The 251,960-nt window shown below is 37.0% G+C and overlaps 9 protein-coding genes, 9 long non-coding RNA genes and 1 pseudogene across 27 annotated transcripts; 12 read left to right on the top strand and 7 right to left on the bottom strand.

Moving 5' to 3' along the window:
* Positions 1–18,353: 18,353 nt before the first annotated feature.
* On the bottom strand, positions 18,354–19,797 carry LOC110779083 (pentatricopeptide repeat-containing protein At1g09220, mitochondrial-like; annotated as a pseudogene).
* A 1,138-nt stretch (positions 19,798–20,935) lies between these two features.
* On the top strand, positions 20,936–23,456 carry LOC110779082 (DNA-binding protein S1FA-like). Its single transcript, NM_001426332.1, has 3 exons — positions 20,936–21,101; positions 21,227–21,271; positions 22,832–23,456. The coding sequence occupies exons 2-3, from the start codon at positions 21,269–21,271 to the stop codon at positions 23,039–23,041; spliced, it is 213 nt and encodes a 70-aa protein (NP_001413261.1). The 5' UTR covers positions 20,936–21,101; positions 21,227–21,268; the 3' UTR covers positions 23,042–23,456.
* Positions 23,457–23,982: 526 nt separating this feature from the next.
* Positions 23,983–35,957, top strand: LOC110779081 (isovaleryl-CoA dehydrogenase, mitochondrial). Its single transcript, NM_001426331.1, has 15 exons — positions 23,983–24,266; positions 24,555–24,638; positions 24,743–24,800; positions 27,191–27,315; positions 27,398–27,442; positions 28,493–28,541; positions 28,680–28,789; positions 30,321–30,397; positions 32,936–32,986; positions 33,084–33,148; positions 34,293–34,447; positions 34,545–34,585; positions 34,688–34,742; positions 35,121–35,177; positions 35,342–35,957. Exons 1-15 carry the CDS (start codon positions 24,150–24,152, stop codon positions 35,486–35,488), a joined length of 1,236 nt encoding a protein of 411 aa, NP_001413260.1. The 5' UTR covers positions 23,983–24,149; the 3' UTR covers positions 35,489–35,957.
* A 3,433-nt stretch (positions 35,958–39,390) lies between these two features.
* LOC130467073 (uncharacterized) lies at positions 39,391–41,681 on the top strand. Its single transcript, XR_008927240.1, has 4 exons — positions 39,391–39,529; positions 39,621–39,852; positions 40,357–40,420; positions 41,440–41,681. It is a non-coding gene; the product is annotated as an uncharacterized lncRNA (long non-coding RNA).
* Positions 41,682–44,821: 3,140 nt separating this feature from the next.
* Positions 44,822–53,553, top strand: LOC110776101 (probable glutamate carboxypeptidase AMP1). 2 transcript variants are annotated; one of them, XM_021980663.2, is made up of 10 exons: positions 44,822–45,938; positions 46,772–47,014; positions 47,421–47,573; positions 47,652–47,720; positions 48,001–48,088; positions 50,747–50,830; positions 50,937–51,025; positions 51,453–51,566; positions 52,497–52,634; positions 52,958–53,553. In XM_021980663.2, the coding sequence occupies exons 1-10, from the start codon at positions 45,009–45,011 to the stop codon at positions 53,135–53,137; spliced, it is 2,088 nt and encodes a 695-aa protein (XP_021836355.1). In that variant the 5' UTR covers positions 44,822–45,008; the 3' UTR covers positions 53,138–53,553. The 2 variants fall into 2 exon arrangements, with proteins under 2 accessions (XP_021836355.1, XP_056693254.1); XM_056837276.1 differs by having other exon boundaries at positions 44,832–45,938; positions 47,658–47,720.
* A 3,474-nt stretch (positions 53,554–57,027) lies between these two features.
* LOC110776102 (uncharacterized) lies at positions 57,028–60,153 on the bottom strand. 3 transcript variants are annotated; one of them, XR_008927239.1, is made up of 5 exons: positions 59,812–60,153; positions 59,640–59,706; positions 59,449–59,541; positions 58,878–58,942; positions 57,028–57,425 (listed from the first exon to the last, which is right to left on the bottom strand). It is a non-coding gene; the product is annotated as an uncharacterized lncRNA (long non-coding RNA). The 3 variants fall into 3 exon arrangements; XR_008927238.1 differs by having other exon boundaries at positions 59,640–60,153; XR_002529995.2 differs by lacking the exon at positions 57,028–57,425 and adding an exon at positions 57,646–57,899 and having other exon boundaries at positions 59,640–60,153.
* Positions 60,154–65,185: 5,032 nt separating this feature from the next.
* On the bottom strand, positions 65,186–128,850 carry LOC110776098 (tRNA ligase 1). 4 transcript variants are annotated; one of them, XR_008928215.1, is made up of 31 exons: positions 128,559–128,848; positions 127,164–127,598; positions 126,632–126,682; positions 126,408–126,490; positions 125,500–125,599; positions 124,225–124,303; positions 123,861–123,984; positions 122,935–123,041; positions 120,804–120,932; positions 120,255–120,319; positions 120,003–120,167; positions 116,158–116,318; positions 116,043–116,074; positions 110,058–110,230; positions 109,786–109,865; positions 107,689–107,754; positions 107,310–107,593; positions 106,342–106,449; positions 104,882–104,979; positions 100,333–100,393; positions 93,416–93,492; positions 92,375–92,446; positions 92,042–92,118; positions 90,993–91,073; positions 90,482–90,584; positions 88,696–88,854; positions 87,544–88,183; positions 85,821–85,880; positions 68,072–68,342; positions 66,417–66,481; positions 65,186–65,439 (listed from the first exon to the last, which is right to left on the bottom strand). XR_008928215.1 is itself a non-coding variant. In XM_021980661.2 (29 exons), the coding sequence occupies exons 1-28, from the start codon at positions 128,712–128,714 to the stop codon at positions 85,867–85,869; spliced, it is 3,510 nt and encodes a 1,169-aa protein (XP_021836353.2). In that variant the 5' UTR covers positions 128,715–128,849; the 3' UTR covers positions 73,139–74,036; positions 85,821–85,866. The 4 variants fall into 4 exon arrangements, 3 of the variants coding, with proteins under 3 accessions (XP_021836353.2, XP_056693251.1, XP_021836352.2); XM_021980661.2 differs by lacking the exons at positions 65,186–65,439; positions 66,417–66,481; positions 68,072–68,342 and adding an exon at positions 73,139–74,036 and having other exon boundaries at positions 87,814–88,183; positions 128,559–128,849; XM_056837273.1 differs by lacking the exons at positions 65,186–65,439; positions 66,417–66,481; positions 68,072–68,342; positions 85,821–85,880 and adding an exon at positions 73,139–74,036 and having other exon boundaries at positions 87,814–88,183; positions 128,559–128,850.
* LOC110776099 (uncharacterized) lies at positions 73,958–84,681 on the top strand. Its single transcript, XR_002529994.2, has 4 exons — positions 73,958–74,119; positions 82,109–82,246; positions 84,163–84,266; positions 84,402–84,681. It is a non-coding gene; the product is annotated as an uncharacterized lncRNA (long non-coding RNA).
* LOC110795527 (serine/threonine-protein phosphatase 7 long form homolog) lies at positions 76,690–81,335 on the top strand. The gene is made up of 5 exons (XM_056837275.1): positions 76,690–77,799; positions 77,910–78,825; positions 78,923–79,010; positions 80,140–80,571; positions 80,663–81,335. The coding sequence occupies exons 2-5, from the start codon at positions 77,915–77,917 to the stop codon at positions 81,200–81,202; spliced, it is 1,971 nt and encodes a 656-aa protein (XP_056693253.1). The 5' UTR covers positions 76,690–77,799; positions 77,910–77,914; the 3' UTR covers positions 81,203–81,335.
* A 2,218-nt stretch (positions 128,851–131,068) lies between the features above and the next one.
* LOC110776100 (plant UBX domain-containing protein 3) lies at positions 131,069–136,426 on the bottom strand. Its single transcript, XM_021980662.2, has 4 exons — positions 135,789–136,426; positions 133,660–133,951; positions 132,001–132,096; positions 131,069–131,932 (listed from the first exon to the last, which is right to left on the bottom strand). The coding sequence occupies exons 1-4, from the start codon at positions 136,328–136,330 to the stop codon at positions 131,555–131,557; spliced, it is 1,308 nt and encodes a 435-aa protein (XP_021836354.1). The 5' UTR covers positions 136,331–136,426; the 3' UTR covers positions 131,069–131,554.
* A 13,421-nt stretch (positions 136,427–149,847) lies between these two features.
* Positions 149,848–157,669, bottom strand: LOC130467072 (uncharacterized). The gene is made up of 2 exons (XR_008927237.1): positions 151,126–157,669; positions 149,848–150,122 (listed from the first exon to the last, which is right to left on the bottom strand). It is a non-coding gene; the product is annotated as an uncharacterized lncRNA (long non-coding RNA).
* Positions 157,670–164,742: 7,073 nt separating this feature from the next.
* On the top strand, positions 164,743–167,907 carry LOC130467071 (uncharacterized). The gene is made up of 3 exons (XR_008927236.1): positions 164,743–165,180; positions 165,755–165,822; positions 166,770–167,907. It is a non-coding gene; the product is annotated as an uncharacterized lncRNA (long non-coding RNA).
* A 10,519-nt stretch (positions 167,908–178,426) lies between these two features.
* On the top strand, positions 178,427–180,746 carry LOC130467070 (uncharacterized). The gene is made up of 4 exons (XR_008927235.1): positions 178,427–178,561; positions 178,642–178,921; positions 179,429–179,493; positions 180,480–180,746. It is a non-coding gene; the product is annotated as an uncharacterized lncRNA (long non-coding RNA).
* Positions 180,747–185,729: 4,983 nt separating this feature from the next.
* On the top strand, positions 185,730–188,049 carry LOC130467069 (uncharacterized). Its single transcript, XR_008927234.1, has 4 exons — positions 185,730–185,864; positions 185,945–186,224; positions 186,732–186,796; positions 187,783–188,049. It is a non-coding gene; the product is annotated as an uncharacterized lncRNA (long non-coding RNA).
* A 3,436-nt stretch (positions 188,050–191,485) lies between these two features.
* LOC130467998 (uncharacterized) lies at positions 191,486–194,218 on the top strand. The gene is made up of 3 exons (XR_008928214.1): positions 191,486–192,282; positions 192,938–193,001; positions 193,997–194,218. It is a non-coding gene; the product is annotated as an uncharacterized lncRNA (long non-coding RNA).
* A 3,872-nt stretch (positions 194,219–198,090) lies between these two features.
* Positions 198,091–200,977, top strand: LOC130467997 (uncharacterized). The gene is made up of 3 exons (XR_008928213.1): positions 198,091–199,040; positions 199,696–199,759; positions 200,756–200,977. It is a non-coding gene; the product is annotated as an uncharacterized lncRNA (long non-coding RNA).
* A 20,378-nt stretch (positions 200,978–221,355) lies between these two features.
* Positions 221,356–224,129, bottom strand: LOC110777030 (LOB domain-containing protein 1). The gene is made up of 2 exons (XM_021981624.2): positions 223,620–224,129; positions 221,356–221,905 (listed from the first exon to the last, which is right to left on the bottom strand). The coding sequence occupies exons 1-2, from the start codon at positions 223,812–223,814 to the stop codon at positions 221,660–221,662; spliced, it is 441 nt and encodes a 146-aa protein (XP_021837316.1). The 5' UTR covers positions 223,815–224,129; the 3' UTR covers positions 221,356–221,659.
* Positions 221,888–245,352, top strand: LOC110777028 (uncharacterized). 4 transcript variants are annotated; one of them, XM_056837269.1, is made up of 9 exons: positions 239,218–239,657; positions 241,042–241,072; positions 241,185–241,333; positions 241,437–241,528; positions 241,719–241,790; positions 242,301–242,468; positions 243,127–243,222; positions 244,558–244,680; positions 245,074–245,352. In XM_056837269.1, the coding sequence occupies exons 4-9, from the start codon at positions 241,505–241,507 to the stop codon at positions 245,200–245,202; spliced, it is 612 nt and encodes a 203-aa protein (XP_056693247.1). In that variant the 5' UTR covers positions 239,218–239,657; positions 241,042–241,072; positions 241,185–241,333; positions 241,437–241,504; the 3' UTR covers positions 245,203–245,352. The 4 variants fall into 4 exon arrangements, with proteins under 4 accessions (XP_056693249.1, XP_056693248.1, XP_056693247.1 ...); XM_056837271.1 differs by lacking the exons at positions 239,218–239,657; positions 241,042–241,072 and adding an exon at positions 221,888–221,910; XM_056837270.1 differs by lacking the exons at positions 239,218–239,657; positions 241,042–241,072 and adding an exon at positions 221,892–221,914.
* LOC110777029 (tetraspanin-3-like) lies at positions 245,335–250,329 on the bottom strand. The gene is made up of 2 exons (XM_021981622.2): positions 249,593–250,329; positions 245,335–245,932 (listed from the first exon to the last, which is right to left on the bottom strand). The coding sequence occupies exons 1-2, from the start codon at positions 250,103–250,105 to the stop codon at positions 245,588–245,590; spliced, it is 858 nt and encodes a 285-aa protein (XP_021837314.2). The 5' UTR covers positions 250,106–250,329; the 3' UTR covers positions 245,335–245,587.
* Between the last annotated feature and the right edge of the window lie 1,631 nt (positions 250,330–251,960).

Raw genomic sequence — 251,960 nt, 5'->3', positions numbered from 1 at the left:
ATGTGTATGTGGTGCTATTATTTGATTTCCATGCAAGATCAGTGGCCGATCAACAAACTTCCTTCCCATATCCGAAAATCAAAACAAAGTCGAGTTCTCTTCTTGATGATTAGTTGATTATTATACTCTTGTCGAGTTCCCTCTTCTGCACTCATAATTACACTCCATTACCCTAAGTTTTTTATTTTTTAAGCTTAAGTTGAGAAGAAAAGAATTGTACATTTATAAGTTAAGTAATTAATTTTCTTTTGTTTTTTTTTCCCTTTAATTATTCATTTTAAAAAAGTTGTATTTATTATTTAAATAGAAAGATATAACATCATTGTGGCTAGCTAAGATGGTAAGAATGGTAACTTTTAATTCAAGATGTCTAGTGTTCAATCCTTGCTATATGCTTTTTGGTTGTCAACTATATGTCATGATACAGAGTAGTGGTGATGTGGCGTAATAAGGAGGGATCTACGTGGCACATATACGTTCTTATAAACGCCTTTTAATATATTAGTATAGATTGGTTAATTATTTTTTGTCCTTGTTATTAATATGGTTTTTAGTTTTAGTATCTTGTGATTTTGATAAACATCTCTTAAATTGATGGAAAATTTGGTAATATTAATCCAACCTTTTGCCGATTTTCTTTTATTAATCCCACCTACGACATATTTTTTAATAATCCCACCTTTACTACCCGACGACTTTTATTGGGCTTAAGTGGCCGGTAATCGGTGAAAAAGTCAACGAGATGGTGATGAATTGATGATGATGACTGAATATATCGAGAGAGAGTACTGCCATGTAGAGAAATAATGCCGCTTACAACAGTTTTATGACCTGTTGGGCGCAATAAAAGTTGTTGGGTAATAAAGGTGGGATTATTAAAAAATATGTCGTAGGTGGGCTTAATAAAAGAAAATCGGTCAAAGGTTGGATTAATATTACCAAATTTTCCTAAATTGATTTCCTAAATAATTTTATTTTTATTTTTTATTTAAATAAAGGGTAATCATTCACTTTTTGACGCCGACTCCGACTTTCACTTATATAATAGAGATTTCTTATCTACTATATATTAAAAAAAGGATAGAAGTACATACAACAAATATGGTTTAACATAAGCAAATTTCAGATAACCTAGAAATTTCTTTGGGCTAATTAATTCACAATGTCTACCTCTATATGTGGGAATTTCGAAACAAAGGGTTGTATAGCTCACAAATTTAAGCTTAAAATTAAGGATATTTTTGGTATTTACTACCTTAAAAATACACAACTTTTGTATTTACTACTTTATAAAAAAATTATTTTAATTTACTACATTAAAGTATGTTTTTGTTTGGAATCACTGCCACTTTACAGTTTTCTCATTTTAAAATTACGATATCTCTTTCTTTTCTTAATCGTTTAAAGTGATTCAAAACCTATTCTTCTCATGCCAATTCAAAGGCGAGGCGCTCTAGTTCTAAGGAACACATTTCTATCAACCTCTGATCGGAAATGAGAGTACCTGACCTCTTGCCTGTTCAGCAATAAATTCATATCCTATATTAGTCATAACAGTCAGTACAAGATTGTTTGCAAGATTTCCAAGATACTGCTCCACCATTCTTGGGTGAATACATAACCACTACTGGAGTAAACTTTATAATTGTCAAATACCAAATAGGCATCACATAATCCCTCCAACACTTCTGGACATTTGGACTAGTGCAAACTCCAATCCATGGTACTCATATGGAACCGAAGCAATCACCTTATAGCATCCCGATAATTATTACTTAGGCTATAAGTGTACCTGCTCAATCCACTCACAAAATAAGCAATATCAAGCGTAGTGTGGTTCATACGAAACATAACACTACCAACAATCTTAGCATATTCAGATTCACAAACTAGATCACCCTTATTTCTCTTTAAGTCGATGTTTGGAACAAAAGAAGTCCTAACTTGATCAACATTAAATGAGAAAAGTCGTTTTAAGAAAATTTTCAACTTAATGAGACAGGCTGAGACAAATGCCATTTGGAGTTCTTATGAATTTTACTCCCAAAATCACATCTGCCTCATCCATGTCGTTTTTCATTTCAAAAATTCTGATTTTAGAAATTCTTTTATCTCATTTACTCGATGCAAGTTAGTGTCAAAAAATATTATAGCATCCACATAAGGACGAACGATCACACAACCAAGAAAATCATGCTTAGAATAAACACAAGAGTCACCTTCATTGACATGAAAATCATTACCATGCATAGTCTTGTCAAACTTGTCATGCCGTTATTTAGAAGCTTGCGTATGTCCTTCAACGACTTAATTAACCAATTTACAAACCTTGTGTTTCTTGAGATCTAAGATCCAGTCCAATGAAATCAACTTCATAGTGTAAAGTAAAATATATTTATGCTTTGCATCTTCCATAACATTACACTACTACCTAGTGAAAAATAAATTCACTAATAGTCGTATGACTGTACCAACAAACGATTGTTACTGGAAATTATGCAATATAAAGACAAGAGTAAATAATCACCACATTGGACTTACAAGCACATTAGCAATAGTAACACAACAAGTCTGTACTAGGTAATATAATTGGGGATTACCAAATATTTCTTTACATAACGAGAATAAGATTTAATGTACTTGCACCAACTCATTCACCAGGTCATCAAGTATCATATAAATCTCCCACCTCAAACTTTCACCTTCGCTTAAGAATGAGGAACTTTAATCTCGTCAAAAGTATTAAAGGACATGTGAATCAACAACATATGATCACCACAAGGCATATAAACACAATTAAAGCCAATCATATATACTATACACGTACATGAAATAAATTCAATCATTATAACCCAAGACTAAATAGTAGTTTTAAGAAACTACTCATGACACTACGTGCTTTAGGTGCCTGCAACAATCCTTTTGTAGCTTCACATATATGTACGTACTCACTAAATCACGTTGTAACTAACTTATCAGTTAGTCTTAAACACTAGCACACCCCCACATATCACAACAAATTATCGAAATAAATATTATGCATGGAAAGGTACACAAACTAAATATATTCGTAAAATAATTTGACAAATATATAATTAAGTGAGTAGAGAATTCCCTACTAACATGCATGATGGATATTTTTTTTAATGCAGAAATAGGAAATATATTACCAAAAGAGGATTACACCTCTAAAGTTTTTGGACCATACAAAAGAGCCTACATAGTGCATAAGTGCCATCACAAAAACCAATATTGGCACAGCATCACAAGTTAGAGCTAGGCTAGCAAAAGATAAAATATGAACAAGCAAAATAAGAGTAGTTAGATCCAATCTCTTCTTCTTTACACAAAGCTTCAAGGTCCCATCCAAGCAGCTAAGTACTTGCCTGATCATCCACCACCATTTCCATATCATAGTCATGCATATCATAGTCATGCATGATGGATATACTACCATCATTGTGCATGTTCACCAAGTAGTATATGAGCAACCTCATTAGTGTTGCTAGCTGATATATTCATATTTTATAATGTTTTTACCCCCGTCCGGTAGTAGTTTTCGGTCTCAAACGAACTCTTCGGAGCTACTTTAGTGTTGTGTAGTGTGTCTAGAGTTTTCAGGTTGTTTAAGGAGAAATTGACATTTTTAGGCTTGTTTCACGTTTTTACGGGCCACTACACGATCCCGAGCTAGTTCGGGGTGATCCTAGTCAACTCTATGGAGTCTATGATGCTTATGTTCGAGCCCTAAGGGTTAGACTCGGTGATTGAAATAGATAAAGGCATCCCAAGGCCTATATGGAAGGTCGCCCGGTGATCCATGGGCGAATGTAGACTCACTGGGCGAATTAAAACAACAATTGGACGTTTCTACGGGCGGCAGATCGAGCGTCGTTCGCTCGGTCCCCATCGGGTGCTGGGCTTCTTCTTTGAATTATGGGTGATGAGCACCCATCGGGCGAAAAATGAAGGAAAAAGCACTTTCAACACGCGCCCGATCGGGCAGATGCTACACTACTGCTATTATGTTTTGACGAGTCGTTCGCCCGATCGGGCGACGACAACCCAGCCCGCGTTTTTCAGTTTAATGAATCGGATTTCTCTTAATTTTGAGGAACACTATAAATTCTCAAGTTTAGGAGTTTGTAAACTATCTTAGTTTCAACACTTTTAGGTTATTGTTTGTGGGGTTTTTCCGGTGAGATACCTTGGAGGTTTCTTGGTAACTTTTAAAGATTAAACAAGATTGTATTTTTATAGAGAGAGAAAGTAGAGAGAAGGCAGAGCAGCAATTGCTCTAGAATGTATTGATTGTGACCCCTTTTTCTAGGGAAGTGGGAATATTTATAGTACTAGGTTTTTGTGGGAATGACCTAATATTCCCCTTACATGATTGGCTGGGGAATGGGAGGAGGACACGTGTCCTTTCTCCTTACAATTCTCTGGTCCCTTTTAGCAATAGTGGGCTATTTGGGCCTATTGTGCTTAGTCATTCACTTGGGATACATACTAATTAAGCCCTTTTCCAGGTATAGGTTTTATACGTACATTTATACACACTTAAATACATACATTGTAGATACCTAGATTAATACTCATGCCCCGGAGTAGACTTCGTATGATTTCTGCTTAGGGGGTGCAATACGTGCCAGGTGTCACATCCTCATTGGTACACGAAGGCACGGTAATTTTGCCCACAACATTTGCCCCTCAAGAAGGGCATTTCTGGAAACACTTTCCGGGTATCGCTTCTTGACCTTTGATTTGCATCTTCATCTTTGGGTCAGGTGTTGAGGGGGTGACACGTGTCACCTTTCTCCATTTTGCCCCTCCCTATATATATAGAGGGGGGTAAATTTCATTTTTTTACATTTCGTTTTCACAGAGCTCTCATAGGCGATTTCCGGCGTATTCCCACCACCATCAGGCGATTTCCGGCCACCACGAGACTCATCCTTTTCCTAGTCAAACTCATCCTGTTCTTCGCGAAACTCATCCTGTTCTTCGCGAAACTCATCCTGTTCTTCACCGAGTACTTCGCAGATCTTTCAAGGTTAGTTTTCGCCTTTCTTTCTTGTTTTTGTTATCCTCTCGTCACTTTTCTCTTTGTTAGCGGCCGACCTCTTAGTAGGGGTTTGAAGGTTTTATTTAAGATTTTTCCGCCGTTCATCTTTTTACGGGGCGGACGTCCAATCACGTCTTTTTCTTCATTGTTGGTCACTCCTAAGCCGTGCTTCGTTCACTATGCAGAAGGCATGGCTAGAACCAAGCAAACGGCAGATCCTACGCGCCTGCGCTTGCGGGAAGAAGCATCGACACCCCCTAGGGAGAGATATTCTTCCACTGCCTCGGCAGTCGACGAAGAATTTGCCGAACTCTTTCAAGAGATCGACGAGTATGTCGAGGCGGGGGAGCAGGCGGCAAGCTCGTCGGAGGGTACAGCAAGCCAGGCAGTGGGGGAGCCAAGCGTCGCTCCATTGTCAACGGCCGCCGGGGAGCAAGAGGCTGCTCCCCAGCTTGTTAGGCCCAGAGGACGGGAGGAGGCCCAATTGCTTCCGTCAGAGATTCACCCAGACGTGGGCTGGATGCGGTGGCTAGACAGGCACGGAGCCAAGATGAGGGATGACCTCTGTGTGGGGGAAGGGTATCAAATGCGCGTGCCGGCCGGTCTGGACTCGACCGTCAGCCTGCTTGCCGAGGGAGAATTCCCTGTGTATGCCGCATCCATCAAACTCGGCATGAGATTCCCTCCACACCCCTTCGTTGTGGAGGTGTTAGATGGTTTTAACATTGGGGTGGCCCAACTGACCCCCAACTCATGGGCGGATATCTTTGGCTATATTGCCAAATGTGCGCTGAACGACGTGGAGCCGTCCTTCAACGCTTTTCTGCATCTGGTCTCCCTCTCTCGTTCCCCCAGCGCCGCCAAAGGGTGGTTTAATCTGAGCAGCCGTGGTACCTACTAGACAGTGGTCGGCAAGCTCAGCAAGTGGCATATGTGGAGAAAGAGGTGGGTCGTGTTTTACACGGACGACCAGGAGATGTATGAGCGGATGAGCCGCTGGAACTGCAACGCCAACTACATGGATCGTGACGAGCCCCTTCCACCCCTTACTGCCGAAGAGTGGGATCAGATAATGGTCCTGTTCAGGGCCAACACTTACCACTTAACAGTGGATAAGAGTTTCCATGTGCCGGCCGAATGGTTGCCGCACATTAGCCAGTTTCGGAACGAGGCCTTTCTAGCGGCCGTAGGCTTAGGATATTCCATGACTCGAGGTTGTATGCCAATTTATGTGCCGCTCTGCCTTGGTCTTATTTATCTTTCTAACTTTGGATTTCTTTTGTTCACAGAGGAAGGAATGAGCAAGCTGTCGGCGGCGGATACCGGGAAGGGCGATATGACCGATTGGATGGCAGACATTTATGAGGCCAAAATGCAGAAAGCCAAGGCCGAGTTGGAGGAGAAGGTGAGTATTCTCTTAGGTTGTTTTTGCAAGTTAAGCTTCCCTCGTCCAGTGTCCACATTGGACGTCTTTTTAGTGCTCGTCACTTTTTAATGACGGGCCCCTTAGTTAGTGTTTCTCTTTACAAGTGACTCGTGGTTGATAGGGTACGCCTCGTCATTTTCTAGACGGGCGTCCTTTTTAATGACGAGCCATTTTTCTATGAGTTCTTGCACTTGATAAGGTACGCCTCGTCATTTTTGAGACGGGCGTCCCTTTTAAATGACGAGCCACTATTTAGTGACTTGTGATTGATAAGGTACGCCTCGCCATTTTGGAGACGGGCGTCTTTTTAATGACGAGCCACTATTTAGTGACTTGTGATTGATAAGGTACGCCTCGTCATTTTGGAGACGGGCGTCCTTTTTTAATGACGAGCCACTATTTAGTGACTTGTGATTGATAAGGTACGCCTCGTCATTTTTGAGACGGGCGTCTTTTATAATGACGAGCAACCGTTCTTCGTGTGACTTGTGATTGATAAGGTACGCCTCGTCATTCTGAGACGGGCATCCTTTTTAATGACGAGCCACTATTCTGTGAGTGACTTGTCATTGATAAGGTACGCCTCGTCATTTTGAGACGGGCGTCCTTTTTAATGACGAGCCACTTTTATGTGAGTGACTTGTGATTGATAAGGTACGCCTCGTCATTCTGAGACGGGCGTCCTTTTTAATGACGAGCCACTATTCTGTGAGTGACTTGTCATTGATAAGGTACGCCTCGTCATTTTGAGACGGGCGTCCTTTTTAATGACGAGCCACTTTTCTGGTGAGTGACTTGTGATTGATGAGGTACGCCTCGTCATTTTTAAGATGGGCGTCCTTTTTAATGACGAGCCACTATCTGGTGAGTGACTTGTGATTGATGACGAGGCTTAATATTTGACTGTCCTTTACTTTCTTTTTTAGCAAGCTAAGGACGCGGCTAGGGCGTCAGGGAAAAAGAAGGGGACGACTCTGTCCCAGCTGAAGAAGAGAGTTGTGCCAGCTGGCTCGGAGACCCCGAGTACCTTCAAGAAGCCAAAACCCCTACCCCGCCGTCTCGTGAAGAAAGACGAGTCGAAGGTTGCTGAGGGGGGATGCCCTGATGACGAAGAGATGGGCGTGGACAAGCCGTCTCTGGTGGTGGACTTGGTGTCCAAATCGAGGTCCGGTGGGCATCCGGACGAGCTGGAGGACCCTCTTTCTGGAATCCCGGCCGACGTCCGCTCTCAGATACCTGCGGAGGTGGCCCGCCGAGCTAGGTCTTCGGGCGGTAAGTATTATTCGAACGTCGTTCAGACGTATCGAGCCTCCTCTGGCAGTTCTTCTTACTCTCCGCGTCATCCTAAGGCCGTTGTTTTTCCTATAGCCAAAGACAAAGGGAAGAATGCAGCTGCTGCTGAGGACGAGAACGTACCTGCTACTCCCCACTATTCGTCAAAGGATAGGGTGGCTATATGCCGCAAGGTTTTTAAGGCCGTCCCCGCAGAGTATGTTGCTTCTCTTCCTGGCCGCAAGACTGACGCCCAGTTTGGTGCGATCCAGGCCACTCTTCTCGACGTAAGTCTATTTCCAACTTGCTTGTACTTGTCTTCTCTTTTAGTCATTTACTAACATGTAGCTCCTTTTGCAGTTGTTCTGCCGCATGGAGTTCTGCAAGAGTTGGAAGACCCGCACTGCTGAGGAGCTCAAAGCTCAGGTGGCTGAGTCCACCCACCATGGCGACTATGCGTTCAAATCCATTGAAGAGGTCCGCCTGCAGATGCAGACGACCATAGACCTTCAAGCAAAGGAGGTAGCTGCGTTGAGATCTGACAAGGCCGAGCTGCTTAAGAAGATCTTGGCGCAGGATAAAGACATGGTGGCAATGGTCGAGGAGGCCAAGACAGCGGCGGCGGAAATACGGACGCTTCAGGACCAGTTGCGGGAGTACCCTCAGGTCAAAGAGGCGGCTGAGGAGGCCGAGCATCTTCGTGGGGAGCTAGAGACGGCCAGATCGCAAGTTCGCACCTTGCGTGAGCGTCTCCTGGAATCCTATGATCAGGGGGAACAAGCGACCAAGGACGCTGTTAAGCACGCCTGGGAGAGCCACATGTCAGAGTATGATCTTGCGTGGTTCCAGCGGCGAATGGAACATAGTGCCGCTGTGTTGGCTGCTGAACGTCTTGGTCAGCCGCCCCCTGAGTTTGTATCCTCCGATGACGAGGACGATGCGGCCGCTCCCTGATTTTCTTCCTTGTGTATTATTCCAGCAAAAATTTAGTTAAGTGTTCTCATGCCTAAGGGCAAAAACAATTATTTTGTTATGTTTGGCGCCGCTGGCGTCTGTACCATCGTGCCTGCTGAGCACTCAACAATTTGTTTTGAATATTTGGCCACCTTTGCACGCCTCTTGCGGGCGTTGTTCTATAAATAGGCTATTTTTGTTCTTTTATCTCGCATTTATTTGTTCTTCATCATTTGATTATTCCTTAGTCTATAGGCTTAATCAATAGGTATGGTAGCCAAGGTGCAACTGAGTGTACACTAAGCACGTTGGTGCCGCAGGCAACTGAGCATGCGCTAGGCACTACTATGGTCGTCTCTTTCTTTGGCGAGTATGTCTATAACGTTATTGATTGACGCGAGTCAATCAATAGGTATGATTGCCGCTAGACATGCTCGTCAAATGGACTGGACGGCCAAATATTCGTGCCGCCGAACTTCTGAGCAAACAACCCTTGTTTCGAAGTTAATCGTGCCGCTGAACTTTTGAGCGAACAACCTTTGTTTCGAAGTTGTTGGTGCCGCTGGCAACTGAGCATGTGCTAGGCCTCACTGTGGTCGTCGTTTTTTTTTTTTTTTTTTTTGCGAGCGTGTCTATAACGATATTGATTGACGCAAGTCAATCAATAGGTATGATTGCCGCTAGACATGCTCGTCAAATGGACTGGTCGGCCAAATGTGCATGCCGCCGCACTTTTCAGCAAACAACCTGTTTCAAATTATTGGTGCCGCAGGCAAACGATCATCCGCTAGGCACTACTGGGGTCGTCGTTTTTTTTTTTTTTTTTTTTTTTGGCGAGCGTGTCTATAACGATATTGATTGACGCAAGTCAATCAATAGGTATGATTGCCGCTAGACATGCTCGTCAAATGGACTGGTCGGCCAAACGTGCATGCCGCCGCACTTTTCAGCAAACAACCTGTTTCAAATTATTGGTGCCGCAGGCAAACGATCATCCGCTAGGCACTACTGGGGTCGTCTCTTTCTTTGGCGAGCATGTCTATAACGTTATTGATTGACGCAAGTCAATCAATAGGTATGATTGCCGCTAGACATGCTCGTCAAATGGACTGGACGGCCAAATATTCGTGCCGCCGCCCTTTTGTTTCAACGTTGTTCATGCCGCTGAGCCTTTGAGCAAACAACCTATGTTTCAAAGTTGTTCATGCCTCTGAGCTTTTGAGCAAACAACCTATGTTTCAAAGTTGTTCATGCCGCTGAGCTTTTGAGCAAACAACCTATGTTTCAAAGTTGTTCATGCCGCTGAGCTTTTGAGCAAACAACCTATGATTTAAGGTTTATTTGTGCCGCTGGCACTTACTATGCCGTACTGGTCGGCCAGCGGCTTGCTATACTGGGAAGGGAGTTGGATAGGTGATCAGCCTACAACTTGGTGCTAATCTGGGCCACTTCTTAGGCTTCAAACAATTAGTCTTGCCGAGAGTTTTTGTTAATCTGGGCCACTTCTCAGGCCGTCATACAATTAGGCTTTGGTTATGCATTGGAGTGTATATTTTTATATTCATTGTTCGAGAAATAAATATTGTGAGACAAAATAGAGTAGTATTATTTATAACTTTGCAAGGCGAATTTAGCCGGTTACAAAAGTAATTACTACCCTACTATGACCATAGGAGGCCGCCCCTTGGGCAATGGATCGTGGTAAGTAAGACAAGGCTTAGCACATATCTAGAAGAAATACTTCTTGAGATTGTCGGCATTCCAAGTGCGCAAAATAGGCCGGCCTTGCATGTCTTGAATGCGGTAGGTTCCATCTCTAACCTCATCATAGATCTCGTAAGGTCCCTCCCAAGTGGGCGTCAGCTTACCCTGTTCATTTGCTCGTCCTGTGGACTCCATTTTCCTGAGGACAAAATCTCCCACTTTGAGCACTCTATTAGAGACTCTCTTGTTGTATTCTCTTGCCATCCTTATCTTGTACAGCTGTTGTCTGAGCGCTGCATTTCCTCTAACCTCGGGCAGAAAGTCCAAGGCTGCTTTCATTGTCTCCCAGTTAGCATTTTCGTCGTACAGCATGACTCTCAACGTCGGTTCACACATTTCTATGGGCAGGACAGCCTCGGCGCCATAGGCTAGCAAGAAGGGTGTTTCACCGGTTGAATTCTTAGCCGTAGTGCGGATGGACCATAAGACATTTGGCAGCTCATCATCCCACAGACCTTTGGCTTCGTCAAGCTTCTTTTTCATTCCTTCGGAGATAATTTTGTTGAACGCCTCAACCTGACCATTGGCTTGGGGTCGTCCGACTGATGCAAAACAAGTGTGTATACCGTGATCTGCCAGCCACTCTTTCAGCTTAGGCGTCTCAAACTGGGGCCCATTATCAAAGACGATAGCCTGTGGAATCCCAAAGCGAGTCATGATGTTCTTCCAAATGAATGCTCTCACATCAGTAGTTTTTATGTTTTTGAGCGCTTCTGCCTCCACCCATTTGGTGAAGTAATCTACAGCAACGATGACATAACGCCTTCCTCCTGGTGCGGTCGTAAATGGGCCTAGAAGATCCATCCCCCATTTAGCGAATGGAATTGGGCTTGTAATGGGCGTTAGAACTCGTGCTGGTTGGTGTATTAGGTGAGAAAAGCGCTGGCATTTGTCAGACTTCTTGACCAGTGAGATTGCGTCCTCCTTAAGAGTCGGCCAGTAATAGCCGGTTCGAAGTGCCTTTTCATCCAAAGCCCTTCCACCAATATGCGAGCTGCACAACCCCTGATGAAGGTCTTCTAGAATTTCCTGCCCCTTCTCAGGTGTTACACATCTTAACAAAGGACGGGAGTAGGCCTTTTTATAGAGGGTGCCGTTCCACATTTCAAACCAAGAACATTTCTTTTGAAGTTTTGCCGCTTCCCTTGAGTCTTCGGGCAAGACTCCATTCATTTTGGAGTTCACTATGTCATCCATCCATGTGGACGTTCTATCAAGAGTTTCCACCTCCATTTGCTCAACACTTTTGTGCTCTTTTACCTCCCAAAACACGTGCCGAGGGGTATCACAAGACGCTGAACTTGCCAACTTTGACAGGGCATCAGCTTGGTTATTTTCCGAGCGAGGGACTTGCCTTACTTCAAAACTTTTCAGTGGCTCTACTTCCTGATGGATGGCCTGCATGTATTTGACCATAGTCGGATCCCTAGCTTCGTAGGTCCCATTAACTTGGCTCACAATCAGTTGGGAGTCAGATAGTGCTACAATATCCTCGGCGCCTGCCGCCTTACACATTTTAATGCCCCAAAGCAGAGCTTCATATTCGGCTTCATTATTTGACGCCTGGAAGTTAAATCACATAGCATACTCAAAAGTATCTCCTTCTGGGGAGTGACAGATTATCCCTGCTCCACATCCATTCTGTGTGGATGAGCCGTCTACATACACTGTCCACACCGTATTTGTATTCTTGGCAAAGTTTGGCCTCGTCATTTCAACAATAAAGTCGGCACATGCCTGCCCCTTGACAGCTTTCCTCGGCTCATAGGTGATATCAAAGGCGTTCAGCTCTATTGCCCAATTTAGCATTCGTCCTGACGCCTCCAGCTTTGTGAAGGGCAATTTGAGCGGTTGATCTGTGTAGACCACTATTTTGTGAGCTAAGAAATAAGGACGGAGCTTTTTGCTGGCCATGAATAGAGCTAAGCCAAACTTTTCCACTGTAGGGTATCTAACTTCAGCATTTTGAAGAACATGACTGACAAAATATACCGGCATCTGTATTCCCTCCCTTTCTGTCAGTAGAACGGCACTCAACGAGTGCTCGGACACAGCGAGATACATGTACAAAGTCTCTCCTAGCAAGGGGCTAACAAGACGAGGCAAGGTATGCAAGTGCTCCTTTAATCTGACCAATGCCGCCTCGGCCTCGTCCGACCATTCAAACTTGGCCTTCTTTTTGACAGACCTGAAAAAGTAGTGGCACTTGTCTCCAGCCCTGGAAAGGAATCTGCCCAGGGCGGCCAAGCAACCTGTGAGCCGCTGGACCTCCTTCACTGTCTTTGGTGAGCTCATATCAATTACTGCCTGGATTTTGTCTGGGTTGGCTTCAATTCCTCTTTCATCAATCAAGAAACCTAAGAATTTGCCTGCCGTCACCCCGAACACACACTTCTTAGGGTTCAACCTCATGTTGTAAGCTCGAATAGTCTCAAATGTCTCCCTGAGATCAGTTATGTGCGCCGCCCTCAGCTTACTTTTTACGATCATATCGTCAATGTAAGCTTCAATATTCCTGCCGAGCTGCTTGATGAACACAGTGCTAATAAGACGCTGAAAGGTGGCCGGTGCATTCTTTAAACCAAACGGCATCACCTTGTAGCAGTAAAGGCCTTGTTCAGTAACAAATGACGTTTTTTCCTGGTCGTCAGGCCACAACGGAATCTGGTGAAACCCTAAGTAGGCATCCATAAAGCTCATCATAGCATGCCCTGCTGTAGAGTCGACGAGCCGGTCAATCTTGGGCAGTGGGAAGCTGTCCTTTGGACATGCCTTATTGAGGTTGGTGTAGTCAACACACATTCTCCAGGTACCATTAGGTTTTTTGACGAGGACCACGTTAGCAACCCAATCGGGGTACTGACTAGGCCTGACGAACCCAGCCTCCATCAACTTTTGTATTTCCGCGGCTGCCGCCTGATTTCTATCTTCCCCATGGTTCCTTTTCTTCTGACGAACCGGTTTGAAGTTTGGGTCCACATTCAGCTTATGGACGGCTACAGCAGGGTCAATACCCGGCATTTCGTCCACTGTGAAAGCAAAGATATCTTCAAATTCTCTCAAAAGGTGGACCAACTCTGCCGCCAGCGGGTCGTCAGGAGAAATCCCGATGGGCACTACTCTGTCAGGTTTATCTGTGTTTAATACCACATTGAAATGGGCCCCAACAGGCTCTGGACGTCTCTCTTCCATGTGCCCTGCTGAGATAGTTAATGTTTCTTTGACGACCTTGGGTTGCGTGTCGCCACATTTTCGTTTGTTGCTCGATGTCCCTTTCTCTTCACCCGTCCCCCATGCTTCTGGACTCAAGGTGGTTAGGTAGCAATCTCTAGCTTGTTGCTGGTCACCATGTATAGTGCTGACGCTCCCATCGTCACAAATGAACTTAAGAAGCATCAGATGAGTCACAATGACAGCCTTTGCCCTGTTCAACGTGGGATGCCCCAAGATGATGTTATATGCCGTCAGATCTTTCACTATGAGAAAACGGACATCCATTTGCCGAGATTCCTTTTTATTTCCCATCCTCAGAGGAAGGGTAATTATGCCGACTGGGTGGATGACACTACCTCCGAAGCCTATAATGGGATAGTGGATTTTCTCAATCTTTGAGGGATCATGTTGCAGCCGATTCAAGCACTCTAGACTAATTATGTCCGACGAACTTCCTGTATCAACCAAAATACGCCTAACCCTTAGGTTAGCAACTTTTAACTCAATTACCAAAGGATCATCATGCGGGGTGGAGATTTTCCCACGGTCGGCCTCGCCGATTTCAACTTTTGGAAACGGGTCAACTGTGGCCTTGCCGGACAGCATCACTTGCCCCAATCGCTTGGCATAATCCTTCTGGCCCCGCATGGTCGGCCCGCCGGCGGCCAATCCTCCTGAGATGACTGCCACGCACTCTGGGTCGGTACGATTCCCATCTTCCTCCGAGGGAGGGGATTTGTTTTTCTTGTAGAAGGGTTTGCCAGAACCTCCCGTGTTCCTGCTGATATAACTTTTTAAGAACCCCTTGGGGGCTAGGCCATCCAATGCCCTTTTCAAGCTCTTACATTCATTGGTGTCATGCCCAATGTCACTGTGAAAGTGACAGTACAGTTTGGGGTCCCTACTTTCTGGTGGCGACTTCATGGGAAATGGACGATCAATGTCATATTTGGACCCGACGTCCATCAGAATTGTGTACATGTTTGTGTTATACTCGAATCGCTCCCGATCATAAGTTCTGGGCCGTTTCTGACCTGCCGCTCCGGGGGCCCTGTCTGACTCTTTTGCAATAGCCCACGTCCCGTTAGGCCGGTTCTTCTTTTCGAATTTCTCCTTTTTTGCCGCTAGCTCAGCGGTATCACTTCCTCTGGGGTCTTTCGGGACGCTGCAAATCTCTGTTGCATGAATGAAGGCCTCGGCCTCATCCAGCACTTCTGCCATTGTTCGGACGCTTTTCTTTACCAGATCAAACTTGAAAGAGCCCTTTTTAAGCCCTCGAATGAAGTTATCGAATGCAACACCATCTGGCAAATCCGGAATTTGCCCTGCCTCTAGATTGAATCTCTTCACATAACTCCTCAGGGACTCGTCCTTCCCTTGCTGAATCCTACTCAGATGCATGCTCGTCTTCTTCTCTTCCTTGTGAGCCATGAACCGAGTAGAGAACAATAGCTCGAACTCCAAAAAAGAGCGAATAGTTCCGGCTGGAAGTCTCTCGAACCACTTAGAGGCTACTCCTTTGAGTGTGCCCGGAAAATACTTACACCAGGTTGAGTCAGTTGTTCCTTGGACATACATGTGATGCCGGTAAACCAAGAGGTGCATGTCCGGATCTGTGGTACCATCGTAAGCATCAATGTTGGGCGGCTTGACTTTGGGTTCCCTCGGGGCTCTCATGATGGAGTCTGCAAAAGGAGTGGTGTGCCCTAGGGCCATGTTGGACACCCCCTCCTGAATGTGACATACAGGGTCTTGACGCCTTGAGTAGGGTAGCCGCTGGGAGGACTCGCGTCCGCGAGTTTGACGGGTTGGACGGGTGGCCCCTGGACGCGCCTGGCTCAGATGCGTATAAGTTGGATGAGGGAGAGGTCTATCCGGCATGACGGGGGTTGAACCAGTGTCAGAAAGTTCAGACTCAGAGTCAGGCAACTGCTCTGCGCGTGGCTGCTCACGTCCTCGGGACGTTTCTCCGATCAGCCGCCGTGGCATTCGGCGTGGTAGGTAAGACATTGCCTGATTGGGCTGACTTGTTGGCGGCTGTCTCCTTAGGTCCTCGCCTGTCAGCCTGGTCCAGACATTTGGGGGGCGCAAAGAAAGTGTTGGCCTATTGCTTGCCGGCCTCTCATGATTTGCAGCCACAGCAGTGGTGTAGATCAGCATACTCTTCTGTACCTCAGCATTAACTGTCTTTCCCACATCAGCTTGGAACTCAGCCAAAATAGCCCGAAGAGCACCCACAGAGACAGGCATATCAGGGTTCTCCTCTATTACCGTATCCACCCGAGGATCCAGGTGTCCTCCAGGAGGGGTGCGATTGGCCTGGTCGTCCTCCTCGCTGAGCACCTCTACCTCGGCAGTGTGACGAGGGGTGTGCCCGGCCGCAAATATACGCGCGGCATCTTCAGTGATTCTTGTGGCCGGCGTATGATGTTCAGTCGGCATTTCTCTTTCGAGGGGTGGCCGCTCTACTCGCGTAGGCCGCCCAGCATCGTTGTCCTGTCGTTGATCTTCCATGTTACCGTACCTCCCCACAGACGGCGCCAAATGTTTGTGGGGTTTTCCGGTGAGATACCTTGGAGGTTTCTTGGTAACTTTTAAAGATTAAACAAGATTGTATTTTTATAGAGAGAGAAAGTAGAGAGAAGGCAGAGCAGCAATTGCTCTAGAATGTATTGATTGTGACCCCTTTTTCTAGGGAAGTGGGAATATTTATAGTACTAGGTTTTTGTGGGAATGACCTAATATTCCCCTTACATGATTGGCTGGGGAATGGGAGGAGGACACGTGTCCTTTCTCCTTACAATTCTCTGGTCCCTTTTAGCAATAGTGGGCTATTTGGGCCTATTGTGCTTAGTCATTCACTTGGGATACATACTAATTAAACCCTTTTCCAGGTATAGGTTTTATACGTACATTTATACACACTTAAATACATACATTGTAGATACCTAGATTAATACTCATGCCCCGGAGTAGACTTCGTATGATTTCTGCTTAGGGGGCGCAATACGTGCCAGGTGTCACATCCTCATTGGTACACGAAGGCACGGTAATTTTGCCCACAACAGTTATTACTTAGTTTTATTTTACTCTCAAACTCTTATTATTCAATTACTTTTATTATTCAATTCAAGTTTTCAATTTCATCCTTCGATCTTCACTTCGGTATTGCTTCGGTCCCGGCCTATTTTATTATTCAATTTTAATTATGCCTTCATTAATGATGCTAGTTTGGTTTAATTTAATTATGTGTGAGTAGTCTAATTCTAGGGTTTTGGGGATCCATGAACTAATATGAAGGGATGATTTATTATTGTTGATTGTTGGTGATGTTGTTTAATTTCCTATTGATTGGTTAAATTGCTATGCAATTAGATTTGCGCAGGCTACATTGTTATAGTTTCGCAATATTGAGTTAATAATCGAGAGTTGCAACTTGATGTTGAGGCTAGTTTCAATAGGAAGGATTGGTATTAATAAATTGCTAGAGCCTGTTATTTCCAATTCTATGATTAATATCGACTCGAGAGAGCATGCTAATCTAGTTAATCATTTCATTGATTATTAATCATTATTTTCATCCCGGAATGTTGTTCATTGGTGAACCTTTATCCTAGGCCTTTTATTATTTATTTTCTCATTTTTAATTATTGTCGTAGTTTAATTACTCAAACCAACCCATTTACTTGTTACCAATAGTCTAGACCTCTATTTTAGTAGTAGAAAGAACGTTGTTTCCCTGTGGATTAGATCCTGACTTTCCTTACTATTTGGTTAGTGAATTTAGGTTTATCTTTGATTTGGTGATACGACTTTAGCCTATCACTAGCATTTATTCGGTTGGGTCGGGTAAGTGTTAAGATTCTCAACACAAAACTAACACGATTTAACCGCCTAAGAAAAAGTAACTAGTAATTTAACATATTTGGTGATAAACCTTTACAATGGAGCCATCTTTATTGAACAAACAAGACACGAATCGGACACGAAAAAACGGGTTGGTGTCAAGAGTTTTCAACACAATTAGTTAAACGGGCCAACACGACACGACACGCTTATTAAACGGGTCGTGTTGTGTCGTGTTGAGATTTCCCAACCCGTTTATATTCGACACGAACACAAATACGACCCGACACGACACGTTTTCCAGCTCTAACATTTATCCCCATTATACCTTTGTAAATATCCAAATCACCCACGTGTTTACTCTGAACTAAACATTTATCCAATTATACCCCTTAATTATCTATCTCTTCTACCCACATGAGTTAGATTCTATTGAGATTCACCTGACAAGTGTACTTAAGTTGGATTGTCTTAGATTCCCAAAGGGACTAACATTCAAGAGCGGAGGGAGCATTAGGAAAATTAATTTTAAGATTAATGACAATATTATACACAACAAAAATGAACATTTTATTTTTAGAAAATGAATATTTTGTTTTCATCAAATGAAAATTATTATATTCCAACATTTAATCAGGAAGCATATATTCAATCTTTATAATAAACATATATGAACGTTAGAATCTCACGAAATAAACATAAGTATGTACTAATATAAACTTCGAAAAAATCTAGATCTAAACAAAAGTTAAAACCCAAGATCTAAATTTCTTGATATTTGACAAGAAAAATGGAGATGTAAACCAGAAAAATTTTAAACCACTTAAAAATTTAGAAAGGAAAATTTGTTAAAAACAATCCTACCTTTTGGTGGTCTTCTATTAACAGTACAACAAATCAATTAATTCTAAATAATCCAACGTTTAACTATCGTTTCTAATAACAAGTCAAATGACCGGTGACCTGCTGAAACAGGTCAACGAGTCAAATATTGTCTCTTTTTCCAGGTCAACGAGTAAAATATGACACGTGTTTGTTTTTTTACAAGTTTGGCTTATTATTTTGAATTTAATTACAGGAAATATATTTTCTCTTTCCCCTCCATGTTGCCTTTCTCTCTCCTCATGTCTATAACCCCTCTTTACTTTGGTTCATCAATGGAGTCAAAATGGGCAGTGCTGCTTGTTGATTACTGTGTCACATGAAGCAACTCCGTATAAGCTTAAACTGAACTATGGCCTGGAGTTTTCAGAACCTGCCTTTTATCCATCAATGTCAATATGTTCTTAGCTTCATTGAACTTACGCTGACATGCCAATATGTTCGACATCAAAACATGATCTCCTCCATATGCTCTCTCCATATCCTGCATCTTCCTATGTATACACTCGGCTACTGCAACATCACCATGAAAGTCCACAACTTCTTTGGCCATGCCGTGCATAGCAAAATCGGATATGATCGATGTCCAAGACACGACATTTCTTCCACTTGGAAATATCTCCTCGAATATCTTCAATGCACTTACAATGCAACCACATTTGGCATAAGTATCAATGAAACAGTGTGTGACCTGACTACCATTTGCAATCAAACCACCTTTTTTTGCCGAAGGCATGTAATGATTGGCAATTTTTAGATCCCCAAGCTCAACGATAGCAGTAGAAACGGCTAACAGTGTAGCTTCAGTAGGCATAATGCCCCCAACCATCATCATTTCCTGAAACAGAGAAAATGCTCCAAGATAATTCTTCATTCCCGCGAACCCATCAATCATACCAGTTCAAGAAACAATATTCTTTATGGGCATGTTCCTAAATAAAGCAAGAGCCTCCTCAAGGTGACCCCATTTAACCAATCTAGTGAACATCACATGCCAAGTGACCAAATGTCTCTCAAGAATTTCGTCAAACACCTTGTTTGCATTACTCAACAAACCAAAATCAATGTACATGTTCAGTAATGCAGTCTGCACAAAAACATCACACTCAAATCCCAATTGTACAACAAGGGCATGGAGTTGAAAACCCGTAGATCTTTGATTCAGATTAGCACACGCAATGAGAAAAGAGTTCGTGAAGCTATCAAAGTTCAGATACAATGCTGTTGATTTTTGTGCTTGTTTGTACAGAGAGCGCCCTTCCAAAGCTCCGACATTTAATATGTTAAAAAGGGGACATAAAAGAGTAGGAAGGAAAAAAATGGGGGTGAATAGAATAGCAGAGGAGAGGGAGGGGAAACAGGGGAGGGGATAGGAATTTTAATAGCAGGGAAGGGGGGTTTAAACAACCAACGACAATAAACCGTCACGTCATTAAGTTCACCTGTTTCATCAGGTCAACATCTAACTTGATCTGTTATTAGAAGACGATAGTTAAACGTTGGATTATTTAGAATTAATTGATTTGTCGTACTATTAATAGAAGACCGACCAAATGTTGGATTATTTTTAACAAATTTTCCATTAAAAAATATGAGTACAAAATGTTTTACTCACCTTTAATTTTGGCATTTTTTCATCCAAAATCTTGTTCAAGTTGATTTTCTCTCAAACATCAATTGTTTCTTTCTTAATTTTGCTTGAAATCTCAAAAAATTGGTTACCTACGTTCGTTTTCCAATTTTGATGCATATTCTAGTGTTTTATGTGTTGTTGTGCCGACGAAACGGAAGAAAAAAAGCTTGTTGGAAGTTTAGTGGAGATTTTTTGGAGAGAAACAAATTTGGAAGATTTTTTTTCTTATTGTTTAGAGTGATATGAATATTAGAGAGAAGAATTTTCTGGAGAGAGAGAAAGTGGGGTTTTGAAATGAATTTTTTTATTTAACTTTATTTTAAAACCCTATATATAAGCTTTTTTAATACATGTGCTTGACACATGGGGGTACACCAATTTTTATTTTTTAGTAGGAACCTCGCACGGGTCAACCCGCCCGGATTAGCAGACTAAAAACTTTGAGAGTGGGGGGAGTGATAAGGGGAACCCTCCCTCAAAGTGCCCCTAGTGGGGAATGAACCCCCAACCTTTTGGTTGGAAGGTGAAATCCTTTCCACTAGGCCAAGACACACTTGGTTATGGGGGTACACCAATATATGACTGTACCTTGGTAGAACCATTGCGGATATCTATGTCACAAATTGAACCCAATCTGAATTTTATTCGACTCAATAATTATCGATCTGAACTTAACCTGTAACTCAAAATTACCTGTAATATACCCGACTTAAACCCGAGTTGACAAGGTTCGAACTTGAAAGTGAACCCTATCCGATTACCCGAATATGATCCAATCTAATACAGTAATGACCCAAGACCATAATGACTTAACAACCCGACTCAATGACCGTTTTGATAGCTCTATTCCGATTTCTGACCCCACTACGTTGCCTATTCACATCGAGCTTGTTTTCTTATTGGTTGCTCCACGCCACACCACGCCCAGACCATTTTCTCTCCCCTCTCCTACATAATTACACCCCCCCAAACATACGACAACACCCAAATCTCTCTCTTCACCCTCAAATTTTCATCTCAATTCCCCAATTTGTCGTCCCAAACAGGTGAGAATTCACTCAAATTTAGTTAGATCTGCATTATATGGGCTATTTCTTTCATTAAATATAATCAATATTCAGTTTTAGGTTTTTCAATTTTGTTTTTATTGGCTTTGATTTACGTTTTGCAGGTTTGCCGTATTGGAAAGATCCTTTTTTAGGAGGATTAGATCATGGTATTACTCTTTCGACTTTTAATTTATTCATCATTTCAGCACTGATTGTAGTATTCATCGTTCTTTTTATATTTTTTATTTGTCAACTACCCTACATTTCAAAATTTTAATTTTGGGGCTCTTGTATTCAATAGTTCTCGTTATACCTTGTTAAGTAATTTGAAACGCTTGTCAAATTTGAGCTAAAATTAGATCTCATATCACTTTTTTAATGAACAATGTTGATGTTATGCTTTTGATGTGAATAGCATACACGGGGTTTACTTTTTAGTGGATTATTGACTTTTGTGGTTTATTGTTATAGAGCAATTACATTTGTTGAGAGTTATGATTTTATATTGAAGTTGTTTACTGCTGTTTATAATCGAAGATGATTTTTTGTATTTGTTAGATTTGGTTGTTTTTATTTTCATAAAATTTATTATCTTTCTTTGGGGTAGGTGGATCTAGACGGATGGATTTAAGCTCATTTATACCTTTTTTTTTTTGGACAATTACCTAAAACTAGATCAAATGTGGATTATTTTCTACATTGGAATCATTTTTGTTGATGAAACTTGTAGAGTACTGTGTATACTTGAGGGCTAAGGTGAATAAGGTGCCAAAATCCAATTATTTTACTTCATTTGTTTGTTTGAGCGGAGTCCTAGTTTCGAAATTAAAGTAACTTGCAATATAACCTATTTCAATTGGCACAAGTTAGCTGTTTAGTTATATGGTGTTCTCTTCCTCAAGTTGACATAAAAGTAATTTCTATATAAGAATCTATGATGTCCCTAGTGATTGATTCTCCATCACTTTAACCAGTCCTAATTTCTTTGTAACATTCACTTTTATGAATGTGGCTAGTGTTAAGGCTTGTTAATCGGTTCGGCATTCCAAAATTTATTTGTAAGACTGAGAAGTGTTCAGATAATAGAAGACAGGGAGTTGTTTCCTTGAGTAGTATGAAAGGTGGTACCATTGCAGGACTTGGGCACAGCGGTAGTTGTCCTAAGAGCTAGTTTTCACTATTTAGGTTCGAGTTAAAATTTGTTAGTAAGATATAAAATTTTGAAGAAGTGGAGCAGTCATGAACCAGATGTAGGCTAATTGGGAAGCTCTATTGTGTGTTATGAGCATGAGGATCATTAAATCTATTTAGGTGCAAGTCAGTTGGCATAATTCAAAGAGGAGATGAAGGATAATGTAAATCTATTAATGCAATAGGAACAGAAAGTTATCCACGACTCTGTTAGTTAGCTCAATATTGTATGAATATGTACAGTAATGATGGTGGCCAATGTTGCATAGAATGTGAATAGGCAGGCAACTGTTTTTTTTCTTCTAATCCTTGTACGCTAAGCTCTTTCTTCAGTATAAAGGATTTTAGAAAGGGCTTCTTCCTCACCTAATATGCAATTCAGTAAGAGTAAACTGTTTTCTCTTACTGAATTGCACATATTAGGTGAGGAAGAAGCCCTTTTTCAAATTTCAATTTTTTTTGGATGCCTTGTTCCATTAGTCGCTAGACTTTAGATAATTGGTGTGAGTTTTAAGACTGGTTTTTCACATGAACAGGCAGTTAACGAGGTTGAAGCTAAAGGCCTCAATCCAGGCCTCATAGTTTTGTTGGTTATTGGAGGACTTCTATTAACCTTCCTAGTTGGGAATTTCATACTTTACACCTATGCTCAGAAGAACTTACCACCAAAGAAGAAGAAGCCTATTTCAAAGAAGAAGATGAAGAGGGAGAGGCTCAAGCAAGGTGTTGCACCTCCTGGAGAATAGATATCTATTGGTCCTCAGTAAATCTACCTTTGGTTCTGTCCGCAATACTGAATTGCTGCTTCGGTCATGTAACTCTAGATTGTGTTTTGATCATTTTGTAGTTAATCACAGGTTAAATTTGCGTATGAGTCAGTAGTAAGTATGAGGATTATGGCAAACTCAAATTGCTTCAATAAGCAGGGTCTTTTTGTACTTGGTTTCAATTTCACCCAAAGCGGGCTTATCACTCATATTTACACTTCCATGTGGTAGGCTGATGGGCACTTATTTGCGGGTGTAAAGATGTGGGGAGTGTTTCTTATTGGGTTATTTTGTTGGTAACTTTGTGCTTGGCTATCTTAGTACTTGGTATTCACCCGAAGCAACATTTGTGTTATAATCCGTTTATCTGATGGAAATATTGTGTTTTATGTCATTCATATTCTGATCTAGTAGCTGTCCATTTCTGATGGAGCCAAAGATTAATTTGTTCTTTTGGCTGTGGATGTAATGGACTAAATCAAAATGGCTCTTAATACCTATTCGCTTCCTTTCCATGAAATAGAAGATGGTCGTTCCATTGTTATCCCGTTATCGCTTTTGGGTCAATTGAAAACAACCTTTTTGCAATTGCAGGGGTAAGGTTGCGTACATCCGACCCCCTTATCCTGCTTCTTTGAGGCAATGGGGTAATGATAATGATAATGATGATGTACATGTTGAATTTGGTAATATACAACCACCCTAATCTCCCTCAACTTTTGCGACATGATTCAAATGAATAATCCGTGTATAAAAATCGATTAAATCAATGGATAGATCCTCCAACGATGCACTTACACAGTTACGTTATCCGTAGACTCACAGTCGTCATATTTATCAATTCAGACAATAATAATAGTTGAATAAACATAAGACATTGTTACACGCCTACAAATTATAAAGAAGATAAAGACAAAACAAGAAGAAGTTGTGACAAAATTAGGCTTCTTCTTATTCAATTTGTAGGCCCTCTACTTTCTATTTTGTGCAGTGCCATAACAGAACTTTCTACAATAACTATTTTTTCTCAATTCCCACCAAAACAAAACTCCGTACTACATTTTTTCTCTCCTCTTTCTTTTTGAAGATGCAGAGGTTATTTGCAGCCAGAAGAAAACTCACCTCTGCTGTATTGTTATGGAGATCTCCAACACTTTCTGCTTCTTTTTCTACCTCCCTTCTCTTTGATGATACTCAGATTCAGGTTTCGATTTCTTTTCCTTTTTACACTATTCACATGAATATAGATTTTTTTTTTCTCTTTTTGGTTCTTTTCAACATAAGATCACAAATGTTGTTTAACAACAATATGGCAAATTCAGAAGAAAATTGAATAAATTAAATTCCACCATTTAGAAAACCCCAAAACACGAGCTTATCAGTTATCATCACCTACAAATTTCCTATTTTTTTTTAACCAAAAGAATGCAGATTTTGTGGAAGAAGTTGTTTGTTGAAAATGTTAAAATAAAGAAGTTTGGCATGTTTGCAGTTCAAGGAAAGTGTTGCGCAATTTGCACAAGAAAATATTGCTCCTTGTGCAGAGAAAATTGATAAAACGAATTACTTTCCCAAGGTTGGTATGCCTTCATTATTATTTGGTTGAGTTTTTAAAGCTAATGATTAATTTAGATGATTACAAAGTTTCTAGTACAAACATACTGACTGTATTTTTGGTAGGATGTGAATCTATGGAAACTCATGGGGGACTTCAATCTTCACGGAATTACAGCACCAGGTGCTCTTTTGTTAAACTATGCTTTAATGTTGATGACTTGATTAACTGTAGGATGATTTCATATTCAATTGTTCATTTTGGTGCTTTCTGCTGGCATGCTATGCTACATTTCTTTGGGTGTAGGCGTGTAGCGAGAGCCACAAAGGGCAATGATATAGACTAGATTTAATCCTAGGGGTTGGCATCCACATGCGTGATACATGGCACGAGATGGGTACAATAGGACTTGTTGAGTTATACTATCTCATTAACTTACTGTTGAGCCACCAGTTAGTGGTTTGAATCGTAATGGTATGGGTACTGCATGAATATACGTATAGCCATTAGGCAAATTATGGACTATTTCTGATCCTGACTGTGTAGGATTACACCGTTCTTTGTAAGGAAGACAAGTCAAGGTGTCGGAACTCGAAAGTAACCTATGATACATATTTTAATACCCTTGAGTAAGAATGACGAAGTTGAAAGTTTTCTCCGTTAGGCTCCATTTGGTTGGGTGTAAAACATTTTCATGGAAAACAATTTACAATGGAAAACACAATTCCAAAATTTGTTTTCCGTTGTTTGGTTCCATGTAAGAAAAATGATGAAACGAAAGGAAAATGAAAGGAAGTAGTGAGAGGAGTGAACAATAGAGATAAGGAAAAGGAAGGAAAACAGTTCTCCCTTCATTTGGAAGGGAAAATGGTTTTCCATCATTTGGAGAGCAATTTTACTCCTAGGGAAGATGGTTTTAAACTCCTTTGCAAATCAAACAATGTAAAATTGAAAATAGAGGAAAACTGTTTTCCAGGAAAATCTTTTACGCCCTACCAAACGGAGCCTTAATGATGCCGCAATGTCAGTCAGTGAGGCGTGGATGCTAGTCCCACTGTGTTGCAATCATAGCGGTAGCAACATCGTGGTCGATTTTTCTAGCAAGGCTGCCAAGCATCGATATAAGGGGGAGGGGCCATTTTGGTAGAAGCATAATAATTTTGTTCTTTGTGGTTTGAAGAACAAGAAACAAGATAGTTAGGTAGTTAGGGTAGAAGCTCGATAAATAGAGAATATCAGAGAGAGAGTTTGTTGAATATTGCTGAATATTATTGGGAGTTTGTTGTTAGTTTGGTAATTTAGTTTATAATTTGGGAGAGAGCAAGCCTATCGGAAGGTTTCAACTACCCTCTATAATTGCTGTTTTTTTACAGATAGTAATCAATCAAACTTCATCCTTTAATCTCACATGTCTCTCTTAAGTCTGTCCAAATGTAAGTTGATGCTAAAGGCCGTGGGGCATCTCACTGATCATTTACATGCCCCCGAAATATCATTCAGCAATTTTTACTTTCTGTTAAATGATTTTATACAAGGTGAATTAGGCATGCTCTTCCATATGTGTAAAACTTGCTGGTAGCATATTATTCCTCCTCAATCTTAACTGATTTTATTCAGTTTCCTTTCTAACATATTTTTGGATAACTCAACCTGTTTTCTTTGGTTTTTGAATTAAATCACCTTGGACTCTTGAGTTTGATGATAAGAACTTCAACTGATAAGCACCAAATTAAATCCTGGTTTGTTTTGTGGCCATCTCTTTGTGTACTCATGTTAATTTTTAAAATGAAGCTTTAGCTACCAGTATTGGTGAAGGTTCATTTGCCTGCCGTCATTACTTGGTTGGCTAAGAATTCCTTACTCCCGGTGCCATAATTTGTTTGGTTGAGGACTTGAGGGTTTACTTGTTCATTGCCCTGTCATGTTGGAAGGCTTTTGCTATGGAGAAAGTGATTGTCAGTCTCTCGCTTCCTCTGTATATCCAGTGCAAGAGTACCACGCCCCCTAGCTCATAGAGATATGTGCAATGATACAGTGGCTTGTTTCAGGCACTAGTTACAGGCACTAGTTAAAGCTTAGATGCTTAGTGTAGAATGAACTCTGGAAATAGGATGGCATGTCTATGTTTTTGGTGTTCTTTGTCTTCTGTGTAGTACGCCCCTGTATCTACATGTTCGATCTTCTTAATTTCTTTTAATTCAGTTGCTGCTATAGGTTTCTTGACCTATTGAAATTTCTCCATGCTATTGCAGGCATTTTTTAGGCTCATTCTTACTCCTTCCGTCCTATTAGTTATCGATTTTTTCTTTTTGAGAAGTCCTAAAATAAATTGCCAAGTTTCTGTTAGTATGCTTCAGAACTGAATGGCTATTGGTGGGAAACATCACATGTTTTCATTCTGTAATATGCCAACTATTAAAGGCCCGAGGGGGTACAACTTGTTAAATTTTACTGCATAAATAGGCTTTGACCTAAAACTTTTGGTTAGCTATTTTTAATAAATTCCAAAGATTCTATGCTGTTACACATTGTCCTGCATGGTATAAGTGAATTCTATTAATTTTTTGTTACAGAGGAGTATGGTGGACTCGGTCTTGGCTATCTTTATCACTGTATTGCAATGGAAGAAATCAGTCGTGCTTCTGGTTCAGTTGGCCTATCATATGGAGCTCACTCTAATCTTTGTATTAATCAGCTAGTAAGTTCCATAACTCAAGAATTAGAATGCTATATTATCTATATCATATGCTTTCGTTCTCAAGTAAGGGTCATGTATTCAGGTGAGGAATGGGAACCCTGCTCAGAAGCAGAAATATTTGCCAAAGGTATAACACTCTAAATTGTGCTATATGTCATCAACAGGCTTATTCTTGTTGATTGCTATAGTCTAATTCATTCCTAACCTTCAAAATTATGGTTCTAAGCTACTTCAATAAACATGCTTGCTCGCCTCCTGAAAGGAAAAAGTACGTAAAGGAAAGTTTAGGTTAATAATTTATATACTCCCTCATTTCTGTTACGATCTTCCTAATTACTGTAGCAACATAACCATGGAATTGAGAGGGTTAGTAGAAAGTAGGTCCCTTTTTTGACCTATTGGCAGGAAAGAGAGTTGTATAGAGACATTGTTACATTGATATTATTAAATAGTATAAGTACACCCATGTGGTAATGGTAAGGAAAGGGTAAATGTGAATATTATCTTTGACATTATTTGAATAAATCAGAAGTTTAAAGATAAAAGAACAACCCAACGGAAAATAGGAAGATAAAAAAAAGGATGTAGGGACTACACTCTTGTGTTCCTTAGATTGGAGGTGTCAGGGTATTTGACTAATACACGTTCAAGGTAATGTGCGATGTGGCTTCTGTCATATTATAATCGCAGCCAAATTGCGCAGTTGAATGGAGGGCTGGGGTGGGGGAAAGGGGGACAATTCCTTTGTGAATGCGATGTTCAATTGCGCATAATTATCTTGTTATTGCGAGAGTTTCATTAGATTTTGTTTGTCCCAATTGTTACCGTTCTTGAACCATCCTTGCCTAATCCCAGACTGTCCTCTTTTTTGATGTTGCAAATATATTTATTAGGATGATGGGAAGGTCTTATCAGTATTTAAATCCTTTTTTAACAATGAACAAAGTCTTTTTTTTGTTGTGGGCAAAGTCACATTTTGTCGTCGTTATGGGCTAAGGGTGGCGGCAGGGTTTTGAAGGATCACTCAGTTGGCAAGGTTAAAGGAACTCGATTAGGAGAAAATTGTCCTCTTTTATGGAGGTGTTAATATAATACTTTTCTTTTAATTTCTTTGACTTTTTTTCCTTTTTCCTCCGCCAACTATGTGTTGGTGCATCAAATTCTGTGTCATTTGAAGCTTATCAGTGGGGAGCATGTTGGAGCTTTGGCAATGAGTGAACCTAATGGTATGCATTCTGTACCTTTTCCTTCCGCTCTTACTGACAGGCAAAGTTGCAGTTATCAGTATGATCATGATTACCAGAGGGCAGATCTTGTCACCTTTTAGTTGTCCCTTATATCTTCTGCACTTTGTAACTTTGCAGCTGGTTCAGATGTTGTTGGTATGAAATGTAGAGCTGATCGTGTTGATGGTGGTTATATGCTAAACGGGAACAAAATGTGGTGCACAAATGGCCCCACTGCTCAAACACTGGTGTGCACAATTTTCCATTAACTCATACAACAACATGCATTTTTCTGTTTACTCAAGGATATTATGTGTGTGTGCAAAATTTTCCATCAACTCATACAACAGCATGCATTTTTCTGTTACTCGAAGATATTATGTGTGTGTGTGTCAATTGTTATCCATTAGAGCCACATTTGCAATTCAACTTCTCGTTTGCTGAAGCCTTAAACTTGCAAGTAATGATCATTTGTTCACCAATTTTCAGGAACGGAATTAAGAATTAATAGGACTAATATTGAAAGTAGTGTATTTCTGTACCCATCTGGTTAAAGAATAGTAGTTCTGTTGAAAATTGCATGAACTCCATCATAGATAGTAACTAAATAGCTTCTGTTGGTCTTATCACTGAATGAAAATTCCATTACATGTTTGTTTTAAGCTTTTAATTATAATGGCTGTTATTTGCCAGAATATTTCTATGCAGAATTTCTTGTGGGTTTCTTATGTACGTATTAAAGACTAATATAGACGATCAAAATGTTAGAGAACATTTCTATTTAAGTTTTCATGTAGATGATCTAAGAAAGTATTCAGAAGCTGTTATATTATTGGCTACAGGATCTTGAACTACTATCCCCTGAAGAATTTGTGTCATATTGTCAGGCTGAGACTGAATACAATATACTGATGTTGATATAATCTGAGATAGTTGTGGAGTGCAGATAATTATTGATAGAACTAACATACTTTTTGGTTTGAGCTGCACCTACCGCAAGTGATACCATTAGATGGGTTAGGAACTGGATGTTGGGATATGATGCCTACAAAAATTGGTGTTAGATACTCAGTCGAAAAATCCAAGAAAGCTTCTGTAGCTTTGTTTTTCTGTCCTGCTTTGGTGGACACGTGTAAGCCTCTAAGGCAACAAATTCCCCAAAACAATAGAAATGAGACCAAAAAGGCATTTTGTGTGGGCCTAATGTTTCACGCTAACCTGTTGTCCTATTTCATGCCTCATCTTTGACGTATCTATTACATTATACTAAAACAGGAGTGTCACTCCTGGTGCAAAATTCTCCCGGCAAAACATTTTTCCAAAAAAAATCACTATCTTTTTTACTTTCTATCCTTTTTTTTTATCAACCGGTCATGTATGGAAAAAAATAGACTTCATATTTGTTTATAGATTATGGAATTAATATAGTTTGCTAAAAATAATTTGGTTAATATTTTAGTCAAATCGTTATATTAATAATGAAAAATGCATTTACTCAATATTTGTTTCGAATCAACATATTAGTAATTAGCGTATCAAGTGTATAAAATATGTAATACGTAGTAGGTAGGAAATTGTATATTCTATATGATGATTAAATGAATACGTTTAAGATTCAATAATTATAATTATGCAGTAACTCTACAGTGAGAAATATTTCAGTCAATTATATTACAGAGTATTAAAAAATTGGTCAAGTAATTTTTGAATAATCGTGCATGCACGGGACCTAATTTAGTTTATCCATTATCTTCATAACGAGATGCCTTGTTGGAGCAGGTTGTTTATGCAAAAACAGACATGGCCGCGCACTCCAAAGGGATCACTGCGTTCATCATTGAAAAGGGAATGCCTGGGTACTGAACTGCATACTATTTATTGTCAATTAACAATTATCTCTGTTTTTTTCTTGTATATCTTTTAAATAACTCACTATTTCCGGTAGTATAACCCTTATAACCCTGCCGGACCATTCATCCACAATTCCACATGCAAATGCAGTTAATTGTAACAGTGTAGTTGCGACATAGATAAGATGAGTTGTGTTTAATCTCATATTATAATCTCACCACTTTGATGTTGAAGTACTATAAATTTGAGGCTGACCGATCGCCACCTTAATGGTCCTTATATTAATCTATCTCTTAGCATGATCAATTTGGCATGTTTTGGTGAAGTAAACTATTGATAAAACCAATGTCTCTTTTATTGCCCATTTCCATTTGCATATTACTTCGTATTTATTATCAACTATTAGTATAATCTTTTTAATGCTTTAGAGGATATTTACTATACTTCTATTATAGGCAATGTGTCGTAGTCTGAATGTTTCGACACCGGATCTGTACGATGCGCTTTGGCCTTTTGGCGGCAAGGATGCAAGCCTTGTGCGGAATGAGTGTCTTAGGGCTCGTAGGGGTTTGATTCAGAATGACCACTCTTGTCTATTGTTGACCAGAGCAAGGGACGAGGGTCGACCGGGGGCTTGTCTGCGTATAGCAGGCACAAGTGGGATCGACAACGAGAGTGTATCTGATGCGGGACTTTAATTGATTTTGGGAGGCTTTAGAGGGAGTGGTGGCACAATATCTATAAAGGCCTACAACGAAACACATCCAATTAAAGCGATGCCAATAATTGGTGAGAAGTAGGAATTCATTGATTCATACTCCTCATAGAGGTGTATTTTGAATTAGCTACAAACTATCAGTGAACACTGGATTGACAGTAACATATTGATTCTATCTAAAGTTTAAAAAACTATTAGAAAAGTCCTTGAAAGCATTAGATAAGAAAAACACAAGAAAATGAAGGTTGAATTCGAACATCCTCCCTCACCTAAGCGTTGACGTTCCCGTCGACTTACAAGAATTACAATAGATAAAATAAAAGTCTCACATTCTAAATTCTGCAGTCTCTGTTGCGACAATGGTCGGTGGCAGTTGATGGAATGTTCTTGAATCTGGTTGTCTCTTGGTTGGTGAACGAGCTTCTGCTGAAGTCTATTCCTACAACGCGCATCAACATCACAAACTTATCTAGTGCTTCATCTAGTTCACGGATTGCATCTCTTTCTTGCATGAGCTCGTCGACCAGAGTCTCGAGTCTTTCTATTTATTTTCTTTCGATGGTCTCCGTCGTGTTTCTATCTAGGGTCTCTCGATGCCAAGGTTTAACGTTGGCTCTGGTACCAACCGATTGTCGTGGTCTGAATGTTTCGCCACCGGTTCCGTGCGGCGCGCTCTAGGCTTTTGGTAGTAAGGGCGTAAAGTCTTGTGCGGAGTGAGTGTCTCGGGGCTCAGAGGGGCACGATCAAATGTTTGATTAAGAATGCGCACTCTTGCCTATTGGCGACAAGAGCGAGGGACGAGGGTCAATCGGGGTGTTAGTGTTCGCATTCACACCAGACACAAGCGGGATTGACAATCAGAGTGTATCTGATTGCGGGACTTTGATTGATTTTGGGTGCTTTGGAGCGTGTGGCGGCACAATATCTATAAAAGGCCTACAATGAAGCACTAGCAATAAAGCGATGGCCACAATTGGTGAGAAGTAGGATTTCATTCATTGATACCCCTCATAGAAGTTTATTTTGAATTAGCTATAAACTACCATTGTAACTAGATTGGCAATAACATATAATTCTATCTAAAGCTTAGAAACCTGTTAGAAAAGTTCTAAAAACATTAGATAAGCAAATAAAAGTGAAGGAAGGTTGGATTCTAACATAATGCCTTTGGACATTAATCTAATTGATCCATAGTGAATCATTTTGTACATAAGCTGTAATTCTGTAAGTTTCACAATGTATAGCATAATAATTCTGTAGGTTTTGTTACTTAAAAGATTTAAAAAACCTGTTATTAGTCTTCAAAATCCTAACTAGCAAATGCATTTACTTTAAAGAAATTACTATACCTCAATAGTTTGATTTTAATCTTTCCTTGAGATACCATTATTTGCTTATCAAAATCCATGAAACACTAAGACCATGGAATGTTTTAAAAAAAAAATTATCAATCTGTTTACTTGGACTTCTTTTCATTCTTGGTGTACTTTGTCTGTCCGTCGGGTTCATGCATGTTCGACTCTGATCTCTATGTCCTGTGAATTTTCGAAAAATATCCAAGGCTCCCATGCTTAGGACAGATACCAACTTTTTTAATCAGGGATTTGAAGCACTCATAGGTGATGAGTCCATCCATCAGTGAGATTTTAAGTGAAAGTGTTTGCAATTTTTTCAAAAGCTGTCACTCTTCTCTACTAGAAAATGTATGCCAGTTTATTTCTAGGTGTCAGATAGAACTGGGTATTTGAGTAAATTACTAAATTTATCTTCTGAATGGTATAATTCTTGATCTCATCCTATTATACCCCTTTTACATGGACTGCAGATTCAGCACTGCCCAAAAACTAGACAAACTGGGAATGCGAGGAAGTGACACGTATGTGTTCTGACTGTTCTCTATGAATTACCTCATGATTCAATCACATGTATTTTTGTTTTGATGCTTTAGTGTTGGATTGCAAAATACCTTGCAGATGTGAACTTGTTTTCGAGAATTGCTTTGTACCTCAGGATAATGTGCTTGGGGAGGAAGGAAAAGGTGAAAGTTATGCTCTTTGAATCTAGATTATATACAGTTTTAACATGGTCGACTGGTCGTCGCAGCTCAAGTCACCTCCTCTTTGAAAAGGCCTTTGTAAGGGTGCATCAGCAAAGAAACTGACCCCTCAATCACCTTTACAAGGTTTATGATCCAATTGGCTGGCCTAAAGTATCTTTTGATCATAATTTAAAACAAAAGCTTCAGTTGGACAAATGTTTCTCTTCTTAAAGTTCTATAAATAATTGGAGAAAAGTATTTCCCTTGATTTATTTATAGAGTATTAACAAAGAGAATTACCTAAGTACATGTTCAAATTTTCTTATACGAGTTTAAGTATTTGACACTTATACAAGAGGGGAAGTTATGTGAGCCGTGCTGGAATATGTATGAAAATATGAAGAAATAATAGACTTCCACTTCTCCAAAATAGAAATTCCTTTCTTGAGCTGATTGTAGATAAAGTTTAACTCGTTCCCTAATTTCTCCTCATCCATATTCCAGCATAGGTCACATAACATCCTCTCTTGTAAATAATAATGCTAGCTGGCATTTCTCTCTGGCCTCTCTTCCAGTTAGGAGTTTGAAAATGAGTTAGAATAGATCTCTCGTCCTCAAGAAGGATTTGTGAAGTTTTATGATAGTTTCGGTCTTTTAACATAATCCTGCTCTTATATCTGGGCTTTTGATTGGATATGAGGACACCAGCGAGGAAATTTCTATAATGATTTTTACTGGTTGTCAGAACTGACAACACTACAACTCTCCTTTTCTGGGGTTGGATCTGTATACCCAACATAGGAAAGTCGACATGTCAACCTTTTCAAAGCCTTTTTTCTTCTTCTGGTGTTTGAGAGTTGTGTTAAAATCTATACATGTTTTTAAGAGACTTGTGATTTTTCTTGAGGGGGCTCCAGATAGTCTAGATTTCATGCATGCTGGCCTATGTTACTTGGACTTGACTAGAAGTGTCAGACACTGGTACATCTTCAAGTGTCATCCCGCAGCCATTTTATGAAACTCTTGCATGACTTGGTCCAAAATGAAGTGTCTTAGTGGGTCATACCCCTGAACGATTGAGATGAAATGAAGAGTTGGACTAACAATCATGCTGGCTGACACTGCTTTCTTGCATCTCTTCCAGGGGTATATGTTATGATGTCAGGGCTGGACTTGGAGAGGCTTGTTTTGTCCGCTGGCCCTCTTGGTATTATGCAGTCTTGCCTTGATGTTGTTCTTCCTTATGTTCGGCAGAGGGAACAGTTTGGACGTCCAATTGGCGAATTTCAGTTTATACAGGTTTATTTCTGGCATGCTGAAGTCTTCAGTTCCTTTTAATAGCTTTTGGACTTCCAGTTTTAAGGTCCTGATTAACGCAGTTGGTTCACTGATGCAGGGTAAAGTTGCTGACATGTACACTTCCCTGCAGTCTTCAAGGTAAGAGTTTTATGAAATTGATGACTTTCCCATTTGCATGAGTAGTTTAAAGAGGTTTTAAGTAAAAAATGAATTCATTGAGTGTTCTCTAACCCTTTACAGGTCATATGTGTACTCAGTTGCAAGGGACTGTGACGGTGGAAAAGTTAACCCGAAGGTGTGTTAATAGGAATATTATGATATTACTTTGCTTTGTTTTTTACCCAGCTAAGGTATCGTAATGTTGCTTCTTTATGTCCTACAATGTTAGGTGTCCTACAATGTTTGGTGTGTTATATATCTTATCATTTTCTTCTGTCTGCAAGCCATACCAGGAAGTAATGCAGCTGCATGTCTTATACATAGTATAGTGTAGTCTATTACCATACAGTCATTTCATAATGTTTATTTCCTCCATCAACTTGTACGTGTCACCAACGGACTGCCTAATCAATTCTGCCAGTGATCACAATATCTTTATTTTTCTGTTCCGCTTATATGTTTGTTACTCATTCTGTTCTAAGGATTCCTTTGTTTCCCCTCTAAATGCTTGCAGGACTGTGCTGGAGTTATTCTTTGTGCTGCTGAAAGAGCTACACAGGTTGCATTACAGGTAAAGGTTTACTCTTGTAATATATGTACCTTGGATATCTGTACGTCATCTTAAGGGTGTGTTCTCTTCAATTTATAGAGTTATAGGACCTGTTTGTTACAGGTGAACTGTTTGTTATTTCCAAGATACCTTGATTGAAATTGAATGGATATATGCATTTGCAGGCTATACAATGTCTTGGAGGCAACGGTTACGTGAATGAGTATTCTACAGGGCGTCTTCTCCGGGATGCCAAATTATATGAGATTGGAGCAGGAACCAGTGAGATTAGGAGAATGATCATCGGCCGCGAACTGTTCAAGGAACAATGAGCACTCTAGTATACTGACTAATGGCCAACAATGAAGTACTGTATTAGTGTATGTGGGATTGTGGAGCATCGTGGAAGCGTAGTTTGCGGACTCTGCTAGACCTTGTGCTTCATATCTTCTGTTGTAGTCTTCCATCTAATGCAGTCCTTCCCATGGTTGGAATCACAGCTGATCACGAAACTGATATAGCTTTACAGGATCTGTTTATAAAAGTGCAATAATATCAATCATTTCAGAACTTCTAAAATTTAACTATGACCAATAGTTTTAGGGTTTGGACATGTGAATTCAATTAGCTTGTAAGATGATAGAAATTCATACATCCTCGTGACGGGTTGCCTCGTGCTATAATAGGTCCCTTTAAGGAACAAAAGGTCTTGCTCACATGAGGTGTACACTAAATTTATTGTACATCGGAATAACTTTTATCCAGTTTTTTGTAACATGTAATATGTTTTGATTGACTTTATATTATGAAAAAAATAGTTGATAGATAAACATTTCAAAGGATTAAAGGTTTACTTTATCTATTATTTGTGATTTTGAAAGAATAATTTTAAATAAAATGAAAAAATTTATCACTAAAAAATAGATAACTTTTATATATGTTGGAGAATTTTTTTAGCATTTTGAGTTAACTTTTAGTCTTTTACTCTGATATACAATATTTACTCCTTATTGTACGTCACCTTTAAATAAGAAATGATGTTCATTTAACTTGTAATTAGTTAATGAGTGTGATGGATAGCTCAGTTGGTTAGAGCTTCCATCCCGGTTCCAGGTGATCCTGTGATCGATTCTCATCCCCCAAAACTAATTTGTCAAGTACTCCCTCCGTTTCTTTTTGTTCTTTGCATTTTTCTTTTTGGGTGTCAAAATGTTCTTTACATTTCTTTTTATATTATCACATAAATGCTTTATTTTCTATCAAAATTTGTGTCAAATTATTATTTTAACCAATTAAATTTATTGTGTCATTTAATCTCTCACACTTTTCTATTGGGACATTAAATTTTTCTCATTTTTCCAATATCCGAATTTTAATAAGAGCGAAAACATTATAAATAGAGTTGATAGGCTAAATGGAGCTGGTATTACTAGCTATGATACTCAGGACTTTGAACAGTTCTTATTTCGCACTGGGGTGACTGAACTTAGAACTATAGGGCACTTTTACTCCTAGGGTAATAAAGGGCTTGGAGATGACCACCGTCACCACCCCCTTCCCCACCACTGCCCCATGCGACCAACCAACCCCACCCCGTACGACCTCCCCATTTCCCACCCCCCTACGAACAACCCCCACCCTCCTGCGAACAACCCCACACCGTACGACCTCCCCATCTCCAACCCTCATGTTAACAACCCTACCCCCTGCTTATATCTCCTCCCTTCGACCACCACTCTCTCTCCTCCCACTCCACATCGTCTATCTCCTCTTCCACCCCAACCCCCTCGAACAACCTCCATCCCTGCAAATTCGGGCCATTGTTGATGGTTTAAGGTGGTGGTGATGAGTTGTTTCCCTCATGATTTCTTAGTGGTTGGTGGTCGGTGGTCGAGGAGAGAGAAAACTCTGGTGGAGTGTCGGTGGTCGAGGTAGAGGAGAGAGAAAACTCCGGTGGAGGGGTGGAGATGATTTTTTTGTATAATTAAAATAATTAAATAAGATAGACCAATTAGAAACCGACATATGTCATGCTTAACCTGTAAAAGAAATAGTTTAGGAGGGAAAAGAGTCAACAATGACTTGTTGACCTGTCTCAATAGGTTATCGGTCACTTGACCTGTTATTAGAAGACTCGTATTAAACGTTTGATTATTTAGGATTAATCAATTTGTCGTACTGCTAATAGCCTTGCAAAGGTTGAATTATTTTTATCAAATTTTCCCAAACTAAATTGTCAAGTAGCTTATTTGTATAAACCTTGATATTTTGTACTCCGTACTTTAGTTATAAATAATATGGTTAAGTCAATTCTCAACATTTCTCTTTCTATTTTTATCTCTAACGACAAATTGTTTTGGTTGTCTACAAAAGATGGGGTATAGACGGTTAAGTCGGGCTATTGGTTGGGAATGTTAGGGAGAGCTGACAGGCTAAATCGCACTCCTATCAAAGATAAACCTAACGTTCACCAACTAAAAATATAGCAAGGGAAGCAGGGATCGTATCCACAGGGAAACAATGTTCTTTCTACTATTAAATTATTAATCTAGACTACTGGTAACAAGAATATGGATTGATTTGTATAATATAACTAGGACGATAATAAAATAGGAAGAAATCAGATATTAAAAGGTCTAGGGCATAGGTTCACCGATGAACAACATTCCAGGACGACAACAATCGATAACAATCAATATAACAGTTAATTAGACCAGCATGCTCTCTCGAATCGATACTAATCATAGACTTAGAATTAACGGGCTCTCGCTACGTATTAATCCCAATTCTACCTATTGAAACAAGCCTAAACATCAAATTGCATCTCTCGAATCTTAATTTGATATTGCGAAACTAATACAATCAAACCTGCGCAAATCTAATTGCAAAGTAAATAAGGGCAATCAATAGGAATTAACAGCTAAACCAACAATCAACAACAATTAATCATCCTTTCACATTCGTTCATGGATTCCCAAAACCCTAGAAAATCAACTACTCACACATATTAACAATAAGCAAAGCAATTGGCATGATTGAAAACATAATTAAAGCTTAAACAAAGAATTGAAATAAGGAATAATACCTAATTGAAGGACAATGGCAAATGAAAGCTTCGATTTTTCTTTGATTGAAAATAAACTAAGTGTTTGAATTGATGTAGAGAGAAAAATAAAACTTAGAAAAATAAACTAAGGGTTTTGTGCTGGAAAAATAAGATGTCCGTCAAAAATAAAACAAGTTTGCTTATATAGTTTTGCCAAAATAAGGCTTAAAAACGGAATTAAAAACGCGAAAAACTGCTGGAGGTTGGCGTCGCCCGATCGGGCGACGCTTCGCCCGATCGGGCTAATCACTCGATAGTCGGCCCGATCGGGCCAAAATCCGCCCGATCGGGCGGGTTGCGAAATCTCCACAAAACCTCCAGATTGACCGCCCGATCCGGATCGGGCGAGCTGCGCCCGATCGGGCGCGCGTTGATGAACTTGGCTTGCTTATACTTCCGCCCGATGGTTGCATTTCGCCCTCAGCTTCCAGGGCGATTTGCAATCTTCAATGTATCTCGCCCGTATCACCAAGTCTAACTCCCGGGGCTCAACCATAAGCATCTCAGGCTCCCGAAAGTCGACGATGGAGGTCCCGAACTTCTCGGACTCATATAGTGGCCTTGATCAACAATGAAACGGGTCTAAAACGACCAATTTCTCATAATCAAACCTGAAACTCAAGGCACACTCAATAACACACATTAGTACTAGAAACGGCTCCTAAGAGCACGTTTGATACATAAAAGTACTAAGGGACGGGGGCAAAAATTCTATATAAAACGCATATATCAAGAGCTCAAGTTGGTAGTGTTGGAGAGAGTAATATGTGGAAGTTAGTACTGTAATCCCCCGTAATTTTATAAATTTTATTAATATATTTTAATGTATAGTTAATTATATTTAAAATAGAATTTACGAGTTTTATTAATAAATATATAATTAACGTATATTTGTTTTATTACATTTTAAATATTTTTAACGATTTATGAAATCAAAAGTAATTTTATAATTTTACGTTGAAAAGAAATCGAATTACGAAAACACGATTGAATTTAGAAAACAATCCTATTCGGTTTGACTCAAACACTAAAACCCAAATCCTAATTCTAGGCCCAAATGGGTAAAGCCCAAATCAATAAACCCAAAATAATCCTCCTTCCTCTTTTCTATTTCACGTAAAACCAAAACCAAAACCCTTTCTTTGCTTTAGTTCCACGTGAAGTGCGTTGTTGCCCCTCTCCTTGCTTCAGGCCGCCGTCAACCACCTCGCCTGACCGCCGCCTGCTTCTCCATCGTCGTCCCTCTCCTCGCTCTCCTTTACCACCGGTAACTCCTTCATTCTTTCTTTATCTCTTTCGTTCCTCTCTCCTTAATAAATGGATCTGTTATTTTTCTTGCCTTTGCTCTTCTTGCTCAGCCACCACCAGCGCTCACCACTTGCACCGCGCAACCAGCCTCGCCGCACCGTCGCTGCCACCGTGCATTTTTATTGCGCCGCTAGCCAGCCTTAACCTTCTCCTTTCGCAAGCAACAGTGCAGCTCTTCACGAGCCTCCTCGCCGCCGCGCAACACCACCTTCGTCAACCAGCCATCCGTCGCCGCCGCACCATACGCCGCTGCCCAATCTTCTCCTCTCCTCCTTGATTTCGGTTGTTCTCTAAACCTAAGTTAATTAACGAATTTAATTAAGTTTTAATAATTCAAATTATGTTCTTGAATTTAAATTATACATTTTTATGTTTTAATTAGAATTTTCAGATTTATATATTATGTTTAAATAATAAATTTAATTTTCAGATTATATAAATGCATTGAAATAATGATTTTTATTATTAAAAGCATGAATTTTAAGTTTTAAATCATGACAGGATGATTGTGGATTATTGAATTTATTGTTTCGATGTTCTAAGAACGTAGATTGGCCTTGGCAATGTTTTTAAATAAGTTATATTGCTGAAAATTTAAGTATGATATTTTCAAAGAGTTTTCAACGAATTTCAATCTTTAATTCAATAATTGTTATGCTAGGAAATCAAATATTCAAGTTTTGTTATTGGAGAAAAGTTCTAAATATGTTTAGGATGTAGTTAGAATGTGTTAGTATAGTTGTGAATGATTAGAAGTTGATTGGGAATATTTGTTGGTTGTTTTAGGCGGAGAATTCTCTGTAGGCGACTTTTGAATTATTAAAGTGGTCTTGCAGTTTGTTTACACAAGGTACGTACATACCTGTGTGCTTGGAATGTGTGCTAATTGTTGAAACCATGTTGAATTTGTTGTTGAACTTGGCTATGTTGATAGTATTGTTGAACTTGGTGATGTTGATATTATTGACGAACTTAGTCAGGTTGAAATTGCATGTTTAATACTGTTGCATGGACATATTGATCCTATATTGCATAATGAGAATTATAACATGTTAGTATGGATGATTGATGCAAACATGTTTGATTGGGAACACTAGATTACTTTGTATATATTGATTCAGATCAGTTGATTGTTGTTCCCTTTTAGCTTTTCACTACTTTATGAGGGCCGAGGACCTTGTTTAGTAAGTTGAAACCTTGTACCCATATAGAGGGGTTAATCAGTATTAAAGGAAAGGTTGGATTTAATTGGAATGAGTCTTGTTTGATCCCTTTATGATCACTTACTTAATTCCAAGATAAAAACAGTTGTGAATACATGTGGTTTGTATGCCTTATGTGATTGTTGAGTCATAACAGGGTTTTAGTTTGTAAATCATGTAAAGTGAAACTGAGTAGCAATAGCTTTAGACTGTGCACGTCTAAAGTGACGGACAAACAGGAGTTGGGGTTCATGGTGGTAGCCCATGGCCTTTAATTCGGACCGGATTGATCACCGTGTCCTATTTTTATTCAAACGTTCCTCGATATCGCAGGTCACTGAGGTTACGGAGTCGCGCCCGTACCTCGTCTTCCTTAGTGAAGCCTCTAGCTAGAAAACTCGGTCCATTGTCTATTTCAACTAAAATAATATTATTGTTATAAGTCTAGCCTAGTCTAGTCAAGTATGGTCGTCAAATTATCATGTTTGTCTGCCCTTATTTATGTTCATTAGTATCATGTTAGGATGATTCGTTTGGTAGTATCATGTTAGGATTATTATTGCTTTTAGTATGTAGTACTCAGCTTTGCTGATTACGTGCTTTGTTTGTGTGTGTTGATCATGGCTATGCCTTATTGATCATGGGATGACCCAACTTTGGTGAGCAGTCTCTAAGGATCAATAAGCATTGCCCATCTACAGGTTTGAAGATGATGCATCATTGGGATCGGGATTAGAGAGCTTGTAGTTATATTTGTTTTATTAAGTGATCTGGTTTGTTAACTTATATTTGAAAGTTGTCATACTATTCGTATTTCCTTATTTCCGTTAATTGGTTTTGGACTTAATATGTAATCGATTATTTATGAACCTAAAAGTTAGTTTTATGTTTTCCGCTGCAAAATTCTGAATAAGCCGTTACGTTTTCACACGGGCGATAATGCCTTGATAATTCTCTATAGTTATATTTATAAAAGGGTTGTTTTAGAAAAAGGGAATTGTCGGGGTGTTACAAGTACACCTGAAAAAATGGGCAAATTTTTTCATTTTTGCATGCATATATATAGCCACAAATTTTAAAACTGCACACACACCGCATAGCAGTTCAATTCAAACCATACAAAATACAAATACGAAATCCAAATTCAAAACCATACAAATCCAACCATACAAATACGAAATTCAAGTGCAAACTTACAAATATCCATACAAATATAAAAAAAATACAAAAATCCGTCCAAAAATCCCATATAAAAATTAGCCCATCCAAGGCAAAGCTAGACCTCGTTCCCATGCAGGATTAGTCCGAATAATCATCAGCTACAACCAAAGACTCAACGGGTCCCTTTCCCCTGTTCCAGCTCATGTACCACTCAAAATCCTGGTCAAACTCTGTCCACGGGGTAATTGGATCCTTCTCCGAAATACGAAGTGTACTAGATCCCTAACCAAGATAGTCAAGAGGAAAATGTTGAGGTCCCTGCTGACGGGAAAAGAACTGATAAGATTGTTGGGCCGCAGCAAATCTGCGCCGCATCTCCATTTCCTCAAACAAGCGCACCCGCTCCATCTCCTGGAACTGAGCCCAAGCTAATGCACTATAGTCAGATTCCCATGGCTGAGAACTGCTCGCTCTAAGGTGCCTGACCACCTACATCCCCAAAAGAGTACGAACATCGGCCAACCTGGGCAGAAAAAGAGGGGATATCCCTCAAATCAACATCTGAGCGCCTCCGAAAGTCTCAGCACTAGAGCTAGGGACCGGATCCAAGTTCCGCCCAGTCTGCTCCGTCGAAGCACCAGTCTGAGGAGCCCTATCCTCGAACTCTCTACGGTCAAAATTCAAGCATTAGAGATCCGTGGTACAAATTTCAAAATACAAACAAAACAGAGATGGTAAACTCATAGCTCGGTCTCGACCAACAAGCTTCCTGGTCAGCTTGACACAGTGCCTCTTCAGGGAGTCAATTACAACCATCCAGCGGTGCGCTCTTGCTCGAAGCGCCTGCATACATACAAAATTCAAAGTCAATTTCTATATATAAGAATGCAACAGTCTCAAGAAATACAAAAACACTCACAACTGCGTAGTGCTCAGGAAGGGCATTGGCCACCGCCCGCTCTGAGGGAGGGGCCACCGGAAAAGGAAACTCTACCTGCTCCCCATCCGAGTGGACAAAACAGAGGACCCTGTCAGCATAGGGGACATCCTCCGGGTCGACCTCCTCGATCTACAAGCACACATACAAGATTGAGCAGGGCAGAACAGAGGGGAGAAGATGGTGAGAGAGAAATGATATGGAGGATAAAGAAAGGTAAGATGGGGAGAGATGGACAGTTGATGCGTAAAAGTCGTGGTAGATTCGTCAGTGAGGTTTTCCAGCGTCGGCAAAGGAGTTGAGCGGAGAGAGAAATTAACTAAAACCCATAAATTAACAAAACCCAAAAACTCATTCTTTCCTAATTATTTTTGGATATTAGTGTTTGATTTTTCACAAAAATAAAAAAGCTGATTTTTCATCTTTCTAAAATAATTTTATTAACTTTGTGAAAGAAAAGTAAAGGTAAAAGAAATTTATTTATATGGCTAGATTAATTCCACTATACTGGTCATCACTTTGATGATCACCTCAAAATTTTGAGTGATGATCACCTTAAAATTTTCAAAACTTTGCCCTTTCTTTCATAGAACTTCTCCTCTTTTACCAAAAAAACATGGAGCGCTAAAAGCCGCTCCTATATTACTTAAAACCGCCCTAATGTTTTACAGTTATACCCTTACTTTCATCTCATTTTAGACTTACGCAATTTTAGCTCCTGCCATGATATGAGCTTAAACGGTGAAAGTCCATACCATGGTACAAACTCAAATTCATAAGTCTATTTTTTCCAGGATTAATTATTTAAATCAACAACAAATAAAAACCCCTAATGACATAGACTTTTGAATATTAAGTTCATACCATGGCATAAATTTATGCATTTATCAATTTTTAGACTTCCGGAGTGAATCCCAATAGAATTTCCTTGAAATTTTCAAACCAAGCTAAGCTATGAGCTCCTGTCATGTTACAAACTCAAAATACACAAGTTTATATACCATAGTAAAAGCTCAAAATGCATAAGTCTCTACTTTATTTTCTGATTTCAAATTCAACAACATATCAAACCCGTTAATGAAATAGGCTTTTGCATACTAAGAGCATCTCCAATGGTAAGCTAATTTGACAATTAGCTTGTCATGCCACATAAGAATTCAAGCTATTTTATTGTCTAGCTAATTTGTGCTCCAATGGCTAGCAACTAGCTTGTTATTTAAATTTTTCTCACTTGTCTACTTGTCAATTAATTATTTGACAATTTTGAGAGATAGTTGTCTAGCAAATTAGCTTGTTTAAGCTAATTTGCTTGGCCAAGCTAATTTATTATTTTCACTCCAATGGTCTAGCTATTAGCTTGAAACTTTTATAAATTTCAAGCTAGTCCCTAGCTACAACCATTGGAGATGCTCTAAGCTCACACTATAACGTTGACTTATATATTTTGAGCTTCTGCCATGGTACAAGCTCAAAATTTATAAGTCTATACTTTTTTTTTCTTCTTTTTTTGGATTATTTTTCAAATTCTTTAAAAAATAAACCCCTTAATGACATAAAATTTGGCATATTAAACTCTTACCATGACTTAGATTTATGCATTTTGAGCTTTTGGCATGTTACAAACTTAAAATTCATAAGTTTATACCATGATACTAGCTACAAATGCATGAATATGTACTTTTCGGCTGTGCAAAATTTGGTGGCCGGAGTTGGGGATGGCTAGAAATATGGTGGCTAGATTGGAGATGGAAAAGGTGAAGTGGAAGGTAAATGATGTAGGAAAGTCAATATAGGAGAAATAGCCCAAAAAAAATCAACAACAAAACTTCACGTTGACTCGAAGAGTATGAAACTATGACTGTACATCAACCTGATACAATGAAAAACAAATATGGTGGGCCCGTCAAACCATGTACAAGATTATAGTACATCTCTCTTCAAATTATTGGTAGGTCCCACTACTTTCGCCATTGTTAGAATGATAGCTACTACTTTCCCCCGTTTCCCCCAGATCATCACCATTAATAAAATCTCTGAAACTCCTCCATTAATTCATCCTAAATAGCGTCGATTAATCAAATTTAACGCTTCACTGTTACACCCTTTTTTTTCTCTGTCCTTGCTCTCACTAAAAAAAAATGTCTCACAAACTTTGTTCAGCCCTCTTCAAACGCCCAACTACAACCTTCCTCTTCATACTTTTGTTCTGCATTTTGGGGTTTTACATCTTGGATTCCGAGCCTCTCAATCACAAAAGCAATGAAACTAAAACCCATAAAGCGTCGAAACCACCCACTGGTTTTCACGACACTTTTCTATCTCTCTCTTCAAACTACACCGTTTCGGAATATCTTCGTTCTCTCACTCTTCACCCTCATCTTGCTGGAACTCCTGAAGGTTATCAGACTGCTCAGTATGTTAAAACCCACTTCGAAAGTCTGAATCTTGAGACCAAAGTGTCAGAGTACGAGGTTTTGTTGTCATATCCTGTGAAAATTTCGCTAACAGCGCATTTTAGCAATTTGGGTAGTCGAGTAATCGGGCTTTCCGAGGTGGGTTTTGATGTAGTTCGTCCGTACCACGCTTACGCGCCGTCGGGGAAGGCAGTGGGTGCGGCAGTTTTTGCGAATTATGGGAGGGAGGAGGACTATCGTGCGCTTGGGGTGAATGTTAGTGGGAGTGTGGTGGTGGTTAGGAGAGGTGAGGGTATGTCGAGAGGAGGTGTGGTGAGGGCGGCGGAAGGAAGAGGTGCGGCGGCGGTGCTAACGTACACTGAAGGGGAGTACGTTAAGGGGGTGGAGAGAGGGACAGTGATGAAGGGTTTAGGGGACCCACTAAGTCCTGGTTGGGGGAGTGTTGTGGAAGGAGGAGAGAAATTGGAGAGAAGTGATACGGAAGTGGAGGATAGGTTTCCTAAGATCCCATCAATGCCTATTTCTTTTGAGACAGCTGAGGCTATTTTAAGGTCACTTGAGGGGCCTCAGGTGCCCTTAGAATGGAGGGATGCCCTTAAAAATAGCAATTTTAGGGCTGGTCCTGGCCCTACTGTGCTTAATTTCACTAACCAGGTTGGTTGATGATGAACTGTTTTTTTCAGATTGCTGTTGTATTTTGACTTTTCTGATATATATGGAGGGAAATGTGGTCCTTAATATGCAACAGTGCGCTATTTTAGTAGGAAATAGTATTGCTAAAGCATGGTCAATTTTATGTTGGTTTTGGGATTTTGAGATTTTCTAAATGTGGTGGTAGGGTGAGCCGAAGGCAAACTTCTGTAGAAGTTTCAAACGTGAATTATTGAATTAGCTGTATTAGAGCTCGAAAATGCGAAGGCGGAATTCATTATAATGACTGTTTATATGGTTCAAGGTGGTGCCTAGATAAAGGAAATTTGTACAATTCGGATCTTAAGTTGCTTATGGTACTAGAGCTGACCACTGTATTCCTTTTGTTGCTGGTTATTGAATAAGGTTCTATTAGCTTTAACATTAGAGTTTGAAGACTTGTTTTAGGTAGTATTAATTTTGGAAAATTCTCATCTTTGGCCCTTTGTTATGGGCCTAGCGTAGTAAGTTTTACAGCAAGACTATAGTTTTGGGACGCCTGTTTCACTGATTTCTAGTTGCGTTGATTGTTTTAAACTTGTCTAGCTAACAATTCACAAAATTTGTTAGGAGTTTCTTTTTGTTTCTTGCATCTATATGAGTTGCTATTTCCAATTGAAAGTTACTTTTGTAGACTCCTAATGGGTTACTGACTTGGTTGGATAAATTTGCTTCAGAATGCTCAATGATGAATACTTCAATTTATAGATTGTCTTAAAGCTTGCCTTCATTTTTTGGCTGTGCTTTTAATTGTCTGATTATGTATTTCTTTATCCTATTCTGTTCTGTAAATGCAGGTAGAGGACAAAAATGCCAGAATCCATGATGTTTTTGCTGTGATCAGGGGATCAGAAGAGCCAGACCGTTATGTGCTTCTTGGAAACCATAGAGATGCGTGGACATTTGGTGCTGTTGACCCCAATAGTGGAACTGCTGTCCTACTTGATGTTGCTCGGAGGTATGCCTTTCTGATGCGCTTGGGATGGAGGCCTCGTAGAACAATAATTCTCTGCAGTTGGGATGCTGAAGAGTTTGGGATGGTGAGTAACATTTTTTTCCTTTAAGCTTGTTTTACGGTTGATCTATCATTAACATCTTGTATAATTTATTGTAACATATTGTAGGCATGAAGCCAGACAATTAGTTTTGGGGGGGTGGGAGTGAATAATTAGTACTTGTATTTAGTAAATCCCGTGTACTCATTGTAAGAAAATGATGGAAACTTAAAAAATCTGAACCCATCCCCATCTACACTTGTGACAAAACAACAATCTTTATGCTAAAGGCTATGATATGTGTTATGTAATGCAATTTTATTGTATAATATGTAACATCAATGGATAACGTTGTATGTCTTACTGATTTATAGTTTCACCTCATGTCCTTTCATCCCGTTGTTTATGCTATGATGTTGGTCTGAATTTGTCATACCCATTTCTTTTCCAGATAGGTTCAACTGAATGGGTTGAAAATAACATAATGAATCTCGGTTCTAGGGCTGTAGCCTATTTGAATGTGGATTGTGCAGTTCAAGGCCCTGGATTATTCACGAGTATGACTCCCCAACTGGATGATCTTGTAATTGATATTACAAAGAAGGTAAGAGAATCATATAATTATTGAGCCATATTTCTGGCATATTGCTGGATATATGAAATTTGGTTCGATTTGGTGTAGGTTCAGGATCCTGATGCTCCAGATATAACCATTTATGACGAATGGACTGGCAGGAACAAAGGAATCAATGTAAGACTCTTGTAACACTGTAGCAGCCAATATGCCTCGGCCTCTGCTGCAGTGTCTAAACAATAAAAATTGTAGGATCTCCTGTTTCATTTTAAAGTAATGCAGCTAAGATTGGATCGGATCTCAGGCAATGTGCTCGATGAAATTCCATTTTCCACTCGAAACAGAGTTAGCATCCTGTGTGAAATAATGGAAACCATAGGCGATAGATTTCACAATTGACGTCACAGCAAAAAGAGAAAAATAGTATTTTAATAATATTTTTCTTCATTGTTTGCAGATCCAGAGACTAAGTGGAGTGGATTCGGATTTTGCTCCATTCCTGCAGCATGTAGGGATTCCTTCTGTTGACATGTATTTTGGGAAAGGTAATTTCTTGTAAGGCGTGATTATTTTTCTTGCAAGATGGGTTATATTATATGTCAACACTGTCACCCTTTCTTATGTTACTTGTAATAAATGATTGTTACTTGGTACACATGGTTTTAGATTCCTTATCCTCTACTTAGTACTTACAGTCACATATTCTGCGATTCCACTAGTTTGATTCATCTGGTGATCAATTCATTTTGATTTTCTTACATCCTGTGGAATAGCTGGAATCTTAGATAATAAATGAGGGAATAAGTATTCACCCATTTGACTATTCCCGTTAGACACCATACTGTCTTCACTCTACAGTCATGAATTTCCTCTTCAATCCCTTGTGTATTATGTCTAATTGAGACACTGGACTTTCATATAGAATTTCTGTGGGGATGAGGGGTAATGGAAAACACAACCGAATAGACATTAGAATGCAAGTAAAACAACCAGGAGGATGGATATCTGTTCCCTTTTTTGTAGAAATCAGTCTATATTTGCATGCTATCATCGATGTATTTATTCCCATGGGAGCTCATCACAATAGTTTCCCTAGTGACAATTTTAGGACGAAGCCTAGATTATGGATGAAATAGATTTTTTTCATAAAGGTCTTCGTGTTTCTTCTCTATTTTCCAAAAAAAAAAAACACTAACTGATTTATTTTCTACCCAGTTTATACATGTTTGAAACCGTGATACCAGTATTACAATGTAATAATTCAATGGAATTTTATAATCCAACCTTTGTCCTTTCTTCTAAAAACAATCTTACCTTTGAGTTATTCAAGAATAATCCAACGTTTAGGGGGTGTCTTCCCAAAATAGGTTGTTTTACCTACAACCTAAATAGCAGGTTAATTTTTTATTTTAACAAAGTTAAGCTGTTATGTGTCACACTCTAATTGGGTAAATTTTGATTTTATATTTTAATTATAAAACGCCCTCCCTCTTCTGTCCCTCCACACCCTTTTCTCTCTCCACCCCTACACTCCATCGCTAATACCTGCCACCATCGCAATCAACCTTCCCCACCCATTGGTGCCAACTGCCAACACAACAACACCAAACTGACTAACAATGTTAATCATTGTACATATAGTTGTCATTTATTTCTTTGATTATACATGTAAACAATTACGCCACAACAATCACTCCATTTCTCAATCTGTAACCCTTTCTCCCCTATCAAATGTGTTAAACTTGGATATCAGGCCAAACTTACAAAAGCCCCAAAGAATATAAGGAAAGCAAAGTAGAAACTGATAATAATTGATGAATTGAATTGGAGAATAATAAATGAAACGGCCAGTAGGGGAATTATCAATTGGTCGGGGTCCTCATCATAGGGGTAACTGTTTGTTCTCTATATTGCTCCATGGCCCATAGCCAGTTTACTCAGATAATAAGAGAGGTTGCACAACGGTCTGGAGGTGTGCGTTGGAGAGAGAAAAAAGACGATTTGAAGTCGTCAACGTCGAGGAGTTACCAGAGGTCGTCGAGGCGAAGATGAAGTCTTGGCATGAGATTTCCGACTTTCTCGATCTCCGACTCCTAGGACGTGAAAGCCTTGAGGTTGTGGAGTTTAATTTACCGGCGGCGTAGGCTTTGTAGACGGAAGGAGAGAGGTCTTTGTAGTTGCAGGCGGTGGAGGAGACTAGGAGTTCGTCTTGTTTGTCGGTGGTGGAGGAGTGGTCGTTGTGTGCCGAAGATATTACCCAGCGACTTTTGGTTGATTGTACGATGGTAGTGGTGGTGCAGAGAGGGGAAATGGTGTAGGTGAATTCGACAGATAGTGGAGAAAGAAAGAGTTTCTTTGTTTTAAATTAAATAAATTTAAACTAATAAGAAATAGACACGTTTCATATTTAGTTATTATTCTAGTTACCAGCACCCCGAGACCTATTTTTGGAAGATATCCCCTGAACGTTGGATTATTCCCGAATAAATCATAGGGGGGACTGTGTTTAGAAGCACGAACAAAGCTTGGATTATAAACGACAAATTTTACTAATTCAAAATGTTTATTCTATCTGGAGGTGTGCGTTGGAGAGAGAAAAAAGACGATTTGAAGTCGTCAACGTCGAGGAGTTACCAGAGGTCGTCGAGGCGAAGATGAAGTCTTGGCATGAGATTTCCGACTTTTTCGATCTCCGACTCCTAGGACGTGAAAGCCTTGAGGTTGTGGAGTTTAATTTACCGGCGGCGTAGGCTTTGTAGACGGAAGGAGAGAGGTCTTTGTAGTTGCAGGCGGTGGAGGAGACTAGGAGTTCGTCTTGTTTGTCGGTGGTGGAGGAGTGGTCGTTGTGTGCCGAAGATATTACCCAGCGACTTTTGGTTGATTGTACGATGGTAGTGGTGGTGCAGAGAGGGGAAATGGTGTAGGTGAATTCGACAGATAGTGGAGAAAGAAAGAGTTTCTTTGTTTTAAATTAAATAAATTTAAACTAATAAGAAATAGACACGTTTCATATTTAGTTATTATTCTAGTTACCAGCACCCCGAGACCTATTTTTGGAAGATATCCCCTGAACGTTGGATTATTCCCGAATAAATCATAGGGGGGACTGTTTTTAGAAGCACGAACAAAGCTTGGATTATAAACGACAAATTTTACTAATTCAAAATGTTTATTCTATTTTCACTTCCCTCCCCCCCCCCCAGATTTTCCTGTATACCACACAGCTTTTGACTCGTACGATTGGATGTCAACTCATGGAGATCCTTTGTTCCGTCGCCATGCGGCTGGTCAGTTGGTTTCTTTCATTCATTTCGTTGAAGTTGTAGATGAATTTGGAAAACATAGCCTATACTTAGGTTCCTAATATAACCTTCAGAATTACAATTTTTCTAGTGGCGGGACTTTGGGGCCTCCTAGCCCTTCGCTTGGCTGATGATCCAATTCTCCCATTCAATTATAGTTCTTATGCAATGCAGTTACAGGTATTAATACTATACTTGTACTCTTTACTCAGTGTGGATCATTCTCAACTTTTTCCTTGGAGTAAATGTCAATGAACCTGGAAGACTGGTAACTTGCTGTATGTGAGCAGTTATGATCCTCTTTGTGATGTTGTAGTAGTATTTGATAATGGAGGAAAAACAAGTAGGGGAAGGGTTTGTAGACCGTTAGAGATACAATTAATTTTTTGCTTGCAATCTTGTGAATCCCTTTCTTTTGATGTTTGACCATTTCAGGAAAAAAAACTAGAAGGTGCGCTATTTTTTCAACTACTGTCCTTTTTTGATTTTTGGCTTGGACCGAAGGGTGATAGGTTTATGGCATAGCTTATAGAAAGCAACTAGTTTAGGCATTTAGTGCAACTAAAATCGGAGGGCTAATCCATGCAACCTTTCTGCATCTGTACAGGAATATACAAGTATCTTGAGCAATAAGCTGGAAGGTCGTATATCTTTTACTCCTATTTTTAAATCTGTCAAAAATCTGCTAGCAGTTGCCCAAGAAGTCGAGGAGGAAGCTAAGGTGAGATAATTGTATTCAAGTACATTTTGATGCTCTCATGTCCATCAAGCATCTGGTAACTAATATGGAGTATACTTAATGCTGTGTTGTGCTGTTATTTACTTTTACATGAACAATATTTCAAGCTTTGTTTAGTTTACTTTATTTCAATGTAGTGTACCTTATTATTTGTGCATCTGATCTTATTCATTTTGTCTGGTAAAAAAAGGCTGTACCCAGTGCGGGAGCCTTGTCCACTGGGTACGGCCTTCTATGACCAGACAACCTGAATCAGATCAGATGAGAAAATAATCAGAGACCAAGCGAAACCATCAAATCAGATTAGGAGTATTAATAGTATCCGTAAGAAACAGTGGGAGCAGCAGTAGCAATAGCACTAGTAATAGTAGTAGCAGTCGTTGTAAGAGCACCAAGAGGAGCACCAGTAGTTTAGAATAGTTTTTAATTTTTAGTAGCATCTGTTGCAGCAGGGAGAGCAGCAATAGTAACATCATAAATACTAATGGCAGAAGCAACACAAGCAGTAGCAAGAGAAGGAAGGGGGCAAGTAGTAGTGGTAGCAATGTCGTGAGGATGGTGGTGATAGTAGAGGTCGTCATTTATTCAGTAGTAGTACTGGGCCTACTGGCACCTCCAGTATTAGCAATAGCAAGAAAAAGATCGAATTAGATTAGAATTAGACTTGAAAATTCAGCAAAAATTTAGTTGAGTAAACATATTCTCAGTAGATTTACAAAGTTGGACAAGTATCCTTTAAAAGCAAAAAAGCTAATGAGGATCATCTTGCTTCCCATAGTGATAGTATAATGCGTGTTTATACTTGAAGAAACTATGCATGAATGCTTACTATAGTCATTTAAGTGAAGCATCTGCATCTGCATCTGCATCATGTTATTAGATGTTGTTACATGGTCAGAATGAAAAATGCAGGAACTTAGAGTGGATGGGGGGGCCTCTAGTGATGTTATAGTGCTGAAGAAAAGAATGTTAAATGACCGGTTGATGCTTGCTGAAAGAGGTTTCTTAGATGCTGATGGGCTTCAAGGGAACCGGTGGTTCAAACATCTGGTATTCTTCTTTGTAACTTTTCAATATTCTGTTAGACTTTTCTGCATGAAATACTGAAACTGTGAAGACCATTTGTGGTACTCTGCACTGTGTATATGCCTGAGGCAAGATCATTTCCATCTTGCCCCTATCTAATACCCTCTTAACCTATATAAAAATAGTTGTCTGGCTTCCAAAAGATAAATGTTTGTTTTTGCTTCCAGACATTACAATTGTAGACATTATGCTAGGCTAGGGTATGCAGAGTGTAGAAAAAGAACTGGGAAGCTCAAATACTTTCTGGCTGGAATCTTGATGCAATGCATTATCCTATTTGGTTACAGGTTTACGGACCGTCCAACAAATATGACAGCAACATAGACTTCTTCCCTTCTATAGCTAATGCTATTTCTCAATCAACACAAGCAAAGAAAGATAACCAAGCGACAATTCGGCATGAGATTTGGAGGGTTGCCAGAGCTATCCAAAGAGCGGCTGATGCTCTGAAAGGGGACCTAAGTTAATAGAAAATGCGTGGAAGCTTTACTTTCACATGCACCTATTTAACCGTTGGCAGGTGAAAGTATTGTTGTCAACTGGTCGATCTCTGAGTTCTGTATAGCTAGTGCCAACTTTGCAGTTTTGACAAGTGAACAAGACAAAACCGAGCGTATTCCTCGTTATGAGGGTTGCTGCGTGCTGTCAAAGAGATCGAAGTAGGACAAGCGAGCGTGCAGTTTTTATTTTAACATAGCTGTTGATTGGGGTGTATGATGCATTCCTCTACTTTTCTGGTGAAATGTGTTTCTTTCTGTAGGAATCTGTATGCTAGCAAATACGGAGTATTTATTAGTGAAATGGAGCCATAGCCACTCGTGTCAAAGCAACTTATGAGTTTTTTGTCGTTGTGATGCTAAGAGCAATATTTAATTGCATTGCACCTTTTGCATTGTCAATGATGTGCTCTTGTTATTCTTTCAATTCGGAAATATTGCATGCTTGTTGGTGACCTTTGAGACCACGCCTTCAAATTTTTGACTGAGGAATAGCTAGCATTTCCTTCTTCAAGACGAACATACATTTTGGAGGTGGATTAGAATTTCTAGGTGAAAACTTTAGTGATTCTTGATTATCCAGAACAAAAGATTCCGAAGAACTTGATGATCAAGATCAAGTTCGAAGATTCTGAATCTGAAGATTGAAAAGAAATCGGAGAACTCGACAAATCTTCACTTATGACATCAATTAAGTGCTCACCATAACTACAAGTGTATAATATGGGTTATCATAGGGTCAATAAGGAATAGACATGATCAAAACAAACAAGAAAACATGAATCAGCAAAGCTGAGTACATATATGAAATAGAAAATGCTACTAGCATGCTTTACTTTATGAAATAACTATAACTTTGGTCACAAATAACTTCGCGTGCTTGACAATTAACCATGCACAACATTCGTTGAATAAACAAATATTACTCTTGACTTTAACTCTTCACTTACTAATAAGACAAACTCTTTTACTCTTGACTTGTTATTAAAGCAAACTTCTTTTTTTGTGCTATTTGGAATATCAATTATGGATTAAACAATAAACGAGTTTCTTGTCATGTGTCCACTAGGGACGAGCATGAGAGCTACTCAGCTATTAGTTTATCTCCTAGGTAACAATATTGTTAAGGAATTCTAGCGCATTAATAAATAAATGGTACAACATCCTGAACCACAACTGAAGACATGACATACCACCATGGATCTCCCTCATATGTTGTTCACTCTAGGTATATGCGTTCCAAGTAGGGTGAGCACAACAGGGTACCCTGTCAAAATTTCAGGAACCGTAACCTATTGCAACAAGTTCATGAAAGTGAGAATCGGAACCTGTTGCAATAGGTTCCTGAAAATGAGAACCGGAACTAGAACAAGTTCCGGTTCAAGGCACCCAGTCATTTTAAAAATTTAAATAAATTATTGTTAATTTATTGAAAAAAAAAACAACTTTATGGTTTAGGCTTTGATTGTCTTATATTTGGGCTTAAATTGTAATTCTATATTTATACTTTCTAAAAATTAGCTTGGATTGTTTTATATTTTGGGTATATGAATCATTTTTATATGGTCTGGTCCCTTATTTTGGGTATTTCATATTAGAATTGGTGTGTACATGGTACCAACAGGGTACCCGTTCCGGAAAATTGAGAAATGGAACTTGTTGCAACAAGTTCCCAAATTTTTTTACCCGGAATCGCAAGTTCCTAACAGGATTACGGTTCTGATTTAGGGTACCCCAACTCTTGGCTCACCCCTAGTTCCAAGAGCTTTTAGAGCTTATCTTGTTGGTTACTTAATTACATGACTCAATCACAACACACTTTCTATTAAACCTTCCTTTACCGTAGATGAAAACCTAGCTTGCCACAGAAGTTTCATTGCTAATTAGTACAACCTGATTATGAGCAAGTTGACCATCCCTTTATGTCTATTGACATTAACTTCTATTCCACTCAAGATCACACGAGGGACACAACTAACATTTTACATATTAATTGTCATATTTTATAGTGTTTTTACCCCCGTTCCTTAGTACTTTTTGATCTCAAATGAGCTCTTCGGAGCGATTTTTAGTACTAATGTGCTCTTTGTAGTGTGTTTGTAGTTTCATGTTCGTCATTGTAGGAATAAGCATATTTTTGTGCATTTCCTACTCATTTGAATCAATAAAAGAGATTATGTACTTTCGAGAGCACAAACATTGAGTTGGAAGAGTTTTCGAGCAAAGTGAATAGTGAAAGAAGTAGAAAACCAACACTCGTCTACTCTTTTGATCATAACTCAAGTTATACAACTCCACATGCAGCGATTAAAATTGTGTTGGATTCTAGACTTCAAGAGATTTCCAACGAGTGGTCACTCGCTTAATTCCGACTTATAACGATGGAGATATGATATTTTTAAGATACGGGATTGTGTAGTTTGACGAGCAGATCGCCCGATCGGGCGACGACAATCCCTGGAGCGCGGATTTTAGTTTATTTCCGGTTTTCGCTTGTTTTTTTGGGCAAACTATAAATACCAAGCCCTTAATATTTAGTTGGACATCTTATTTTTTCAGCACTTAGTTTTATTCTTAACTTAGTTTTATGCTCTCAAATTGTTAAACACTTAGTTTTATTTTTAATCAAAGCTTCAATTTTTCATTCATTCTTCCGTTCTTCATTTAGGTATTAATTCTTATCTTGCTTTATTATTTTGTTGCAATCATGTTTTCAATAGTATTAATTGTCTTGTTTATTATTAATATGAGTGAGTAGTTTAATTTCTAGGGTTTAAGGGATCCATAAATGTATGATTGGGATTGGATTGGATTAATTATTGATTTTTTATTATAATTTCTATAGCTTGTTTCCATTGTTCGTCAATTCTGTTCGGCCGGACTTTTTTGATTGAATTTGATGAATCTTAGATTATGCGCCGAGAGGTATAAATCTGATGTTCTTGATCTATGGCTATTAGATAGGAATTGTTTCTAGTACATAGCGAGAGCCTGCTAGTTGTAATTTCCTAAGGAATTCATAACATTCGAGAGATGCATGTTTTCCTAGTTATGGTTATTGGTTGATTATTGTGGTCCGTTGTCCAATCATGGTCTGCATTTGTGGTGAACCGTTGCCCTAGATTCTCTTAATATTGTTATATTCCGATTTAATTATTGCTTTAGTATTAATTTATAACCCAAACCTATTCCTTTGTTACCAATATATAGTCTAGACTAGTTGATTAGTAGTAGAAAAAACATTGTTTCTTCGTGGATACGTTCCCTACTTCCCTTGCTATATTTTTAGTTGGTGAACGTTAGGTTTATCTTTGATAGGAGTGCGATTTAGCTTGTCACACATGTAAACAAAACATTACTTTAGCGTGAATTAAACATAAGTAATTCCGGCGGCGCACAATCACGGAGAGGAGAGATGAAGAATTAAGGCTGCAGAATTTTAAATTGGCCATAACTCTTAATATACAACTCTAAATCAAACATTTATTGAGGACTAATTCAATAACTTTTTGGGATCTACAACTTTGGAGAAGCTACCTTTGGATAAAAACGGGTGTAGGTAGGTGAAATCAGGTCAAACAAAAGTTCAACGAGAAAAGATAGAAGTTAGGGTTTTACTTTTGTGTTTTATAAATATGTAGGCATGAAAATACATGCCTAAGCTCCTTTATACAGGTTTCCAAGAAGTGGTAGAAATATATTAGGAAACCTTTTTAGAATTGCGAAAAATATAAAAACCCTTAATTAAATTTGCCATCTTTTTCTATTTTTGAATTCTCATCCCTTTATAAAAGTATTTCAATTAAAGAAAGTATTAAATAATTTTATTTTCTAAAATACGTTTAATAATTATTATATACAATTAAATCCCCTTTATAATTTTTATGATTTAATAATAATACAAATACTTTTAAAATGCTTAATTAAACTAAAATTAATAAAATACGGGTTATTACACTATAGGTTGTGTCAAAAACCACTATATCTCCATAAGTACCATAGTCTTCATCATCATAAAGTCCCTCAAAAACAAGCTCCTCAATTTGCCTTTCTCATCTAACCTATATCTAAAAAGAAGTTTGGGTCACCTTCAAGCTCTAGGTACATTATATCTGTTACTGCTTGTGCATTGCATCCTTCTATTTGCTTCATTTTTAACCTCGTGTATTAATTGAGATGGACATTCTTCGAGTCCCCCAAATTTTGTTTGCCTCTAGCTTCAATTCCATGTAGTTAAAAGAAGTCGTAGATGAATGACCTGTCAGTTGTGCATAAAATAATGTAAATAAAAAACTAAACCTTTTAGTTTTAAAATACTAACTTTTACTAACAACACATGAACTTTTACCAGATTTATGCATAGTTTCAATTACCTCCCCCTTCTCTTATGTTATCTGTAACACCCCGACAATTCTCCCTTTTCTAAAGTACTCTTTTAATATAAAACATAGAGAATTATCAAGGCATTATCGCCCGTGTGAAAACGTAACGGCTTATTCAGAATTTTGCAGCGGAAAACATAAAACTAACTTTAGGTTTATAAATAATCGATTACATAGTTAATCCCAAAACCAATCAACGAAAATAAGATCAACTAACAAGTTTAAAGTCCAATTAAACAAACCCAAGTCAACTTAGCAAATCAAAACTAAATACAAGCTCTCTATTCCCGATCCCAATGATGCAACATCTTCAAACCTGCAGATGGACAATGCTTATTGATCCTTAGAGACTGCTCACCAAAGATTGGGTCATCACAGGATCAATAAGACATAGCCATGATCAACATGCACAAGCAAAAGCACGTAATCAGCAAAGCTGAGTACTACATACTAAATCAATAATAATAATCCTAACATGATTCTATTAAACGAACAATCCTAACATGATACTAAATAAAACATAAGCAAGGATAACCAAAACATATTGACTTGAAGACTATATTTGACTGAACTAGACCTTTGTATCATTAACATTATTTTAATTGAAATAGTCAATGGACTGAGCTGTCTACTAGAAACTTCTTCTTCTTCACAAAGGAAGACGAGGCACGGGCGCGACTCCGTAAACCCCAATGACCTGCGATATCGAGGGACTTTTGAATAAAATAGAACCGGTGATCAATCCGGCCCAGAGAAAGCCATAGGCGACCCATGACCCCAACTCCTGATTGTCCGTCACTTTAGACGTGCACAGTCTAAAGCTATTGCTACTCAGTTTCACTTTACATGATTTACAGATTAATACTTTATTATGACTCAACAATCACATAAGTCATACAATCAACAATTATTCTCAACTATTTTTATCTTGGAATTAAGTAAGTGATCACAAAGGTATCAATCAAGACTTATTCCAATTAATTCAACCTTTCCTTTGATACTAAACAACCCCTCTATATGGGTATAAGGTTTCAACTTACTAAACAAGGTCCTCGGCCCTCATAAAGCAGTGAAAAGCTAAAAGGGAACAACGACCAATCGATCTGAATCAATATACATATATATAAAATAATGTAGTGTTCCCAACCAACATGTCTGCATCAATCATCCATAATAACATGTTATAATTCTCATAACGAAATATATATGTTCAACACGTCCATCCAACAATATTAAACATGTAATTCCAACATAACCAAGTTCATCAACAAATTTCAACTTGGATTCAACAAATAACACACATTTCAAGCACACAGGTATGTACGTACCTTGTGTAAACAAACTGATAGGCCACTTTAACACTTTCAAAAGTCGCCTAAAGAGAATTCTCTGCCTAAAACAACCAACAAGTAATCCCAATCAATTTCTAATCATTGGCAACCATAATAAATCATTCTAAATGCATCCTAAACATATTTAGAACTTTCCCCAATATCAAAACTTGAACATTTGATTTCCTAGCATCATAATTATTGAACTAGTGATTGAAATTCGTTGAAAACTTTTTGCAAACATCGTACTTTAAATTTTCAGCAATATAAATTCATTTAAAAGCTTCACCAAGGTCAATCTACGTTCCTAGTATCTCAAAACAACAAATTTAATAATAAAAATCATAACTTTAATTCACGAAAACATAATTTGAATTAATAAAACATGATTAAGCCCTAACTTATTTTTAATTAACCAAAACTGAAAATAATTCGTTTATAATTAGCAACACCAAATCTGAAAATCAAATTCAAGCCATAAAAATTATAAATTTAATATCAAGAACGTAATTTAAATTAAAACTATAATTAATTAAAATAATTAGTTACTTAGGGTTTAAGAAATAACCAAGAAAATATGAGGTTTTGGGCTGCCGGCGGACAACGTCACGGCGGCGGTGGCTGAGCAAGGTCGGCGGCACACGGTGTGCGGTGGTGGTGGCTGTACGGAGGAGACAAAATCAGCCACGAAAAGGAGGGGGACAACCAACGAAATTAAAAGAAGAAAAAAGAAAAAAGGAAGGAAGGAAAGAGGACTACCGTGCGCGGTGGACGGGGTTAGGCTGACGGCGAGGAAGGTTCACGGCGGCGCGGCTCGTGACGGCTGCTGTTGCGTGCGAACCGACACAACAAAAGGGAAAGAACGCCAGAAATTAGAAGGCAAGGAACGAAGGAGAAGGAGGTCGAAGGAGCAGAAAGAGAGAAGCATTACCGGCGGCGACGGTGATGGTGGTCCGACGGCGAGGGAGGCTGCAGCAACGAAAGTGAAGGCGGGAGAGAGGAACGGCAGTGAGGAGGGGCAGTTACATGAAAAGGGAGGGGTTTCTTTTTTGTTTCTTTTTTTTTTGTTTCTTTGATCTCACGTGAATTAGAGAGGGGTGGGAATATTGTTTTGGGTTTTATTGGTTTGGGCTTTACCCAATTGGGCTAGGAGTAGGATTTAGGTTGTTGAATCCAAAATGGTTAGTATTGCTTTCTAATTTCAATCGAACGTGATTTCGTAATTCGAATTCGTTTTAACGTAAAATTCAAAAATTAACTTTGATTTCATAAATCGTTAAATCTTTAGAACATAATTAAAATAAAATAAATATACGTTAATTATATATTTATTACCACTACAAAAAAAAGCTCATATAGCGACGGACCAAATCCGTCTCTAAATTGGTCAAATCCGTCGCTATGTGTGCTTAGGGACGGATAACGTCCGTTACTAAAAACCTTGTCGCTAATTCAATTTAGGGACCGATTCCATAAAATCCGTATCTAATATTTAGAGACGGATTTTTGAATCCGTCCCTAAATTTAGAGACGGATTTAAAAATCCGTCCCTAAATTTAGAGACGGATTTAAAAATCCGTCTCTAAAATTTAGGGACCGATTCAAAAATCCGTCTCTAAAATTTAGGGACGGAATTTGAATCCGTCTCTAAATTTACAAGTAAAAATAATTGCAACCTATTGTTAGATGTTCGGTTCAACTCGGTCCCATTACCGGTTCGAAATCTCGCTTAGGTCAACCCGGTCCAGCTTTGCAAGGGGAAGGGATAAGGGGAATCGAACTTGTGACCTCAAAGTCACGAGGAGAAACTCTAACCAACCACACCAAATACAACTTGTATTCTTCTATGTGTGAAATTGATAATAAGTAAAAGAAATATTAGAAACGGATCTAGAAAATCCGTCTCTAAACTAGGGACGGATTTAACATTCCGTCTCTAAATTAGGGACGGATTTAAAATTCTATCTCTAATTTAGAGAATTTGCTAAAACACATTAGGGACAGATTTTAAAATTCGCTCTCTAATTTAGATCTAACTTTCTACGAAGAGTCTATGAGAAATTGCTAGTGGATTTTAAGTTTTGAAATTGCTAAAACACATTAGGGACGAATTTTGAAATCCGTTCCTAACTTAGAGACGGATTTTGGAATCCGTCCCTAACTTAGAGACGGATTTTGGAATCCGTCCCTAACGTAGAGAAGGATTTCAAAATCCGTCCCTAACCTAGAGACGGATTTGAAATCCGTCCCTACCTTAGAAACGGATTTGAAATTCGTCCCTAAATTAGAGACGGATTTTGAAATCCGTCCCTAAATTAGAGATGGATTTATAAATCCCTCGATAAAAGTATCGACGGATTTCCAAAATCCGTCTCTAAATAAATTTAGAGACAGATGTTGAATATTCCGTCTCTAAATTAGAAACGGATATAAATCCGTCTCTATATATCCGTTGCTATACGAGATTTTTTTTGTAGTGTACTAAATCATAAATTCTATTTAAATATAAATAATATACGTTAAAATATATTAACAAAATTTATAAATTTACGGGGGATTACAATCTACCCCTCTTAAAAGAAGTTTCGTCCCGAAACTTGACACGAAAATTCTCACATTTTCCCAAAAGATTCTAACTTATTCTCACTAGAGGAGTGCTTGTGCCACCTATGTGCACTCTTTTGCCAACTCAAAGCTATTTGTGTTACTCATGAACACCTTTTCTTATGCGGAGAATCTATTTGCTTTGCATCAACTTGTAAAATTTGCTAAAATAAGCAATAAAATGCATAAAAATTCCATAAAATAGGTAAAAAGCGCGAATTTCTATCGCATTCTACCCCCCTTAAAGAAAACGAGTTACGCCCTCGTAACTCACCTCAGGGAATAGCTAACCAAAATTCTCTTTCGACGAATTCTATCCTCAAAATTCCTATTTCACTAAAACTACTCACTTTAGACTTTTCACAACAGATGACGAAACAAAAGAACAAGTCACCACGAATTAAATAATGCTTAACTTGCGCGGAGTTAATAGAAAAGTACCAGAATCTATATCGGCAGATCGTTCATCCTCATTCTGATTCATCGTGTACAACTTTCCTGGAGCCTTATTCGGGTTGTTGTTATCGTTTGCAGGCTTATTATAGTTCTCTTGATTGTTTTGTGCTCCTCCAGGCTTTGAATTTTGACCTCCAGACTGGTTAAACCTCACTTGGTTTCCACCTCCATTACTATTTTGTTCCTTTCTGTGTTTAGTGAAGCACTCATACTCCCTATGCCCCGTTTTCTGACAATAGTTGCAGGTCACTAATTCGCCTTTGCAGTTATTACCAGGGTGATTGTTACTGCACATCTTGCAATGATGCACTCTCTTAGATTGGTTCGAGTTCTTGTGGTGCCCCTGATTGTTTCCTTCTTGGAAGTTTCCATCTCCATTTCCGTTTCTATTCCTTTTAAAGTTTTCTTGGTTACCCCCAGCATTAAGATCTTTTCCCCAATTACCATAGTTTTCTTATCCCTTCTAGACTGCAGACCGTAAATATGAGCAGCTCTCTCATACACAATGTCTAAGGATGTAAAAGTTTCCCCACCTAATCCCAGTTGAATTTCATCAGTTAGCCCTTGCTCGAACCTTTGAGCTTTCAGCTCCTCAGTAGCTACCACCTCAGGTGCAAACCTCGACAAAGCTATAAACTTGCTATAGTATTCAGCAATAGTCATATTCCCTATCCTAAGGTTGATGAACTCCTGCGCTTTCTGCTTTCTCATAAAAGGAGGATGAAACTTCCCCCTCAAGGCAACTATGAATGAATCCCAATTGAATCCCTCAACAGCACTTAGTCTATTTCCATTTTCCTTCCACCAAAGGTCGGCCTCATCTTTCAGGTAAAGGACAACTTGACTTACTCTCATACCCCCAGGACAACCCACAACCTCAAATAGTTTCTCAAATTCCCTAATCCAGTTTTTCAGGAAGGTTGGATCTGCTTGCCCCTTGAAATACGGTGGCATAACCTTAGAAAGTCTTTCAAACATTTCCCCTGCAGAATCAGGGCGCTCAGTCCTCTCCTGGGTTAGCTTTTCCGCCAAGAGGCGAATCGCAGCAGCTAAATCATTGTTGTTGGCCATTCTAGAACGCGACCTGCAATTAGTATATTCTACTTTAGGTTTGAAACATCACTTATACGTTATCCCATACAATTTAATACTTGAATTGACCATAAAGATCGCCTCAACCAACAATGTTCACATTAATACACATCATTTACGAAGGCACGACAATCGTTTACGAAGGTGCAACGATCGTCTACAAGATGCAATAATCATTGAAAAATAATCATCCTCAATAATTCACGAAAGACATTTACACACTACACATAAGGCATAACATTTTGAATCATATTGGTCATGAGGGTCTAGATTGGCCCTCACTTCCTTTATGTACTCAAATCATTTAATATTTTTGTGGCAATTGAATTGATCCACAATTCACACTGAGTATGCAACCAATAGGAAAATTAATCCACGACGTACTACCTAGAGGTTGGGGTATTATGGAATCCTCAAAATAGAATAAGGAACAATTCCTTGAAAACTTTAACTTTTATTGCTAACTCCATAGAGGTTTATTACATCCTTGAAAATAATAAAGAATATTTCAAACTTCAATAAACTTTTAACCTTAAACTGTTGTAGCTTTGCTACTTATTCTTTAAAACATAAAAGAGCTAATTAACTATTTATGACTTCAAAATATTTGTGGCCTCTTGCCTATCCATTGCTCCTGAAACTTGCGGAGTGAAATTTAGATCTCAAGATCATCAAACTCTTCTTCAGGGTCTTCATCGGGGTCTTCCCCAGGGTTTGCATCTTCACCCATGTCTTCATCTTGATTAGGCTCACTTGCCGTCTCCTGTTCACTTTCGAGCTCTGCATCCGAATCACTAGAGATCTCAATGGTTGGCTCATGAGCCGCTGGGTTAGGATTCTCTGCCTCAACACCTACATTCTCATTTTCCACAGCTACATCATTTTCCTCTAGGTCATTATTTACACTTATTCCCATAGGTTCTTCTGTAACTGAATCCCCAACATGACTCCCTACAATTTTACCGTCTCTAAACCCACTTTCTGCCGCTTCAATAATGGTGGTCAGAATTTCTGAATCATATTTCCATCTACCATCCCAAGTTCCATACTTAGCCAAGTTTGGAGTTCCATTATCAGAATGCATGTCTTTAAACTTTTCCTTGAGTTCTAGGTATGGAAATTTGTTAGGTAAGCAATTAATGATAGTGGCTGCTATGATATCCTTTCTCATTAAGATAAGTTGCCCTTGAACTTTAGCATAATATTCACATCCAAACACAATTTTCTTCACGTAAATATCAGGGGTTTCTATATCAAGTTTCTCGAAGGATCCTATGTTGGTATACTTGGAAAGAAACATTTTATTCCTGAAATAAACAATTCAAGGTCTCACTAACGATTTTCCAGCCAAAACATAAACAAGGTTCAATAATCAATAAGTTATGTGGAATCAAACAATTCTTTATGCACATGTAAATGTAACACTTAAACAATTAGCACATGCACATACATAACAATCAATATCTTATCATTGACTAGCTACTAATGCACATATAATTCTATCTTATATGCCCTTCTTATACTACCCATCTCTCATAAACTAAAGCATTAGAATCATTTATATAACGAAATAAAAGAACGAAAATATAATAAAATTATAACATAGAATAATAACATAAATAAAATATAAAATAAATAAAGTGAAATAAGTTAAGAAAATGCGTAGCGAATAAATTCGAGAATAAAGTTATTAATTCGAAAAGATTTATATTTCCTAATTAACGAATTCTAACTCTTGAAACAACTTAAAAAAATTTGGACTCCTTTTTTTTAAAAAAAAATGTATTCATATTATTTTTATGTATTTGTTTGAATAATAAATAATAAGAAAAATAAAAATGTCGAAAGTATCACTTTAACTTGGAAAAATAATTTGATTTCGAACGTAAATAAGGAATATCGTATACTTTCAAACAAGATAAAAGGAAATCGGCCCCCCAAAAAAAAGTACCAATTATTGAACACTATAATACGTAGAAGCTCGATTTTTAAGAAATTTATTTTAAATAACTAGATAGTTAGGCGCCTAAAAATTAATTAAAGTAAAACCTTAGCTTCTAGATACCACTTTGTAACACCCCGACAATTCTCCCTTTTCTAAAGTACTCTTTTAATATAAAACATAGAGAATTATCAAGGCATTATCGCCCGTGTGAAAACGTAACGGCTTATTCAGAATTTTGCAGCGGAAAACATAAAACTAACTTTAGGTTTATAAATAATCGATTACATAGTTAATCCCAAAACCAATCAACGAAAATAAGATCAACTAACAAGTTTAAAGTCCAATTAAACAAACCCAAGTCAACTTAGCAAATCAAAACTAAATACAAGCTCTCTATTCCCGATCCCAATGATGCAACATCTTCAAACCTGCAGATGGACAATGCTTATTGATCCTTAGAGACTGCTCACCAAAGATTGGGTCATCACAGGATCAATAAGGCATAGCCATGATCAACATGCACAAGCAAAAGCACGTAATCAGCAAAGCTGAGTACTACATACTAAATCAATAATAATAATCGTAACATGATTCTATTAAACGAACAATCCTAACATGATACTAAATAAAACATAAGCAAGGATAACCAAAACATATTGACTTGAAGACTATATTTGACTGAACTAGACCTTTGTATCATTAACATTATTTTAATTGAAATAGTCAATGGACTGAGCTGTCTACTAGAAACTTCTTCTTCTTCACAAAGGAAGACGAGGTACGGGCGCGACTCCGTAAACCCCAATGACCTGCGATATCGAGGGACTTTTGAATAAAATAGAACCGGTTATCAATCCGGCCCAGAGAAAGCCATAGGCGACCCATGACCCAACTTCTTATTGTCCGTCACTTAAGACGTGCACAGTCTAAAGCTATTGCTACTCAGTTTCACTTTACATGATTTACAGATTAATACTTTATTATGACTCAACAATCACATAAGTCATACAATCAACAATTATTCTCAACTGTTTTTATCTTGGAATTAAGTAAGTGATCACAGAGATATCAATCAAGACTTATTCCAATTAATTCAACCTTTCCTTTGATACTGAACAACCCCTCTATATGGGTATAAGGTTTCAACCTACTAAACAAGGTCCTCGGTCCTCATAAAGCAGTGAAAAGCTAAAAGGGAACAACGATCAATCGATCTGAATCAATATACATATATATAAAATAATGTAGTGTTCCCAACCAACATGTCTGCATCAATCATCCATACTAACATGTTATAATTCTCATAACGAAATATATATGTTCAACACGTCCATCCAACAATATTAAACATGTAATTCCAACATAACCAAGTTCATCAACAAATTTCAACCTGGATTCAACAAATAACACACATTTCAAGCACACAGGTATGTACGTACCTTGTGTAAACAAAGTGACATGCCACTTTAACACTTTCAAAAGTCGCCTAAAGAGAATTCTCTGCCTAAAACAACCAACAAGTAATCCCAATCAATTTCTAATCATTGGCAACCATAATAAATCATTCTAAATGCATCCTAAACATATTTAGAACTTTCCCCAATATCAAAACTTGAACATTTGATTTCCTAGCATCATAATTATTGAACTAGTGATTGAAATTCGTTGAAAACTTTTTGCAAACATCGTACTTTAAATTTTCAGCAATATAAATTCATTTAAAAGCTTCACCAAGGTCAATCTACGTTCCTAGTATCTCAAAACAACAAATTTAATAATCCATACTCAACCTATCATGATTTAAAATCATAAAAACCTTGAATATCATACTTTAAACAATCAAAAACCATTATTTCAATGTAATTAGATAATCTGAAAATTAATAACTTTATTATAAAATTCGTATAATCTTAAATTTATAATTTAATCACAAAAACCATAACTTTAACTCACGAAAACATAATTTGAATTAATATAACATGATTAAGCCCTAACTTATTTTTAATTAACCAAAACTGAAAATAATTCGTTTATAATTAGCAACACCAAATCTGAAAATCAAATTCAAGCCATAAAAATTATAAATTTAATATCAAGAACGTAATTTAAATTAAAACTATAATTAATTAAAATAATTAGTTACTTAGGGTTTAAGAAATAACCAAGAAAATATGAGGTTTTGGGCGGCCGGCGGACAGCGTCACGGCGGCGGTGGCTGAGCAAGGTCGGCGGCACACAGTGTGCGGTGGTGGTGGCTGTACGGAGGAGACAAAATCAGCCACGAAAAGGAGGGGGACAACCAACGAAATTAAAAGAAGAAAAAAGAAAAAAAGGAAGGAAGGAAAGAGGACTACCGTGCGCGGTGGTCGGGGTTAGGCTGACGGCGAGGAAGGCTCACGGCGGCGCGGCTCGTGATGGCTGATGTTGCGTGCGAACCGACACAACAAAAGGGAAAGAACGCCAGAAATTAGAAGGCAAGGAACGAAGGAGAAGGAGGTCGAAGGAGCAGAAAGAGAGAAGCCTTACCGGCGGCGACGGTGATGGTGGTCCGACGGCGAGGGAGGCAGCAACAACGAAAGTGAAGGCGGGAGAGAGGAACGACAATGAGGAGGGGCAGTTACGTGAATAGGGAGGGGTTTCTTTTTTTTTCTTTTTTTTTTCTTTGATCTCACGTGAATTAGAAAGGGGAGGGAATATTGTTTTGGGTTTTATTGGTTTGGGCTTTGCCCAATTGGGCTAGGAGTAGGATTTAGGTTGTTGAATCCAAAATGGTTAGTATTGCTTTCTAATTTCAATCGAACGTGATCTCGTAATTCGAATTCGTTTTAACGTAAAATTCAAAAATTAATTTTGATTTCATAAATCGTTAAATATTTAGAACGTAATTAAAATAAAATAAATATACGTTAATTATATATTTATTACTAAATCATAAATTCTATTTAAATATAAATAATATACGTTAAAATATATTAACAAAATTTATAAATTTACGGGGGATTACATTATCTGCCTTTCAGATCCATGCAGGTAGTGCAATTTCTTTCTTGTTAATTCATGGTTGTGCATTATCACATGTTGAGAAACCTCATACCTCACTACATGCCTTGCTTTTCTATGCTTTTTTGGCGGAACTAGAACAACTATTTCCACTTCCTTTTTGTTCTTTCCATTTTTTGTTACTCATGCTGTCGAACAAACAAATATTTTTTCAATCAAAGCTCTTGTCCCAAATTTGAATCTTGTGTTGTGTTTCCTTATGGAAAATCGAACTATACTGGCATGCTTTTTATATAAATCAAGCACTTCATCCATTGTCTCTCCGGTGTATCCCATTAACGATCCAACAACATCATTGTCTTCTTCTGTTATTGCAATTAAAATAAACAACACAAACTTTTAATTATAAAACCATAACTTTTACGCATAAAACTATAACTTTTAGTAAAACAACAAAAACTTTAATAATAACAGGTTAACAATCTTAGCAAACACTATAGCCAAACTAACACCTCTATGTAACTTTTACTTGCACATGCATCCGTAACTTTTACTTGCACAACTGTAACTTTTAGAAATACATAATCTAAACCAAGATTACAGCCAAACCAACACCTCTACATAACTTTTACATGCACAACTGTAACTTTTACTTGCACAACAGTAACTATTACAAACGCATAAATAACTTTCGTTGATTTTTGATGCTTGGAATAACATAATGAGTTATTTAACTATTATGATGTATATGCTAACTTTTACACTATTAAAACTAACTATGAAGCACCTTTCTCCAAGATGTATGCTTAAAGTAGACTTGAAAAAAGCCTATGATTCAGTGGAGTGGAGCTTCCTGAGACAAGTGATGACAGAGCTTGGCTTCCCTTGTCAATTTCTGGATTGGATTTTTGCTTGTGTTGATTCTATGTCCTACAGCATACTCATCAATGGTAAACCTTGTGACCCATTTAGAGCACAGAAGGGTCTAAGGCAAGGTGATCCATTATCACCTTACTTGTTTGCTATGGGGATGGAGTATCTCTCTAGAAATATGCAGCAACTGAAAGATGACTCTACTTTCAAGTTTCATCCAAGATGTAAGAGGCTTAACATCACTCACATGATGTTTGCTGATGACTTATTGATGTTTTGTAGAGGTGATCTCCCTTCTGCTTCTTTGCTGTTTCAAAAATTTCAGTTATTTTCTCAAGCTTCAGGATTGGAAGCAAATTTGGACAAAAGTGATATTTACTTTGGTGGAGTGTCTCCACTGATTCAAGACCAGATTGTTACTTGCCTCAAGATTTCTAGGGGAGAGTTTCCTTTCAGGTATCTGGGGGTGCCACTTTCAACTAAGAAACTCTCTTATGTGCAATGTAAGCCTTTGGTGGATAAGGTTCTTGCAAGAACAAAGTGCTGGACTGTTAGATATCTCTCCTATGCTGGAAGACTTCAACTGGTAAAAACTGTTTTACTTAGTCTGCAATCTTACTGGTGTCAGATCTTTCTTCTTCCCAAGAAGATAATTAGGGAGATTCAGAGTTATTGTAGATTGTTTCTGTGGACTGGGAATACAGCAGCTTCAAAAAAAGCTTTGGTCTCTTGGAGCAGTATGTGTTTACCTAGATGTGCTGGAGGGTGGAACATTAAAGACATGGAAATCTGGAACAAAGCTGCTGTGTGCAAGCTGGTTTGGGCTGTCACTCACAAGAAAGATACTCTTTGGGTCAGGTGGATCAACAGTTACTATATGAAAAACAAACCCCTAACTGAGTTTAAATGCCCTGGCAACATGTCATGGGCTCTTAAGAAGATTTTTGGTAGTTTTCAACTGGTGGAGGATGTTGGAGGATGGTCTGTAGTTGAGAAGAAGGGTTGTTACTCTATCAAATGTATGTACCAATTGCTGAGAGGCATACAGACTAAGGTCCCTTGGAGGAGAGTTCTCTGTAACAATAGTGCTACCCCTAAAAGCAAGTTCATTCTTTGGTTGGCACTATGGAATAGATTGCCTACTCTTGATAGGTTAATTCAGTGGAAAGTTGTGGACAATGATAGGTGTTTGTTTTGTACCTCAAGCACTGATTCTGTTAAGCATCTGTTTTTTGAGTGCCCTTTTTCTCAACAAGTATGGCAGAAAAGTCTGAAGCTGCTCAAATTCTACAGAGTTCCTGGTGGGTTTCCAACTGAGCTGCAATGGATGATAAACAGTAGCAGAAGAAGTGGTGACATGCACAAGTCATTACTGATTTTCTTTGTAGAATGCATTTACTCTATTTGGCTTAATAGGAATGATAAAGTTTATAATCAGCATTGTAAATCTCCTGATGAACTGTTTAAAGAGGTTCCATTTAGAGTAGCAGCTACAGCTAGTGACAAACTGTCTGATATGCTTCTTCAGTTAATCATCTAGGCAGTATTGTTTTGGTGTATTTGGTGTTCTGTAGGCTTTGAGGCTTGCTCTTTCTTGTAAAAGGCTGTTGGGCCTTCCTGCTTTTGGTAATAAAATCTTTAATTGCAAAAAAAAAAAAAAACTAACTATGAAATCTGTTTATTCTAACTTTTATGCATTGGTAGTTCAACACAATAATACAACCCTAATTTCGATTTTTTAGAGTAAAACACAATTACAAAAGATGAAATTTAAATTACGTACCTTAAGATTCATAAGGAATTTCTTGTTCTTCGGCCTCCATATCATTATTTGAATCATATTCAATTCCTATGCCTCTGCTAAAGTGTTGTTTTGTATTGAGATACTGAGATCATAATCTTCCATTGTGGCATCTTCAATTTCAGCTTCAATTGGAGCTTGTATGTATTGTGTTGAATGAATAACACTTCGAATTAGGTTTTTCATTACAGTTTAAGTATCTTCTTTAATTTACGTTCTCTCTTTCTCTCTCCTCTGGTTATTTCTGTTTTTTTCCTCTATCCTCTGATCATTTGGCAAGGAAGCTTGAAATTGCGTGAAAGACTTAAGGTGCAAAAAAAATTACGCGTTTGTCTTAAAGTTCACAGGTGGAACTTTTGGTGTACGTTAATGTTATGTACATCTAGTGCGCCCAAGATCGATTGCATAATACTTTGTTGATTGTCATAAATAATTACTACCTCCGTTTCAAAATGATCTTTATACTTTCCGATTTATTCCGTCTCATAATGTTCTATACATTGTACTTTATTATATTTTTGGACATGAAAATTTACAACCAACCCCTCTTACCCCACATCATTTACAATTTTCACTTACTTTTTCTTTTACTTTTTTTTCTTACACCCACCCACCCTTTTACACATTTATCTTCCTTTATCCATATTTTATTATATTTTTACTCAGCTTTTTACACATTCTCCCTTTTTTGTCTTAAAAATTGTGCAAATAGTAATTATAAATATCATTATGAAACGGAGTGATGCACTCCCACTAGCCGTTAATCATGGGAGCACACACAAGTGATACAATTTCTTTTTTCACTTGACTCAATGACACTACACAAGGTATAGCAGACAAGGGGTAAGTAAGGAGTCGAACTTCGGGGATCAAGTGTTTCCAATACTAGCAAGACACATGTAACTACTAGCACACTTTACCACTAAAACAACAATTAATGGTTGGCTTCTTTGCACAACTTGTCATCAATTGCAAAAACGGGAAAACAACAATAATAAAAGATAGGACTAGGGAATAGGCATTCCACCTAGTATAGCTATGGTAAGTCACAACTCTTCCACTATGAATCGAAACATGAAATGGACCTATGTACCTTAAAATACGAGCCTCCCGACTTTCACCGGCGAGACACACTTCCTCGTATGTAATCTTCTCCCATCGGATAGTCATAATACTCATAAGAAATTAAGCACAACACTTTGGTCATCTCAATCCACCCTACGAAACATGAAGGGACCTATGCACCCTATAAGTACAGGCTACCTGACTTTCACCGGCGAGACACGCTTCCTAGTATGTAATCCTCCAGCGGATAGTCATAATACTCCTAAGACATTCAGCACGAAATTATGGTCATCTCATCCTAAAAAGGTGAACATCAACATGGGTGAACACATAATCCTACCTAGCCCCGATGGTCACGGTCTCTATACTTTGGAATCCACTTAGTAACATCTCATAAGAACGAGGCAATCAATACCCCACAAACCCTCCTAGGTACCACTGTAAGGGCACGCAAGGGGTGTAGGAACACAAGCATTGAGTAGGCATCCCGATGGGCATACCACTAAGAAAAAGGTCCGAATCACCACGACAATTCATAGAAACGAAAAATAGCACAAGAGAAAGAGAATCATGCCATAATTGTACTAGGGTCACCCAAACCCTAAGCCTAAGGAAACTACTCACACATAGTAGAACTTAAACCTAGAAGATATAAGCAAACCATACATGAAAATATGACTTTCTATTTTGGGTAAAGAAACTCAACCTAAAAGATGAACTTGAGGATGAACAACAAGAACATACCAAAGTGTGTAAAGAAACTCAACCACAAATCATAGAGTAAATTTTCATAAATTAAAACTAAAGGTAATGTATAAAATCTATGAAGAAACTAAACCTTGTAACACCATAATAATTCCTTATTTTTATAAAACCATTTTCCAACTCAAAATACATGAATTACCAAGATATTACCGCCACCGTGATAATTAACGGCTAAGGCTATTTACCAGAATTACGCAGCAGAATTTAACTAACTTTCAAACATAATAAATAGTTAATGGCCATCGTACAACTCGGAACCATTAAGGCCCAAAACCAAAACATAAATTCATTCAAGATCCATTAACTAAAATTTTAGATAATTAAAGTAGTCATGACTAGAAAATAGTTATATAGTTTATAAATACGTAAGAGGAATAATCTCTCAAACTCAATCCCATAATGATAACTTCTCCCACAAGTTATCTCTACAAACATGTTTATAAATGCAATGATGGATCATCATGGGGCCATTAAGGCAAAGCCCATGACCGAAGGAAACATGAAGGACGAAGTCAGCGAAAACTGAGTACCAACAAGCTAGAATGAATTCCTAAACTAATATGCTTCACTCGACAATATAATAATCCACATGCAAAAGTCATTTAAGTAAACAAGTAAACATAGAGACAAGACTCGACACTTGACACGACTCTTGACTCACATGTTAATTGAGAAATAGCTTCTAACGGGTAAAATATAAATATCCATACAGGAAGAAAAAGGGTGTTGAAAGCCAACCACACACCAAACCAATAAATAAATAATTGAATGTCGGGCGATACCGACTGTCGGCCCATACCGACGGAATTCCCGCGCTTAAAAGAAAGAATGAAACAACGTCTTGTATCATTCAAGGAGTACAAGTTTTCCGGCAAGACTCACTAGTAGAAAAAACCTCATTTGCAACTCATCAATTGCAACTCATGCCAGTTATAAGCGTTGTAATAGTGATATGGTCAACGCGGGTCAAACATTAAATGACCATGTTGCAGCGTTTTGGTCCACCCTGAGTTGCGAAAAATACGGTTTTTTAAAAAAAAAATCGCAGCGCGGGACATTCATATTTGCTGCAATTAGTTAGGTTAATTGCAACATCTCCCTTTATTCGTTTGCTGCAAGTTCTTAATTGCAGCTTGGTCCCATATTTGATCGCTGCAATTCCTATACTAGGTCATCCTAATTTCCATCACTCTTCAATCCCAGGTAGTTTGCCATCGTCTTCAATCGATCTCCATCAGATCTACATACATACTTCCAGTCCTTCGCGAATTTTATGCTCGGTCCTTCGCGAATCTCACCGCCGGTAGTCTGACTTTCCTCTTTGGTTTGATCTTTTGCCGGCCACCACAAAGGTATCACCGCCGTAGTCTCCCTCTTCGTCTCTGAGGAACTCCTTCGCAACGCTCACTCGCCGCTATTTTCTCTTCCTCTCTTGCCCTTGAATTCGCCAGCCACCAGTCGCGGTTTTTTGTTCCATCTCATATCCGCCGCTGGCAACACCACACGCCCTCCAAAATTGCAGATAAGTGGAGATAGAAGAAGGGATTTGCGGTACCTTCAAATTGAAAATTCAGTCTTGTTAATTCAACATTTATTCGAAATTGAAGCAGAAAGAGGAAGCATTTGAACTTTGCTTAGGTATGTTTACTCAAATTTCCCCTTTCTAAATTTAATTTGGGCTATTTTTTGTGTTTTAAGTTCTGAGTTTTACATAAATTTCGAGCGATTTCCGTCAATAATGCACAAAGATAAGTTAATTCCCAAAATACGTTACTTTTTTTGTTAATTCCCACCATACCGTCCACGTCAGCATAGTGAACCGGTCTTTTTTTTTTTAAATAAGCAGCGCAAAACCGCTATCTGAGATAGCGGTTTATGGGGGTTAACCGCTATCTGAGATAGCGGTTCCTGTTTAATGAACCGCCATCTCAGATAGCGGTTCCTGTTTAATGAACCGCCATCTCAGATAGCGGTTTATCACTTATCACTTACCTGCAGCAAGCAAATTCAAAAAATCAAAAGCACAAAAAAAACCCCGCTTTGTTCTGCGTCTCTCTCTGTCTCCGTCGTCCCTGTTTCTCTCTCCACCGGCCGGCTCGCCGTTAGCCGACCTCATTCCTCGCCCTACCTCCGGCCGTCGCGTCGAGCCTCCTCACCCACAACGGATTCTCGAGTCTCTTTCTCACCCAACTCCATCGTTCCTCCGTTTCGAAATTGTTCCTCAGCCCTTGCCGGCTGTCGGACCTCTTCCTCACCACCACTAGCCGTCGAGCCTCCTCATCAGCCACCAAAGCCGTCGAGCTTCTTTCTCACCCACCACCGGTCGTCGGTGGTTCGAAATCAGGTAAGCCCTAATTTTTTTTTGAATTAATATATTTGAAGCTAATTATTAATTCAGTAATAATCGTTGCTATGTTTAGGTTTGTTTGATGATGTTATTAGGAAGATCATGCTTATGTTTGATTGATGAGTTTATGATATGATTACCCTGAATTAATTGTAATTTTTTTTATTGTTAACGTATATCTAACCGCTATTTGAGATAGCGATGTTATGAATTATATTATTTTAAAGTGATTATGCTGTGATTTTTATTTTTTTGAATTATTTCTGATCTTTGATTCGTTTTAAGCTCTTGAGTTTTTCAATTTGGAATTTTAGTCTTCAATTTTTCAAGTTCAATTGAATTGAAATCAGATTATGATGGCCCAAATTAGGGATTTCATATTATTAATCATATTATTTTTTGTTTAGAATATGGAGTTGCCAGACTATCCTATTTATTGTCATTGGGGAGGGGAAATTTTGCAAAGTAGCGGTGATGTTACATATAAAGGAGGAGAGCGAAAATTTGGGTTTGTCAATTGTCAAATGAGTTATGATGAGGTTTTGAGTAAGGTTTATGATCTTATGAGATGTGACTCGAGATATGTGGAGTTGAAGCTACTAATGAGGTATCCAATGATGTCCGGTTCATATGAAGCCATTCCGTTGGATGATGACAATTCTTTAAAAGCAATGTTGATTGCTATGTCTCAAACACAATCAACCACAATGCAATTGTTCATCGAGCAACTTCCAAAGCAACCTGAAACTCAATCCCACTTGGAATCCTTTCATGAAATGGATTCATGGGCGAGTCCATTTCCCTACTTGCCCTTGACAAATCAAAGTGGGTTAACGGGTTCATTCACAAGAATGCTTACGGATGAACAATATGCTAGTGAACACAATTTAGAGCTCACTTCTCCAACTCAAACACCACATGTAGAAGCTACAAATGGTGATCCATCTATGATACTTTTCGATTCTCTAGATCAAATATGTGTTGATTTTTTTGGAGATGAAGAGGTTGGGGTGGATAGTGATGTTGATGAAGATGAAGATACACAAGATGCTAATGACAAAGCTATAAGAGAAAGCGCTCCATCTCAAATTTTCAACAATGTTGCAGAGTTGGATCCGATTTTGCTTGATTCTTGGAGGACTTGGTCCAACAACCACTCTTTCGATGGTGAATTTGCTATTGGGCAAGAGTTTGATTCTTCGGCGCAATTGAAAGACATAGTCAAAGGTTATTCCATAGCTAAAAATCATTCATTTAAGGTGTTGGAGAGTGAGCCCACAAAATACGTAGTTGAGTGTAAAAGAAAGAGTTCATGCAAATGCTCATGGAGGTTACGTGCAATCAAGGATCCTTGTCTTGCTTCATTCAGAATTGTGAGGTATAATGGCCCCCATGCAAGTAATTGTTTGGGTGACATAAACTCAATCGATCATCCTCTTCTCTCCTCTGATTTTGTATGCAATGAGATAAAAGATCTTATTCGTGCCGATCCTTCTTTGAAAATCCGTGTTATTGTGCAAGCGGTGAAAGTTAAGTTTAAGTATACCATCACTTACAAGAGAGCTTGGTCAGCGAAACAAAAGGCTATTGCAAGCATTTTTGGTGATTGGGAGCAATCTTACGAAGAGTTGCCTAGGTACATGCAAGCATTGAAAGAATCTAATCCAGGAACCGTCGTGGAATGGTGTACCTTGGCTTCTAATGAAGATCCTTCTGTTCACATTTTTTTTAGAGTGTTTTGGGCATTCAAGCCTTCCATCGATGGTTTTAAGCACTGTCGACCCCTAATCACCATAGATGGAACTCATTTGTATGGTAAGTACAAGGGCACGTTACTCATAGCCATGGGTACATATGCGAATTCTCAATTGTTCCCTCTTGCTTTTGCTATTGTTGAAAGTGAAAATGGTGAGAGTTGGAAATGGTTCATGAAATGCATTCGGCATTTAGTTACTCAGAGGGAAGGTTTATGTGTCATTTCTGATAGACATGCAGGGATTTTGCAAACAATGAATGAGGTCAATAGTGGGTGGGAGGAGCCGCGTGCCCACCATCGATTTTGTACTCGTCACCTTGCCTCTAATGTCAACACTCAGTTCAAGAATGCTTATGTGAAGAACCTTTTCGGAAAAGCCGCAGATGCTCGTCAAAGAAAGAAGTTTGATTACTACTTGGGAAGAATTGGTGAATTGAATGTTGAAGCTCATAAGTACTTGATGGATATTTCTTCTCATCGGTGGTCGATCCACCATGATGGTGGTTTTAGATATGGCGTGAAAACCACAAACATGTCCGAAGCTTTTAATGGGGTGATGAAAGGTGCTCGTTGTTTGCCGATAACCGCCCTTGTTCGGATGACGTTTTACCGAGTGAACTCCTACTTTGTTACAAGACGAGGTTGGGGTAAAAGGAGAATTGAAGAAGGCCACGATTTCGTTGAGAAGGCCACAACAACAATTGAAATGAACATGGCAAAATCTGGTGCTCACGAGGTCCAAGCCTTTGATCATGAGATGGGGCTATTTGAGGTTACAACTGGACGAGGAGGCAGGGCTTCAGGTAAAGGTGGTAACGTACACACTGTTAACCTTGTAGCCAAAACTTGCACTTGTGAGAAATTAAAAATCTACAAGTTGCCATGCTCCCATGTGCTTGCGGTTTGTCGTTCTCGCAGCTTATCTTATGCTGCTTTCGTTGATCCTTTCTTTACCACTGTCGAGTATAGGCAAACATACTTGAAGAGCTTTCATCCACTTCCTGATGTTCCCTATTGGCCTCATTATACTGGGGTGAGAATAGTTGCTGATGCTAGTAAACGGCGTGGTGTGGGACGCCCAAAGTCGTCTCGATACCCTAATGAGATGGATTCGAGTGCTCGACGCAGTGTCAATGTAAAATCATGTAGCATTTGTCGACGTCAAGGGCATAATAAGAAAACTTGTGCAGCTAGGGGTGGTGTTGGATCATCGGGGTAATAAACTCAGTTTATATTTCTCTTGATGTGTGATTCTAAGTTTAATTTTTGTGCATATATTTCTTTTGACGTGTGATTTTACGATTTCTAATAAACTTCTTTTTCAGGTCTCATGGAGCCGACGATCCATCCCGGCCCACGTGATACTTCGGTTTTGACGTTGCAGGCGGAGCATAGGAGTGAGGATGTTTGGGGAGGGGGTATGGACAGGCTTTTGACGTGTCGGGAGCACGTGCTTGGTTTAGGAGAGTGGGTGATACATGATCGAGTCTTGGAGTTTGTTAGATTAGCAGGGTTCTATGGTGTACATAGATTGGTTGGTGGTGGATTAGCCTTAGATAGGTCTTTGATCACAGCATTGATTGAGAGATGGAGACAGGAGACGCACACTTTTCATTTGGCTGTTGGTGAGGCTACTATTACTCTGCAGGATGTCGCTGTTTTGTTGGGGCTCAGAGTTCATGGGGCTCCTGTCACAGGGGATGGTACTGGGGTGTGGTCAGCTTTAGTCGAGGAGTTGTTAGGGATACGACCAGAGCCTGGTGATGATGGAAAACCTGTTCTCCAGGGTTCATCATTGAGGATGACTTGGTTGAGGCGACACTTCAGTCAGGGCCCCCCTGATGACGCTGCTGATATTGTTTATGAGAGGTTTAGCCGAGCATATATTCTTGCACTTATGGGGTCCATTTTGTTTGCTGATAAGAGCGGTGATGCCGTGCAGCTCGTCTACTTGCCATTGATACGCGACTTGCGTAGAGCTGGGACATACAGCTGGGGGAGTGCGACCCTTGCTTATTTGTATCGACAGATGTGTCGAGCCGCTCGTAGACGATCCCGTGACATTGGTGGTCCACTTATACTTCTGCAGTTATGGTCATGGGAGCATATTCACATTGGTCGTCCGAGGATTTCGAGAGTTCGCGATGCTCCACCTCCTGACCCAGAGCATCCTATTGAGGTCGACGATCCATCTATTCTTGGTACTCAGCATCAGCGTGGAGTGGACCCCTTAGCATGCAGGTAACTTATTTGTTTAACTACTCATTACTACTTCGATAAATCAAGTAATTTGTTAACACTTTACTTTACTAACACTTTACTTTACTTGTTTTGTTAGTTGGCTTAGGGTTCACTTTTCATGTGGCCATACAGCTAGTGGACTCTCTTTCTTTAGGGATGCACTTGACCATCAAAAGGAGACACAGGTATTTAATATCTCACCTTACTAATTACTCAAATGCTTCTTTTGTTTCAAGTTAGGTCAACTTTGGTCAATTTTTGTCAATGTAGGTGCATTAAAGTCAACTAGTTCAACTTTGGTCTAAATTGTCAATTTAAGTCAACTTTGGTCTAAATTGTCAATTTAAGTCAACTTTGGTCTAAATTGTGATTAATTCAAGTTAAAAGCATAAAATGACCTAAATTCAACTAAAATAGCATAAATTGACCTAAATTCAACTAAAATAGCCTAAATTAAATTAGTTAGGTCAACTTTGGTCAATTTAAGTCAACTTTGGTAAACTTTGGTCTAAATTGTGATTAATTCAACTAAAAAACCATAAAATGACCTAAATTCAACTAATATAGCATAAATTGACCTAAATTCAACTAAAATTGCCTAAATTCAACTAGTTAGGTCAACTTCGGTCAATTTAAGTCAACATTGGTCAACTTTGGTCTAAATTGTGGTTAATTCAACTAGTTAGGTCAACTTAGGTCAACTTAGGTCAATTAAGTCAACGAACGTCAATTTGAGCTCCCTCGATTCTACTTAGATAAAGTTATGTTAATTTAGGTTAATTTAGGTAAATTTGTGTTATTTTTGTCTTAAATAGCCTACATTCACCAAAAATTGTCTAAAAATTCCCTTAATTCACCAAAAATTGCCTAAAAAGGCTAAAATCGCATAAAATAGCTTCAATTCACCTTAATTAGCCTAAATCCACCAAACATAGCATAAAAAGGCCTAAACTAGCTTAAATTCACCTAACATAGTCTAGAATAGCTTGGATTCACCTAAAATAGGCTAAAATAGCTTAAATTCACCTAAAATGGCATATAATAGCTTAAATTCACCAAAGATTGCCTAAAAAGGCTTAAGTTCGCCTAAAATGGCCTAAAATCGCCTTAAATAGCTTCAATTCACCTTAATTAGCCTAAATCCACCAAAAATAGCCTAAATACACCTAAACACGCTTAAGTTCACCTAACATAGTCTATAATAGCTTAAAATCACACCTAAAGGCTTAAATTCACCTAGAATTGTCCAAAATAGCCTAAAATTGCTTAATTTCACCTAAAATTGCCTAAATACTCACTTTTTACTTATTGTAGATGACTTGGCAGCCATATTCAGAGACGGTACTTGGTTTACTACCCGAAATTTGTAGATGTGATAGAGATATATGGCGCTCAGTTGTACCGTTGATTTGCTTTGACATTGTTGAGTACCACTACCCAAATCGAGTGATGCGTCAGTTTGGATTGGAACAGTCAGTTCCCGTTGCGTGTGACACGAGTGTTGATCTTCATAATGTGGATCGACGGCATAAAAACAAGAAGTTTGAAGAGATGCATCGCAAATATGTGGAGGAGTGGCGTGATCGTGAGAGTCGGATTGTTCAAGGCACTCCTTTTGCCGGTCATCGTGAGAGGATGAAGGAGTATATGGATTGGTATTGTAGCATCACGAGACTCCTCATTACTCCTGTTACACGATCACCCCCCACCACTCATTATCAGCCGTCTTCCTCTGATATTATTTTGGTAAATTAATCCTTGTTCCATTTTCATGTATAATGTTTATATTCATAACTAATGTTGAATTCTAATTATTGTTTCACATTCTTTTTTGTAGTCACATGCATTGGCTGATCTTGCCTCAAGATGCACTCGAGCTGTGGATTCTGCGTTAGAGTTACCTCCCAGTTTGGCCCTTCCTCTCACTCTTGATACGTTACGCAATTTGAGTTCCTCTTGCATTGAGACCTTATCAAGAGTGGGGCAAGAACATATCCTCCAACAATATGATTTAGCCTCGTCTCAGTGTACACCCGACACCTCCACCTCACATGTTTCTCGAGGGCGTGGTTTTCGACCACCACGTGCACGCCCTCCACCACTTACTCCTCCTCTACGCCCTCTAGCACTTACTTCTCCACACCCTCCACCACCACCTTCTCCACGCCCTCCACCACCACCTTCTCCACGCCCTCCACCTCTTACTCCTCCTGCATCTCCGCCAGCATCACAAGTTATTTCATCTCCTCCTTTGCAGCTTCTCACTTACCGGCGACAAAAGGGTTGCTCTCCTAGTCAACGTCCCGAGCCAATTGCCGAGGAGGATGAGTCCTCATTTTCATCGTCCGAGCATTCAAAGAAACAACGTAGAACTTAGATTTGAGCTACATTAGAAATTTTGTGTAATCTTTTGTTCTTTTTGCTAGTATTGGAACTTTTAGAACTTTTAGAAACTCATGTGTCATTATTGGAACGATTGAACTTTTGGAAATTTTTTGTTTGCACTCTTCTATTTTGTTGCATAAGTGTTATGGTTTGGTTGGTTGGTATGATTTGTGGAGGTTATTGGAGTTGGATTACAAACGTTGGAGTTGGATTATAGACGTTGTTGGAGATCTTGGATTTGTTTACAGGTTGTTGGAGTTGGACTATTTGGCAGAAGATCTCAGCCCATTTTCTGGCTGCACACTGGAAACTGCAAGTTTGGAGCAGGGGGCATTATGAACCGCTATCTGAGATAGCGGTTTGGTTTTGAACTAAACCGCTATCTCAGAATGCGGCTAAGTAGTATAAACCGCATTCTGAGATAGCGGTTTAGTTCTAAATCAAACCGCTATCTCAGATAGCGGTTTAGTGTTGAACCGGAAAAAAAAAATTAGTTTTCTCTCTCCCATGCTGACGTGGACGGTATGGTGGGAATTAACAAAAAAAGTAACGTATTTTGGGAATTAACTTATCTTTGTGCAATATTGACGGAAATCGCTCATAAATTTCCCACTATTTTTTGGTCACATAATTTGATTTTTAGTGCCTTTTTACAGTCTCTTTAGGTAGGTTTGAGCAATAATTATAGTGGATATGCATGTGGGTTTGTTCCCTTCTAGTCAAGTCAGTGTCCTTTTTTATGTTTTCTGGGTACTAAAATTTCTGGGTTTTTGATATGATGTTCTTCAAATTGTTCAAACTATTTTACTGGGTTTCTCAAAAATGAATACTTTGGATCTGGGGTTTGTTCAGATTTTGCAAGTTTAACTGATTTCTCTGTATTGATTGTGTTTCTTAGTGAATATTATTACTGAGGAGTGAGAAGAAGTGATGGCCGAAGGTGCAGCACCAGCAAAGGCAGATGAGCCAGCGCCGCACCCGCTGAAAGATCAGCTCCCTAATGTTTCTTACTGCATTACTAGTCCTCCTCCATGGCGTGAGTCTCTTTCCTCAGCTCCTTTCTTTGTTTATGTTTCTAATTTTGGGTTACATTTTCTTATTTGGTGTTTCTAATTTTAGTTAATTGTAACGAGTATACTCTATACCGAGTGTCGAATACCGCGAATTATTACTAATGTGAGATAGTATTGTTATATTGTAAGCAATTGGAGTTGAGTGAACTGTGAAGGTGGTTTATGGTAGTGATTATGGACTTTATTTAATGTTCCTATTTTGTTTATTTTTTGTTTTGGTGGGTTAGCCTGTTCATTTATTTAATTTTAATTCATTTAATTATGTATATGCTAAAAAAGGAATTCAAATTTGTGCCTCTCTTAAATCTAATTATTAATTTAGAAAATGTCGGGAGATAGTTTTACCAAGTATTTACCCTTGCAAAAATGTGTTAAATATATGGTCTTTGGAATTTGGAGTGAGGTTTGTCCATCGCCAAATTATCTCATTGTTTATGTTAAGGATTGTTTTCAGAGATTGTTGCAACCTTCCATTGCATGTCAGTAAAAAAATATATGAAGTGGAATGAACCTACTACCTAGTATGAGAATCTTTTGACTATCTTATATAGTTTCATTTGATTGTTAGATATTGGAATAAAGGTCGAATGAACCTACTACCTTGCTTGTACTAGGGTCAATACTTTTGATCATCTAATAAGGTTAAGAATTTTGGGAGAAGAACTTCCATGTCTGCCTTTGTAAGTTGTCTTTGCTTTAAATAATAGTCAAAAGATTCTCATACTAGGAAACTCGAATGGTTTTATTGTTGCGTCTTGTTGAAGTCTCAGTTTTTCTTTTTGTTTGTATTAGTTAAATAATTGGCTGCACTTACTGAAAAATTCAGTAGTCTTTCTAAGTTCTGAAAATTTATTTGATTAACAATCATCTTACTGTAATTGTAATATGACACTTTTATATCTAAAGGAAACTCTTTCCTCTTCTGGAGATGTATTGTCCCGAAAACATGCTTTTGATTACGATTAGTACACAGTAATAGGGCATTACTTTTGTTTACTATATATAATTAGGTTATGGAAGAAGCTGAAAAGAGATTTCCTGAGGATCAATCTCTAAAGTTCTGTAACCAATGTCAGACTTTATTTAGAAATTTTATTGTACAGCCGGTATTTGGTTTGAGGTTTTCCCAATGACAGTGTTAAATATTCAGAGGGATCTATCTTCCAAAGATGTTAACCCAAGTTTTATTTGCTGGTGATATTTTTTTACCTACAATTTTGAAAAGATTTTGCTAGGAAGAGGGAACCGCAGGAAGGTTTTTCATACTTGCATTTTAAAACCAAAATATCCCTCTGTATATTTAAGGCACACCAAAAATGTTTCTAGTTATGCTGTGAATTATTTAGATCAGTTGAAGTGGACTAAAAATTCGCTCAGCGTGATTTTTCTATCATACCTGGAGTCCTCATGCTTAATTATTGAGCAAAATCAAATTTTCCTTGCCATGAAAATGTTTGGATGTAGCTTATATACATATTAATCTAAGTAATACTCTAGCTTTAAGCTAAAACAGACTTAATTCAAACTTTAAGTAACTATGTAAGGTAGTTGTTGATCTTTATTTACAGTTCGAGGCCTTCTGATTTTATTACATCGTGCCCTTATTGCATGCTTTGCTAGTGAAATTTATTGGAATGTTATCTGAAGATGTACTGGTATAAGTTAGAGTTCTAATAAGGGATCCATGTATGTGAGACAGACAACAATGTTTTTCAATCATTGCTGATCAAGTTTGACATGATCTGGAACCAATTTGATTACGATTAGTTACAATGAGCAATGTGTATCAATAAGCATGTTTGTCATGTAGTTTTATCATTTTATGCACCAATCACTATTCACTACTGATGCCAAGATCACCAATTTGTTGAAGCAACAGGTTAGAAGAACTGAAGAGAGGCAGATGAACACTGAAAGCCTCAGCTGAGTTTCTGAGCAGGAATACCTTGCCTATGCTGTCTACAACATCCAAAAAATTACCAGGTACGTTGTACGTGAAGACACTTATAAATTTTAGTTATGAGATTCAATAATTTTATTTTCTAGCTAGCTAATACCAAGTTTTTGTTTTTCAAACTAATTTTCTAGTAACTAATACCAAGTTTTTGATTTTTGAAGGGTTATGTACAAAGAGAAATCCCATACTCTAATGAGGAGTTAGAAGAAACTCGAGAACAATGGGCAAAGTACTTTAAGGACAAGTATTTGATGGATGCCGCCAAATGAGTTTGGGGTTGATCTAGACGTAATATATGTTGTATATTTTTGTTTTCTAGTATATATTTAATGGATGTTATGTACGTGCATTGAAATATATTATTATGATGTTGAATGCTAGCTGGTTGTAACATATATGGATGTTGGAGCATATATGTATGCTATATATATATTTTATACATGTTTTTATATAAATTCCCGTTTTGGCCGGGATTTACAAATTACAGGGGAAACTATGGCGAAATTTCTGCAACCTTATTTATAATGTTTTTATTATAATTTCTTAGCTACTATATATATATATATATATATATATATATATATATATATATATATATATATATATATATATATATATATATATATTATTTACAACGCGTATAATGAATATGCGCTACAAATGAAAACTTATTACAGCGCATGTGCTGAGACAAAATGTTGCAATAACCATTTATTTACAACTTATACTGCGTAGTAGGCGTTGTAAATAGTATAGTATTTACAACTTATACAGGTCCACCCGCGCTGCAATTAATCAACTATTTGCAGCGTTTGTGAGCGCTGCAAAAAAAGTATACGTATTTGCAGCCATCACAATTGCAGTGTCAAAAACGCTGCAAAAAGCCTGTTTTACCCGCGCTGCAAATAGGGTTTTTTCTACTAGTGACTCCCCCCATTGTTCATACTCAAGGTATATACGTTCCAAGAGTTTTGAAGCTCATTCGGGTTGCACTTTACGTTAATTTATATTTTATGCACAAGGTGAACTCAAGACACAACAACAAGTCATAAAATATAAGCAAGCAAACATTGACACTTTATTTTAATCCTTTAGGACTTGTGATCAAACATAGGACCCAAGTGATATTACTCCCATTGCTCCTTCTCAATATACTATTGAGATAACCCGACATTGGCAATTAACAAGCGGGATGTGCACATGGCACGAATAGTCCTTAGGTCAATTCACATAACTTCCCAAACCATACCCTACAGCGGGGTAGAATAAATGATGCACAACGGCATAAAACTTGGCTCAACGTATGCTAGACATCCCGTACAATAGCATAAACATAATCCCTTGCATGTGAAACACTCATACATGCATATAAACTTGAACAACAACTTGACATAATTCAGCGATTATAATAGATCACAACATGACTGTTCACATAGGCATTTATAATTCAACAATAAACCACAACATGCTTGTTCATCAATCAAACATGAATTCCATAATACATCAAGTCACAAGATTCACAAATAATAATCATCACATAGTCCTCGTGTAATTTGTGGTCACCCTAGGCATGTACGTACCTCGAATATCTAAGTACGGGGGCCACTATGCGAATCACAATCAAGGTTAGAAATCACCTCCTACAATTAAAATAATAAAACTTAGTTATTATCCATGCTTACTAAATTTCCAGCAACTTTTAAGAATTTAAAAACCTTTGATTTAATTAGAAATTGGTTGTTCACATTTATAATAATAATCTCACTTGAACAATTAAAGTCTAGTACACAAATATTATATATTTCGCTTTTAAAATCATTAAAATCAACACTTTAAAGCTTTGGATTAAATCTGAAAATTAGGTTTGATTTCCATAATTGAAAACGACTTTAAATTATGTAAATCAATCACCCATTGTATTAAGATTAAAAACCTAATCTTAATTAACCATAAAAATCACGTTTACGCATTAAAAATCCAAGCTTTAATAAATAATTAAATCTGAAAATAATATTTTTTTATTTAAAATCATCCTTATGAATTGAAACGCGTAAAAGATCACAATACGGTGTTCATAACCGTTCCCAACGGTTTAATTAACCAAAATCAATAATAATAATAATAATAATAATAATATAATTTTAAAATACGGAATTGAAATAGAATAGGCAAGGAAGAAGAGAATTATACCAAACCGGCCTATAGCACTGTACAATCACGAATTGAATGTGATTGGGCGCACAAAGAATTGACCGGAACAAAAATAAAACACACAACACACACGAAGCCGTGTGCGTGTGTGCGGCCAGCGACGAGCAAGCAGCAGCAGGGGCGAGGCTCGGCGCACACGAGTACGAGAGGAAGAGAGAGAGTGAGTGTGGGCGAGTGTACAGCTGGGCACGAGCGAGCAACAACAACAGCACCAACACACAACATCGCGCAAGGGGGTGCGACGCTGTGCGCGGGAGCGAAGGCGAGAGAGATCGAGAGGCGAGTGTGAGGGACGGTGCTCGGAGGCACGAGGCAGGAGGGGCACATGCGAGTGCTCGATTGCTTGTGTGCGGGTGAGGGGACGAATGCTCGAGGCACGAGCAGCGCAGCACACGAGCAGGGATGCACGGTGTGTGCAGGCGAGGACGAACGAAGAGAGGGGGCGGAAAGGAGAGGAGAGCAAAAGAGAGGAGAGAGAATTTCTGAATTTCTAGAGGGGATCATTAATGAGGAAGTGGTGTATTTATAGGTTCCTAATCCCTAGTGGGCATAGGTTTAGGGGTTTGCGTTGGGTTTTCACAATTTGGTTTGGACTAGGATTAGAGGCTTTAAAACTCTGTTGGGTTCACCAGGATTGGGCTCGAAATTTATTTAAAATATTACCCAATTAATTTTCCGACTTAAAAATATAAAATAATAAAACTATTTTAATTTATTTCAGAATTTAATAAAATAATAACTATATTATTTTAAATAAAAATACATTTAAATCATTATTAAATGCAGTTTAATTTCTAAAAATCACAAAAATACTTTATAAATATAATAAAATATATTTATAATTTCAGAAAAATACAAGGTATCATGGTAATCCACTTTGGAATTCAAAACTTGAGACTTTAAGGAACTTTTGCTACGTTTTCTTGCAAAATTTTAGTTGTTGTACTCTTTAAGTAATTCGACATAAGAAGGGAAAATTCAATAGAAAGCATAAATTTAGTATAAATAAGGAGAAATAAGGTAAAAAGCGCGAAATTCTACCGCACTCTACCCGTTAAAAGAAACGAGTAACGACCCCGTAACTCAACTAACCTCGGGAAAAAAGCTCTGGATATTTCTTTCTCATTTTTCTTCCTCGGCTTCCCAGGTAGCTTTTTTCCCATATCTCATGCTTTCTTCATTGACGTTTTTTTTACTATTCGTAAATCATACAATCTCCTAGCCAAACTTTGCTACCAAAATTTCTCATAATTTTCTAGATCTATTAGCCACAAACGCAAAATTAACTGCAAGGCGCTCAAGGAACGACATGTTGAATCAAACTAACATCTAAGGAGCTAAACTAAAAGAATTGCACTACACCTTGTATAACAACAGGTGGATCAATTTCAATACGAGATGCCTTCCCTTGTGCCACCAACTGAGGCAAAGTACTTGCTTGTTTAGCAGCAACTCCTGATGCAGTCCATAAGGTAACATGTGGCCATTCGTTCTTGGATTCAATCTTTTCATCATCCACTGAGCCAAGGCATACCTCCAAAGCAGCCACATTAGCAGAGAACAATAAGGCAACAAGTTCGACATCAACCTTACGGTTAATATATTGACCAAAGTTAGCCACTGCTATGACACCATGAGCTCTCTTATGAGCAAGAGTTACATGAACCTTCTTGGTTACTGCCAGATTCTTGTCACTAAAGAAACGTTCAACCATGGAGTTGGAAACAGCAATCTGTTTGACAAGACGACAACAAATTCCAAACATTACACGTAAGTAAGATTCTTAGCACACCGTCCATTGTTATTAGTTTTAAATTTTTGGAAATATTAGGGTAAGATTAAGCCCCAAGAAATCAATCTTCAAAATATTGTCATGGTAATCTATCAAAGAAAATTCTACTGTCAACTTTTGAAGTGAAATCGCAGCATAAAATCAAGCTACACAATTTGATATAGCACAAGGGCAGATCTAAAATGTATAATTTCATGAGCTCTTCCTTAGTGGATTCAGTTTTCCGAAATACCAATTAAAGGAATCCCAGGAGATAGGTAGCAAAGATGGGACCTTCAATATGACTCGAGAAGCAAACTGATCAACAGAACACAATTGTAAAATTCAAAGTCGGGGTATCAAGTAAACCAGTCATCTGATCCATAAACTTAAAGTTTTCAGTTGTCAGCTTCTGTAAATCATAATAATTCAAGGGTTCTGAAATAATAATTGAAGGGTCTGTGAACACTTACATCATTGAGGTGCCGATTGATTTCAGTAACAGGCAAACTGATACCAGCATAAATAATTGCTCCAACCCGCCTCTTCTCAGAACTAGGTGTCATACAATCACCTTTTAATATCGCATTTAGTTGCTCCACTACACTGTTTACAGCACTCTCGAACGGAATCTGTAAAATGCAGATAAAGTTGACATCCAATTTGATGAATAAGAAAACCCAAATAACTTATGTTTATTTAAGCTGAACAGGAAGTTCTCATTTACAGAAAAAAAAAGAAAGAAAGAAGCATGTAAGCCAACATGTCTTGAAAAGAACAAGCAATGTCACATATAAGCAAACTAGCCAATTTGCAGGCTCAAAGCACACGATTAAGGAATAATGTTACAACAATATAAATTTCTATATGGGGAGTTGTGGCCTTCTGTTTGATAACGTTGTCGACAAGTGACAAGCGCTACATAAAAAGAATAAATACCAGCATTTACAACACGATACCATGTATTAATTTCTAAAAATCTTCAATTTCTAAAATCATAAACAATGCGAAAATATTGCAAATTAAGTCATGTATCTTAAGAAAACTATGACCATATAAGTTGTTCGTTACATATTCACAAAGTTAAAAAGTACATAAAATTAAAATCAACTTAAAATTTTTACCTAATACGGAGTATGCAACTCGTCACCTTAATTTTCAGAATATTCTACTGCTATTTCAAAAACCGTAGTTAAATGAAGTTAAATTTCCAGAATTTTTTTCTGATGGGTTTGTACACCACGTGAAAAGAGAGGCCATGTTAGCCTTAGTAGTTAGTATACTAAAGACTGACCGTAAGTTTCTTATGATGGTCCAATCCTACAGTAGGTTACCTCTGTAATTACAAAAATAAGAGCATATATAACAGTAATTACGCAGTTAGGCAAACAGCAGGTTTGCTCTGTGATGATATTCTGATAGTATATGCAAATAATAAAATATGAAAAAAAATTAACTGCATGTTACCTCATTCCTAAAGTTTACCTAGATCTTTATCACTACTATCATGCTACACCATTCCAGTTATCTCTGCCCGTGATTCTATGAAAGTGGACGGTAACAAATATTTCATCTCCAAAGAGATTTTAAAGAAATAGTTTACTTACCACAAAAATTTAATTGACATGAAAAATTAATTGAAAGTTCGATACATTTTAATCACGATCAGAGACGTACACTGAAACAGGAATGGGTAAAATGTCGACTTAGCAAATGATATATCGATCTATTTTTTACTTGGATCTTCCGAAACAGGAGTTAACTACTGTCGAGAAGACCAAAGTTTAGAATGTGGTAAAAGAGAGAAAAAATAGCCACAACTACTAGCAAACTATTCTTGAAACTTCCTTTTCTTCTTTCTCCTCTCTGTCTTCAAATTTCTTCTTCCTGTGCTACCTCAAGCATTTTCCCTTTTATACTAGTTCTTATATTTCGCTACTAAGAGAAAAATAATTTAGTGATGCTTTAACTGTACCCTGCAGATATTCATAACAAAGTAGTACTTTCATAATTCCTTTTCCAAGAGCATCTTTTAGAAAATTCACTGAAACGGATATGCAATGCTCTAATCTACATCCTGCAACAGGTTATCAGGTTCGTAGAATTCTCCATCAGACTACTATTCAATGGCCTCTTGACAGTCGATACTAAAGTGGAAGGCATTGTCATTACAGAGAGGCAGCCCTTGGATGGTGGAAACTCAAGGGAAATGAGGTAACCAAGGATTCTAGTCCATAAGCTGCCAGTACAGAACATTACCTGTATAGAATTAAGGTACTCAGAATTGCTCAATAAAGTTTCTCGCAACTGCTTCTCCCACGTAACCCACTCCTTTGCATACGAGCCTTTACTTGATTCCATTCTGCATATGACAACAGCTCACAATCTTAAGAGATTTCAACTGGAAAGAGAGGGAGAAACTAAAACTGAACATTTTGAGTTCAGATCAGTTCATTGCTTTTCTATCAATTAATTATCATAAACGAAGCCAGCTGCAAGAGGTTTAATTTCTTTGTTTGATGAAAGAAAAACAATAAATAATTAAAATGGAAGGAAACTATTAGAGATCCAAAAGTATTTTTACTTTTTTACTTAGATAAGATCACACAAATCCTCTCCCTCAAAAAAACAAAAGTTCCTTTTAAGAACTCTCGACTTATTAGAACTTGTACTTGAAGAAACACACTCCTAATAAGTGATGCACATGGAGAACCAAGGTCCAATTTGATTGAAGAATAAGAGCACATAACACGTCACATCAAACACTAACCTTTTGTGTCGCTTAGTATGTAGCATGTACAGGTTGATCCCTTCCTCGAGCACAGCTTTTACAGGACCAGGTAGTAAAGCCCTGCTCAACAATAACCAAAAATTAACATCAAGTAGTCATATTGCCCTTAGAATAGTTGACACCATTCACAAAGATGACAAAACAAGAACTAGGTCATCCTTAACTCAATAGAACCAGATTCACAAAAAAATTACTATTCCAAATTGATGTGGGTTGGTTTTGCTATAATTTTTATTGGATAGCAACTTCACAAGAGTTAATTGGTCCTTCCTCACATCAGAGCGCCTAACCACAAGATAACTCACATAAATAACTCAATCTTCTTAGCAACAGCTATTCATGCATGAATTTTTAAAAAGCGACGCAATGAAGAGGATTTCTAGACAAGCAAGATTCTAACAGCGTAAACCTGCTACCTGCTAAAAGTATAATATCTTCCACCCACCCAAACTCTTAAAAACCCGAGCAGTCACTGGCTCTCAAAAGGACTCCTATTAGAGACTATCTCTCAACGGTAAAAGGCCATTTCTGAGTCTGACATCATACTAAAGACGCAAGCTTCCAAAGGACTTCTGATCAATCTACGCATAATTTGTTAACCCTTCATAATTTCTGTAAACCCGTCATAATTTCTGTAATCATTTTAAGAGCATAAGAGGGGCACCTTTGTTCCAACTGTTTTCATAGGAAAGCTCATCATTAATCACACACTAAAGTAAAAGAGTATACAAGTAAAGATAAGATAAAGATATCAAGAAGAATGTCATTTAAATTCGAGCTGCAAAGGAGTCCTCCTCAGTTCGATAACTAAATTCCAGAGATATTTAAACCTTGTTCAAGGAAAAAGTCATATGGTCATTGTCAATTGTTAACTAGATTACAAGCAAGGTAAAGTGGAGGAGCACAGAAAGTAACATATGCAGAAAAGAAAGTCACTATAACAATTTTGTGCAGAATAGCCAAATTTCTGAGGCACGAAACCAAGAAGAGTAAGAAAACACCAATATCATAATAGGGAGAATACTAACCTTTCAGCTTTAAGCAAAGGCATCTTCACAAGTGAACCAAATCGTTCAATTAATTCGGCTTCAAACTCTTTGCGGCTCTGAGGAGAAAAATATTAAGCAATTTAGGACATGCATAAAATAGCTGCACCAAAATCACATGATTTAAGAACTCCAAGACAAACTGATTTTTCTAGTTTGCTGAATGCAGATAGTTAGGAAAGATGGATGGGAAGGAGGAGACAGTTTAAGTAGCAAAGGTGAAAATAAGGATGGGTAAATTGGATTTTGGACAGTAAAATTAACGTAGATAAATATGAAGAATAAGTAGACAAGTGATGCGCTCATAATTCATACCCTGCCCTCGTAAAGGTGGTAAAACATAAGTAGTACATAGCCTGCATTTGGAGATGCCTTATCCAGGTTTCCCTGCCGCCAAATAGAAAAATTAAGAAATAAGCACAAGTATGAGATAAAAATTAAGTAATCTCATACTAGCTATGTTACTCAGACACGGGTGTCGGTGTCGTGTCCGACACGGGTATCGGAGTATCTGACACTCTGATCCAAATATTTGCAGACACTCCGACACGGTCAAAGGAGTGTCTTGACTTGTTTTCTAGACACGGCTGCCTTACAAAGTGTCGGATAAAAAAAATCGACACTTGAAATACAAATAAAAAATAGTTGTTAAATAATAAATAAATAAAAAAAAGTGATGAATATCAAAATATTAATAACAGTTAAAATTCAAATTATAAAACACTATAAAAGTTGTTTAAAAGAGGTTTTGAAGAAATTGAAAAGCACTCCATAATAAATAGTGGAATCCTATGTAAAAAACATAAAAAAATAAATAGAGAAGTAGAAAACAGAAAAAGTTGAGTGGCCACGTGGGTTCCTACTTCCCACCTTTTTCTTTTTTAATGTATTGCATGTGTGGTACTGGTAGGTAGGCCTAGGTTATTTAAAACAAAAGGTTAAAAAAAATGCAAACCCCCACTCACCATCATCAACATCGCAAAACACACTGGAAGGAAAGGAAGACATAACCATGGCATATTTTCACGGCAGTCAATTATCAGTGAAAATAAAAATTGAAGAGTGCAATCTGCTCGTTTTTCTTCAACAATAAAAGTCCCAATATAGTTGTTCTTCTCTCGCCTTCCCCGACCGTCAATTGCTAGATCTAGGGTTTCGAATTTTCAAGACTCAATGCCTTAGTTTCCCGATTTCGACACTGCAGTTTCGACTCTTTTCGGACACCGGTGTCGACACCTTCCCGGACACGTGTCGAGTGTCGTGTCGCGGATCGGGTCGTGTCGACACCGACACCAGCCGTCCGAGGGAGTGTCGGAGTAACATAGCATACTAGTAAGATTAAAGCGATCACAATACCGGATGATTATCTCGTTGAAGCACGCGTAACATAAAAACAGATAATGCGTCCAAGCAAAAAGGATTCGAATCAGTGCCTACACAACAGGAAAGCACAAAAAGATGCATTATATAGCACATGCCATTCGACCATAAACATTCAATATAAATGCAGCATACTGATTCTAGCCTATCCCTTGAATGGAAAATAAATAAAGACATGGAGGAAGAAGAAGAAGGACCATGCAGGTACTGAAGCAACAGCAAACATGAGAATATATAACAATTACAGTTAACAACCACATTCTTGAAAATGAATTCATAATTTATGGAAATCAATATTTTGGATTTTAGAGGACACACATGTACTTTTAAAAAATGAGCAATTTGGATTCCACTCTTGAATTATTGGAGGTGACAGATTGTAAGCTTATGAATTCTCTACTTCGCTTCTTATGCAGACGCTAAGCCTCTGTTTAGTAATTTTAATACTCTCTAATTCCTTTTTTGTTGACTTGTGTGGTGGAATTCGTAGAAGTTTGTCATTTCTGCTATAGGGTACTGCTATAAAAGGGTGTAGATGAGTCAAATTAATCATGAACTTGTCAGGATTAGAATCCACTTCAAAACTTGCGAATAAAGGCTTTATGCGTTTCCCATGTCAACTCATTTCATATTTGTTGAATCAAAGGCAATTTAAGTGATAGAGGTGAGAACAATACAAGGAAATATGGCTGTGAAGTGCAAAGGTAGAAATATGCATAGAAAGCTGTGAATATGCTTAATAGTTTATTTGCTTTTTCTTGCTAATATAAATTTTCTTAGGTAGCATTTTCCAGTGGTAGATTTATTTTGGGTTTAGTGATTGATCTTCACTCTTTATATGTGTGTGAAGGTTGTACAAAAACTTTATATAGACTGCTATACTCAAGTTGGAGGTTCCTAATTTTACACTGAAGTTGAGCTTGTCTTTCATAAAGGTTGTTAGAAGTAAAGAAACAAAAATTATTGTCCAACGACTTTTAGGGTTACTCCTTAGAAATATTGACCATTGATGAATGATGTAGGAGGGTTTAAAGGGTTCTTCTGTGGGAAGTGTTCACAGGCCCTTGTTTTGATCACAAGGGTTCTGCTGTATGTATTCCGCATTTCATTATGTAATCAATGTATACATTTCCTTGCTGTAAAAAGGTTAGATATATGTTCTACTAGGAATAGCTAGGTACAGACTTCAGTTGCCATTATAGTTGTCTTCACTCTAGAAAGCTAACAACCTGATTTTGACCAAGATGACCAAGGCGATTGGAGCCAGCGCCTTTTATTGTCTGGGCGAGGCGATTTCGATGAGGCGCACCTACTAAGGCACACCATTTTTTCACTTTTTTTTTTACGTTTTATTAGGGCCTCACTTCAATGAGGCGCACCGAGGCGCGCCTAAGGCGCTAGGAACTCCAAATCGCCTTGTTGCGCCTTGAGCCTTTTTATACATTGGTAAGGACCTTTTTTTCGGTAGCCCGTCTCTTACATTTTCCTTAGCAATAAGAAGATTATTCTCTATTTGCCCAACGGTTCTATTTGAAACTGAAAAGGATCCTTATTGTTCGTATATAAATTGTTGACATTAAGTAGCAATGTCACCTGATTCGCTAGTATGAGATCGGGTATAGGTCCGCAATTCGCTCCACGATTTGCTAAATTAGACCAAAAAGTACCATTTCATATTATTTACTATTTATTACTACGTATTTACTATTTATATTTTACTTTTTATTTGAACTCAGGAGAATTCAGTTGAGCTCAAAAGAAAGAACAGGGTCTTACTTAGTTCTAACTTAGGAATAATTAGATACAAACTTTAAACGTTGGGGTTGCGGCATTGGGCTTGCTAGTTAAGAACTTGTTAAGAATAACTTGGTTTAAGTTACAAAGAAATTCGTTGTAGTTAAGATATTTTTTTTTTTTTTAAAGATTAATTTTCTAAAGTTTAGTTATAATTTTTTGAGTTTTAGTTAAGATTATCTGAGTTTTAGTTAAGATTTTCTAATTTTTAGGTTTGTGCTTTTTAGTTTCATTTTCTAAGTTGTAGTTATTATTTCACGAGCTTTAGTTATGATTTTTTGAGTTTTAGTTACGATTAAATTTGGTCTGGTTAAGAATAAATTTCGAATGTGTAGTTGTGATTTTCTGAGTTTTAGTAAAGACATTCTAAGTTTTATTAAGATTTTTTGAGTTTCATATAGGAAAAATTATACTAAATAATCCAACCTTTTGAGGCTTTTCGGTTAATATTCAAACCTTTGGATTATTATCTAATAATTCAACCTTTGCACCCCATTAACTTTTGTTGAACCGAAATCACTGAAAAGCGGCTAAAAAGGTCAATTATTTTTCTTTTATGCATCTTTCTTACTCCTTCCTCCTCACCATCATAGGGCTTGTTTGGTAAACAGCGGTTTGAAGAGCTTTTAGCGGATTTGGCACTGTTAGAGGTTTGACCATGTTAAACCGCTAATTCATGTGTTTGGTTGTAAGCGGTTTCAGTTAGCGGATTGAACCTAAAACGCTAATTTTGAAAAAGTGCAATATATCAGCGTTTTCAATTAGCTGTTGGGATTTGAGAGAAGGAAAGACAACCTTACCCCCTAGGATTTGGGAATTCCAGGTTATAATCTAACCTCCATTTAATTTCTCAATTCTTTCGGCATGAGCAACTGATCAGGTACTTCTCTTTACTCGCCCAAAAAAGAGGGAATTTCTCTATCCTCTTCCATAATTTCACATCACAAATATACATGCATGTCTCCATTTGAGAAATTCAACCTTCATTGAAATAATTTCAGATTAAAATATGCTTATGAATTGAAGAGAAATTTTGATTTGTGAAAGTTCTAATTGGGCTTCACCGATTTTTAATCTCCGTAAGAGTATATGATTTGATTTGAATTGTGAAATTCGATTGATTTTTTTTGGGTTCATGGAGATGGTGATGGCGGTGGGTTGGCGTGAGGGGGTTTGGGGTTTTGTGGTTAAGGAAGATGAAGAAAGGTGGGTAGAAAATTAGGGGTAAGTAGTTCTTCTTTTTTGGTATATAATTTTAAATCATTACTCCGTAAAACATAAGTCTTTGAAATAATTTTTTAAACCGTACTCTACTACTCTGTATATTCTTGGAGTTGGAGTATTATCTCCCAATTAAGTTTGATTTAAGTAGTTTTTTTTTTTTTGAGGGAATGGTTTAAATGGTTTAATGACTTTAAACATTAATTTTACAAAAAAAATCAATGTTCATCCAAATGATAATTACAAAGTAGATCTAAATAAAAAAATTCCTTATTAATGAAGTACCCAATAATAAATTAATCCAATGTCCCTTCAAAAAAATAAATAAATTAACCCAATGTCCTTATTGGTCATTTTATACATCAAACAGCTATTATAAATAAGCTATTTACCAAACACTTTATTACAATCCGCTAATACAATCATCTAGTCAAACCAGCTTATAAAAACAGCTAGTAAAATCAGTTAAGACAATCCGCTACAGCTAACCGCTAACCGCTAATTGCCAAACAGGGCCATAATCTTGTTTCTATTTCCTTATCGTTTTTCCTCGCAATCCACGCAACAATAACAACCATCAACTCCATAGTCCATACCCACCCATCTCCATATCTCATAACCACCGCCATATTCACACAAATGATTAACCTAAATAGACTTACGAATAAGGATTCGTTGATTGCTAGGACCCTATATTTTAATCTCCATAGTAATATCTTGCATTTTTTGGAAATTTATCTTCTTCTTTATGTTACCCAGAACTTGTTGAAGCAGTAACCACAACGGTACAACAATAGCACTTAAAAACAAAACTAAATACACTTAAAAACATTATTAGTGCTGGTAGTACAATAATCATCATCAACAACAACAGTTGTAACATCCATGACATAAATTGAATTCACCAAATGATAAACAACGCGGTATCGAGGTTTTACACTCACAATTACCTGAACGCTTGAAGCAACAACTGGGTCATTAGTCCCTCTTCCCCGATCATCATATGTTGTGGGGTTTGGAGGAGAGAGGTAAGGCGGCGACAACGGCGGAGAAAAAGGCGAGGTGGGTGTTTCGGAAGGCATAGGCGGAGACGGCGGCAAGGGCTTGGCTGGGGGAAACCATTCGCGAGTTTGGAGGAGGATGTCGGGCCCATTGACGAGTTCGAGAGAGAGAGAGCGCTAAGCAAGACATTGGAGATTTGGACCTTTGAAGAGAAATGTGGCAATCAAGAACTGTAATTTGTGGTTTGATTAGTGGCGTTTTGGAGGAGAAAGTGAACGAGGGTGAGGTTGGCGGTGGAGGAAATAGGTTGTTCTTCTGCCAGAGAAAGGATAGTAAAGAAAAAGAAAAAATTATTTATAAAAATAACAAATGATTACATGACACATTGACACGTGTATAGGTGACCTGTTGTATCGGGTTGATGACCAGTTGGGTGCAATAAAAGTTAATGGGGGAATAAAGGTTGGATTTTTAGATAATAATATAAAAGTTGAATTATTAACGGAAAATCGTTAAAAGTTTGGATTATTTAAAATAAATTTCCCTTTTAGTTATGTGTTTCTGAGTTTCGGTTAAGATTTTCTGAATTTTAGGTATAATTTCAGAAGTGTCCGTCCTTCTTAGTTTTAGTTAAGATTTTATGAGATTTAGTTAATAATTATTTTGTTTTAGTTACCATTAAATTTGTTTTAGTTATGGATTGTTTCATTTAAGTTCAGATTAAATTTGTTTAGTTAATACAAAAATTGTTTTAAAATCATGACAATTCGACTCGTAAGTGTAACTATTTGTCTTATACTCCGTGTGTCCCATAATTATAGTCTTATTTTCCTAATCACGCATCCCAAAATTATAGTCTTGTTTCTACTTTTTGTCATTACATTCTCAACTTTTCCATGTACTATATTAATTAAAAATGCATTGATAACACAACAAAACAAAAATATGTACTATATTACACTTTCTCATATACTATACTCATCTTTCCCATGCAAATCAAATATTAACATACTATATTCCACTTTTCAGTGTACTATATTCTACTTTTCGTAAAACTCGTGTTTTTAGTTAAACGAGATTATAAACATGGACGGAGGGAGTCGTATAGCTGATTTGTAATTCAATTACTTATGTTTTTATTACTTTTAGTAATGCTTTTATTACTGTTTGTTATGTTTTACACTAGTATAATCAGTACAAAAAAAAATGAAAAACAAAATAATAATAATTTGCACGCCGCGCGCGTCAACAAGGGAAATCTTTTGTGTGGTTAATTGGTAAGGGATCTTATACAAAAGTTTATACAAGTTGTTTGATCTCATTTAGGCATAGTGGAATTTTTATTGATATATCGGATTTCATTGTAATATTTTTTTTAAGGTAGATTTCATTGTAATATATAGTAACCTATGGAGCAATAGTTCTGTTCAAAGAATTAAAATGAAAATGTTATCACTTACTAAATGACAAGTATAGAGAAAATTGTTATAAACATATTTGCAACCAATATTTTTTTGGAAATATTAACATTAATAATCCCAACTACAATTTAACCTAGAATAATCCTAACTATCATGGTACCCTTCTCAAAACAGTCCAAGCTTATCCGTTACCTTTAAAACCGGTAAATGCAAGTATATTTCTGTTCTTTTATTTTTTAATTTCTTCAATTCTTCTTCCCTTACCTTCTTTCTACCTCTTCAACTCAAAGAAGCACAGGCACACTAGAATTCATGCCTTATGCTCAAATTCCTTGCCTAATCCTATGCTTATTCAATCAATACAATTTATTTTTAACATCAGTAAACTTAATTTATATGATTGAGGTTTCCATAGTTCCGGGGTTAATCAATAAACACACTATTGACCCCAATACCATGAACACCAAGCGTCGCCCCCTCAACCATCATTTGCGACCACCTACGACCACCGCACAAAATTCACTAGAAAACACCTCAATTGCCGCTAATGATAAGTTCATCAAACGAAACTCGTTAAATTCTCCCTCATTGACTTTGAATCTCACCTCCTCGCTACCCTGTTTCGTGGTTGTTGCAGTCACATTTGCTAGACACTACAGTTTAATTATGGATTTCTCTGGATTATTAATGGAGACGAAAACAGAAGAATTTGAATGAATTATGAGATAATGAGTGAGAATATGATTTTGCGATGAAAGAGATTTAGACAAACACTGACTAACTAACCTAACGAATGCAAATTCGGTTTTTGGAACACTGTTATTTTCTTTCACTGAAAAAAAAAAATCAAGCTGGGTACTTTGTTACCCGACCTTCTGTTATCTTAATTACCAAACAAAAAAAAGAAATTTACATGGTTCCAGAGTTAAATTTGTTGCTCCTTGAATTTGATGAAGAGCTAAAACATTAAGAATCATAAGACACAGCTGAAAAGGGTGAGAAAATATACGGAGTAAGGAAGAAGAAAAATTGTGAAGGTGGAAAAAATGACAAAAAGAGCTCCCATGGAAGCTTAAAGAAAGAAGGAAGAAGAACAAATGTGACGGGTGCACTTTTAATTGATGTTACCGGATGCAGCAGGTAAGTAAATGAGTTTGACTGTTTTGAGAAGGGTACCATAATAGTTAGGATTATTCTAGGTTAAACTGTAGTTGGGATTAAAACGAGAAGGCCACTCATAGTTGGGATTATTAATGTTAATTTTTCCTTTTTTTCAAACCTTTCATTGCCATTGCGCCAAAATAAAATAAAAAAGAAAAATTAACATCAATAATCCCAACTATGATTTTGCGATGAAAAATTCAGGGGCTAAGGTGATTCAAAATGTTGTTATTCCCATTCGCCAAAATAAAAAAATAAACACTTGGCCATTTGAAAGAGATTAAGTGAAATTACCTCCAGAATCAGGTATAACTGGAACAGCAATTGCCCCGCTAGTTTGGCTCATGTTCTCAATCTGCAAAACAGGGGAAAAAATCTCAAATCCACTGAAGAAAATCTAAGTCAGACACAAAGCTATTACAGATGAGAAAGCATCAAAATCCAATACATTGGAGTATTGGACACATGGGTAACACAAATGACAGACAACTTGGACAAGGCAAACAAATACAAGCAAGCACCTAAATAACTTTTTAACGGAAGGCCAGCAAAGTCAGATTAGCAAGCATATGACATTTGAGCAATGTTGTACAACAGAGAGTTCACCTTCAAACCAAGGAACCTATACGTCAACCCACCCTTCTGTTTGGCTGTCAAACAAATTCAAATTTGGAGAGCAAGGTTCTAAATTTCTCTCTTAAACTAGCTCCCCAACTGTTCCTTGGAGAACAAAGAAATCCTTTCATATAAGTAAAGCACGTTAATGACACGTCCATCGGAAAGCTCTTAACACCCTTACAAATAATTCCCACAGAGCCCCACCAACAACAACCGTTAACTAACTTCTAACAACTTTCCTAGTTTTAAGCTAGTTTTAAAATGAAACAATGTTCACCACATTTTCCCCTAACCAAGTAAGAATAACCAGTTGTGCATATGCTTAGTTTTGAAAAAGCGCGCCCAAGGAGCACCTAGGCAAAAGGCACACTCAGGCGCAGCCTTCAACGCCTAGAACCTTCAAGCCGCAGCGCGGTCTAGCAGGCGCAGGTAGGCGCGCAACTTTAGGGCTTTCAGTATTGAGGCGCAAGGCTGGCGTGGCATTTAATTTCTTTTTAATGATAAGCCCAACCCCACATGACCTTCCAACGGTCATATTCTACCTACTGAATATTGAAGCAGAGGACCCGAGGAGAGAGAAAACATATCCCTCTTCTTGTTACACTAACAAGTTCATTTGCTTAAGAAAGAATTGGAGGACACTGACAACCAAGTAGAGGAGCATAAGAAAGAGTGTAAAACAAAAGGGTGCTCTATTTTATCCGATAGATGGCGTGATTTGGTTGCACAAAAAGACATTATGAACTTTCTTGTCAACTCTCCAAAGGGTGTCGTGTTCTTAAAATCCATGGATGTTTCGGAAGTTGTGGAAGATGCAACTTTTTTGTTTCAAATTCTAGATGACATGGTTGAAGAAGTTGGAGAGTCAAATGTTGTTCAAGTGGTGACGGATAACACATCTACTATGTTAAGGCCAGTAAGAAATAATAACTCTCCTCTAACTTTTAGTTGAATTTAATTCCTAGATTTACTTTGTCTCTAACTCGTCATGCTTTGGTTTTGTAATCCGTAAGTAAACTACTTACGGCACAAAGACCTCATGTTCATTGGATTCTATGTGCCGCACATTACAATCGAAAGACATTGGAAATCTTCTAAAGGTCAAGAGTGAATCAGGAAGTGAATGTTCATGAATGGCTATATTTATAGCCATATCCCTCTTTGTGAACATGATGAGGAAGTTCACACATGAAGAAACTCACATAGGCTGACGATCACTAGATTTGCAACATCATTCATCACTCTTGCTCAATTTCATAAACAAAAGGCCAACTTGAGGAAAATGGTTACTTCTCAAGAGTGGAGTGCTTCTAATGGTCAAAGGAATCGGGAGGAAAGAAAATAGCATATTTTCTCAAAGGAATCGGGAAGAAAGAAAATAGCATCATTTCTCTTGCAAGAAAACTTTTGATAGAGTGAAAGTGCCTCCAATGGGCTACATTTATGAAGCCATTGATAGAGCCGGCTGAAGACAATTCTGCTTTCTTCTTCTTCATTTTTCTTTTTTTCCTTTTCTTTTTGGACTCTCGGCCCACCATTTGATTCAGGCGCACAAGGGCGTCGCCTTAGCACCTCAGGGCCTTATGCGCCTTTTTCTCGCCTCACGCCTTGGATAACTTAGGCGACACAGTTGTGCGCCTTGAGCCTTAAGCGCGACTAGGTATATACACTGGTCAACTTTCATCGGCCTTTGTATGAAGACGGGTTTTATATAAATCTGGAAATCCATTATAATAAACCCGATCAAGTAAGTTGTCACGGATTTGTATGATTGCATTGCAAGGCTAGTTCCGGAGGTGGAAACTAACAAGATACTTAATGAGTTGAATTCGTTTAAGAATGCCGCTGAACTCTTTAGCCATAACATGGCAATTAGGCAAAGGAAGACCAAATCACCGGGTATTGACGTATGTAAATCAAATATCAAGTTTAAACACATGTTTTTACTTTCTTTTCAATAGCAAAGTGGTGGTATTCTTATGGAAATCCATGTCCCAATCTCATGCATTTGGTCATAAAGGTTCTTAGCCTCATTTGTAGTGCTCCGGTTGTGAAAGGAATTGAGATGTTTTCAACTTATAAGTAACTATGCCTCTGTCAATTTACTTAATAATATGATACTTCTTCCATTTTTATTACTTGCACCATTTGTGTTGGGAACAAACATTAAGAAAAAGAGTATATATCAAAAATGCCCATGTGATAACAAACAAATGTAGAAAAAGTTAGGTACTAATGAATTTGTGTAAGGGTCAAATGGGTATTTGGTGTGTGAACATACCAAAAAGAAGGCGAATGCATATAATAAAAGGAAATGGTGCAAGTAATGTGCAACTTCAAAAAAAGGAAACCGTTGCAAGTAAAGAAAAACGAAGGAAGTATTATTTGATAGGATGATGAAACTCATAATCTTTATTTCTCACAGCTTCATACTAAGAAGAGGAACCGATTGGCACAAAGTCGACTAAATGACATGACAATAGAACTGATACGCCGATACATGAGGAAAGACACCATTGATTCCATTCTCTTAAATGAGATTAATGAAAGTAATAAATGGATACTTGGGAGGATGGATGATATGAGGAGAATGAGGATAATGATGGTGAGCTTTATTTGATGGTAAGGATTTGACATGATGGGTTGTTGGTAGAGCCTCCGGAGCTAATGATCCTATCTATGCCACTAGATCATCATCAAGAGTTGATAAAAGAAAAGGTGTTGATATTAGCTCCACTCATAGAGTTGTGTTGTTGGATGAATATGATAGTGATGAGATGGAAGAAGAGGACATTAGTGGAGATGAGGATTATCAAGGAGAAGAGGACGTGTATGACGATGATGATATAGAGTACCTAGTGTTTTAAGATACCTACTATCAAGCTTGAAGAACTATTGTTCTTGCTTTTCTTTCTACTTATTTATTTTATGTTGATTGTATGATTTTTGTGGTACTTTAAGTCTAATTCTAAGTACTCTGTCGTTTGGATGTATGATGGTAACAAATTGTGCTTCCTTTTGTCCATTTATGCATTACTAATATAATTATTATGTTGTTTGGAGTATAAAGCGTGTTAATTTTGATCTATTCCCAATCTTAAGGTTTTTTAGAAATTTATGTGCGCCTCATATCCAAAAGACGCACGTCGAAGCTTTTCACCTAGGCTCCAGGATCCTTGTGCGCCTTAGTGCGCCTTTTTAAACTAAAGGCATATGATTTCACATTTTTAATTTTCCACAAACTTCTTTTTCTGGTACAAGTCACAAGACTCTTCAGTCTTCACAAACAACACATTAGAACCTAAAGAAGTAAATATCGGAAGTTCATAACACCACAAACAAGGGCTACTCATGAGAAAATTCAAACCTTATTACCAGTGTTACCCGGACCGTGGTACGTTGCCATGTTCCACGAACCGGGTTCGTTGTGGTTCGCGACCCAAATCGTCGGAAGTGACGCACCCGAATTGAAAACCCAGCTTTGATACAGTTATGGTCAAGAAGATGGCGAAAGAAGACGAAGGTGAAGGAAGAAGACAGTTTTTTTTGTTAACAATGGTGGTGCCTATTGATGAAGACGAAGAAAGAAGAAGATGGGGTTTTTATACTACCCTAGACTTACAGAGTTACAGTGGGCCTTCCCCTTTAATTAATATTTTTATGTTTCTTTATTTATTATAGTTGGGTGGGTAGTGTGTACAACCTTTTTTTTCGAGGAAAGGGTAGTTGGAACAGCTAGCTGACTGTTTTCGTCCGTTTTTGAGGGGAAAATCTTAATAAAGTACAAATCTTTTACTAGAGTATTTTTCCTTATAAAAAATAGTACTCATATAATAGATTTCTTTATTTATTTTTCCTTATTCAAATTTTTTTCTTTATTCATAGTCCTTATTTATTTTGTTTTATGGTTTTAATTTTTACTGATTCTAAAATTTAAAGTCCCAAAAAAAGTAAAAGAAATTGAACCCAACGTCCCGGGAACTCTAGAGGCGGCGTTTCGCGTTCCCGTTCCTGTACCACGTTCCGAAACGTCCCGCGTTCCATGTAACATTGTTTATTACATCACTATGAGATATTACAAGTTTTAAGAGATGATGCATTAATTTTAGGAATCAAATAGTTATTTTCAAATTTTAACCCTAAAAATAATTAACAGAAAAAATATTAAGGAAAAAGGGGCTGTCAGCCTCACATTGCGGACACCAACAATGAAACATGTTATTACCTGATTCCATACTTCCACGTTTGGTGCATTCTTGTCAGCAAGCATTATGCAGTCAGGCTTCCTTTTGCATTCTTCAGCAACTTTCGGCCAGTATCGTGCTGCAAATACACAATGAAATAATGTCTTCAAGTCAGAAAAAAAATTCTCAGTCAAATAGGAAACAAAAATGTGAAATATAAACACCAAGAGGGTTTGTTAATTGATTGCAGCTAAATGATTATTAAAACAGCTGGAAGGTGAAATTATTAAATGCATTACATTAGCCCTTCTTCACGACCAACTTGCTACTTAACTTTCTTTTTACTTTTTTTTTTTGGAGAAGAGATTTGTATTACTATATCAAATGATCTTAACAACCTAGCAGGAAACTTGAGAAAGGCTAACCACCTTCTAGGAAGGATCCCCTACCACAAGAACTAACTTGCAACTAATCATGTGACGTTCTTTTCATTTATGAAAAGAAAGTTCACAAGGGCAGTACACTCTAATAAGTTTTGTATAAGGGCTACCAAATCCATATCCAACTTAAAATAAGTTTAGATAAGCGATAGTAAGCCGTAAGCTCAGATAAGGGTCAACAAATTCAGTGAAGTTCTAATAAGTACTGGTATCTGAAAAATGAATTCAGGTGAAAAGAAAGAAGCTTTAGCCTGTCTTTCTTCTGATATGATTTTCAATCATTGCAGAACAATAGAAATATAAGCAACATTCTACTCCTTTGTTGGATATTTGGTAGTATTGGTATATGTTAAGTAACCTCTTTCAGAACTTCCAAAGCATAGCTCGCAGAATAGAAAGTATAAGAGGTAAGCTGGAAGACATTCAACATCAGACGACCTCTGTACGATAGAGATTCATCTTATAGTGGAGACAAGGAGATTCACTCTAAATCTAGAGAATTGGGGCGAGATTAAGGAAAATTCTGGAAAATTGCAGTATACACCTGAACAAAATTGGGAGACTCTAATACTAAATTCTTTCATGCCTATATAAAGACAAGGATGATTCAGAATGCAATAAATGTCCTGTACTGAATTGCAAAACGAACATAATATCAAGGATTACAGTAAGCTTATTGGTGCATCTGCAGATACTCTTCCTATCGTTGACAGAACAATCACTAAGAGGGAGGCGACTCACTATTTGAGCCACCCAAAAATAATCCTGGGAGTCACATCTTTGTCAATATCTCCATTCCTCTGTATAATCGACCGAGAGTACTTAAACACCCACTAAGGCAACCCCTTACCGTTGATACTGTTATAGCCTATCTAAAAAAGGCAGAATACAACCAATCATGTACAAAATTTCTTAATCATTAAAAGATTACTTAAAGCCATAACTAGATATAATCACAAAATCAATGCTGCTACAATAATATCGAACGTGCTATAGGATGCATACAATTTTATTTTTTTGAAATAAGATAGAGGATGCAATAGATAGTTAGAATATCGTGCCTTTAGTGAGATCACCCATCAAACTTTGGACATGGCGACCATCTCCAAAAGTACTCCGAGCACTAAGCAGTTCCCTGCAAAGTGCAGATTTAGCACAGCCTGGTATTCCTGCAGGAAAAAATGTATGAAAAAAAAACAGTTCATCACTGAAAAGCTCATAGAACAAACTAATAAATACCAGAAAGAAATCGATGACATATAAAATTTCAAAATGTTAACATAACTAATACCTCCTCCGTTTTTTATTATTGAACCACTTGCAATTTTACACTATTCACACACTCTCCCTTACCAATTTTTTTGTGATTTATATCTAAGAAATTATATAGTCATGTGGGATCTTGTTAGATTCGTCACGATATATATTTTCAAATATCAACTTTTTATAATTTTAGCTAATGCATAATAAGAGATTTTAATTGTTAAGATTTTGCATTGGCAAGCGTGAAACATCAAATGGTGCAATAACAAAATAAAATAAAATAAACAAAAAAATACGGAGGAAGTATAATTTATGAATCCCTGGATGTTGTGAGCTAGAAAGTTTCTTTTATAATATGGCATTTAATTAGGTTGATGGCTAGCTAAGTGCAATTTTCTAGAGTTCAAGCAAAAGGAAATGAAATCTCGAGGAAGCATGCGCGATTACCCATTGGGTTTAATGTGACAGAGAATGATATATTCTATTACAGCATAAGTACTGGTTGGCACTTGGGAGGCTTTGTGGAGTGCATTATCTTCTATTCGGTGTTAATACAAGGAGAGGGACTTTCCATGTGTTTTTACGAATGATGTAATGAAGGATTTGATGGTAATCCACATGTAATCTTCAAAAGACATCTTATCCTCCAGTATGTATTCTTTTCTCTTTATTTTAAAACCATTACAGATATTTCTTTATGTTAAAAAACTGAAAAAGTAGCTTGTGGCAAAACACCAATTACTTGATGTAGAGAAGAGGCAGAAACCTGGAAAAAACACGATAAGGCCCTCTTTTCTCACAGCATCTTTAGTGCTAGGAGATGGTGTAATAGGTTCCATCTCATGTTCTCTCTCAAGGTCACCCTCTTCATCCATGGCTCTAACAATAGCCAAGAAATCTTCAGACCTCACCAAATTTCCAGCTGCACCTATGAGTGCTTGATTCGCAGGACTCCGTTTCGCGTACTGTTCAAGGAAAGATTCAGCCTCACTAAGGTAAACATTAGACTTCAGCTGGGTGTGGCCACACTTCCGTCGTATGTATACAGCCCTTTCAAGCAGAGCACCAGTTTACGTATCAATTACAGCCACAAAATATAACTATAACTAAAGGCTGCAGCAGAAAAAGGGTAGCACTACTACTACCATTCATCCAGCATCTTGCTCAATTCCTTTTGCTTCGCCGCTGAGGTGCCCCAAATTTTCATTTGTCTGCCAAACAAATATACCATACCCACCATATGTTAAAAAACATATGACAATATAATATTCAAAATCCCACTGCTTTCAATCACGTGGAGAAGCCATTAAATGTCCTTGATTATAAGAGATGCCCCCATTTCCCATTACAATTAGCCTCACACTTATTTATCATTAGGATTACTAACCTTCTTAATTCACAATCACTAAACAATCATCAAACAATCACAAAAAACATGTCGTTAGAGCAGCTTCTTCAGCCAACTAATTTGAACTACAAAAGAAAAAGAAAGAGCAAACGCAACCATTGCATCCCTACTCAAAGCTCCATGATTTCACCATTTCTTTTGTTTACAGTAAGAGTGAGTTTTTACTTCATATCAATTGTATCCAAGGTAACAATGCCCAAAACAAACTAAATTTACTTGTTTGCTACACCACCCATTTGCGTGTTTCCACTAAGAGAAACCACAAAGGTTAGTGTCACTAATGGATACAGCCAAATTCTCTCCTGGACTGAGAGAAAATTGAGAACATGGCGAGACAAATGAAATTTTCTTCATCTATAGGACTCTCACACACACACACACACAAATGAAATTTTCTTTATCTATAGGACTCTCAATATAGTCCCTATACTAATCTATTCTCAACTATTAAGTGTACGACAGTAACAAAGACGATAGTAGACTTGTTAGCACATAATTGCTGCAAGCTACTGGTGGTTTTGAACAAGTGAAGAAGAATTCAATGTCTTATTGAAGAAAATGTTCAGCCTTGCCTTTGCTAGTTAGTCTCAGATAAGGAGCTTCAAAGGACGCATCATAAAGAGAAAGAATGACAGAGAAAATGTTATCCAGAGAGGACGACAAAGTTCTCTGAACATATGCTCAGTTCATGAATCTGTCAATCCAAGGGACTAAATTTGAACTGGGGTAACCTTCATGATTCACCTAAAACTAGGTTATAGCATGTTTATCAAACACCTAAAATTTGGACTTCAACCTAATAAAATATACTTAATATTTTATCTTCTCTCTCTCCAACACCAAACTCAACACCAACAATTGATCATGTCTTATCAAACACCAAAATATCATCTCTCTCCTACTTCATCCATACCCCACCTACATTTATTTCTCATGACATTATTATTTTAATAAGTATGTAATCAAAATATTAGTGACATAATTAACTATTATTAATTAATTTTGTGACGTATTAATTGTTATTAATTAAATTTTATGATTGGCTAATAAATATTTAAATAAATTAAACTTAAAAAATTAAACAAAGTAACATGTTTAGTTAAGATTTTTTTTGATCTAAAGTGGGTCAATATTGGTGTCTATTCATAGAGCATGAAAAAATAAAAATGTTCATATTTTATTTTATTTTATCTTTTTAAATTGTAATATTATTTTTATGGGCATTGCAAATTTTACAAGTATGCATCTCTTTTGCAACTAAAAAGTAAAAAGAAAAACAGCAACCATATTTGGACCCCATTTTCCACGTGTCAATCATTTTTTCTATCAAATTGGTTTTCCATTTGACGTTCATGAACACCAAATGTTACATGGTTCTACTCTCTCATCTCTTTACCTATTTTATAGTTTTTTATTTCATTCTCTCTCTTGAACACCAAGTTTTGGTCTTTGATAAACATGCTCTTAGGGTGTGATGATTCTAGAAATGACGTTTGACGGTCTGAGCTACACAATATCTTACTTCCTCCCCTCATATTGCAACAGAGGGGTTGGGCACAAAAATTAAGAAAGTAATTGATGTAAGAGGGGACCACAGAAAGCATAGGAAATACCCACAACCCAAGTGAGTAAGGGACTTCAAAATTCTCAAAAAGTGCAAATTGGGTATTGGCAGTGTGAAACAGTGAAAGGATATTAAATTTCTTAAATATAAACGATATGATATTTGTGAAACTTCCTTCAATAGTAATTGTTGTAATATTAGGGATAAGAAGGTATTATTTGTCTTTTTTATCCTCTAGTCTAACAGAAACAATATAGAGGTGTAGCAAACCTCATATAATATGTCTTATAAGCAGCAGGACCATCCTTGAATAGAATTGATAAACCGTTTCGGATCAAGAAAGTCCGCACCTTCAAAAAGTAAAACGATAAATACACAAAAATCAGAAACTTTCATTGACAACCAAAGGCCATCAAGATACCATAAATAAAACTGAAGATCTAAGTAAAACTAAATTGTGGCTGCCAAGTATATGCCGCATACTATCCAAGTGTCATGCAAGCGAAAAAAGCACAACAGACAGTTAATGTATATTTAGCTACCTTGTAAGGGAGAAACTTCAATTTCACCATTAAGTTGGCATCCTCGTCAGCTAGTGAATCTGCTCCAGATACATCACTACTAAAAATGACATTGTTGGTGTCACTCGTTTCATTCCCAATTCCAGCAACTCTTTGCTTGCTTCCTTTGAATAAATTTATGTCAACAAAAAACCCTGAAAAGAAAATAATTGTCTTATATTTCAGAAGGGATGCATTATTCCATAGCGCAAAGCCGCAAAGCTTCTATGCCTCAGTTTTTCTTTGCTAGTCAGCAAAAGATATGATACAAAGTAGACAAGAAGTCAACCATAAATCAAAGTAAAAGAAAAGAGAAGTACAATCTAGCAATACATTATAGACGGAAACGTTAAAAAAGCCCCATGAGCTTGAGCCAAAAAGAAACTAAAATCACCACTTAGTCCCATAACGTAACCAAAGAACCCACCTCCCCAACCAAAGCACCCACATCATGGGAAAAAAGCATCCTAGCACAAAACCTTATGCCCCTTTTACCTCTGAAACTTCACATATTATACCTGTAGATGACCCTGAAGAGTAAAAGGGGAGAGTCTGTATCAAACCACACCAGAGTGTCTGCCAAGGATATTTCAGCACAAACATACAAAAACAAATAATTCCCTGTCTCTAAACTAGCAAGATGTAGGATACACAGCTACACACGTGAGGGGATAAAGCCTTGTGTGGTCTATGCGCCTGCAGAATATCACAGCTATTGAGTTTCCTGAAACTTTCTTCTCTTAGGAAGCTAAATAAAATTGGACGTGGAAGCATTGAGAATTTGGAGTTCTCAGGCGGCTATAAAGGGAATGAAAGGTAAAAGACCCAATGAATCAGCCATTTACACTTCCCTGTCAATCTTTCATGGGTTCTCAATAAGTGAGTAAGCTCCCCCAACACCCAATCATAAGGGTGCCTACAAAAAAGAATAGAGTACAAAGCGTCATCTAAAATAAGTAAGTAGGAGTATGAGTTGTTAACGAGAGGAAAAAAAAGACAAAAGGAGCGCCCAAGAAATCTTCCAAAAAATAATACATTCTTCATACCCACCTAAATACCTCATGTTAGGAAAATCCTACTCCACTAAAAAATGTGTTTTTCTTTTCGAAAATTGTGCTAACCAACACAGTGATATTTCTGCAATAATCAATCAAATGGTAGAACCAAAAAAAATTTAGGGCATTGAATTATTTTATTCACTCAGTAACAAGTGATAACAGAATTCTTTGGAGATCTTGTCATGTCATATGAAAAACAGTCCATGCTATTAACTTAACTGAAAGGCGGAAAGCATCAATCAAATGACAGGTTCGGTTGTGATTTTTATATGCCAATAACCAACTTTGAATATCCATTTCCAGGTAACCACAGGTTACAAAGTACAAGGAACATAGAACTTAATCATCAAAAAGGGCCTTTCCTCCCAACCATTATGTGGTCTCAGTGTTTTAAAAAAGCGCAAAGCGCACTAAAGCGATATGAGTCCTAGAGCTTAAGCGTAAAGAGCAAGCGTAAAGCGCCAACGCAAAGCGCGAGCGTTATCGAAGTGAAGCGCACTTTTAAAGAAATCAAGGTTTCTTTACCATTATGGATATATATCTTACTAAAATAACCACAAAAACACATAAACATCAGATTTTCTTCCCTATTGCTCCTTGTTTTATCAAAATAAAGCATAGTGTTTATCACGTAATATCCACTAGGAAACAAATATACTATGCTATTTTCAAAAGGATATGTCATCTTCCTTTTTTCTTCTTTTTTCTTTTCTTTTGGACTCTTGGCCCACTTTCTATTGTTAAGGATTAATGGATTATTCTTGTGTGGACCTGGTCCACAATAATATTAGTGTGGACCCAAAATCAATAATTTTCTCTAATACCCTTTTTACATACATATGGACCTTTGTTGTTCATATAGTGACTATAATAAATTAAACACCATATTATCAGATACCGTAATCCTTTTTTGAACCATAGTAACCCGTGTTTTTAAAAGTAAATTGTGACTTAAAATCACATTAAATTCAAGCCCAACATATATCAACGACACAAATTTGATATTTTTTGCATAATAATCTTAAAAGACAGGCCAAAATGAATTAGGAACAAGTTGTTGACCTTGTTTTAGGAATGGTCCACAATAAATTTAGTGTGGACCAAATCCATTTAAGAATTGGTGAGGATTAATAGGATGTGGTCCAATAGACAATAACAAAATATAAAAAAAATCTTTTAATGTGAAATTTTTTTAAGAAAGAAGAATTTCAATGAAGCTCATAAAAGCGCGCTTCATACGCTTTTTGCGCTTTTTCACAAACGCTTTGCTCAGACCTAATTAAGCCCTTTGCCCTAGAGCTTCGAACTTAAGCGCGCTTTTTCAAACATTGTGTGGTCTTGCCTTTTCTTTTATTTAAGAGTTCTTTTATCAGTATAAGCAAAAAGAAAAATCCTAACATAAACCAACTATCCAAGATGTGGTTTGTTAGAAGGTACTAAGAAGCTAAATTGGTAGAACCACATTTGTTCAGACTTGCCTTTCTAGAGTACCCCTTCACTTCAACGTTCCTATGGATAGGGGTCTATGGTGTACATTTGAAAATTCCAGATGTAACACCACCCCAATCTACCCCTACGGTCCGAACCTCCCCCCCCCCCCCCCCTCACTTTAAGAATTTGTGTGCCAAACCCCCAAACTCCTGTGGAGGGTCGTCAACCAACAAATTTACAATCTCAGCAACACCAACACCACTCCAACAAAAGGCACCACCTCACCAAACCCCTCTAAACTGCTCACCCACCACTAACCCCCCTCCCCCACAAAAAAAAACAACCCAATCACCCCCGAAATTTCACTCAACCTCCAAAAGAAACCACCCTACCACCACCTAAAATTTACCCAGCCCATGGTGTAAAAACTCGCCCGAGTTAAATAGGTTTTGGAGGCTGGCGATACGACATATCCCGAGTTGTAAAGTTCTTTTTAAGAACGGCGAGATCTCGGCTTGTTCAACCGATCCGAACGAATTTTGTCCGCATTAAACGTTACTAACCTCACATCTACTCGATTTTCAGCCAAATTCCCCATTTTTTTTGACAAAAAGAAAGGGAAAGAGGAAAGAAATGGAGAACTTCACTGAAATAGAGTAGAGAACTCCATTTTCAGATCTAAAACAAGAGAGGAGAGAGAAGGTAGACAAAGGAATTCATTTAAGTATGTCACATGTACGGCTTAGGGGAGGAGGACTAGGGTAGGTAGTGAGTGGGGCTGACATGGGGCTTCTCTTTCAAATTTCAAATTCCTACGCGACAACCGCGACACGGTCCGCGACTATTGCATCATTTCCGTTACCGACACTCCGCGACCGTGAACGAATACCGCATTTTTTTATCTATGACCCAGCCTCCACGAAACCACCCTTCTCCCACCATAAACCACCTAACTTCTTCAACACCAACACCGAAATCACCCTCCCAACCACCCAAAACAGAAATCCGAACTTCATGGGAAACCACCTCACCGACTCAAAAACAACTTTAACCTTCTTAAAATCACATCGTCTACCCTCAAAACTTAGTTTTAAAAGGCCCAAAGTTTTTGGAGCCTAGGTGCAAGGCGAAGATGCATGCCTTTCGTATACGAGGAACACTATATATAATTTTATTGTTCTTTTGTTTTTGAGGTATTTAATTTTCTAGTTGAAGAGCAAAAACCGGAGTTAATAGTTAATGGATTAAAAAGAAAATATTTTTTATAGGTATTTTACTAATATGTGGATTGTTTGGCTTTTGGTGCAGCTTAAGAAGGGGGGAAAAAGGAAAAAAGACAAAGAAGGAAGAGGGCAGGGGAGGGACCACATGATTACCACAAAGATAGAGAAACATCGAAAGAAAGAAATCGAAGAGAGAAGAAAAAAAGTGAAAGAACAAAGTACTTACCTCAAAGTAACCGGCGATGACCATCTGAAATGTCTCACCGACAGTCTATGTCATGTCCGGCTATGAAGCACGGGGACGGCTGTCCACTGCCGTTTCCCGTACAGGGGACGGGTACGGGTCGGGTACGGGACGGGTACGCCATGGATACGTCCCCAAAACGAATCCTGAATCTGGGTACGTGGGCTGAATATGGGTACGGGTGGGTACGTATTTGGACAAAAACCAAGTACCCAACCGCCATTAATACCCAAATTCGAAATTTAGGGTTTATTTCAACTTTCTCTCTCACCTGTTACTCTGTTAGAGTCTTCGACTCTTCTTCGATTCGACTCGCCGCCGGTGTTCTTCCTCTCCACCAGCCCAGGCGGCGCCGGCCACTTCTGGTGCGAAGCCGGAAGCTCGAACTCCAAGTCTTCTACTCTTCTTCTTGCGAACTTGTGAACACGTGAGCGATTTCGGCTAGCCTTGTGAACACTGAACACGACGACGACGAGGGAGGAAGCGCGATCCACCGCCGCCGCCGTGACCGCCGTCTCTCCTTGTCTCTCTCGACTCTCGCCGCCAGGTGAGACCCTTCTCTTTTTCTTTTATTTTTTTTATTTCTCTGTTTGTTTGTGACTTTGTGTTTGAATGGGAATTGAGAATACTGATTTATATTTTTGTTCTTTATTTAATTTGTTTATTTTTATTCTTCAATTCATTTTTTTTGGACGTTTTTTTTTTGTAATTATTATTTTCGTTTTTAAAATAATTAAATGTCATTTGATTTTGTGATAAATTGATAATGTGATTTAAGTAACTTAATGTTTAAAATCTCTATTATTTTGAACTTTGAACTATTTATTGTATTTTTGGTATTTTGAACTATTTATGTATGGATGTTTAATTTAGTTAAATTCTTGTTTTTTTTTTTTGCCGAATCCATGTCGTACCCGTTTTTTGCATTTTTGATTTTGCCGTTTTCCGTCCCCGTACCCGTCCCCGTATCCGTCCCCGTATCGGTGCAACCTAGATGTCCGGCGAGTCATCCACCAACTTAAATTTCCTGATTTAGAGTTTTCTCTAAATTGGATTTTTCAATTAGGATTTTTCTTCAAATTAGGGATTTTTCAATTTGTAGTATAAAGAGAACACAATTCATGCAATTAATTGAGGGATATTGCTCGATCATATGATTTAACATTTAATTTGAAACTTTTTGGTCTTTTCTTTGGATATTGGACAGTAAGGGAGACATGTAAGTAGTTTGCGCCTTACCTTGCCTGCCAGAAGGGCAGCGCCTGGGAAAAATGTGCCTTTTGTAGCTGGCTACGCCTCCTTATGAAAAGGCGCAAGGCGCGCTTTTTTAAATTAAGCCTAATAACATCCCGAATCATTAAAAAAAAAAAAAAAAAAAATCCGCCCAAACACTAGTAGATGAGAGATGAAGATAAAAGGGAAGAGGGAGTGAGAGGGAGCGAGAGGGAGAGAGAGAAAGAGGGAGGGAGGGAGGGGGGGGGGGGGGGGAAGCGGCGGTAAAGGGAAGAGGGGTGTGGAGGGGGGCAACACCTACGGCAGAGTAGGGAGGTGATGGAGGAGGAGGAACAGCAGTGATGGAAGTATATATAAGGGAAGGGGTGGTGAGAGTTGTATGGTTTTTTTCTAAAACAAACAACTTATGAGAATTGAGGGTTTAGCTTTCCCTCCTCCTTCTTTCCCTTTTCTTATGCCATTCCCTTTCCAAAATATATTCCTTAATGAACATCCGGGATGATTTTGGTTCTCAATACATCCACTGCTGCTAGACAAGTTGTTAATCAACCCATTAGATAAAGGCTCCTGTGGAGTAGAGAAATTGGGGATCTTAATTTATTGGTTACCTGCTTCAGTTTCAGTTTCACATTTTAAGTTACAGACTACTCTTTGAGTATGTGTTCCTTTCCCAAATATTTAAAACAATTATAAGCACAATAATGTACGAAACAAAAAAAAAGTATAACTTCCATAATATTATCCATAAAATAAAAAGGAAAAATTGATCGAATGTTACCTCTATATAATGGCCATAAACCAGGATTTTTCCTGGAGATTCAAACATCGCTCACTGTTAGGACATTGCATTGCAGTGACATAAACTAAAGTAACTGAAATGTTAGAACTGTAACCTCATTTCTTTCGAGTATCGCCTGAATACAGAATCACTGTGGACATGAATGACCATCTTAAAATGTATATTGTCATTTGACATGCTATCAGCTTTGTGAAAGTTGAAGTAACATTTGAAGGCCGCTCGAAATTTCTTCTCTCTCATCAGACAAATCATTTCCTATTAGCAGTACATGGAACGGCAGACAAGCACAATAAACAAAGAATTACTTAGGTTGTCAGAGCTTAAGTATATTGGGACAAAGGGAAAAAATTAGAAGATGGAAACAACATCATATGTCAATACATCAAAGAAAATGTATCACAATCCCAAATCACCCCAATCCAATCCGGAATTACAATCCGGCTCTCTATGTCAGCGGAAAAGATCCTAAAAGGTCTGAAGTCTGAACCCCATCCCCCCAATCTCAACAAAGTGGCTTGTCATAGCATTTTCACTGGAGAAATACCCAAAATCTTGGAATTTCCACTCCTCAATTTGGGTAGCGACAGTCTGGTTCTAGCAACTTTGTTGGCATTGAGATACAAGTTATTGTCTTTGTTTCACTAGTTTTATTGATTTGCCTAAGTTCTTAAAGGATCACTTGAAATTGTTCTGGGTAATTAATATTTCGTTCAAGAAGTTCACCAAAAGCATTAAACGGTTGAAACATTCTCAGAAAAATGTGAAAGTAACATCTTACTTGTGTCTAAGAGGTTTAACTTCACTTGAAGTCCAGAAACCTAGTACAACGTATCATTGCAATTATGCTACTATTTTTCTTCTATGTCAGAACACTTTGATACCATACTGAAATACTTAATCCGTCAGGTTGGTATGCATTCTGTTTTACCTTCCATTTTTTGCATATTTGTTTCATAGTAACTAGTAAGAATCAAGATCAGACCAAAAAATTTAAGAAATTGAAGGAATCTAGCAAAGATCACCAGGCAGAGGTTAGCAATTGACGAACATGATACTTGCAAGTCTAAGTATTCAGGCACAATTTCACTAGTTATCAGTCCACACTGTTCAAATAATTACAAAGGAAAAGTTTATAGTGGTTGATGCTAAGTGCAAACTACTACAAGGATTCAATTAGACGGGTTGATTTTTTCTTAACTGTTGGTTATTTTAGTGTACTCCATAATTAAAAATAAATAAAAATTTGATTATGAAACAAAGGCATTATTTTAAAACACCTAAACATTCTTTACAACTTAATAGTAACACTAATTCATTCCATTTGATTTATTTTTATTCAAGTTTATTTAAAGCTAAGGACCCATTCGGTATCATTTTATGTTTTTAGTTTTCTGTGTTTATAAAACTAAAAACAGATTTATGTGTTTTTAATGTTTAGTTTTTCAAAACTGATACAAAGTTACTACTGCTGCATTAACTTAACACTTCATATTCTATAGAATAACTTTTGTTTTTAACACAAAAGAAGATAAAGTTCTTATACATCATTAAAATATAATTAAAAAATACATGTCAGCATTATTATTCATCAATGGTACAGCGTTAAACAAAGCATGATTTTGTTTTTAAGAACAAAGAAGAACATTAAACATCCTCACGTGCAAAAAAGACCACCTGTCAACAAATTAATCAAGAGTGACAAATGGCTTGATAAAAATAAAGTTGAATAATACAGCCTCCATAAATTGAAGAGTTGTAATTCTACATTTCCAAAATACAAGAGCGGGTGAATTGAGGGGGAAAAAAATCAACAGAGCGGTGATGAATGCCGGTGATAATATGAAGGTAATGATATAGATTGAACGAGGGCAGCGTAACCGTGGTCGCCTGCCCGGTGGGGGCGGCGCCTCCGATTTTTCAATAATATTAAACCTTAAAACAAGGCACGAAAGCGATTGAGAAATTGAGATAGATGATAGAAACATATGACACTTCTCCTTCTATTTATTTGTAGAATTTATTTGGGTACAGGATGTCAGAGATTGTCAGTTTCCGATGATATAGGTGGTTGACCATCGATCCCGGTGAGATAAGTGGTCGCGAGGCCGAGCCGTCGATCGTTGGTGTCAACTGAATTGAAGAGCGATGTAAATCTGGATTTACAAGTGGTTTCTTAAAACAGTAAATCTAAAACCACTAAATGTGGTTACAATTTTTCCGTTTGTAATTTGTAGAAAATGAACGACAGTTATTTTTTTCAACAAAATTGCCGAACGCGTTTCGTTTTTAATTTTTGACAAAAAAAAAACCAAAAAACGTTAATCTACAACTGTACCAAACAACCCCTAAATTGTTATAGTGGATTGTGTTATGTACCAACCACTAAAATATTTCCCTTTCATAAACATCTGAACATTCAGAAATAATATATGACTTGAAATGTGTGGAACCTTCTCATTTCCAATACACTATAATAGTTACAGAAATAACCATTAGTTTGATGCGTCCATTTTTAGAAAGCGTAACTATTATAATGAAACAAAGATGGTATATGTTAAAACGAGTTCCTATTTTAGGCAAAATTTGTTGACAGTGATTCCAAAAGAATACGTGTGTTTACAAAGTTATGTTATCTTTCGGCCAACATTCCCATGGGTGAAATGTTTTAGCATACACCATGTGACTAATTAAGATGAAACGTGACTACAAATCAAATGCAGGATCACGAAAAATTTGTACACATTTACCAGGTTACTATGTAAATTCCAAATCATTTTTGTCTTTGAAAGGGCTACTAAGGCCATCTCATTTCCACTTATTTCAGGAGTTAAGTTTAGATAAGTTCATATAAGATAAGTTTAGGAAAAATAAGGGTTACTTAAGTACTCCCTCTGTCCCTTTTTATTCTTTACAAAAGATATCATGCACGCGAATTTAAGCATAATAAAAAAAAAAGCTTTTATTCCTTTATTTTTGTAATTAAATAATAAAAATTCTGATTTCCTCATTATTTAAATGAGTTAGTGAAGTGAAGGGATGGGATGGGATGGGATGGGATGGGGAATGGTGAAGTGAAATAAATGTTTGAGAATGTTTGAGAACTTTATTAAACTTGGGCACATTCTTTTCGTGGAATATTGAAAGGAAATATCGAAAAAATAAAAAGGGGCGCCCAAAACATAATATGTTATAGAATAAAAAGATACAGATGGAGTTCAATTTATAACTAAATAAGTTTTGATAAGTTCTAATAAGTTGAGTTAAGTTCAAATAATACAAGTTTGGAAAAAATAAGAGAAAATCAGGTGAATAGAACGTACCCTAAATAAAACAACTTTTTTTCTATTATTTGGAGGAAAGCACTATATTTATTTTCAGGTAAGTGTGGGTATAATGCTGGAGACACGTCAAAATCAATTGCAGGAAGGTTGGTTGCCTCACTATAACACCTCTCGCTAGCCGTGGGTTGACTATTACTATAGAAATCATTACGGTTTATGACAAGGGGTACTATATAGTTAAAGGCACACAAAAATTGATAGCTATAAGTTGAAAATATCTTTTGGTCTTTCAGTATTTGGATAATGTTTTCTTCTATGATTCTATTTCTACTTCATTAAATAATGGGGCAATATACCATTATAAACTTTAATCACGTGATAAGTTAGACCAAAATATACATCTTCAAATGTTCAAGGAGAAACAAAGATCATAAATCAAATCGATTGTTACAAATCCATAGGTGCACATAGAAAAGGGTAGCATGGGAAGATCCAATGCAATCACCAGTCAGGGAGTCACATAAAAGAGAAAGTGGGGACCGTATTCCAGAAAGATGTGGTAAACACCATGATCCTCATGAAAACCAATGCAAGCATGATACAAGGGAATCATTAATAGCTATTCTGGAAATAGTCAATGCAAATAATTTAGTCAAACCTGCAATGTTTTAGTTGAATAATCTGCCGGACGAGCTTGCAAAAACTTTGTGATAACAGATCTATCAGCAGTCTTGGAATAAACATCACCTGCCTCTTTTCCAAACCAATCTAAAAAGTTGGGGCAAAAGGAGGAACCAACTTCATGCAGAAGAGCTCTGATTTGCTGCATGACAGTTGATAATTTAATTGAATCAGCACAGTAACAACAATGACCAATTGCCACATTCTGCAAAAGAACAAGTTATATCACCTCTTTCTCATCAGATCTATTCGCAGCACAAATTTCCCGCAACGTTGGGCCCAAGTCTGGTTCAGCTGGAATAAGACAAGAATCATTGAGGCTTATACTAGAGGTTCACCTGGAAGGAAAAACGTGGAAAAAAGAAGTACATAATAAACACAGCCAAGCGGCCGAGCCAATGGGAAAAGGGGACAGAACTGCAATTTCGACCATATCTCAACACGTGATGTTGAAAGTATGTTAATATTGGCCTTGAGTTGGTAATGATTAGAGATTTTCAGATTTGTCCTTCACTACATAAAAAAATTAGGACAAAGAACATAATAATCGATCTAGTGTAGCACAATCATTTAAGAATAAAAAACCGAATTGTTTAGCAAAAAGAGGCAACAGATGGAGCAAGCTTCAACGCTGTTATACTGGAGAACAAGATGACCGTCTACCAAACCACATGAGAATTAGACACCAATTCCACAAAAACTTGTCATTAGATGTGGAATGCATAACCAAAACATTACACCATACTGCAACGTACACACTAAGTTCGAAGCACCATACCCCCTACTACTGGTGGAGGAGAACAATCCCTCAAAACCTCCTGCAAATGTTTGGAGCTATCCGGGCTTACAATACGAGCAACTAGACCTTCAAGAATTTCACCTTGCACATTTACGTGATCTTTTGTTCCTGAAAAAGGAAAGATATGAGTAAACTAGCATTCTGTTAGTCAGTGTCCATCCCACAAAAATGGAAATGAAGCAATGCAGAAGACCATCCCAAGAAAACAAAGTAATAAACTAAAGTTGCCAGCAGTTAATACCACACGGCACGAGCAACCATTACTCAAGATTAGACTTCAATAGTGCTTCAATTTTCTTCAAGATATGTATACCGTATACGTGAAAGTAGTTCTTTATATTCAGTATATCACATTGATCTTCCCACCCCCAGAGCCTTATGGTCCATGAATCCATCCTATTATTTCAGTACTTTTACATTTCAGGGGTAGAGAAAACAAATTACTTAAAAAGAATTAAGGCATTGAAGAATTGGGAGCTAGAGAACCAAACAAAAAGAAGGTGAGAGAGAGAGAGAGAGAGAGAGAGAGAGAGAGAGAGAGAGAGAGAGAGAGAAAGAGAGGTGAATTTCATATGACAATCAGACAAACAGAAACCCTGTTTCAATGGAGCAAAAAGAATTGTCACACAGGAAAAAACAAACATGAGAATTCCCTAATACTATTACAAACCAAAAGTTTCACCTGCATCTGTTTCTATATCAACACGGAAAATTTATCCACACGAATTTACTACGGAGTATACAAAACTAATTCCAACTACTATCTCGAATTTCTGATAGTATGTTGGTCTTTGAATATGGAGTTGGGCTTGGTCACAATGGGATCACGAGTGGCCTTATTGTAGGGATAACTAAGAAAAAACACTCCTGGTTATACACGATTACCCCTAAACGGCAAATCCAACCCAACTTTAATTGTCTTTGTAAACAGCTCATTAGACAAATCCACCGCAAACCCAAATTCCCCATGACCCATGACCCATCGCAAAAAGATCCATCCGGGTTCTTCGAGACCTTAGTTATCATGTTGGGTTTAATCCTAGCGTGTATTCCCCAGTTTAAACAAGATCGTATCACTTAAACCAAATCTAACCAACATTTTCTTACTTGATTACTCCCACCATCCTTTAAAACAGGCAACATATCTTTTTTGTGGTGTCCCAAAATGATGGTCCACTCTTAATAACAAATAGGGAAATTTCCTAAGGTACCCTTGCCATGCCATTCCTGAGATAAGGCCACTCACGATCAGTATTTGAGGTTTATTACAGATTAGGGTGTGAAAAACGGGGGTTATCACAAAGATGGTCTGAGTACAGCATTACCTCGGGAAATTTCCTATTTAACATGAAACTATGAACTTTCCCATATTACCTTTAATTCACTATTAACCAAAACCAACAAGAGCGACTAATTTATGTCATAGTTGAGCCCCAATTTTAAATAACGAAGGATATTTTTGGAACTTTCACTTGATTACTTTAAATACACCCTAGAGTAAATGTGACTGGAGAAGTAAAAATAAAATATACTTCCTCCGTTGTTTTTAGATGCAACCTTTCTTTACACTATTCAAACATTATACTTTCTCAATTTTTGGTGATTTATACTTTAGGAAAAACATAGTCATGTGGGATGTTAGATTCGTCTCAAAATTTTCAAGATATCAAATTTTACTTATTGATAATTTAAGATATTAATTGTTGAAAATATGCATTGACAAGTATGAAAATAGAAGTGTTACATCTAAAAATAGAAGGCAAGGATCACTTCCAAGCTTATGTTTTAAATTTGAATGCCAATCATATTGAACATCGAAAATGTCGATGGCATGAAATCAATGATAGGCTAAGAAGACAATTGTATCTACACCCACAAGGCCACAAGCACAATTAATGAGAATCCCTTCTATGTCCACAAAAAGATCGTTAAGTAAACGAATATAAATAAGCCTTCACAAAAGGCGAAATGGGCAACTAGACAAGCACCGCCTAGACGCCTAGCTATAAGTCTAATAACCTAACCACTATCGTACTATTGATTAAACTAAAACAAGCAGTTTTATCTCTATTTCTTAAGTCTTATATGCCAAATAGTGATAAATGAGGACCTGGTATAGTGATATCAGCAACTTCGTCCAATGCCTTGCATACAGGTGTTGCTGTTCCTTCTTCACATAAAGCATCAAATGCTGCAAAAAATGATGTCACTGACTTCCTGCAGGCACAAATTCATCATGAAAAAAAATCAGAAGTAAGCAACTGTTACAAAGTTCAATGAGCTATTTTTGAGTGACATTGTATGGTGCAACTACGTTGTGTAAAAATTCTATGTGGAAGAATAATTCTTCTTCCATGTTGCGGTGCCAATTGTGCCACTGCATTATTGGCATACATGCTGCTTTGAACTGGCATTAATTTTCATAATTGCTAAATGCAGTACAAATATCTTTTGACAATTTGACCCTTCTCTGGTTTTTTTCTTTCCAACCTCCCTTTCCCTGCATTTCCTAGCATCGTGAGAGCGTCCCCTCTTTTTTGTTATCTGTTGCCTGTTGGGTTTTTTTTCCTTCGTTAATTGTTCCTATGATTGTATTCTCAGTCATAGTTAGTGCCATTATTGCCTGATGTGTTGAAGCCTTGGTGGTTCCACAGTTCCACCTTAGAAGGAACTCAGCAATGCTGGGAAGTTAATGTAGGAAGGTGTCAGCCATGAAGACTGAAAATGAACAGGCAGGGCAAGGATCGGTTAACAGAAGCACAACCTATAAGAGGAGGGTTGGTCAGCAAAAGCCTCTTCTTTGATTCCTCCTCAATCCTCTTCCCTTCCCCTGCTTAAAGCTTAAGCTAACTATTATGAGCATTACCCAAACATTTAAAAAATGGACCCACCCCACTCCTTCCCTTCACTCTAATTTCCACATCTGTAGAAGTTGCCAACAAGAAATGGAACACGGCACAAAAGCTACACGCAGCAACTATGAAACATACATCAAACACTAATCAAACCAAACAAAAAAAGCCAGAGTGAATTTACCTTGTAGAGAACAGCCAGATCTGATTTGTTGGCAGCCGCCATTTCCGACAAAAAGCAATTACTTCAGGGGTAGAATAGAACTTCGGTTTTCCTATACCCAATTCCGTAACAGCGGTCACAACAACTGCAAAAACAACACAAAGTACAAAGCATCAAGGCACAGCAATACAGTTGACTGGCATCTGGGTGGTGTGCTTTAAAACACTGGACTAGCTCAAAATTTTAGTTTTCCCTCATTTTGAGATGTTTTGAACATCAATGATTGATCAAACTGCTCATCATCTATTGTAGATGGGTAACATCAATGATTGACCAATACACAAGACAAAAGCATATAACTATTTAGTATTAAAAAGCCTCCCACCATAATCGTCTAGAGGACGCTGGCCATGATCACCCAAGACAGCAGTCACCAGTTCCATAGATACGCACACGTGACTTCTCTGACAGGACAGAAGTTGAAAAGAATGTCACATAAAGCTTCAAAAGATTCATTGAAAGCATCCAGACATAACCAGAATTTAAAAGAAAAAAACAATCACAAAATGAAAATAGATGACACCATTGCAGTCTTCATAATGACAACAAAGAGAGAACCTTTAGCTAAGCTCTTTCTCCTATCACAAGGCAAAAGATCTTAGACTGGATTGACATCTTCCAGTGGCAGAAAAACTACACTACAGGAGAATACAGAAATCTAATGAACCTTTAAGAGTTAGCAGTAAAGTCAAGGGGCAGTTTCATATTTTAATGGTTTGCCAAGGAAATAGTAAATGTCACTATGTGTGCTACAGTTAGGATATTGCAGGAAGCATACAAGGTCTGGATAGATCTATAAATCTAGGGTACTGTAGGAAAAATTAACATCAACATCTCCTATTCTGCCCGATGTGTAAAAAATTTAGGACATAATCTTTTAATAAAAGGTAATCTGAGATTCAGTATATCACGAGCACAGTCAAAGGTCACTTTCATGGTAATGTCATAGTGTTTATAACAGGTGTGAAGGAATGATTTAATACCAATATGAAAAAATACCCTGTATAAATCAATCACGCATTTCAGTCGTCATATACTCCTTGGCTTAAAGCCTTAACTACAAGACACATATAGTATATTTGGATTATAAACATAAAGCCAAATAGGCGTACTCCGAAACCCATATTTAGTAGGTCAATTGATAGAAAACCAACCACTCTTCTATTCTTCTTTGGGAAATTACAAACTACTGATTGCTTTGCGTTTTCTACAAAACTGAAGTAGCAGAAGATAACAATTTATGTATCAAACAAATGAGTTGCAAAGCAACACATGTATCGGTGTATGTGTGAGTTTATCTATAGACTATTAGCACAGGAGTGGGCCAAGACCATCGAAAAAGAAGTAAGCTGAAAATAAAATTTCAAAATTTCAGATACAAATCACTCTTCTTACTTAATATAATATCTCGACCAAGAATCTTCTTCTACTGCACGCAACCATTATCTTTTACCCTATACCCAAACATCATGCAAGCACTAGCAAAAATTCAACTACACCAAAATAAAAAGAGGAAACCAGTATTACTGTGACATCCATAAATGTTGGTATTTCAACTTTTAACACACCATCACCAACCAATGATAAATAACAAGCTTACTTCGAGAAAGTCATTGAATTCTGTCTGCATCTTACTCGCTTGAATACCCCATGCCTCACGAAACATCCTTCCAAGAACGAAAACACCAACTGCAGTGTATCTGCACAAGTAAATTTAGACAAATAATTACCGTAAACTAAGATGTGAAATCACTTGAATGCAGGTCCCATCTGAAGCATTAGAAGTTGCTAAATTTGTTCAAGGATCACAACTGTCACAATTCGATATTATTCTAGATTATGTACAAGGTTTCAAATCTACTCCAACATATACTATCTGTCTATCTCAGACAGACATTAACAGCAACTATAGAACTGTCATAAGAACATAGGACTGTAGAACATAGCTTTAACAAACTAGCCCAGATAAGCAATGAGCTACTTCTCCAGAATTTATATTATTTTTATGGATTAATAATATCTACTATATCCAAAATGAAAGCTCTTTAGATTCTTCTCCAGCACTCCAGCAATGCAATACAAAACTAAACAAAGGCCATTTTCATTGCGTAAATGAGTCTCAATCTTGTCTGTGGAATAATGATGCCGTATTAACACATGCCATCTGTAGCAAAAAAAAAATTCATAGTGCAATTAAACAAAAGAATAGAACAGGGAAAATTTTCAGTGGCATACATTTTACACAAAAGAGATTGATTCAAACACTACGGTCACTACCTACTGATAACTCCTCCATTCCTTATTATTTCAGATAGTAGAAAGGATTATTATATCACATTAATGCACATATTCCAAAAATATGTGGCAAGAACCCAAAATCCTTCCCCTTCACTAAGCCGCCAATGGCAATTATTTCTTTTGCGTCACTATTAGCATGGGAGAATATATCAGAAATCGTATGTCAAAAAAGGGGACATATTGACAGCGCAAGCCAAAATGAAAACTTACATATTTCCAAAGCTGTTCTTTGCATATGCTCCACCTTCATGCCCAGCGTACATAAAAAGAGACCCAGAATGTTTAAGGGATACCTGCATTAATTGAAAAGTAACTGTAAACATATTGTAAGCAACTAAGCACTCAATGCCACAATGTTAATATCCTATGAGCTGGAATAAAAAGCGTTGATAAATGTTCATAATAATTGAATAAGGTGAAAATTAGTCCCTTACCTCAACAATGCCAAGGCCATTGGAAACCATTTCAATCATCCTCGTTCTAATCTGAAAACAAATATGAAACAAATAATTAGCAGTAGCCATGCAAACTGTGCTTGTAAAACAAGTAAGAGGCAGAAATAACATATGACCAGATACTAAAAACTCATACAATGGTGAGTAAGTTCGAACACCACATCATACACTATATGAATAACATATGACCAGATACTAAAAACTCATATAAGGGTGAGAAAGTTCGAAAGCCACATCATACATTATATGAATACCCACACCACAATTGTTATAGCAAAGCATGCTATAACGAGTTAATCACAATAAAGTACATGGGGAAATGGGAGTTTCCCAAACATAAACCAGCAAAAAACCAGTAAGAATGTCGTTACTGGGAGATCAAAACACAAAATAGTGTAAAATGGTTGGCATAGAACCAACTGTGCAAATTTTCTGGATACAACAAATATTAAAATAGCCAGGCCTAAGAAGAGAACATAAAAGGTAGCAGTAAAGCAACATAAAATAATACCTCCTGATCAGATTTCTCGTTTTCAAATTTGGGATAGAAGGTAGCTCTTATTTGGGCATGTGAACAAGTGATGTTGTCAACAGTGAAGTTCTCCAATAATTTTCCACTGCATAATGTACTGAGATTAGTCATGTTCTTCTTACTTGAAGCCGATTCTGCTTCCTTTGTCTTCTTTTGAGCAGCAACTTCATTGACAGGAGTATTTGTAACGCCACTCAAAGTTCCATAAGATTTGCGCTTCCAAACCACAGTATGTCCGGGTCTTGCACTCTGATTTTGATCCGATGTAATAGGAGCATGTGTCTGTCCACTTTGTTCCGTTATGCTTACCCCTCTAAGATCATCAACGACAGCTTCTGTCCTTACAGTCGATGATGATACACCAGGATTTGACTTTACTTTCCACTTTTCCTCCTTACGATTTACACCCTTCCCCTACTCAAATCCAAATTACAAAGAACAAAACAATAAACCTAAAATCAAAACATTAACATGATGTATCCACCATTCATGTGCAACCCCATTCCACCAAAGAAACAATAAACAGAAAAAGTTCATCCATAGCAGGTATAAATTACCGAGTATAATACAAGCATGATCATTTCAGACAACATTCAACCAAAAACAGAAAGAAAACAGTTCAGCAGATTTCCCCAATGACAAATACAAACAAGGAGTTTGTCAAAAATAATTTAAAAAATCATGATAAAACTTGAAACATCAATAGTCATAGATTCAAAACATTTTTTCAAACTTTGAAAAATGCATCCCTAAGAAACTCAATCAGCGTTATTAGTAATTACTCCGTAAAACACATACTCTTTCTACTATTAGCTTTATATATTTATTTTCCTATTTCTCTTCTGGCAGAAAAATTTCAGTAAATACATCCACAACAGGTATGATACTGGCATGACCATAATATAGACCACAGTAGAGAAAATCGAAACGCAACAAAAGTTTAGACACCCACAACATTTGCTTTTCTTTGTTCAGGAAAATTTCAGTATACACATCCATAGCAGCTACAGTATGATACAACTACAAGCACAACCATAAAATACGGAATATCACATTTCTCAAAAAAACAAAACAGCAGCAATTTTCAATGACGAATTCAAACAATGGAGAATCGCCGAGATGAAAAAAAAATAGAAATAATATAGAAATCAGCGGCAATGTTCGATGAAGAATTCGAACAACGGAGAATCGGCGAGATGATAAAATATAACCAACATTAAAAATTAAATATTAAAAATAGATAAACAAACAGCAGCAATGCTCAATGACGAATTCAAGCAAGGAGAATACAACGAGAGGATCAAACTTAAAATTCAAAACATCAAAATTCTGAAATAATTTCGACAAAAAGTTGATGAAATAGCAAGCAATTACTTTGTTGCGCGGCATGGTTGAGTGAGAGTGAGAGACAGTTGCAGCAGTATTGCAGCGAAGAAGAGCGAGAAAACGAGGAGGTAAGGGAAGGAAGAAGAAGGTTCTGGGACGGGAGGAGAAAAAGGGGGAAATAGGTCTGCGAAAAGAAGCCAGCATTCAATAACGCTACGTGAGTAGAAATTGGAAGGACGAGTAGTACACTAGTACGTACTGGATAGGAAAAAAATGATTATTGAGAAGTAGACATGTTATTGTTGGTTAATACTGCTGCTCCGTCCTTTAGCCGTCGCCTACTTGCATTTGTGACTTGTTGCTGCGCTGCTGCTAGTCGTCTTCGTTGGACAATACTTCAATGGTTTTCATAAAATGTTGTCTGGCCCGGTGTGGCCCTATGCATCCTGGTCAACAGTACAAGGCTAATTGCTGACTGCTGTACCCGGGTACAGCCAGCTCTGGCTATACCCCAAAAACGACGCGCTCATATTGTTTGTTCATTCTTGTCGACTGTTTGTTCTTTTTTATTGTACTATTTGTTTATTCTTATTGTACTGATTGTTAAATCTTGTTGTATTGTTTGTTCTTTCATGTTGTTTTTTAAATTTATCATCAAATTTTCATAATTGTTGTATTTTTTGTTATTTCTTCTGGAATTTTATGTTCTTTTTTATATTGTTTGTTCTTTCTTGTTTATTTGTTTGTTTATAATAATCATATGGTTAATGTTCATAATAAATTCTTCATTAATCTTTTATTCTTTCTTTTTGTATTGTTTGTTCTTTCTTGTTGTACTGTTTGTTATTTCTTGTTGTTTTTTAAATTCATTCATCAAACTTATTGTTGTATTGTTTGTTCTTTCATGCTGGCTTTAAAATTCATCATAAAATTGTTCATAATTGTTGTATTGTTTGTTCTTTTTTCTGGAATTTTATGTTCTTTTTTATATTGTTTGTTCTTTTTTGTTGAATTATTTGTTCTTTCTTGCTATTTGTTTGTTCATAATAATTATTTGCTTTATTGTTTGTTCTTTCTTGTTGTATTGTTTGTTCTTTCATGTTGGCTTTAAAATTCATCATAAAATTGTTCATAATTGTTGTATTGTTTGTTCTTTTTTCTGAAATTTTATGTTCTTTTTTATATTGTTTGTTCTTTTTTGTTGAATTATTTGTTTGTTCACAATAAATATATGGTTAATGTTCATAATGAAATTGTTCACTTCATTGGTCTTTTATGTTTTTACAAGCGCCTATATTGTTTATTTCTAAATAAATAAATAAATGTTCATTTCCAAAATAGTAAATGTTCATTCCAAATAAATAAATAAATATTCTTTTCCGAAATAGTAAATGTTCATTTCCGAAATAGTAAATGCTCATTTTTGTAGTGTATTTCCAAATAAATAAATAAATGTTCATTTCCAAAATAGTAAATGTTCATTCCAAATAAATAAATAAACATTCATTTTCGAAATAGTAAATGTTCATTTTTGTACCAGTATTTGTTCTTTCTTGTTTTATTGTTTGTTCTTTCATGTTGGCTTTAAAATTCATCATAAAATTGTTCATAATTGTTGTTTTGGTTGTTCTTTTTTCTGGAATTTTATGTTCTTTTTTATATTGTTTGTTCTTTTTTGTTGAATTATTTGTTCTTTCTTGTTTATTTGTTTGTTCACAATAAATATATGGTTAATGTTCATAATGAAATTGTTCACTTCATTGGTCTTTTATGTTTTTACAAGCGCCTATATTGTTTATTTCCAAATAAATATATAAATGTTCATATCCAAAATAGTAAATGTTCATTCCAAATAAATAAATAAATGTTAATTTCCGAAATAGTAAATGCTCATTTTTGTAGTTTATTTCCAAATAAATAAATAAATGTTCATTTCCAAAATAGTAAATGTTCATTCCAAATAAATAAATAAATGTTCATTTTCAAAATAGTAAATGTTCATTTTTGTACCAGTATATTAATGTTCATTTTAAACAACACAAAACGACATCGTTTTGGATGGAGGTACAGCCAGCTTTGGCTGTACCCGGGTATAGCAAAAAAATTGCGGTACAAGGCCACCGGAAAAAATAGGGTCCATTTTCGAAGCCCAACACACGTATTAAAATAAAATTGAATGTTAATTCAGTTCATCTACTCCGTATTCAATTCCCCAAATGAACACTCCTCTCAAGAAAAATCAATGCTCCATTTATCTCCCCTAAATTACTCCTTGTTTCCAATATTATCCCAAATTCACAGTTTCAATAATCTTATTTTCAATCTTTCCATATTCAATCAACAAATTTCCAATTAACATTCTTAAATTTTAACAGAAAAACCGAAGAAATCATCTGATTTTTCATCAGATATTCAATTCAACTGAACAACCAAGGAATTTTTTTATCAATAAAACCGATTTTTTTCGCAAATTACCATCTACGTTTTTAATTATTGAAAAATCCATAATTTTATGTCAAACTAGGACCGCGCCTTCTAACAACTTCTTATACACAAAAGGCATTAAAACTTCAATATTTATATCAACATTGGGCAAAGATATGTACAAATAATTATTCTTAGAAACCAACAAAATAATAGATTCTCTGATGATCAACTGGTATTGTAAAATGATGTAAACATACTCACTTGATTAAAATCCTAAGTACTCCCCAGACAGCCCCAACACTCCTCCGCTCCTTTCTGTTTCAACTGGAAATTGAAATGATGATATACAGGAATGTGTGTGTTAAACGGGTTTCTATTGGCTGGCATAACCTCGTTTTCCAGAAGAAAAAAGATACTGTACTCAAAAAGGCTACAATTGGTTATGTTGAAATACATTCAGAGTTAACTGCAATGTGCTGCATAAAAAATTCAACCACCAAACTTTCTGGCAATCATTTGATAAAAATTGCTAAACAAGTAGAATTCAGGCCTTGTTGCCAATGTAGCAGCAGATGACGAAGTGAAGACAAGAAATCCAGTACCAAAGAAACAGTCAGCTAGAATTTCTGGATCACAACGGAGTTGGCAAGACCAGCCTGTTCTATTGTCTGGTCAACATCATTTAGTTGCCTGGGAGGAAAACCCATCATCTGCAGTGTATAAGCTCCTGTCCTAACCGCCCTTGATGCATCAATGAAGGCATGGATATCTCTTACTGTGTGATGATAGTTGAAGCGTGAAACCATGCGAGTCCCATCAGCTAGCCTAAGCTGGATCGAGGTTGATGGTAGTGTATCATCCACAACTAAGCCCATCACAGGGGCTGGAGCAGAGTTGATAGCAGTTACAGAAGCAGAAAGTTCAGAAGAGTTTGAACTGCTGCTACCCAATGTCCTTCCAACACCCTGGAATGGAACTTTTTGTTTTTGTGGTTCCTGCATGGAGTACAAGTTATTCCCACAAAAACCAAAAAGGCCAAAAGAATAAATCAAATTATACTTACAGGGTATTTCTCATTCCTCCTCACAAGGTTACAACGGACTGCAGTTTTCCTGTCTGCCGGCGCTAGCTCGATTGGACACTCAGACTTTGTGATGCTCTGCACAAGGTTTTGGGACATAATAAGAAAGCAACGTTTTGCCTCAGCTATAACTTCAAGAAAGATACTTGCGAAAATATCATCCAAAATGTATATTATCCACCTATCGTACTATGATGTATAACATCAGAAACACGGTTTTCACAAGCTATTTTAGCCACTAGCAAGTAAAGCAGATAATGTGTTTAAGGTTTAGAAGGGGAAACTGGAAAATCATGCGGAAATTTAAAGGATTACGAAGATGGAAGTTTGCATTAAAAACTAGAAATTAAAGTAAACTAGCCTACTAGGGTGGACCGTGGTGCAGGTATTTCATAATTGGTTTGTGAAAGGTAGCTAGGAGCCTAGGAGAGGAGGTAATTGGTTAGCGTGAAAGAAAATAGAATCAGAAATGCTATAAAGAAGGAAGAGTAGGGCTTGTCATTTTAGCTTTGTTTGGCTCTTGGGAGTGAATCAGGCCACTTGAAAGCTTGATAATTATCCTCTATTTCTGTAATTCCATTTTATCAATCAAAATCTCTTCTTCTTCCTTTAATTTCTGCTCCGCTTATGTTAATTCATACCGGGGGGAAGCAAGTCAACAGATAATCCAAAGGGTTAAGGTTATAAAGAGTTATAGTAATTAAAAAGCAATCGTAGCCCAACAAAAGATAAATATTACTTCCTCCATACGAAATTCATGGTCAGTTTATCATATGGTCATTCTCAATGTAATTGGAAGTCGTTATGTGACAACTAAACCCATACGGAGGTAGTACATAGTTAATTGGCTATACCTATATAGTGTAAAACCTTGTTTCAATAACCAAGTATATCAACTATCAAGCACCTTCCCTGAATGGTGTTTTCACCACATGCAGCATAAGCATACATATTTTCCACTAACTTAGGCTCAGTTCTTCCGAGCTGAAAAATCTTGAAATTAAATCAAATTAAATTAAATTAACTGAACCGAAATAAAAAATCCTGAACTGAAATTAAATTAACTGAATTGAAATATAATTAAATTAACTTAACTGTATTAAATTAACCGAATTGAATTAAACTTATAAAAAATATATATAAATAAGAATAATAATAAAAAATTACTTTAAAATAATAATAATAACAATATTATTATTAATAATTTTATTAACAATAATAATAATAAAAATAATTTTATTAATAAAAAAAGTAATAATTAATTAGAATAATAATTAGAATAATTATTATTATTATTATTATTATTATTAAAAAATTATTATAATAATTATTATAATAATTATTATTATTATTATTCTAATTATTATTATTAATGATTATTATTCTAATAGTTATTATTTTATTAATAACAATAACAATTTAAATTGAATTGAAATTAAATTAAACTAACTGAACTGAAATTAAAAATCATGAATGCTGACGATTTAGAAAACAGGACTATAATTTTGGGACGGAGTGAGTATATTGCAAAAAAATATAATGCACCCCTCCCTCCCCTGAGTAAATAATAAATAAAAAGTAAAAAGATAATGAAGAGGGAATTAAACATTCAAAGAGATCAGGGAAGTTTTGGAGGAGTACCTCCAAAAATGAAGCATTTTCTTCATCATCAAATCTCCTCAAAGGCCCATCATTCACCGTGAAGCCATTACGCCATAGGGTGACTGTATATACGATAGCTTCAGGAGCCTGCTCATGGGGGGAAGATGACATCGTCTCTCCCGAAAGTAATCTAGCTGTTCCAGTAAAGCTTCTTGAGCTAGATGATGGCTGGTGAAAATCAACTGGTACCTCACTAGCTCCATTACGTCTAGCTTGCTCAAAAATCGCTTCAGCACCATTCTCCTTGGAAGGATCTTGCACAACCACGCCACTGGAAGGGGAGAATACAAATTTGAAACTTAACCAAGCATCTATAATTTGTATGAGCGACTTTATACAAACTCAATCTCATACGTATTATTTTATTTAATCATTAAGCTTATAATGACAAGCTTCATAAAAGTACATCTCATACTAGAAAACCAAGATTGTATTTCGTCAGTGTCAAAGATTTTGCCCGATTGCAACCCACTGTCAAAGATTTTGCACGATTGCACCCACTGTCAAAGATTTCGAAACCATTATATTCCGATAAGGAATCAACCCTCTTTTTAGCACGGAATCAACAACATAATAACACCTCAATCAGGAAATTCCATGACAATCTGAATTGGCAGAAAGCATAAACAGAGTCAAACAATTCACTATCTCCGACTGTTGGATTACAGTGGAATAAAAATAACAATTGTATTTAGGGGTAGACTAACATTAAATGTTAGAAGGTCAATTGAAAACAACCTCTTTGTTAACTTAGGGGTAACTTTCATGCATCTAATCTCGCTTAGAAGCATCATACAGGTCAGAGAAGGAAGGCGTAAGTTTGCGTAAAATTACTTGAATCATGCATATAGCTCAATCTTAGAAGTGAGTGGAGGGGGAAGAGGCAAAAGCACAACAACAAAAAGGAGATCTAAACTTCAAATAAACACAGCATACACTTTTCCATATGCAAAATTTGCGATATGGCTTAGTTGTAGCATATGACACAGGTTTTAAATCAGTGGTAACAGAGCCTGACTCTTTTACGATAATCAAGAGCCTTAAAGACTGATCAAAGTGCAAAGAGTTATCGATCCCCATAGGACCCGTTCCAAGTCTTAATAAATGATGCTCCATTCCTTATGGTGAGGAGCTCATCTGAAATGACTACATGAGCAAGGCCATTCTGAGGTTGAGTTATTATTCTCCAAGACAAGTTCTCCAGTATTGAAATTTAATGTGATGTTTTCCCGTCAGAAGAAAGGCAACAAGAAACTATGTTTCATGACATTTTCATCATACATTAACTAGTCATCTTATCCTTAAAAACCTAGCAAATTATAATTTCAAAAGCAAAAGGTTTTATTCCTCTATACCCCAGTCCCCCACTATAGGTAGAAGCCTCATGATAAATACAGGAATAACAAATGGTATTTGAACTATCATAAATCGAAAGATTCAAGTCACTCAACTGGCTATCTTCGATAAAACCCCCTACATAGAAAAGTAACTACCTAAACACAATGAGTTCGCAGGTTACTTTTACATCAGCTAAGTTCATAGACAAACCATAAACCCTAGCTCAACTTTAGAAAAGCCAAAATCTAAGACAAACTAATCTGTTTCTCAAATTTAAGCGTATGTTATCATATAAACCACAATCTTATCATCAATAGGCAAATCAATAAACTATAGACATTGTCAAACTTTGCAATTCATAAATTCGTTATTCTATTCGGTGACCTCGAAAACCTTAACCTACTTATCCTAAAGCAGCAATAGTAAACATAGAAACCCGGAGGAAGTAATTCACATCAAATGAGTACTTTAATTTAAAGAACTCTTATAAACATGACAATTAATTTAAAGAACTTCTATAAATACGACAACTTAGTTGCAAAGCAAAACTAGTTCAGTAAAAGCTTATTCATGTAAGAACATGAATTGTTGTGATCATACAAATCATTAAATTTTCATATGTAAGAGCTTTTTCAATCATTAGCAATGAAAATGCAAGCAATTAGAGACATTAATCAATTGGTCTTAAATTTCATGCATCCTGGACCCCTCGTGAATCAAATAACGAAAAGAAAACCCTAAGAATCAAATTAAAAACAATTAGGGCGCACCTTTTCTGGCCACCAGTGTAGAACTCAGCAGGACGATCACTGTCAGAATCACTTCCAGAACCATCCTCAGCCGAATTCCGATGCAGATCAGCGAAGGTCCGAACACCTCCGGCACGACGGCAACTCCTGGAGTTGGAACTTACATCATTGACATCACCTCCTCCCGTGGTTCCCCGGGATCGGAGACCATATTGAGATCGAACTCCGGCGGGTGGAGAATGGGAGCGAGAGCGAGAGGGGGAAGGAGAAAGAGAGGCGGAGGGGGAGGAAGGAGAGTGTAATTCTTCATCTGTAGCACCAACAACGGCGGCGGTGGAGGTAGAGGAAGGTGGGGGAGGAGGAGGAGCCGATGTGGACTCGAAGAAGGTGGAAACGGCGGCATCGACGTCGAAGTTGTGGCTTTCGAGGAAGAATTGGGCTTCTTCAAATGTAGAGGAGGTGATCTCCATGAAAGTGTTGATCATGGCGTTGTTGGGGTCACGGTGGCCCGACGCCATTGATGAGATTGTTGCAGCAGCTTGGTGTTCTTGGCTGGGCTCCATCTTTTCGTTATTAGGTTTCCCACTCCACCTTTTGATTTGGAATGAATCTAAAGAAGGGGTGATTCCAAATCGCAAATTGTTTGGTACTCCCGGCTAGGGATGTCAATGGGGCGGGGCGGGGCGGATACGGATATAGGTCCCTTCATTTCCATTTCCACCTAAAATTTTAATCCTCATCCCCGCCCCATCACCCATGGCGGGTACAAAAGTCATCTCCATCCCCGCACCAACGGGTATAAACTAAAATCCATCCCCGCCCCATCACCCATCTGGGTATTCATCCCCTTCTTATCTCCGCCCCATACCCGCGCCAATACCCGCCTAATTTTTCTTATTTAATAAATATTTGTCATATATGCGGAGTAATGAAAGTTAACTTTAGGAAGGAAAAAAAAACCTTATGACTAAAGTAACATATATAGTAAAAAAAAAATATCCGTCATAACAAAAATATCCAAACAAAAAACTTAAAATCTCACCTAAATTCATATTATATCTTAGACATGCAAATAAATTCACACTTACCCCATCACTCATGGCGGGTATGAAGCGGGGAGAGTGGGGATGGGGCGGGTTCAATACAAAATCCACACTCGCCCCATCACCCATGGCGGGTACGATTTTAAGATTTTTACACCCATCCCCGCCGCATCACCTGCCAAACCTACCTCCATCCTCGCCTACTTGGGGCGGATGCGGGGCGGGTCTCCCACGAAACCCGCCCCACTGACATCCCTACTCCCGGAAGTACCTTCCTCCGCCAAGTTACTCCCTGGGTAAAACGTTGCCGTTTTGCTTTAAAAAGTATAAAAAAACCAAGATAAAACGCTCAAACCCCCCGCAAATCTAGAAAGTGTACTTCTCTCCTTATCTCTGCTATATGCTCTGTTCTTCTGCATACAAACTCTGTTTTAATCCAATCATATTTGCTTCTCTTTTCCAATCAATTTCGCTTCTCAATTCTTTTATTTTTCTCCCTCTGTTTTTACATATGGCAATTACTGATTTAGATTTTTTTTTTTTTATGACCATATTATTTATGCTTATGATGATTATCAACAATTTGATAATCATGATAATATTTTCGTTCCAATTGTTGTTCAGAATGCTGAATAAATTGCATCTACAATTATTTACTCCGTATTAGAAATGAATAACTTCCGCAAATAAGAAATGTTTTAAATTAACTCTTAGTGTAGAATTAACATAAATTATGTAATAAATAATATTATTGTAGTTGGAGTGTAACATACCATTTTGTTCGTTTTTTTTTAATATACAATGAGTTCAGTTGTATTTGTGAAGGCATAATCTTTTCAGCTTATTGGTAAAGTAACAAACAATGATAAAGAAGTTTTTCCCGACGTACAACAAATATACATATAAGTGCGAATTTAGTGTTAGAAAGGGAAAAATTATGACAAGGTCTAATAACAAGACACAATTAACTATGAGGCAATTTACTTGTTTTAGAGAAGGTTTCAAACGTAAATAGAAAGCTCAACCAAAGTCTTTCAACAAAACGGGCACACATTGTGAATATAAATGTAATGGTGCAACTTTCTGTTAGTAAAATTGGGGTTTATGCTTGTGTTAGACATGTTATATATGGAGCATAATCATTATGTAATTGATGTAAATAGGAGGTAATGACTTAGCTAGGTCTCGGAGAGAGGTTACAAAGGAACAATTGGAAGTGATTACGTGTAATCCCCCGTAAATTTATAAATTTTATTAATATATTTTAACGTATATTATTTATATTTAAATAGAATTTATGAATTTTAAGTAATAAATATATAATTAACGTATATTTATTTTATTTTAAGTACGTTCTAAATATTTAACGATTTTAGAACTTTATTATATATTTAATGTATATTTAATTTTATTTAAATATATTCTAAATATTTTAACGGTTTGTGCAATCAAGAATAATTTTAGAATTTTAAGTTAAAAAGAATTTGAATTTAGAAAATCGATTGAATTTAGAAAACGATCTTATTTCGGTTTTGGATTCGAATCCTAAAATTAAACTCCTAATTCTAGCCCAATTGGCAAAGCCCAAATAATAAGACCCAAAACACTTTACTCCTTTCCTTCTCTTTCAATTCACGTAAAAAGCAAAAAAAAAAAAAAAAAACAAGAAACACCCAAAACCCTTTTCGTTCTCATCATTCACGTGAAGTTGCAAGCCCTCAACCTCTCAGCCGTTTTCTCTCCTCCTTCAGGTCGTTGCTCAGCCACCGGCCACTGTCACTTCAGGCCGGACCACCATCGTCCTCGTCGCCGGTAAATCTCTTATCTCGTTCGTCCTTCTTCTTCTCTCTTTGTTTCGTTTCTTGCTCTCCCCTTAACTTCTGTTTGTGTGTTCGACCAGCCTCCACTGACGCTGCTGTTGCGCTGCCTTGCTGCGCCGCTGCCTCCGTCGCCCACACCATCAGCCACCGCGTCTCAGTCAGGCCGGTGCTCCCCTTTTCCTCCCTCTCGTTTTTCTATTCTCTTTCGACCTCCTCCTTGCTTGCTGCACAAATCCACCTCGCCAACCACCAGCAACCACCGTGCGCAGCACCTGACCCGACCAGTGCCGCCGCCCAGTACCACCGCTGTCCCCGCCGTGCCCTAGTCACCGCCGGCCATCACTCCTCCTCTCCTTTGGTTATTTCCAAACCCTTAAAACTAATTAATGTTTTAATTACGTTTTAATAATTTAATTTATGTTCTTGAATTAAATTTATAATCTTTATGGTTTGAATATGATTTTCAGATTTGGTGTTGATATTATAAACTAATTATTTTCAGTTTTGGTTGATTAAAATATAAGTTAGGGTTTAATCATGTTTTATTAATTCGAATTATGTTTTCTTGAATTAAAGTTATAGTTTTTATGATTTAAATCATATATTTCAGATTATACGAATTATATAATAAAGTTACTAATTTTCAGATTATATTATATTGGTTAAATGAGTGCCTTTAAGTAGTAAAGTGTGACTTTTGAGGTTTTAATGGCTTTAAATCATAATAGAACGATTATATATTATTAAAGCTATTATTTTTATGATTCTAAGAATGTTAATTATGTTTTAGAGTAGTTTGAAATTAGTTATATTGCTGAAAATTTAAAGTACGATGTTTGCAAAGAGTTTTCAATGAATTTCAATCACTAATTCAATAATTATGATGCTAGGAAATCAAAGGTTTAAGTTTTGATATTGGGGAATGTTCTAAATATGTTTAGGATGCATTTAGAATGCTTTGTTATGGTTGCCAATGATTAGGAATTGATTTGGGTACGTTTCTTGATTATTTTAGGCGGAGAATTCTTTGTGGGTGACTTTTGAATTCGTTAAAGTGGCCTATCAGTTTGTTTACACAAGGTACGTACATACCGTGTGCTTGGATGTGTGTTGTATTGAGAATATGATGAATATATTTATGAACTTGTTTATGTTGGAATTTCATGTTCAATGTCGTTGAATTAATGCGTTGAGCGTAGAACTTTATTTATAAGAATTGAATCATGTTAGCATGGAATATTGATGCAAGCATGTTGGTTTTGTGGAACTTTATATTATTTAATATTGGTTTAGATCTTTATTGATCGTTGTTCCTCTTTAGATTTTCACTACTTTATAAGGGCCGAGGACCTTGTTTGGTGGTTGAACCTTATACCTAATAAAGGTTTTAAAATATGGATAAAGGAAGGATTAAAATAGTTGGAATTGGCTCTTGGTTGAATGTTGTGATCACTGGTTTAATTCAAAGATAAAAGAAGTTGTGTTTACTTGTTGAATATAATATTTATGTTTGATGAGTCATAACCAAGTATTAAAAGTTAAGTCATGTAAAGTGAGTAGCAATAGCTTTAGACTGTGCACGTCTAAAGTGACGGACAATCAGGAGTTGGGGTCATGGGTAGCCTATGGCTTTTTCTGGGGCCGGATTGATCACCGGTTCTATTTTTATTTAAAAGTCCCTCGATATCGCAGGTCATTGGGGTTTACGGAGTCGCGCCCGTACCTCGTCTTCCTTAGTGAAGAAGAAGAAGTTTCTAGTAGACAACTCAGTCCATTGACTATTTCAATTAAAATAATGTTAATGATACAAAGGTCTAGTTCAGTCAAGTATAGTCTTCAAGTCAATATATCTTGATTATCCTGCTTATGTTTTATTTAGTACCATGTTAGGATTGTTCGTTTAATAGAATCATGTTAGGATTATTATTGATTTAGTATGTAGTACTCAGCTTTGCTGATTACGTGCTTTTGCTTGTGCATGTTGATCATGGCTATGCCTTATTGATCCTGTGATGACCCAATCTTTGGTGAGCAGGCTCTAAGGATCAATAAGCATTGTCCATCTGCAGGTTTGAAGATGTTGCATCATTGGGATCGGGAATAGAGAGCTTGTATTTAGTTTTGATTTGCTAAGTTAACTTGGGTTTGTTAATTGGGACTTTAAACTTGTCGTACTAGTTATATTTCCTTATTTTCGTTGGATGATTTTTGGGATTAAATCTGTACTAGATTGTTTATAAACCTAAAGTTAGTTTTATGTTTTCCGCTGCAAAATTCTGAGTAAGCCGTTACGTTTTCACACGGGCGATAATGCCTTGATAATTCTCTACGTTTTATATTAAAAGATTATTTTAGAAAAGAGAGAATTGTCGGGGTGTTACAAAGTGGTATCAGAGCTAAGGTTTTACTTTAATAAATTTTTAGGCGCCTAACTATCTAGTTATTTAAAATAAATTTCTTAAAAAAATCGAGCTTCTACGTATTATAGTGTTCAAAAATTGGTACTTTTTTTTGGGGGGCCGATTTCCTTTTATCTTGTTTGAAAGTATACGATATTCCTTATTTACGTTCGAAATCAGATTATTTTTTCAAGTTAAAGTGATACTTTCGACATTTTTATTTTTCTTATTATTTCTTATTCAAACAAATACATAAAAATAATATGAATACATTTTTTTTTTTTTTAAAAAAAAAAAAATGGAGTTCAATTTTTTTAAAGTTGTTTCAAGAGTTAGAATTCGTTAATTAGGAAATATAAATCTTTTCGAATTAATAACTTTATTCTCGAATTTATTCGCTATGCATTTTCTTAACTTATTTCACTTTATTTATTTTATATTTTATTTATGTTATTATTCTATGTTATAATTTTATTATATTTTCGTTCTTTTATTTCGTTATATAAATGATCCTAATGCTTTAGTTTATGAGAGATGGGTAGTATAAGAAGGGCATATAAGATAGAATTATATGTGCATTAGTAGCTAGTCAATGATAAGAAATTGATTGTTATGTATGTGCATGTGCTAATTGTGTAAGTGTTACATTTACATGTGCATAAAGAATTGTTTGATTCCACATAACTTATTGATTATTGAACCTTGTTTATGTTTTGGCTGGAAAATCGTTAGTGAGACCTTGAATTGTTTATTTCAGGAATAAAATGTTTCTTTCCAAGTATACCAACATAGGATCCTTCGAGAAACTTGATATAGAAACCCCTGATATTTACGTGAAGAAAATTGTGTTTGGATGTGAATATTATGCTAAAGTTCAAGGGCAACCTATCTTAATGAGAAAGGATATCATAGCAGCCACTATCATTAATTGCTTACCTAACAAATTTCCATACCTAGAACTCAAGGAAAAGTTTAAAGACATGCATTCTGATAATGGAACTCCAAACTTGGCTAAGTATGGAACTTGGGATGGTAGATGGAAATATGATTCAGAAATTCTGACCACCATTATTGAAGCGGCAGAAAGTGGGTTTAGAGACGGTAAAATTGTAGGGAGTCATGTTGGGGATTCAGTTACAGAAGAACCTATGGGAATAAGTGTAAATAATGACCTAGAGGAAAATGATGTAGCTGTGGAAAATGAGAATGTAGGTGTTGAGGCAGAGAATCCTAACCCAGCGGCTCATGAGCCAACCATTGAGATCTCTAGTGATTCGGATGCAGAGCTCGAAAGTGAACAGGAGACGACAAGTGAGCCTAATCAAGATGAAGACATGGGTGAAGATGCAAACCCTGGGGAAGACCCCGATGAAGACCCTGAAGAAGAGTTTGATGATCTTGAGATCTAAATTTCACTCCGCAAGTTTCAGGAGCAATGGATAGGCAAGAGGCCACAAATATTTTGAAGTCATAAATAGTTAATTAGCTCTTTTATGTTTTAAAGAATAAGTAGCAAAGCTACAACCGTTTAAGGTTTAAGTTTATTGAAGTTTGAAATATTCTTTATTATTTTCAAGGATGTAATAAACCTCTATGGAGTTAGCAATAAAAGTTAAAGTTTTCAAGGAATTGTTCTTTATTCTATTTTGAGGATTCCATAATACCCCAACCTCTAGGTAGTACGTCGTGGATTAATCTTCCTATTGGTTGCATACTCAGTGTGAATTGTGGATCAATTCAATTGCCACAAAAATATTAAATGATTTGAGTACATAAAGGAAGTGAGGGCCAATCTAGACCCTCATGACCAATATGATTCAAAATGTTATGCCTTATGTGTAGTGTGTAAATGTCTTTCGTGAATTATTGAGGATGATTATTTTTCAATGATTATTGCATCTTGTAGACGATCGTTGCACCTTCGTAAACGATTGTCGTGCCTTCGTAAATGATGTGTATTAATGTGAACATTGTTGGTTGAGGCGATCTTTATGGTCATTTCAAGTATTAAATTGTATGGGATAACGTAAGTGATGTTTCAAACCTAAAGTAGAATATACTAATTGCAGGTCGCATTCTACAATGGCCAACAACAATGATCTAGCTGCTGCGATTCGCCTCTTGGCGGAAAAGCTAACCCAAGAGAGAACTGAGCGCCCCGACTCTGCAGGGGAAATGTTTGAAAGACTTTCTAAGGTTAAGCCACCGTATTTCAAGGGGCAAGCCGACCCAACCTTCCTGGAAAACTGGATTAGGGAGTTTGAGAAACTATTTGAGGCTGTGAGTTGCCCTGGGAGTATGAGAGTAAGTCAAGCTGTCCTTTACCTGAAAGATGAGGCTGACCTTTGGTGGAAGGAAAATGGAACTAGACTAAGTGCTGCTGAGGGATTCAATTGGGATTCATTTATTGTTGCATTGAGGGGGAAGTTTTATCCTCCTTTTATGAGAAAGCAGAAAGCGCAGGAGTTCATCAACCTTAGGATGGGGAATATGACTATTGCTGAATACTATAGCAAGTTTATAGCTTTATCGAGGTTTGCACCTGAAGTGGTAGTTACTGAGGAGCTAAAGGCTCAAAGGTTTGAGCAAGGACTGACTGATGAAATTCAATTGGGATTAGGTGGAGAAACTTTTACATCCTTAGACATAGTGTACGGGAGAGCTGCTCATATTTATGGTCTGCAGTCTAGAAGGGAAAAGAAAACTGTGGTAATTGGGGAAAAGAGGAAAGATTTTAATGCTGGGGGTAACCAAGAAAACTTTAAAAGGAATAGAAACGGAAATGGGAATGGAAATGGAAATTTCCATGGAGGAAACAATCAGGGGCACCACAATAACTCGAACCCGTCTGAGAGAGTGCATCATTGCAAGATGTGCAGTAACAATCACCCTGGTAAGAACTGCAAAGGAGAATTAGTGACCTGCAATTATTGTCAGAAAAGGGGACATAGGGAGTATGAGTGCTTCACTAAGCACAGAAAGGAACAAAATAGTAATGGAGGTGGAAACCAAGTGAAGTTTAACCAGTCTGGAGGTCAAAATTCAAAGCCTGGAGGGGCACAAAACAATCAAGAGAACTATAATAAGCCTGCAAATGATAACAACAACCCGAATAAGGCTCCAGGAAAGTTGTACATGATGAATCAGAATGAGGATGAACGATCTGCCGATATAGATTCTGGTACTTTTCTATTAACTTCGTGCTAGTTAAAACATTATTTGATTCGGTAGAAACTTATTATTTCGTTTTGTCATTTGTTATTAAGAGTCTAAAGTTAGTAGTTTTAGTGATATAGGAATTTTGAGGATAGAATTCGTCAAAAGAGAATTTTGGTTAGTTATTCCCTGAGGTGAGTTACGAGGGCGTAACTCGTTTTCTTTAAGGGGGGTAGAATGCGATAGAAATTCGCGCCTTTTACCTATTTTGTGGCATTTTTGTGCTTATTTTAGCAAATTTTACAAGTTGATGCAAAGCAAATAGATTCTCCGCATAAGAAAAGGTGTTCATGAGTAACACAAATAGCTTTGAGTTGGCAAAAGAGTGCACGTAGGTGGCACAAGTACTTCTCTAGTAAGAATAAGTTAAAAGTTTTGGGGAAAATGTGGGAAATTTCGTGTCAAGTTTCGGGATGAAACTTCTTTTAAGAGGAGTAGATTGTAATCCCCCGTAAATTTATAAATTTTATTAATATATTTTAACGTATATTATTTATATTTAAATAGAATTTATGAATTTTAAGTAATAAATATATAATTAACGTATATTTATTTTATTTTAAGTACGTTCTAAATATTTAACGATTTAAGAACTTTATTATATATTTAATGTATATTTAATTTTATTTAAATATATTCTAAATATTTTAACGGTTTGTGCAATCAAGAATAATTTTAGAATTTTAAGTTAAAAAAAAATTGAATTTAGAAAATCGATTGAATTTAGAAAACGATCTTATGATTCGAATCCTAAAATTAAACTCCTAATTCTAGCCCAATTGACAAAGCCCAAATAATAAGACCCAAAACACTTTACTCCTTTCCTTCTCTTTCAATTCACGTAAAAAGCAAAAAAAAAAAAAAGAAACAAGAAACACCCAAAACCCTTTTCGTTCTCATCATTCACGTGAAGTTGCAAGCCCTCAACCTCTCAGCCGTTTTCTCTCCTCCTTCACGTCGTTGCTCAGCCACCGGCCACTGTCACTTCAGGCCGGACCACCATCGTCCTCGCCGCCGGTAAATCTCTTATCTCGTTCGTCCTTCTTCTTCTCTCTTTGTTTCGTTTCTTGCTCTCCCCTTAACTTCTGTTTGTGTGTTCGACCAGCCTCCACTGACGCTGCTGTTGCGCTGCCTTGCTGCGCCGCTGCCTCCGTCGCCCACACCATCAGCCACCGCGTCTCAGTCAGGCCGGTGCTCCCCTTTTCCTCCCTCTCGTTTTTCTATTCTCTTTCGACCTCCTCCTTGCTTGCTGCACAAGTCCACCTCGCCAACCACCAGCAACCACCGTGCGCAGCACCTGACCCGACCAGTGCCGCCGCCCAGTACCACCGCTGTCCCCGCCGTGCCCTAGTCACCGCCGGCCATCACTCCTCCTCTCCTTTGGTTATTTCCAAACCCTTAAAACTAATTAATGTTTTAATTACGTTTTAATAATTTAATTTATGTTCTTGAATTAAATTTATAATCTTTATGGTTTGAATATGATTTTCAGATTTGGTGTTGATATTATAAACTAATTATTTTCAGTTTTGGTTGATTAAAATATAAGTTAGGGTTTAATCATGTTTTATTAATTCGAATTATGTTTTCTTGAATTAAAGTTATAGTTTTTATGATTTAAATTATATATTTCAGATTATACGAATTATATAATAAAGTTACTAATTTTCAGATTATATTATATTGGTTAAATGAGTGCCTTTAAGTAGTAAAGTGTGACTTTTGAGGTTTTAATGGCTTTAAATCATAATAGAACGATTATATATTATTAAAGCTATTATTTTTATGATTCTAAGAATGTTAATTATGTTTTAGAGTAGTTTGAAATTAGTTATATTGCTGAAAATTTAAAGTACGATGTTTGCAAAGAGTTTTCAATGAATTTCAATCACTAATTCAATAATTATGATGCTAGGAAATCAAAGGTTTAAGTTTTGATATTGGGGAATGTTCTAAATATGTTTAGGATGCATTTAGAATGCTTTGTTATGGTTGCCAATGATTAGGAATTGATTTGGGTACGTTTCTTGATTATTTTAGGCGGAGAATTCTTTGTGGGTGACTTTTGAATTCGTTAAAGTGGCCTATCAGTTTGTTTACACAAGGTACGTACATACCGTGTGCTTGGATGTGTGTTGTATTGAGAATATGATGAATATATTTATGAACTTGTTTATGTTGGAATTTCATGTTCAATGTCGTTGAATTAATGCGTTGAGCGTAGAACTTTATTTATAAGAATTGAATCATGTTAGCATGGAATATTGATGCAAGCATGTTGGTTTTGTGGAACTTTATATTATTTAATATTGGTTTAGATCTTTATTGATCGTTGTTCCTCTTTAGATTTTCACTACTTTATAAGGGCCGAGGACCTTGTTTGGTGGTTGAACCTTATACCTAATAAAGGTTTTAAAATATGGATAAAGGAAGGATTAAAATAGTTGGAATTGGCTCTTGGTTGAATGTTGTGATCACTGGTTTAATTCAAAGATAAAAGAAGTTGTGTTTACTTGTTGAATATAATATTTATGTTTGATGAGTCATAACCAAGTATTAAAAGTTAAGTCATGTAAAGTGAGTAGCAATAGCTTTAGACTATGCACGTCTAAAGTGACGGACAATCAGGAGTTGGGGTCATGGGTAGCCTATGGCTTTTTCTGGGGCCGGATTGATCACCGGTTCTATTTTTATTTAAAAGTCCCTCGATATCGCAGGTCATTGGGGTTTACGGAGTCGCGCCCGTACCTCGTCTTCCTTAGTGAAGAAGAAGAAGTTTCTAGTAGACAACTCAGTCCATTGACTATTTCAATTAAAATAATGTTAATGATACAAAGGTCTAGTTCAGTCAAGTATAGTCTTCAAGTCAATATATCTTGATTATCCTGCTTATGTTTTATTTAGTACCATGTTAGGATTGTTCGTTTAATAGAATCATGTTAGGATTATTATTGATTTAGTATGTAGTACTCAGCTTTGCTGATTACGTGCTTTTGCTTGTGCATGTTGATCATGGCTATGCCTTATTGATCCTGTGATGACCCAATCTTTGGTGAGCAGGCTCTAAGGATCAATAAGCATTGTCCATCTGCAGGTTTGAAGATGTTGCATCATTGGGATCGGGAATAGAGAGCTTGTATTTAGTTTTGATTTGCTAAGTTAACTTGGGTTTGTTAATTGGGACTTTAAACTTGTCGTACTAGTTATATTTCCTTATTTTCGTTGGATGATTTTTGGGATTAAATCTGTAATAGATTGTTTATAAACCTAAAGTTAGTTTTATGTTTTCCGCTGCAAAATTCTGAGTAAGCCGTTACGTTTTCACACGGGCGATAATGCCTTGATAATTCTCTACGTTTTATATTAAAAGATTATTTTAGAAAAGAGAGAATTGTCGGGGTGTTACAACGACTTTAAAGGATAATGGAATTCCTATTGGTCATGTTATTCGTCTTTTAAAGAATGAGGCTGGTGATTATTCTTTTCTTGATTTTGTTCTTTGGGATGCTTACAATGTTGTTTCAAAGGAAAAGAGATAGAAGCTTGGAGGTCTTGATACTAAGAGGTCGATAAGTATGTTTTCGTAAAGGCAAGCTAAATAATCTAATTTGTATTGTGACTCATAGGGGCACGAGCAAGCGTCTGATTCTGAAAAGGGTTCTCTTGCCTATTGACGACAAGAGCGAGGGACGAGGGTTGACCGGGACGCTTGTGTGCGCACAACAGGTATAAGCGAGACCAGTGACGAGAATTTATCTGTTTGTGGGACTTTGTAGGATTTGGGATGCTTTAGAGCAAGCGGTAGCACAATATCTATAAAGGCCTACCACAAAACATAAGCAATAAAGCGATGACAACAATTGGTGAGAAGTAGGAATTCATTCATTCATACCCCTCATAGAGGTTTATTTGGATTAGCTACAAACTACCAGTGAACACTTGATTGACATTAACATAATAATTCTATCTATAGCCTAGAAAACTATTAGAAAGATCATAGAAAGCACTAGATAAGCAAAATACAAATAAAGGGATGTTGGATTCTAACATCCTCCCCCACTTAAGCTGTCGACGACCTCGTCGACTTACAAGAATTACAATGGATAAAAGAAAAAGCTCATATTCTAAACTCTGTAGTCTTTTCTGCACTGTTGGTTGATGGCGGTTGCTGGAGTCTTCCTTGATCTTCTTGTCTCTTGGTAGCTTGTCTTGTTTCTGTTGGAGCTAGTCTTGTTGATTTGGGTTTGATTCTTCTTGTGAATCCAAGTCTTCCTTGATTATTGTTTCTTTCTCGTAGCAACTTGGCCCGAACTAGCATCTTTATTCTTGTATCTGTTGCGAGGTTGTGTCTGAGATGTCGCCTTTCTTTATTATTATTATTATTATTATTATTATTGTTATTATTATTATTATTATTATTATTATTATTATTTTTATTATTGTTATTATTATTATTATTATTATCCATCAGTTCCGGAAATATCGCACCATGGTTGACTTTTACTCCTCTAATCATCACTTTGACTCTTAATATCTCAAATCGTGTTCAAGTAAAAATTATAAAAAAAATATTTAGAAAATATACATCGATATGAATCTAACATGACCACACATGACTAAAATTTCCTTACGTTCGAATCACAAAAAATGGCCAAAGTCGTAATGTGAATAGTGTAAGATACAAATGGTGCGATATTTCTGGAACGGGAAAGTATTACTATTATATATTATTATTTATATATAACTTATTATTTAATATACATTTTTTAATTAGTAATTAGTAGAATTAATAATTATCTTTTATTATTAATATTTAGTAATTAATTATTAATTATTTACTATTTTTATTTACTATTTATTGTTTATTGTTTATTATTTATATTATTTATTATTTATTTCAAATGCACTAATATTCAGTTAAGTTCAGCTAATTTGAGTTTAATTCAGTTGATCTGGTGCAGATTGCATTTAGACAATTTTCTTTCTTGGTGATCAAAGTTTTAGACAATCATTAGCATCTTGAAATCAATGTTTTTAGGGAAATGTGCACTTTTGGAATCGGCTTTCGGGTTTGCTGGTGATACTCGATTTTGGTGGGTCGACGCTCCAACGGGATGCTCGATCTTGTGGATCGGCACCCGAAAAGGCTTTGCCTTATATGATTTTGAGTGAAAAACGTGCCTTAGAGATTGACCGTGGTATCCGCTTCGTGAGTTTGTACTTAGATTTTTAAATTGGGTTTGGAATTGGACTTTGAACCGAGGTCCGGGATTGAAACAGACTCGGGAATTGAACTTTTGGAAGATTGAAGTGAATTTTGGATTTTGAAAGTTGCAATTGAGATTGGAATATGCTCATTGTATCTTGCAATTGGTGCTTTCGCTCGGAGTTGCTCCAACTTTAAGTTAGACCGATGTTATTGTCATCGGCTCTAAAGGGAGACACAAATTAGTTGTCTACACATATACTTCTTGTTTACGAGTTCCAATAAATGGTCCCTCATTATAGTATGAACAAAGAAAATGGCATTGTAACACCCCGACAATTCCTTTTTTCTAAAATAACCCTTTTTATAAATATAGCTATAGAGAATTATCAAAGCATTATCGCCCGTGTGAAAACGTAACGGCTTATTCAGAATTTTGCAGCGGAAAACATAAAACTAATTTTTAGGTTTATAAATAATCGATTACATATTAAGTCCAAAACCCACTTAACGGAAATAAGGAAATACGAATAGTACGACAAATTTCAAGTCCAAATTAACAAACCACATCACTTAACAAAACAAATATAACTACAAGCTCTCTAATCCCGATCCCAATGATGCATCATCTTCAAACCTGTAGATGGGCAACGCTTATTGATCCTTAGAGACTGCTCACCAAAGATGGGTCATCACAGGATCAATAAGGCATAGCCATGATCAACACACACAAACAAAGCACGTAATCAGCAAAGCTGAGTACTACATACTAAAACAATAATAATCCTAACATGATACTATTAAACATAAATAAGGGCAGACAAAACATGATAATTTGACGACCATACTTGACTAGACTAGGCTAGACTGGACTAGACTTTTATAACAATAATATTATTTTAATTGAAATAGGAAATGGACCGAGTTTTCTAGCTAGAGGCTTCACTAAGGAAGACGAGGTACGGGCGCGACTCCGTAACCTCAGTGACCTGCGATATCGAGGAACGTTTGGATAAAAAATAGGACACGGTGATCAATCCGGTCCGAGATAAAGGCCATGGGCTACCACCATGAACCCCAACTCCTGTTTGTCCGTCACTTTAGACGTGCAAAGTCTAAAGCTATTGCTACTCAGTTTCACTTTACATGATTTACAAATTGAAACCCTGTTATGACTCAACAATCACATAAGGCATACAATCCACATTTATTCACAACTGTTTTTATCTTGGAATTAAGTAAGTGATCGCAAAGGTATCAAACAAGACTCATTCCAATTAACTCCAACCTTTCCTTTAATACTGATCAACCCCTCTATATGGGTATAAGGTTTCAACTTACTGAACAAGGTCCTCGGCCCTCATAAAGTAGTGAAAAGCTAAAGGGAACAACAATCAACCGATCTGAATCAATATATACAAAGTAATCTAGTGTTCCCAATCAAACATGTTTGCATCAATCATCCAAACTAACATGTTATAATTCTCATAATGCAATCTAGGTTCAATATGTCCGTCCAACAGTATTAAACATGCAATTTCAACATAACCAAGTTCGTCAATAATATCAACATAACCAAGTTCAACAACAATCTCAACACAACCAAGTTCACCAACAAATTCAACATGGTTTCAACAATTAGCACACATTCCAAGCACACAGGTATGTACGTACCTTGTGTAAACAAACTGATAGGCCACTTTAACACTTTCAAAAGTCGCCTAAAGAGAATTCTCCGCCTAAAACAACCAACAAGTATTCCCAATCAACTTCTAATCACTCACAACAATAACAAAGCATTCTAAATACATCCTAAACATATTTAGAACATTCCCTAACATTAAAACTTGAACATTTGATTTCCTAGCATCATAATTATTGAATTAATTATTGAAATTCGTTGAAAACTCTTCGCAAACATTATACTTTAAAATTTTCAGCAATAAAACTTGTTTACAAACTTCACCAAGACCAATTAACGTTCTTAGAACGTTGAAACAATCAATTTCAAAATCCCTAATCACCCCACTATGATTTCCAACCATTAAAGATTTAAAATTCAAGATTCAAATAATTAAAATCGTTATTTCAATGCATTTATATAATCTGAAAATTAAATTTATTACTTAAACAAAATATATAAATCCGAAAATTCTAATTTAATTACAAAAATTCTAAATTCAATACAATTAAAACATAACTTAAATCGGTAACAAAAAAAAATTAGAATATTTTATTAAATTACTTAGAGTATAAGAAACAACCAAAAGGAGAGGAGAGAAGTAGGCAGGGCGGCGGCGCACAACGCGGCAGCGACGGACTGAGCTCGGAGCACGGCTGGCCGGTGGCGCAGCGGTGGTTACTCGCGGCTGCGAATGACTTGTGCGTGCAGAATAGGGCAAACGAAGAGGAGGGCTTCGAGAGCGTGAGGGAAAACAAGAGGAGCGTTGGCTGGTGTCGGTTGGTCGGCGGAGGCGACGTGGTAGTGCATCACTGGTGGTCGTCGCGGCCGGTTTTGCTAGTGGTTATGGCTGCGCTACAGACAGAATCAAGAGTGAAGGGGAGAGATAAAACAAAAAGATAAAGGAAGAACAAGAGGAGGAGGAGGAGAAGGTTACTAGCGGTACAGAGGCAGAGAGGGACGACAGAAGAGAGAAGTGCCGGCGGTGGTGGCGGCTGGGCAGCCGCACCAATGGAGGTAGGGTATGGGTTCTTGTTTTACGTGAAAGTGAAGGAGGAGGAGAGGTTTTGGTGTTTTGAGGATTTCACGTGAAATTGTAACAAGGGTGAAATTATGGGTTTATTTATTTGGGCCTTTATAATTTGGGCTAGAACTAGGATATTGTTTGTTTGAACTCGAAACGGTTAGGATTGCTTTTCCAAATTCAATCGAACGTATTTTCGTAATTCGAATTCTTTTCAACGTAAAATTCTAAAATTATTTTTGATTTCATAAACCGTTAAAATACTTAAAATGTAATTAAATAAAATAAATAAACGTTAATTGTATACTTATTACTAAAATTCGTAAATTCTATTTAAAATATAAATAACTATACGTTAAAATATATTAATAAAATTTATAAATTTACGGGGGATTACAATCTACCCCTCTTAAAAGAAGTTTCGTCCCGAAACTTGACACTGAAATTCACACCTTTTTCAAGAGTTTTCAACTTATTCATACTAAAGAAGTACTTGTGCCACTCATGTGCGCTCTTTTGCCAACTTAAAGTTGTTTGTGTTACTCATGAACACACTTTTCTTATGCAGAGAATCTAATTACTTGCATCAACATGTATAATTTGCAAAATAATGAGCCTAAAATGCATAAAAATAGGTAAATAGCGCGAATTTCTATCGCATTCTACCCCTTAAAGAAAACGAGTTACGCCCTCGTAACTCATCCCAGGGAATAACTTTGGATATTTCTACTTCAACGAATCATGCCCCCAATGCTATATTTCCACTAAAATCGTAGCAAGTGGGATTTCTACACTTCTTTCCGCACAATGCCTCAACAGGTTCCATCTTAAAGCTCGCATAGTAACTATTGTTGCAAGAAATTCAATCACTCTAGTTGGTCTTCCCAATTACCCTTAAAGTTAATAACACATGATCTCAACATATATTTTGTAGTAATCTCAGTCTGTTTATCGGTTGCAGGGTGGAAAGAAATACTCATTTCAATGTCGTTCCCAAGATTCACTAGACCTTTTTGCCAAAATTTCAGACTTTTATGGTCGGTAAGGATCTCAAATGTTGCCCCATAAAGATAATGTCTCCAAATCATTCAAAGCGAACGCACTAGCAGCTAGCTTTAGGTCATGGGTAGGGTAATTGGTTTCATAAAGTTTCAATTGACACGACAACAGGTGCGGAGGTCAAACATTCCTTTAAAATCTGGAAAGCTTCTTCACATTTCTCACTCCACTTGAATTTCGATTCCTTTTTCAACAAGTTGGTCACTGGTTTTGCTTTCTTCGAAAAGTCTTTCACAACCTCCTATAATAGTCATTTAGGCTTAGAAAACTTCAAATATCGGGCACGTTCTTAGGAGTAGGTCACTCACTCACAGCTTGAATCTTAGCAGGATCTACAGAAACTCCTTCTGTTCAACTTTTCCTTGTTACCGAACCTCATTACGGTTTTCATGGGTGTATAACTTTTGGGCTTAACTCTTAGCTCTTGCACCAATTCATGTATTTCTTTTCATCTTTTCCAGACAACAAATGATTTCTAACGATCCTGGACCACTCAAATCTTCTCTTAAATTTATTCCCTTACGTAACATAGTTCTCAATCAATTTAGTCCTTCACTTTTCCGTCGGTGTCACTTATACACATATCACTTCAAGATTTGTATACTTCATTTAATAAAACTAGATTCTTTCTAAGCGTCTCCAAGTAATCCTCAAGTGTTTGTCATGCTCTTTCTCATTCCTTGAATAAATCGGGATATCATCAATAACATAATAACGAACTTAATTCGGAATTCGTAGAAAATCTCATTCATCAAATCCATAATTAATGCAGGTGCATTGGTTAACCCAAAAGACGTTACTCTAAACCCTTAATGACAACAACGAATCCTAATGAGGTCTTAAGTATATTCTTATCAGCTACTCTCAATCGGTGGTCATTTAAACCCAAATCAGTCTCCGAGAACACACTCGCCCAATGCAATTGGTCCAATATGTCATCTATTCTAGGCAAGGGATACTTGTTCTTAATGGTGTTTAGCTCCCTAAAATCGATGCATAATTCCATACTCTTATCTTTATCCTTAACAAACAACACCTGAGCTCCCCACGGTGATGTACTAGGCTCTAAAATAACCCTTATCGAACAACTCTTGCAACTGTGTCTTCAATTCGTTCATTTCAGGAAGTGTCATTCTATATGGTGCTTTGGATATAGGTGCCGTTTTAGGATTTAACTCTATAATGAACTCAAGGGCTCTAGCAGGTGACATACTCGCAATTCCACTCGTAGACACATAAATGAATCCAATCACAATGGGAACATTCTCGATTTTCACTCCAACTTCTTTACTCACCTCTAACACACTACAGAAAAATAGTTCACACTCTCTATTCATCAATTTCCTCACTTGCATTACAGAAATCACTAAAGGTTCTTGGACTTCTCAAAACATCCCCATGAGGTCAACCTTCCCATAGGGTTCCTTAAACTTACTTTCGGAATTTCACAATCTACCTTAGCCTTGTAAAAACTTGGCCAATTCATTCCCAGAATTACATCTAGGTTTCCCATTAAACTCTATCAAGTCAGAAAGAAAACGCAATCTTTTATCTTCAAAGGAAAGTTCTTAAATAACTTGGTACACCTTAAGGTTACACCAGTAGGTATACTAACAGGTAAATCAATCACCTCAAAATCTACTAACTTCAGACTCTTAATACGAGATGAAGAAACAAAAGAATAAGCTTTCCCCGAATCAAATAACTTTCTAACTAGCACGGAGTTAATAGAAAAGTAACAGAAACTAAGTCAGCAGGTCGTTCAGCTTCATTTCGACTTATCACATGCAGTTTACCCGGGGCCTTGTGATGGTTGTTATTGCACATCTTACAGTGATACACTCTCTCAGATTGGTTCCTATTGTTGTGGTTATTTCCCTGGTTGTTCCTTCCTTGAAAATTTCTATTTCTATTTCCATTCCCATTGATATTCTCATTCATATTCCTCTTGAAATTCCTTTGGTTTTCTCCAGCATTAAACTCTTTTATTTTCTCCCCAACAACAATTTTCTTGTCCCTTTTGGACTACATGCCATAAATATGAGCAACTCTCCCATACACAATATCTAAAGACACAAAGGTTTCCCCACCTAATCCTAAGGTGGTCTTGCTATAAGTCTGCATAGTATTCAGGTATGGTCGTGCTCCCCATACTAAGGTTTATGAATTCCTAAACTTTTTGCTTTCTCATAAAAGGTAGGGTAAAACTTTCCCTTAAGGCAGTAACAATTGAATCCTAATTGAATATCTCAGCAGCGCTAAGCCTAACTCTATTCTCTCTCCACCATAAATCAGCTTCATCTTTCAAATACATGACAACTTGACCCCCTCTCATATTCTCAGGACAGTTCACAACCCCAAACGATTTCTCAAACTCTCCAACCCGGTTTTCTAAAAAGGTAGGGTAAGCTTTTCCGCCAAGAAGCGAATAACAGCAGTTAGGTCATTATTGTTGGTCATCCTAGAGCGCAACTTGGAAGTAATATGGAATTCTCAAAATGAAAAGAATACTTTAACTTTTATTACTAACTCTATAGAGGTTTATTAGATCCTCGAAAGGAATAAAGAACAACTCAAACTTCTATTGCTTTAACTTTAAACTGTTGTAGTTTTGCTACTTATTCCCCAAAACGTAAAAGAACTAACTAACTATTACAACTTCAAATGTTTAAGGCATCTTGTTTATCTGTTCTTTCCTTGGAAATTTGTGAAGTGAAATCTAGATCCTCAGTATTCGTCGATTTTCTCGAAGGATCCTATGTTGGTGCACTTGGAAAGAAGCATTTTATTCATGAAACAAACAACTTAAGATCTTACTAACGATTTCCCAACCAAAGCATAATCAGAATTTAATAAAACAATAAGTTTGGTGGAATCAAACAATTTCTATGCACATTTACATGCAACACTTAAACATTTAACACATGCGCATAGCAATTAACTTCTTATGCTAACAATTTACTACTAATGCACATATAATTCTATCCTATATGCCCTTTCCTATATTACCCATCTCTCATACACTAAAGCATTGGAATAATTTAAATAACTTTGTAACACCCCGACAATTCCCTTTTTCTAAAATAACCCTTTTTATAAATATAGCTATAGAGAATTATCAAAGTATTATCGCCCGTGTGAAAACGTAACGGCTTATTCAGAATTTTGCAGCGGAAAACATAAAACTAATTTATAGGTTTATAAATAATCGATTACATATTAAGTCCAAAACCCACTTGTAGGACCTGATTCTCGACCGACTATTATTTACCTTGAGAATCCTACATGAGAGTCTGTTCAGACTGTTTATAAAAGGTTTAGAGTCGCCACCCTATTTTTATCCGAACAGGGAACGGATTTTGTAAAACCATTTATGAAAAAGTTTAGAGAAAGCAATTTCGAAAATGATTAATAACTCCATAAAATAAAGGCATTTTCCTCTTTGAAACTGATCTTTTGAAATCAAAAATTCGGGTTCGGGGTCTAGGTTAAGAGAATCGAACGTCTAGAACTCGGCTTCTCTTCTATTCTAAAGAATAGGCTCTTACTCTGACTTAATATCTAGTTGATTTGATATATGGCTATTTAGGAATTTAGATTAAATACACATAGCACGTTGTCATACACATGCAAGCATACTAAAAAAGGTTTCATTAAGCCAAAATAAAATTATCAACGCATGATAGGTTTGAGCATTGAAGTTGCGCTACGTACCGATCATCATGGGATTCGAATCCACTCTCGGATCAAAACTATCGTAGTTCGGACTAATGTCTCACTTTAAATGGCCAATTCCACTTGGGTTCGGGGATAATGATATTGGGTTTTATTTTGCTTGGGCTAAGGTTTATGTGATCCTTAATCAATTCGCTTTAAGAATCAAAATGATCCACTTAGGGTTGAGGAAATCACACTGATTAGTGATTACCATAAAGGTCTTCTAAATAAGACGGTTTCAACAAAAATGTGCACCCTGGTTGGCGGCTTGAATGGATCAAAATGGTTTTTTGTAGTAAATTCTTAGGGATTCTCTTCGATAATTGTATTTTGAGCAAATTCCAATCATGACAGTAATTGAGGGATTATTTTTGGTTTTGTGTTTGGGCTAATGGAATTGACCAAACAAAGTAAGACATCCGTCTAGGCCTCATCTCCAAATAAAAGGGACAATCGACTATTAAATCATATATGATTATGATTTAATCCACCGGAATTTTATAGTGAATAAGGGTTTTTGATGGAAATGGATTATCTCAATACCTTATATGATCGATAAGTCAACCTAACACCTCAAATTTGAAATAAGGCCATTATCACGCGTTAAAATGCATTATGACTTAATTGATCAAGCAAGCAAAATGTTTCACACTCCATACATTGACAAGATTAAATTCGGCAAAAATAAACTTGATATTGTGCACAAAACTGATTAAATTGCATATTTATTATTAGGGGGTTGAGTAAAGTTGTTTTATAACATTTTTGCTAACTGTTACACAATTTAAAGATTTGAAAAAGCTTTCTTTACTTTTTCTAAAGTCATCTCTGTTATCTATAAACTCTTACAAGATTTAAAAGTCTTAACGTTTCTTCACTTGTTTCTGAAGTCATCTCTGTTATTTATAAGCTCCTACAAGATCTCAGTTTCACTTTACATGATTTACAAATTGAAACCCTGTTATGACTCAACAATCACATAAGGCATACAATCCACATTTATTCGATCACAACTGTTTTTATCTTGGAATTAAGTAAGTGATCACAAAGGTATCAAACAAGACTCATTCCAATTAACTCCAACATTTCCTTTAATATGGATCAACCCCTCTATATGGGTAAAAGGTTTCAACTTACTGAACAAGGTCCTCGGCCCTCATAAAGTAGTGAAAAGCTAAAGGGAACAACAATCAACCGATCTGAATCAATATATACAAAGTAATCTAGTGTTCCCAATCAAACATGTTTGCATCAATCATCCATACTAAAATGTTATAATTCTCATAATGCAATCTAGGTTCAATATGTCCGTCCAATAGTATTAAACATGCAATTTCAACATAACCAAGTTCGTCAATAATATCAACATAACCAAGTTCAACAACAATCTCAACACAACCAAGTTCACCAACAAATTCAACATGGTTTCAACAATTAGCACACATTCCAAGCACACAGGTATGTACGTACCTTGTGTAAACAAACTGATAGGCCACTTTAACACTTTCAAAAGTCGCCTAAAGAGAATTCTCCGCCTAAAACTGAAGGAAATAATGCCCTTGGTCCAAGTATGCATTCTATGATAAGTCTAATAAATGCGGTTCAGTATTAATTAACAAGTTAATAATTCAGTGAGATCAAGTGAGCTGAATGCCTAACTAGAGGCCGCTTCAGTTCAAGTGGAATTAATGATATTAATCCACAGCTTACTCTTGACTGAACCCGTAGGGTCACACAAATAGTACGTAAACGGATCAAGTATTTAATGGCATTAAATACTCCATCTATGAATATTCGGAATCGACGGATCTTGGTTTCAGTGGGAGCTGAGATCGTCACAGGCAAGAAATGAATACTCCGGAAACGATGATATTGCCGGAAACGGAAATATGGATCGTATCGGAAATATAAATATTATCCAAGTCGTAGATGTTGCCGGAAACGGAAACATGGTACGTATCGGAAAATATTATCGGAAATGGAAATATTGCCAGAATCGGAAATATTGCCGGAAACGGAAATATTGTCAGAATCGGAAATATTATCGGAATCGGAAAATAATTCCGGAAACGGAAATATTAAATATTTGTTCGAAACGGAAATTAATTCCGGAATCGGAAATATTAAATATTGTTCGTATCGGAAATGAATTCCGGAATCGGAAATTTAATCGGAAGCGTATCATACGAATAAGCATCGGACGAGGCCTGCCGGACGAGGGCCCAGCACGAAGCCAGGCCATCGCCCAGCAAGCCAAGCGCGCCACACGAACAGCCAAGGCCACGCCAGGCCCAGCGCAAGGCCAGGCCCAGCAGGCCGTGGCAGCGCGCACAGCGCGCGCAGCGCGCGCAGGAGCTACGTGGGCTTGTAGCTCGCGTAGGCCTCGCTGCGTGGGCTGCTGCTCGCACGCACGCGCATGGGCGGCCCATCGTGGCTTCCGTGTGTGTGTGCGTAAGTGTTTGTGTTCATGCACGATTCCTAAAACATGCAGAGTTCGGTTAATGATTAAATTCCTAATTCTATTTGATAAATTAATTAATTAGAGTTCTTGTAGGATTCTAGGTTTAATTAATTTGTATCTGAATAGGATTCCAATTCCCTTTCCATACCCCTATAAATATGTGGCCTGGGTTCACAATTTATAACGAGTTTAAAAAGTATTCAAAGTGAGTTTTTGAGAGAAAAATTCAATCACACATCTTGCTCAAAAGTGCCGAAATTTCTAGTACCTTGAGGGCGATTCTAGTTGGTCAATCTTAAGGCGGATCCGGACGTGCTGTGGACTATCTACGGAGGGACGACACTTGGAGTCCTAAAGACTTGTTCTTGTTCGGTTCGGGCGCAGCTAGGGAAGGCACGCAACAAAGAGTATGCATCTAAATTATGCTATATGATTATGTGTAAATAATATGTATTCCTGGGTTAATGGTTGTTTCCGCATGATTTATGTAATATCATATGTATCATAACCTAACAGTGGTATTAGAGCCCCTTATTATTTTCATAATCTAAATTGCATGAACATGGTTAAATATTACAAATTTGCAAGAATTAAAAGGGGTGATTAATTTTCGTAATTGTTAATTAATTGCAAATTGCGTTTATTTAATTATACGTACGCAGTTTTTCGGCAGTTTCTTCGTTACTCATCCAAATCGAGTGATTTTTGTGTCAATTCCGCATGTAAAAGGCATTCTAAAATTTTGACTTTTCGAAGGTTTTAGTTTTTCGAATGCAAAATTTCGTAAATTTAAGATGTTAAATTAAATATTTGCGATTCTTGTTGATAAATCTTGAATTTTTGATTGACCTACAGTATATGTTTAACAAGTTTGAATGCCTAGCCTTGTTAATTATGCAATCTAATTTGTAATTATGATTAATTTGTTGAAAATTAGAATAATTTAGAATTAATTTGATTTTCATAATTAATTATAATTTAATTAGAAACCTATGATTAAAAACCACCATAAAAATTGTAAATTTATGATAAATTTTAAATTTTTATGACCTAGACTTGAATCCATGTAAATCGGAAATCAATTGAATAATAAATTTTCGATTTTTCGCCCTAAAATTATGAAATTAATATTATTTATTAATTTGTCATTAATTTTAAAATATAAATTTTAAATTTTTTATGCGATTCGTTTATAAAACTTGCACGCACAAAGCAATGGACGCTTCGTGTTACCCTTAAGGGGTGTTGTATAGTGTGGGCATGCGACGACGAGCAAGGGAGCTCGTCGCCCGTGCGGCACGAATGCAATGAGCAAGGGCGTAGTGCACGAGCACAAGGCAGCAACCCTGCCTTGTGTCGTGGGCCACGAGCTATGAACAAATGGGCATGGGCGAAAGGCAAGCCAAGGCAGTCGCGTGTGGGCAGCAAGCGAGCTGCGCCACAACGCGCACTGCCTCGCGCAAGAGCGCGCAGCCTCGCGCGCAGCGAGCGCAAGCTCGCGTGCCACGAGCGCTGCGCCCAGCGTTGCTCGCGCGCACAGCGAGCGATGTCGCGCCCAGCGAGCGATGTCGCGCGCCCAGCGAGCGATGTCGCGCGCCCAGCGAGCGATGTCGCGCGCCCAGCGAGCGATGGCTCGCGCGCACAACGAGCAATGGCTCGCGCGCACAGCGAGCTATGGAGCGCGCGCAGCGAGAGCTGGCGAGCGCGCACTGCGAGCGATGGCTCGCGTGCGACGAGCGCTGGCGCGCGCGCGCAGCACCACAGCGTGCGATGGCTTGCGATTGGTAGAGCAGCAGCTATGCGGCGATCGCATGGGCTGCGCGCATATGGCCAGCAATGGCTGTATGCGTGCGGCCCATGGGCGTGCAATGCGTAGGGTGTTTGCGTTACGATTAGATCGTTTTGAATGTTTAATTTGAAAATTTCAGTTCACGTAATTTTAATTAATTTTAAAATTAATAATTTAAGTTATTTTCTTGGATTTTAATTTTGAATATTTTAATTATAATAAATATTATTTATTCTAATTATTTTACTAAAATTAAAATCATGAATTAATTTAAATATCAACTGAAATTAAATTAAACTTTTTGGATTCAATCATAAATTTATATGAGCTTTAAATTTTAATTAAATTTGTATGTTTCCGGTTAGACTAGAAATACATTTTTATGTTTAAAATTAGTAAAGCATATGAATTTATTGGTTTAAGTGGGAGCGCTTTTTAGTCATAAACTCTTGATTAGGTCTACAAATCCTTAAGGTTAAAACAACTTGATTAGAATTAATAAGGACTGAATAATTGATAGATTATTGGTGCCCTTGATTAATTGCTGCAAATGTTTACGTGATGCATAATGTGTTTTACTAACCAGCTATGTGGGCCATTCATGATAATGAATGGGTGAATGGTATATATTGTATATGCACTGTTTTGCAGGTTATGAAGTGACTAGTATGGCCCAAATAGGATAGAAAATATGGTATGCGTACCATTAATTTGAATGTAATTGGTCTAAAGTACCAAAGTTATTTTTCAATTCAAATATGGTCTGCGAACCATCAAATAGTTGTAATTAGTTATAGCTTATCCTATTTGAAGAAAATGGTGCCTCCCACGGAGATTTTCAAGACGGACTTTGAAGTCAAAGCTTCAAGATGAAGTCGGGCCATACTAGATCACATTTAATCTTATGCATGTTTTAAGTTATTTATTGCTTTTAAATATGTCTTAAAATGCATGAGATCAAAAGCTTGATTATGTTGCATGATTAAGGATTTTAGTTCACTTAAAATCTAACCAACATAGTAAGAGCCTTAAGTTCCAAACTTAAAAATTGAGTTATAAGGTGCCATGCCAAAATATACACTTGCTTGGATATCCTTTACATCAATCTAGTAATAGTTTTCGCTCAGCGAGGTGTTACTTATTGGTCCTAAAGGGGCAAGGTACACAAATAATTGTGAGTACATGTTAGTTTTGGTGAAACTCAATGATATAAGTAAGGAGTCCTTTTATGTCGTGGCAAAATCGATAGGTTTACCTAATAAGTTCTTAGACGTACCTATCAACCAAGAATAGTTTCTAGACTATTAGCAAAAGGCTTTTGCTTACCTAAGATGTTCTAGGATTAAGTCGACAAACTGTGCTTAGTTCTTCAATGATTTTAGGATCTTGGAATCATTTTATTCACACCTGCCGGAACACATAACTTGAATAAAATGCTTAATAAACATTTAATTATGCATGTATGCTAGAATTTAAGTTTATTAAGAGAAACTGTGAATGGTTATTTATTTGTTTATTCTTTTCAATTGTAGTTTTAATATGGCAAACAACAATTCATTCAACATTCGATCAATTCTCGAAAAGGAGAAGTTGAACGGGAAAAACTTCCTTGACTGGCAAAGGAACTTGCAAATAGTTCTTATGCAGGAAGAAAAGGAGTATGTCCTAGATGAGGCGATGCCCGAAGCCGCAGGCGACGGGGTCACTCAGGCAGCCCTCAATCGTTGGATTGATGCCAACAAGGATGTGAAATGTCTAATGCTCGCCACCATGAGTGCGGATCTACAGAAAACGTTCATCAACTCAGATGCTTTCACAATCATCAGTGAGTTGAAGAACATGTTCCAAGATCTGGCTCGAGTCGAAAGATTCGAGACTCATAGGCAAATTCTTGAGACCAAGCTTAAGAAAGGCGAGCCCGTAAGTCCACATGTTCTCAAAATGATTGGACTCATTGAGAATATGAGTCGGCTGGATCAGCAATTTTCTCAGGAAATGGCTATAGACACCATCCTCCATTCTCTTCATAGCGGGTATGATCAGTTCAAACTGAACTACAGTATGAATAGTCTGGACAAAACGCTCACTGAGCTTCACGGTATGCTGAAGACCGCTGAAAAGACGCTCAAAAGTGATAAGCAGGATGTGCTTATGGTGCGTGGGGGCAAGTTCAAGAAATCTGGAAAGAAGAGGAATGCTAAGAAAGGTGGCAACAAGGCCAGCCCAACTAAGCAAACTGGCGCCAAATCTGTAAAGAGGAAGGTCAGTCAACCCACTTCTGAATCCGAATGCTTCTACTGCAAGAAGAAGGGGCATTGGAAGAGAGATTGCTTGAAGCTAAAGGAAGATCAGAAGAACGGAACAGTCGTTCCATCTTCAGGTATTTTCGTTATAGACTGTATACTTGCTAATTCAACTTCTCGGGTATTAGATACAGGTTGTGGCTCACACTTATGTTCCAATCCACAGGGACTAAGAAGAAGTAGAAAGTTAAGCAAGGGTGAAGTCGACCTACGAGTGGGAAATGGAGCACGGATTGCTGCATTAGCTGTAGGAACTTACTATTTGTCGTTGCCCTCCGGGCTAGTTTTGGAACTGGAAGAATGTTTCCATGTTCCAAGTCTTACTAAAAACATCATTTCAGTTTCTTGCTTAGATGCTAAGGGATTTTCCTTTTTAATAAAAGACAATAGTTGTTCGTTTTATTTTAAAGAGATGTTTTATGGATCTGCTAGATTAGTCAATGGACTTTATTTATTAGATCACGACAAACAAGTATATAACATAAATACCAAAAAGGCCAAAAAGGATGATTCAGATCTCACCTATCTGTGGCATTGTCGATTAGGCCATATAAACTTGAAACGCTTAGAAAGACTTCAAAAGGAAGGAATTCTAGAACCATTTGACTTAGAGGATTATGGTAAATGCGAATCATGTTTACTTGGCAAAATGACAAAGCAACCTTTCTCTAAAGTTGGAGAAAGAGCAAATGAACTATTGGGTTTAATCCATACAGATGTATGTGGACCAATGAGTACAAATGCTAGAGGTGGTTTCAGCTACTTTATCACTTTCACTGATGACTTCAGTAGGTATGGTTATGTCTACCTAATGAAGCATAAGTCTGAATCCTTTGACAAATTCAAGGAATTTCAGAGTGAAGTAGAGAATCAATTAGGCAAGAAGATTAAGGCACTGCGGTCTGATAGAGGCGGTGAATATCTGAGCTATGAATTTGATGACCATCTGAAAGAATGTGGAATTCTATCAGAATTGACTCCTCCGGGAACACCACAATGGAACGGTGTGTCAGAACGGAGGAACAGAACCTTGCTAGACATGGTCAGGTCAATGATGGGTCAGGCCGAACTTCCATTAGAATTTTGGGGACATGCACTAAATACAGCTGCACTCACTATAAATAGAGCTCCGTCTAAAGCTGTCGAAAAGACGCCATACGAATTATGGTTTGGAAAGCCTCCAAATGTGTCTTTTCTTAAGATTTGGGGATGTGAAGTATACGTCAAACGATTAATTTCAGACAAACTTTGTGATACTCCGTATTTTTATGTCGCCCTATTTTATATTTCAAGGAAATATACGGAGTTTTACGTTTTAAATATTCAGAGCAATGTTACATTTTAAACAAGAGTATACATATTATAAAAGTTATTTTAACCTCAAAGAAAAACAAAACGTTTTATTTCAAGAAAAAAATAAGGAAACAATTAGTTTACAAGGTTACGATTTAGAAAAGGAGTTTAGATTAAAAAGGAGTTCAGATTATAATTTCCAAATATTTTAAATTAAGGGAAGATCTGAATTTTATTATAAAGAAAACCCAAAACCCTTATTTATATCCCCTTCTCGCGTAGTGTTGTTTCCTATTCTACTGTCGCCGTTTTCCTTCTCTACTCGTACCTTGTTCCTGCGATCTCGCCACACCTACCATTGCTGCCGAATAATCTGTACTCTCACCTTCTCGCCTTCTATCGGTACTTCTTTGTGTAGCCATCACAACAGCAGCAACATCAACCGCAAGAAGCAGCGTTGCTGCTGCGTGTTGTTGTTGTTGTTTGTCGTGTTTCATCTTAATATTTAGATTGTTGTTGTTGTTTAATCATTGCTAATGATTACTAATATTTAAACCAAAGGCAAAAGTCAGATTTTTTTTCAACTACCTAGGTCTTGGTTGTTTTTGGAATAGTAAATACCACGTAGAATATTTTGAAGTGTGTTAAGGTTATAATGATGCCTTATTGCTACGTGTTTGGTTGATTACTCTATTAAGCATTTGACAATTCTAACTACTATAATTAGTGTCAGAATGGGAGTATGAAGTATAAAATTAAGTCATTATGAAAAGAAGTACATGGATCAGTTTACATTTGATTTATTAAAACCGTTTTAAAAACCTCTTAAAGTACTACGTTTAAGTGAGTTTTGTTATCAGATTATAAGAGCCTAAAAAAATCAGATTGTTAGGTAGATATATAAATCTGATTTTTAGTACTTTAGATGTTAATTTATGTAATCCAGAAACTAATTGTATTATTATACAATTTTTAGGTACCAAGTTCGTAGAAGGGAGATTCTAGCTAGCTCGTTACCCTTAATCTGTTTTCGTACTTCAAAAGGTACGTACTAGTCCTAGAACGTACTTGTAGTATTAGTGGCATGAGTAGGCCTTAGGATTATTTATATTTCAATGAATGTGTGGTGATGCGTACACTTGGGATTATGTCGTTGTTTGTTTATTATAAGAAGCAAGCATGATCTTTCATATTATTGTCTTTACAAGTTTTACTATTGTCAATTAGACTAAGTTTAGACATAGTATGTTAGGAGGTCTCTCAAAACCTCTGAGCCAAGGACTAATGGCCTAATAATGAGTGTCGTAATTGTTTGATCACTCGTCCTAAAGGAATTAAAAGAGAAGTCGTGTTTCTTATGTTGCGTATTTATATTTTGTTTAAGGTCTAAACAAATTGAATAACAAGGAAATTACTAAAGCACTTAAAGTGAAAGGAATGGCTTGTAAGCTCTCAGAGATAATTTCTCGAGTAGTAGTATGGGTAAAGGGACAATCTTTGTATTAGTATCCTGCACTCTTTATTATGCGCTAGGGCGCTTTTACCTACAGAAATCGAGTTAACTAAGTAGTTAAACTTCCTAGAGAAGGTACGTCAAGGACTCTTCTCGGGGGTATGCATACTGATTCAAGGGTTGTTTATACTAGAGGACGCTCTAGTAAGTTTAAAGTTACATATTCGAAGGCACGTCTAGGACTCTTCGATACTCTTATAGGATCGTTAGGTGCGGTCAAGGACGGCCTATGATCAATCTTTTATATTACAATGCCAATTCTAATTCACATAAATCAAGGTTGAGTCGGTAAGTTAGTGTCGTGTCCTGAGGTGCATTATTTAATAGTATTGAGTGTCTAGAGTGTTTATTACTAAATGATTATTGCTTTAGTGCGTATTCAGCATTAGCTGACTTGATCTTTGTTGTTGTTGGCCATGTCTCTTTATATGATGGCCCTGCGGTGAACCATAATTTCACTTGGGATTATGGGGAGCAGGCAATCTACAGGTTTGCAAATAAGCATGCATGGGGATAGATTTTTGAAGTACCTTTTCCCTTTAAGTATTACATTAGTTTTGGATTTTAATTTGTTGCAACTGCTTAACTTAACTTATTTCTTGTGTTGGAGTTTGGATTTAAGAAGGGGCCTATTGAGGTCTCCATATTGTATTTGAAATATTCGTTTTAAGACTTCCGCTGTTTATTTTCAAAGTTAGACTATAAAAGGTAAACTGTTTTTTTTTTTTTTATTTAATTATTTCATCTGCCTTATACGTTCCATCGTGGCAGTAACACCCCAATGTTTCTCTACTCTCAAATATAAGGTGTTTTAAATAGGGAGGATTATGGGGGTGTTACAAAATGGTAGCCAGAGCTATTGGTTTCAGTCTTACTAATGTCATTCTTGAAAAAAAAAAAAAAAATTATTTAATTTTGTTTTCAAAGTTTACGAAATAAAATGTTCCTTTACTAAGGGTGGAAAAAGGGAGTATTGCATATAGACTGATCTGTTAAAGTGCATTAAATAAGTGATTAAGATGTCTAAGTGATCGGCATATTTGACATTATCACGCACACTCAATTTGTTCGAGTTTTTTTGTAGCCTGTTAACTGTACATGTATTTCGTACAATTGAAGTTAGTAATTATATTGGAATCTTAAGTGTGGGTATTACATGAACGATTTGATGGTTAGTTTAACTGCTAGTGTTGTTTCATTATAAAGTGGTGTTTATACACTTCCTTAGACTAGTTGTCTATGCTTTGATCCGCAATACACTATTAGTCCTTTTATCCTTTTAATTAGGACTATTTGAGTAGTAAGTTGAGCACTAGTATTAATCGTATTAGTGTGGAACGAGAAAGAATTATCTCAATATAGTGAGATTAGCCATGATATGTGAGCTATAAAGCCATATTCTAGTATTTAGACAGTATGGGATCATTGTATGATCTATAGGGATGTGTTTATTAATTAGTTAGGCAGTTTAAAAGTACCGTATGATCAAGTGTGTTATTTCATTAGGTTGTTTGATAATGCAAGGTATTAATTAAAATGGCTTTCTTATACGGGTATAATTGTCTACTTGATGTGTGTATAAGCTACACAAAGCTTTGACTTTATTTGTGATGTCATACATGTGGTTGTTACTGTATGTAGTAACAAAGAATAATGATGGAGTCGAAAAATGATGGAGTTAATAGATGAAATATAATAAGTATCCCTGTAGTAGTTGCTGAAGTAAAATAAAGGCACACGACTGTATGTCTGTATCAGCCCTCCATTATTCAATGGGCTACTCCCATTTTACTATCGTACACGCGGTTAACCTAGTATATGTTATTAGAAAGTGTAAGGCTAGTTTTGGATCCTTTTAAAATATATGTTCGTACAAATGGGACTTATATCATTAGAAATAGTATTTTGTTCTTACGACTAATCTATGTGTGAAGTTAGTCTTAACTTTGACAAGTTAGGAGTAGTACTATATATATATTTATATAATTTTTTGGTTACTTATGGATTAAAAAAAAAAAAAAAAAAAAAAATCTACTTGAGAGAAGGGAAAATGGCACGTGTAGTCTGGTATGATTGCATAGTGAAACTTAATTTAAATCTATAAATAAGCGTTCCGCCTACCGATGCAGGAACTAATGGCTGGCCGTGGTAGACGGGTTGATACCGAAATCCAAGCTATGAGGGATACGTTAAGGCAACTGATTCAGGTTACGCAGAACCTGGCTCAGAATAATCTTGGGCATTTACACCAACCTCACCAAGATGTAGCTGGTGAACTATATAAGAAGATAAGCATGAATAAACCTACATACTTCACCGGAAAGGGGGATCCAGCCGCCCTGGAAGATTGGTTTCGCGAATTCGAGCGATTGTTTGAGACCCTCAACTGTCCGGAAAATTTGAAAGTACCTAGTGCGGTGTTCTACATCCGCGAAGAAGCTGACATGTGGTGGAATCGTGCTAAAGCGACCCTGCAGCAACAGACAAACTTTGGCTGGGAACAATTCAAGATCGCTATTCGTGCAAAGTTTCTACCTCCCCATGTCAAGAAGCAGAAAAACCTGGAGTTCATATCTCTGAAGATGGAAGGGACAAACATGACAGTTCATGAGTACCACCAAAAGTTTATTGATCTTATGAGGTTCGCACCTGAAACTGTCCCAACTGAAGAAATCAAGGCCCAAAAGTTTGAATTGGGGCTATCCTATGAACTTCAAGAGAAACTGTCTGGAGAAAACTTCACTTGCATGGATGTCTGCTATGGAAGAGCTGCCCATCTGGAGGGTATAAAGCTAAGGAAAGAGGCAAGCTCTGTTGGGGATAAGAGGAAAGACAACCCTGTTCAAAACCATCAGCGATTTGATAAGAAGCCCAAGTTCGGGAATAATTTCAATGGTAGTTCACACAGCAATGGCAAGCAGCCGAATGGGAATCGCTTTGAAGGGAAAAGGAATGGGAATGGTGGTCAAGGCCAACGGTACCACTACTGCAAAAACTGCCCAAACAACCACCCAGGAAAAGACTGTAATGGGGAATTAGTGGAGTGCAACAAGTGTGGAAAGAAAGGTCACCGACGCTATGAATGTTATTCCAATGTTAAGAACACTAATGGCAATGGGAGCAACCAAACTCGTTCAGGCAATGGGGGAAATGGTAATCACCAGTATAGGAATGGCAACGGGAATCAGCAGTACAAGAACGGTAATGGGAACAAAGGTTACAATTCTCAGCAAGGCCAAGGATTCAAGGCGAACGAGAATGGAAATGGAGCCAAGCCTAATGGTAACGGAAACAGAAATGGCAATACACCGGGAAAGCTCAACGTGATGAATAACCAAGAGGCTGGAGCGTCACATGATGTGGTGACGGGTACATTTTCTATTAACTCAACACCTGTTAGAGTTTTATTTGATTCAGGAGCTTCATATTCTTTCATTTCCAGTTCTATTTTAGAAACCTTATACTTAGATAATCCGAAATCTGTGTCTGTTCCTATAGCTGTTCCTTCTGGGGAAATAATAAATTGTAAAAAGTGTTACGATGGGGTAGAAATTTGTATTGCTGATGCTATTTTTCCTTCAAACCTTTATGAATTTCAGTTGGGTGGTCTAGATGTTATTTTAGGAATGGATTGGTTAGGGAAATATCAGGCAAGGATAGATTGCCAAGCGCAAAAAGTTGAGCTAAAAAGCCCATTAGGAAATGATGTTTCATACCAGAAGATTGGGAATAAACCAGGGGTGAGAATCATTAGTGCTTTGAGACTAAAGAAGTATGTTCAGAAAGGTTCTCCTCTATATTTTTGCTGTGTGAGACGCATGGAGGAAGAAGTAGTCTTACTAGAGGATATCCCAATAGTGAACGAGTTCCAAGATGTTTTCCCTGATGAAGTTCCAGATATGCCACCTAAGAGAGATGTCGAGTTTACCATAGATCTAGTTCCAGGCACAGGACCGATCTCTAAGGCACCTTATAGGATGGCACCTGCCGAGATGAATGAGTTGAAAGGTCAACTAGAGGAGCTGTTGGATAAGGGGTATATTAGGCCTAGCACCTCCCCATGGGGTGCACCCGTATTGTTTGTGAAAAAGAAGGATGGAACCCTTAGGCTATGCATTGATTACCGTGAACTCAATAATGTCACCGTGAAAAATAAGTACCCTTTGCCCAGGATTGACGATTTGTTCGATCAGCTCAAGGGAGCCGGAATTTTCTCCAAGATAGACCTTCGTTCGGGTTACCACCAAGTCAGAATAGTTGATCAAGACATACCCAAAACTGCCTTTAGGACCCGTTATGGCCACTATGAGTTTACAGTGATGCCTTTTGGATTGACTAATGCCCCAGCCGTGTTTATGGACCTAATGAACCGTATCTTCAGGCCTTACTTAGACAAGTTCGTGGTAGTGTTCATTGATGACATTCTCATTTATTCTAGAGATCGTGAAGAGCACGAGGGACACCTTAGAACCACCCTTCAAACACTTAGGGATAGCCAGCTGTATGCAAAATTTTCCAAGTGTGAGTTTTGGCTTGAAAAAGTATCATTCTTAGGCCATTTTATTTCTAAGGAAGGAGTGTCTGTAGACCCTGCAAAGATAAAGGCTGTGAGTGAATGGGTTGCTCCAAAGAATGTCACTGAAGTAAGGAGTTTCTTGGGTTTAGCCGGGTATTATAGAAGATTCGTGAAGGACTTTTCGAAAGTAGCTAGACCCATGACCAATCTCATGAAAAAAGAGACAAAGTTTGAGTGGACCGAAGGCTGCGAGCATGCTTTCCAAACATTGAAAGAGAGATTGACTACAGCACCAGTATTGACTCTACCTGATGGTACAGATGGCTTTGAGGTTTACAGCGATGCGTCAAAGAATGGATTAGGTTGTGTACTAATGCAGAACAGAAAAGTGATAGCCTATGCCTCTAGACAGCTAAAACCATATGAAGCCAACTATCCCACTCACGACTTAGAACTTGCTGCTATAGTATTTGCTTTAAAGATATGGAGACATTACCTGTACGGAATAACTTGCAAAATTTTCACTGATCACAAGAGCCTGAAATATATCTTCACCCAAAAAGACCTCAACATGAGACAAAGAAGGTGGTTAGAATTGATCAAAGACTACGACTTAGACATCCAATACCATGAAGGAAAAGCCAATGTAGTAGCTGACGCCCTTAGCAGAAAAACAAATCACAGTTTGAAAGCCTTGGTAGTTCCTGATGCACTTTGTGAGGAGTTCGAGAAGCTGAGTATTGAAATTATTCGTCCAGGGGGATTAGAAGCTAGATTATGTGCTCTAACAATCCAACCTACGTTCTTTCAAGAAATTCTAGTTAATCAACCTGGGGATCCTGAGTTAGAAAAAGTGAAGAAGAAATTGAGTGAAGGCAAGGCCGAGGGGTTTGTAATCCATGATGATGGTAGTGTCCGATATAAGGGTAGATGGTGTATACCCCAGAAATGTGAAGAGATCAAAAAGAAAATCATGGACGAAGCACATAGTACACCGTACTCGGTACATCCTGGAGGAGATAAGCTTTACAAGGATCTAAAGAACATGTTTTGGTGGCCCGGAATGAAAAAGGAGGTAGCAGAATTTGTGTCTCGTTGCCTGACATGCCAGAAGGTGAAGCATGAGAACAAAAGGCCCCAAGGAAAGATTCAACCTTTAGATGTCCCAGTATGGAAGTGGGATTCCATAGCAATGGACTTCGTTACTGCCTTACCCAAGACCCGAACAGGCTTAGACACAATTTGGGTAGTGATCGACCGATTAACTAAGTCTGCGGTGTTCATTCCTATAAAGGAAACCTGGAAAGTTGAAAAGTTAGCAAAGGTCTACATTAAGAATGTGGTGCGACTCCATGGTGTTCCGTCGGACATAGTTTCAGACAGAGATTCAAGATTCTTGTCTAACTTTTGGGAAGCATTTCAAAAGGCTTATGGTACTAAACTTCTGAAAAGTACAGCTTTTCACCCTGCAACCGATGGTCAGACCGAGAGGACAATTCAAACATTAGAGGCAATGCTCAGGGCCTGTGTACTTGATTTTCAAGGATCGTGGGAAGACCACCTTGACCTCATAGAATTCTCGTACAACAACAGCCATCATGCAAGCATTGGAATGGCCCCATTCGAGGCACTTTATGGAAGAAAGTGTCGAAGTCCTGTTTGTTGGAGCGATATTAGCGAGAAGATTATCTTAGGGCCCGAGTTAATCGAGGAAACTATAAATCAAGTCAAGATCATTCAAGAGAGGATTCGTGCGGCCCAGGATCGTCAGAAATCGTATGCTGACTTGAAAAGAAGGGAAGAACAGTACAAAGTTGGTGAAAAAGTTCTTTTACGAGTTTCACCCATGAAAGGCGTAATGAGGTTCGGTAAAAAGGGAAAGTTGAGCCCAAAGTTTCTAGGCCCATATCAGATTTTAAAGAAAGTTGGCCAGGTAGCCTATAAGCTAGCTCTGCCAAATGAGCTAGATCGCGTGCACAATGTTTTCCATGTGTCACAACTTAAGAGATACATCCCAGATGCTTCACACATTTTGCAACCTGAGTCAATCGAGCTAGATGAGTCACTGTCCTATGAAGAAAAACCAATCAAGATATTGGACAGAAAGGTTCGGAGTACAAGAAATAAGGATGTTAGTATCGTCAAGGTCCTATGGTTGAACCAGGTAACTGAAGAGGCCACTTGGGAAGCCGAAGATGACATGAGGAATAGATACCCAGACCTATTTGCCAAGGTACGATGAGTTCCGGGGACGTCACTCCTTTTAAGGGGGGTAGAAGGCGTCCGAATTGTCGCCCATCTTTTATGTAGTTTTAGTAAATTCTGAGGATAGTTGTGTGCTTTATATGTTCAGCCTATGCTTTCCACCTATTATTTTATATCAAGAATGAAACCTATAAGTTTTCTCTAAGTTTTCACAAAAACTAGAAACCCCAAGTTTCGAGGACGAAACTTCTTTTAAGGGGGAAAGCCTGTGATACTCCGTATTTTTATGTCGCCCTATTTTATATTTCAAGGAAATATACGGAGTTTTACGTTTTAAATATTCAGAGCAATGTTACATTTTAAACAAGAGTATACATATTATAAAAGTTATTTTAACCTCAAAGAAAAACAAAACGTTTTATTTCAAGAAAAAAATAAGGAAACAATTAGTTTACAAGGTTACGATTTAGAAAAGGAGTTTAGATTAAAAAGGAGTTCAGATTATAATTTCCAAATATTTTAAATTAAGGGAAGATCTGAATTTTATTATAAAGAAAACCCAAAACCCTTATTTATATCCCCTTCTCGCGTAGTGTTGTTTCCTATTCTACTGTCGCCGTTTTCCTTCTCTACTCGTACCTTGTTCCTGCGATCTCGCCACACCTACCATTGCTGCCGAATAATCTGTACTCTCACCTTCTCGCCTTCTATCGGTACTTCTTTGTGTAGCCATCACAACAGCAGCAACATCAACCGCAAGAAGCAGCGTTGCTGCTGCGTGTTGTTGTTGTTGTTTGTCGTGTTTCATCTTAATATTTAGATTGTTGTTGTTGTTTAATCATTGCTAATGATTACTAATATTTAAACCAAAGGCAAAAGTCAGATTTTTTTTCAACTACCTAGGTCTTGGTTGTTTTTGGAATAGTAAATACCACGTAGAATATTTTGAAGTGTGTTAAGGTTATAATGATGCCTTATTGCTACGTGTTTGGTTGATTACTCTATTAAGCATTTGACAATTCTAACTACTATAATTAGTGTCAGAATGGGAGTATGAAGTATAAAATTAAGTCATTATGAAAAGAAGTACATGGATCAGTTTACATTTGATTTATTAAAACCGTTTTAAAAACCTCTTAAAGTACTACGTTTAAGTGAGTTTTGTTATCAGATTATAAGAGCCTAAAAAAATCAGATTGTTAGGTAGATATATAAATCTGATTTTTAGTACTTTAGATGTTAATTTATGTAATCCAGAAACTAATTGTATTATTATACAATTTTTAGGTACCAAGTTCGTAGAAGGGAGATTCTAGCTAGCTCGTTACCCTTAATCTGTTTTCGTACTTCAAAAGGTACGTACTAGTCCTAGAACGTACTTGTAGTATTAGTGGCATGAGTAGGCCTTAGGATTATTTATATTTCAATGAATGTGTGGTGATGCGTACACTTGGGATTATGTCGTTGTTTGTTTATTATAAGAAGCAAGCATGATCTTTCATATTATTGTCTTTACAAGTTTTACTATTGTCAATTAGACTAAGTTTAGACATAGTATGTTAGGAGGTCTCTCAAAACCTCTGAGCCAAGGACTAATGGCCTAATAATGAGTGTCGTAATTGTTTGATCACTCGTCCTAAAGGAATTAAAAGAGAAGTCGTGTTTCTTATGTTGCGTATTTATATTTTGTTTAAGGTCTAAACAAATTGAATAACAAGGAAATTACTAAAGCACTTAAAGTGAAAGGAATGGCTTGTAAGCTCTCAGAGATAATTTCTCGAGTAGTAGTATGGGTAAAGGGACAATCTTTGTATTAGTATCCTGCACTCTTTATTATGCGCTAGGGCGCTTTTACCTACAGAAATCGAGTTAACTAAGTAGTTAAACTTCCTAGAGAAGGTACGTCAAGGACTCTTCTCGGGGGTATGCATACTGATTCAAGGGTTGTTTATACTAGAGGACGCTCTAGTAAGTTTAAAGTTACATATTCGAAGGCACGTCTAGGACTCTTCGATACTCTTATAGGATCGTTAGGTGCGGTCAAGGACGGCCTATGATCAATCTTTTATATTACAATGCCAATTCTAATTCACATAAATCAAGGTTGAGTCGGTAAGTTAGTGTCGTGTCCTGAGGTGCATTATTTAATAGTATTGAGTGTCTAGAGTGTTTATTACTAAATGATTATTGCTTTAGTGCGTATTCAGCATTAGCTGACTTGATCTTTGTTGTTGTTGGCCATGTCTCTTTATATGATGGCCCTGCGGTGAACCATAATTTCACTTGGGATTATGGGGAGCAGGCAATCTACAGGTTTGCAAATAAGCATGCATGGGGATAGATTTTTGAAGTACCTTTTCCCTTTAAGTATTACATTAGTTTTGGATTTTAATTTGTTGCAACTGCTTAACTTAACTTATTTCTTGTGTTGGAGTTTGGATTTAAGAAGGGGCCTATTGAGGTCTCCATATTGTATTTGAAATATTCGTTTTAAGACTTCCGCTGTTTATTTTCAAAGTTAGACTATAAAAGGTAAACTGTTTTTTTTTTTTTTATTTAATTATTTCATCTGCCTTATACGTTCCATCGTGGCAGTAACACCCCAATGTTTCTCTACTCTCAAATATAAGGTGTTTTAAATAGGGAGGATTATGGGGGTGTTACAAACTTCATCCAAAATCTGACAAATGTATCCTTGTGGGCTATCCAAAGGAAACAAAGGGGTATTACTTCTACAATACATCTGAGAACAAGGTATTTGTTGCTCGAGATGGTGTCTTTTTGGAGAAAGATCACATTTCCAAAATGACAAGTGGGAGAAAAGTAGACCTCGAAGAAATTCGAGTCGAACAACAAACTCTAGAGAATGCTCAAGATGACATTCAGGATGAAACTCAGAGATCTTTAGAAGAATCTGGTGAGAATCATGGTCAATCTAGAAATGTTGACGAACGAGAGCTATGACGTTCTATTACTTGAAAGTGATGAACCTGCGACTTACAAACAAGCTATGACGAGCCCTAGCTCCAAGCAGTGGCAAGAAGCCATGCAATCTGAATTAGACTCCATGTCTGAAAACCAAGTATGGGATTTGGTCGATTTGCCAGATGGCTACCAAGCCATTGGAAGCAAATGGGTTTTCAAACTGAAAAAGGACAAGGATGGGAAACTTGAAGTTTTCAAAGCTAGATTGGTTGCAAAAGGTTACAGGCAAGTCCACGGTGTGGATTACGATGAAACCTTTTCACCAGTTGCAATGCTAAAATCTATTCGGATAATGTTAGCAATCGCTGCATATTACGATTACGAAATATGGCAGATGGATGTCAAAACTGCTTTCTTAAACGGCGTTTTAACAGAAACTGTGTTTATGACACAGCCTGAAGGTTTTGAGGATCCAAAGAATGCTAAAAAGGTATGCAAGCTAAAGAAATCAATCTACGGATTGAAGCAGGCATCCAGGAGCTGGAATATACGTTTTGATGAAGCAGTCAGTGACTTTGGTTTCATCAAGAACGCAGACGAATCTTGTGTATACAAGAAGGTCAGTGGGAGCAAAATTGCTTTCCTAGTATTATATGTCGACGACATATTACTTATCGGAAATGACATTCCTATGTTGAACTCTGTCAAGATTTGGCTTGGGAAATGTTTTTCGATGAAGGATCTAGGAGAAGCACAGTACATATTGGGCATCAAGATTTACAGAGATAGATCTAAAAGGATGATTGGACTTAGTCAAAGCACTTATATCAATAAGGTGCTTGATAGGTTCAAGATGGCGGACTCCAAGCGAGGCTACCTACCCATGTCTCATGGAATGACTCTAAGCAAGACTCAGTGCCCAAAAACACTTGATGAGCGTAGACGAATGAATGGGATTCCATATGCATCATTGATTGGTTCAATAATGTATGCTATGATATGTACACGCCCGGATGTTGCGTACGCACTCACTGCTACGAGCATATACCAGTCAGACCCAGGAGAGGCGCATTGGACTGCTGCCAAGAATATTCTGAAGTACCTGAAAAGGCACAAAGATGACTTCCTGGTCTATGGTGGAGATGATGAATTAATTGTTAAAGGCTATACGGACGCAAGTTTCCAAACCGACAAAGATGATTTCAGATCACAGTCTGGGTTTGTCTTCTGCCTCAACGGAGGAGCAGTAAGCTGGAAAAGTGCTAAGCAAAGCACCATTGCGGATTCTACAACTGAAGCGGAGTACATTGCTGCACATGAAGCAGCAAAGGAAGCTATATGGCTAAGGAAGTTCATAGGTGAACTTGGTGTAGTCCCCTCCATTAAAGGACCAATAGCCCTGTATTGTGACAATAACGGAGCTATTGCACAGGCAAAAGAGCCTAGACACCACCAGAGAGTCAAGCATGTACTTCGTAGATTTCACCTTCTACGAGAGTTCGTTGAAAGAAAAGAAGTCGAGATAAGCAAAATTGGAACTGATGACAACATATCAGATCCATTGACTAAACCTCTGCCGCAAGCGAAGCACAACTCGCACACTGCAGCTATGGGAATCAAGCATATTGGAGAATGGCTTTGATGTCTCTATTTAATGTTTTAAAGTTTTAGAGTTTAAATCTTTGTAAAACATTATTGGTTAATCATTCACAACAAATGAAAAGAATTCATTTTTCCATTTAATTTGTAGTTTATTAAATGATGAGTCCCTTCAATTTGACGATATATTCAAGATAGACTGTCAGGACCAGTCCTGTGACTAAGAAATGTCTATCAAGTGAACTTGAAGGTCAAAGGTTGAAAATGGTCCCTAATCGGAGTTTTCTATAAAATTGGACGCATAGAAAACGTTAGACGATTAGAATGCAAGATGACTAGTAGTTCTGTTTCTTGAACTATGTGGACATGGCAATGTCATAATCATTTGCATAGATACTTACTTTGGGAAGACTAGTATCGGACAAGACCTATGAAACTTTACTGTAAGAGATGAAAATCTGTCATAAGTAAATTTCATTAAATTATTAGACACTAAATCCTCAATACCTGAGTGTAATCCCCCGTAAATTTATAAATTTTATTAATATATTTTAACGTATAGTTATTTATATTTCAATGAAATTTATGAAATTTATTAATATTTCTTAACGTATATTTATTTATATTTAAATAGAATTGATGAATTTTAGTAATAAATTTATAATTAACGTGCATTTATTTTATTTTAATTACGTTCTAAATATTTAACGATTTGTGAAATCAAAATAGTTTTAGAATTTTACTTTGAAAAGAATTCGAATTTGGAAAACGATCTTAATCGGTTTTGATCCAAACACTCAAACTCAAATCCTAATCTTAGCCCAAATTGGAAATAGCCCAAATACAAACACCCATAACCCTCCCCCCATTCTCTGCACGTGAAAGCCAAAGGAAAAAGAAAAAGAAAAGGGAAGCCACCCTTCTTCCTCATTCACGTACTGCTTCCCTCACGTAACCACGCAGCCATTGCTGCCGCCAGCGCTGCGACCACCAAGTCGGACCACCGTCGTCCTCCCCTGCCGCCGGTAACTCCTCCCTTCTCCTTCTCTTGTTCTTGTTTTCTCTCCTTCTTACTTCTTGATTTATTTCTGTTTGCTCGCAACAGCCACCACCTCACGGCCGCCTGCTGCAGCCAGCCACGCCGCCTGGTCCTGCGACCACCTTATCTCTGTCGCACCTCCGTCGGCCACCTCCTCTTTCCTTCTTCTTCACGAAACACCAACGCTCCTTAACTCCTCTTTCCTTCCTTTGCGTGCTACCACCACCAACGCACGCCCACCAGCGCAGCCACCACCCTGCTCCACCGTCGCACCACCAGTCTCCGCGACCAGTCGTGTTGCTGCCGCGAAATCTGCCGCCGGCCAGCCTCCTCTTTCTTTTCTTTGGTTAATTCCTTTAAAACCCTAAGCTAAGGTTTAATTATGTTTTATTAATTCAATTTATATTTTTCTTGAGTTAAGTTTATGATTTTTACGAATTTCAGATTTACTTGTTTGCATAATTAAAAATTATCAAATTTCAGATTTCATAATTCGATTGAAACAAGAATTTTAATTATTTAAGGCATGAATTTTAATGTTTTAATGGTTTTAAATCATGGTAGAATGAGTATGAATTATTGAAACCATTATTTTTTTTTGTTCTAAGCATGATAAGTTGGTTTTGGGAAGTTTTTAAACGAGTTTATATGCTGAAAATTTAAAGTACGATGTTTGCGAAAAGTTTTCAACGAATTTCAATCTCTAATTCAATAATCATGATGCTAGGAAATCAAATATTCAAGTTTTGATATTGGGGAACGTTCTAAATATGTTTAGGATGCATTTAGAATGCTTTATTATAGTTGTGAATGATTAGAAATTGATTGAGATTACTTGTTGGATTGTTGTTAGGTGGAGAATTCTCTTTAGGCGACTTTTAAAAGTGTTAAAGTGACGTATCAGTTTGTTTACACAAGGTACGTACATACCCGTGTGCTTGGAATGCGTGCCAATTGTTGAAACCATGTTGAATTGTTGATAAACTTGGTTATGTTAATGTTGTTGATGAACTTAGTCAGGTTGAAATTGCATGTTTGATACTGTTGGATGAACATATTAAACCTTTATTGCATTTTGAGGATTATAACATGTTAGTATGGAAGATTGATGCAAACATGTTTGATTGGGAACACTAGAGTATTTAGTATACAATTCAGATCAGTTAATTGTTGTTCCCTTTTTAGCTTTTCACTACTTTATGAGGGCGGAGGACCTCATTTAGTAAGTTGAAACCTTATACCCATATTCAGGGGTTGATCAGTATTAAAGAAAAGATTGGAGTTAATTGGAATGAGTCTTGTTTGATGCCTTTGTGATCACTTACTTAATTCCAGGATAAAAGCAGTTGTAAATAAATGTGAGTTGTATGCCTTATGTGATTGTTGAGTCATAACTGGGTGTCAATTTGTAAATCATGTAAAGTGAAACTGAGTAGCAATAGCTTTAGACTGTGCACGTCTAAAGTGACGGACAAACAGGAGTTGGGGTTCATGGTGGTAGCCCATGGCCTTTCATTCGGACCGGATTGATCACCGCGTCCTATTTTCAGTCAAACGTTCCTCGATATCGCAGGTCACTGAGGTTACGGAGTCGCGCCCGTACCTCGTCTAGCTAGAAAACTCGGTCCATTGCCTATTTCAATTAAAATAATATTATTGTTATAAAAGTCTAGTCCAGTCTAGCCTAGTCTAGTCAAGTATGGTCTTCAGATTATCATGATTTGTCTGCCCTTATTTATGTTCATTAGTGTCATGTTAGGATTGATCGTTTAATAGTATCATGTTAGGATTATTATTGATTTAGTATGTAGTACTCAGCTTTGCTGATTACGTGCTTTTGCTTGTGCATGTTGATCATGGCTATGCCTTATTGATCCTGTGATGACCCAATCTTTGGTGAGCAGTCTCTAAGGATCAATAAGCATTGTCCATCTGCAGGTTTGAAGATGTTGCATCATTGGGATCGGGAATAGAGAGCTTGTATTTAGTTTTGATTTGCTAAGTTAACTTGGGTTTGTTAATTGGGACTTTAAACTTGTCGTACTATTTATATTTCCTTATTTTCGTTGGTTGATTTTTGGGGACTAAATCTGTAATCGATTATTTATAAACCTAAAGTTAGTTTTATGTTTTCCGCTGCAAAATTCTGAATAAGCCGTTACGTTTTCACACGGGCGATAATGCCTTGATAATTCTCTACGTTTTATATTAAAAGATTATCTTAGAAAAGAGAGAATTGTCGGGGTGTTACAAAGTGGTATCTAGAAGCTAAGGTTTTACTTTAATAAATTTTTAGGCGCCTAACTATCTAGTTATTTAAAATAAAATTCTTAAAAATCGAGCTTCTACGTATTATAGTGTTCAAAAATTGGTACTTTTTTTTGGGGGGCCGATTTCCTTTTATCTTGTTTGAAAGAACATAATATTTTTTATTTAAGTTCGAAATCAAATTATTTATTCAAGTTAAAGCGATACTTTCGAAATTTTTATTTTTCTTATTATTTATTATTCAAAAAATGAGTACATTTTTTTTTTTTTTAAAAAAAAGAAGTTCAAAAAAAAAAAAAAAAAAAAAAAAAAAAAAAAAAAAATTAGTTGTTTCAAGATTTAGAATTCGTTATTTAGGAAATATAAACTTTTTCGAATTAATAACTTTATTTTCGAATTTATTCGCTACGCATTTCCTTAATTTATTTAACTTTATTTATTTTATATTTTTATTTATGTTATTATTCTATGTTATAATTTTCTTATATTATCGTCATTTTACTTTGTTAATTAAATTATTTCAATGCTTTAGTTTATGAGAGATGGGTAGTATAAGAAGGGCATATAAGATAGAATTATATGTGCATTAGTAGCTAGTCAATGATAAGAAGTTGATTGTTATGAACGTGCGTGTACTAAATGTTTAAGTGTTGCATTTAAATCTGCATTAGAGAGATTGTTTGATTCCATCGAACTTATTGCTTTATTGAACTTTGATTATGGTTTGGTTGGGAAATCGTTAGTGAGGCCTTAAGTTGTTTCTTTAAGGAATAAAATATCCCTTTATGAAGAAAGTCGTGTTTGGATGTGAGTATTTTGCTAGATACAAGACCAACCCATCTTAATAAGAGAGACCATCATAGCATCCACTATTGTTCATTGCTTACCTAACCAAAATGCCATACCTAGAACTCAAATATAGGTTTAAAGACATGCATTTTGATGATGGAACACCAAAGTTGATTAAGTATGGGACTAGGGATGGTAGGTAGAGATATGACTTAGAGATCCTGACCACCATTATTGAGGTCGTAGAAAATGGGTTCAAGGAGGGTAGAAACTCATGGAGTCATGCTTGGGATGCAGTTATAGATGAACCTATTAGAGTTGTAAATATCTAGAGGGAAATGATGTAACCGTGGAGAATGAGAATGTAGTGGTTGAGGCAAATAACCCTAACCCAGTGGCCCATGAGCCTACCATTGAGATTCCTAGTGAGTCGGATGTGGAACCTAAAGGTGATGGTGAGGTGGCAAGTGAGTCTCATCAAGATGAAGACATGAAAGAAGACTCATACTCGGAAGAAGAATTCGACGAATATTGAAGATCTAGATCTTACTCCACAAGTTTCCAAGGAAAGAATAGGTAGGCAAGATGCCTTAAACATTTGAAGTTGTAATAGTTAGTTAGTTCTTTTATGTTTTAAAGAATAAGTGGCATATCAGCAACGGTTTAAAGTTAAAGCAATAAGAGTTTGAGTTATTCTTTATTCTCTTCAAGGATATAATAAGCCTTTATAGAGTTAGCAATAGAAGTTAAAGTATTCATTTCCAGCTTGAGAGTTTCGTTATTCGCCAACAATAGTTTATGTTTGTGTCGTAGAACCTTTATGTTAATTTGAGGACAAGTGCGTTATTATGGTTTAGAAATTGTTATTAACATTCTTTTGAGGAATAGAGTTAGATTATTGATAATCCAAATGATCAAAAGTTTATTTTGGGCACGCGAATGGGAATATTATTACTTATTTGTTGTGATTGAACTTCCATTCATTGGTTTTCAAATTGTATGTCCTTGATAGGGATATTTTCTTGAATGAGTGACGATGATTGCTTTATTATTGGTGTACATTCTTGAATAAGTGTTTGTTGATGCGATCTCTATGATCAAATCTAAATTTCTTTCGTAGAGGGGACATATGAGTTATGTATCGTAGAGTAATTAATTTTAGGTCGCACACTAGAATGTCAAGTAATAGTGAGTTAGTTGCTACTATTCGCCTTTTGGCGGGAAGACTGGCTGAAGAGAGAACTGAGCGTCCTGATTCTACTGGGGACATGTTTGAGAGACTAACCAAAGTTAAGCCACCATACTTTAAGAAGCAAGCTGATCCTACCTTTCTAGAGAACTGGGTTAGAGAGTTTGAGAAACTGTTTGGGGATGTGAACTGTCTTGAGAACATGAGAGTGGGTCAAGTTGCACTGTACTTGGAAGATGAAGCTGATTTGTGGTGGAGAGAAAATGGGGTTAGACTTAGCGTTGTTGAGAGATTCAATTGGGATTCATTTGTTACCGTCTTAAGGAAAAAGTTTTATCCTCTTTTTATGAGAAAACAAAAGGCACAAGAATTCATAAACCTTAGGATGGGATTGGCTAAATTTGTACAACGCTAAGATAGACGTACTGTGAAATTCAGAAAGTAAATTTAAGGAACCATATTGGAAGATTGACCTCGTATAGATATTTTGAGAAGTCCAAGAACCTTTAGTTATTTCTGTAATGCAAGTGAGGACTTGATGAACAAGAAGTGTGAACTATTTTTCGATAGTGTGTTAGAGGTTAGTAAAGAAGTTGGAGTGAAAATCGAGGATGTTACCTTTGCGAATGGATTCATTGATGTGTTTCCGAGTGAAATTGCGAGTATGTCACCTGCTAGAGTCTTTGAGTTCATTATAGAGTTAAATCCTGAAACGACACCTATATCCAAGGAACCTTATAGCATGACACCTCCTGAAATGAGCTAATTAGGACACAGTTGTAAGAGTCTTTTTGGTCAAGGAATATATTAGGCCTAGTGCATCACCGTGGGGAGCTCCTGTGTTGTTTGTTAAGGAGAAAGATAAGAGTATGGAATTATGCATCGATTTTAGGGAGCTAAACACCATGAATAACAAGTATCCCTTGCCTAGGATAGATGACATATTGGATCAATTGAATTGGGCGAGTGTGTTCTCGAAGACTGATTTGCGTTTGAAGTACCACCAATTGAGAATAGCTGATAAGGGCCTAAGACCTCATTAGGATTCGCCATTGTCATTAAAGGTTTATAGTAACGTCTTTTGGGTTAACCAATGCACCTTCATTAATTATGGACTTGATGAATGAGATTTTCTACGAATTCCGAATTAAGTTCGTTATTGTGTTATTGATGATACCCTGATTTATTCAAGGAATGAGAAAGAGCATGACAAACACTTGAGGATTACTTGGAGACGCTTAGGAAGAATCTAGTTTTATTAAATGAAGTATACAAATCTTGAAGTCATATGTGTATAAGTGACACCGACAGAAAAGTGAAGGACTAAATTGATTGAGAACTATGTTACGTAAGGGAATAAATTTAAGAGAAGATTTGAGTGGTCCAGGATCGTTGGAAATCATTGTTGGCTGGAAAAGATAAAAAGAAATACATGAATTGGTGCAAGAGCTAAGAGTTAAGCCCAAAAGTTATACACCCATGAAAAGTGTAATGAGGTTCGGTATCAAGGAAAAGTTGAACAGAAGGAGTTTCTGTAGATCATGCTAAGATTCAAGCTGTGAGTGAGTGACCTACTCCAAAGAACGTGTCCGATACTTGAAGTTTTATAGGCCTAGATGACCATTATAGGAGGTTGTGAAAGACTTTTGGAAGAAAGCAAAACCAATGACCAACTTGTTGAAAAAGGAATCGAAATTCAAGTGAAGTGAGAAATGTGAGGAAGCTTTCTAGATTTAGCTGTTGTCGCGTCAATTGAAACCTTATAAGGCTAATTACCAAACCCATGACCTAGAGTTAGCTGTTATGGTGTTATCTACGAATATTTGGAGACATTACCTTTATAGGGCAACATATAAGATCCTTACCGAGAACAAAAGTCTGAAATTTTGGCAATAAGGTCCAGTTGAATCTTGGGGACAACATTGAAAATGAATATTTCTTTCCACCCTGCAACCGATAGACAGATTGAGATTACTAACGAATATATGTTGAGATCCTGTGTTATTAATTTAAGGGTAATTGAAAAGACCAACTAGAGTGATTGAATTTCTTACAACAATAGTTACTATGCGAGCTTTAAGATGGAACCTGTTGAGGCATTGTGTGGAAAGAAGTGTAGAAATCCCACTTGCTATGATTTTAGTGGAAATATAGCCTTGGGGCATGATTCGTTGAAGTAGAAATATCCAAAGTTATTCCCTGGGATGAGTTACGAGGGCGTAACTCGTTTTCTTTAAGGGGGTAGATTGCGATAGAAATTCGCGCTTTTTACCTATTTTTATTGCAATTTTATTCATTTTATGCTCATTTTTTGCAACTTATACATGTTGGTGCAAAGTAAATAGATTCTCCGCATAAGAAAAAGGTGTTCATGAGTAACACAAGCAATTTTAAGTTGGCAAAAAAAAAAAAAAAATTGCACATGAGTGGCACAAGTACTTCTCCAATAAGAATAAGTTCAAAACTTTTGAAAAACGGGTGAATTTTCGTGTCAAGTTTCGGGACGAAACTTCTTTTAAGAGGGGTAGATTGTAATCCCCCGTAAATTTATAAATTTTATTAATATATTTTAACGTATAGTTATTTATATTTCAATGAAATTTATGAAATTTATTAATATTTCTTAACGTATATTTATTTATATTTAAATAGAATTGATGAATTTTAGTAATAAATTTATAATTAACGTGCATTTATTTTATTTTAATTACGTTCTAAATATTTAACGATTTGTGAAATCAAAATAGTTTTAGAATTTTACTTTGAAAAGAATTCGAATTTGGAAAACGATCTTAATCGGTTTTGATCCAAACACTCAAACTCAAATCCTAATCTTAGCCCAAATTGGAAATAGCCCAAATACAAACACCCATAACCCTCCCCCCATTCTCTGCACGTGAAAGCCAAAGGAAAAAGAAAAAGAAAAGGGAAGCCACCCTTCTTCCTCATTCACGTACTGCTTCCCTCACGTAACCACGCAGCCATTGCTGCCGCCAGCGCTGCGACCACCAAGTCGGACCACCGTCGTCCTCCCCTGCCGCCGGTAACTCCTCCCTTCTCCTTCTCTTGTTCTTGTTTTCTCTCCTTCTTACTTCTTGATTTATTTCTGTTTGCTCGCAACAGCCACCACCTCACGGCCGCCTGCTGCAGCCAGCCACGCCGCCTGGTCCTGCGACCACCTTATCTCTGTCGCACCTCCGTCGGCCACCTCCTCTTTCCTTCTTCTTCACGAAACACCAACGCTCCTTAACTCCTCTTTCCTTCCTTTGCGTGCTACCACCACCAACGCACGCCCACCAGCGCAGCCACCACCCTGCTCCACCGTCGCACCACCAGTCTCCGCGACCAGTCGTGTTGCTGCCGCGAAATCTGCCGCCGGCCAGCCTCCTCTTTCTTTTCTTTGGTTAATTCCTTTAAAACCCTAAGCTAAGGTTTAATTATGTTTTATTAATTCAATTTATATTTTTCTTGAGTTAAGTTTATGATTTTTACGAATTTCAGATTTACTTGTTTGCATAATTAAAAATTATCAAATTTCAGATTTCATAATTCGATTGAAACAAGAATTTTAATTATTTAAGGCATGAATTTTAATGTTTTAATGGTTTTAAATCATGGTAGAATGAGTATGAATTATTGAAACCATTATTTTTTTTTGTTCTAAGCATGATAAGTTGGTTTTGGGAAGTTTTTAAACGAGTTTATATGCTGAAAATTTAAAGTACGATGTTTGCGAAAAGTTTTCAACGAATTTCAATCTCTAATTCAATAATCATGATGCTAGGAAATCAAATATTCAAGTTTTGATATTGGGGAACGTTCTAAATATGTTTAGGATGCATTTAGAATGCTTTATTATAGTTGTGAATGATTAGAAATTGATTGAGATTACTTGTTGGATTGTTGTTAGGTGGAGAATTCTCTTTAGGCGACTTTTAAAAGTGTTAAAGTGACGTATCAGTTTGTTTACACAAGGTACGTACATACCCGTGTGCTTGGAATGCGTGCCAATTGTTGAAACCATGTTGAATTGTTGATAAACTTGGTTATGTTAATGTTGTTGATGAACTTAGTCAGGTTGAAATTGCATGTTTGATACTGTTGGATGAACATATTAAACCTTTATTGCATTTTGAGGATTATAACATGTTAGTATGGAAGATTGATGCAAACATGTTTGATTGGGAACACTAGAGTATTTAGTATACAATTCAGATCAGTTAATTGTTGTTCCCTTTTTAGCTTTTCACTACTTTATGAGGGCGGAGGACCTCATTTAGTAAGTTGAAACCTTATACCCATATTCAGGGGTTGATCAGTATTAAAGAAAAGATTGGAGTTAATTGGAATGAGTCTTGTTTGATGCCTTTGTGATCACTTACTTAATTCCAGGATAAAAGCAGTTGTAAATAAATGTGAGTTGTATGCCTTATGTGATTGTTGAGTCATAACTGGGTGTCAATTTGTAAATCATGTAAAGTGAAACTGAGTAGCAATAGCTTTAGACTGTGCACGTCTAAAGTGACGGACAAACAGGAGTTGGGGTTCATGGTGGTAGCCCATGGCCTTTCATTCGGACCGGATTGATCACCGCGTCCTATTTTCAGTCAAACGTTCCTCGATATCGCAGGTCACTGAGGTTACGGAGTCGCGCCCGTACCTCGTCTAGCTAGAAAACTCGGTCCATTGCCTATTTCAATTAAAATAATATTATTGTTATAAAAGTCTAGTCCAGTCTAGCCTAGTCTAGTCAAGTATGGTCTTCAGATTATCATGATTTGTCTGCCCTTATTTATGTTCATTAGTGTCATGTTAGGATTGATCGTTTAATAGTATCATGTTAGGATTATTATTGATTTAGTATGTAGTACTCAGCTTTGCTGATTACGTGCTTTTGCTTGTGCATGTTGATCATGGCTATGCCTTATTGATCCTGTGATGACCCAATCTTTGGTGAGCAGTCTCTAAGGATCAATAAGCATTGTCCATCTGCAGGTTTGAAGATGTTGCATCATTGGGATCGGGAATAGAGAGCTTGTATTTAGTTTTGATTTGCTAAGTTAACTTGGGTTTGTTAATTGGGACTTTAAACTTGTCGTACTATTTATATTTCCTTATTTTCGTTGGTTGATTTTTGGGGACTAAATCTGTAATCGATTATTTATAAACCTAAAGTTAGTTTTATGTTTTCCGCTGCAAAATTCTGAATAAGCCGTTACGTTTTCACACGGGCGATAATGCCTTGATAATTCTCTACGTTTTATATTAAAAGATTATCTTAGAAAAGAGAGAATTGTCGGGGTGTTACACTGAGTGATTTGAGATTACTTGTTTGAGAACTGGTTGCTTTGACGTTGAACAACCGTCGCACCGTAAAAGGAGGCTATAAAGGCAACGCTCAGGTAATCACCTATCAAACGAAGTCTAATCTCAAGATCGCAAGATTGGGATTGTCCTCCCATAAATCGGGATGAGATGCTTAAAAGTTGTACAAGGCCACTCGGAGAGCTAGAAACTGTGAAATGCATGGCCGTGCTCGGATGAATCATAGGCTATGATTATCTGTTTATTTGATCAGTTTAACTCTGAAACCGAGGAACACCTCTGGACATAATAAGGATGACAACTCTTACCTTATGTTCAAGAGCAAGCATCGAGTGACAAAGGAATTAGGAAATGCACACTTGTCCCTAAGGACAAGTGGGAGACTGAAGGAAATAATGCCCTTGGTCCAAGTATGCATTCTATGATAAGTCTAATAAATGCGGTTCAGTATTAATTAACAAGTTAATAATTCAGTGAGATCAAGTGAGCTGAATGCCTAGCTAGAGGCCGCTTCAGTTCAAGTGGAATTAATGATATTAATCCACAGCTTACTCTTGACTGAACCCGTAGGGTCACACAAATAGTACGTAAACGGATCAAGTATTTAATGGCATTAAATACTCCATCTATGAATATTCGGAATCGACGGATCTTGGTTTCAGTGGGAGCTGAGATCGTCACAGGCAAGAAATGAATACTCCGGAAACGATGATATTGCCGGAAACGGAAATATGGATCGTATCGGAAATATAAATATTATCCAAGTCGTAGATGTTGCCGGAAACGGAAACATGGTACGTATCGGAAAATATTATCGGAAATGGAAATATTGCCAGAATCGGAAATATTGCCGGAAACGGAAATATTGTCAGAATCGGAAATATTATCGGAATCGGAAAATAATTCCGGAAACGGAAATATTAAATATTTGTTCGAAACGGAAATTAATTACGGAATCGGAAATATTAAATATTGTTCGTATCGGAAATGAATTCCGGAATCGGAAATTTAATCGGAAGCGTATCGTACGAATAAGCATCGGACGAGGCCTGCCGGACGAGGCCTGCCGGACGAGGGCCCAGCACGAAGCCAGGCCATCGCCCAGCAAGCCAAGCGCGCCACACGAACAGCCAAGGCCACGCCAGGCCCAGCGCAAGGCCAGGCCCAGCAGGCCGTGGCAGCGCGCGCAGGAGCTACGTGGGCTTGTAGCTCGCGTAGGCCTCGCTGCGTGGGCTGCTGCTCGCACGCACGCGCATGGGCTGCCCATCGTGGTTGCCGTGTGTGTGTGCGTAAGTGTTTGTGTTCATGCACGATTCCTAAAACATGCAGAGTTCGGTTAATGATTAAATTCCTAATTCTATTTGATAAATTAATTAATTAGAGTTCTTGTAGGATTCTAGGTTTAATTAATTTGTATCTGAATAGGATTCCAATTCCCTTTCCATACCCCTATAAATATGTGGCCTGGGTTCACAATTTATAACGAGTTTAAAAAGTATTCAAAGTGAGTTTTTGAGAGAAAAATTCAATCACACATCTTGCTCAAAAGTGCCGAAATTTCTAGTACCTTGAGGGCGATTCTAGTTGGTCAATCTTAAGGCGGATCCGGACGTGCTGTGGACTATCTACGGAGGGACGACACTTGGAGTCCTAAAGACTTGTTCTTGTTCGGTTCGGGCGCAGCTAGGGAAGGCACGCAACAAAGAGTATGCATCTAAATTATGCTATATGATTATGTGTAAATAATATGTATTCCTGGGTTAATGGTTGTTTCCGCATGATTTATGTAATATCATATGTATCATAACCTAACAAAAACAACCAACAAGTATTCCCAATCAACTTCTAATCACTCACAACAATAACAAAGCATTCTAAATACATCCTAAACATATTTAGAACATTCCCTAACATTAAAACTTGACCATTTGATTTCCTAGCATCATAATTATTGAATTAATTATTGAAATTCGTTGAAAACTCTTCGCAAACATTATACTTTAAAATTTTCAGCAATAAAACTTGTTTACAAACTTCACCAAGACCAATTAACGTTCTTAGAACGTTGAAACAATCAATTTCAAAATCCCTAATCATCCCACTATGATTTCCAACCATTAAAGATTTAAAATTCAAGATTCAAATAATTAAAATCGTTATTTCAATGCATTTATATAATCTGAAAATTAAATTTATTACTTAAATAAAATATATAAATCCAAAAATTCTAATTTAATTATAAAAATTCTAAATTCAATACAATTAAAACATAACTTAAATCGGTAACAAAAAAAAATTAGAATATTTTATTAAATTACTTAGAGTATAAGAAACAACCAAAAGGAGAGGAGAGAAGTAGGCAGGGCGGCGGCGCACGGCGCGGCAACGACGATCTAAGCTCGGAGCACGGCTAGTTGGCCGGTGGCGCAGCGGTGGTTACTCGCGGCTGCGAATGACTTGTGCGTGCAGAATAGGGCAAACGAAGAGGAGGGCTTCGAGAGCGTGAGGGAAAACAAGAGGAGCGTTGGCTGGTGTCGGTTGGTCGGCGGCGGCGACGCGGTAGTACAGCACTGGTGGTCGTCGCAGCCGGTTTTGCTAGTGGTTATGGCTGCGCTGAAGGAAATAATGCCCTTGGTCCAAGTATGCATTCTATGTTAAGTCTAATAAATGTGGTTCAGTATTAATTAACAAGTTAATAATTCAGTGAGATCAAGTGAGCTGAATGCCTAGCTAGAGGCCGCTTCAGTTCAAGTGGAATTAATGATATTAATCCACAGCTTACTCTTGACTGAACCCGTATGGTCACACAAATAGTACGTAAACGGATCAAGTATTTATTGGCATTAGATACTCCATCTATGGATATTCGGAATCGACGGATCTTGGTTTCAGTGGGAGCTGAGATCGTCACACGCAAGAAATGAATACTCCGGAAACGATGATATTGCCGGAAACGGAAATATGGATCGTATCGGAAATATAAATATTATCCAAGTCGTAGATGTTGCCGGAAACGGAAACATGGTATGTATCGGAAAATATTATCGGAAATGGAAATATTGCCAGAATCGGAAATATTGCCGGAAACGGAAATATTGTCAGAATCGGAAATATTATCGGAATCGGAAAATAATTCCGGAAACGGAAATATTAAATATTTGTTCGAAACGGAAATTAATTCCGGAATCGGAAATATTAAATATTGTTCATATCGGAAATGAATTCCGGAATCGGGAATTTAATCGGAAGCGTATAGTACGAATTAGCATCGGACGAGGCCCGCTAGACGAAGGCCCAGCACGAAGTGCAATCCCCCGTAATTTTATACATTTTATTAATATATTTTAACGTATAAGTAATTATATTAAAATAGAATTTACGAATTTTGAAATAAATATTTAAGTAACGAATATTTATTTTTATACGTTTTAAATATTTCAACGATTTATGAAATTAAAATTATTTTAGAACTTTTTGTTGAAAAGAAATCGAATTACAAAAACCGTTTGAATTTGGAAAACAATCCTAATGGGTTTTGGATTCAAACACTTAAACTCAATCCTAGTTCTAGCCCAAAATGATAAAGCCCAAATAACAAAAACTCAAATTCTTTACTCCCTCCTCTTTCTATTTCACGTGAAAACCCAAAACCCAAAACCCTTCCCTTCTCCTTCACTTTCACGTGAACCAGGACCCTCAACCCTCAACCTCATTGTTGCTTCCGCCACGCCGCCGGACCAGTCGTCGGAGACCACCGTTGTCCCTCACCGCAGCTTCAAACGCCGGTAACTCCTCCATCTCTTGCTTCATTGTTCTTGCTTCTCCTTCGTTCTTATTCTTATCCTCTTGGTTGTTTTTGTTGCTCTCTGCCGCCACCACCACTGCGCAACTGGTTGCGCCGCACCATCACAGCCACCGTGCACTGTTGCTGCACCGCCCAACTCGCCAACCAACGTTTTCCATCATCCTCTTTCTTGTTTCTTCATTTTCACGACAGCAGCCAAGCACGACTAAGTGCGACCACCGTAGTCACCACCACCAGGCTCCAGCCGCGTCGCCCGTTCCCCGCGACCACCGCCCTGTGCCGCGCCGCCTGTGCTCCGCCGGCCAGCCTCCTCTCTCCTATTTAATTCTTGGTTATTTCTTAAACCCTAAGTAACTAATTATTTTAATTAAATATAGTTGTTAATTTAAATTATGTTCTTGATATTAAATTTATAATTTTTATGGTTTGAACATGATTTTCAGATTTGGGTTGAGATTATAAACGAATTAATTTTCAGTTTTTGATTAAAATATAAGTTAGGGTTTAATCATGTTTTATTAATTCGAATTATATTTTCTTGAATTAAAGTTATAGTTTTATGATTTAAATTATAGATTTCAGATTATACGAATTATATAATAAAGTTACTAATTTTCAGATTATATTATATTGGTTAAATTAGTGCTTTTAAGTAGTAAAGTGTGACTTTTGAGGTTTTAAAGGCTTTAAATCATAATAGAAAGATTATATATTATTAAAGTTATTATTTTTATGATTTTAAAGATGTCGAATATATTTTGAGTAAGCTTTTAATTATTTTAGATTGCTGTAAATTTAAAGTATGATGCTTTGAAAGTTTTCAACGAATTTCAATAATTAATATAATAATTATGATGCTAGGAAACCAAATATTCAAGTTTCGATATTGAAAAATGTTCTAATTATGTTTAGGAAGGGTTTGAAGCTCCCTAATGTTGTTGAAAATTCAATATGAATTGATATGAGTCTATATTGGTTGTTGTTAGGTGGAGAATTCTCCGTAGGCGACTTTTGAATTATTAAAGTGGTCTTGCAGTTTGTTTACACAAGGTACGTACATACCTGCGTGCTTGGAATGTGTGCTAATTGTTGAAATCATGTTGATATTATTGTTGAACTTGGTGATGTTGATATTATAGACAAACTTGGTTATATGGAATGTGCATGTTTAATACTGTTGGACAAACTTATTGAACTTATTTTGCACTATAAGAACTGTAACATGTTAGTATGGATGTTTGATACAAACATGTTGGTTGGGAACACTAGATTATTCTATATGATTGGGTTGGATCAATTGGTTGTTATTACCTTTCTATCTTTTCACTACTTTATAAGGGCGGAGGACCTTGTTTAGTAAGTTGAAACTCTATGCCCATATACAGGGTTGCTCATGGTTAAAGGAAAGGTTGGTTAAGTTGGAATGAGTCTTGATTGATGCTTTTATGATCACTTACTTAATTCCAAGATAAAAACAGTTGTGAACAAATGTGAATTGTCTGTCTTATGTAATGGTTGAGTCATAACGGAATCTCAATTTGTAAATCATGTAAAGTGAAACTAAATAGCAATAGCTTTAGACTGTGCACGTCTGAAGTGACGGACAAACAGGAGTTGGGGTTCATGGTGGTAGCCCATGGCCTTTTATGGGACCGGATTGATCACCGTGTTCTATTTTTATTTAAACGTTCCTCGATATCGCAGGTCACTGAGGTTACGGAGTCGCGCCCGTACCTCGTCTTCCTTAGTGAAGACTTCTGGATGGTCAACTCGGTCCATTGTCTATTTCAACTAAAATAATGTATTGCTAAAAGTCTAGCCTAGTCTAGTCTGGTCAAGTATGGTCGTCAAACTATCATGTTTTATCTGCCCTTGTTTGTGTTCATTAGTATCATGTTAGGGTTGCTCGTTTAATAGAATCATGTTAGGATTATTATTGATTTAGTATGTAGTACTCAGCTTTGCTGATTACGTGCTTTTGCTTGTGCATGTTGATCATGGCTATGCCTTATTGACCCTGTGATGACCCAATCTTTGGTGAGCAGTCTCTAAGGATCAATAAGCATTGTCCATCTGCAGGTTTGAAGATGTTGCATCATTGGGATCGGGAATAGAGAGCTTGTATTTAGTTTTGATTTGCTAAGTTGACTTGGGTTTGCTTAATTGGACTTTAAACTTGTCATACTATTTATATTTCCTTATTTTCGTTGGTTGATTTTTGGGACTAAACCTGTAATCGATTATTTATAAACCTAAAGTTAGTTTTATGTTTTCCGCTGCAAAATTCTGAATAAGCCGTTACGTTTTCACACGGGCGATAATGCCTTGATAATTCTCTACGTTTATATTAAAAGGTTATTTTAGAAAAGAGAGAATTGTCGGGGTGTTACAAAGTGGTATCTAGAAGCTAAGGTTTTACTTTAATAAATTTTTAGGCGCCTAACTATCTAGTTATTTAAAATAAATTTCTTAAAAATCGAGCTTCTACGTATTATAGTGTTAAAAAAAAATTGGTACTTTTTTTTGGGGGGCCGATTTCCTTTTATCTTGTTTGAAAGAACATAATATTTTTATATTTATTCGCTACGCATTTCCTTAATTTATTTCACTTTATTTATTTTATATTTTTATTTATGTTATTATTCTATGTTATAATTTTCTCATATTATCGTCATTTTACTTTGTTAATTAAATTATTTCAATGCTTTAGTTTATGAGAGATGGGTAGTATAAGAAGGGCATATAAGATAGAATTATATGTGCATTAGTAGCTAGTCAATGATAAGAAGTTGATTGTTATGAACGTGCGTGTACTAAATGTTTAAGTGTTGCATTTAAATCTGCATTAGAGAGATTGTTTGATTCCATCGAACTTATTGCTTTATTGAACTTTGATTATGGTTTGGTTGGGAAATCGTTAGTGAGGCCTTAAGTTGTTTCTTTAAGGAATAAAATATCCCTTTATGAAGAAAGTCGTGTTTGGATGTGAGTATTTTGCTAGATACAAGACCAACCCATCTTAATAAGAGAGACCATCATAGCATCCACTATTGTTCATTGCTTACCTAACCAAAAATGCCATACCTAGAACTCAAATATAGGTTTAAAGACATGCATTCTGATGATGGAACACCAAAGTTGATTAAGTATGGGACTAGGGATGGTAGGTAGAGATATGACGTAGAGATCCTGACCACCATTATTGAGGTCGTAGAAAATGGGTTCAAGGAGGGTAGAAACTCATGGAGTCATGCTTGGGATGCAGTTATAGATGAACCTATTAGAGTTGTAAATATCTAGAGGGAAATGATGTAACCGTGGAGAATGAGAATGTAGTGGTTGAGGCAAATAACCCTAACCCAGTGGCCCATGAGCCTACCATTGAGATTCCTAGTGAGTCGGATGTGGAACCTAAAGGTGATGGTGAGGTGGCAAGTGAGTCTCATCAAGATAAAGACATGAAAGAAGACTCATACTCGGAAGAAGAATTCGACGAATATTGAAGATCTAGATCTTACTCCACAAGTTTCCAAGGAAAGAATAGGTAGGCAAGATGCCTTAAACATTTTAAGTTGTAATAGTTAGTTAGTTCTTTTATGTTTTAAAGAATAAGTGGCATATCAGCAACGGTTTAAAGTTAAAGCAATAAGAGTTTGAGTTATTCTTTATTCTCTTCAAGGATATAATAAGCCTTTATAGAGTTAGCAATAGAAGTTAAAGTATTCATTTCCAGTTTGAGAGTTTCGTTATTCAACAACAATAGTTTATGTTTGTGTCGTAGAACCTTTATGTTAATTTGAGGACAAGTGCGTTATTATGGTTTAGAAATTGTTATTAACATTCTTTTGAGGAATAGAGTTAGATTATTGATAATCCAAATGATCAAAAGTTTATTTTGGGCACGCGAATGGGAATATTATTACTTATTTGTTGTGATTGAACTTCCATTCATTGGTTTTCAAATTGTATGACCTTGATAGGGATATTTTCTTGAATGAGTGACGATGATTGCTCTATTATTGGTGTACATTCTTGAATAAGTGTTTGTTGATGCGATCTCTATGATCAAATCTAAATTCCTTTCGTAGAGGGGACATATGAGTTATGTATCGTAGAGTAATTAATTTTAGGTCGCACACTAGAATGTCAAGCAATAGTGAGTTAGTTGCTACTATTCGCCTTTTGGCGGGAAGACTGGCTGAAGAGAGAACTGAGCGTCCTGATTCTACTGGGGACATGTTTGAGAGACTAACCAAAGTTAAGCCACCATACTTTAAGAAGCAAGCTGATCCTACCTTTCTAGAGAACTGGGTTAGAGAGTTTGAGAAACTGTTTGGGGATGTGAACTGTCTTGAGAACATGAGAGTGGGTCAAGTTGCACTGTACTTGGAAGATGAAGCTGATTTGTGGTGGAGAGAAAATGGGGTTAGACTTAGCGTTGTTGAGAGATTCAATTGGGATTCATTTGTTACCGTCTTAAGGAAAAAGTTTTATCCTCTTTTTATGAGAAAACAAAAGGCACAAGAATTCATAAACCTTAGGATGGGATTGGCTAAGTTTGTACAACGCTAAGATAGACGTACTGTGAAATTCAGAAAGTAAATTTAAGGAACCATATTGGAAGATTGACCTCGTATAGATGTTTTGAGAAGTCCAAGAACCTTTAGTTATTTCTGTAATGCAAGTGAGGACTTGATGAACAAGAAGTGTGAACTATTTTTCGATAGTGTGTTAGAGGTTAGTAAAGAAGTTGGAGTGAAAATCGAGGATGTTACCTTTGTGAATGGATTCATTGATGTGTTTCCGAGTGAAATTGCGAGTATGTCACCTGCATTAATTATGGATTTGATGAATGAGATTTTCTACGAATTCCGAATTAAGTTCGTTATGATGTTATTAATGATATCCCTATTTATGCAAGGAATGAGAAAGAGCATGACAAACACTTGAGGATTACTTGGAGACGCTTAGGAAGAATCTAGTTTTATTAAATGAAGTATACAAATCTTGAAGTCATATGTGTATAAGTGACACCGACAGAAAAGTGAAGGACTAAATTGATTGAGAACTATGTTACGTAAGGGAATAAATTTAAGAGAAGATTTGAGTGGTCCAGGATCGTTGGAAATCATTGTTGGCTGGAAAAGATGAAAAGAAATACATGAATTGGTGCAAGAGCTAAGAGTTAAGCCCAAAAGTTATACACCCATGAAAAGTGTAATGAGGTTCGGTATCAAGGAAAAGTTGAACAGAAGGAGTTTCTGTAGATCATGCTAAGATTCAAGCTGTGAGTGAGTGACCTACTCCAAAGAACGTGTCCGATACTTGAAGTTTTATAGGCCTAGATGACCATTATAGGAGGTTGTGAAAGACTTTTGGAAGAAAGCAAAACCAATGACCAACTTGTTGAAAAAGGAATCGAAATTCAAGTGAAGTGAGAAATGTGAGGAAGCTTTCTAGATTTAGCTGTTGTCGCGTCAATTGAAACCTTATAAGGCTAATTACCAAACCCATGACCTAGAGTTAGCTGTTATGGTGTTATCTACGAATATTTGGAGACATTACCTTTATAGGGCAACATATAAGATCCTTACCGAGAACAAAAGTCTGAAATTTTGGCAATAAGGTCCAGTTGAATCTTGGGGACAACATTGAAAATGAATATTTCTTTCCACCCTGCAACCGATAGACAGATTGAGATTACTAACGGAATTTATGTTGAAAACCTGTGTTATTGACTCTAAGGGTAATTGGGAAAGCCACCCAGGTTCGATTGAATTTTCGTGCATCAATAGTTACCATGCAAGCATTACGATGTCACATGTTGAGGCATTGTATGGAAAGAATTATAGAAGTCTTACTTGTTGGAATGAGTTTAGTGAGAATATTGTATTGAGGACATAATTCGTTGAGGAAGAAATACCCAAAGTTATTCCCTGAGATGAGTTACGAGGGCGTAACTCGTTTTCTTTAAGAGGGGTAGAATGCGATATAAATTCGCGCTTTTTACCTATTTTTATGGTATTTTATGCATTTTATGCTCATTTTTAGCAACTTAAACATGTTGGTGCAAAGTAAATAAATTCTCCGCATAAGAAAAAGGTGTTCTTGAGTAACACAAACATCTTTGAGTTGGCAAAAGAGTGCACAAGAGTGTCACAAAGTACTTCTACAGTAAGAATAAGTTGAAAACTTTTGAAAAATGTGTGAATTTTCGTGTCAAGTTTCGGGACGAAACTTCTTTTAAGAGGGGTAGATTGTAATCCCCCGTAATTTTATACATTTTATTAATATATTTTAACGTATAAGTAATTATATTAAAATAGAATTTACGAATTTTGAAATAAATATTTAAGTAACGAATATTTATTTTTATACGTTTTAAATATTTCAACGATTTATGAAATTAAAATTATTTTAGAACTTTTTGTTGAAAAGAAATCGAATTACAAAAACCGTTTGAATTTGGAAAACAATCCTAATGGGTTTTGGATTCAAACACTTAAACTCAATCCTAGTTCTAGCCCAAAATGATAAAGCCCAAATAACAAAAACTCAAATTCTTTACTCCCTCCTCTTTCTATTTCACGTGAAAACCCAAAACCCAAAACCCTTCCCTTCTCCTTCACTTTCACGTGAACCAGGACCCTCAACCCTCAACCTCATTGTTGCTTCCGCCACGCCGCCGGACCAGTCGTCGGAGACCACCGTTGTCCCTCACCGCAGCTTCAAACGCCGGTAACTCCTCCATCTCTTGCTTCATTGTTCTTGCTTCTCCTTCGTTCTTATTCTTATCCTCTTGGTTGTTTTTGTTGCTCTCTGCCGCCACCACCACTGCGCAACTGGTTGCGCCGCACCATCACAGCCACCGTGCACTGTTGCTGCACCGCCCAACTCGCCAACCAACGTTTTCCATCATCCTCTTTCTTGTTTCTTCATTTTCACGACAGCAGCCAAGCACGACTAAGTGCGACCACCGTAGTCACCACCACCAGGCTCCAGCCGCGTCGCCCGTTCCCCGCGACCACCGCCCTGTGCCGCGCCGCCTGTGCTCCGCCGGCCAGCCTCCTCTCTCCTATTTAATTCTTGGTTATTTCTTAAACCCTAAGTAACTAATTATTTTAATTAAATATAGTTGTTAATTTAAATTATGTTCTTGATATTAAATTTATAATTTTTATGGTTTGAACATGATTTTCAGATTTGGGTTGAGATTATAAACGAATTAATTTTCAGTTTTTGATTAAAATATAAGTTAGGGTTTAATCATGTTTTATTAATTCGAATTATATTTTCTTGAATTAAAGTTATAGTTTTATGATTTAAATTATAGATTTCAGATTATACGAATTATATAATAAAGTTACTAATTTTCAGATTATATTATATTGGTTAAATTAGTGCTTTTAAGTAGTAAAGTGTGACTTTTGAGGTTTTAAAGGCTTTAAATCATAATAGAAAGATTATATATTATTAAAGTTATTATTTTTATGATTTTAAAGATGTCGAATATATTTTGAGTAAGCTTTTAATTATTTTAGATTGCTGTAAATTTAAAGTATGATGCTTTGAAAGTTTTCAACGAATTTCAATAATTAATATAATAATTATGATGCTAGGAAACCAAATATTCAAGTTTCGATATTGAAAAATGTTCTAATTATGTTTAGGAAGGGTTTGAAGCTCCCTAATGTTGTTGAAAATTCAATATGAATTGATATGAGTCTATATTGGTTGTTGTTAGGTGGAGAATTCTCCGTAGGCGACTTTTGAATTATTAAAGTGGTCTTGCAGTTTGTTTACACAAGGTACGTACATACCTGCGTGCTTGGAATGTGTGCTAATTGTTGAAATCATGTTGATATTATTGTTGAACTTGGTGATGTTGATATTATAGACAAACTTGGTTATATGGAATGTGCATGTTTAATACTGTTGGACAAACTTATTGAACTTATTTTGCACTATAAGAACTGTAACATGTTAGTATGGATGTTTGATACAAACATGTTGGTTGGGAACACTAGATTATTCTATATGATTGGGTTGGATCAATTGGTTGTTATTACCTTTCTATCTTTTCACTACTTTATAAGGGCGGAGGACCTTGTTTAGTAAGTTGAAACTCTATGCCCATATACAGGGTTGCTCATGGTTAAAGGAAAGGTTGGTTAAGTTGGAATGAGTCTTGATTGATGCTTTTATGATCACTTACTTAATTCCAAGATAAAAACAGTTGTGAACAAATGTGAATTGTCTGTCTTATGTAATGGTTGAGTCATAACGGAATCTCAATTTGTAAATCATGTAAAGTGAAACTAAATAGCAATAGCTTTAGACTGTGCACGTCTGAAGTGACGGACAAACAGGAGTTGGGGTTCATGGTGGTAGCCCATGGCCTTTTATGGGACCGGATTGATCACCGTGTTCTATTTTTATTTAAACGTTCCTCGATATCGCAGGTCACTGAGGTTACGGAGTCGCGCCCGTACCTCGTCTTCCTTAGTGAAGACTTCTGGATGGTCAACTCGGTCCATTGTCTATTTCAACTAAAATAATATTATTGCTAAAAGTCTAGCCTAGTCTAGTCTGGTCAAGTATGGTCGTCAAACTATCATGTTTTATCTGCCCTTGTTTGTGTTCATTAGTATCATGTTAGGGTTGCTCGTTTAATAGAATCATGTTAGGATTATTATTGATTTAGTATGTAGTACTCAGCTTTGCTGATTACGTGCTTTTGCTTGTGCATGTTGATCATGGCTATGCCTTATTGACCCTGTGATGACCCAATCTTTGGTGAGCAGTCTCTAAGGATCAATAAGCATTGTCCATCTGCAGGTTTGAAGATGTTGCATCATTGGGATCGGGAATAGAGAGCTTGTATTTAGTTTTGATTTGCTAAGTTGACTTGGGTTTGCTTAATTGGACTTTAAACTTGTCATACTATTTATATTTCCTTATTTTCGTTGGTTGATTTTTGGGACTAAACCTGTAATCGATTATTTATAAACCTAAAGTTAGTTTTATGTTTTCCGCTGCAAAATTCTGAATAAGCCGTTACGTTTTCACACGGGCGATAATGCCTTGATAATTCTCTACGTTTATATTAAAAGGTTATTTTAGAAAAGAGAGAATTGTCGGGGTGTTACACGAAGCCAGACCGTCGCCCAGCGAGCCAACGCGCACCATCGCACGCCAAGCCTCGACCAGGCCCAGCGCAAGGCCAGGCCCAGCCAAGGCCTTGGGCGCGCGCGCAAGGGCACAACAATGGGCCGAGCGATGTGCGCCTAGCGTGGGCCGCAAGGCTTGCGCGGGTGTACGGTGCTCGTGCAATGCTTGTGCGGGAATCCTGAAGCAATCGGGATTCGAAGTGTGATTAAATCCTAAAACTATTAGATAATGATTATTTAATTAGAGTCCTAGTAGGGTTATAATTAAATAAATTAGTATCCTAATAGGATTCCAAAACCCTTTCCATAACTCTATAAATAGGTGCCTAGGGTCACATATTTTGAGAGATTATTCAAGTATTCAAAGTGAGTTTTTGAGAGAAAATTCAGACACATTCCTTGACTAAAAGTGCCGAAAATCTTTAGTACCTTAAGGGCGATTCTAGTTGGTCAATCTTAAGGCGGATCCGGACGTGCTGTGGACTATCTACGGAGGGACGACACTTGGAGTCCTAAAGACTTGTTCTTGTTCGGTTCGGGCGCATCTAGGGAAGGCACGCAACAAAGAGTATGCATCTAAACTATGCTATATGATTATGTGTAAATAATATGTATTCCTGGCTAAATGGTTTTTCCGCATGATTTATGAATTGTCATATGTATCATAACCTAACAGTGGTATCACGAGCCTCTTATTATTTTCATAATCTAAATTGCATGAACATGGTTAAATATTACAAATTTGCAAGAATTAAAAGGGGTGATTAATTTTCGTAATTCTTAATTAATTGCAAATTGCGTTTATTTAATTATACGTACGCACTTTTTCGGCAGTTTCTTCGTTACTCATCCAAATCGAGTGATTTTTGTGTCAATTCCGCATGTAAAAGGCATTCTAAAATTTTGACAAAAATAATATTTTTCTGCCGAACCCAGAATTCTCAAATTCGAAGCCTAACTATGACTTTTCGAAGGTTTTAGTTTTTCGAATGCAAAATTTCGTAAATTTAAGATGTTAAATTAAATATTTGCGATTCTTGTTGATAAATCTTGAATTTTTGATTGACCTACTGTATATGTTTAACAAGTTTGAATGCCTAGCCTTGTTAATTATGCAATCTAATTTGTAATTATGATTAATTTGTTGAAAATTAGAATAATTTAGAATTAATTTGATTTTCATAATTAATTATAATTTAATTAGAAACCTATGATTAAAAACCACCATAAAAATTGTAAATTTATGATAAATTTTAAATTTTTATGACCTAGGCTTGAATCCATAATAATCGGAAATCAATTGAATAATAAATTTTCGATTTTTCGCCCTAAAATTATGAAATTAATATTATTTATTAATTTGTCATTAATTTTAAATATAAATTTTAAATTTTTATGCGATTCGTTCATATAACTTGCACGCACAAAGCAATGGACGCTTCGTGTTACCCTTAAGGGGTGTTGTATAGTGCGGGCATGCGACGACGAGCAAGGGAGCTCGTCGCCCGTGCGGCACGAATGCAATGAGCAGGGGCATGGTGCACGAGCACAAGGCAGCAGCCCTGCCTTGTGTCGTGGGCCACGAGCTATGGATGAATGGGCATGGGCGAAGGCAAGGCATGGCAGTCGCGTGTGGGCAGCAAGCGAGCTGCGCCACAACGCGCACTGCCTCGCGCAAGCGCGCGCAGCCTCGCGCGCAGCGAGCGTAAGCTCGCGTGCCACGAGCGCTGCGCCCAGCGTTGATCGCGCGCAATTGCTCGCGCACAGCGAGCGATGGCTCGCGTGCATCAAGCGCTGGAGCGCGCGCAGTAAGCGCTGGCGAGCGCGCACAGCGAGCGATGGCTCGCGTGCATCGAGCGCTGGCGCGCGCGCAGCGAGCACCACTTGTGCGATAGCTTGCGATGGAAGATGCAGCAGCTATGCGACGAGCGTATGGGCTGCGCGCACATGGCCAGCGATGGCTGTGTGCGTGTGGCCCATGGGCGTGCGATACGTAGGGTGTTTGCGTTGCGATTAGATCGTTTTGAATGTTTAATTTGAAAATTTTCAGTTTGCGTAATTTTAATTAATTTTAAAATTAATAATTTAAATTATTTCTTGGATTTTAATTTTGAATATTGTAATTATAATAAATTTTATTTATTCTAATTATTTTACTAAAATTAAAATCATGAATTAATTTAAATACGACTGAAATTAAATTAAACTTTTTGGATTCAATTATAAATTCATATGAGCTTTAAATTTTAATTAAATTTGTATGTTTCCGGTTAGACTAGAAATACATTTTTATGTTTAAAATTAGTAAAGCATACGAATTTATTGGTTTAAGTGGGAGCCCTTTTAGTCATAAACTCTTGATTAGGTCTACAAATCCTTAAGGTTAAAACAACTTGATTAGAATTAATAAGGACTGAATAATTGGTAGATTATTGGTGCCCTTGATTAATTGCTGCAAATGTTTACGTGATGCATAATGTGTTTTACTAACCAGCTATGTGGGCCATTCATGATAATGAATGGGTGAATGGTATATATTGTATATGTACTGTTTTGCAGGTTATGAAGTGACTAGTATGGCCCAAATAGGATAGAAAATATGGTCTGCGTACCATTAATTTGAATGTAATTGGTCTAAAGTACCAAAGTCGTTTTTCAATTCAAATATGGTCTGCGTACCATCAAATAGTTGTAATTAGTTTTAATTATAGCTTATCCTATTTGAAGAAAATGGTGCCTCCCACGGAGATTTTCAAGACGGACTTTGAAGTCAAAGCTTCAAGATGAAGTCGGGCCATACTAGATCACATTTATCTTATGCATGCTTTAAGTTATTTATTGCTTTAAATATGTCTTAATTATGCATAAGATTGTGGCTTGATTATGTTGCATGATTAAGGATTTTAGTTCACTTAAAATCTAACCAACATAGTAAGAGCCTTAAGTTCCAAACTTAAAAAAAAAATGAGTTATAAGGTGCCATGCCAAAATATACACTTGCTTGGATATCCTTTACATCAATCTAGTAATAGTTTTCGCTCAGCGAGGTGTTACTTATTGGTCCTAAAGGGGCAAGGTACACAAATAATTGTGAGTACACGTTAGTTTTGGTGAAACTCAACGATATAAGTAAGGAGTCCTTTTATGTCGTGGCAAAATCGATAGGTTTACCTAATAAGTTCTTAGACGTACCTATCAACCAAGAGTAGTTTCTAGACTATTAGCAAAAGGCTTTTGCTTACCTAAAATGTTTTAGAATTGAGTCGACAAACTGTGCTTAATTCTTCAATGGTTTTAGGGTCTTGGAATCATTTTATTCACACCTGCCAGAACAATTATTCGAATAAAATGCTAATGACTTGTTTAAATTGCATGATTGCTTTAATTTTCAAGTTATTATTCATGATAAATGTTTAGACTTTGCATGCTTCAATGTATGTTTTAATTATTGTTTATAATTAAATATCTTGCACTGCAATAAACCCTTTTAGAAAGGTAACAGTAAATTTCCTCGATTGGTAGTGAATCCAAGAACGATTCACGGAAAAGAGAGAAAGTGAGCAATTTAAAATGTACGTTTCTTATAGCGACTTTTATGGTTGTTTTCGAACATCAAAGTCGAATGGCAAACCAATTGGTGCTTGTGAATTCAAAATACACTGTAGTTTTGAGATCATAAAGCATTGAGTTTAATACGCTCAGCTTTACTAATGGTTAACAAACTAATATCTTTGTCCATTTAATTCTCGAATGAGTCTAGTCCCTAGACATTCGAATAGATCGATGCTTAGAGAACTTTAGAAGCTTCTGGTAAGATCATCTAGTTGAAACTTAATATTCAACATAAATTAAATGGTAAGAACCTTGTTGGGGTGACATTGGACATGTCTAACAAAGTATAAAAGTCAACACTAAAGAATTCAATTCTTAAGACTATAAGAAAGGGTACAAGAAATAGGAAAACAAAGGAACAAATGAAAGGAATTTACGATTCCGTTTCTACCTATAAGTTTATGTTTAAAGAGAAGTGACCTAGCAATCAAACTTCCTTGGTATCATATACCGCTTGAGGTTCTTACTTCGGTAATAACTCAAACAATGGAAGCTAGGATACACTAATGACCTACAAGTGGGAAATGAAGCATGGCAATGCTACATTAGTTGTAGGGTCATCTAGTTTGTTTTAAGTCCTTTCAAAGGCTGGAACTTAATGGCTATTTTGTTCCATAATCAACATACCTAAATTTCTGTTTTCAAACACAGAAAGACTCACATTCAAGAAAAACAAAAACAATGTTTGTTTGTTTATTTGAATGAAATGGTCAATTACAGGTTGAGTCAATATGCTTGATTAAAACAAACAACTCTTTAAAGAACTTTACTAGGTTCAAATCAACCCCTTGATTTGAGTTCCACTAATCTTTGGCATTGTTGCTTAGACCATGTCAACAAGTTAACATTCACAAGCTCTATTTTAATGGACTTTTGAAAGTTGGTTGATTTCTAGATCAACTTAAGACAAGCTAGTCTTACTTGTTGAAAGTAACAAAGATATGAACTATTGTTAGAACGCCTAGACAATAGAGTTCAAAGCTAAAGAAAGATTTTATGACTTTATTATTTCACATGGATTTGAGTGAATATAGGTTTATTTACTCAAATGTGATATAAGTTGAATCTGTTTGGCTAGTTCAAAGATTCAGAAGTATAAAATCCACTTGGCAAGAAATCATAAAGATCTAGGTTAGATCATGTTGATGATTACTTGAGACCAAATATGATCATCAATGATTGTGTGTTGTAATTTCACAATCTAGGCCCATAAGATATGGCATATCTTAGTTGGAATAATCGAAGTCAATTAGTACTTGATTCGATCAATGATGAATCATAAAGACTTTTCCTATAATTTCTAAAACAAAATGCTCAACTACCACCAAACTAAACCAAATTCGTCAAAGCTATTGAAAAGTAATTTCAGGATATCTTTTCAATTATATATATCTAAAGAGTTGTTAAACTCAGTGGGAGCTTAGTGTTTGTTATTCAACAAACTAAGGCCCAAGTCTAGATATATGTTTCATTGTGATTTATTCAAATGAGACACAAGGGTATTGTTTCTACCACGAATTTTTGAGAACATAATGTTTGTTTGCTCGAAATAATGTCCTTTTGGAGATTCGTTTCCAAAATGACAAGTGGGAGAAAATAGACCTCGAAAGTCTTCGAGGTGAACAACAAACATAAACGGACATTCCGGAGGCTTTTCGAAGTGCTTCAGAAAATCCGAACTTATTCTTTAAGGACTTTAGAAGTGTCTTTAAAGAATAGACATCTCTTAGAAGACTTTACAAGTGCTTCAAGGAGAACAGAATATTTGTTATTCCAGTAGGAACACGCACAAGAGGGGGGGGGGGTGAATTGTAATTAGAACTTTGATAAAGTTTCTTTCGGAACTTAAGAAACAATCAAGGAACTGAGAATAGAGAAGACAATAACAACAATTGTGAAAACTTCTTGACACTAATCAAGAAGAGAATTCTTTTATTATAGTAATGCCTCGATTACAATAATCTCTCCAACACAAGTTCCTCTCAAACTTGTGTTCCTCACAGTAATCTACTCTGATTACAGCTCTTTCACTTCTCTCTCTCAGACTTAAACTCTAAGTCTCAACAAGATAACTCTATCCTTACTAATACCAAATACAATTCGTGTTTGGGTAACTCTAGATATTAATGATGCTTTTGAGTGGATATAGGGCACTTAGGAACTTTGAAATAACTAGGACACAAACTGTTTTTAGAAAATCTTTGGCAATACGTTTTTAGGAAAGCAAGAACTCTTAGAATGTTTGTGTAATTTTCCAGAAAACATACTTGCCCTTTTATAGGTTTATCCCTAGGGTTAGTTCCCTTCAAAGCCTCAACTGCCAACTGCCAGTGCTTTGTTCTTCACGTCCCTTGACTTGAGGAACAAGGGGAAGACCACTTCCCACGTTTCAGCAACAAGGCAGTTAGTGGTTTGACTCAATCAAACCTTAAAAGATTTTCTTCAACAGATTTTATTTGTTTACAAAAACTGTGGCAAATTTTTAGGAAAATAAGTTTTGATAAAATAACATAAAACGTAAATCTATTTTATAATAAAAACTTATTTTTATTTAATTACATGTTTTCATAAAAATTTCTTCCAGTAAAATAAATGACCTAATTAAATCACAAGTTCCTTGAGTACCCTATATATCTTTTGCAAAATTAATATTTACATAAAATTCTAAGTACAGTAGACTACCTAGACTTTTATGTCTTCCTTTTGTCTGGAACTTGCAACTCAGAAGCTTCAGACGTTCCAGCTCAGGAACAGTGATGAGTTCCTCTGTGTCTCTCAAAGGAACTCGTGGCCATGAGTCTGTAATAGTTCTTGTGAGTATTCGGAACTCTTGATATGTAACTGTGTTGCTCCTCTTGTGACCTCAAACTGGAATAGATACAACTTCCAGCTCTGGAACTCCAGTGACTGTTCCAAGTGTACATCAGGAACTTCACCATCTGATTCAAGTTCCTATCCTAATAGAAACTTGGGCATTTACCTGTCTAAAGTCATTTAGCAACCATAATCAGGAAGTTTGCAATATGTGTGTGTCATCAACCAAAACTTAGGAACAACAATATTCCCCCTTTTTGGTGATGACAACACTTGCAAACTTTTTACAAAGAGAGTAGGTACAAACAGGAACTTATACAGACTATTGTGAAACAGAACATAAAAATTGAAAAAAAAGATTAAAGAGAAGAAAGAAAGAAAGAAAAATAAACTTACAGAGAGATTCAGAGAGATTGATGCAGGAACTGGGATTGAGTGTGCCTTGGAAGTTTGCACCCTTGACTTCCCCCTGTTGACATCAACAAAAAGCATAGCACGAAATATAGCCATTCCAAACACAGTGCCCCACGATCAACGTTTGGCAAGTTAAGCTAGCCTCAAAGTATTAAGCCAACTCATACAATAAATTGAAAGCAAGCAGTAATGATCAAAACTAGAAAGCACAGATATGTGTAACCAAGCAAGTCAAAATAAGATGGAACAAATACCCAAGTTTGAAAATTATACAGACCAAAAGCAAATTAAAAAGATTGTTCCATGGCAAAAGATAAAAGAAACATGGGATAGGGTGATTTAGGCTTGGGATGGGGAACCAGAACCAGCAGTTTCTTCTATCACAGTCTCCTCAAAAGATTCCAGATTGTTGATCTTGGTGAGGATTGTGGCACGAGTAGTATTGGCTTGTTCTGAGTAGTGGTGAAGATTGTTTTGGAGAGTCTTGACACTTGTAACCAATGCACCTATGTGGGCCTGCATTGAGCTGATTCTGTGATCTGTTCCCTCCTGTAGTTCCACCAGACGAGCAACTGTTGCCTTCAGCTCCAATATCTGATCATCCTTTGTGTTCCAGGCACCCCCATGATCTTGAACATGTTCCTGCTCAGATGGAACACGACGAGCTTTGGACTTTTTGGAGGATCTGGGTGTCCTTTTTCTTGGCCCAACAGTTTCAGGCAGTTCCTCTTGATTCAGTGGAACAGCATCCTCCTCTATGGGCATCTCCTTGACATCCCCTTCCTCATTTATTTCCATGAAGACAGGCCCTCTTTTCTTGTTCTCCTTCATTGCCACCCTCAAGCTCTTTCTTTTTCCTACACTCTTCCTGTTCCCTCGAGATAAAGGGACCTCTATTTGTTCGAGTTCCTCCTCCTCCTCCACTTCTTCTTTAACTACAGTTCCTTCCTGATCTTCCTCATCTTGTTTCTCTTCCTTTCCAGCCCTAATGACTTTACCCTGAACCACTTTAAGATTTAATAGATGGAGCATTTCAAGTTGAAGGATTTGGGTGGATTTTAAGGGAATCACAAAGTATGGGCTAAGGTCAACTGAGAAGCTTTTGAAGATTTCTGTAAGAAGGGAGGAGTATGGAATTTTGAATTTGGGGATACAGGTGGATAAGTGTTTGATCATGATTGCAGGAAAGTTTATGGGAATTTTCCTTTCAAGACAATACATGAGACATGCATCAAACAGACTTGCTATGTTCCTTTTCTGAGTTCGAGGAACTACACCTCTCCACACAATATTAAACAGTAATTTTTGAAGAGGTGAAAAGCAGTTGTGTGAGGTGGAGGTGGATACTTTAGAATCTCCTCCAATGGAACCAACTATATCTTTCTCATCTACATTATCTATGGTCACTGTGATTTGACCTTTGAGCCACATATCAAAACCCCTATTGGGTGTACCAAACATCTGTTCCAGATAAGAGGCATCAAATTCGATGCGAGTTCCATTCACTTTACTTGAACATACATTATCAACACATGCAAAGTTCTTGCAGAATTCTTTCATAGCTTCAGGAATTAAGGGGGATTTGGCATAGGTACTCAACAGACTTACCCATTTTTGTTGTTCAAGGATTTCCATCAACTCTTTAAATTTCGTGGCTTCACACCATGTTGAGTTGATTGCGAACCCCTCGACCAGGTTGTTTTCCTTTGCAGTGAGTTTCTTGGACCCTTTTGCTTCCCCCTGAGTTTGTGCATTCTCCTCTGTTTCCTCGATGTTTTCACCAGAAGCTTCCACTCGTCGTTTTTTGGATTTTCTTGTGGAGGATCTAGGGTTTGAGATTGGGGATTTCATTTCGATGTCAGTGTCGGTTTGTTCCCCCTGAGTGATTGCGAGCATTGGATTGTGGGATCGAAGAGGAATTGGCGATTGAATGGGTGAGGTATCCATGGGAACTGGAGATGAAGGGTTTCTCTTTCGTTTGAGGGATGTGAGATCAGCGTTGTTGCTTGTGAGAACCATGGTGGAGGTTTTTATAGGTGAAAGGAGAGGTGATGTCAGTGGAGAAGGCGTGTGGGAGAGAGAGAAAGGGGGTTGCATGGATTGAATGTGGAAAGGGAAGAGTTTCTCCTATTTATTGCCAATGGAACCGTTCCAAACATTCTTTGAATATGGGTATTCGGTTTTGAATTTTAAAAAAAATAAATAGATAAAATAAAAGGAAAATGTAAAAAAAATTGTGTTTGACTTTGACTTGCTTGATTTCGTATCTCTGACTTAACTAGTTTGAAAGGAACTGCTTACCTTGCTCATTTGGAGTGTGAGTGAATTTGCCACGATGGTAAGCTTCAACTATGTTTGCACACAAGATTTTGTGTTTGTAATAGTCTATATGTACCATGATTTTTGCTTTTGCCTTAGAGGAATTTCAATTTGGCAATTACCTTAGCTTGATCATTCCGAGTTCCATTCTCATTTTCTCATGTTTCTCTCTGTTCAAAGGCTTAGTTAAAATATCAGCAATTTGGTGATCAGTTTGGCAAAAATCTAATTTGATCAAACCTTTCTCAACATTATCTTTAAGGAAATGGTGTCTAATGTGGATGTGTTTGACTCGGGAATGATGAACTGGATCTTTTGAAATACAAATAGCACTAGTGTTATCACAATAGATAGGAACACAATCATAGATAATACCAAAATCTCTTAGCTGTTGTTTTATCCATAGAATTTGTGAGCAACAAGCTGCAGCAGCTACATACTCAGCTTCAGCTGTGGATAGAGCAACAGTGTTCTGTTTCTTAGAACCCCAAGAAACCATGCATGGACCTAGGAACTGTACCATACCTGATGTGCTTTTTCTATTCACTAAGTCACCTGCATAATCAGCATCCGCATATCCTCTTAGCTCGAAAGATCCACTTCTTGGATAGTATAGGCATAGGTCATCAGTTCCTTTGAGATATCTTAGTATTCTTTTCACCGCAGTTAGATGGGACTCCTTTGGATTCGATTGAAATCTTGCACATAGTCCTACACTAAAAGAAATGTCAGGTCTACTGGCCGTTAAATATAATAGTGATCCAATCATACCTCTGTATTTCGTTTGATTCACACTTTTCCCATTTGGATCAGTGTCTAATCTGGTAGCAGTTCCCATGGGAGTGTGATTTACTTTGGCTGATTCTAGCTCATATTTCTTTAGGAGTTCCTTCACATACTTTTGTTGGTGTATCATGATTCCCTCCTCGGTTTGCTTGATTTGTAAACCAAGGAAGAAATTGAGTTCCCCCATCATACTCATTTCAAATTCACTGCTCATCAAGCTTGCAAAATCCTTGCACAAATTTTCATTAGTTGCTCCAAATAATATATCATCAACATAAATTTGAACTACTAACAAGTCAGTTCCTCTAGATTTTAAGAATAAGGTTTTGTCTATTCTACCTCTTTTAAAATCATTTTGAAGGAGGAACTTTGATAATCTCTCGTACCAAGATCTAGGGGCTTGTTTTAGTCCATAGAGAGCCTTATCTAATTTGTAAATATGATTTGGAAATTCTGGATTTTCAAATCCAGGGGGCTGTTCCACATAAACATCTTCCTCTAAGAAACCGTTTAAGAAAGCACATTTAACATCCATTTGATAAAGTTTAAAACCCATGAAAGCAGCAAAAGCAATTAAGATTCTAATGGCTTCTAATCTAGCAACAGGTGCAAACGTTTCTTCAAAGTCAATACCTTCCTGTTGGTTATAACCTTTGACCACTAACCTTGCTTTGTTCCTTATGATTGTTGCATGTTCATCTTTCTTGTTCCGGAACACCCATTTCAGCCCTATCACCTTCTGGTGCTTTGGTTTGGGTTCCAAGTGCCATACCTTGTTTCTTTTGAATTCATTTAATTCTTCTTGCATGGCAATGATCCAGTCAGCGTCTTCCAGAGCCTCAGAGTGATTTCTTGGCTCAAATATGGAGAGGAACGCGTGGAATGCGCAAAAGTTCCTTAGTTGTGACCTTGTCTGAGTTCCTTTTCTGATGTCACTCACAATGAGTTCCATTGGGTGGGACTTTTGATGCTTCCAAGGTTTAGGTTGAAATTGAGCTACTGGTGTTGTGGCATTTTCGTCAGTTCCTTCTATGACCTGAGTTCCCTGTTGGTCATTGTGGGGTTCCTCTGGTGTTGTTTCTGGATCTTCTTGGTTTTCTGCTTGTTCCTCTAGTACGGGAACTTCTTGATTTTGTTGAGCAGTTCCTCTGGCTGTGTGTTTGCTTGGTTGGAATTCCTCATCATTTTCTGCAGCACGAGATAAACCAATCTCGAAAAATTCTTGTTCCTGTACTATGTCAGTTTTGTTAGATTCATCAAATATTATATGTACACTTTCCTCAACACACATAGATCTTTTGTTATAAACTCTATAAGCCTTGCTATTTAAGGCATATCCTAGGAACACTGCCTCATCGCTTCTTTCATCAAACTTCCCCAAGTTCCTTTTTCCATTGTTGTGGACAAAACATTTGCTACCAAAGGCTCTAAAGTAAGAGATGTTGGGTTTTATACCTTTTAGTAGCTCATAGGGGGTTTTGTTTAGGATTGCTCGAATCATAACTCTATTTATAATGTGACAAGCAGTATTGACTGCTTCAGCCCAGAAGTTCCTAGGCAGGGAACTGGCTATTAGCATGGTTCTTGCCATGTCCTCTAAGGTTCTATTTTTCCTCTCAACAACTCCATTTTGTTGTGGAGTTCTGGGAGCTGAGAAATTGTGGTCCATACCTTGTTCCTTGCAGTATTCATCGAATTTGTAATTTTCAAATTCTGTTCCATGATCTGATCTTATATGGATCAGTTGGTGACCTGTGGTTTTCTGGATTTTCTTTGAAAATGTAACAAACTCATCAAACGTTTCATCCTTGCTTGTTAGAAATATGACCCAAGTAAAGCGAGAGTAATCATCAACAATAACTAATACATATTTTTTCCCACTTCTGCTTTGAATTCTCATTGGTCCACATAAGTCCATATGAATGAGTTCCAATGGTTTTGTGGTGCTTACCAATTTCTTAGATTTAAAGGAACTTCGGACATGCTTGCCTTTTGCACATGCATCACACACTTTATCAGTTAGGAACTTGATTGAGGGGAGTCCTCGAACCAGTTCCTTTGATCTTAGTTTGTCAAGCAGAGAGAAACTAGCATGTCCAAACCTCCTGTGCCATAGTAGGGAATTTTCTTCAAGGGCACTGAGGCAGGTTAGATTGTTCCTGGGAACTGTATTGAGATCCACAGAATATGTGTTCCCTTTACGAGTTCCTTCCAAAATAACCTTCCCAGTGTTATTGTTTATGATTTGACAGTTTTCAGAAGTAAAACTTACAGAGTTTCCTTTGTCACAGAATTGAGAGATGCTTAGTAGACTGTGCATCAAACCCTCGACTAAAAATACATTTTCAATGGCGTAGGAACTTGACCTTCCAACTTTTCCAATTCCAACAATTTCTCCTTTCATGTTGTCTCCAAAGGTCACAGTTCCTCCATTGTAGGCTTCTAGTGAGAGGAATTTAGATTTGTCTCCTGTCATGTGTTTGGAACACCCGCTGTCGAGATACCACGAGCTGTTCCCCTTCACTAGAATTTCTTCTGATGGAACTTGATCAGTTCCTTCTGTTCTAGCCATAAGGCAGAGATTTGCAGTTTCTTCATTTGGTTGTTCCTCATCGTCTTCTGAGTCTGTTGCTTCGCCCCATGCAGCTATCATGGCCTTCTTGAAGTTTGGTCTGTTGAAGGTAGACTTGTTAAAGCGATCTTTGACCTGTTCCTTCCCTTTTCCTCTGGTCTTGTCATTCTCCCACAGAGGGCATTCACGAATTTGATGATCAGTTTCTCCACATTTGAAGCAACCTTGCTCAGTTTTGGAACTAGTGATTTTCTTGGCAAAGTTCCTTCCTTTCTGGTTTCCTGGTTTGAAGTTCCTATAGAGCTTTCTCATTCTTCTGACCAGCATGGCAGCCTCTTCTTCATCTGGTTCAGATTCATCGAGTTCCTCAGCCTTTAGAGCAAGTCCTCGACTTCTTGAGCTCTCAGGAACAGCAGCTCCAAGATGCAATTCGTGTGTCATCAAGGAACCAGCAAGTTGTTCAATGTTGAACTTGGTGAAGTCCTTGGTCTCAAACAGTGCAGTGACCTTTGTTCTCCAACGATCATCTTGTGGCATGCTTCTTAGTATTTTTCTTACCTGTTCATCTGTGGGAATGATTCTACCAAGAGAAACTAATTCATTGGTTATGTTAGTAAATCTTGTGAACATTTCTTGAATAGTTTCTTTTGGAAGCATTTCAAATCTTTCATATTTAGACATCAAAAGGTCAATTTTGGAACGCTTAACTTCATTAGTTCCTTCGTGGGTTACTTGAAGTAGTTCCCAAATCTGTTTTGCGTTCTTGCACCCCATGACTCTGTTGTGTTCATGAGGTCCAAGCCCACAATGCAAGATTTTGACAGCCATGGCATTCATCTCATATTTATCAAAGTCTTCTTTAGAAAATTCAGACATTGGTTTAGGAACTACCTCGTTTTCAGCATTGGTCTTTGTTACCTCGAAGTCTCCAACTTCAATTACACGCCAAACTTGGTAATTTTCAGCTTTGATGAATATCTCCATTCTATTCTTCCAGTATGAGTAGAACTTGCCATTGAACATAGGTGGCCTTTGTGTCGAGTAACCTTCTTCCAGTTTCTCTTGTGAGTTCATACTTTCAGGAACTTGACTCAAACAGGGTTTCCTGTGTTTTAGTGAGTACTGGCTCTGATACCAACTGTTATTCCAGTAGGAACACGCACAAGAGGGGGGGGGGTGAATTGTAATTAGAACTTTGATAAAGGTTCTTTCGGAACTTAAGAAACAATCAAGGAACTGAGAATAGAGAAGACAATAACAACAATTGTGAAAACTTCTTGACACTAATCAAGAAGAGAATTCTTTTATTATAGTAATGCCTCGATTACAATAATCTCTCCAACACAAGTTCCTCTCAAACTTGTGTTCCTCACAGTAATCTACTCTGATTACAGCTCTTTCACTTCTCTCTCTCAGACTTAAACTCTAAGTCTCAACAAGATAACTCTATCCTTACTAATACCAAATACAATTCGTGTTTGGGTAACTCTAGATATTAATGATGCTTTTGAGTGGATATAGGGCACTTAGGAACTTTGAAATAACTAGGACACAAACTGTTTTTAGAAAATCTTTGGCAATACGTTTTTAGGAAAGCAAGAACTCTTAGAATGTTTGTGTAATTTTCCAGAAAACATACTTGCCCTTTTATAGGTTTATCCCTAGGGTTAGTTCCCTTCAAAGCCTCAACTGCCAACTGCCAGTGCTTTGTTCTTCACGTCCCTTGACTTGAGGAACAAGGGGAAGACCACTTCCCACGTTTCAGCAACAAGGCAGTTAGTGGTTTGACTCAATCAAACCTTAAAAGATTTTCTTCAACAGATTTTATTTGTTTACAAAAACTGTGGCAAATTTTTAGGAAAATAAGTTTTGATAAAAAAATAACATAAAACGTAAATCTATTTTATAATAAAAACTTATTTTTATTTAATTACATGTTTTCATAAAAATTTCTTCCAGTAAAATAAATGACCTAATTAAATCACAAGTTCCTTGAGTACCCTATATATCTTTTGCAAAATTAATATTTACATAAAATTCTAAGTACAGTAGACTACCTAGACTTTTATGTCTTCCTTTTGTCTGGAACTTGCAACTCAGAAGCTTCAGACGTTCCAGCTCAGGAACAGTGATGAGTTCCTCTGTGTCTCTCAAAGGAACTCGTGGCCATGAGTCTGTAATAGTTCTTGTGAGTATTCGGAACTCTTGATATGTAACTGTGTTGCTCCTCTTGTGACCTCAAACTGGAATAGATACAACTTCCAGCTCTGGAACTCCAGTGACTGTTCCAAGTGTACATCAGGAACTTCACCATCTGATTCAAGTTCCTATCCTAATAGAAACTTGGGCATTTACCTGTCTAAAGTCATTTAGCAACCATAATCAGGAAGTTTGCAATATGTGTGTGTCATCAACCAAAACTTAGGAACAACAATATTCAAAGGACTTTCAAGTGGCTATTGATATTCTATTGTTTGATGTTCTATACCCTAGTAGGCATAGAGTTCAAGTCACTGGAACTATGAGATTCTTCTATTAGATAGTGAAGAAACATGGAGTTCAGGTCATTGAAGCTATGCGATTCTTCCATTAGATAGTAAAGAAACCTACAACTTGCAGTCAAACTAAAAAAAGTGACTTGTAAGAAAGCTATGACGAAACCCAGATTCCCTAAAATGGTTAGAGGCCATATATAGACTATATGTTTAATTGGTTAAAGGCCATAAAACATACTCAATGTTTTGATGACAAAATTGAAATTTTGTTGATTTGCAAGAATAGTTTCACACCTATTGGTTGCAAGTTTGTTTTAAGGATAAAAACCATCAAACATGGAATTGTGTTCACACACAAAGCTAGATTAGTTTCTAAAGGTTACAAGAAAATTCATGGCATGGATTGTGTTGAAACCTCATGCATAATCATAATGCTCAAGTCTATAAATCAAGCAATGATTGCATATTGGTACATATGGCAATTGGATGACAAAACAATTCCTCAATAAAATGTTGGAATAAACTATGTACATGGTATGTCATAGGATTTGTGGATCCAAATAAATGCTTGAAAAGGAAAGCTAGCTTATAAAATCTAAGTACAGATTTAAGCAAGCAATTGGGAATTGGAACTGTATTTTAAGTGAAGCTAATAAGCATTTTAGTTTCATAAAATATACATGATTCTTATAGATATATAAGAAGTTTAGTGGGAGTACTTAAAACTTAATTGGTCCTATGTGTATTACACACATATCTCTCTATTGTGAAATAACATTCAAATGCTAATGACTTAGATTTGAAATTATTCATCAATGATGGACCATGGCGAAACTTAGTACATACTGGGTATTAAGATCTATTTACAAAGATCTTATGATATTGTTTTGGATTAAGTAATGGCATTTACTAAATCAAACACGAAAGTCTCCATTGGAGATATTCGACCCATGTGAATAAATCTAAGTAAAGGATGTTTGAACTATGTATAAGCATTTACTAAGTTAAACATCAAAGGATCTAAATAAGATTCTTAACCTATATTATATGTCAAAGAATTTAGCTGAATTTAGTATCTACTGAAACTAGATAAGCTAAAGTTACATGAATAGAATTCAATTGGGAATTATTCTGCAAAAGAATTTATCATGTATGATATAATATGAGGATCGCCAAAAACGTATCGTATGACTTTAGGCATGACGAACATATACCAATCTCTATTGATCTAAGTGAAGATCAACTAGATTGAGATCAAGAATACTTATGGTACTTGAAAAGGTACATAGGAATAGTTCTTGATTCAAGGAAATAAAGATATGCTAAATATTGATGCTACACGCATAAACGCTGGCAAAGGATCAAGCAAGACCCTTTGGAGTTAACCATTGATAAGGACGAGCTATAGAGCATCGTGTTTTGAAATGGCAACATGGATTGGAGACCATGAGTTGTTGCGTGGGAAATTAAATATTAATTTCTATGTTCTAAGATACAACTGGAAAGTCTTCCACATATCTGTGAACTGCTTGGATAAGTAAATCCAAACAAAGCATCACTAGCAACCTAAACAGTTGAAGTAAAAGTACTTATTGCCTAAGAAGCAATAAAACAGGGTTGTTTGTTTATGTTAAAGAGTTTCTTCACTGAACTTGGGTAGATCATATGTCTTCTGACTTGATGGTTCTTCATTGCAAGATGCGTAGAACTACTCTTGTAGCTAGAAGGAATAGATCACAAAATAAACACACTCAAAAGATCTTATCATCATATCTCGAAGAACATTCGATGAAAGGATATTAAGATTGGAAAAGCATGATAACTAAACCTATGCAACAAGTGAGAAACAACACTCAAATTGTAGCACTGGAAATCAAGAATAGCTTTGAATTCCATGAACTGTTTTAAAGATGGGTTTGAGGCCCATGGTTATAAAACATTGGGGTTGAACATTTATCATATATGAAATGTGTTTTCATATTCCATTTAATCTTGGTTTAGTATTAAATGATGAGTCCCTTCAATTTGACAATATATTCAAGATAGACTGTCAGGACCAGTCCTGTGACTAAGAAATGTCTATCAAGTGAACTTGAATGTCAAAGGTTGAAAATGGTCCCTAGTCGGAGTTTTCTATAAAATTGGACGCATAGAAAATGTTAGACGACTAGAATGCAAGATGACTAGTAGTTCTGTTTCTTGAACTATGTGGACATGGCAATGTCATAATCATTTGCATAGATACTTACTTTGGGAAGACTAGTATCGGACAAGACCTATGAAACTTTACTGTAAGAGATGAAAATCTGTCATAAGTAAATTTCATTAAAATTATTAGACACTAAATCCTCAATACCTGAGTGATTTGAGATTACTTGTTTGAGAACTGGTTGCTTTGACGTTGACCAACCGTCGCACCGTAAAAGGAGGCTATAAAGGCAACGCTCAGGTAATCACCTATCAAACGAAGTCTAATCTCAAGATCGCAAGATTGGGATTGTCCTCCCATAAATCGGGATGAGATGCTTAAAAGTTGTACAAGGCCACTCGGAGAGCTAGAAACTGTGAAATGCATGGCCGTGCTCGGATGAATCATAAGCTATGATTATCTATTTATTTGATCAGTTGAACTCTGAAACCGAGAAACACCTCTGGACATAATAAGGATGAAAACTCTTACCTTATGTTCAAGAGCAAGCATCGAGCGACAAAGGAATTAGGAAATGCACACTTGTCCCTAAGGACAAGTGGGAGACTGAAGGAAATAATGCCCTTGGTCCAAGTATGCATTCTATGTTAAGTCTAATAAATGTGGTTCAGTATTAATTAACAAGTTAATAATTCAGTGAGATCAAGTGAGCTGAATGCCTAGCTAGAGGCCGCTTCAGTTCAAGTGGAATTAATGATATTAATCCACAGCTTACTCTTGACTGAACCCGTAGGGTCACACAAATAGTACGTAAACGGATCAAGTATTTAATGGCATTAGATACTCCATCTATGGATATTCGGAATCGACGGATCTTGGTTTCAGTGGGAGCTGAGATCGTCACAGGCAAGAAATGAATACTCCGGAAACGATGATATTGCCGGAAACGGAAATATGGATCGTATCGGAAATATAAATATTATCCAAGTCGTAGATGTTGCCGGAAACGGAAACATGGTATGTATCGGAAAATATTATCGGAAATGGAAATATTGCCAGAATCAGAAATATTGCCGGAAACGGAAATATTGTCAGAATCGGAAATATTATCGGAATCGGAAAATAATTCCGGAAACGGAAATATTAAATATTTGTTCGAAACGGAAATTAATTCCGGAATCGGAAATATTAAATATTGTTCGTATCGGAAATGAATTCCGGAATCGGGAATTTAATCGGAAGCGTATCGTACGAATTAGCATCGGACGAGGCCCGCTAGACGAAGGCCCAGCACGAAGCCAGACCGTCGCCCAGCGAGCCAACGCGCACCATCGCACGCCAAGCCTCGACCAGGCCCAGCGCAAGGCCAGGCCCAGCCAAGGCCTTGGGCGCGCGCGCAAGGGCACAGCAATGGGCCGAGCGCTGTGCGCCTAGCGTGGGCCGCAAGGCTTGCGCGGGTGTACGGTGCTCGTGCAATGCTTGTGCGGGAATCCTGAAGCAATCGGGATTCGAAGTGTGATTAAATCCTAAAACTATTAGATAATGATTATTTAATTAGAGTCCTAGTAGGGTTATAATTAAATAAATTAGTATCCTAATAGGATTCCAAAACCCTTTCCATAACTCTATAAATAGGTGCCTAGGGTCACATATTTTGAGAGATTATTCAAGTATTCAAAGTGAGTTTTTGAGAGAAAATTCAGACACATTCCTTGACTAAAAGTGCCGAAAATCTTTAGTACCTTAAGGGCGATTCTAGTTGGTCAATCTTAAGGCGGATCCGGACGTGCTGTGGACTATCTACGGAGGGACGACACTTGGAGTCCTAAAGACTTGTTCTTGTTCGGTTCGGGCGCAGCTAGGGAAGGCACGCAACAAAGAGTATGCATCTAAACTATGCTATATGATTATGTGTAAATAATATGTATTCCTGGCTAAATGGTTTTTCCGCATGATTTATGAATTGTCATAAGTATCATAACCTAACATGCGCTACAGACAGAATCAAGAGTGAAGGGGAGAGATAAAACAAAAAGATAAAGGAAGAACAAGAGGAGGAGGAGAAGGTTACCGGCGGTACGGAGGCAGAGAGGGACGACGGAAGAGAGGAGCCGGCGGTGGTGGCGGCTGGGCAGCCGCAGCAATGGAGGTAGGGTATGGGTTCTTGTTTTACGTGAAAGTGAAGGAGGAGGGAAGGTTTTGGTGTTTTGAGGATTTCACGTGAAATTGTAACAAGGGTGAAATTATGAGTTTATTTATTTGGGCCTTTACAATTTGGGCTAGAACTAGGATATTGTTTGTTTGAACTCGAAACGGTTATGATTGCTTTTCCAAATTCAATCGAACGTATTTTCGTAATTCGAATTCTTTTCAATGTAAAATTCTAAAATTATTTTTGATTTCATAAACCGTTAAAATACTTAAAATGTAATTAAATAAAATAAATAAACGTTAATTATATATTTATTACTAAAATTCGTAAATTCTATTTAAAATATAAATAACTATACGTTAAAATATATTAATAAAATTTATAAATTTACGGGGATTAAATTGAGACGATGAAGTATATATTTGAAAGAAAAATAAAGGAATTTTTATCCACAATAAATAATTATTACATCGCATGTATGTATGATATCAAACGTAAAGATAAAAAGGGACGAAGGGAATATATTTTTGAAAGAAGATAGTCATCGATTGCGACTCATAAGAGTGACAATCTATCACCATTAGTTAGTGATATTAGGTAACCAAAAAGGCAAAGTAGCTTTAGATTGAATGATTTTATAAAGAAAGTATGTCTTTTGATTTCTACTTGGAGCTATATAATTATGCCATTACATTATGCATGTCTATATGATCATATCACCTAATTTTTTTCATACAAAATATAAAGATGACGTGACCCAAATTAAAGCTAATTTGCTTAATTCATTAGTTTACTACGGAGTACTTAATAAATAGACGTATATATATATATATATATATTCTTGAGCTATATAATTACTAGTCTTATATGCACGCGATGCGTACGAATATAAGAAATCGTTTGTGTTATTACATTTAAATCTGAAATAACATATAAAAAATATAATATAAATACGATGCGCGCGAATATTATAAACATATAAGTTAGATAGAGCCGAACGCATATAAACATATTGATTAAAAGGGTACGAATTTATAGAAGGGGCTAAATTGATTAAAATGTTTGTTTGACCTTTTCATATGGGGGTATGTTGTCACTATATTATTTATTCTATAAGTGTGAGGATATTTTAGTAATCTAAGGAGGACACTAAAAGTGAATTCACTAAAATAACCTCACCTCACCTATTCAGTTACGGAGTACTACGTATATAATAGAGATGCCATTACATTATATATTCATCATTTTGGTGAGCCATTTCCATACAGATTAAAGCTAAGAGATTAGTTTGCTGACACTTAATATTCAGAAGGTCAGCTTGAGCCTTAGCTAACTGTGCTTGGAGGTCATTCACTTGTTTTTGAAGCTGACAAATACTTCCTGCACATCCATAAACAGGATCTCTTATTCGTGCATTCGCTTCGTACACCATGCTGCTCACTGCATCCGCCCTTTGCGATTCCGGGAGCTCCTGATGTATGTACGTTTTCCAATTTCATTAACCAATGTTTCAAACCCAAACATTAATTTATTTATTATTTCATACAATCATACTCTTACTTTTGCTACCACAACTAATGCAATTGCAATTACGTATGGTCAAAGTGTCAAACTAGATTCCCTAGTAAAAGGGCAAAACATATATATAATCTGTGAAAATAATATGATGGATTTGGATGTTTAGGTTTAACATCATTTTCAGAAATAAGCTAGTACTAGCATTAGATGATTAATAGGAAAAAGCAAACATTGACCCATGCAAAGTTCAACAGAATTAAGATTCAAAAACTAGTTTTTTGAGGTGAATTAGAGGTTTGACTAATTTAACGAGCTAGTCAAACTAACTAATATAAACAACTAACAACTCCTATCCAAAACAAGGCCATGTATTTTTTAAATTAAATGGATAGACTTTCATTCTTCAGGTAAACCGTAAACAACTAAACGTATTGCACAAGGGTCCTTGATCCAATTGCGCCACACATATACCCTTGGTCATCCATGTTTACTGGTGTAGAAAAGACTAAGGATAAGAAAAGTTAAAGGTAAAAAAGCTAAGTGGTTGTTAAAGCAAAATGATGCAGTTAACAGACAAGAAATCATTGAGATGTTTCGCTTAGTAACTAACACTTGTAACAAAAGAAGAAAAATATGAAACTTTGGTAGGTGGTTTGTCAATCTAAACATCCTAAGGTATTATGCCATCTACTATGTCTATCTACCATTATATCACTATGGGGATTTTAGTAATTTAAGTGACCACCTTTATCTTTTTTTTTTAGGGGTAACACTTTTATCTTAGTTATTTTTTTAGCAAATGAGTCAAAGAGCAATCTAAATTGAAATGGGAGGATTGGAACTGAGATCAATTGTACATAAACTCTCAATTACCTTAATCACCAAGCTAAAACCTTATTGTATGAGGTGGTAGAATGATTAGTTGTATTGCACTTTAGGACCATTGCATGCTTTTATTTTATTTGCTCCTTTCTGCATTCACACAACCCCTCTCAATTCCCTCCAAATTGTCAAACACAAATATACGGGGTAATTAATTAGCTCTTGTGCAAATCACGACTTTATTAATTTTTTAAAATGTTTAGTTAATTTATTTCTAAGTGGATATTGAATTATTAACTGATATGGTTGATTTTCAATTCAAATAACAAAAAAAAAGTGTTAGTATATAGATGTGTCAGAGGATCAACTCAACCATGAGTTAATTCAACTGATATGGCTGATTTTCAATTCAAATAACAAAAAAAAGTGTTGTATATAGATGTGTAAGAGGACCAACTCAACCCTGAGCGGTTGAAGCCCAAATTTAGTTTTATACTCTATCACGCCCTGAAAGCCCTTAAAATATTCCACTTTCAAAGAAGGGGTGGATGAGATTTGAACCCGTGACCTTTGCGTCACGCTGGCTCCAATACCATGTCATAGAACCAATTCAATAAAAAAACAATAAAAAGATTGATCACCTTATAGTTTACTGTTTACGCCACATTAAATAATTTGAAATGAATATTTTGTTTGTTAATGGTTAGTATATGTAAGTGAATATATATGAGGTAATTTAAGCAAAAAAACTGTGTTAGTGGGTATAAAATGCAGAAGTAGAGGGAAATAGAAGCAGATAGTAGAAAGGGGTTTAGATGGAAAAGGATGTAAAGAGCATATATTACCTGGAGGAATTTAATAATATTGCTAGCCCCAAAAACCCGGTGAGCAATAGTGAACTTGAGTGGCTCAGTAGGCGGAAAGTAAGGTGCCAATACACATTTGTCAGCGCATCGTCGCCGTAGGATCTTACAGGCAGCGCAAGGGCTCACAACCACGGTCGGCGGTTGCGACGAAAGAGAAACAGATTCAGTGGTCATGGTCTTGGTCTTGGTCTTGGTCTTGGTCAAAAAAACAAATGCAAATGAAGAAAGAAGAAAGAAGAAAGAAGAAAAGGTTGAAATGGAGGGAAATAAACTAGTTTGCTTTAATTATAGGAAATTAAAGTTGGGGAATTTAGTTTTCTTTAGCAAAGTTCTAGGTCTCTATATATGTATATTTATGTCTACTTGTGTAGTAGTACTCCGTAATAATAGTGGATTAGAGAGGTTGGAAGTTGGAAGTTGGAAGTTGGAAGTTGTAGGAGTCGAGTGAAAGTGATTAGATGACACAAAATCTTGTTTATAAGGGGCCAGGGCCGTCTCGACTATTTGGAGGTCCGGTTTTAGTATAAAAATGAGGTCTTAAATACTCGTGATTTATAGGGAAAAAATAAAATTATTAAGGAAAACAAGGGGCCATGGCCGTCTCGACTATTTGGAGGTCCGGTTTTAGTATAAAAATGAGGTCTTAAATACTCGTGATTTATAGGGAAAAAATAAAATTATTAAACGTAAAACTCATAACTATTATGATTATATTAAGATTGGGGGCTTGTATGTCCGGTTGGACTGCCCTATAGTCGGGCCTGTAAGGGGTGTACAGTAATTTACTGTACACCAAGCCTAACTAACAAGCTTTCCTTACTTTGGGCTGGACTCACATTTTTTCTCTCTTCTCTCGTCATTATCTGTGTACTCTTTCTCTGTCCTCTTTCTCTCCTTCTCTCTAGCGATTTTGCCTGCTACTTTCTTCAATCGTTTGCTGCGATTTTTGGCTGCTATTTTCTCTGCAATTGTTCTTCATTGATTCCGCTCCATAATCAAGGTCAACTTCCTTCTTTTTTGTGTTCTTCGATTAGTTATCATGTTAGAATCACAGGATAATAAATGCAACCTCCTCTTTCAAAATTCTTATTATATGCACCAGTTTGAAAACATAGAAATGGAATCACGATGATGATGAATCATGAGTATAAAAGCAAAGGAACAAGAGATCCAAAATAATCAAGAAAGTATTAAGAGTCACCTTGCTGCCAGTCCAAAACTTACGGTGGAGACATCAGGTCGGATGTGCTTCATCGTGTCAAATATGGTGGTCCCATATCAGTTTACCTAACTTTTACCGCATGAATGCTAACTTCTAATATAAAAAGGCTAATTTTTACTCTCTTTTTTACGCAAAAGACTAACTTTAACTTCTGAAGTTTCACTGAAGTAAAAAATTAGGAATATCAATATATATACTTCGTAAAAGTTAAGAATATCAATATAAAAGTTGGTTCTTGTGTAATAAAAGTTAAGAAAGGTTTTATACCAGTTTACCCAATATGTAAATATTTGAACAATAAGGCTATTAGCTCAAATGGTAGAGCAATGTGCATTTATATATGTACATAGTGTGGGTTCAAGTCCCGTATAAGCCTACATACTTTTGGAGTTTTGGGTTGCGTTTTGGTTTGATATACAGAGAAATGACTTATAAAGTCAGTCCAAATTGGTAAAAGTTACCCCAAAATGCCGATTTATTTTTCATAATGAAACCAATAGCTTATGTAAGATTTGAACCTACATCTCCGCGCAAGTTTAATGGTGCTCGGCCAGTTGAGCTAATAGGCTTACAAAAATAAAAACACACAATTAGAGCATATATATAGCCATCAAAAGATTAGGCAGGGGAATACAAAAAAATTGATCCCAAAATAAGATTTCTCCATGCCCAATAGTTCAAAAGACCGATCAAATAATTAAACCTTTGGTCTTCGTGCTCCCAAATTATAATATTAATGCTCTTTAGGTTTTCTCAACATGTCTTTTGGAGGTTCAACATCAACTTCCTATTTGAGGTCCTTTGCCTAAATCGATCAGGGCGATTGATAAGCATAAGGAAATCATTACCCTGAATCTCTGATAGATATTAACTCAGCTGTAGTCCAACATTGAATCTGATTGAAAATATAATGTATCATGTTTCAAATACTGTAAGTAATTATGTGATCCATCCTTATTGAGCTTTAGCTAATTCATGGCTGATATCAGTTCTTTCTAGTGAAGAGTTACTATTTTGTCATACACTAAGTTTATATGGCTAGTTTAATTTTGCTGATAGATACAGGCAAGTATCTGGAAATATATACTTTGTTCAGGAGGCCGTTCCAATTTCCAATAACATATTCACCTCATCAGAATTTCTAACTTCAAGGGATCAGAATGCATAAGCATGAAATGAGATTAACACTGTCTGGTGCAAAGTAGCCACAACATGCATATGAATTACCTACTTAATACAAAGAGCAAAAACAAATAGATTTATGATTATTATTTACAAGCTCACCCAAACGAATCAAGTTTCAGCATGAGGCAACATCCATGAAGGAGTTGTACAAAGACTCTAGATCAAAGTGAAGCTGCCTTACTTGTTGCTCAGTCAGCTCCTCAATGCAGTTTAGCAATATCAATCAGTATTTATGATGCCACCTAACAAAACCAACCTCCTGTTTCTCAATTTCTCATGGCATTTTAGCGACTTAACCCAGAAATCAACACTTTCAATACAACCCATAAAAAATCATATTTTTTTATTATAAAATCTTCAATAATAAATAACATAACGAGTAATAAAGTTCGAATTGCATAAGACTAGCCAAAAATAAATTGTGAATCAACCCAACAAAAATATGAACCTAAAAATTAAACTTTCAATTGCATTTCCAACAAATGAGAAATTAACCATTGCAAAAAGCGATAAAAGTAAAGATAATGACCTGAATAACTAACAGATGCAGAAGATTGAGCCAGATAATAGGTCTGGCAAGAGATTCTGCGGCGGCTAATCGGAGAATACGGGGTGAAGTTAGCGGAGAAATAGAGGTCGGTCGTGACGGCGAAGAGAGTTTTCGGAGAGAGAGGAAGCTAGGAGGAGAGAGAATCGAAGTAGAGTGAAGAGGAGTAAGATGAAATCTCCGCCATTTTTGTGTAGTTGGGGGTCATGAGGTGAGAGAAAAAGTAGGGAGCTTGGTAAGTGGTAACCAAAGATAGCTGCTTGTCACGGATGGCCTCCCACACCATCGCATGCAGCAACATGCAAGGCATCAAGCATCGCAAGGCAACGCGGTGCACCGCCAAAGGAGGCGGCAAGTTCGTTGGGCACCACCGGACAACGTGGTGTTCCATCGGAAATCGGGTCGTGTGGGTCGTTGATTCATCGGGATGCATCATGGTGCATAGACATGGGCACTGGGACTGGGCGCTAGGCAGCATTGTGAGTAGGGATGGGCATGGGTCCAGGACTCGGTCCAGACCCGGTTGGACCCGGCCCATTTTTAAGGGTCTGGGTCTAGTTATTGAAGGAAATAATGCCCTTGGTCCAAGTATGCATTCTATGTTAAGTCTAATAAATGCGGTTCAGTATTAATTAACAAGTTAATAATTCAGTGAGATCAAGTGAGCTGAATGCCTAGCTAGAGGCCGCTTCAGTTCAAGTGGAATTAATGATATTAATCCACAGCTTACTCTTGACTGAACCCGTAGGGTCACACAAATAGTACGTAAACGGATCAAGTATTTAATGGCATTAAATACTCCATCTATGAATATTCGGAACCGACGGATCTTGGTTTCAGTGGGAGCTAAGATCGTCACAGGCAAGAAATGAATACTCCGGAAACGATGATATTGCCGGAAACGGAAATATGGATCGCATCGGAAATATGAATATTATCCAAGTCGTAGATGTTGCCGGAAACGGAAACATGGTACGTATCGGAAAATATTATTGGAAATGGAAATATTACCAGAATCGGAAATATTGCCGGAAACGGAAATATTGTCAGAATCGGAAATATTACCGGAATCGGAAAATAATTCCGGAAACGGAAATATTAAATATTTGTTCGAAACGGAAATTAATTCCGGAATCGGAAATATTAAATATTGTTCGTATCGGAAATAGATTCCGGAAATGGAAATTTAATCGGAAGCGTATCGTACGAATTAGCATCGGACGAGGCCTGCCGGACGAAGGCCCAGCACGAAGCCAGGCCATCGCCCAGCAAGCACGCACGCCACAGCCCAGCGCGCACAAGGCCGCGCATGCGTGGGCCGTGCTGCGCGGGCTGCTGCTCGCACGCGCATGGGCAGCCCTTGTGGCTGCCGTGTGTGTGTGAGTTTCAGCTCATGCGAGATTCCTGAATCTGCAAGAGTCAGTGTATGATTAAATGTCTATTCCTATTGGATAAATTGATTAAGTAGAATTCATGTAGAATTCTAATTCCAATTAATTCGCATCCTACTAGGATTACGATTCCTTTTCCATAACTCTATAAATAAAGGCCTAGGGCTCATAATTTATACACAAGTTTTCAAGTATTCAAAAGTGAGTTTTTGAGAGAAAATCAAACACACATCTTGCCTCAAAAGTGCCGAATTTTCTGAGTACCTTAAGGGCGATTCTAGTTGGTCAATCTTAAGGCGGATCCGGACGTGCTGTGGACTTTCTACGGAGGGACGACACTTGGAGTCCTAAAAGACTTGTTCTTGTTCGGTTCGGGCGCAGCTAGGGAAGGCACGCAACAAAGAGTATGCATCTAATTATGCTATATGATTATGTGTAAATAATATGTTTCCTGGGTTAATGGTTGTTTCCGCATGATCTATGTATATGTCATATGTATCATAACCTAACAGTGGTATCACGAGCCCCTTATTATTTTCATAATCTAAATTGCATGAACATGGTTAAATATTACAAATTTGCAAGAATTAAAAGGGGTGATTAATTTTCGTAATTGTTAATTAATTGCAAATTGCGTTTATTTAAATATATGTACGCAGTTTTTCGGCAGTTTCTTCATTACTCATCCGAATTGAGTGATTTTTGTGTCAATTCCGCATGTAAAAGGCATTCTAAAATTTTGACAAAAATAGTATTTTTCTGCCGAACCCAGAATTCTCAAATTCGAAGCCTAACTATGACTTTTCGAAGGTTTTAGTTTTTCGGATGCAAAATTTCGTAAATTTAAGATGTTAAATTAAATATTTGCGATTCCTGTTGATAAATCTTGAATTTTTGATTGACCTACTGCATATGTTTAACAAGTTTGAATGCCTAGTCTTGTTAATTATGCAATCTAATTTGTAATTATGATTAATTTGTTGAAAATTAGAATAATTTAGAATTAATTTGATTTTCATAATTAATTGTAATTTAATTAGAAACCTATGATTAAAAACCACCATAAAAATTGTAAATTTACGACAAATTTTAAATTTTTATGACCTAGACTTGAATCCATAACAATCGGAAATCAATTGGATAATAAATTTTCGATTTTTTCGCCCTAAAATTATGAAATTAATAATATTTATTAATTTGTCATTAATTTTAAATATAAATTTTAAATTTTTATGCGATTCGTTCAAATAACTTGCACGCACGAAGCAATGGACGCTTCGTGTTACCCTTAAGGGGTGTTGTATAATGCGGGCATGCGACGACGAGCAAGGGAGCTCGTCGCCCGTGCGGCACGAATGCAATGAGCAAGGGCGTAGTGCACGAGCGCAAGGCAGCAGCCCTGCCTTGTGTCGTGTGCCACGAGCAATGAACGGATGGGCATGGGCGAGGGGCGAGCCAAGGCAGTCGCGTGTGGGCAGCAAGCGAGCTGCGCCACAGCGCGCGCTGCCTCGCACAACAGCGCGCAGCCTCGTGCGCAGCGAGCGCAAGCTCGCGTGCCACGAGCGCTGCGCACAGCATCACTCGCGCGCACCAGCGAGCAATCTCGCGCGCCAGCGAGCGATGGCTCGCGCGCACCAGCGCGCGATCTCGCGCGCCAGCGAGCGATGGCTCGCGCGCACCAGCGAGCGATGCAGCGCCCCAGCGAGCGATGGCTCGCGCGCACCAGCGAGCGATCTCGCGCACCAGCGAGCGCGGTAACGCGCGCGCGCTGCGAGCGATAGCTCGCGTGCGGTGGGCGCTGTGCGGAGGCTTGCGTATGGGACAGCAGCAGCTATGCAACGAGCGCATGGGCTGCGCGCACATGGCCAGCAATGGCTGTGTGCGTACAGCCCATGGGCGTGCAACGCGTAGGGTGTTTTGCGTTACGATTAGATCGTTTTGAATGTTTAATTTGAAAATTTCAGTTCACGTAATTTTAATTAATTTTAAAATTAATAATTTGAATTAATTTCTTGGATTTTAATTTTGAATATTATAATTATAATAAATGGAATTTATTCTAATTATTTTACTAAAATTAAAATCATGAATTAATTTAAATGCGACTGAAATTAAATTAAATTTTGGATTCAATTATAAATTTATATGAGCTTTAAAATTTTAATTAAATTTGTATGTTTCCGGTTAGACTAGAAATACAATTTTATGTTTAAAATTAGTAAAGCATATGAATTTATTGGTTTGAGTGGGAGCACTTTTTAGTCATATACTCTTGATTAGGTCTACAAATCCTTAAGGTTAAAACAACTCGATTAGAATTAATAAGGACTGAATAATTGGTAGATTATTGGTGCCCTTGATTAATTGCTGCAAATGTTTACGTGATGCATAATGTGTTTTACTAACCAGCTATGTGGGCCATTCATGATAATGAATGGGTGAATGGTATATATTGTATATGTACTGTTTTGCAGGTTATGAAGTGACTAGTATGGCCCAAATAGGATAGAAAATATGGTCTGCGTACCATTAATTTGAATGTAATTGGTCTAAAGTACCAAAGTTGTTTTTCAATTCAAATATGGTCTGCGTACCATCAAATAGTTGTAATTAGTTATAACTTATCCTATTTGAAGAAAATGGTGCCTCCCACGGAGATTTTTCAAGACGGACTTTGAAGTCAAAGCTTCAAGATGAAGTCGGGCCATACTAGATCACAAATATCTTATGCATGTTTTAAGTTATTTATTGCTTTAAATATGTCTTAAAATGCATGAGATCAAAAGCTTGATTATGTTGCATGATTAAGGATTTTAGTTCACTTAAAATCTAACCAACATAGTAAGAGCCTTAAGTTCCAAACTTAAAAAAATTGAGTTAAAAGGTGCCATGCCAAAATATACACTTGCTTGGATATCCTTTACATCAATCTAGTAATAGTTTTCGCTCAGCGAGGTGTTACTTATTGGTCCTAAAGGGGCAAGGTACACAAACAATTGTGAGTACATGTTAGTTTTGGTGAAACTCAACGATATAAGTAAGGAGTCCTTTTATGTCGTGGCAAATTCGATAGGTTTACCTAATAAGTTCTTAGACGTACCTATCAACCAAGAATAGTTTCTAGACTATTAGCAAAAGGCTTTTGCTTACCTAAGATGTTCTAGGATTAAGTCGACAAACTGTGCTTAGTTCTTCAATGATTTTAGGATCTTGGAATCATTTTATTCACACCTGCCGGAACACATAACTTGAATAAAATGCTTAATAAACATTGAATTATGCATGAATGCTAGAATTTAAGTTTATTAAGAGAAACTGTGAATGGTTATTTATTTGTTTATTCTTTTCAATTGTAGTTTTTAATATGGCAAACAACAATCAAAACATCATCATGGGTTCTGAGCTTATGGTCAAGCTGAACCTGACAAATTTTCTTGAATGGGAAGCTAAGCTAGTTGAAATAGTCAAACTCAATGGACTTGAGTATGTACTATCACATCCCATGCCAAGCTACTATGCCAGAGACATGACCCCTGAGAGATTTTACGCCTGGGATGCGGATCTCAAAAAGGTTATGAGTCTCATGCTGAACAATATCCCTGATGATTGGGCTAGAAGGTTTGTAGCATATGAACCTTTTACGCTCATCAAGAATCTGAGGGATATCTGTCGTGGAAGTACGGAGGACAGGGACCTGAACGTCCATGAGTTGATTGAATCAATGTCTGGGCTAAAGGTTAGTTCTCCCAACAGGTGTTATAGGATGGAGGTCCAAGAAACACATGTTCAGCTCCTTCGCACTAAACAGAGGGTAGGCGTCCCACTGAGGTTCCATGTGGATCTTATGTGTTCATATTTTGATCGCCTAAGTCTACTAGGAACACCAATAAGCGAAAGGATGGCAGTCTCTGTCTTGCTCAATTCACTACACAGTGGGTTTGGTCGCTTCAAGCAACAATACCTAAGTGAACCAAGAGAAGAAACAGTTGCATAATTTATTCACCTTGTCAGAAAGGCTGAAATAGTACTGGACTGTGAAGCCAAAGATTTACTCAAGGCTAGAAAGAGACCATTCAAGAAAGGTGGAAAGTCCAAGGGCAATGCTAAATCAAAGCAGGACAAGTCCACATCAAGCTGTCTTTATTGTGATGGAATAGGCCATTACAAAAGAGAATGTCCAAAGCTAAAGGAAGATCAGAAGAACGGAACAGTCGTTCCATCTTCAGGTATTTTCGTTATAGACTGTATACTTGCTAATTCAACTTCTTGGGTATTAGATACTGGTTGTGGCTCACACTTATGTTCCAATCCACAGGGACTAAGAAGAAGTAGAAAGTTAAGCAAGGGAGAAGTCGACCTACGAGTGGGAAATGGAGCACGGATTGCTGCATTAGCTGTAGGAACTTACTATTTGTCGTTGCCCTCCGGGCTAGTTTTGGAACTGGAAGAATGTTTCCATGTTCCAAGTCTTACTAAAAACATCATTTCAGTTTCTTGCTTAGATGCTAAGGGATTTTCCTTTATAATAAAAGACAATAGTTGTTCGTTTTATTTTAAAGAGATGTTTTATGGATCTGCTAGATTAGTCAATGGACTTTATTTATTAGATCACGACAAACAAGTATATAACATAAATACCAAAAAGGCCAAAAAGGATGATTCAGATCTCACCTATCTGTGGCATTGTCGATTAGGCCATATAAACTTGAAACGCTTAGAAAGACTTCAAAGGGAAGGAATTCTAGAACCATTTGACTTAGAGGATTATGGTAAATGCGAATCATGTTTACTTGGCAAAATGACAAAGCAACCTTTCTCTAAAGTTGGAGAAAGAGCAAATGAACTATTGGGTTTAATCCATACAGATGTATGTGGACCAATGAGTACAAATGCTAGAGGTGGTTTCAGCTACTTTATCACTTTCACTGATGACTTCAGTAGGTATGGTTATGTCTACCTAATGAAGCATAAGTCTGAATCCTTTGACAAATTCAAGGAATTTCAGAGTGAAGTAGAGAATCAATTAGGCAAGAAGATTAAGGCACTGCGGTCTGATAGAGGCGGTGAATATCTGAGCTATGAATTTGATGACCATCTGAAAGAATGTGGAATTCTATCAGAATTGACTCCTCCTGGAACACCACAATGGAACGGTGTGTCAGAACGGAGGAACAGAACCTTGCTAGACATGGTCAGGTCAATGATGGGTCAGGCCGAACTTCCATTAGAATTTTGGGGACATGCACTAAATACAGCTGCACTCACTATAAATAGAGCTCCGTCTAAAGCTGTCGAAAAGACTCCATACGAATTATGGTTTGGAAAGCCTCCAAATGTGTCTTTTCTTAAGATTTGGGGATGTGAAGTATACGTCAAACGATTAATTTCAGACAAACTTCATCCAAAGTCTGACAAATGTATCCTTGTGGGCTATCCAAAGGAAACAAAGGGGTATTACTTCTACAATACATCTGAGAACAAAGTGTTTGTTGCTCGAGATGGTGTCTTTTTGGAGAAAGATCACATTTCCAAAATGACAAGTGGGAGAAAAGTAGACCTCGAAGAAATTCGAGTCGAACAACAAACTCTAGAGAATGCTCAAGATGACATTCAGGATGAAACTCAGAGATCTTTAGAAGAATCTGGTGAGAATCATGGTCAATCTAGAAATGTTACCCCGCGTAGATCGCAAAGATATAGATCTCAACCGGAAAGGTACTTAGGTATTTTGACGAACGAGAGCTATGATGTTCTATTACTTGAAAGTGATGAACCTGCGACTTACAAGCAAGCTATGACGAGCCCTAGCTCCAAGCAGTGGCAAGAAGCCATGCAATCTGAATTAGACTCCATGTCTGAAAACCAAGTATGGGATTTGGTCGATTTGCCAGATGGCTACCAAGCCATTGGAAGCAAATGGGTTTTCAAACTGAAAAAGGACAAGGATGGGAAACTTGAAGTTTTCAAAGCTAGATTGGTTGCAAAAGGTTACAGGCAAGTCCACGGTGTGGATTACGATGAAACCTTTTCACCAGTTGCAATGCTAAAGTCTATTCGAATAATGTTAGCAATCGCTGCATATTACGATTACGAAATATGGCAGATGGATGTCAAAACTGCTTTCTTAAACGGCGTTTTAACAGAAACTGTGTTTATGACACAGCCTGAAGGTTTTGAGGATCCAAAGAATGCTAAAAAGGTATGCAAGCTAAAGAAGTCAATCTACGGATTGAAGCAGGCATCCAGGAGCTGGAATATACGTTTTGATGAAGCAGTCAGTGACTTTGGTTTCATCAAGAACGCGGACGAATCTTGTGTATACAAGAAGGTCAGTGGGAGCAAAATTGCTTTCCTAGTATTATATGTCGACGACATATTGCTTATCGGAAATGACATTCCTATGTTGAACTCTGTCAAGATTTGGCTTGGGAAATGTTTTTCGATGAAGGATCTAGGAAAAGCACAGTACATATTGGGCATCAAGATTTACAGAGATAGATCTAAAAAGATGATTGGACTTAGTCAAAGCACTTATATCAATAAAGTGCTTGATAGGTTCAAGATGGCGGACTCCAAGCGAGGCTACCTACCCATGTCTCATGGAATGACTCTAAGCAAGACTCAGTGCCCAAAAACACTTGATGAGCGTAGACGAATGAATGGGATTCCATATGCATCATTGATTGGTTCAATAATGTATGCTATGATATGTACACGCCCGGATGTTGCGTACGCACTCAGTGCTACGAGCAGATACCAGTCAGACCCAGGAGAGGCGCATTGGACTGCTGCCAAGAATATTCTGAAGTACCTGAAAAGGCACAAAGATGACTTCCTGGTCTATGGTGGAGATGATGAATTAATTGTTAAAGGCTATACGGACGCAAGTTTCCAAACCGACAAAGATGATTTCAGATCACAGTCTGGGTTTGTCTTCTGCCTCAACGGAGGAGCAGTAAGCTGGAAAAGTGCTAAGCAAAGCACCATTGCGGATTCTACAACTGAAGCGGAGTACATTGCTGCACATGAAGCAGCAAAGGAAGCTATATGGCTAAGGAAGTTCATAGGAGAACTTGGTGTAGTCCCCTCCATTAAAGGACCAATAGCCCTATATTGTGATAATAACGGAGCTATTGCACAGGCAAAAGAGCCTAGACACCACCAGAGAGTCAAGCATGTACTTCGTAGATTTCACCTTCTACGAGAGTTCGTTGAAAGAAAAGAAGTCGAGATAAGCAAAATTGGAACTGATGACAATATATCAGATCCATTAACTAAACCTCTGCCGCAAGCGAAGCACAACTCGCACACTGCAGCTATGGGAATCAAGCATATTGGAGAATGGCTTTGATGTCTCTGTTTAATGTTTTAAAGTTTTAGAGTTTAAATCTTTGTAAAACATTATTGGTTAATCATTCACAATAAATGAAAGAAATTCATTTTTCCATTTAATTTGTGGTTTATTAAATGATGAGTCCCTTCAACTTGACGATATATTCAAGATAGACTGTCAGGACCAGTCCTGTGACTAAGAAATGTCTATCAAGTGAACTTGAATGTCAAAGGTTGAAAATGGTCCCTAATTGGAGTTTTCTATAAAATTGGACGCATAGAAAACGTTAGACAATTAGAGTGCAAGATGACTAGTAGTTCTGTTTCTTGAACTATGTGGACATGGCAATGTCATAATCATTTGCATAGATACTTACTTTGGGAAGACTAGTATCGGACAAGACCTATGAAACTTTACTGTAAGAGATGAAAGTCTGTCATAAGTAAATTTCATTAAATTATTAGACACTAAATCCTCAATACCTGAGTGATTTGAGATTACTTGTTTGAGAACTGGTTGCTTTGACGTTGACCAACCGTCGCACCGTAAAAGGAGGCTATAAAGGCAACGCTCAGGTAATCACCTATCAAACGAAGTCTAATCTCAAGATCGCAAGATTGGGATTGTCCTCCCATAAATCGGGATGAGATGCTTAAAAGTTGTACAAGGCCACTCGGAGAGCTAGAAACTGTGAAATGCATGGCCGTGCTCGGATGAATCATAGGCTATGATTATCTGTTTATTTGATCAGTTGAACTCTGAAACCGAGGAACACCTCTGGACATAATAAGGATGACAACTCTTACCTTATGTTCAAGAGCAAGCATCGAGCGACAAAGGAATTAGGAAATGCACACTTGTCCCTAAGGACAAGTGGGAGACTGAAGGAAATAATGCCCTTGGTCCAAGTATGCATTCTATGTTAAGTCTAATAAATGCGGTTCAGTATTAATTAACAAGTTAATAATTCAGTGAGATCAAGTGAGCTGAATGCCTAGCTAGAGGCCGCTTCAGTTCAAGTGGAATTAATGATATTAATCCACAGCTTACTCTTGACTGAACCCGTAGGGTCACACAAATAGTACGTAAACGGATCAAGTATTTAATGGCATTAAATACTCCATCTATGAATATTCGGAACCGACGGATCTTGGTTTCAGTGGGAGCTAAGATCGTCACAGGCAAGAAATGAATACTCCGGAAACGATGATATTGCCGGAAACGGAAATATGGATCGCATCGGAAATATGAATATTATCCAAGTCGTAGATGTTGCCGGAAACGGAAACATGGTACGTATCGGAAAATATTATTGGAAATGGAAATATTACCAGAATCGGAAATATTGCCGGAAACGGAAATATTGTCAGAATCGGAAATATTACCGGAATCGGAAAATAATTCCGGAAACGGAAATATTAAATATTTGTTCGAAACGGAAATTAATTCCGGAATCGGAAATATTAAATATTGTTCGTATCGGAAATAGATTCCGGAAATGGAAATTTAATCGGAAGCGTATCGTACGAATTAGCATCGGACGAGGCCTGCCGGACGAAGGCCCAGCACGAAGCCAGGCCATCGCCCAGCAAGCACGCACGCCACAGCCCAGCGCGCACAAGGCCGCGCATGCGTGGGCCGTGCTGCGCGGGCTGCTGCTCGCACGCGCATGGGCAGCCCTTGTGGCTGCCGTGTGTGTGTGAGTTTCAGCTCATGCGAGATTCCTGAATCTGCAAGAGTCAGTGTATGATTAAATGTCTATTCCTATTGGATAAATTGATTAAGTAGAATTCATGTAGAATTCTAATTCCAATTAATTCGCATCCTACTAGGATTACGATTCCTTTTCCATAACTCTATAAATAAAGGCCTAGGGCTCATAATTTATACACAAGTTTTCAAGTATTCAAAAGTGAGTTTTTGAGAGAAAATCAAACACACATCTTGCCTCAAAAGTGCCGAATTTTCTGAGTACCTTAAGGGCGATTCTAGTTGGTCAATCTTAAGGCGGATCCGGACGTGCTGTGGACTTTCTACGGAGGGACGACACTTGGAGTCCTAAAAGACTTGTTCTTGTTCGGTTCGGGCGCAGCTAGGGAAGGCACGCAACAAAGAGTATGCATCTAATTATGCTATATGATTATGTGTAAATAATATGTTTCCTGGGTTAATGGTTGTTTCCGCATGATCTATGTATATGTCATATGTATCATAACCTAACAGTTATGTGAGACCCAATGGATCTGGGGCGGATCTGGATCCATGTGTTTAAAAACGGGTCTGGGTCCAATATTCTCAGACCCAGACCCGATCCAGATCCGACCCATGTGCCCGGTCAATTATTAGAAATTAGAAATAGGCTAATTAGATACATTCATGCATTAGTATTTTGGCACTAATTTGCGAATTGTGATATTTTATGTATCGAATGTGAATATGAGGTGGTAAATGCCGGTTAAAGTAATGGCGCGAAGAAAGTTTCTAAGACAAAAAATTTAAAAATAAAAAAATAACACTAGACCCATTTTTGACCCGAGACCCATTAGACCCATTCTGAATTTTTCAGACCCATTGGATCTGGGGCGGATATGGGTCCGCCTAAAAAATATGGGTCTGGGTCTCACCAGATCCGGCCCATGCCCATTCCTAATTGTGAGCAGCAGGGGTGTGCCTGGGTGCTGGCAGCATGAGGAGCACCCTTCCCCTATAGAGGTTTATATTGAATAAGGTATGAATTTCTAGTGAACACCCACATGACAGTAAAATAATAATGGACCGTTTGGGGGACCAAACGATATCCAAATTGGCTAAAACTTGGGGGTCCCACGTATTTTGGCCCAATGAAGATGATGGTTGTGCCATATTTTGGGTTTGACGCCTATAAGCCCCGGTTTTGCAGCAGGTATGTCCAGTTGTGCACCGGGAGGTTCTAGAGCGCTCCGGATGGGTCTTGAGCATTCTAGCTTGGTTGGTTCTTGAAGGTTCTAGCTTGGGTGAGTCTTAAAAGAGTCTAATGTCCAAAATTTCGCAGTTGAAATCCAAACTTCTCAAAATGCTTTTAATTGTCCAGCTCCTAAAATCTAATATATAGGGGAGCTTTTTGGAGAGCATTCAGAGCGCCCCGTAGGATTTCCGTGTCATCAAACAATAGTATTATTTTAGATTTATTAAAAAATAAAAATAGATAAATGAAGACCCGGTAAAAGATAATAAGAGATAAAGATTAAAAAAAAACTCAATAAAAAGATAATAAGAGAAAAATAAAAATAGATAAATAAAGAACCCGTCAAAGATAATAAGAGAACAATAACGTTTCTAACTACCGTTTAGAGTTGGAAAAAAAAATCTCATTAAAAAAAAAATTAACTTGTGCATCACACGGACTTTAAATCTATTTAAAATACATCCAACTTGAGAAGGGATTATCATAACCATAAATCTATAATTGATACGGAATGAGACAGGAAATAAGACATAATTACGAGGGGATTTAAACTGCAAAAATGCAAAATTTAAAACCGTGTGGATAGAACTTGTACGACATACATACTTGCACACCTGACAGGAAAAAGCTACATGTATACCTAGTGTACAAGATTCTCTTGTACCCCACCATTAATTTGTTGACACATCATCAAACCCACTAAAAAATAAAAATAAAAGACAATAAATATGTCATTTCGACCAATAAAAAAACATGGTATATAAGATAACTTGTACACTAGATGTACATGTAGTAGGATCCCAAATGACATGACACATCAATAAAAAGTATGACAAAAGTTTCATGAATAATGGGCAGATCAACAGATGTAATAACTTCCACCACAAGCTCAAAACACAAAAATGGAAATAATGCACAATCCAAAACAATGAAATAAAAACAACAAAAAGCCACGTCTATTTGGGCGGCAATTGTAGCAACCATTACCATTACAATTACCAATTTAGCAATTTTGACGCCACGCCCCCCCTCTGTCTCTCAATCTCTCTTTCTTTCACACTTCTCTTCAAATTTAATCCGCGGCTCATATTTTTGGACCCAAACTAACTAATTAGCTTACAATTTCCATTACTATATACCAAAATAATATTCCATTTCCCTCTTCATTTTATTCTCACCTCTCTGGAAGAACAACAAAAAAAACCAAAAAAAGTTGAAAATTCTTTAATTTCTTCATCAAATTTTTTTTATTATATCTTCAAAAAATTTAATATATTTCTAATTCTATTCTCATTTAGTTTTCCCCAAATTGATAATAGAAAGTAACCTTGGTTGATCAGACTATAGTATTTTTTCTGGTGGAAGAAAAAGGAAGATGGTTCAGATAAAGGAATTGTATCCTCTCTATTTTCTTATTTATTATTTATTATTTATTATTTATTATGCTCCAACTTTTTTGTTATTTTCCTTTAAAATTGATATGTTATGCTATGAATCAATTTGGTTGTTATCATATTTTGGTTTGTAAGTGTTGCATGAGGACATTAAAATTAAACATTCCGTAATTGTAAACAATTCTAACTTGTTTTCCTGTACACCTAGAGGGGTAACTAGATGTACCTAATTATGATCAGTTTGGGAACAAAATGATGGTTGAATTCCCCATCATCCTTATTGGTAGTAGTAGAATTTAGTCTTTGTTCTCGATCATTGATCATTGATCATTGATCATTGATCATTGCCACCTAGAAAGATACTACCTCCTGTTAAATTTAATTGTTACTTTACTATTTCAAATTTGACAATTATTTCTGAACAAAGGGAGTGTTTTTGTTATTGGTTATAAGCTGTTAATTAATAGGAACACTAAATAATATGACTGCAATTTGAAGGTTCTAGTTGTAAGCTTAATGAACAGTGACTGGCTATGTGTTCAAACTATTTTTGGGCCTTTTGCAATATATCATCAGGCTTAAATGTTGCATTTTCATGTAGTTACCAAGTGATTTCAATGTTATTGATACATCAGTACGTATGTTATTGATAGATCAGTATGTATAATCAGAGATTCTATTGTATACGCATGCATACAACAAATTTTGTTTATCCGCCATTCTCCAAAGTTTATATGTTTACATTGCAAAAGTTCCACTAATATCTGAGTTGTAACTTGTAAGTACCTGCAGTAAATGTTCTAAGAAAATGACTTTAAATTTAGGTCTTAACAAACTTTGTTTATTGTTTGCACTTTCATATCATACTTCCTCTGTTCTTTTTAAAATGACACAATTATTTAGGCACATTTGTCGATGTACGATTTCAAACATTAATATCTTCAATTATGGATAAGAAAAAATATAAAAAATTGATATTTAAAAAATATTTATTGAGACGAATCTAACAAGACCCCACACGACTATGTTTTTTCTTAAGTATAAATCACAAAATGAAGTCAAAGGAGCTTGTGTGAATAGTGCCCAAAACTCAATCGTGTCATGTAAATAAGAACGGAGGAAGTACATAATTTCCTCGGTCCATGACCAGTATGGTCTGTTTGCTAGGATTGTGTGATGATACATTTAAGAGTAGGCGTGTTCTTGATTACTGCAGAACTTGTGCTACATGACATTTATTTGATTGTGAACTGTATGTTAGAATCTAAGCTATACAACAATGTTTTTGTGGGTTATGGGTTTTCTGTATGTTACATTTACTGATCCATTATTTTCTCCCTTAAATTTCCTTGACTTTGACCTGTTGATCATTGGGCCACGTCTAGTCGAATTGTCATGCCTATGTCACTTGCTGAGGTAAAAGAAATTGAGAACACCCCATTTCTACTGATTTAACCACAACTTCTGTCTCAAGTTGGTCTAATGTTGTCTTTCTCTTTACCCAATTGGTGTTTTCTGTTTTATGCAGTACGAGGTTGCACAGATGTATATGGTTCTAAAAATGCAACAGGAAAATACAACAAATATCGAAGGAGTTGATGTTCTGGAGAATAGACCTTTTGAGGACAATGTATTTGGAAAGGGCCATTACACATCAAAAGTATATAGTTTTCAGAGGTAATATATGCCTCTAACTGTAAATTACTACATGACCGAATCAAGTTCCTTTTAAAATTTATGATACTTGTATGTATTTTTTATTTTACTTTCTGTTATGCAGCAAAATCCCCTCTTGGCTTACAACATTCGCGTCAGCAGATTCTCTTCTACTGAAAGAGGAAGCATGGAATGCATATCCAAAATGCAAATCAGGTAGCCTTTTATTTATAACCCTGATAGACTTTTTATTCTCCTAACGTATGCTGATATATTTGTTCTGTCTATCTGAAACTGGACCTGAACATCTAGTGATCAAGGTAAATTTGCTTACTGCTCACAGAAATATTTCCATATTGTATTTTGCTCCGCTGATTTATGTGCTTACTAATTACTAATTATGCAGTGTTCACGCTTGAGCAAGCTGCTTCTTTCTATAGATACTATTCACGTGGCGGATAATGGAAAATCAGAAAATGTAGGTGATTGAATTTATTGTTATTTCATTTCCTCTGTATCCTAGTTTCATATGGACTACTGTTAAGGGTGTTTCTATAGACTTTTACTTTGTAAAAAAACTAGTTTTGGCGGGAAAGGTTGTTACACTTACACAAGCTCCTAACAGAATTCTGTTGATATTCATGTTAGATTGTAATATTCATTGAGAAGATCAATAAAGTTATACTTGTCAATCATCCCATATTCTCTCTCTTTTCTCTCTAATCTCTCAAACTAATCTGCAAGAGTTCACTAAGAACTCTGACAGAATCCAATAGATTATAGGATGGTTGCCTTCCTGTAACAACTACGTTACTAGTGATTATTCACCTTGAGTTAGGAATGAGCCGATAGCATGAAACAGTAAAAAAAATTATCACTAATAGGGAAAGAGAAAACATATGCTAAAGCCGGTATCTGTAAACTTGTAAAGTATATCGTGTTCATGTCACTGCTCTGACTAGTAGATTACTTGTTTGTATCTTTACAGGTGCACGGTCTAAATAAAGAACAATTAGCATCGAGGCAGGTGGAAGTTATCGATATTGCATCATCTGTAAGAGACTATTGGAGCTATTTGGTTGGTAGTTGCAATGTGGATTTGTCTACGTTCAGATCAGCAAGGACCAACCGAGGACCGTTGACGGAAGGCTGGAGAGTAAGTCTACAGTTTGCAGCCAATTTCAATTTAATGATTGCTACCTCTGTTGCTTTTTCTATACCTCACTCTACTAGAACAATTTCTGGAATTCGTGTGTAATGTGTTTTTGGCTGAACGGAAAGATTTGATCAAGTAATCAAACAGGTAAGGCCCACAAACCCACGCGTGTGCATCGCATTCTCCAAAATCCCAAGGCTTTCCCGACGCGTGTGTCAACCAAGACCACTCTCCCACTTTCTCAAACGAGTAGTACACCAACCCTCCACTTTTTAAACAAGAGGAAAATATACACTTTTTCACTCTTTTCTCAACTAGAATTTCCAACACGTCATTCTTTTGATTGATTTAAACAGCAAGTTGAACCATCATTAGCTCATTTATCTCTAAACTGTGTGATAACCAACATTAGGAGTCTTTTAAATTGAGTGGTAACTAATAGCGGCTCTCTCTACTGGTTGATGTAAATTCCTTTGATTTGTAGTCATATATTTACTGAAAGTTATCAGTTTTCCACATTTAAATATTCTACAAAAACATGGTTCTAGCATACTTTTTAATTTTCTGATAAATAAAATGCAGGGGTGGAGCTGAGAGTTCACCTCTTGATTTCTTTGTCAGATTGTGGCATTTGATGACATTTTGTTGACGCATGCAGGATCGATGCAACCCTGTTATGACTGCATATAAACTAGTAACGGTTGATGCTCCATACTGGGGCTTTGGTAAACGATTGGAGCAAGTGCTGATGGCGGTAAGTGTCATCAATCCTCATCACTGTTTTACATACACTTGCGGTTACTGGTGTCTTTGATTGATTTCTTTAATCTGGCGTCTGGTAACAATGAAGGTTTCTGCTGCTTACTCTAGAAAATAAGGGGTACTGAATAAATTTTGGAGGAACTTATGAAAGTTTTATTGTCATTAAATACGTGATCATAACCAGCTCAAGATCCATGACAGACAGACCTGTCAAAAATTGATCCTACCCGAAACCCGTTACAAAACTGACCCGAAAATACTAGGTCTTGAACAGAATTTTGTGAGCCAAAACCCAATTTTATCTTGAACCCGAACAACTTGAAACATAATGGGTCAAAACCCGACCGAATCCATTTTTAACCCGACCAATCGAAAATCATTATATTCGTAGAAAATAAATTTATGAGGATATTTTTAGCATAATAAACATTTTATTGTTACTATTGCAGGGTGTAATATGATCTTGTTTTGACTTATACACCATATTATGGTTGAATTTTACTACATATAAGATTGTATATGATATTTTGGTATTTCATATGCACTTTTTTTTATATTTTATTGAGATGTGATAATATTTTTCATACTAATTGGTGAAAATTATAATAGGTGTACTAAAATCTCTCAACCCGAGGGTTCTGGATCATAAACAAACATTTGTGAACCCGAACCTGTAAGGGACCGACTCAAATGAACCCGAACCTGTAAAGGACCGACTCAAATGAACCCGAACCCGAACCGGAAAGTAAAATATTGCAACCCGACCCGACCCATTTGACAGACAAACCAAGTTGAATTTATCATACACAACCTAAGGGAGTTCTTTGTTACATGAAACCTTCTGTACTACTAGTTTATGTCAAATGTTGCTTTAAGGATAAGCCAGTTCACTAAGTAGTACCCCAAGATTCTCTTAGGACTCACAGAAGTCGCAACATCATTTTGCTGGTTTTTTGTAGGATATACGATATCACTGCTTCACGTGGCGCTTATGTTTTCCTTGAGTATCAACACTTTTTTACCAATTTTCTTCATCTAGATAAGTGGCGCAGTGCTCCTTGACGTAAGGGGGGTTGCTGTTAGTTGTTAATATTCTGAATAAGACATCAATGCTCTTAGCAAGCTTTTGAAGCTTACATATGCAGTTTGCAAATGTATTTAGTTCAATTTTCGAAATACCAAGGTATCTATCATTCCTGACAACAGCTTTTAGCTAATGGCAAGGTTGCAAGTGTCGTGTCTTTGAATTGTTAATATTGTTATTCTGTTTTACCTCAAATAAGTTGGCCAGTTGTTTGTACTTAATATGAATACATTTCTTTGATAGGGTGAGAGGTCGCTTTTCCTTGAAACGCACAGCAACATTTTTGCCTGGATTGATGAATGGCATGGTACGAGCATTGAAAAGCTGCGGGAGCTTGAGGAGCAGCTCTATTCATCATCCAATGAGGTAGGATTTTTGTATTAATATTTGATGCATGTGGAACGTGCTTGTTCATTTATAAAGTTCTACGGAGTTACGTTTTTTAATACTAGGATCCGAAGTATGGCATTATGACTTCACTATAATTTGGCAGTTCCGGCTTTAATCTGATCTTGAAAAAGTTTCGTAGTAATTTCAATGAACTCTCGACTGATGTACTTTCATAAGGGTTTTTTAGGGAAATGATTTTGGTACACCCATTGCAAGACTCAGTTTTCACTGCTCTACTCATAAAGAGATGTGCTAAAATCAGTTTCCGATTCTTTATTGTACATAGTATGATGTAATTTCCCAGTGCCTTTTATGTTACAACTTACAAGTGAATGAAGATTTATTCTGTTGCAAATTCCATTGAAACAGGGCAGTATGATACCAATGCAACTAAATGATAAGGATGGTTACGATCGAAAATGTTTGTTGGAGGGTAAAGGCTCAAAGTCTCAGCTAAAGTCCGAGGACCATAATTTTGGTGTTGCAATGTCTGATTAATGGTATAGTTTGCTGACTATAAATTAATTGTAGGTAGTGTATTAGATTTGTTTTTGTAAGGTTGTAATTCTCTTCCAAAATAAGACAATGCAGAATTGTTGTATTTGCTTCAAATAATAATATTCATATATATTCTACAAATTGAAGCTATTTGATATTGGATACAAAGTTGATACAGAGTTTGAAGATCCAGAATTTGTTACATATTATCATAATAAAGCACATCCCTAGCTTGTACATTTTATACGCCAAACCAATCCCTCCATACAAAAAGCCTTGAGAAATAAACAAAATGACATTCGCCAAATATGAAGCCATGGAGAACGTACATACACCACACCACATTTTCTGTGAATAACAGATCGATATGATCAATGGATTTAAATTAAAAATGCATTGCAGTAGGGTGTGACTTGGTCATCCTAGTTTCGCCATACGACTCGTCATTGTCCATTCTCTTGTTGTTTCGAAGAGCTGCATAAGCAATAACATAGAAGATAACGAGGAGTATTAGAACGATGATATTGATCACAGACACCTTCCTCCAGCTGCGCTTCAGGCTTGCGAGCACACCAGCCTTGCAGGAGTCGCAGTCGTAGCATAACTGCCGTTGATCGTTGCTCCATCTTTGACAGTCTGGGCTGTTTCCTACTAACCCACCTCCTGGTCCCCATAAGGTTTCATTCACATACCCAAAACCACAATCTGTTGGCGGCTTGCAACATCCCGACTGTCGTATAAAATATTCTAACAAATTAGTACCAAAACTACGAAAGCGCGCTTATAACAACGACGAATACATAGATTAATGATCTAGTAGCTCAAATAAGGCTTAAACTAAGAACAAGGTAAATTATCTCTATTTTAGATACTAACATAAGTTGGACTTGGAGGTCACAGGGTCGAGTCCCATGAGCTGCGAAATAACACCACTTAGACAATAAACATGTTAGCTATTTTGCGTGACTTATCCGAAAAAGGAAGACGGACATAGAAACGGCTAGGATGCTCCTAGATGGGATCTATCTCAATGAATTCTCAACATATATATGCCTATGTAGGAAGTCATACATCACCTAAATTCCGTAAAAAGGAAATTTCCTGCCTTTGGATTTGGACCAACAAGACCTTTGTCATGTATATACACCATTTTAGTGCTGTAGGAACTAGCATTCTTATTTTTGGAATGATGATTTTTATACACAAGGTTGAACAATGGTTCCTCCTTTATTTATCATAACAATTGAGATTTTACCCAACTTATACAATACCCTTTGATTATCTATATACCAAGTATTGCGTTTTTATCCTTGTTATAATTTCAAATATATTAATAGTTAATGATCAGAAGTTAAGATACATTATATTTCACCTAAGAGAAATAGTTGACAAAATATATTCCTAGATATGTCCTATCTCGATGATTTGTCATTTTGTCAACATGTGCAACGTAGGAATTAGTGGCTTAAATTATCCAACCAAAAATTTCAGTCTCGTCATATTTCTAGAATTTCATTATAGGTCTAACTAGTCTTCTTTCTGATTGATGTATGAGTATGAGTGTATGACATCTCACCAACCCATGTTGCGTAATTAAGAAATAACTATTAAATATTAACAGTCAATTGCATGTCTATGATTGTCCTCCGTGTGAGTCTATGGCACCGTGAAAACACAAATGTTACAACTAGTTAAGACAAATGACATGATAATATGGACTTCTTTAGTATAGAAAAATGTTCTTTTAATTAGTTTTTGTATTTATGCAATAAGTGATGAGAAGAAAACATTTTATTCTCTTCATAAAATACATAAAGCACTTTTGCATGAAAAGTTACGCACTTTACATATGTAGACGTGCAATAATCAACAATAGGATCTTGAAATAACAATTCTAACGCATGCAATTTTTAAAATATAAAAAAAAAAAAAAAAAAAAATTGAAAGACAGTTTTCCAAGTTTTTGTTATATTTTTATGGGTTGTTATTAAATTTTTAAATGAAATGATCTTTGGGTAGCAAGTTGGGGTCAAACGAAGCGTAAAGGAGTAGGTAGAGTGAAACGGACTGTGGACTCCATGAACTACAAAACAAAGGTCTTACGATTGCTTCTCACTTTCTCAGTTCTCAGCAAGATTCCAATTATCTCACTTTACTATTTTCGCTTTGAAGTTGACCCTATAATGCACCAAATATATGAAGTTCTCGCATGCATTTATAATAAGGTGCATCTTCTCACATACTACAAAGTTAAAAAAAAAAAAAAAAAAAAAAAACTAATATGTTCTTGTTTAAAATATCTATAAAGGTCGTATTCGTGTCAAAATGATGACATGGCATGTTTATGTGTCATGATTTAAATTGGAAACTAAAATATTTAACTTATATAACCTATTATACATGTTTCAAAAAAAAAGGTAAGAAAATCTTAATATTCTAATTTGCTTCCTTCTGTATATCGACTACCTTATTTACATATTTTTATAGTAAAAATATTCTGATGACGTATAGCATATGTGAAGACTATATGTACCAATTAAACAGCAACACGTAAGATTGCGACAACTAAATATTATCGCAACCTGTGACCTTAATCATCACCCTATTAATATACATAAAATTTTGTGAATTACTACCTTTCAGTTGGGTGGTATGTGAATTGCTACTCTCTGCTCCCAATATCCTGCTCTGCTCCCAATTTAACCGCGAAAACCCAATATCCTATCCACTAGTACTACTCTGCTCCCAAAGATTCATAGTTGTAATTACATGTCTATAATCTTTTGTTTAGTGGTACCCAGTAGGGCATACTTTTCAGCTTTTGGTCTTTAGAAAAGCTAACAATTAGGATTCAATTTCTTTTAAAATAATAATGGTCAAATTACTGTTATTAATTGTCTTCATCACCAACCTATAAAGACTTGCAAGAGTCCAAATGATTTTCCTTTTTAATCTTCAAAAATATCTTTTTTCTTTTTTCTTTAATCTTTCATCTAGTCATGGTGAATGGCCCTCCACACCTTATCCCATGTGATGTATCCCAAAATATATGCATTCATGGACTCTGAAGTCTGAACAGATAAGCTTCACCGTCCACAACCATACTCTCTAACTTGAACATTGGATACGGATATTGATACGAATACGGATACAAATACTCCCTTCGATCCCCGCTTTGTTTACTACCTTACATGTAAAAAATAAATCTACGAACAATATTACTCCGTAGAAAGGAATAATTGATTTAATAATCTAACTTTAGACGTTTCTTTTTTATTAATCTCAAGGTATGACATTATTTTTTAATAATCTAACTTTATAGACCTTTTTTAATGGTCCTTATAACCTTTCACCAACGATGATTCATAAAAGAGGAGAGGGTTCTGCCAAAGTGCAGGAAAGAAGGAAGGAAGAAAAGCTTTTTAAAATATTAGACATATAAGAGAACAACGAGCAGATTGGTAACCGGTTACAAGTTACAACCATTAGAAGTAAATAGGTAATAAAATAAAACCGACCAAATATGGATAGTATTAGAAAGAATCAATCACCCATCCAGCTTAAAGTTAAGATATTTATCATTACTGCCAGTCAAGCAACATTAGTTTTATATTAAAATGTTACGTATAGTTGTACTCCGTACTACATTAATAATTCCCTAGCAAAAAGATCGGATCTAAATTACCCAACGCTAACTTAAACTATACCCGAAAGGCTGAAACCAGCTCATCTATTCCAAGTCGAACTGAATTAGAACCAATTCAACAAAAAAAATTAAAAAAAGTCAGGACTTTTCAATTTTCAACATAACCAAATCGAGAAAAGACTCAAATACACACCAAATTGATTGACTCGTCCCCGGAATATATCCCAACGTAAATTAACCTAAACCAAATCCGATACAAAACGGCCTGTTTGTTACAGTAATTGGTACCTCTCTAGTTCTAGATGCAAAGAGAGTCATATTATTGCGGTATTGCACGTTATAGTTTGGCCCAATAAAACAGAAATGGAAGAATAACCGTTTCACTTCTCTTTTGCGCACTCATTATTGATTCCAAATTTTAAATAATTGAGTATTCTAAGTTTTTTTCATTTTTTTCAATCTTTTGTACGGAGTTTTACTGGAGTTCAACTTCAACTTCCATTACTTTCTCCAAAATAGCAAAATTAAGTTAATTAATCTAATATTTTTAATAAATAAAACTAAAAATTCTATGCTACCAAAAAGCAAACAATTATACAACTTGCAATTATTATACTACTTGTAATAGAATAATAGCAGAATCCCAGGAATCTTATTCAATAATCAAGTAAATTGGGAGTAAAACTACCATTAATCAAATTGAAAAAGGGTAATTAATAATAAAGGAAATTAATGAAGATTTACCTCAATAGGATTGAGCTTCCTAGAGAAGAACCTATCAGAAGTTTCAGGAACACCATGAACAGTCCGACGCATCTTACCACAAACCCTAGAATCCCTAATACATGAACTTAGCTTCGCCCAATAACCCGGATCCGAAACCTTCTTCTCAAGCCAACCCGAATAATCCTCCAAATTATACTCCAAATAAGCTCGGTTTAAGACGGGTCGACCCGAGCCTTTATCTGTAACGGCATAAGCGAAGACGACAAATCCGATTAAAGCGGCGATGATGAAAAACATGGCCCACATGTAAAGGTACATGAGGAAGGTGTTTCTATAGCAAGAACCAGCAAAACCAGCTAAAGAAACGACCATTAAAGAGACACCGATTACGATCAACGGCCATTGAAGGAATTGCATACAGTCGGTTGAGTTGGCTTTGCTGTTTAGCCATATTCCGCCTGCTAAGATTGGGATTGAGAGCAGGAATGTTAAGAAGTTTACTACTCCAGTTAGATGGTTGCTCGCTCTCATTTTTTTTTATTTTTTTTGTCAGGGTCGTTCTTGAAATTGTAGAGGAGGGAGTATATGATACTGTAAAAGTTGCTTTTGGAGGGGGTTAAAGGTGTTTGAATTTTTGAAATACTTTTTTTTTCTTTTTAAACAAAATTATGTGGAGTGTTGTATTAATATATGAAGATGGTTGGAAGTGTTGGTTTGTTGTCTATATATGGTAGTCAGTAGTGCTAGATGCGCGGTTTGCGGAGAGTGAATGGGATTATTTTATGAAAGGGGTGTGTGTTTTGGGGGTTGGTTTTAAGTGGACGGTGATGCTTGAGGAGGTTTTCTTCCGAGGGTATCGGAAAGTGGGAACGGGTCGTTGATGCAGGATGGATGTTGAAACTAACCCGACTTGAATTACTTTTACTTTAGATGACTTGGTTTGAATATTTGTTAGTCTCAAAACATCTTCAATGGTAGTGAAGTAGTGATAATTTCAAGGTTATCCTCTTATAGGGAATTACTATGGAGTTTTTTTTTTCTTTTCTTTTTGTAGTTGACTCTTCAAAAAATATTCTTTTTCGCTCTTGTGAGGGTTCGAAGAGGTGACCAAGCTCTTCTCCTTCGATATCATGGCCAACACTCGCAACGCACAAAATAGGGTGGCAACTATAAACAGGAGACGCAGGAGGTGGCTAAGAAAGTAGTCAGAAAGCCTAAACTGAACACACAGACTTCAATGGTGGATTCTGACGTCATTCTGAAAACTCTGATTTAAACCTATATTTCTACCTAGTGATTAAAGATGAGATTCTGAACCCAAATGCTTCCTTACAAATCTTCAATGTCAATATCGGATTTGAAGTAATTTTAACACCTAACTTAGTGGCATTAACAATGGAATAAATATTCATACTCGTTTAATTTCATTCAAACTCGAAAAATGGTGGGAGTGGACCAGTGGCGAAGCTAGGATTTTCCGGATTGTTGGTCACCATGGTCCACCGACCCCGTACAAATCAATAATTAGTGCATGATTAACAAAAAATAATACTTCATTACAGTTAATTAATACTCTGTACAATTGCAATTAGATTAAATTAATTAACATAATTAATTAACCATAAAGAACTTTGAGTCTCTAAGCTGATAAGTTGCATGAAGATTGGTACGAGAACATATATGAGACAAGTGCGGGAATAAGAGACAACAACATTAAAAATTCTACGGTATAACATGTTAACAACTAAAATTATTTTGAAAAAAAAATCATAATTGAAAGGCATAAAATAAACATCCAATGAGTTAAAAAAATGAAAAAGGATTTAGAAAAAGATGAAAGGGGTAACCCAAGTATTGAGTAGGGCGGAGCAAAACTATCTGAAAATTCGATCTGTTTCTGATCCGATTTTTTGGATATCCGATTCGAAAAATAATTTCAGATCAGATATGTGATCCGAAAAATCAGATATCGGATACCAATTCGGATATTGAATTTAATATTTTCGGATATCCGAATTTTTGAGCAAATATCAAAATATTATCATAGGCCACAATATACAAGCCCAATATCTACAAACCTTTTTCCCCACTGACAGACTAAAGTCGTATCACCTAATCAAAAATAACCTAAGTCCACTAGTTAGGTAGCAAGGGAAGTCAGGATCGAATCCACAGGGAAACAGGCGTTCTTTCTACTATCAATTAATTAAACTAGACTATTGGGAACAAGAGTTGGTTGGTGATTTGTATACTAAGACTACGAACGATAATTAAACGAATATGAATCAATATGTTAAGGAATCTAGGGCATAGGTTCACCAACAAATAACAATCCAGGACAACGAACAATCACGATAGTCAACAAGGTAATTAATTAGACTAGCAT

Source organism: Spinacia oleracea, chromosome 2 (genome assembly GCF_020520425.1).
Source record: "Spinacia oleracea cultivar Varoflay chromosome 2, BTI_SOV_V1, whole genome shotgun sequence".
NCBI classification, from domain to species: domain Eukaryota; kingdom Viridiplantae; phylum Streptophyta; class Magnoliopsida; order Caryophyllales; family Amaranthaceae; genus Spinacia; species Spinacia oleracea.
The sequence above is the reverse complement of the archived record's forward strand: the minus strand, read 5'-3'. Positions and strand labels throughout refer to the sequence as shown.

Excerpts from the sequence above, each read along its gene's own strand:
- LOC110776098 (XM_056837273.1), bottom strand. The coding sequence starts at position 128,714 with ATGCTGGCTTCTTTTCGCAGACCTATTTCCCCCTTTTTCTCCTCCCGT. Across the intron at positions 109,866-110,057 it reads TGAAGTTTCTCCCTTACAAG|GTGCGGACTTTCTTGATCCG; the intron begins GTAGCTAAATAT and ends TACTTTTTGAAG. Across the intron at positions 91,074-92,041 it reads CCTTTGCTTAAAGCTGAAAG|GGCTTTACTACCTGGTCCTG; the intron begins GTTAGTATTCTC and ends ATTGTTGAGCAG.
- LOC110795527 (XM_056837275.1), top strand. The coding sequence starts at position 77,915 with ATGGAGCCGACGATCCATCCCGGCCCACGTGATACTTCGGTTTTGACG. Across the intron at positions 79,011-80,139 it reads ACCATCAAAAGGAGACACAG|ATGACTTGGCAGCCATATTC; the intron begins GTATTTAATATC and ends TACTTATTGTAG. Across the intron at positions 80,572-80,662 it reads CTTCCTCTGATATTATTTTG|TCACATGCATTGGCTGATCT; the intron begins GTAAATTAATCC and ends TCTTTTTTGTAG.
- LOC110779081 (NM_001426331.1), top strand. The coding sequence starts at position 24,150 with ATGCAGAGGTTATTTGCAGCCAGAAGAAAACTCACCTCTGCTGTATTG. Across the intron at positions 27,443-28,492 it reads AGCAGAAATATTTGCCAAAG|CTTATCAGTGGGGAGCATGT; the intron begins GTATAACACTCT and ends TGTCATTTGAAG. Across the intron at positions 34,743-35,120 it reads GTGGAAAAGTTAACCCGAAG|GACTGTGCTGGAGTTATTCT; the intron begins GTGTGTTAATAG and ends AAATGCTTGCAG.
- LOC110777028 (XM_056837268.1), top strand. The coding sequence starts at position 241,576 with ATGCTGATATATTTGTTCTGTCTATCTGAAACTGGACCTGAACATCTA. Across the intron at positions 241,791-242,300 it reads ATAATGGAAAATCAGAAAAT|GTGCACGGTCTAAATAAAGA; the intron begins GTAGGTGATTGA and ends GTATCTTTACAG. Across the intron at positions 244,681-245,073 it reads TCTATTCATCATCCAATGAG|GGCAGTATGATACCAATGCA; the intron begins GTAGGATTTTTG and ends CCATTGAAACAG.
- LOC110777030 (XM_021981624.2), bottom strand. The coding sequence starts at position 223,814 with ATGACCACTGAATCTGTTTCTCTTTCGTCGCAACCGCCGACCGTGGTT. Across the intron at positions 221,906-223,619 it reads ATATTATTAAATTCCTCCAG|GAGCTCCCGGAATCGCAAAG; the intron begins GTAATATATGCT and ends TACATACATCAG.
- LOC110776101 (XM_021980663.2), top strand. The coding sequence starts at position 45,009 with ATGTCTCACAAACTTTGTTCAGCCCTCTTCAAACGCCCAACTACAACC. Across the intron at positions 45,939-46,771 it reads TGCTTAATTTCACTAACCAG|GTAGAGGACAAAAATGCCAG; the intron begins GTTGGTTGATGA and ends CTGTAAATGCAG. Across the intron at positions 48,089-50,746 it reads TGACATGTATTTTGGGAAAG|ATTTTCCTGTATACCACACA; the intron begins GTAATTTCTTGT and ends CCCCCCCCCCAG.
- LOC110777029 (XM_021981622.2), bottom strand. The coding sequence starts at position 250,105 with ATGAGAGCGAGCAACCATCTAACTGGAGTAGTAAACTTCTTAACATTC. Across the intron at positions 245,933-249,592 it reads GGAAGCTCAATCCTATTGAG|TCGGGATGTTGCAAGCCGCC; the intron begins GTAAATCTTCAT and ends TTTATACGACAG.
- LOC110776100 (XM_021980662.2), bottom strand. The coding sequence starts at position 136,330 with ATGGAGCCCAGCCAAGAACACCAAGCTGCTGCAACAATCTCATCAATG. Across the intron at positions 132,097-133,659 it reads AAAATGCTTCATTTTTGGAG|AGCATCACAAAGTCTGAGTG; the intron begins GTACTCCTCCAA and ends AACCTTGTGCAG. Across the intron at positions 131,933-132,000 it reads GGAGGAATGAGAAATACCCT|GAACCACAAAAACAAAAAGT; the intron begins GTAAGTATAATT and ends TACTCCATGCAG.